The sequence below is a fragment of the Schistocerca serialis genome, chromosome 4, assembly GCF_023864345.2.
Source record: "Schistocerca serialis cubense isolate TAMUIC-IGC-003099 chromosome 4, iqSchSeri2.2, whole genome shotgun sequence".
Taxonomy (NCBI): domain Eukaryota; kingdom Metazoa; phylum Arthropoda; class Insecta; order Orthoptera; family Acrididae; genus Schistocerca; species Schistocerca serialis.
The window spans coordinates 8,729,103-9,017,460 of record NC_064641.1 but is presented as its reverse complement, the minus strand read 5'-3'; the positions used below and the strand labels follow the sequence as shown (position 1 = coordinate 9,017,460).

At 42.5% G+C, this 288,358-nt stretch overlaps 1 pseudogene; it reads right to left on the bottom strand.

Annotated features, from left to right (window-relative positions):
• Positions 1-10,099: 10,099 nt before the first annotated feature.
• LOC126476190 (5S ribosomal RNA) lies at positions 10,100-10,217 on the bottom strand (annotated as a pseudogene).
• Between the last annotated feature and the right edge of the window lie 278,141 nt (positions 10,218-288,358).

The window sequence follows — 288,358 nt, the reverse complement described above, 5'->3', positions numbered from 1 at the left end:
AGGATTAATGTAATTATACCCTCAGGTGTTACAGATTACAGCAAAGGAATGAAATGTATCACAGAAAAACTTCGTATCATTGTGCTTCAAATATCTTTAAAAATAAATGTTTTAAGTACAAAATTAATCACTCAAATGCGTGTCCTGTAGCGCTAAATGTGCGTCTTGCTGTAAGATAATTCTGTGGAAGTGTCGTACTTATCGTCCTCCGAAAGCCAAGTTCTGCAGAAGTCAATGTACTTACCTCATGATAAACAAAAGTGAAATGCTTTATGTATAGATATCTTAGTTATTACGCTTATTGCCGTGATGAAGAAAGTACTGTGCTGTAACGTATTGTTGTGCGACAGAAAAGACAATCTCATTGTTGCTGTACCACAAAAGTTACTACTAAAACATGTTTTACTTTCCAGAAGAATTCAGAAAAACTGTGCAGATATAAAACAGAAACACTGCAAAAGCAACATTGTAAATTGTCACTCATTAGTAGCGTCGTGATAAAATCGTGTAGCTGTCACATAAACTAACCACTGTGCCATCTGGTATCTCACTGAAAGTACTTTAAATCCAGAATATATTTTCAAATAAACCAAAATGTTGCATTAAAATCTCATTACCAGTACTGGTAAATGTTCTAAGTATGTAAGCCTTATAGTCGTTCCATAATCGTGCAACTAGCAAGCAAGAATGTACACACACAATAACACTGTGACGTCTGTTCACTATAACAATGCATTCGTCATTTCTGTTTAAGTAAGTTCTCTTGGTTCTTGATTGGATATTTAACTTCAAACATTGTTGTATGTTAACAGATTCTAAGTCTGACAATGCATATTAGTAATGTGAAGCGAAAAATTTTATGGCAAAGACTAAGTTAAAAAGCAGATTATCTTTCAATAAATGGTTTTACATGTGAAATGTGGTGTAAACCTTTACTCTTCCTAGTACGCAGAGTTTCAACTTCAACGCAATTGTCATGTGGTATACGTCGGATTCTGTAAGGTCCATTGTAAACTAGAAAGAATTTGTGACTCAAATGTTTCTTCTTATGTGACAATGAATGAGCTTTAATGAGAACCTTCTGACCAATATACAATTTCTTTGCATTTGCTTTACCGTGTAGTTTTCTCCTTTGGTCTGCTGCAGATTTTATATTTTTAAGAGCCAAATCAATTATGTCTTTGTGTCGAAGTTTACGTGTATTTGGGAAAGGTACAAGCTCTCTGATTCTGTTCGGTGGTTCTTCATTCTTTAGTACAAGAGTAGGTGGTAAAGCAGTGGAATCATGAGGCATTTCATTCAGCACATTTTGAAATAAGTGTAAATATCTGTCCCAATGCTGATGCTTTCTGTGACAATAAAGTCTGCAAAGCTTATTGATTTCTTTCATAATACGTTCAGACGGGTTACAATGTGGTGAGTACAATGAAATAAAAACAGGTTTGATTTTATGGTTGCGAAGCATGCGTGACCAAACAGCAGATCTGAATTGCGGTCCGTTATCTGAAATGACTTTACTAACGTGTCCAACTTCACGTAAGAAATTTTTAACAAAGGCGTTGGATACAGATCGTCCAGTGGCTTTACGTAACGGAGTGAAAGAAACAAATTTTGAAGTAAGTTCAACAGCGACTAAAACGTACGAAAATCCATTAGATGTTCTGACAAGCGGTCCCAAGAGATCAACAGCAGCAAATTCTTTTAATTTAGAAGGAATGATAGGAAACAGCGGAGCACTATGGGAGATAGTAGATGGTTTCGCCTTTTGACAAAGTTTACAAATAGACAAGACTCTTCGAATTCTCTTTTCCATATTGTTAAAATAACAAGTCGTTCGAAGAATATGATAACATTTTCGTGGGCCAAAATGTGCGTAGCTGAAATGAATGTACCAAATGAGATTATTAACAAAATCGTCTGGAATGCAAAGTACCCATAGCTTGTCATCAAAAGTGCAGCGTTTGAAGAGTATGTTGTATCTAACCAGGTAATAATGCCGAATCTGTGTGTGTGTCTTTTCATGCCATTTGCTCTTGATGTCTTTCCAAATCGGATCTTTATCTTGTTCATGAGCAATGTCCTTTAAAGATGTGGTGATGAAGTTTTCAAAGGCGACTTTCTGAATGTAAAGAATACTGAAATTTTTCTCGAGGTTGCCTTCTTTGTTACTTTTCTCAAGCCCAGCTGGTGCGCGTGACAGTGCGTCCGCAACAATGTTCTCCTTGCCGGGAATGTAGACTATTGTGAAGCGGAATTCTTGCAGAAACAATGCCCAACGTTTTAACCTGTCATGATTTAATTTTGAAGACATAAGAAATTGTAATGCACGATGATCACTGTATACTTTTACGTGCTTACCAGAAAGAAAGAAACGGAATTTGTTAAATGCCCAAACGATAGCTAAAGCTTCTAATTCAGTAATGGAATAATTTTTTTCAGATTTTGTTAGCACTCGGCTAGCAAAAGCAATGGTTTTCTGAACAGTAATGTCATTTTCTATGGCTTCTTGAAATAAATGGGCACCAAGACCGACTTTAGAAGAATCCGTGCTAAGGCAGAAATCTTGTGATAGATCTGGATGAGCTAATATTGGCGCATGAAGTAACGCTTCTTTTAAAGAATCGAATTCCAACTGTGCTTGTTCGTCCCAGTTCCAAATAGTATTTTTTCCAGTGAGAGAACAAAGTTTTGGTGTAACAAGAATTTGCATATTCAGAAAACGACGGTAAAAATTTACGAGACCTAGAAAACTGCGGACTTGTCTTTTTGTGGATGGAACTGGAATGGCTCTGATTGCTTCTAACTTTTCAGGATCCGGCTGAATGCCTTTAGAAGAAATAATATGTCCCAAAAACTTCACCTTTGTCCGACCGAATTCAGACTTTTCCAAGTTAACTGTAATTCCAGATTCTGCAAAAATACGTAACAAACTGTTCAGGATGCGATTATGTTGTTCCCATGAAGCTTCTGCTATTAGAATATCGTCCACATATAAGGTGATGTGACGTTTTAAGAACTCAGGCAATATGGAATTTAGCCCGCGAATGAATGCTGCTGAAGAAATGTTCAAACCAAAGGGAAGTTTCCGAAACTGATAACAAACGCCGAAACAAAGGAAAGCTGTGTATTTTCTACATTCTGGATGAAGTTCGATCTGATAAAAGCTGGATCTGAGATCAATGGAAGACAACACTTTTACACCATTAAAATTTTGAAGAAGTTCTTCCAACGTTTGCGGCCTGTCTGTTTCAGGAATAATGATCGTATTGATTTGTCTCGAATCTAAGACAAGCCTGATCGATCCATTTTTCTTCTCAACAACATGTAATGGATTGTTGTATGAGCTTACTGCAGGCTCAATAATGCCCTCGTCGAGCATAGATTGTATTTCTGTTCTAACACGGTCCCTATAATGTGCTGGAATTACATATGGTCTAACACAAAATTTAGTATGCTCACGAACACGAAATTGGTATTGAAATCCCTTGATTGTTCCTGTTTTATGAGTAAAAACTGTGGAATGTGCTTGTAAAATCTCAAAAAGGTCCTGCCTATCAGTGTCATTACAATTCTCAATTGTTTGAATTTTATTCTGAATTAACTTATTAGTGTCAAATGCGCCGTCGATATCATCCCTGTCAGTACTTGCAGAGTGATTGTTAGTGTCTAGTTCCGTAGAAAATTCCGAACTGTTGTCTAACAGGAGGTAAAGCCGATTAATTTCTTCGTCATGGTTTGAGAGCCAATCTTCAAATTTCAAAGCTACTGACTTACCTTCTTTTTCTAAACTTATTTCAGCATCGTGAAAGCTTAAGATTGCTTTGTATTCATTCAAAAAGTCTACTCCCAATATAATTTCCGTCGACAATAATGGAACAATAAGAAAGCTCATAGAGAAGCTGTGGCTTTGACAAAAGAATTCTAAGTTGGTTTGTTGGCGTAAATGGTTCAAATGGCTCTGAGCACTATGGGACTTAACATCTGTGGTCATCAGTCCCCTAGAACTTAGAACTACTTAAACCTAACTAACCTAAGGACATCACACACATCCATGCCCGAGGCAGGATTCGAACCTGCGACCGTAGCGGTCACGCGGTTCCAGACTGAAGCGCCTTTAACCGCACGGCCACACCGGCCGGCTTGTTGGCGTACATCTACACTTTTTCCAAAGATTGCACCTTGTAATTTAATCTTACGTAACGGAAGTGTGGGACAATCGTTCGATTTATTGCATTTGCTAAAGGCTGTTTCACTAATTACTGAAATGGGACTGCCAGAGTCAAGTACTGCCGTAAATTTTACATCATTTACTGTAATGTGAATCACAGGATATGCAATGTTGTTATGTTTTATGTCGTGTTCCTGGAGTAAGATGTCCCTAATGTCTTCCATTTTTACGTAATTACTAGCTACGGCAGCTGCGTCGTCAATTTCATAAGTATGTTTTGTGGCTGCCAGCGGTGTGAGTCATTGCCTATTGTCTCTCTGTTGGCGCGCGTCGTTATTGGGGTTTGGAGACCTAACTTCTACAAATTCACCGTGACGAGAGGGCCCTGCTCTGTTTGAATCCCGCCAGTTCTGATGCAATTCAGGTCTGTCGTTACGATCACATCGTCTGTCGTCATGTCGGTAGTTCCTGTAGTTTCTTTCTTGTCGGTTAAGTGGTGGAGAATTTCTCCCTGAATCGTAACTGCGCGCTGGACCGTTGCGTCTCAAGTTATTCTGTCTCCCGTAATAATAATTGTTTTGGTTCCCATATTGTCTGTTTCTTTGATTGTCTCTGTGATAGTCATTACCGCGGAGAGGTGATCTTTCCCTGTAATTATTACTACTCTGCCAACGGTTGTCATACGGGTGGTGTCTGTTTTGGTCACGATTTGTGTTGTGAGAATAGCCTTGTCGCGTCCAGTTATTATCGAGGAATTGTGACGGATGTGACCTGTAATTGTTGTGTTCCTGTTTCCGCATTCCGCGATTGTCAGTGTCAATTTCCAATTCTTGTAACAGTCCCTGAAAAGCTTCAATGTCGTCTTTGCAACGTCCTGCCAAAATAATGTGTCGTAAATGATCAGGCAATTTGATTAAGCAAATGCGGATAAGTTCTGAGGGGCTGTATGGGTTTGACAGGTACTGATTCTTGTGCAACATGTCTTCAAAATATTTCATAAGACTGGAAAATTCAGATTGTTCGAAACGTTTCATCATTATGATGCTTTGTTTTACTCGGTCTTGTGTGGCCTGAGACCAATATGCTGAGAGGAAGGCATGGTAAAACTCTCCTTCACTGTGGCAATCGTGAATGACCGACCGCATTCTTACAGCTGGTTCATTCTCTAAGTAGCCACACATAAATTCTAATCTGTGCTCTAATGACCAGTTGGGAGGAAAACAATGAGAGAATTGATGGAGCCATGCTTGTGGATGAATGTCGTTGCCAGAATTCTTAAATGTTTTGAATTTACGTGTAGTAATGAACAGCTTATAGTCAAAGTCATCATGTCGGCGAGTCGCATATCGGTCATTGTTACGTCGTTTCGGCGGTTCCATTTCAAAATTCGGTGCACCTTGCCAATTTCTTTCATAACTTCCGAAGTGTCCTGTGTTATTATTTTGTGGTTGTTCCGTATTTCTAAGTCCCTCTTCCCGTATTGGAGCGCGAGTGGCCTCTGAAATACGTAATTCTTGTATTACCTGAGTCAGCTGATCTTGTACTTCCCGGATTTCTCTTTGGTGTTGCGTATTAATTTGATTCTGATTTTGTTTGAATTTCCTAATTTGTTCGCACTCTTCTGTGTCATTAAAGACTACCGGTTTTGTGTCGTTCAGATTATCATCTACCTTCGTAGATAAGTTAGTGAACTGATCCGAAAGTTCGGCTACTTTCTCCGATAGTGAACACATTTCCTCAATGTGTTTTTCTGACCAAAGTTTCAGAGTATCCATTTGTGTTGAAATCGAATCTACTGTGTTCTTTAAGTTTTCCTGAGATTTTGCAAGTTGCGTAACCGAATCGGTAGATGCAACTGAGTCAAATTTAGCTTGCAAGGTCTCATGATTTTCATGAACAATAATTTGCAGTTCTTTTATGGCTGCTTCATGATTCTGTAATGCATTTTCATGACGCGAAAAAATAGGTTGGAAATGCTCACAAATTTGTGTTTTTACGTCATTACAGACTTTTTGACATTTCGATTCGATGTTATGTAACTCAGTAGTTAAATCTTCACGTGTTTGTTCAAGCGTGGTGTGAAGATTTTGTTCCATTGCGTCTAACTGTTGCTGTGTTTGTCTCTGGTGTTGTTCCATTGTGTCTAACTGTTGCTGTGTTTGTCTCTCGTGTTGTTCCATTGTGTCTAACTTTTTAAGATTTTGTTCCACTGTGTCTAACTTTTGAAGCTTTTGCTGTGTTTGTCCCATTTGTTGTATTAATTGTAATAACAATGCATTGGTGTCTGAAACATGTTCCTCAGTGCTTTTCGGCAGTGAATTTACACCGGAAACATTCACATTTTGACAAGCAGAAAATGTGTCTTGACTTATTTGAGAAAACGGTGAGGATCCAAAACCTGAATCTACAGTATTTACGAGATCGTGTCGTGTCATTTCGGCTTCCTGAGGCGAGCTATTGCCGACCGATCGATCGATAATGCTTCCCTCTTCACTAATTGTTTCACTGTCCACGCCATTGTTTGACGCCCGCTCCATTTCCCTGTGCACAGTTACCAAATTACTACTTTGAACATTAGTAAATTCATTACTCTGCGGCGCTGATAAGCTACGCTCGTCGTCACTATTATTTCTCAGTTTAGTTTGGAGCCTAGTGTTACGTTTTTCACACGCCATAATTGTTACAATATTTCACACGATAACACAGAAAAGCACAATTTGAAGTGCAAAAATAGGAGAACACATTAACATAGCACTGAAAATAATATCTAGTTAATTGCAAGCATAGCTGCGAAATACTTGGTGCAAATCTATATGCATGCCACAACTGTTTTACTGTACAACAATGAAAGGCTACAACTACAAAGGGGATTCTCTCTACAATTACGCGCTAGCAATAAACAAAAGCTACACTAAATACACAAACTACAAGAAAAAATCAGAAGATTCCAGTGAGGTATCCTAGGCTAAGGGTCGACATATGAAACGTCCCCTTTCAACAATTATACATGACTGTGCTTAAACTGACACACAATATTTTGTTAGCGCAACGCAATCTGACTTTCAAAATTCCCTACAAAAGAATGGCCCTGACTAACATTAAACTATACCTTTCACAAATCACTTACCTCACAAAAATCTTCGCTGCTCAAGCTACTGCAATACAGCGAGCGCCACTACTGCCAGCTAAATAAAAGATTCAAACTATGGAAGGCACTAACTACTGATAGGGATAGTTAGCAAATGAAAGATATTAATAGAGAACAAACAATGTATTTACCTTGATATCATCATATATAAATATAGCAGTTCATGACAAATTTCAAAACTCCGCCATCTCTCTCCCCACATCCACCACTGCTGGCGGCTCACCTCCAACTGCGCAACGCTACGCGCTGTTCACAGCCAGCTGCCTAACACTACAATGGCGAGTATTACAACAATGCAAAGCAGCCACAGACTGCACACAGCACAGCCAGTGATTTTCATATTGAGCGCTACGTAACGTTGCCAATAAGAAAACATAAACAGCCTACTTACACATGCTATACAGTAATATCAAGAATTACACTGAACAGGCTCAACCCATAGAGTGATGAAGTATTAGACACAGCACAAGCAGGGTTCAGTAAAGGTAAATCAACGATCGCCCAAATATTCACACTAAAGCAAAGATAAGAACTGGGAGCATAATCATGATACCTTTTGCCTGTTTATAAATTTCAACAATACATATGACAGTATAGTAAGAGAGGAAATGTGGAGGATAATAGCAGAGTATGGGATACCTGACAAGCTGATACTAAGTAAAATGTGTGTGATGGAATCCAAGTGTAGAGTGAAAGTACAGGGGGAGTCCTCTGAAGCATTTGAAGTAAAAACAGGAGTGAGACAGGGAGATATTACATCACCAACCCTGCTCAATTTGGCCCTTACCAACACCCTAAGGAGAGCAACATGTGAAAGTGCAAGAGTCACCATAGGAAAAAAGATAAATGTCCTGGCTTTTGCGGATGATATTGCGCTGATAAGAAAGAACATGGAAGACATGGAGAAAATGGGGACTGTGCTAATGGAAGAAGCTAAGAAAGTAGATCTAAGTATAAATAAAAGTTAAACAAAGTTCATGGTAGTAGGAAGAAGAGCTCATTTAGGACGAAACAATCTAAAAATCGGAAATCTAACAATACAGAAGACAGACACATTCACGTACCTCGGTGTCAACATCAACCAATAAAACCTTATAGAACAAGAGATAGTAACAAGTTTTCAACTGGGGTAAGATGTCTAGGAGCTATGCACAACATAATAAAATCGAAGTTACTATCTAGGCAGGCAAAAATAAGAATACATTATCATCAAGCCAGTAGTGTGTTATGCTGGTGAGACATGGATCTGACAAAGAAAACACAGAAAAAACTCATCACTTTTGAAAATGAAGTACTGAGGAAGATGTATGGACGAGTGAAAGAAAATGAACAGTGGAGAATAAGGAGAAACAGAGAACTCAGACAATTACACACTGCCTGACGTCGTAGCGAGTGTCAGAATTAAGAGACTTAAGATGGTAGGGACATGTGAAGAGGAGAGGGAAGAACACGGTAATAAAGGCTGTAATTGATGGAGAAGCTCAAAGAAAGAGACCACTGGGACGGCAGAGAATGAGATGGAAGGATAATACCATGGGAGATATGCTGATACTGGGTCTGGGAGAAGAAGACGGAGATGTCAGGAAAGTGTGGGGGACTGGACTGAGTGAGGACAAGGACCGGCTGCCGTTTGTGTGGCCAGTATGTAAAAAAAATAGTACACAGCTTGTATATCAGTGTCATTACCGACTTTATTTTATCACCATGATTGAAGACAACAAGCGCAGAAAGCATTTAAAACTAAAACACCATCTAAAATTTTTTGTCCTGTATTAAATTTATCACCGACAGACTTTCAAGACTTTGGACACTGATGTGGACGTGCATCAGGTACAGCAGCTATAAACAGCATTTCTGCCAAATTATTGTGAATCGACCATACCTACATACCTATGTGAAGTCTGTCAGAGGATATGGCACGTTAACAACGAACAATATTAGGTACATTTCAAATGTCTTTTGTGGAGTGATTCACTCTATGACGAATTGTCCATTCTGAATCTTAAAACTCCACTGAAGAGTGAAAATATCATTCTATATGTGGTTTTTGTTCTCGATTTTTTATGTTTCATTGCTGCGTATGACTGACTTCAGTGTAGCTGACATAAGTTAGAGCCGATCTTGTCTCGTATCGTTTGACTAAGGGAATTGTGAAATGTTATCGCGGTTTATATTTTCGTATCTAGACAGATTTCTGAGGCAACCACTGTAACGTCGATTTTGTTAGGGCCCTATTAATCCTTAATCATAATTGAAACACTTTTCTAAGTTGTGAAGTTGGATTAGTGACATTTCTGTTACCCAGATACTTGATATGAAGATAAATTTTTCACAGCTTCTTAAATACGCAGATTATTTCTTACAAATAGTAAAATGAGTAATATTCCGCTGTTAATCATGCTATTTCTTAAAAACTCTTATTGCCGTTCCGAAATCGAATCGGTAAGTTCATCAGGTCGTAGTTCACGCTTATAATTTTATTTTTGTGTTTGTTTCTTGTGTTCGGCACAAATGAAACGAAATTGTAAACATGAACAGTCACCGCTGTCTTATGGTGAACTATAACCAAACTAAACTGCCCCCGAACAGGCCATGAAAGACCAAAAGTACCGACCGGCTGCCGTGTCATCCTCAGACCATAGGCGTCACTGGATGCGGATATGGAGGGGCACGTGGTCAGCACACCGCTCTCCCGGCCGTATGTCAGTTTCCGAGACCGGAGCCGCTACTTCTCAATCGAGTAGCTCCTCAGTTTGCCTCACAAGGGCTGATTGCATCCCGCTTGCCAACAGCGCTCGGTAAACCCGATGGTCACCTATCCAAGTGCTAGCCCAGCCCGACAGCGCTTAACTGCGGTTATCTGACGGGAACCGGTGTTACCACAGCGGCAAGGCCGTTGGCCTTATGGTGAACTAGTTGGTCCGAATCCAGTGCCAGCTCTACAGATGATCGTAGTTCAGATTTTTCATGATTGCGTAAAGCACCGGGCTGGCTCGTTTTGAGGACACGCCGTTCCACAAAGCAAGACCTCAGTTTTTCTTGTCTGAAATATCGCGTGCTATTGGAGCTGTCGTGCAAAAGTTGAGGTCATTTATGTAGTCGTAGTGCTTCTGTCCATATTTAATACTAGTTCCATTGATGATTTATTCAGCGACTAAGACAAGAGGTACAAGTTACGCAACGATCAAAGGAGTGCAGCCTTGTCCTGGTCTCCCACGTAGCATGCGAAGTACGAACAGTCGGAGCTGTTAGTCATCTAAGCAACCAGTTAATAACCGTAGCAAAATAAACGGCGGAGTTTACGCACACGTATTGATTCGCAGGCACGTCATTTTGCACTTGCTACACACAATTTAAACAGACTGGAAGTTCTGTTGAGGACAGAAGAGGGTGGGCTTCCGCCAACGTAATCACCAATGATCAGTTTTTGCTAGAGGGGAAACACCAGTCCACCATACTGGGATCTGAAAAGCATATTCAAAAAGAACAACATGGATGCTTGCCAATTACAGGTGCTGATAGTTTCCTTTTCCCAACAAACGCTTCACCACTAGAATAAATCTGGGTTTTTCGCTGTATTTATCTTGATTCTTAGAGATGAATTAATAGACAACTGGTTTCATTAAATACGGTATACAGGAGTTGGTTTTAACTTGCGGCAACTAAATATCTCGAAAACGAGAAAAAGTTCTAGGTGAAAAGTTAATGTCACTAAAGCTGACATCGATCTACGCTCTAACTGGCCACTTTCTAAAACCCCTTCTTGTATGGGTGGCATCAGCATAGTAATTTCAAATGGGGAACCACCACTTTTTACAGATGTCTCGTTCACTGATATCAAATTTTCACCTAGAATAGTTTTTTTCGTGCGATGGGACATTCTCGACATATTTAGCTGTCTCAAATAAATAAACACCCTGTATCGGGAGTTCCAAAAACTTTCATCCGGTTTCTCGAGGTAACTTACGCATAGGACTACAAAACGTTTAGTTTCAAAGGAACTATTCGATTTTACGAGGTTACATCTTTTACATTCATGCATGCATATACACATACAACCTTGGGGTACTTTTTCCTATTATGTAAGAGCTAAAACTTTCATTTACCTTTCACGTATGTTCAATGTTTCCTCCACCTGGAACAAGTCAAACATCCAGACAATAGGCAACCTCATTCCGTATTTTTGTAAGCATGTGTGGAGTTACTGCATTCATTGCTATTGATATGTGGTTTCTCTGTTCATCCGGAGATGTCGGAAGGAGAGGCATATAGACGTCTTTCACAAACTTTGGAATAGTGTACACCTCATTCGGCTGATCCTTTGTTGACGCAGTTCATTGTTAGTAAGTGCTCCAACACGAAGGTACCAGAGAGGCGATTATATACACTACAGGAATTAATTGGTCGAGGTGTTCTTGCGATTACGGGGTGGACAGATCTCAAACATATCCAGATACATGATCCCGAAAGCACCTCTCCCGCGAAAGACAACGAACAAGAAATCTTTTCTCGGGAAACAACGCATGAAGCTCTGGAGAATATCTCTCGTGCTGAACTATGGTATGTGGTGGCTATATTCCCCACATTCTTACATTTAGGTGTTTCACTTGGCCACCTAATAGAACGTGGCCTTGTCACTGAACGCTAAACGTGAAGGGAAATTGTGATCTTTCTACTCCACAAGAATGAATTCATAAAACTCTACACGTCGTTGTTTACGGCCATCATCAAGGATGTACATACGCAGGCTTGAAGCGACGAATGAAAATGTGTACGAAGCCCGTGACTCAAGCCCGGGTTCCTGCTCACTAGGCAGATAATCTAAACATTACGCTAACGTGGCACAGTAGCTTTGCACAACTGCATGGACTTCTAGAACGCCTCCCTCCTGAATGAGGATGTGGATTGAGGAGAGAGCGTCGTAGGAGAGTCTGTGTAACTAGGCAAAGTGAATGTGGCAGGGTGGCAAGCATCTACCTCTTGATCAAGAGACCCAAGTTTCTTACCCAGACCTTGGTAAAAATTTTCATAGTTTTCAGTCTGCACACATAGACCACAGCTGTTTGAGACTTGAAAATATCTCTACAAACATATAGTTTCGTCATGAAGGAGATATAGCAGTTGCCCCCTTTATGGCTTGCAACACTAACTTCCCCGTAGAACGCGCCTGACGCACACCTGTGTAATGGCTAACATTCCCATTTTGCTGTGAATAGAGTTATGTGAACTAGGATCAAGAGTCTGTTAGCGTGCGTTCTGTCTTGAACTAGCACGGAGGAACGATCGCGGGTTTCCCTTCGTGTAAACAACAAGTATTTTCACTCAAGCGCCAAAGAATCTGGTTTAGGCATGCGTATTCAGATACAGAGATACGTAAAGAAGCAGAATACGGCGCTAGGTTCGGCAACGCCTATATAAAACAACACCTGTCTGGCGCAGTTGTTAGATCGGCTACTGCTGCTACTATGGTCAGTTACAAGATGTAAGTGACTGAACATGGTGTTACAGTCGGCGCACCAGCGATGGGCCACAGCATCGGATTTTCCCGTACGACCATTTCACTGGAATCCGGTAAGACATCAAAATTCCAACATCGCTGCGGCCGGAAAAAGATCCTGCAAGAACGGGACCAACGACGACTGAAGAGAATCGTTCAACAGAAGTGCAACGCTTCCGCAAATTGCTGCAGATATCAATGCTGTGACATCAAGAAGTGTCCGCGTGCGAACCATTCAACGAAACATCATCGATGTGGGCTTTTGGAGCGGAAGGCCCACTGGTGTACCCTTGATGACTACACGACACAAAGCTTTACGCCTCGCCTGGGCCCGTCAACACCGACATTGGACTGTTGACCACTGGAAACATGTTGCCTGGTCGGGCGAGTCTCATTTCAAATTGTTTCGAGCAGATGGACGTGCACGGCTATGTGAGAACCTCGTGAATCCATGGACCGTGCATGTCTGCAGGGGATGTTCAACATGGTGGAGGTTCTGTAATGGTGTGGGGCGTGTGCAGTTGGAGTGATATGGGATCCTGGTACGTCTGGATACGACTCCGACGGGTGACACGTACGTAAGCACCCCGTCTGATCATCTGCACCCGTTCGTTTCCATTGTGCATTCCGACGGACTTGGGCAATTCCAGCAGGACAATGCGACACCCCAGACGTCAAGAATTGCTACACAGTGGCCCCAGGAACACTCTTCTGAGTTTAAACACCCCAGACATGAACATTACAGAGCATATCTGGGATGCCTTGCGACTTACTGTTCAGAAGAGATGTCCACACCCTCGTATTCTTATGAATTTATGAATAGTGCTGCAGTATTCATGGTGTCAATTTGCTCCAGCACTACTTCAGACATTAGTCGAGCCCGCGCCATGTCTTCTTGCTGCAGTTCTTCGTGCTCCCCGGGATCGTAAACGATGTTAGGCAGGTGTACCAGTTTCTTTGACTCCTCGGTGTAGAACCTATTGGGCCCGTCGTCGAAATGTTTGAGCTGTGGGGGTGTAGAGACGTACTGTGGAGGAAAATCGTGGCACGTATTAAGAGATGATTTTCACGTGACGAAACGGAGAACGAGAACCTCTTTTATTGTTATCGACTCGTGCTGCACTGGGTAACGAACGGACGAGTGAGTCGGCTGCAGGTGACTCGCATACGAATGGACAAATTGCAGTCGCGTACAAGGTAAGCATTTAACTCTCATGCATCAGTTAAAACTGACCCCAATTTCCTGTATTCGTTGATGTGGTGGTATAATGTTGTGACATCACGTTAGCCTTTTTAAGACCCTTACGTTTGGCTGTTGGCTGGTGTAACAGACGTGGGTCAGCTATTATAGACTTCGCCGCTGCGGCGCCAAGCTCAGATGTTACGACTGCAAGTCAAGAGAGTATTGGTGCTGAGTCACATCCGTTATGGAAAGTTACTGGCCTGCACAACTGGTTGATTGCCTCTGGCTTGTACGAGGCAGTGGGGAGTGGCGTGGTAGCTGCTCCAGCAACGAACGAGTGCCATGTATCTTCTCCTGGCCCACCCTCGTAAAACGTTATTGATGGCCTCAGTGCAGACACGGACAGCCCGCAGCGCGTTGTATCGGCCGTAAGCAGCGCGAGCACTCGCTGCTCTGGCCGCAGCCCAGCCTGGCCTAGGCTAGCGCGGCCTAGAGCGGCCGCCGCCCACCGCCTAGAGCCGTTCGCCTGCCTACGCAGCCTGCCGTGTCCTGCTGCTGATATGTGGCGGCCGTAACGAGCCGGTTCACAGCTGAGCAGGTCAAACAAGGCGGCCGACGGCGGAGCTAGGCCGAGCTAGGCCGAGCTAGGCTCTCACTACTGAAACCCCTCAGCGACGGACTCGTAAGACCAAACGTGCAGTTCCAGAAATGCTCATCTGTCACTCTGCAGGAGGGTGTGCGCTCTTTCGATACTCCCCGGCAGATTAAAAGTGTTTGCCGGGTAGGAAGACGAACGGACAATCTTCTCACCGACTCAGCTACTTCTTTCATTCTTCTTTAATTTTCACCCTCGATGGACAAGCTTATATTTGTTTTAGACAGTTGATCACGAAAGTAATGGAGCATTTCCTCTCTTGGTAAAACCTCTTGAAAAGTAAAATATTCTTGGAGTTCTGGTTCGTCAAACGCAACTAAATGGGAGGCTGTTACTATAGTGGCATGTGCGTTTCGCTTCTTTGTACACTACTGGCCATTAAAATTGCTACACCACGAAGATGACGTGCTACAGACGCGAAATGTAACCGACAGGAAGAAGATGCTGTGATGTGCAAATGATTAGCTTTTCAGAGCATTCACACAAGGTTGGCGCTGGTGGCGACACCTACAACGTGCTGACATGAGGAAAGTTTCCAACCGATTTCTCATACACAAACGGCAGTTGACCGGCGTTGCCTCGTGAAACGTTGTTGTGATGCCTCGTGTAAGGAGAAATGCCTACTATCACGTTTCTGACTTTGATAAAGGTCGGATTGTAGCCTATGGCGATTGCGGTCTATCGTATCGCGACATTGCTGCTCGCGTTGGTGGAGATCCAGTGACTGTTAGCAGAATATGGAATCTGTGGGTTCAGGAGGGTAATACGGAACGCCGTGCTGGATACCAACGGCCTCGTATCACCAGCAGTCGAGATGACAGGCACCTTATCCGCATGGCTGTAACGGATCGTGCAGCCACGTCTCGATCCCTGAGTCAACAGATGGGGACGTTTGCAAGACAACAACCATCTGCACGAACAGTTCGACGACGTTTGCAGCAGCATGGACGATCAGCTCGGAGACCATGGCTGCGGTTACCCTTGACGCTGCAACACAGACAGGAGCGCCTGCGATGGTGTACTCAACGACGAACTTTGGTGCACGAATGGCAAAACGTCATGTTTTCGGATGAATCCAGCTTCATTTTACAGCATTATGATGGTCGCATCCGTGTTTGAGCGCACATTGGAAGCGTGTATTCGTCATCGCCATACTGGCGTATGACCCAGTGTGATGGTATGGGGTGCCATTGGTTACACGTCACAGTCACCTCTTGTTGGCATTGACGGCACTTTCAACAGTGGACGTTACATTTCAAATGTGTTACGACCCGTCGCTCTACCCTTCATTCGACCCATGCGAAACCCTACATTTCCGCAGGATAATGCACGACCGCATGTTGCAGGTCCTGTACGGGCCTTTCTGGATACAGAAAATGTTCGACTGCTGCCCTGGCCGGCACGCTCACCAGATCTCTTACCAACTGAAAACGTCTGGTGAATGGTGGCCGAGCAACTGGCTCGTCACAATTCGCCAGTCACTACTCTTGATGAACTGTGGTATCGTGTTGACGGTGCATGGACAGCTGTACCTGTACACGACATCCAAGCTCTGTTTGACTCAATGGCCAGGCGTATCGAGGCCGTTATTACGGCCAGAGGTGGTTGTTCTGGGTACTGATTTCTCAGGATCTATGCACCCAAATTGCGTGAAAATGTAATCACATGTTAGTTCTAGTTTAATATATTTGTCCAATGAATACCCGTTTATCATCTGCATTTCTTCTTGGTGTAGCAATTTTAATGGCCAGTGGTGTATTTGTGAAGCAACTTCAGTGTCCTATAAAATTTGCTTGTTTTTATATGTAATAATAGCTTTATATAATAATATTTACAGATTTGTTACAACATTACAGTTTATTCGTTGTTCTCTTCGTGTTAGGTGATAAATAACTTTTTTCAGAACGTATTTCGTGAGATTAAAGATTCCTGCTTACGATTTGTGGTATTTGTGGTGGATACGCGCAGCGCTGGAGTTGTACTTAGTTGGTCTGCGCACCTGGGATGTCCGATTTTTAGCATTTTTAGGGTTCATTTCGTCTTGAAACCTCATTTTCAGTGTTCACTGTGTTTTGGTTTGATCTGTTTCGCGTGTGTATCAACAGTCGCTCTGTGTGTTTCTGTCGCCTTTTGTTTCTGTTCTAGAGTCTGTATGTAGTGTAATATTCTTTTGTTCATGAGTGTGTGTCTCTGTGAATGGACTTCTTTATTTTTTTCTTTTTTAATTGGGTGGGCCGGACGTGTTTCCAAGAATACAGAAGCATCTAATGAACGATGGAGAACATAAAACATGATTCTTGCAGGTTTGCATCTTTTCCTTAAAATAAAACAAAATTACAGTGCTTCACAGAAAATAAATTTGAGATATCGTGCGAAGCATATAAAAGTGTAAGGGAAAGAATGCATAAAAATAAATGTCTACCTATCTACTTGTTTTTCTCCCCTTATATCAAGAATTGTTTTGTTCGGAACTAAGACATCTTCCCAAAATAAAGAAACTGACATAAAGTTCTTATCTAATCTTGAAGTCTTCTTCTCTAAATAAAATTAATTTTTATTCTTCACATTGGCAGGCTGTAAGAAATTATAGAGTTAATCATAATTCGTAGTATGTTGCCATATTTGTCTGCGTATTTCTTTTTCACTATTATTTTTTCACTATCCAGATTTGAGATACGCGCAGTAATCGTAGAATGTAGCTTTGTGCTTCTTTAGTATGTAACTCAGTTTATGGCTAGTAATCCATGTTACTGTGTTGCTCTTCATTCGTGGATACCTCAAGCTCACAGAATGAAGAAGATCCTTTACGCTGATGCAATTTGGAGTTGTTCGATCTATAATCGTTGTTTTGTGGAGCGCATACCTAAAGACTGCTAATGCATTGCCACATAAAGATCTATGGATGAATCTATCCACCTGACCGCATACCACATACTCCGTTAATTTCTCGTTTATTGGTATTTTGTCGTTGAGAACGAGATACCATGGCGATCTTGACTTAAGGAGACATGTTGCTGGTATGGAAGTTCCTTCTAATAATGTTCCATTTGAAATCCGATATGTCCGTTTCCTTATGTCGGTTTGTGTCATCAAAAAAATGGTTCAAATGGCTCTGATCACTATGGGACTTAACTTCTGAGGTCATCAGTCCCCTAGAACTTATAACCACTTAAACCCAACCAACCTAAGGACATCACACATATCCATGCCTGAGGCAGGATTCGAACCTGCGACCATAGCGGTCGCGCGCTTCCAGACTGTAGCGCCTAGAATCACTCGACCACTACGGTCGGCGACAACATCTCATTGTTGAGGAAGTCGGACTGAATGTTAATCATCTCCAGATTCGGTATACTCAATTTCTGGCGTGCTTCCTGATCTCTGGGTAATAATTATAGCGCCACCAGGAGCTTGTAGGGATGGAAATGAATATTCAGATACGACGTCCGTCGCAGACTGCTGGACGAGGTGCTATAACTTGCTAATGCCAACGACCTAATAGCACCCGACCTTTGCTAACGCCAACGAACTGATAGAACCTGACTTCGCTGGAAAGCACCTGTTATTGTTGCAATGTTGTCCGGAGTTGCGACTTATTCGTTCCAGATGCTGTTGCTCTGAAGTTATGAACACATCCTTGTTGTCTACGGCCTATCTCAAAAAGTTGTTGAAACAAGCACTGTCTTCGTGCGACACGATGTTCGTTTGACCAACGATTCATACTGACTGGTAATACTTTGAACCGTAACCTTCATTTTAGTTCATCTCTGTAGGCAGTGTAAAATTAATGACACGTGGTAAAAGGTAGAAAATTGTATATGAATGCCACTCAAATGCTGTCCACAGGAAAATGACTTGTTGTTCTCTATGGCAGCTGATAAAGGGTGAACCCTTCTGAAGGATGAACCCCATCTCCAGGTCTAATTTTAGGAGGTTATACAGCAATATTTCGGTATAAGGCGCACTACGTCATCGGTGACTCGTTGTAATCATGTAGCTATGATTTATTCGGTTTGCCATCCCAGTGACCTCTGTAGCTTAAGAACAAGTAAAAACGTCTGTGGTATGCAATCACCAGAACGTACAACGCAAAACGCAGAGGAATGCAACAGCCCTCACACGAATCACGGACGTTTTCATAACAGTGTATTCCATCTGCTATGACAGTATGTAGTACACTACGGATCAAATGTAGAACTATTCCCTTACAGATATTCTTCAGTGTCGACCACCTTGATCAAGGCAGACCGTACAGCGACGCAATATCGACTGTCTTTGCAGGTTAGGGAATCCCCGGGGTTTGGCGTCCGAATTCCACGGCATTCAGTGAACCCTTCCATGACGGCCATCTCTTCATTAGCAAACGTATCCACACTGCTGTGTGTCACAGTTATTACTTGACCTCAGTATCATTGCAGCTGGAAATGAGGGCGCTTCAGTCGACTTATCCAGATATTTCGCGAGGACACGCTGACACCCTTGATAGTATATGCACAACTGTCTCGAAATCATACACCGTGCGATGCGTTCTCGTTAGCCACCACTGTACTCCTTCAGTGCGACATCACCGCGTGTTTCCGATAAAGGCCACATCAGACCAAATACAATAATATCGTGATCTTTTAATAACGTACAACTAACGCTACCGGAAAAACAAACCAGAGACAGAACTAAGGAATACTGAATGCAGTTTTGAGGGCGAAGGGTCAAGTGGGCGTTACTGTCATCAACAGCAAGTACCGTGTGAGTGAGTGGAACACGTTTGCTTCCAAACAAGACACACAGCCAATGTCGCCGACCTTTATGTTGTTGTGCACACATTTTAAATGTAACACATACTTAAGTAAGGATAAAAAATCTAACGTAATGCAACGACTGTGTAACGAGCCACGGGTTCCGATTACCAAAGTACTCGGTGGACTTAGGGTTAACGCTGTGAAAAGTACTCGTTGCTGTGGCTCCAAGGTTGTGTCCTACTAGTTGAACGGCAGAGTATTCCATGTCCTGCCTAACGTATTCGCCAGCCGGTACAAACAACCTAGAGCGAAAATTGTGTAACTGGTTTACCTTATTTGCATTTGAAAGTGAAAGTCCCGATACAAAAACTATATATCTGCACTTTGAATTACGTTAATAGCGTCGTTCGTTAGCCCAGGTGTATGATCAGTGACTGGAATTAAAATACGGACCTGCTCGCATAGTTCAACTTCAAGTGCTCTAGTTTGTGAGGTAGGGACATGAACACGTTTCGCATCGGATTAAAGAGAATTTGTCTGCTACACGGACCACCCACAGTCTCGTTTTAAGCCGTTTTTTACGCAAATATAGGCCAATGCAATACTGATTCGTCTACCTACGCCTCGTAAATACGTCACGCAAACACTTATAATACAATATTAACCGAATTGCGTTTATATGATTCACATACATAGCATTCGCTTGACTAACAGATGATTGTGGCGATAATAAACGCTTCTGACCGCATACAAAAAATAAAAATAGTGTCGTATCATGAGTGAGATATTTCTCATCGTTAGCGGACGTTCCCATTGTTCGAATAAACACAGAACGGAACAAACAAGAAAGGAGCTGATTGTACTTAAACTTGTAATCACTAATGTACGAACAGGTGGCTGTTATTATTCTCCACTTTGAGATAACCACTCGACCTACTAAATCAGAAATTCAAAAAAGCAAATAGTTTGGTATTTGAAGACACTGCCCTTCAGTTTACACTTTGAATTCTCCAACTATGGCTGTTTCTGAGGTATAAATATTAACTTTGAGACACTCTCTGGAAAGAATAAGAGTCCAGTGTGTTACAGCAGTCCCATCGGTCTAGAGGCTCACTGAACTGGTTACCTTTGGAATTGGAATTCTTCTCTTTCTTTGCTGTTAGGTGATTGGGTTCTTCTAGTAGGTGACGTATGAACGTCATGGACACTTTAACTTACTCCAGACTTACCCCTGGTGCGAGCAGCAAATTGTCGCGATGTTGAATTCTTTGTAAATTCCTTCATAAAATCGTTTTTGCTTCACTCATGTACTTCATATAACCATTTACAATTAAATTTATTTCTCAGATGATGTTATAACTTCCGACATTACTTCAAGCCAATGGCCATGCCGCAGTGGTAACACCGGTTCCCGTCGTATCACCGAAGTTAAGCGCTGTGGCGCTGGGTTAGCACTTGGATGGGTGAGCATCCGGTCTGCCGAGCGCTGTTGGCAAGCGGGGTGCACTCAGCCCTTGTGAGGCAAACTGAGGAGCTACTTGACTTAGAAGTAGCGGCTCCGGTCTCCTAAACTGACATACGGCTGGGAGAGCGGTGTGCTGACCACATGACCCTCCATATCCGCATCCAATGACGTCTGTGGGTTGAGGATGACACGGCGGCCGGTCGGTACCGTTGGGCCATCCAAGACCTGTCCGGAAGTTTTTTGTTTAGATATTACTTCAAATTAGGTACATTAATGAAAACAGATAAACTTGCGAGCTCTAAACCGTGGAAGAGTGAGTAAATGTTTAGGACACCGCCTCTGAACGAAACATGTACTTCGTGACACTTGTATCATCTTCAACTGTTTAACGAATAAAGGGATAGCCTTTCTGCAAGTAGCGCATTTGGCCGTATAGAAAAGTTCACTGCATAAAAGTCTCATTGTCGTATAATAAGCAACATTTTATGACGAAGAGTTTGTATTTAAGAAGTACGATAGCTATCCGAAAATTTTGACGTTTTCAGTCACTTTGCTGGTGCCTTTCTCTGGCGGCCTGTAGATATACACTGATCAGCCAGTACATTTGACCACCAACCTACCATACATTTAAACCCGTCCAGGCGATAGCAGCGTCACCTGGTGAGAAATGACTGCTTGTCAGACACACACTCGTTGCATGCAGTTATCAGGGAGAGTTTTGTCCGTGTGTAGAACGGGCAAGGAGCGCGATCTCCTGAGTTTGACCGAGGGCAGGATGTGACACCCGGAGGCTCGGCACGAGCACTTTGGAAACGGCACGACTTGAAGGCAGTTCGAGGAGCGCTATGGTGAGTGTCTTCAACAGGTGGTGAAACCGAGGTGATACCACGTCCAGATGTGGGGTTGGGCACGCATGCACCAATGTCAACACCACGACGTCGGCACCTAAAACTGAAATGGGCCCTTGACCCTCGGCATTGGACGTTGGCGCATTGGCAGAGTACTGCATGGTCTGATGAATCCCGATACTTTCTTCACTATGCCAATGGGATGGCGTGAATCCGTCGTCTGCCAGGGGAAAGCTCCTTGACACCTCTACGTTGGGACGCAGACAATCTGGCAGCGGCTCCATTGTGCTCAGAGGAACATTCACATGATCACCTATGGGCGCAACGGAGCTCGTGCAAGGCACCACGACGGCCAAGGAGTCTCGTACACTGGTTGCAGACCACGTACACCCCTTCAAGACGACCATGTTTCCCGAAGGCAGTAGCATTTTTCAACAAGATAATGCGCCATGTCACAAGGCCAGGACTGATGGGGTTGTTCGAGTAACACAGTGGCGAATTCCCATTGATGTGCTGGGCCCCTAACCAGCCTGATCTGAACCCGATCGAACACATCTGGGATGTGATAGAACGTGGCGTCAGACACCATCGCCGCCCTCCCATGATTTTACAGGTGTCAGGCGACTTGTGTGTGCAGATGTGGTGCCATCTAACTCCAGCGACCTATTAAGGCCTCATTGCTTCCATGCCATTACGCGTCACCGCTGTTATCCATGCCATAGGTGGACGTGTCGGCTGTTAGGTAGGTGGTCGTAATGTTCCGGCTGATCACTGTACTTCCACACCGCTCATAAACCTCGCTTCACGTAACCCTTTCAAAGATTCTTATTACATCGATTTACATTTCTATACAAAACTACAATTCCATATTGCTCTGTCCGTAGAAAATGAGTTCAAACAACTTGTTAGCGAATATCAGATGGTTCAAATGGCTCTGAGCACTAAAAATCGGAGGTCATCAGCCCCCTAGACATAGAAATACGTAAACCTTACTAACCTAAGGACATCACACACGTCCATGCCCGAGGCAGGATTCGAACCTGTGACCGTAGCAGCAGCGCGGTTCCGGACTGAAGCGCCTAGAACCGCTCGGCCCCAGCGGCCGACTTGTTAGCGAAAACATTATGTAAATTGAAACATAACTGCACCAAGAATTAAATTTACATAACTTATTCTGAAATAACTCTTTCGATGTATCACGAAACTAAGTCGGAAAAAAGGAAAAATAAAGCACAGAAAAAGGAAAAAAAAAGAATCTGTATCGCCCTGTAGTGTTATCTTCACACTCTGTTTCATGCATTCCAAAAAATTTCTTCTGTGATCCTCCCACCTAGCGCATTGACCTCTTAACCCGCAGTAAATCTCATAGAGTGTTCCTCATGTGTTAATATGTTCTCCAAAGGTCTCCATTCTCTTTTATTTTCAGTACTGAAGCGAATGCAGGCTGTATGTAGTTTGGGACAGTAGAGGAAACCGACTCGAAGAAATGTTAAAACTGGAGAAAATGTGATGACCACAACGTATAATTATGTTTCTATACTAAAATGTGACTGTAATACATGAAATTCAATGGAATATAATTCATCTCGCGTACGAGGAAGAATGCTGCACGTATGTTTTCTATTAGCTTGTAGCTCCTTTTCTAGTAATCAGTGATTCGTTCAGCAAGTCTACGTCTAACAAGTTTCATCTTTTTGCATTACGAAATGGTTATAATTTTTAAGGTTTCTTTCATCTAAAATTAAAGAAAAAGGAGGGCTGCCGCCAGCATCAATGCTTGAAAGAACACCAACAATGGTTTACTTGACATAGTCCTATTTGAGGTGATACTCCGTTATCTTCCTCCGCCTTTTGAACTGACTAATCCAGTTAGCTATGGGGTAGTTCTATCTAGCAGGGTCTGTTTCAATTACTTATGTTTACTAATGTAAGAATTTTTATGGTCTATCATAGTTAGCTGTTACAGTTTTATCTGCTTCAACGTAATTTGAATACCGACTCAAATCTTATAAAACTCTTGGATTGTAAACTGCAAATTAACAGACATCATTTCTCGTAACATGGCACACCACTCACACACACCATTTTCGGAACTAAATGCCATGGGAACTATAAGATCGTTCGAAGATCGGTTCCTTTTGAAATGTGAGAATATTTGTTGCTGTCAGTCGCCATTTACTAACCTATGTTATCTTGCGCACGACGCTCTTCGGGAAACATGACGCATGTCAAGATTTTTTTATGTATTTATTACTACACACCACGTAGACATATCTGTCTGTAAGATGTTCCATCGTTCCTGTAACTTTTCTGCGACGCGTGTCTGCATTCCAATGCAGCTTGTGTCTCAGTTTTTTAAATGAAGTCACTGACATTCAAAGACAAGCACACGTGAAAATAAAGAAACAGCCGCTTTTGTTACGTAATGATGCAATGTATTCCGACTGAACAGGTTGCAAATGTCAACGAAGTACATGATTATAAATATCAGCTTTCTGCTTCGACTAATAAACGAGACTAAGCTCAGGAAGTGTCCTTCCGCAGGAAATTCTGCAGCCGATTGCGCGAAATTAAGCGACCTGCGTTTAGCTCGTAGTTCCCACACACATGTTCCTGTAAAAGTTTCGCTAGAGGGGCACTGTGAAGAAATAAAGACACAGGGAAGGATTAATGAGAAAGTTTCTCAAGTCTACACAAGTATGAAAGTTTGCATGGGACATTTCTGCAGGAAAAGTGAGAGGCTACATGTGTGAAGAGCTTCCTCCGTTTATTTTCGAGGATGAACAGACGTCTGGGAGAAATCTGTCTTCTCTCTCGGAAATTTGTTTGTCAGCTCCTTACGATGACCCTGGTCTAGGATTACATGACCAGAAACTTTGAAAACGTGATATACCTCAGAAGACGAAGGACCAGCGAAGGAACCAGTTACATAAATTTTAACCACCTGGGTGTTAATGGTATTAGAAACAATAGGTTAAAACAACAAAATAGCATAATTAAAAGTGTCCAAATGCATACACGCAGGGTAAAATTAGTAAAATGGTTTTCCATACATGTTAATAAGTTAGCTGGAAATACGAAAACTGTCATATTAAAAGACAGGATTAGGTTATCGTGGAGTCACTGCAACGATTTATTTATTTATTTATTTAGCGTATGGCTATACATGCAACATTAATACATCAAGTGTTAGACATTAAAATCTTATAACAATCATAAATATAATTTATGTTTATATTGGTCAGTTAAAAGGTTATATCGAGGTTTGAGATCCATTCTAGCGCCGATGGGGATGCCTCCAGGAAGTCGGACCAGTTCCCTGCATATGCTCGCAAGGAGCATTCACCATGGATGTGTTGGATCGTCTGTCTAGGGGCACCGCAGTCGCATTCTGGTGACATCGCTCTTCCCAATTTGTGTAGTGAATCCGCACACCGGTCATGTCCAGTACGTATTCGATTTAATGCGGACCATGTTTTCCGTGTTAGTTCCATTCCAGAGATGTTGCAGTTATAGCTCTCATACCAGGTCTGTAGTTGGTCATTTGTCTTTTGGTTCCAATCTAGTCTCCATTGTTTCATGTGGTCACAGTTCTTATTTTGAAGCTGCTCAGCTGTGCGTATGGGTGGCTTTCTTGATTTCAATCGAGTGTGTCGCAGTTGTGTGAATTCTTCTTTAATTGGTTGTTCTGGTTTTGTCTCAATCTTTCTGAATTCGTGCAGTAGGGCCGCTTTTCTACGCAGGTCCGGGGGCAGGATATTACATAGCACCGGTAACCAGTACGTGGGCGTTGATTTAACAGTCCCAGAAATCATCCTCATTGTGTTATTTAATTGCCTGTCAATAAGTTTGGTGTGACAGCTATTAATCCAGACTGGAGCGCAGTACTCAGCCACAGAGAACACTAAGGCAATAGATGAGGTGCATAATGCTTTTGCGTTAGCTCCCCAAGTAGTACCGCAAAGTTTTTGGATGATGTTATTCCGTGTTCCAATTTTTGCAGTGGTGTTCTCCAGATGTTTTCGGTAAGAAAGAGTGCGATCCAATGTTATACCTAAGTACTTTGGAAACTTATTATGTTTGAGGTTGGTGTTTCCGAGTTTTATGTTCATAATTTCATTGGCCATTTTGTTATTAAGATGGAATGTAGATACTTCAGTTTTGTTAGGGTTTGGCTTGAGTCTCCATTTCTTGAAATATTTGTATAGTATTTCAACGTCATTATTAAGGACTTCCTCTGTATTGAAGAGATACGTGTCTCTGGTAGCCAGTGCTATGTCATCCGCATAGCAAAATTTTCTTGACTTTGTGTTTGGGAGGTCTGCTATATAGAGGTTAAACAGAAGAGGGGCCAATACGGAGCCTTGCGGAAGCCCGTTGTTAATAAGTTTTGTTTTGCTTGTCTTTCCGTTTAGGGTGACCTGGAAGGTTCTGTTACTCAGCATATTATGTATTAAGGATGTTAGAATCTGGCAAGGAATCACTCTTAAGAGTTTGTAAATTATTCCATCTCTCCAAACAGTATCATATGCAGATGTTAAGTCTAGAAATACAGCACTTGTTTTCAATTTCTGTTGAAAGCCAGCCTCTATGTAGGATGTTAATGCCAGAACTTGGTCACAGCAACTACGGCCAGGTCTGAAGCCTGCCTGTTCTATAGGTCAGTTCTCCATAATAATGCCGCTAGTTCTATTATGGACAAGTCGTTCAAGAAGTTTGTATGTACAGCTAAGAAGTGCTATTGGTCTGTAGCTTAGCGGTTGGTCTGCTGGTTTCCCTGGTTTCAGCAAAGCTATTATTCTAGCCTTTTTGAATTCTCTAGGGATATGGTTTGTAGTCAAAATGTTCGAAAAGAAATTTGCCAGCCATTTGACTACGTTCTTTCCAGCGTAGGTTAGAAATTCTGGATGTATGTTCTCAAAACCTGGGGCTTTGCCCGGTTTCATATCCTTGAGCGCAGTAATGACGTCATCCTCAGTGAATGGTCTGGAAAGCTCTGATATATTTGGAGTATTCTTTTTTAGTGTTCCGAGTTCGCGCTTAATCATCCTGGTATGTGGTTTGTCTCTCGGAGCTCTTGACATTTCGACAATGTTATTTGCAATTTTCTCTGGTGTTATGGTTGGATTTTTCTGGGCTGGTCTTGTCGTATCTCCGAGTTAACGTAACAAACTCCATGGCTTCCTACTTGATTGAGTGAAATTCATTCTTTCAGTTGCTTCAGTCCATCGTTGTCTTCTTGCGGAATCTAGATTGTGGAGGAGGTCATCAGCTATTTCTTGGTCACCACTACTAGTAAAATCCTCATATAGCTGATGGCATTTTGCATCCCTTCCTGGGATGTATTCTTTTCGAAACCCCCTAGCTATATGTTTTTTAGCTGTGGTAATTATAGCTTTCCTGAAACGATCGTAGCATTTAGGTAGTGACGGTATAAACCGGATGAATTTATCAAGGTCCGCTGAATACTTCTCCCAGTCAGCTTTTTGGAAATTCCATCTAGGTCGAGGGAAGGACCGTATCAGGTGTATAGTGACACCGATGTCTAAAATAACAAGCCTATGCTGGCTGTGTGGGAAATCTGTGGCAACGCTTCTATGTACAGGCACTGGTTTTCCCTCGTTATCGGTAGTTACAAAGCAGAGGTCCGGATTGTAGTCCCTGCGCCAGGCGGCCGAGTGGAATGTGCCCCTCTCCTTGGCATCGAATATAAGATGCAGATTGTTCTCGTCGGCCCATTCCACCAGCGCTTCTCCGTGTTCATTATTTTGGGTGTATCGCCACATTTCATGATGGCTATTAAAATCACCGGCATATATCGTTGGGTGTTCATGTACGGGTAGTACAATACTTGGCCAGATTTGGTTTGGTGGTTTGTAGACATTTATAAGTCTTATGTTGTCTACTTTTATACCAACAACATGGATGTTGTTTTCTGTGCTTGTGGACACCAGGTCATGGCATATGTGGCGGTGCCATAGGCTTGATGATATGTTGCGCCTATTTGTTGGAAGCCTTGAATACGTCCTCTTCTTTGTAAGTCTTCCTGCGAGTCGGTATGTGTTTCCTGAAGGTGAGCCACATCGATGTTATTGTCCAATAGAAACTTTGAAAGATATTCAGATTTGGATCGACTAATTCCCTCAATGTTTAGCTAGCAGATCCGGACTGATGGTCCCAATCTTCTAGTCGGATGGTTCCCAAAGGAATCGTTCGTTTGATCGCTTCGTTGCATGTTTGAATTACCAGGAGATCCCAAAGGATAGTCTGGTAGCCAAGTTTGTAAACTATTTAGCAGCGATATAATCGCGTTGCCCGGGGTGCACCACGTGGAGGCTAGTCTACTACGCAACCCAGCGATTGTATACTCTTAGTGTCTGAATAACACAGGCAGGATCACTATTTTTATTTCGTTTTTTTTCGACGCAGCGTTCCCGACACTGCACGCCATTTTCACATGTGTTTACTCACTCACGTACCGCACAACAGTGGCTGCGACGAATTTTAAGGTAGCAATCATCAATCATTTATAGTCTATTTTATTTACTTCACTTGCTGGCCGATATATTTATTATATACAAAAATATAGCTAAATTTAGTTTTTGAACACCGATTTGCATCTCTGAAGGTTGCCTATTCTGGCTGAAACCTGTCATCGAAAACAGAATAAAAATGGTGACATATACTGTGTTACTCAAACAACTGTATCATACTATTCATTCACATTTTATCGTTAATCACTTCACACACCACTCACAGTATACGCAATGCATACACGGCACATACCGAGATATACCTCACTACGGCAGTTATCACACTATACTCTTGATTCAGAGTACAAATAATATTTGTCCAGACTTATGTAACTTTGGAACAAAGATGTAGTACAGTATTAAACACCGTAACAGATCATTCAAGTGAACAATGTTAATTGTGCTGAAAGTAGTTAATTAGTGATTTATTCCGTAGATCAAATTTACGATAAACACTACAGTGTGGAATGTGTCTATGGAACAAACGTAGAACACTTATATGCAGCAAGTAAAAAAAAGGCGCACAATTCTTAATGACTAATTATCTCTAATCAAAAATTCCTCTAAGGTGTAGAAGGAGCTGCTAAAGAGGAAGCTCTCTAATCTACATTTTGAAACACTTCTGATATGTCATACATTTTATTTCCAAGGGTAGATTGTCAAATAGTTAATACGTTAGAGGTAAGAAAAACAGAAATGCCAACAACTTTATAAAGTTTCGACTCCGGCTGACTATCATATTATTTTTGCACAAGTATTTGTCCTGTCGTGGTTGTCACATGTATAAGCACTTACATGAAAAATTTGGAGGTCAAAGATAACAACGTTATTAAATTTGGAATTGGATAGACCTCCATATTCTCGACATGCGTGATTGAGTACTGAAGTCATTCACTTACTGGAATTTATTAGTTGCTGCTAACGGAGGCTTACAGAACAAAACACACACTATCCACACTTTTCCTGTTAAGTTCCGACAGTAATATTTATAGGTCTACACGGCTATATGCAGACAGTACTTAGACACCGATATAGGTACCCGGAGTAACTGCACCTGGTAAACGAATTATACTTCATTGCTTATTTCTATCTGGTTACAGGTAAATACGACTTGATACTGGTAAGTTCCGATATCATTTTCTTTATCTAGTAAGGAAAGGAAGAGTGTTAAAAACTTCTATTGATTTCAATCGCAATAGAAAATATTAAAATTACAACTTTTTGATGACTGGTTTCGGTTGGCTAGCAACCATTCTCACATCTGTGAAAAACAAACACAAAACGCCCATTCATTTAATGTGAACAATTAACAATCTCTTATAAAAATAAACATTATCTTAAAAAGTATTAAAATAGAGAAATAGCAAAAACGTACCATGCTTACTAATGAGTCAATAGCTGTGTACAATGTTGGTTCCAACACAATCGTTACTAAGTGTAACACAGACCTGCAGAAATGGACGGAAAATCGTCTTCTAATTTACGTTCTCCTGTGTATTCAGAACAGTGTGACAAACGACACGAAGATATTAGGATCACAAATGATGAGACCCAAAACAGTAACAGGGAATCCCAGTGTAGTTTCAATGACTGTCTATCTGTGTATAGTTGTATAAGTATCGCCGACAGATTAGACTGCCAAAACCCATAGTACAGTACAGGAGCGTCTGACTGAGCCGACTGTTTTGCAGACATCCTTCACTGAATTTCACGGGATGTGTCACCGGAACGATGGCTTAATTATTATCGGAAAAATTTCATTACCGCTTTACCAACCTTTATTCCGCAGCCACTGTCATATCTTGCACCCGCATCCAGCGTGCACCGTAACATTGTATTATGTGACTTAATGCAGTGTAGATTAGCTTCAACAGTCCTCCCAACTTTCTCTGCTAATGCGCTAAGACGAAAGAGCAATCACGTTGATAATATCGCCTCTTAGCTAAGCAACTAGACACCAGCTGAGTGTATGTGCCATAGAGAAGCTCACCTCGACCTAGAATGTCTGTTTCTGCCGTATAACAGAGCCTCTAGCACTACACAGTATGTTATTGCGTTTGACGGTCAGATATTCATGCCGCACGTTGCTATCAACACATTTATTTGTCGAAACATCCTGAATTACATCCAAAAGTAATAGAAGAGGGAAGATATGTTATTTCTTTCTGGGTACACGCCATTTAAGCCAGTTTCACAGTTGCAGATCATAGAGAAAAAGTATCTCGACTTTATATTAGTGCTCGTCTTCATGTGCTACAAAATTACTAATAAACCCTACGAATTAGAACCAGCGTTAATCAAACTTAATGTAGACACTATCTATTACTTCTGTTAGTCAATCCCAGATGAATGAAAATACTTAACTGTTTCTGTAAACAAAGTCTCGATCAATATGTGAAATGCAGAAACGTTAATTTCTTTGAACTTGTCTGCGTTGGTACTTGGTACAATCTTAAATACGACGATACTGTGAAGTCTTGAAACAGTGAGAGAAATGAACCTGAAATTCAGCCTACTCCATCAAGTACGCTGTAGTCGTGCTTTCAGTAAGGAGAATGTTTTATTGCTACGAGAAATCACACTGATGTGGTTACAGAACAAAATCATTACGTTCATTTCAAAGATAACATTATCAACCAGTTACGTAGTGGACTCCAGCAATATGGAATATGTAACAAATGTTCCGTGTTTCAAGTGGTACATTCGTAGAGCAAACCAAGACGTAACCGCTCGTCATTCCTGTCTACGTCCGTGTTTTGAAATCATTACAGAAAATGAGACGTGCTGAGACATTAAAACTGAATGGCGGATGTGAAATCGAACGCATGTCACCAGTTTTCTTAGAGAATGTACTTTTGCCCTACGCTAACATCAAATTCAATACTATCCTCCTGGTTTCCGTTTTCCAGTATCTCTCTCTTACATTTCACACTTCAAACAAGCGTGCAATGTACCATCTAAGAGGATGGAGGTTATATATAATTGTACAGTCAAACTCCGGGGACAGTTAATCGAATTGAGATATTAGGCTTTATGTAGAGGGTAAGTCATTAGTTAATAAGTACAACAGATTTGAATAACAATGTGTTTTTGATACAAGAGAGACAGACTGACAGATAACAGGCCACGTTACTGGATAGATGTGGAAGTACTTTTGGTAGATTTTTAATTATTTTATGGGTATAAGTACATATATTGCGTTCATTGGTACCCGCGTCAGTGTTTTTTCTCTGCATCGAACAGTCTTCCCACAAACACGTAACGTAATTTACTACCTAGTGTTTTCTGCACAATCTTAACTGAACCATTAATCGTAAGTTGACTAAAACTGTCAGTATAGACTAACCATTTTGCGTCCAGGCGTCCGCACTTCAACATCTGATCTGCTGTCCAAGGGAAAACAAGAACTAATAGCTTTCTGTTGCCACATGTACATGGAGGTAATGCCGCAAGGAGTCACTTTGACACCCCCCCCCCCCCCCCCTGGAAGGTTCGAGTCCCAGCGTGAGTTAAATTAAGTTATATTGAGTAGTGTGTAAGCCCAGCAACCGATGACCTCTGCACTTTGTTCCCATTCTCCTTACCACAAATTTCCAAAGCATGAAGGTACTAACTGTTGTGTTTAGGAATCCTGCATACACAGTTCGTGAGACAATTTTTTTTTCTTTATTGTACATTCCCTTTATACAAAGGTGGGCCAGCGGCAGCTTACAGATGCCACTCTTTGGCCAACAGAAAAACACATAGTGAACATGGAGACATATAAATAAAAATACATGGATGTTACAAACAGAAGACACATACAAGAATAGTAAAGAAGGCGTTCACCGGAAGGCACTGGTTTCATAAACAAGATCAACAGTGCACACAAACGATGATAAGCAGTTTGACACACGAACTAAGGAGCGTAACGAAGATAACACTGACGCACATAAATGAAGAGAACACTGTGGCACTAAACTGGTGGCGATCTTTGGCACAGAAACACTGAACACACTTGATGAAATGGGGCAGAGGGCCTGCCACTGGGTGTGGGGGACAGGCGGGGGGAGGGGGGTAAGAAGGGGGGAAGAAGCCAGTGGAATAAAAGAAGGGAGAGGGGAAGGGAGAGGATAGGGTTAGGTGTGGAAAATAGGGGAGGGGGGGAGGAAGTGGGAAAATGGGAGAGTGGAGGAGGGGGAAGAAAAGATGGTGAGAAAGGAGAGAGAGGGAGCCCTGGAGGAAAGGGGGGAAGGGGGAGAGGAAGGGTAGGCTTAGACCTGGTAGGAGTGGTAAAGGAACGAGGACATCATCAGGGAGAGGGAGTTCGCGGAAGCCACTTTGAGCAAGGATACGGAGAGTGTGAAGATGGAGAGCAGGTGGGATGCAATGGTACAGGTGTGGCAGCGAGGTGGGGTGGGGGAGGATGGGAGAGACAAGCAGGTGGGGAGAATCAAGCTTGCGGCAGGTGTAAACGATCTGTATCCGTTCGAGGAAAAGGAGGAGGTGTGGGAAGGGAATCAAGTCGTATAGGATCTGCTTGGGGGAAGGGAGATGGATGCGATAGGCGACAAACAAACAACTCGTATTAATGAGTTTTATTACAACAAGTCAGTGCAAATACTTAACTTTGCTAGATGTGCCGCAAGCAAAGGGCGACATACGAAATAATCAGTATTGTTCAGAATAGACAAAAACATGTCTGTGCTATGTAGAGATTACGAGGCGTCAGCTAATGAAGTGACTAATGTTGAAGTCATTCTAGCAGTGGGCTGCCACCTGTCGGGCACTGTGCCTGTCTTCACCTAGTGACCGCTGCTGTCGCGTTGTCGTCCTGGAGGGAGGTCGGTCAGCGTGTCATTGGCTGACCTCTTCTCACAGGCTCCTCTTCTCTGTCATTCCCGACTGGCGTGCCGGCGCTGACTTTACGCAGTAACACTAACAACCAATAAATATACTCCTGCTAATATGTATAATTATTAGTCTGCAAATGAAGTAAATACTGTGTTCAGTACACTGTCCTCAGTGACCAATAAAAATATCTGCACTTGTAATCACCGTGAATATAAAAAGAGGAGGATGCCAAAAGCGCCCAAGTACCTCTGCTGAAAGGCAGCCTGCAGTTGGAAGTAATAAGGCAATATTTGTAGGGCCTTAAGCTGCCAATTCTCTGATTTGAGTGGAAAATATTAGTTCGCTGTAAAACTTTGCTGCGCAACATATTGTAGTTATCTGGCTAAATTTACGTTCTCCTCGGTGTTAATATACTGGTACAGTCCTTCATTTTCACCATTGATTAACCTTAATTAATCATTTCAAGAACTCATTATTGTATTCATACCTGTAAGTAGCCTCAGGTACGAGCAAATAATTGATTTTGTAAAAATACAGATAGGAATATGAGAAACTTCATGTTCTGATGACTGTTTTTTTATTAAAAAAGTTTCGTAACTTAGCGTTGACAGGAGGGCTCTGGGATAAGAAGATAGAAATCCACAGACTACCCGCCACTGTGAAATGGAAGTCAACGTGGAAGGAAGTTTCTTAACCCAGAAACGGTGATTCTGGTCCCTTTAACCCCCACAAACCAACCAACCACAAACAGTGTACAACAAATCATGTTTAAGGGAGTAAGAGTTAAACGAGCAGAAAGTTGGCGAATTACCACTCAAAGACAAACCCATCGAAATGGACAACCAAATTGATCGAAAATGATAAGAATAAGAATAAGAATAAGAATAAGAATATGTTTCACATTGTATGTTGTAATCCAGTAGTAACAGCAATAAAGTTCGCTTGAAAATGAGCGTGCCCACCGCCGTAATGTTGGTCAATATCATATTTTTGGGCTATATTTTCAGTCTCTGGTATTTTTTAAATTCATTTTGACCTCTATGTGCCAACGTAGGTAGTTCACCAGTATTCAACTCTCAACTTTCGTGAACATACCCAATATATATGTCCCACTTTTCTGTCATTTTTTCCTTCTAGCTCTGTCCAGGCACATACAATTACACACAGAAACGGCAGAACAGGAACTCACATCCATTCATAAGACAGCTCTGGAATCCCGATCTCCAGTCGACCGTGACTTTGCGAAATAAATCTTCTCTGCGTCTCAGTGGTCTGGTCATTAGCATAACTAGTTACTGTCATAGACGCTCTGGCTTCGAATCCCAATTACTCTCCCAGGAATTTTCACATGCGGGATGGTATGACATAGACTGTACTTAGCCCAGTAAATATTAATAAAAACGTGCCTTGAGGAACAATTACCATCAATAGCAAGAAATGTGCATAATTTGCTTGTGATACGTGTTCCTCAAAAAGTATTTTTACGAAACAAACGCCACAGTCGTTTGAGATATACTTAGTTTTTGACAACAAATTCAAACCCCCGTTCAGTAGTTTCAGAGATTCGCAGCTCTGGACCAAAGCTGTCTGTGACTTTCAGGCTTCAGCACCTGCAAGCTGTGCTGCCCTAAAGTTCCATTTTTAACTCTCGCCCCCGCATTTCCACAACGGATTAGTTCACACGTGCAGACGGACATACCAGTTACAAGATTCTCAAAGGGAGTTGCCTTCGCACCTTCCCGGACACTTCGTTTCAGCGAACTACCCCACAAAATGATGCTTGCCACGTGTTAAACTGTGGCTACATTGAGCACCTTTAGTGTGAGTTACAAACCTTATGGATTTGTCTTCCCACTGATGTGAGTCTGCCGGCCTCGGTGGCCGAGTGGTTCTAGGCGCTCCAGTCTGGAACCGCGCGACCGCTACGGTCGCAGGTTCGAATCCTGCCTCCGGCATGGACATGTGTGATGTCCTTAGCTAGTTAGGTTTAAGTAATTCTAAGTTCTAGGGGACCGATGACCTCTGATGTCCCATAGTGCTCACAGCCATTTGAACCATTTTGATGAGAGTCTATTTTCTATTTGCGGTATGTATCGTAGTTTTTGCGCAGTCGTCTTCTGAAGCCCTGGAGGTACTTATGAATAATCCATTCTGTATGTCCTACACCTCCCCCCAGCCCACCTCCCCCCCCACCCAAAAAAAAAGTCCCACTGGAAAACGGAACGGCAGGAAATACTCTTTTCATGTTGTTACTTCTGATTAAGGTATCAATTACAATAAATGTAAATTAATTTTTTTAAAGAAAATTTGTGGTGGAATGGTTAAGGTGAGAAGACTTGGATATTAAACACGATATATCAAAGAAATTTGTTAACATGGAGTATAGATTTAAGGGTCAGAAAATTTGTTTGGAGTGTATGCAGTGTATGGAAGCGATACATGGACGATAAACAGTTCAGACAAGAAGAGCATAGAAGCTTTTGACATATGGTACTAGAGAAGAACGCTGAAGATCAGATGAAGGGCTTATTTCAGTAGTGGTACAAGTCCATTATTGCTCATTCTGAGATACAGAGTCCTAAAGTTAAATGAGCACTGAAAAATTTGCAGTTAAGGTAGTAGAAGTACTAAAGTGTATATACTCGAGTATATATCTGCAGTTGAGATACCAGAAACACTCAAGTGTATATACTCGAGTATATAAACTTGAGTACTTCTACTATCTTAACTGCAGATTCTTCAGTGCTCATTTAACTCTAGGACTCTGTATCTCAGAATGAACAAAAATGGACTTGTACCGCTATTGAAATAATCCCTTCAGATGATACATCACGTAACTAATGAGGAAGTACTAAATAGAATTGGTAAGAAGAGAAATTTGTGGCACCACATGACTAGAGGAAGGGATCGGTTGGTAGGACACATTCTGAGACATCAAAGGATCACCAGTTTAGTAATGAAGGGAAGCATAGCGGGGGAAAATCGTAGAGGGAGACTAGTATTGGAGGGAAGCATAGGGGGTAAATACTGTAGATGGAGACCAAGAGACGAATACAGTAGGCAGGTTCAGAAGGATGTAGGTTGTGGCAGTTACTGAGAGATGAAGAGGCTTGCACAGGACAGAGCCGCATGAAACCAGTGTTTGGGCTGAAGACCACAACAACAGTGTCAAAGTGGCATTATCTACGTATCGAAGTTTGCGGATTTGTGTTCAACAGTATGTGGACTTAAGCAGTTGTTTATTCCCTCCGGATACTGCAGAAGTGGTGCTCCCAGTATCTTGTGCGCTCGAGGGCAGGGATGATCCTATCGTGCGGCAGGGTTTGTGTGTGGATTGCCGCGCGGGTAGAGAGCTCGGCGGCGGCGGCAGCGCCGGGTCCTTGGACACGCCCTCGGCCCAGTCGCCGCCTAGCCGGCCGGGTCCGGTCTCTCTAGGAATGAAAGTGCGGTGACAAAGGCCGCGTTTGCATGGGCGCTGCCGCCGCCGCTGGCGCTCTACTTGCGCGACCTCGGCCGCCTGGGCCTCGCCGCGCCGCTCACCCCGTTCACACCACACACCACACGCCACAAGCCGCGCCACACACCACGCTGCCGCAGCTACGCAGCGAATGCGGGGCCGGCAGCTGCGGGCAGCTTCCGTCAGCTGGAAGGCCCTCGCTGGAGTGCCCAGCCTGGTGGCGACTTTTTCATTTTTTTTTTCCCACTAGCTGCTTATATTTTATGACCCACCGTCTAATTTCTTATGGTGGATGTTGCCACTTAGCCGCTGTGACTGAGTCCGGGGTCCGGTGTGGCTGAAAGTGACACCACCCCGGCTCCCGTCTCCACTCGCACCGTTGCCCGTGTCCCGCCACGTGGAGGCGGCCTCTATTTGTTTACATCCATTTGATATCTTTTCTTTTTCAGCAGCATTAGAAAAACTTACAACTAATACAAAACCAAGTGAGATATTAATAAACAAAACGAAATTAAATATTTAGAAAAAAGGAAGGAAGAGAATTGAATGGAGAAGAGATAAGTATAATATTGCCCGTCACCTGGTTGTGGGCGGCGGCCCCGGTCTTGGAATGACCCTCAAGACGCTCTCCATCGCTCACCATGCCTTTAACATCTACCATCCTAAAAACTAACTTAACTAGAAGAGATTAGGGTACGTTAACGCTGGAAACTAAGACTAAGACCTCCATGTCCAGCCTGCTAAACTATTTACGATGTACAATAGAGAGGTAACTGTTTTTGTGCTTGGCTCAAAGTTGCTAGTGAAAGGATACTTGTGGTAAAAGTAATAAAGGTAATGATGCTAACGGTTTGTGTTGAGCCAACAAGGCTCCTAGTAGAGTACATCAGGCGCAAGCACCTCCCGGCACCATCACAACACGACCTGAACGGTGGTTTTCCCCGATCTACCATAGGTATCTGTCGGGTTTGGTTCAAAAGAGAGGAACAACAATTAAGATCCTTCCATTCAGGCCGTGCGCCGCCTCTTACCAGGGGGCGTAGGTCCCTTGAAGAGGTGCCTAACTTTAAGCTTCAGATCAGAAGTTATTAGTGTAGTGGAGGGTTAGGTATAGGCTGTGTAGGTTGGTTGTACAAACAGTTCACGCTGAGCCAATGAGACTTACAATGATACGTGGTGTGGCAGTTAGCACCTGCCGGCCCCGCCAGCAACACAGCCTGAGCGGTGGTTTTCCCCAATCTACCATAGGTACCCGTCGGGTTGGGCTCAAAAGAGAGGAACCACAATTAAGATCCTTCCATCCAGGCGACTGCTGGATGAGAGGGACGGGGGGGCGATGTGCAGTAGCAACAGCTTCCGTGACTGCGACGCCGTCATTCTGCTACACGTGTCTGCAGCGGGCTTTGGGACTGCTCGTAGAACATGAGCCTGATATGAACGTGTTTTGGGCGATGAGAATACGCTAAAAGTATGACAGACTCTTACCGATCTGGTACAATTACATCTTCCTGGAGAGTCTCAACATTATCTTCGATCAGGATTGAAGCTGGAGTAATGCATAAAAACTTGTGCCAACGCCAGGACTTGAAACTGAATCTCCTGCTTACTGGGTAGGTATGCTACTCACTACACCACTCTGGCACTGTGGCTGACCATACCTGTACAAAGTACTCTAGTCCAATATCCTCCCAGACACAGACTCCAATTCACATCTCGGCCAATCTCCATTTTCCCCTTCTTGAATCAATATTTTGAGATTTAAGAAGGCGAATATCAAAATGGGCTGAGATATGAACCGAAGTTTCGGTTAGGGAGGGCACAGTACTATAGCAATCTGTCCAGTTGTGTTTCCTGTATTCCAACGTGTTTTAGTGGGCGGGAGCATACCGCACTGATTTACCAGGTGTACGAGTATGAAACCGAAATTTCCCTACAGACGGTGCTAGCCGTCAGTGCAGGATCCGTGAGACCGCGTCTGCAGCGCCATTTACTTCCTATAACCGCTGACGACAAATTTCAACACACAGTAATTCAAGTTCCATACATCGGTATCTGTTTCAAACCAGTAAACATGTGGAGTTTTGTGCCTACGAACTACGATTTGCAGCCAGCATTGGTTTCCTGTGAAACGTCCCCTTAGATAAATTTATGAATGATTGTGCTGATAAGCCCCTTACGTTATTTGATTTTCAAACAGCTGAACAGAACTGAACGTACTCAGACATTTCGCTCTTTACCTATTCTGATCATCACTAAACTGACACACAATATTCTTAGCGCAACGCAATCTGACTTTCAATAATCCCTACAAAAGAATGGCCCTGACTAACAATAACCTATACCTTTCATGAATCACTTACCTCACGAAAATCTTCGTTTCTCGAACTACTGCAATACAGGGAGCGCCAATACTGCCAGCTAAATAAAAGATTCTAACTACTGAAGGCACTAACTACTGAAAGGCATAGTTAGCAAATGAAAGATTTTGATAGAGAACAAACAATATATTTACCTTAATGGTGTTCAAAAGTCATCATATATATTAATTCATGACATCCAGTCTTACAAATTTACTGTCGCTGATGGCCATCTCTCTCCCCATACCCACCACTGCTGGCGGCTCACCTCCAACTGCACAACGCTACGTTCTGTTCACACCCAACTGCCCAACACTACAATAGCAAATATTCAAACCAGCCACAGACTTCACACAGCACAACCAGTGATTTTCATATAGAGCGCTACGTGGCGTTTCCAACATAAAAACCTAAACAGCCTACTTACACCTGTTATCATTTGAAGAACTACTGCTGCATAATCGCATCGAATGCTTGTCGAAGCTTTCTGCGAACATGCTGTTGTCAACATACACTGTCTAGAGTGGTTCAAAAAATTCAAAAGTGGTGACTTTGACGTGAGAAGCGACGAGCACCGGAAACTACGGAAAACGTTCGAAGACAACGATAATTCGTGATAGTCAAACACAACAGGAACTCGCGGAACAATTGAATTTCACGCAGAAAGCCGTTTCTCTTCGGTTGAAAGCTATGATAAAGGTGCAGAAAGTTGGCAAATGGGTTCCGCACAAACTGAATCAAAGACAGCAAGCAAATCGAAAGACCACTTGTGAAATGCTGCTCGCCAGATACAAAAGAAAGTCGTTCCTCCATCGAATAGTGACAATGATGAAAAATGGATCCTAATCATCGTAAAACATGGGAGAATCTAAGCAAACCATCGACATCCACTGTAAGACCAAGTCGCTTAGGAAAGAAAACAATGCTCTGTGTTTGGTGGCATCAGAAGGGTGTCATCTGTTATGAGCTGCTAAAACCTCTTGAAACTGTTAACACTGATCGCTACCAACAGCAAATGATCTTTTTGAATCGAGGATTACGTGAAAACGACTGGAATTTGGAAAATGGCAACACAGCGTCGTATTGCTCCATGACAATGCCCCATTACACAAAGCGAAACGGGTCGGGGAAACGACGGAGGCATTCAGTTAAATACTAGGGAATGCGGCCTGTTCTCCAGACTTGGCTACGTCCGATTATCTATCTGCATCAGTGGGACCCGCTGTCGCTGAAGAACGCTTCAATTCGTACGAAAATGTACGAAAATGGCTTGCTGACTGGTTCGCTTCAAAAAATGAACTTTTTTTTCTTTTTTCTTTTTTCTTGCGTGGCGTTATAGCATGCTGGAGAGGTAGAAGAAATGTATAAACAGCAATGCAGAATATTTTGAATAAGATATTTTTCATCAGTCTCAAACAACAGACGTGTAATTATTGCAAACAAATTCCGTTTTCATATTTCTACACCTGGTAAACGGCCATCTCTTTGAAAGGGCTGAAGGTGTGGCTCATTTCCCTACACCACTGATCGGCCTAAGTTTTCTTGTTTAAGAAAATTGTGTAATACGTCTACCTAGTAAGCAGGACACACGGGTTCAGTCCCAGCTTGCGTACAAATTTTAATTCATTACTTCAGTCTCTACCTTTATCGAAGATAAAGTTGAGACTCTCTCTGCCTCCAGGTAAATGTGATTCCATCAGATCAACAGATCACCTATGCCTGAAATACAGGCAGGTTTTCCCCCATTACAAACAAGACTGGGGCGCTATTCCAACATCGGAGAGCCTCGGTAATCGATTTAATTAGGGGAAAATCATGATGGCCTGAGATGTGAATTGAAGTTTGTGTTAGGGAGAGATCTGGACTAGGGTACTCTGCGCAGGTGTCTTCACCATACTGTCAGGGTGGTGTAGTGGGTAACGTATCTGTCTAGTAAACTGGAGACCCAGATTCAAGTTCCGGCCTTGGAATAAGTTTTGATTCATTATTTCAGCCTTTATCATTATTATAGATTCACAGAACAAAATGTTAGTCCAGCCTTAAAAGAGCACCCAGGTCGATTTTAGATGGCATAGAACTGGTACCCAGACAATTATGAGATCTTTCACCGTCTTCATAAATCACGAAGTAAAGTGATGAATTTGTCCCAATTGGTCATACGGAATCAGCATCGGCATCAGATTTCCGGACTGGAGTTACCGTGTTTGTACGAGCCCATGACTGCCTCATGAATGATGTTGCCCTATTTATTGGTGTATCAACGCTGACTGTCTCCTGGGTCTATAAGAAATGCTGTATTCCTCGCAGCCATGTAAGAAGGCGTAAGAACTTTGGTCACAAAAATATCCCAACTGGCAGGGACCGGAGACAAACATTGCGCCTTGTGAATGACAGTCGGTTTTAAACACAACAGGAATTCTTGCTGTCAGCGAATACAGCTCCATCTCAATCAGTTTCCTAGTGAACATTACGAAGCGAACTGTATTCAATGGACATTTGTTGTCGGGCACCTCGAGAAGGATATTGCCCACAGTCGCTCATAAAACTGCACGACTGTAATGGCGCAAACAACAGAGAAACTGGACAGTAACTCAACGAGGTGTTTAGCAGGCAGTGTATGAAGGAGTAGTCGAGGCCAGAGGTCGTCTGGTAACGTTTTGGGAGTATTGAACCCATTCGTTCAGCTTACCGTGAACATGAGTAGGACGTTTCTTTCAACATTCTCGAAAAAGAAATGCCGCCATTTCTTCTGTATGAGAATACTGTGGACATATCCATTTTCCAATATGATAACAGCCGTATTCACAGCACTGCACGCGTAAGATCCTGGTCTGGCAGACACTCGGGCATCTGTCTCACTTGGACTACCTGGTTAAATCTCCCAATCAGCCGGCCGGAGTGGCCGAGTGGTTAAAGGCGCTACAGTCTGGAACCGCACGACCGCTACGGTCGCAGGTTCGAATCCTGCCTCGGGCATGGATGTGTGTGATGTCCTTAGGTTAGTTAGGTTTAAGTAGTTCTAAGTTCTAGGGGACTTATGACCACAGCAGTTGAGTCCCATAATGCTCAGAGCCATTTGAACCATTTTTCTCCCAATCTTAATCGCATGGAAAATGTCTAGAACTATTTGGAACAGTTAGTAAACGTAGTGGTCAACGTTTCTGGTATTTGATAGTTCTGTGGGATCTAATCACGGCCGGCCGAGGTGGCCGAGCGGTTCTAGGCGCTACAGTCTGGAACCGCTCGACCGCTACGATCACAGGTTCGAATCCTGCCTCGGGCATGGATGTGTGTGACGTCCTTACGTTAGTTAGGTTTAAGTAGTTCTAAGTTCTAGGGGACTGATGACCTCAGAAGTTAAGTCCCATAGTGCTCAGAGCCATTTTTTTTTATCTAATCACCAATTAGTGCCTTCAGCTTCCTCGAGGAACTGACACTATTATCAAGGATGTTGTCAAGGATTGAGACGGTGATGCGGGTCAATATTATTTTTTTCGTGTAATTAGATATTATCCGGGAAACGGACGGAGAGAAGGGTCCAATTTTGGGTGCAAATACAGAAAAATTTTATATACTAGTTTTTCAACGCATATTCTCAGCGGTTTAGCCTCCTCCTGGGCAGTAAGATAGAAACATACTGCTCTTGTGGCCACGTAATAAACAGTCATGTGCCACCCAATGTGTCAGCCTAGGAGAGTGTTTTATACAATATAACAAACATGTATATATTAAAAGTGCTAACTTTTTCATTTCTATTTTTTATGTTAGTTTACATCTCAAAACCTCTTTTGTTTACGTACTTAGGCCTAAAGGTCTTCAACCTATATTGTTAATTATGCGGTTATCGTCGTCATTCCTGACGCTATCGGAAAAGCAGAGTGGATCTTCATTTTGGCAGCGTCAGTGTAGCCAAACGAAAATTGCGAGGAAAATAGCAAGAAGACGTGCTGTGATGAAGATGCGCAAGGCCACTGTACTGTTAACTATTTTACTAACTGATTGCAGCGCCTCAAAAATCACTTGTTTTAGTATTGGAATACACGTACATCTACATCTACATGATTACTCTGCAATTCACATTTAAGTGCTTGGCAGAGGGTTTATCGAACCACAATCATACTGCCTCTGTACCATTCCACTCCCGAACAGCGGGCGGGAAAAACGAACACCTAAACCTTTCTGTTCGAGCTCTGATTTCTCTTATTTTATTTTGATAATCATTCCTACGTATGTGGGTTGGGCTCAACAAAATATTTTCGCATTCGGAAGAGAAAGTTGGTGACTGAAATTTCGTAAATAGATCTCGCCGCGACGAAAAACGTCTTTGCTTTAATGACTTCCATCCCAACTCGCGTATCATATCTGCCACACTCTCTCCCCTATTACGTGATAATACAAAACGAGCTGCCCTTTTTTGCACCCTTTCGATGTCCTCCGTCAATCCCACCCGCTAAGGATCCCACACCGCGCAGCAATATTCTAACAGAGGACGAACGAGTGTAGTGTAAGCTGTCTGTTTAGTGGACTTGTTGCAGCTTCTAAGTGTCCTGCCAATGAAACGCAACCTTTGGCTCGCCTTCCCCACAATATTATCTATGTGGTCTTTCCAACTGAAGTTGTTCTTAATTTTAGCACCCAGGTACTTAGTTGAATTGACAGCCTTGAGAATTGTACTATTTATCGAGCAATCGAATTCCAACGGATTTCTTTTGGAACTCATGTCGATCACCTCACACTTTTCATTATTTAGCGTCAACTGCCACCTGCCACACCATACAGCAATCTTTTCTAAATCGCTTTGCAACTGATACTGGTCTTCGGATGACCTTACTAGACGGTAAATTACAGCATCATCTGCGAACAACCTAAGAGAACTGCTCAGACTGTCACCCAGGTCATTTATATAGATCAGGAACAGCAGAGGTCACAGGACGCTTCCCTGGGGAAAACCTGATATCACTTCAGTTTTACTCGATGATTTGCCGTCTATTACTGCCAACTGCGACCTTCCTGACAGGAAATCATGAATCCAGTCGCACAACTGAGACGACACCCCATAGGCCCGCAGCTTGATCAGAAGTCGCTTGTGAGGAACGGTGTCAAAAGCTTTCCGGAGATCTAGAAATACGAAATCAAGTTGAGATCATCATTGCATCATTCTTTTTATTTAGTCCGGCCACAAATACAAAACGCTTTTACAATCATTACTGGATTTGACCATATATTTTCAGTCTTCAGAATCAATTTATTGTAGCCGTCATTTGGATTCCTAGGAAGTGTACAATTCGTCAATCGCTTTTCCCTATTGACAAAATTTCGTTTATTTCCAGAAACATGTTATACCAATTTCCGGAAAGAGACCGTCGCAACAGAACCGTAAACGCGCTAGGTGTTTGTAACGAGAGCGGATCAGTGCACATAGAAATCAGAATAAAAGAAACAAGAAGATAAGTACTACTGAGGTTTCAATCCCAGTTGATTTCCTGCATTACTCACTACAAATTGTTTTACAGGAGTGACAAAAAGAATCAAAACATCTAAGCAGCTTATACCAATACAGGGGGGCGGAGAAGTCTTCAGTCCTCTGATTGGTATGATACGGCCCGCCGCATCGTCCTGCCCTGTATAAAACTGTTCATTACAGAGTAGCAGTTACATTCAACGTCATCAATTACTTGTTTAACATACTCCAATCTGTCTTTCCGTACAGTTTTTACCCTCTACAGCTGTCACCGTCACATGGAAGTTGTTCTTTAGTGTCTTAACACATGCCCTATCATTCTGTCCCTTCATCTACAAGGGTTGCTCCGAAAGTAATGCACCGCGTTTTTTTCATTTTTTTCTTCAACAATTCTTTATTGAAAGTAACGAGAATTACACTCACGAAAGAACAGTATTTTATCTGCTCGCCCTAGTTTTCCACTTAATCTCCTTCCCGTTATATGGCCTGCCTCCAGCGCGTAACAAGGGCCTATATGCCCTGTCGCTACTTGGTGGTGGAGCCACTGCTTCACTGTGTCAATCACCTCCTCATCGTCCTCAAAATGTCTTCCACGAATTGCATCCTTTAATGGCCCAAACAAGTGGAAGTCCGGGGGGTCTAGGTCAGGTCTGTCAGGTGTGGCCGCCGCGTATGGTCTCCCCGACCACTGCAAATCGTGGAGCTCCGCCGAACCGCATTCTGATAATCTCACTCACCCTCCGTGCCCAGTGATTAACTGTAGTTCTGTCGACAGCAGATGCTCCATAGACTTTGCAAAACTGTTTGTGAAAATTTCCCAGGGTTTCTTTCTCTGTAGTGATAAATTCATTGACGGCACGTTGCTTGTAACATAAATCACCTACAGACGCCATTTTGAAACTGTCGAAAGTGACGGAAACTTGGCGAGCGCACTTAGGACACTTGACATAACACCTACACAACGTTTCACATTCGTAGCATTGTTTTCGGCTGAGAAAAAAAATGCAGTAAATTACTTTCTGGGCAACCCTCGTAGTTAGAGCTATCCACATGTTCCTTCCCTCGTCGATTCTACTGAGAATCTCATCATTTCTTAACAGTCCACCTAATTTTCAACACCCTTGTTTAGCTCCATGTTTCAAACGCCTCCATTCTCTTCTTCTCCGGGTTCCCTCACAGTCCATGTTCCACTACCGTACAAAGATGTACATAAGACGAATATTCTCGGAAATTTCTTCCTCGAATCAAGGTCATATTTCATACAATCAGATTTATTTTAGTAAGAGCTGCCTTGTTTGTCTGACCTAACTATGTCTTATATCTTGTTTGCTTCTTCCATGATGCATTTTCTTGTCTCGAAAGTAGCAGAATTCCTTCACTTCCTCTGTTATTTGGTTCCGAGATTTGATGATTAGTTTATCGCAGATATCGTTTCTCCTACTCCTCATTATTTTCGCCTGTCTTTGGTTTACACTCAATCCATTTTATGTGCTCATGAGAGTGGTCATTTCACTCAGCTGGCCCCGAAGTTCTTCATCGCTTTCTCTGTGGATTCCAATGACACAGGGGTATCTGCTAGAAAAGCTACATCATGAGACCGGGTGGTTTTTGTATGTGTGAGTTTTAGCAAAGAATCTTGGCAATCATCGTAATTTAATTGTGTCACCATGCTACTTAATTGTGTGTTTGCGAATTTATTAGCTTTCTTTTACCATCATTGCCACCGACTCCTCTCACAACGTAGGTACAATGACGTCTTCATTGTCAAATAATGGCATTTTCTATTTGAAGCTATTGATTGTTTGCAATCACTTACCTCGCTGAGCAACAACTACTAGCACAACAGTAAATCTGAGCTGTCGCTGACATACATCGGTTTGTCTGCGTAACAATCAAGAGGTCACCAGGCTCGAAATGTCAAGTTTGATGCTTTCTGCTCCCTTTTCTGAAAGAATTGCATTTCGAACGTGCGTGTTGCTCTCAGCTGCTCGGAAGCAGAGTGGGACCTGTCTCCTGGTTTACAGGTATTCTACCTTCCTTTCACTTCCTTACAACTTTCCTGTTCGCCAAGGATAACTACGTGAGACACTATCTACCGGAAAAATATGTTTTTTCGTATTTTTACGCGCGTCTAATATTTCTTGAAAGTACATGATTGCTGCTTTAACCTTTTTTCTTTATAAATTCCATATTGTTGCATGTTTTATACGAATTTGTATTGAGGACTCCAATAAAATCAACTTCTGAAAAGCAATATATTCTTTGTGCATGCAATGCGAATGATGTCAGACATAGGAGTTATAAATATAAAAAAACTGGCATATTTTGTATATTTTGACTCCATTATGTCATATGGTATCATATTCTGGGGTAACTCCACAAACAGAGAAAAAATTTTTAGAGTACAGAAGCGTATAATAAGAGTAATGAATAGTGTAAATCCAAGAACATCATGTCGAAACCTATTCAAAGGATTGGGCTTATTAACCACAGCTTCTCAGTATATTTATTCGTTAATGAAGTTTGTTGCAAATAATACATCTCTTCTTCCAACTAACTGCTTAGTACACAGTATCAGTAGTCGGAATAAGAACAATATACACAAAGATTTAAAATCACTTACTCTTGCCCAGAAAGGAGTCCAGTATTCAGCAACGCATATTTTCAATAAGTTACCAGCAACGATTAAGAGTTTACTTTCAGACAAGGCACAATTTAAACATAATTCAAAAGAATTTTTGGTGGTCAACTCCTTCTATTCCATCCATGAGTTTCTCAACAAGTGCAGTAGACCTTTTCAATGAAAATTAATTATACATTAATTTTTGACAATACTTGGTTGTAACATCCAAGTAACTACCCACTGTGCGAATGATGTATGTATGGAAAACAGATGTAAGTCTTAATTCTGTAAATAGTGGAAGTTTAATTTTAAATCTTGTTCATAATCTGACTGTTCTTATCTGAAGATCACTGAAATGAATAATTTCCTTTGATTTTTGGCAATACTTGGTTGTAATAGCCAAGAAAATGGCAAATGTCTGAATGATGGATTAAATGAAAGCAGATGTAAGTATAAAACATGTAAATATTAGAAGTTTAAATTTAATTCATGTACATAATTTTACTGTTTATTGACTGAGGATCATTAAAATTAATGAAACTCAAATTTTTCAAATTACATTTTTGTAATGTGTTTATCTGACTTGTTCCACACCCAGAAGGATTCCCTCTTTTATGGGTCTATGGAATGAATAATTAATCTAATCTAATCTAATCTAAGCTTCCATTGTGATGATTAAAGTATGTTCCTAACTTCTTTATCATATGCAACTTTTGACTACAACCTGTCCGCCTCCTCAACCCCCTTTCTGACCATCTCCTCTATCCGCCATTCTCTGTTCGTCTTCTCCTATCCCTTCTCTGTTTCCTCTCCTCCACCCTCTCTGCACATCTGCTCGTCCCCCCCCCCTCCCCCTCTGTCCATCTGCCCCTTCCCCCTCTGTACATCGCCTCTTCTCCCCTTCTCTCTCCACGTTATCACCTCCACTCCACTAGGAGGCCACCACAGTATTTATTCCAGACCGTTCTAGGAGTTTACGTAGAGCTTTCTGCAAGTGACTTTGCTGACGCACATAGATGTTAAACATATCTCACATGTATTTTTCATATTCCACGCGTACTTGTACACATATTTCACCTGCATTTCTAGCGAATTTCGCCCTGCAGTTTCATTTTCGGGCAGCTTAATGTTTATGACGTCGTATCTGCCGAACTGCGTGTCGTACGATGACAGATTTGCAGGAACATTCAGCGGCTTATTTGATCTGGGTGAGGGGAACAACGAGCGAGGTCATCAGTCCCATCGTATTAGGGAAAGATGGGGAAGGAAGCTGGCCGTGCCCTTTCAAAGGAACCGTCCTAGCATTTACCTAAAGTGATTTAGTGAAATCACGAAAAACATAAATCAGGATGACCGGATATGGGTTTGAACCGCCCTCTTTCTCAATGCTAACTACGTTTGGTTGAAATCGATCCTTTGGCTTAGTAGATATAGAACATACATACACACACATATACATACACACATACATACATACATTTTTATAATACGTATGGATGTGTTAAGAACACATGTATCCTATGACTGCCGACGTTTATTAGAGTATCATATGAAAATTTGAAGTAAATTGGTCAATAAATTTTCCAGATTTTTGGAAACAAAATTAAATAACAATTTCTCTTTATATAGTACTGTAGATTTATTTATTAGTGTTTACAATTTCGACATCTACCGTCTGGAATTTAACGTGGGTCGTATTTTCACGTAGTTGAAGAGAGTTGAATACAATTGTAACTAACATTCGGATCAAGATTTGTAATATAATTTAAACATTTTCAGTCATTGTTGTAATTAAATATAGAGGACATAGAACATGAACTGTGGACCTTACCGTCGGTGGGGTAGATTGCGCGCCTCAGCGATACAGATGGCCATACCGTAGGTGTAACCACAACGGAGGGGTATCAGATGAGAGGCAAGACAAACGTGTGTTTCCTGAAGAGGGGCAGCAGCCTTTTCAGTAGTTGCAGGGGCAACAGTCTGGATGATTGACTGATCTGGCCTTGTAACACTAACCAAAACGGCCTAGCTGTGCTGGTACTGCGAGCGGCTGAAAGCATGGGAAAACTACAGCCATAATTTTTTTTCGATGGCATGCAGCGCTTCTGTATGTTTAAACGATGATAGCATCCTCTTGGGTAGCATATTCTGGAGGTAAAATAGTCCTCCATTCGGATCTCCGGGCTGGGACTACTCGGGAGGAACGAAACTGGCAATCTTCGGATTGGAGCGTGGACTGTTAGATTTCTTAATCGGTCAGGGAGGTTGGAAAATTTAAAAAGAGAAATGGATAGTTTGAAGTTAGATATGGTTGTAATTAGTGAAGTTTGGTGGCAGGAGGAACAAGACTTTTGGTCAGGTGAATCCTAGGATACACATACAAAGTCAAATAGTAGTAATGCAGGAGTGGGTTTTATAATTAGTAATAAAATACGAATGTGGGTAAGCTACTGTGTGCAGCATAGTGAACGCATTACCGCAGTCCAGAAAAACACGAAGCCTATGTCTACCATAGTAGCACAAGTTTATATGCCAACTAGCTCCATAGACGATAAAGAGATTAAGGAAATTAAAGGAGATGAAAATGTAATTGTGGTGGGGCACTGGAATTCGATATTAGGAAAAGGAAGAGAAAAAAAAACAGTAGATGTATACGGACTGAGGAACAGAATGACAGAGGAAGCAACATCGTAGAATTCTGCACAGAGCATAATTTAATCGTCGTTGACATTTGGTTTAAGAATCGTAAAAGAACGTTTTATACGTGGAAGAGACCTGGAAGTTTTCAGATTGATTGTATAATGGTAAGGCAGAGATTCCGGAACCAGATTTTAAATTGTAAGACATTTTCTGGGGTGGATGTGGACTCTGATCACAATTTATTTGTTATGAACATAGATTAAAACTGAAGGAATTGCAAAAACGTAGGAAATTAAGGAGATGGTACCTGAATAAGTTGAAAGAACCAGAGGTTGTTGAGAAATCAGGTAATGGTTGACTAGAGCAGAGGGAAGGAATACGGTACCAGAAGAATGTGTTCCTTTAACAGATGAAATAGTGAAGGTAGCACATGATCAAATAGGTAAAAAGACAAGATCTAGTAAAAATCTTCAGATAACACAAGAGATAATTAATTTGATTAATGAAAGAGAAAACGTAAGAATGCAGCAAATGAAGTAGATGAAAGGCAATACAAACGTTTAAAAATGAGACTGGCTGGAAGTGTAAAATTTCTAAGCAAGAATGGCTAGAGGGCAAAGGTAAGGATTTAGAAGCATATTTCACAAGGGTAGAGGTTGACGAAACTTACAGGAAAATTAAACAGGCTTTTGGAGGAAAGAGAAGCAGCTGTATATCAACAGCACGGATGCAAAACAAGTCCTAAGCAAAGAAATGTAGAAGGTGGAATGTGGAAGAAGTATATAGATTGTCTACGCAAGGGAGATGAAGCCAATATTATAGAAAGGGAAGAGGACTATATGAAGATGAGATGGGAGATACCATACTATGAGAAGAATTGGATAGAGCATTGAAAGAATTAAGACGAAACAAGGCTCCGGGAGCAGACAATATCTCCTCAGAACTAGTGATAGCCTTGTGAGATCCAGCCATGACAAAAGCCTTCCACCTGGCGTGTAACATCTATGAGACAGGCTAAATACCCTCCTACTTCAAGGAGAACGTAATAATACCAATTTCAAAGAAAGTAGTTGCTGATAGGTGTGAAAATTATCGAACCATCAGTTTAATAAGTTATAGTTGCAAAATACTAACACGAAGTCTTTACAGTAGAATAGAAACCTGGAAGAAGCCGACCTCGGAGAAGAACGGTTAGGTTTTCGGAGGAATGTAGGAAGACACGAGACAACACTGACTGTACGATTTATCTTAGAAGATAAGGTTGGATAGGAAATTCTACGTTTACGACATTTGTAGACTTAAAGTTTTGACAATGCTGACTGGAATCGTGTCTTTGAAATTCTGAAGCTAGCAGGGGTAAAATAGAGTGCGCGAAAGACTATTTACAACTTGTACAGAAACCAGACGGCAGTTGAAACTTCCTAGCAGATTAAAACTGTGTGCTGGACCGAGACTCGAACTCGGGACCTTTGCCTTTCGCGGGCAAGTTCTCCACCACCTGAGCTACCCAAGCACGACCCACGGGCCGTCCTGACAGCTGCGAGGACAGGGCGCGAGTCGTGCTTGGGTAGCTCAGGTGGTGGAGAACTTGCCCGCGAAAGACAAAGGTCCCGAGTTCGAGCCTCGGTCCGGAACACAATTTTAATCTGCCAGGAAGTTTCACATCAGCGCAAACTCCGCTGCAGAGTAAAAATCTCATTCCAGACGGCAGTTGTAAGAATCTAGGGGCATGGAAGGGAAGCAGTGGTTGAGTAGTGACTGAGGCAGGATTGTAGCTTATCCCCGAAGTTATTCAATCTGTGCATTGAGCAAGCAGCAAAGGAAATCAAAGAAACATCTGGAGTAGAAATTCAAGTTCAAGGAGAAGAAATAAAAATGTTGAGGTGTGTCGATGACATTGTAACTCTGTCAAAGACAGCAAAGGACTTGGAAGAGCAGTTGAACGAAATGGTCAGTGTCTTGAAAGGAAGATATAAGGTGAACATCAACAAAAGTAGAACAAGGATAATGAAATGTAGCCGAATTAAAAGAGACGATTCTAAAGGAATTAGATTAAGAAATGAGACACTTAAAGTAGTAGGTGAATTTTGATATTTGGGCAGCAAAATAACTGATGATGGAAGAGATGGAGATGATATAAAGTATACGGTGGCAATGGCAAGAAAAGGATTTCTGAAGAAGAGAAAATTGTTAACATTAATTATACATTTCAATGTTAGGTAGCCTCTTCTGAAGGTAATTGTCTGGAGCGTAGCCACGTATGAAAGTGAAAGATGGATGCCAAACAGTTCAGACAAAAAGAGAATAGAAGCATTCGAAATGTGGTCATGCAGAAGAATGTTGAAGATTAGACGGATAGATCACGTAACGAAGGAGAAGGTACTGAATATAATTGAGGAGACAAGAAATTTGTGGCACAACTTGAGCAAAAGAAGGGATCGGTTAACAGAAGACATTCTGAGACATGAGTGGATTACCAATTAAGTATTAGAGCACAATGTTGTCGCGGTAGGGGGGAAGGGGGCGGATTGTAGAAGGAACCAAGACATGAATACAGTTAGCAGATTCAGAAGCATGTAGGTTGTAGCAGTTATTCAGAAATGAAGAGTCTCGCACAGGATAGAGTAGCATGGAGAACTGAATCAAGCCCATCTTCCGATTGAAGACAACAACAACAGAACATTTATAAACTATTAAATAGAAAGGGAAGAAACCCAAAACCCTTAATCGAAGATAAGTACATTTGTTAACCACTTCCAGTAGCATAGCAGCAGATGACTTACTGGCAGTTCCTCATCTTAACCACTAAGCCAAAAAAAAAATTCAAATACGTGTGAAATCTTATGGGACTTAACTGCTAAGGTCATCAGTCCTTAAACTTACACACTACTTAACCTAAGCTATCCTAAGGACAAACACATACACCGATGCCCGAGGGAGGACTCGAACCTCCGCCACTGGGACACGTCAGGCTTAAGGAAGATGTAAACCTTAGGAAACCTTTGTAGCAGAATCCTACATGACCTGTGCTACCATTACTTACTTCCACGTGAATGAGTCCCCGATTTTTGGAGACAGCGTACTAACTCTCTAGAGCCTCACTTCTAGGACACCCTGAGACGGGGGAGGGGGGGGGGGGGGGGCACGGGTGAGCTAGCGCTGTCGCTTGCAGTGCCAGCGGTGTCTACCAATCGGACCTAACGGCTCCGTCACACCAACAGCTCCTGCTCTTGCAAGGAGAGCCACACAAGTCGACCTGCAACATCCCACTCATTCTTCTGGTTCTACCATAGCTGCCACGTCGCTGGTCACTTGTCGACTGGTCCTGGCCGTCGTGTGAGTAGGAATTATTTCTGGCGTCTGTGAGTCCTCGGAGATATCGTTTCGCTGGAATATCGAATGAACGCGTGCAATACTGTTTGGAAGCCATAGTATATTTCGTTGTCCACAGCGGCGGTGCAGCATGCGAAAGTCTGAACTGTGTGAGGTGGAGCAGTCGTTGAGTCACTGGATGTGTACTAGGAGGAAGTACAAGTCTAATCATCCAGGTGTAGGTTTTCCTTAAGTTTCCTAAATCTATCAAGGCAGAGCTAGGATCGTTTCTTCGAAAGGGCACAGTCAACTTCTTACCGCATCGTTCAACCATCCAAGCCTGTGCTCCCGCTCCCTCTCTAACGATCTCGGCGTCGACGGGACGTTAATCTTTCATCTTACTTCCCTTTTTTAAAAGTTTTACAGTTTTCAGTCCTGTCATTCCCCTATGGTAGACGATAATATACCCATCAATGGACGTAATCCACTCTACGTAAAAATTTGTTATACGAAACAACTATCACAGATACACATTAAACCAGAAAGCCTTTCTTTGTGTTTCTAGCGCACAGTTACGGTATTGCTTTGCCCAGGCTAGTTTGTGTATCCCGTTGAGTTGGGCAAGAGCGGATGGTCGTGTGTCAGATAGTTAAGGGGCTATTGAGCATTGTATTTCCTCAAATGGTATCCAGCACAGAACTGGTGAGTGAGTCGTTACGATGTGACGTGTCTAGTTGCTGTTCAGATTCAAGTTCGCAGGTGGCTATCCCTGTCGCGCAGTTTTCTTTAACGTGCTAGGTGACTCTGGCGGCAGCAGTTTAATTCTTACTGCGGTGTCGTGAAACGACAGTTTACAGCGTGCTCCATGAAAATCTCTGTTGGCTCACGACTTCGGTGGTTTGGTGGATGATGCTTGTTGTTGATGTTGTTGTGGTCTTCAGTCCTGAGACTGGTTTGATGCAGCTCTCCATGCTACTCTATCCTGTGCAAGCTGCTTCATCTCCCAGCACTTACTGCAACCTACATCCTTCTGAATCTGCTTAGTGTATTCACCTCTTGGTCTCCCTCTACGATTTTTACCCTCCACGCTGCCCTCCAACGCTAAATTTTTGATTCCTTGATGCCTCAAAACATGTCCTACAAACCGATCCCTTCTTCTGGTCAGATTGTGCCACAAACTTCTCTTCTCCCCAATCCTATTCAATACCTCCTCATTAGTTACGTGATCTACCCACCTTATCTTCAGCATTCTTCTGTAGCACCACATTTCGAAAGCTTCTATTCTCTTCTTGTCCAAACTAGTTATCGTCCATGTTTCACTTCCATACATGGCTACACTCCATACAAATACTTTCAGAAACGACTTCCTGACACTTAAATCTATACTCGATGTTAACAGCTTCCTCTTCTTCAGAAACGATTTCCTTGCCATTGCCAGTCTACGTTTTATATCTTCTCTACTTTGACCATCATCAGTTATTTTACTCCCTAAATAGCAAAACTCCTTTACTACTTTAAGTGTCTCATTTCCTAATCCAATTCCCTCAGCATCACCAGACTTAATTCGACTACATTCCATTATCCTCGTTTTGCTTTTGTTGATGTTCATCTTATATCCTCCTTTCAAAACACTGTCCATTCCGTTCAACTGCTCTTCCAAGTCCTTTGCTGTCTCTGACAGAATTACAGTGTCATCGGCGAACCTCAAAGTTTTTACTTCTTCTCCATGAATTTTAATACCTACTCCGAATATTTCTTTTGTTTCCTTTACTGCTTGCTCAATATACAGATTGAATAACACCGGGGAGAGGCTACAACCCTGTTTCACTCCTTTACCATCCACTGCTTCCCTTTCATGCCCCTCGACTCTTATAACTGCCATCTGGTTTCTGTAAAAATTGTAAATAGCCTTTCGCTCCCTGTATTTTACCCCTGCCACCTTCAGAATTTGAAAGAGAGTATTCCAGTTAACATTGTCAAAAGCTTTCTCTAAGTCTACAAATGCTAGAAACGTAGGTTTGCCTTTTCTTAATCTTTCTTCGAAGATAAGTCGTAAGGTTAGTATTGCCTCACGTGTTCCAACATTTCTACGGAATCCAAACTGATCTTCCCTGAGGTCCGCTTCTACCAGTTTTTCCATTCGTCTGTAAAGAATTCGCGTTAGTATTTTGCAGTCGTCACTTATTAAACTGATAGTTCGGTAATTTTCGCATCTGTCATCACCTGCTTTCTTTGGGATTGGAATTATTATTTTCGTCTTGAAGTCTGAGGATATTTCGCCTGTCTCATACATCTTGCTCACCAGATGGTAGAGGTTTGTCATGACTGGCTCTCCCAAGGCCATCAGTAGTTCTAATGGAATGTTTGACTACTCCCGGGGCCTTGTTTCGACTCAGGTCTTTCAGTGCTCTGTCAAACTCTTCACGCAGTATCTTATCTCCCATTTCGTCTTCATCTACATCCTCTTCCATTTCCATAATATTGTCCTCAAATACATCGCCCTTGTATAAACCCTCTATGCTTCTGCTCCTGATAAAAAGCGGTCCAGCCATCTTGTACGCAGCTGTCTCTCTGATAGCAGGCATAAGGTCTAACGACTCACAATCACGTAGCACGATGAACTCTTCCATCTTCTGACGCCATTACCGGTTTGTTGTTGGCTTTACGTTACACGATTGTTAGTGCCCTTCCGAGAAACAAGTGAACCTGTTGAAACAAAAAAAAAATTGAAATAACAAAGTATTAACAACAAAACCAAATAGCAATGGAGGGCATTAAAAAGTAATGCGAGACACTAGTTTGTGTAGTTTACATACTTGCATGTTCCGTGGATCGTCACAACAACTCACTGTGATGTGGACGTCCTCACAAGCTTAGGCAGAGCGGTTCTAGGCGCTTCAGTCTTGAACCGCGCTGCTGCTACTGTCGCAGGTTTGAATCCTGCCTCGGGCATGGATGTGTGTGATGTCCTTAGGTTAGTTAAGGTTTAAGTTGCTCTACGTCTAGGTGACTGCTGACCTCAGATGTTAAGTCCTATAGTGATTAGAGCCATTTGAACCATTTTAATTCACTAGGTTAGAAGGCAGGATATACTTTCTCACTGAAAACATTGCTAAATGCTAGACACTTACATGACTGTTTTCCTTACATCTTAATGTACAACAAAACTGGATAACTGTTACCTAACTATGACCATACAGTCTAATTAGAAATTCATCTACGGTGTAAAATGGGCTACCAATTATTTTTAAAAAAATTTTCATCATCTGCCAATTCGAAAGAGAAGTGGTTAAATATATTTATGCAGCGTACATTGCTTGTTTCTGCACATCACTGAAATTAAATTGTGGATAGGGAAAACTATTTTTGTTCCTAATTTTATGTTTGTGAATGGTGCCATTATTTACATATTGTACCTGATTCTTCACACAATCCTTTATAAGAAAGTAAATGTGTAGTGAGAATATTGTCGGTATCCCTCACTTTTCTTAAGGGTTACCTACATGAGGTCAAAGATGGACACCGTGTATTATTCTTAGAGAATATTTCTGTGATATGCGTACTGTAATCTTACCCCCCCCCCTCCCAAAAACATCACCATAAAAATTCTTTTAGTGTCTTCATTAGTTTCAAAAACTTCGAGAACCGTAAGATACACAAAAGAAAAACTTTTTACTTTTCTTCGTTTTCTCCTCTTGTTGTTGTTGCCTCCAAGTCTTGCGTCTAGGGTGAATTCTTGAGGCTGTAATTTTTATAACGCTGCTGGTTGTTGTTGAACTGAATAACTGACGAAGGTTTACCTGTTGCTAAGAATATCTTTTTATTTTATCCCATTCTTTTACATCACATCGACTTTACAATTCCACTTCAGAACATGAATTCACGTTTTTGTTAACAATATTATAAATTCATCTACTTCCATCAGAGGCATGCTCACTAGAACTAACTCACAGAATTCCAAAGAGTTTACAAAGCAAGAGAGTTTACAAAGCAAAAGAGTTTACGGACTTTCTTGTCAAAAGAAAAATCATCACCAAGATATAACATTATTCTGCAAATGAATTCAAAAATAAATTTAATAATTCGCTTTAGATTGTGCCATTAATAATATGCATTTTAAATATGCCAGAAATTTCGTTATTTGTTCAAATGTTCAAATCGGTGTGTATTCCTAACGGACCAAACTACTGAAGTCATCGGTCCCTAAACTTACACGCTACTTAAACTACCTTAAACTAACTTATGCTAAGAACAAGACAGACACCGATGCCTGAGGGAGGACTCGAACCTCCAGCGGGAGGGGCAGTTTCGTAATTTCAAATATTTTTAAAAGAAGAGTAATTTCAACTGTACGTACAGAGTACTAAAAAATCAATTTATTTTTACATATTTCAACCCGAAACATAACACATCGTATAATCATATGAAGTTAATTCAGTCAGACAGCTGATATAATGTTCACCTATACAAGAATCGATAGTACACATGGTATCGGTTATTTCTATAAAAGAAAGGTAATGTTAGAGGAGGATGTGTCATTACAATACTTAGTGCCGTTGTGTGTAATTTCACCTCAAAATTATTCTACGTGACATCAGTGAACGGAAGTAAGCAAAATAAGCTAATTTTATAATGCTTTCGTCACCAGGATCAGTAGTTACAAGTAGACCAAATGTTGCTGACCTCAGGCGTTTGAGGAGGTCTACGGTATGTAGTTTTTAAATCAAGTTCTCATCAATATGCACATCAAGGAATTTTTAACAATGTGTTTAAACTTCTTCTTTCCCCCACTCAGCAATGTTATTACTGACGATATATCTCGCCTTTACAGAACTGCAAGAACTGTGTCTATTTCTACGTTAGGTGACAGATCATTTCCGAGAACCAATCAGCGACACTTCTGAATATTTCATTTATTACTCTTTCTGTTGTTTCTGCTCCGTGCTTTGTTTTGAAGCCTGCATCGGCAGCAATGAGCATTATTTCTGCTTCAACAGCGTACGGTGGAAACCCTTTTTAGGTACTTGGGACACAACTGGTACCAGAATTCAATGCTAGAGAACCTTCTTCTGTTTCTTGTCCCTTGTCCTGCATCAGCTCAGGGTCGGGATTGTTACTAACGGATTTAGCATAGTGTAAGCGATGGTTCAAATGGGTCAAATGGCTCTGAGCACTATGGGACTTAACATCTGAGGTCATCAGTCCCCTAGAACCTAGAACTACTTAAATCTAACTAACCTAAGGACATCACACACATCCATGCCCGAGGCAGGATTTGAACCAGCGACCGTAGCAGTCGCGCGGTTCCGGACTGAAGCGCCTAGAACTGCTCGGCCACCGCGGCCGGCTGTAAGCGATGGCCAGATGTCTTTCCTGTCGCATTACATTACACCGTACCGCCCCCCCCCCAACCCCCAACTTGATGGAGCATGTGTATTCCAGCTGTCTGTGTGTAGTGTTATTCACGTGAAAGTGAGCGAAAGTTTTATATAAGTTTGAGAATCGTATAACTGAGGCGAGATTTGGTACCCGTGTGGCATTCAACTAGTGGGATGTGGGAAACCTCCTAAAAACCACATCCAGGCTGGCCACCACACCGGCCTTGGTAACCGGGCCCCGTGCACCCCCTCCATGTCCCAGAAGCGGCATTGTAACACGCACAGGTATCCGCGCGGCCAGTTGGTTACTGGGGAATGCCGGTAGTAATGTGTCACCGTCCCCAGGAGTGCACCACGAACTATCTAACATAACCCTTTGCGTCTTATGAGTTAAATATCAAGTGAACTCCTTAATTCATTGTATCATACACAAATGCAAGGTGGCAGAGTAGGAATGGTCGTATCCATGGATATGACAAGCAAAAATGTCCAGTAAACATGTGCTCCAAAATGCGTGCCAAAAGATTTATATGTACTTGTTCAATACAATAGATGTTTTTCACGGTATCGAAGGTGAATAGGTGCTAACAGCTCTTAAGGTACGCACTTTAGGGGCAATTTTTACTTTTGGGCCCCATGTTTACTGGACATTTTTTCTTGGTTTGGTCCGTATTACCACCTCTCAGACTATGGAACGCAAAGAGCTTGCCGTGGAAGAGATTTGTTTCACGGTATCAAAGACGGAGAAATGCTTACAGCTCTAAAGGTATGCTTTTCAGAGCCCATGTTTACTAGTTTTCTTTGCTTCGAATGATCGTTCCTGATATTTCTTTGAATACTGATCGTTCCTCCTGAGACAGTCTGTAAATCTAAAAGAATGTATAAATGATTTAAAATCCTGTCAGCTACAAGGTCATAAACACAGCATGGGTCAGAGTAGTAACAAGGAAGGAAATCTGCAGTATGCTTTTAAAGGAACCATCCCAGCATTCACGTTAACAGATTACACTGGATGTACGTGTGAGGATTCGAAATCCACTCTTCCTGAATGCGAGTCAAGTGTATTACCCACTGCGCCAAGGTAATTGCTAAAAGTACCTAGAGCCTAGGATGTAACCCTCAGTTAGTTAAGGGGCTCCGGAAAGGCTTAAAATCATGAAAAGTTCAATTTTTACTTTTTTGCGTTTTCTGAATCAGCAGACTATTACCTTTTAATAGATATATAATTTATTGAATTCCGAAGACTACAACTATTTTTAAATTTTTTTTGAAATGTGTTCTACATGGGCGTGACCCACTGTCGCGCTGTTAAACTGCTGTCAAATGGTGTTATTATTAGCGTCCGTGTTCATCAGGTACATTTTAGTGATGTGAGATAAAGTATGTGTTGTGGCTAACCTGTGATGGTTCAATATATATCGCTGGTCTGATTGTCGATTGTTTCATGTTTATTTACTCTGTCGTTATCTCGAAAATATTCGTAATTAATTCTGTTTCTTGAGTCTCTGTTTTGTTGAAGTATAATAATGAGTAAAAGTAAAGTTATTAGTAATCCTCTGAAGGCTTTCAAGAAAAGGAGAAATGTTGGAAAGCCAAAGGTATGTGCTATTACTGTAAACAATAAAGACGATAACCAAGTGAATGAACCTAACCTCTCAAGTACACCTGCCCATAGCAGTCAAAGTGGGAAAGAAAATACTTCACAGAAGAAGCTTGGTTCAATGAGTGAAAACTATGAATGTTTTATGGGCGAATCGGATGTGAATGAAATATTTGATATGTCGGTTCTCAAAGGATTTTTTTCAAACTGTGTAAGATGTATTCATTGTAGTGAAGTTGGTCTGGAACTCTTCATAATAAAGCACGTGGGATTTGCTAGTGAAATACAACTGAAATGTGATAAGTGTTCATACATGACCACCTTTTGGAACAGTGTTGCAGTAACTGCAACTGAAGAAAATGGTAGCAAAATCTACGAACACAACAACGAGCGATGCTTGCTTTAGACAAGGAACGCCTTCGGGCTGCACACAGGGCTGTAAAGAGTCTCGAAATACAAGCAAGAGTAAACAGGAGGAGGAACAAGAGGAAGCTGGAGGAGGAGTTTGCAGAGGATGAAGATAATCCATCCTATGGACCTGGAATGCACTAAAAAGTTAATCCAATCTTTGTCGCTCGATTCCCAAAACTTTTATTTTCTCATACTAATTACATGTTTTCTAAGGATCTTCCAAACATATTTGTTTCAAACTTTCAGTAAATGTTACACAGTACCTTCTGCATAATTTAACACAGCCTTTTTCCAAAATGCTGTATATTTTTGAATATATAAATAAAAAATTGCAAAAAAATGTTGTGAATTTTCATTACAATTGAAAAAAAAATCATCTTTAATAACTGAACTAAAACTTTGTAAAATCCCTGTGTTAAGTTGTAGCCCATATTCCAATAAATAATCTGTAAAAGGTTCAACTTCCTACCTCAAATATTTTGTGAGGAAAGATGTAATTTATAAGCGTTATTTTAACATTGCAAGTATAGGGCGTTCCGGAGCCCCTTAAAACCTAAGACGATATAACATCTGTCTATCAAACGTAATAACTAAGACACAGTCACATGCTGATCAGTGACCGCACGAAGAAATATGGACTGATCTATCTGCCAGACACAGGTGGATACTGTGTTGTCATGAATGTTGGTTAGCTGTGACGCAACGCACATAATCGGCGTATTTAGTCAGGTTTGCAGAACCTGTCGAATATAACGTAAAGCAGTAACTGGAATCGAGGGAAGTGTGATCAGAAACGAGTTGTAACATGTTGCTTGCTACAAGTTGTTCTGAGCAACTCGTAATACACTTAACAAACACAAAAAATAGTTGCTAGTTTTTTGTAGCACTGTATTGTTAGCATAGTTTATCGTTCCACAAACGAAAGCAAAAAAATTGTCAAAATAAGAAGGTTACGTGAGTGAAGGCTCACATACTGTAATAGGAATGCATAGAACTTTTTGTCTCGTTATCGTAGATTTTGTTTTTCGTTTGACGTATTTATAAGCTGCAGCTGACTTGGTAGACTCAGGTTTCAACTTTCACAGTAATGAGTATGCATGAACTAGTTACTGCCTGGGGACCTGTCACCGATAAAGGCGGAACGACAAACTGCGCGAGTGGGTCTCACCTGTCAATGACCTTTACCGTTGTAGGCAAAAAATGCTGGCGGCGACCTTATTCAAAGGAGAAATCTTAGTTGACGTATCGGTTATTTTTTCTGACACACACACACACATACGCTTGTTTAATTTATATGACCTAGCAGCCAGGAACGACGAGTGCCAATTGCGTACGAGTTTTCTTGCGCGATTAGACGGAGCGGTGTAACGGCTTCCACACGTCTCCCTGCGGGCGGTCGAAACCTTTGCGAGAACAGGCCAGTCCACGCAGAACTGTATCGTCACAGTATTCACAGCTGTTTGCAAAAGTCGAAGCGTAAAACGACGAAGACTTCATAACTGGCACTTGCTCTGTTTACTGCGTGTAGCGGCAGTACAGCCTGTGGTGATTCAGAGCCTCGAGCATGCCTTCTGCTGCTTCACGGACTAAAGTTGCCAGCCAGGTCCGGTGCGAAATCGATTTGCATACCGGATTCCTGTTATTGGGTCTCACGCGGTCATCTCAACCGTATAGCACGGATTTCTCTAGTTTCCTCTCCCTGTACTCTTATTTCCTTGCACATTAAAGTAGCCACTTCTTACTTTGCGCACAACCTATGGCTTCAGTGTATTTTATTGGTGGTACGCAAGTAGGGTAGGCGACGGCAAAGGTGCAGCCTTACCACTTTTCTAGTTTTTCATATGGCTAAAATGGTTCTGAGCACTATGTGACTTAACATCTGAGGTCATCAGCCTTCTATACGTAGAACTACTTAAACCTAACTAACTTAAGGACATCACACACATCCAGGCCCGAGGCAGGATTCGAACCTGCGACCGTAGCAGCAGCGCGGTACCAGACTGAAGGGCCTAGAACCGCTCAGCCATAGCGGCCGGCTCTAGATTTTCCCTTTTGCTTTTGTCGCTACGTGACAATGAAAACTACACGCAGTACACTTAGGGTCATATTTTACATGATACCATAAGTTAAAGTTTCCTTGCATGACGTATTATATTCAACAAAATGATACAAATGAAGAAAACAGATCTTTCCTCTAGGCCTGGGGCAAACATTCTATTCTTATGGGGCAAGCTTCCACAAAAAAAGAAATTATTATAATTATGACAGACTAAATCCGGTCCCTGAAACTGACATACGGCCAGGAGAGTGGTGTGCTGACCGCATACACCTCCATATCTGCATGTAGTGACGCCTATGGGCTGAGGATGACACAGCAGCCTGTCGGTACCGTTGTGTCTTCGTGTCCTGTTCAGGAGGGCTTCAGTTTTAGTTTTTATGACAGACTAAAAGACAGTTACAGTATTTCTCAGGTACTGCCATTGTTAACTTGTATAACTTTTTACTATATCAAAATCATCACCATCATCATTGCCTCCATTATCGTGTGCATCAAAAAATTACACTAAGTATAAAACATTTTGAGACAAGGAGACACAGTGTATTATTATTATTATTTGATCTTCTCTTGTCATACTTAGACTCTAAAGATTTCAAGGAGATGAAAAAAAGTTCCATTCGTGCTTTTTTGAACCTCATAATCCTCCAGAGAAGTGGAACGCTCTACCTCACCACCTCCTTATCAACCTTGCCGCCAGCGTGGGATTTCGTTGTAGAGCATGCACTGCCGTCCATGGTGATCACACACCCTATTACGAACCATTCCCTGCTTGTTTCAATATCCAGGCGAGCTAAGAATCGTGGTGACTCCCGTGTAATTATTGCATTTCAATAGAAGTGTTATTTCTGTCTGTCTCCTTGCGTATTTCTTTCTGTTACCTTCTGTACTACATCATACGAGGGTTAGCCGTAAAGTAAGTTCCGATCGGTCGCGAAATGGAAATCAGAAACTTTTTATTTGCAACAGTTAGGTACACCTTCCACCTACTTCTCCATATAGTCGTCGCTCCAACTTCGAGTTTTGTCGTAGTCTTGTATCAACTTTCCAATATCCTCGTCATAGAAAGCAGCCGCCTGTGCTTTCGGCCAGTTATCTGCACTGGTCTGCAGCTCGTTGTACGTGGAAAGTTTTTGTCTTCATAGCCAGCGGTTCTTGTGAGCAGAGACGAGACTCAGGAGGGCTAATTACGGACTGTATTGTGGGTGATCAAACACTTCTCATCGGAAACGCTGCAGGAGCGTCTTCATTGCCCCTGAAGTGTGCAGCCGAGAATTGGCATGAAGAAAGAACTGCTCGACAGTTGTGTTATGTGGGCTGCATGAAACAGGCGAAATCTCTAACCAGGCCCTTATACTGGGTGGGAGACGCTGTTCCCTACGCATCTTTATGTGCTCACTGTTCACTCAAAACTGAAAAGAGCGACGTGACACGATCGACGGGCAAAGCAGAGACACTGCCCAACACATCTCGGCAAAGCTTTACCGGATTTTCCCAGTGGTTTCCATTTCGCGACCGATCGGAACTTACTTTCTGGACAAACCTCGTAGCAGTCGTTTCTCCGTATGATGAAAGTTTCATCGAGCAATGTTATTTGGCAGTGAAACATCATGCGAAAGTTATTTTGGTCTTTAAGTTTTGCACATCCACAGTGGCATGGCACCATTGTCATCCAGTCGGTCTCACAGAATTGAAATGCCAACTAACGATAACTGAAACAAGAATGACAATTAGGGACGCTCATTGTGGATGTGACAACTTTAGAAACCTACACCATTTCTTACAGAGGTGATGATGGAACCACTCTCGTTTTCAGCTGGGTAGTAACGTGATAGTAAGGAAGTCGACTGGAAAAGTTGTTAAATATGATGCTTATTTTTGGCTCATAAGACGAGAAAGGAATATAACAGAAGACAAATCGACAGCTCTGGAAGAGATACTGAACGCAACAGAGGATGAAATAAGCAAGAAGATAAAGCACAGAAGGTAACTGAAAGAAATACGCAAGGAGGCGGACAGAAATGACACTTTTATTGAAATACAATAATTACACTGAAGTCACCAACGTTCTTAGATCGCCTGGATATTGAAACAGGCAGGGCATGGTCCGTAAGTCGAGGACGATAAATCGGTTAAATTATCACATAATCTTCTCATTCTCACACCCTTGTAGAATCACTCTCACATCTGAACTTTATTGAAAACCTCATTTTGTGTCGACGAGATTACTATTCCTGTTGTATTGTTGTTTCCTTGTTTGGTATCAGTTTCTCGTTACCTTAGAGACCGCGCAACGGGAATGGATTCAAAAGCAGCAGAATGTGCTCAGTTCTCCTTAACTCAGTAGTATTACGTTGGTGCATCAGCTCGTAGCGTTTCTCTTTTGTCCGTTCGTATTTCGGTTCCTATGACTTTGTTTATCGATTGTCATGTTTGTATTTGTAGTTCACTGTTGCCATCTGAGTTTCTATATCGTCATTTTGTCATTTGGAGATACTGAGTGGAGCCATGGGTGCTAAAGAATGCGGTGCCAAGTGGAGGAATCGGAACATTTCCAACTTTTTCTTCTGTTTGAGTTCGGTAGAGGGGTAAGAGCAGCGTAGGCAGCCAGAAACCTTTACGCAGTGTATGGAGATAATGCCAGTGGACACAGCGCGGCAGAGAAATGGTTTTTTCGCTTTAATAAGGATCGTTTCGACGTTAGTGGGTCTCCACGTTCAGGGAGACCTCCGGGGCTTGATGAAGATCGCTTAAACGCTTTAATCCACACCGATCCACGTCAGTGTACTCGAGATCTGGCAAATGTGACGAACTGTGATCGTTCCAGCACCGTGCGGAGTTCGCATGCAATGAGGAAAATTAAAAATTTGGTGTGTAGGTGCCTCACTTTTCAAGCCAAAATCGCAAAAATCAGCCGGTGGCCATGTGTGCATCTCTGCTTCGCTCGTGAACGACAGCGACCACTGTATCGTCACTGGTGACGAGAAGCTGTGTCTTCATGCTAACAGAAAAGAAAGCAATGGTTGAGCCCAAACAAAGCATGAACTCCCTGTACATAGACATACGCGCGTCCACGAAAGACAAAGTAAACGCATCTGGTGTGGTGTACTACGAATTGCTTCTTCGAGGTGTAACCATGACTGCCGCCATTGATTGCCAACAGCTGAGACTACCCGAAGTGATACCACTCCACGTTAACGCCCGCCCCTATTCCGCCAGACTGACAAAAACAACGACTCTATGCGCGAGTTGGTTTGGGAAGCCGTTCCGCACCCATCTTAGTCAGCTGACCTTGCGCCCTCAGATTTTGACCTTTTCCGCTCTATGTCGAACAACTATCTCGGTACTCCCTTTCCGGATGAAAATGCACTCCGAACGTGGCTCGACGCTCTTCGCCTCCAAACGACGTAATTTCTACAGTCGAGGAATCAAAAAGTTAACTCAGCGATAGTAGACTGTTGTAAATAGTGAAGGAGAATATATTATCAATGACTAAAGTGTCTGATACGTGTCTCTGTTGCGTTTATTAAAACGCTAGAAACTTATGCACAAAACCCCAAAGTCTGGAGAACACATTTTGTTGTTGTGGCCTTCAATCCTGAGACTGCTTTCATGCAGCTCTCCATGCTACTCTCTCCCGTGCAACCTTCTTCATCTCCCAGTACTTACTGCAACATACATCCTTCTGAATCTGCTTAGTGTATTCATCTCTTGGTCTCCCTCTACGATTTTTACCCTCCACGCTCCCCTCCAATGCTAAATATGTCATCCCTTGATGCCTCAGAACATGTCGTACCAACCGGTCCCTTCTTCTTGTCAAGTCGCACCACAAACTCCTCTTCTCCACAATTCTATCCAATACCTCCTCATTAATTATGTGATCTACCCATCTAATCTTCAGCATTCGTCTGTAGCGCCACATTTCGAAAACTTCTATTCTGTTCTTGTCCAAACTATTTATCGTCCACGTTTCACTTTCATACATGACTACACTCCACACAAATACTTTCAGAAACGACTTTCTGACACTTAAATCTATACTCGATGTTAACAAATTTCTCTTCTTCAGAAACGCTTTCCTTGCCATTGCCAGTCTACATTTTACATCCCCTCTACTTCGACCATCTTCAGTTATTTTTCTCCCCAAATAGCAAAACTCCTTTACTACTTTAAGTGTCTCATTTCCTAATCTAATTCCCTCAGCATCACCCGACTTAATTCGACTACATTCCATTATCCTCGTTTTGCTTTTTTTGATGTTAATCTTATGTCCTCCTTCGAAGACACTGTCCATTCCGTCCAACTGGTCTTCCAAGTCCTTTGCTGTCTCTGACAGAATTACAATGTCATCGGCAAACCTCCAAGTTTTTATTTCTTCTTCATGGATTTTAATACCTACTCCGAATTTTGCTCTTGTTTCCTTTACTACTTGCTCAATATACAGATTGAATAACATCGGGGATAGGCTACAACCCTGTCTCACTCCCTTCCCAACCACTGCTTCCCTTTCATGTCCCTCGACTCTTATAACTGCTATATGGTTTCTGTACAAACTGTAAATAGCTTTTCGGTCCCTGTATTTTACCCTTGCCACCTTTAGAATTTGAAAGAGAGTATTCCAATCGGAGAACACATATCCCGCCTGATAGTAGAGTATGATACATTAAAAGAGTTCTAGTTGTCTGTGTACTTATGTTACTGCTTGTGTAGTGGTGATAGTAGTACATGAGCAACGTGCAGGCACTAATATTCTGTACATTATCGACATTTTCTGACATATAGAAGCAGTAATACCAAAAAAAAATCAGTTTTCTCTTACCTGTACGTTCTCCTACATTGTATGTTTATTTCCATTTATTACCCGATGATATCAAAACGGTGGTCCTAACTCCACACGTAAAAAAATAAAAGATTTTAGATCGTTGGTTCTAGGCAAGTGTACGTCTAACTCTTTTTACATCTTCTGTATTACTAGCATTATGTGGCACTCACTACAGTAACATTTTAGTGGAGACATCTCAAAACAAAAGGGTGTTCCGCGAGGCAATGAAAAGCTAACCTTGTGCACCGCACGCCGAGGCAGGTCAGCAAGTAAGGACAAACGGACATTCAAACGCTAGTAACAAGGCCGCAACCCACTGCTAGAAAATACAGTGGCCTTCACGATACGGCGTACCGGCAGAGAGGGGCTTTGCCGACACGGCGGCGACAGAAAGTCCAGCGCTCCAAAGTGCACGGAAATTTGAAACCCCTCACTAAATATCGCCGATTTCACCTTTCATGTCAAGCATCCATAGCTCAAGGAGGCCACAGCATTCTTAAAGTTCAGAGCGATTCTCAGTGTACATATTATGCAGCAAAAAAATTCGGAGGAAGATCCATCTGAGATGTCCCAAACATTGAAGGACTTGAAAACGAAAACACTTGCTTCTTATCGACTAAGGGTCTGAACTCTCGACAGCGATGGTTCCACAGCTAATTTGAATACATGCCAAATTTCATTATATATCGTCAAGGTGAAAGGTTAAGGACTACAAATGTCTTTTGCTATTCCGATAAAAAGGTAGAGTTTTAGAAAACTGTAGTATGTTTCTACGCAATATGTTATGTACAAGCAACAGGTAGTCACAAAAAGGGCACAATGAAGTGTATCTCAAACATTAACAAATTCATTCACCTTATCATGTAAACGAGTTCTCCTAAACTTGGAATTATTACAGTAAAACTGTGTGTTTGTAATAACTTCCTTACGTTTCAGCTGAAAATGAAAACGTTGTCAGTAATAAAGGATGATTCCCGCAGAAATAGAAACCAGTTGCCCTTTTTTTCCCTTGAAATGTTCACCATCCCACGTTAAAGCTTAGAAACCACTTCAGGCTCATTGTAAGACGATCTCGTGGTCCAAAGACTGTTTTATGAAACACGTGTGCATCGTCACCGAAGCCGTCGTGCTCTGAAGACAAATTAGTTTAGAATACACTGTATCTACCAAACTACACATCTCATCAATATTTTAATTACTGCCGGCCGAAGTGGCCGTGCGGTTAAAGGCGCTGCAGTCTGGAACCGCAAGACCGCTACGGTCGCAGGTTCGAATCCTGCCTCGGGCATGGATGTTTGTGATGTCCTTAGGTTAGTTAGGTTTAACTAGTTCTAAGTTCTAGGGGACTAATGACCTCAGCAGTTGAGTCCCATAGTGCTCAGAGCCATTTTTTTTAATTACTTTAGTATTGCAGAATCTAGAAGGCTATATGAAATTTTTGGAAATTTGTGGCAAGTTCCTATCGGACCAAACTGAGAAGTACATAGGTCACTAGGCTCACGCACTACTTAATCTAACTTAAACTAACTGACGCTAAGAACAACACACACACCAATGACCGACTATATGAATGTTGCGATCTCGACCGAGTATGAACTGCGATAACAATATATTTCAAGACCTAAATTCGACATTTGCTTCTGCTCTTGCCAGAATAATTCTCTGTGTCACAATGTTCAATAGCACCCAGAATGGACAAAATGAATTTCATTGTTAATATTAGTGACGTATTACGCTGGTCCCGCACTTCAAAAGTAATGTACTTTCATTTGCAGATACAGTTATATGGCAATAATGGCAATTTACATAAATGGGATTATTATGACTCTAAAACAGCAGAGAAATCGAAGATGGCCATGGCTTACCACGTGGACACCGTGGACCATATACATCAATGACTCAAAGCTTCGAACGGGAAACACCGCCTTAGTGCCAGAGTTCATAACACGTAGATGAAAAATATGTCAAGGACGTATGTAGGCCGGCCGAAGTGGCCGAACGGTTCTAGGCGCTATAGTCTGGAACTGCGCGACCGCTACGGTCTCAGGTTCGAATCCTGCCTCGGGCATGCATGTGTGTGATGTCCTTAGGTTAGTTAGGTTTAAGTAGTTCTAACTTCTAGGGGACTGATGGCGTCAGAAGTCAAGTCCCATAGTTCTCAGAGCCATTTCACGTATGTAGCTGAATCTTTTGTGTCTGCACTGACCGAAGATTAAGTTCCCGACAAAGAAAGCACAGTTAAGCGTTTAAGATTATAGTTGAAAAATTAATCCTGGGACTTAATAAGTGGGGATGTAAACAGTTACACAGCGGTGTCTGAATCGAGCTCAAGAACAAAACATACAATTGTCTCAAAAAGTTGTACGTGCCATACGAAATTTGTCATCATCAATAGAGACTCTTGTTCCATTATTCCACGGCAATATGTACAGCACCAAGCGGTGTAGAGTGGGAAATGAGTCAGTGGTGTCGACACTGCATTCAGCTCCAATCCCACGTCAGAGTACTTTCTGCTGTAGAGGTATTTGGCCATTGATTTTCTAGTTTTCTAGTGTTGTACACAGTTAATCAAGGAGCGAAGCATTCTTCAAACTTGAACCTGCAGCATGTGGACGGAAAATGTCGGTATTGTGATGCACTGCCCGAGACTGTGGAAGAGGTTATGTGGCGTTTCACTTTCCACTGAGTGCTCCTCTGGACGCGTTCCTGCAGTCGAAATACATCTCGATCTTCGGTCTGAAGGCGCCCACTGGAACACAAAGCTAACACCAAACATGTCACCAGTTTTGAAGAGGACTTCTGGGGGAGTTGTTGGGAAACCCGTTTGGTAACTGCGGGCAATTCATTCGGGTCTCAAGCTAGACTGTACCAGAACCTTCGCGCTACCCTGTATCTAAATTGACAAAGTGATAGAAAACTAGGATAGTGTAGTGCAGAGTGTCGAAGGAGGACCGTTAGCTGTCGGCTGGATAACAGAGCCTTCAGATGTTTCCACTTCAGATGTTTTACTTAAAAGGATATTGTGGTTTACACAGTCAAATGCCTTTGACAGGTCACAAAATATACCAACTGCCTGCAATTTTTTGTCTAATGAATTAAGCACATTTTCACTGTAAGTGCAGATAGAGTTCTCAATAACAGAACTCTTTAGAAATCCGAACTGTGACTTTGACAGTATGTTATTTGAGATAAGATGGTTATAATGGCGATTGTACATTACTTTTTTCAAAATTTTTGAGAATCCTGGCAAAAGTGAAATTGCATTGAAATTTGATGCTATTTCTTTATCTCTCTTCTTAAACAGTGGCTTCACTTCAGCAATTTCAACCATTCAGGAAATATTCCACTGATAAATGACTGGTTACACAGATAGCTTAATATGTTACTTAACTCAGAATCACATTCTTTAGTTAACTTTCTTAATATTTCATCATACCCACTAGATGTTCCTGATTTTAATGATTTTATGATGGATATTATTGCTGCTGGGGTAGTGAGGGTCAAATTCATATTATGGAAGTTACTTGAAATGTCTGGTCTGAAGTATTCCATAGCAGCATCAACAGAACCTGACAACTCCATCTTATCAGTAACAGCTATAAAATGTTTGTTAAAAAGTTCTGCAACACTATACACGTCTGTCACCAATGTATCATTTACTCTTAATGCTATTTGTCCCTCTTCATGTCTGGTTCTACTGGTCTCCTCCTTCACTCTATCCCATATAGTCTTTATTTTGTTATCTGATAGCACTATCTTTTCCTTGTAATATATTTGCTTTGATGTTCGTATTACAGTCTTTAATATTTTGCAGTATTTCTTGTAATGCGCTATAGTATCAACATCGGAACTGTTTCGGATTGACAGATACAGTTTTCTTTTTGTTTTACAAGATACCCCTATTCCTTGAGTAATCCATGTATATTACGGTATTGTCTGTGTGTGTGTGTGTGTGTGTGTGTGTGTGTGTGTGTGTGTGTGTGTGTGTGTGCGCATCTACGCTACTCCAGTACGGAACATATCTGCATTGCAAATAAGGTGGACACTGGAGTAAACGGGTCAGTGCAGACAGCAACGGAATGCCTGAATCCAACACTAACGGATAAATTGAAAATGAACTGCAGCTTACCTAATGGTTGAAGTACAAGTGAAAAATTCATAAACAAAATGAAATAGGAAACATTTCCTAACGTTCTGCAAAATTATATTTATTCGCTCACGAACTGTCTTTTTGCTTCTTATGCCATTTTTAGTTGTTACCTGAAGTCTTCCTGACAAGCCATTCATGACAAAATAAATATAATTTTGTAGAACATTACAAAGTTTTCTCTACCGTATTTCATATTATTTTCTTGTGGTTCCAAGCACCATGTAAAATACAGTTTATTAATAAATAAATAAAATAAATGCTTTATGACAGTGAAATGAGAATCTGGGGATTGGGTGAAAGACAATGGATTGTGAGTATCGTGAAGATGAAATCGAGAGCCCGACCATTGTATATACACTCTCTAACAAAAATAGTGAAGTACCCAAAAGACATGATCAAATGTCAGCGTAACACCACACACCTACACACAATCGGCGTATATGTTGATAGACGGCACGTCCTGAGGGCTTGTAGACCCTTGACTTTTATTCCTGTTATGACGTTTAATGAAATGAGTTGACAGTGATTGCATATTGCGTGTCTCGGCATCCAGGTGCACTGGGTCATTAGAGGTTACGCGTCTTTCCTTCTGTTGATTAAGAGTTGTCGATCTGTTGCGCTGCCGGTATGTGGGGAGACTCGGCTGCTGAGAGTGTTGTCGCAGGGCCGCTTTAATGGGAAAGAATTCTGGGAAGGCAGAAGTGGTCAGCTGTAGGCAGTATGGCAGAGAGTGTGCGGGGTCTGGAGGCTGCGACGCTTGTGTGAGGGCCAAAATGATGGCGAATCACTAAGCTGCCTGCGGTGTATCGCCGTTAACGCAGGGTAGCGCATTGTTCCCAATGGCAGCTGGAGTGCATTTTACAACTTTCAGGCCCTATCACATGGTAGACCAGCACCATCAATATTGTCCCCTGTTGGGACAGAACATTTTTTTCGGAATCTGCAACTATTTGCCGGCCAGATGGTCAAGGAGCTTCTCCAAGGAACCGTATCTGCTACCACTGTAAAACGCTGGTACTCATAGTGAAATATAGTCCCCTACTGACGGGTACCTGACAGTTTCCAACGCAGCTGGTGTATTTTTTGAGACGTTTCGGTTCCAAGTGATTATCCAGACGCACTGAAAATAAGCGCCATGATTGGAAATCAAACGGTGACATGTAAGAAGACCTACAGAGGGGATAAGTAACTTCTGGCAGGGAGCCAATCCACTGGGGGAAGGACTTATGCTCATCTCCTGCAGGGACACAGTGTGCTCATTATTGATTACAAGATTGGCCTCAATTGGCAGATTTAGTTTTTTCTAGGTGCTTCACGTGGAGTTATTTTTGGGGGAGCTCATGCGGGGACGCTGACGTTGTAGAGATCGAGCTTGTGTGGCGTGGTGTATGCATCATTGAGTTTGTACGGTAGTGGAGATCGAGGCGGAGTCTAATGTTGAAGTCTGAGAGGGGCACGCTGGCCACGGACTTACAGGTTCTCGCAGCAGTGAGCACGGGGTACAGTCACGACGGCAGCTGTCTGTGGTGTGCATATTTGCAGCACCAGCACATATGGAAGTTTCTGCGTTGCTTTGCACAGTCAGAAACGTATTCTTTTGGCTGTGTTCACTTAATTCCTGTAGCACAGCCTTACAATTTAGTGGTTCACAATCACTGTCAGATAAGGTAGAGTCAGTCAGATAGGTTTAATGTTTTTCTACAGATGGAGGCGTCGCATAGAGAATTCCAGTCCTTGGTGTCAAGGTTGTCAACCAACTACAACTATTGACTAAACTGAGATTTATGGTTTTTCTTAATATGTGTTTCTTTTCAATTGTATTGGCAACTTCTGTCACCGAATGTATCAGAATGACCAAATGTAGTGGGAAGAGGTAGAAGGCACCACATTAAGACTCTTCTGAGCTTTCCAAGTGATTTATTGTTTCCAATTACAGTGCCGTGTTCCCCTCAGTCTGCATCACCAGGTCCCGCAATGCGCAGGACACCACTTCGCTATCTGCGAAACAACTTTGCACGGAATGGCTGCCTCAGCGAACCGTGCACACACTGTGTGTCGGCCTCGTACGTCAGTGGAGTTGTAGTATCGTCAGGATGCCGGCAATCGACTCAGTGGTCTGCGTCCCTGCCGACTCACCGCCGCTCGGTGTGAGCTGCAGGTGGCCAGCTGCATGCTTCTCGCTGGCATGGCAACAAGCACCCACGATCCGGTGTCCAAATCTGCGGCCCTCGCCTCGTGATGCCTCCGGCATGTGTTGGAAGATAGGTCCCCTGCCCGCGGTAGAGAGCTGTGGAGTGTGCCGCCGCTCGCTGGCTACAGACCCCTCAGAGGGTCGAACCAGCGACCCGTCGTGGACTGGAACGCTGGCGACCCATCTGCTGCTGCGTCTAGCTGGTGGTGTGGCACGCCCCGCCATCCAGGAGAGCTGCGACACTTGAATGAATCTCGTTAGAAACCCGCACCTATTTAAATACCGCTGTGTGCCTCTGTTTTGCCGTATGCGCCACTTCGCGTCACGTACTCATAACATGCTAGGCTGGCCAGTGGTCCCCTTCTGAGTGTGATTTGCGACATGCAAAACCACTACCTACAATATTTCAGCAATTTGATGGCCCTGTAGCCTCCACTGTACTTCGCAACTGTTGGTATGCATAAGTCACTGCAATCCGGCCCGCACCTGGCTGTAGCTTGTGTTCAGAATATTGCACAAAACTAACTTTCCCTATTCTAAACGGTAGTGCCGCTACAGAATCATTATGTTGGAACATCATACTCCATGCACGATTCCACTGCAATCAATCAATTATGTCAGTGAATAACCCTTTTCTTTTCTATAGAGAAGATTCCTTGTTTATTTAATAATTATGTTTCTGTTTGTGGGATATTTCATGTTATTTGTTGTTGTACCGCAAGTTGCCAACTTAGAGTTCACAACTAGGGCCACATGGTATTAACACGCCTTCAGAAAGATCATTCCGCACAGATCTTTGTAGTGTATCTTACGGATGGTTCTGTGTTGGGGTTCATTACGGACGCATCATGTCGTGTCACTCACATCCTGTCTCCTCAGGTATCACCTCCCATGGGTCAGTATCTTGCTGCTATTTTTTAACAGCACGATGCTCGTGCGCACATGACATGTGACTCCTCGAACTGTTTGCATGATGTTGAGCTACTCCTGTGAAAAGCAAAGTTCCTAAATCTGTCCTTGACAGAACATGTAGGGAGGGGACAAACTGGAACGTCAACTCCGTTCCACGAGATGTTGACAAAGACTTTACGCCACCCTTCCCAGCCAAATCACAGGTAGAAAGTCGTGCTGATAAACTGGGTCAAACTGACAAGTTCTTTGTAATAACTGAAACAACATCACAAAAAATAATAATACAAGTGAATTTTTCCTTTGGTATACACTATTATACAACTTCCACATCGCGATACTGTGCGAGATTTGATTAACAAATTTCGAAGTACGGGTTCAGTGTTTGGAAACATGATTAAACTGATTGAATTGTGTATTCAATAACAGGGGGGACACTTTCAACATTTAATGTGAAAATTTGTAAGTAAAAATGAATATTCAATAAATTAATAAGTTGTATTTCACTGAGTTTCATTGCGGTATATTCACTGTGGCATACGGCACGCGCGGCTAACAATCATACGGCACTGCGGAGAGACTTTTTCAACACCCCGTATATGTGACTCATTTCTTACTGCCGGAAGATGGTGCAGGGACAAATTCCGTTGTTGCATATCCTTAAGATATTGTTTTCCTAAATTCGCATTTCACCTTCAGATAAACGCGGGAACTCTACAGTTGTAACATATCGGCGACCGATTTCCTGTGTGTCGGATACGAGGCGATCAATGAGCACGGTTTCACGCACACCGAGGCTATGAATTTCATTGCTCTGTTACTACACAATGGAGATCAATATTCTTTTCGCTCTCAGGTAAATTAAAACTGCCGTCAGGAAAAAAGTCAAGACAGTGATGTCCGAAAAGCGAATTGAAAACAAGTAATAGGAGAATCATTGCATTTCATGTGTAGTTTTGTAATAATTAGGTTATAATTTTATACGGAGTATCGTGTAGTTAATGCACTGGGCCTTCAAATGTGTCATGTAGCCTATCTTGTAAATACACATTAAATACTTTTTTCTGGTAGAAACGTGTGTATTTTTGATAATTCTTGTTTTCCTTTTATCCGTGCAGTCTGGGGTCCGTATGAACTCAGAAAATCGGGAGCTTGCTGGATACATACATTCATTAGCGACAGAGTATAAAATTCACAGAGAAAGTATTCGCAGGGCACAACAGAGTGCGCACAATCAAACGTAGAATGATACACTGTTCGCCACACGCATGACAGCTAGAGCTGACAGCTCACACACCTATGCGCTCCAGCCACGTTAACGTGACCGCCTGTCAGAAGCCTGAATAACCGCCTTTTGCAGCGCGGCGGGCGAACCGCAGTAAGACGTGCAGGAAGAGGTTCTGGAGAGGGATCTGGTGGTAGCTGCACTACATTTCTTGGGTTATGATCCACGGTGTGAACAGCCCCCTCGAGGTGATCCCAAAGATTCCCGACTGTGTTTACATGTGGGGAGTCTCGTAGCCATGCGAGTACAGCAAACTCATTCTGGTGCTCTTCGAACCACGCATTTACAATGCGAGCTGTGTGACACATTACATTCTCCTGCTGGTGGATGCTATCGTGTTGAAAAAAAAAATTGCACGTTGGGTAGGGGTGGACGTGCTCCTCAAGGATAACTGCATGCATGCATGTGTTATCAACTAAACATAAAAAATATGTTTAGTTGACAACACACGTACACTTGTTCATCAAACGCCGCCCACAGCATCTGAAGATGGCCCTTGAAAGACGAAACCGGTTATGATTGTATCGTAAAAAGGTGACTGTGTCAAAGAGTATTCTGTTGCAAGCGCCACCATCTGATGTGCATGACAATTGTGTGATGTCAAACAGTTATGAGTGCGAATGCAATTTGTTTTCTAATGTCATCTGCGTATTTGGTGTCATAGAACTTCACCAACGTCATACTGTGAGGCGACGGTGCCCAGCCCTAAAGGTTCTAAGGGTTTCGCATCTGAGAAAGTTGACAAACACGAAGATATTATTCATAAAAGATTCCAGAGTTTGGTGAAAGCTTCCCTGCGTCCATTCTTTAGATCAGTGAAATGCGCTCTGTTCTACAGAACACAATTTAAGGAGTTTATAATGTGGGCTTCAATTGAAACGAATCTAACATGAATGTTTGCCTTCGCGAGGAAACCTAGAAAAATCTTCTAAGCTTGTAGGTTTCAATACGTTATCTACTAATTCGACAAGATGTAGCGTGAGGTATATTTCCTCTTTAAAGCTAAGGCTTATTCATTTTATTATTTTTCGATTAGTAGCCCATACGAAGAGTACAAAACAATGTCACTATAAACAGATTAAAATCTAAACTGTGGCGTACCATCTGACGACGGCTGTGCATGTCGATTGTAACTGACTGTTACACATCTAAATAAGAGCGTGTGTAAATGCGGTAACTACTTCATAAAAGGAGTGGTGGTGTTAAGATTCCACAGAGGTATTCTTACGCTACGAGTAAGATATAACCTACATACTGCTGATTACAGTTCGAGAGATAACAAGGTGCTTTGAATACTGTGTAATTGGCGTTATACAGGCTTTGAATTGCAACATTGCGAACGAGTCTCTCTTGTGCAATGTACTAGCACTTGTCTCGCAAAGGTGCAGCCAGTATCAGGTGTTGATCAACGGATAACTAAACGCGTGGCTGTCACTCGCCAAAGGGCAGAGCTCAGGGTCTGAAGCCGTTCGGTTAAAATCTGCGGGTCATTGAAAGTGTGCAAAGTGCCTCGTGCTACTAGTGCAGTGCACGTACCGTTTAATCACTATTCTGTCCACATATGGTATAAAAATTTATGTGTGAAACATATGCAATACGTTCTGTCTAAATGAGAACAACACCAAAGCATTCCTATTAATTATATTTGTCCACTTTAGGCACAAGATAAGGCATCCAGACATAATCTACGAATGTCTTAGAAAATTCCCTTACAAAACAAACAACCGTTGCTAGGACAATGCTCTTTCATCGCGCGATTTCCATTTTGCATAATAACGTTTAACGTACGAACAAACCGTGCTTGTTAGCCTAAAACCAAACGTTCGAAGTTAGGGTTGAACTTCTAAAGAAATCTTTACCCAGAAGTTGTACGAAGACAAACTAGAAAATATATAGCCTCACGCCGGACATGTACACCTCAGTTATTTTAAAAAATGGTTCAAATGGCTCTGACCACTATGGGACTTAACTTCTGAGGTCATCAGTCCCCTAGAACTTAGAACTAATTAAACCTAACTAACCTAAGGACATCACACACATCCATGCCTGAGGCAGGATTCGAACCTGCGACCGTAGCGGTCGCGCGGTTCCAGACTGTAGCGCCTAGAACCGCTCGGCCACCCGGGCCAGCTCAATTATTTTAAAGCTGGTGTCAGACAGCGAGGAATATTGTTAAGATGATGCAAGATAGTACTGTTTATTAGAGCATAAATAAATAGCTCTCCCATTTATTATCACAGAAGGAGCGTAGAATAAACGACAGATGGCACACCTCTGTGCAATGGGTGATTGCTGCAAGTGTTATCTTCGCGAGCCAGATGGGAAACGAAAATAGAAATCTGCTGACCATATCGTAAATTTATTCCGGAAATTTTATAATTGTGCTGTTTGAGTAATAAGAAGCATTCATCAAAAATTCTGAGAAGGTCTGTGAATTCCGCCGTAGATCAAACAAATCTAAGACGTTTAAGCTGTCTTTCTTTTTACACTATTATTGCACAATTTCCATGAATACCACGCAGACAATTATTGTTGCAGTGTAAGCCGTACAAGATTATTACAAGCAATTTCTTTTTTAGCCTACATACGGTTTTACTAGAACTTACGAATTAAATAACTTTTGTTTTATCGCTCTCTGAATTTACTTGTTTCGTCTAATTATGCACAATCCCCTGTTTACTCTTTCTCCTATACATCGCTATGTATGCGACAGCATCCTTACCAATATTTTCCAAAACGCCACGCACAGAAACGGGATGTTCTGGTGCTCGTACCTCGGATTCTATTGCTGATAAAAAAGTAGCGTCAAGTGTTTTGGTTAACCCCTGGGCTAGGGACCTATTATATACCCAAAGGTAGGATGATCTTAGTGACACGATGCTACAGTACAGGCTTGAAGTATGAATATTAAACACTTTCTATTGCTTAGGCAAGTGGAGCAAATCGGTTGCTCCTTTTTGCATTTGATAAGAATTAAGGTGGCCTTGATGGGACTTATAGAGACATCATTAGTTCATGGGTGCTTCCTCGGAACCCTCCCAAAAAGGTTTTCTTATTATACTTTCCCGTCACTAGTGGACCAAAAACCAGTCGAGGATAACAAGAGGACTATGCACAGAAAATCGCCTAAATTTTCACTATATGTTCGTAAGATCCCGATCTCGAACAACCTTGAATATTTTCTTGATATCTTTCTCCCTTTTCCAGATACAGAGGTTCCATATTACACCTCTGGCGCACGTAAAATACGCACGTAAAAGTTAAATGAATTGACTGATGACAGGTATAGCCGTGTTACACCAATGATTAAATTAAAATGACGGATATAGCTGTGAATGAATGAATGAATCAATCAATCAATGATGCATCTCCGTAAATTCGCTGGTGGTTCCTTAGGAAACCCCCATAAAGCGTTTTCCACCATTTTCACCAGCGTACCAAACCTCTGTCGCGGATTCCATGAAGGCTGTGGGAAATAGATGGGTACTATTTTTATGATATATTCCTAAGTTTCCGGTTTGGAATAGCCTAGAAACTTTTCTAGGTATCTTTTCCCGTTTCCAAGATGCTAAGGTTCAAAGTTATCTTACTCGTGCACGTACATAACGTACGGAAGAAAAATTCGATGTGTAGCGAAAACTTAGTTCATAAAGTGACGTAAGAAGGAGAAATACGATGTAAAGTGATCGCCAGGAGGATTTTGGGCGCTTTACGTTACAGTAATGAAGCACATGAAAAATTTTTGTGCAGGTGAAATCCGGTATGACGTGTGAAACAAGCTGTGCATTATTTTAGTTTCACATAAGTAAACTATCAAGATTTTACTGACCCATCAAATTCTTTTCGTACCTTGGTGTGGCAGGGAAAAGAATGGAACTAGAGCAAAAATGCTCTTATTGGAGCACAAAAAAGGGAAATATGTTCCTCTTTATTAAAAGATTGAATGAAAGTTGGGGTACCAGCTGCCTCTTTCTACATTTATCAGCATCTTTTAAAATGTTCGTAAAAGTATCGGCACGCAAACATATTCGCGCTTTTTTATGCTGAGACAGAGGAAGAAAGTGGCAGTGGGTAAGAGATGGAGAATTAATAAATACTGTAAGACAGCAGACAGCGGTTGTGGTATGGAAAGAGCAAAGAAGGCAATGGAAGTGTGAGAGAAAGAGCAGGACACAGTGGCAGTGGAAAAGTGTAGACAGTGAGGGGACAGTGCTAGGAAATAAGTGAAGGAGACAGTGCCAATGGGAGAGGAATACAGAGAAGGATGAAGTGGAAGTGGATGAGAAGCAGTAATAATGAGAGACAGAGTATATGACGATGCCAACGAGGAATAGAATGATACACAGTGAGAAGAGACAGCAGCAGTGGATGGGAATGGAAGGGATAGTAGAAGTAAGAGAGAAAGAGAGAGAGACATTGACAGTGAGAGGAAACGATAGTAGTAGGACAAAGTGTGGCTGTGAGGCAGGAGAGAGCGACAGTTGAAGAACCAGAGAAACATTAACGACAATGGGTGAGGTGCGAATGAGTGAGTGAGAATGGGCAGTTGGGAGTCGGTGGGCAAGAGAGACTAACAGCGTTGTACTAGTGGGTGTGAGCGAGTTACAGTCAGGGCAGAGTATAGGAGTGAGAGGTGAGATGTATGTTAAAAAGAGCGCGAATATTTTTGCGAAAATTGTTATAGATGCTGTGGAAGCTGGCACCCAATTTCTCAGTCAGTCTTTTGATAGAGAGGAACAAATTTGCCTTTTTTGTGTACCGATAGGAGCAAGAGAGGATTACCGTATGGTGCACCGGAAAACTTCACATCTGCGTCTGCCACCCGAGAGTGAATAATGAACTCCGTGCAATTTTCTAAGTCATCTCGTACCATTGGTCGTAGACTAACAGCAACCGGGCTAGGGAATTGCCGACCCATGTGTAGACTGCCATTAACAAAAAAAGCTGCGTTTCTATTGGGTCAGTGACCAGGAAGCATGGACTGCTAAGGAACGGCGTCGAATTGTGTTCAGCTATGAACCGCTACTCTGCGCTGCCCGGTGACCATCGTGGGCGAGTATGGCGGCGACCTCTGGAGAAGAGTCGTTCTTCCAATGTTTCCAGGAGGCACAGAGGTACAAGAAGTAATCGGATGTAGCTACATGTCATGGCTGGTAGTGCCTGATGGAACTCTGGCGGTACACCGGTACATCACGAAAACCCTGCGTTCTCGTGTGTTAACTCCTAAGCGGCAGTATCGTGGTGACAGTTTCCAACAGAAACATGCTCGTGCACGCATACTACGTGTCTCTATGAAGTTCCTGCGTCGTGTTGAGCTGCTACTGTTATCAGCAAGTTCTCCAGATCTGTCCCGGATAGCCGGCCGCGGTGGCCGAGCGGTTCTAGGCGCTTCAGTCCGGAACGGCGCGACTGCTGCGGTCGCAGGTTCGAATCCTGCCTCGGGCATGGATGTGTGTGGTGTCCTTAGGTTAGTTAGGTTTAAGTAGTTCTAAGTTCTAGGGGACTGATGACCTCAGATGTTAAGTCCCATAGTGCTCAGAGCCATTTGAACCATTCGTCCCGGATAGAACGCATGTGGTCCCAGCTCGGATGTTCAACATATCCCAGTGCCAGCATCCAGGATATGAAGGACCGGTTACAACAGTTGTGCGGCAGCCTTCCTCGGGAGACGATACAAATCGAATCAGTGCATACATCCAGGGCACAGGGGGTGCAACGTCACACCGATCAGTGGCTTCATACAGCCACGTTCTTTGTAAATCTGGATCGATTTAGCAATCACTGAAAAAACTTCACATGGCCTCTCAACACGTTACGTTCTTTTCTTTTTTTCTGTCCCTTCTTTTAGTCAGGCAGTATGTATATATGTAAAGAGAGAGAGGTACTTACAATTAGCCTTTGTGACCAATAAGGGCCTCCTCATTTGCATTTGTATTTCTGTTACTTAAAATGTACTAACATATTGTAGTATTTTAATACTGTTTGTTGTCTACTATTTTGGAATCACGGTTGTCAAATAACTGAATAATATTTGCGCGATATCATCAGTTAACTTTTGCGCTAAATATCGCAGTATGCATTACCAATGTCGGGTAAAAGGGCGTATTTTCGTAAGGACGGACTCGCGACGTTTACCGTGAACTCTACACAACAGGAAAGCTCGTATTGGACAACGCCGCTTCGAAGGACAAACACGATACTGGAACATATCTGTGTCTCAAAAACTATTCACCTAAATATTATGATATACACATATTTGAAACAGTCTTTTTAAGACCATCATGTTACGCTAAAATTTAACATAGGGTTCCATTAAAAAAAACAAAGATATCTCCGTAATAAAAAAGTAGCACACACATGAAATGTGATGTATTCAAGTAGCCCCTGTCCCTGTAATTCACTGTCCAAACGGCATCTTTGTATCTGTTACGGTTGGGGAGATACGAGGGGTGTTAGGACTTAGCTGCCTCACCCTATATGTCTTTTCAGGTCGTATACAGTAATACCACGTATATGCAATTAAATGTTTTTAAATTGTCAGAAGAATCAAAAACGAAGCACGGCCAGCGTACGAAGTGGCAACTGCCAGAGAATAAGTAAGCTGTTATACTGGTCTGACAAACGCTAGAAAGTGGTTTTGTTGATAATTTCTGTGTATGTATTTGTGTTTACTACTGAGCGTATATTCATTGTGTGATAACATGCGAAGCGTTACCCGAATTTGATAATATGGTTAGACCAGTATGTAGAGAACGTAGTGACGTCGAAATGATTCATGACACCGACCAACAGGAAGGTGTTCATGAAACCGACAAAGTAACAGAAAACATGCATTTAACAGCTAAAATTCCTTCTGAGGAAACAAATAAGTACGAAGTAGACTAACCTACTGTTGCTGCCGAGAAAGAGGCAGGAGTTTGTAGCAATACTCACACTACGCTCTACAGTAATAGTGTTGGTAGTATGTCTGTGAATGGGGTGGCGGAAGCTGATCTTTCGACTCAGCCAGAATTAGAAAAAGACATAGTCTCGCTCTTATTTCAATAGTTAGAAATAAAGGAAAGAGAGCGCGCAGAAAATCAAGCTAGGCTCGAACGAGAGCGTGAAACGAAGCACGCTTTAATCGAACAAGAAGGCGAGGAGAGGCAGGCTGAGAAGCTAGAACTTATGGAAAGGGAAAGAGATAAGAAATACGAATTTATGAAAACAGAAAGGGAAAAGAGACAGGCATTAAAAGAGAAGGAATTGGTTAGGCAATTAAATGTAGCTGTAACTGCTCGAGATGCAGAAGCGACAGTGTGTGGCATCAGACGTCCGAGACAGAGCGCTATTGCTGACGCTCTAAACGGAGAGTTGGATAAGTTGCGAACTGGCGTAACATCCGTGCAGCAAAGCCGCAAGAGCTTACCACAACAGGTTGAAAAACTATGTACCGATGTAAGTAACATGCAGCTCGCACGCAGTACGCCCGAAGAACAAGTTGCGGAAGTCACTTCTACCGTGGAAGAAATATCTTCAGGTATGCAGGACACTATTGAAAAAGAAGTCAAGGAGGAAACAGGCAATGCTAATGTGAAAGTTACCTTTGATCAGGGAGAAACTTTGCAACGGTTTGCGCGAGGAGTTAGCCAACATTCGCAGTGCGTTACGATCTACTTTCCCAGCCTGGCAAACTAATCGTCAGTATCAGGCTGTAGATATATAATGATAATGATAACTATGTCGAACAAGGGAACATATCCAAGGTTGCATTGCAGTACGGAACCACTCCTTTGGCACAACCGGTTTATGAATCCACGCGTCGAAATGAGTTGATGTCACATAACAATAAGAATGTAGCTAGATCTGAAAAATGGGTGGTCATATTGACAGATCTTATTCAAGAAGACAGCCTTATAAAATACTAGTTTTCATAAAAGCTTTTAGAAGTCTACTACCTAGGACATGTACAGAATGTCAGAGGATACGGTTTGCAATATCGCGTATCACTGGAGATGCGTCATTGTGGACGCCACCCGTTGCGGAAACATGTAATACATTTACGGAATTTGAAAGAGCTCGCTTGAGACGTTTTTGGTCCCCTTGTGTACAAGAAAGTCTAAGAAAATTAGTTTACAGCCCAGGACCATACAATCTCAAGATAGGAAACGTCAACGATATTTTGAGAAACACATTAATCTTACGAGATACATGTTGATTGGGTGATTTGGGAGAGAGGACAAAACAGCGACGTCATCGGTCGCATCGGATTAGGGGAGGATGGGAAAGGAAATCAGCAGTGCCCTGTCAAAGGAACAATCCCGACATTTGCCCGAAGCGATTTACGGAAATCATAGAAAACCTGTATCAGGAACGCCGGACGCGAGATACTGGGACAAGCTTATCTTGCATGTGGATGTACTTTGAATACTTAAGGCACGTTTGTCAATAAATATTAGATAAGGATTAGCGAATGTACCAGACACAGATTTAGAAAGTTTCTTACCTGTGATAGACTCACTAGACTTAATACAGGAAGATGCTAAGAAATCGTGTGATAGCAGTGGTTCAGACCATCAAATAATAAGAATAATTGGAATTATGCAAGCCATTGAAATGATGGTAGCCCAAGAAATGGTGGTTTTAGATCACAGAATACAGGTAATCTTAGTCCGAATCATAATAATAGGCTACAGTTCGGTGGCATTCGTAGTACTTAAAATAATAATCACAACAATAATGGCAACTATCAAAACGGTAGGATCAACGGCTTTAACAGAGAAACAAGGAACAACAGTTTTAACAATAATGACCATAAAAAGCATGCAAACATCAGTTGTGGCAGAGCCCAGTACCGAGTGGATGGAATACTAGAGCACAACCAACACCACAACAAAATCCGTTGCCTCGCAGTAATTATCAGCAGCAATGGTAATCACCGCAGCAGAATGCACAACAAAGCCAAAACTCAACGCACAGCGTGCGTATTGTAGATATGACAGGCATCGAGACAAAAGAGCAACAGTAGGCGTCAAACATTAAACAGCCTCCGTTGGTCTTCGTCATACGGTCGTGGTACTAAATGAAGGCACTGGACAACACAAGATCGATGTATATTACGGTACAATGACGGGAAGGATTTGCAACAGGGCTGTCAGAAGAAACCCGTAATTGTGCTAGGGAGAAAGTCAAGGTAATACAAATCTCCATTAATAGTTCGATAAACGGTATAGGCGTCCAGATGATAATAGACCCAGGTTCTTTAAACAGGTCAACCTGGCAAAACGTTTACCTATTTTTTCAGCGCAGAATTGCATAGTGATAGGCGCAATCGGTACTAAAAAGAATCTCATTAATTACCAGGTGCATGCCGAGCTATTATTTAGAAAAGGAGCTATCAATTGCACTTTTCTGTTAGTGAATCACTTGCCGGTTCTTGTGATCCTGGGCTGGGAGTTCATACGGTAGAGGAATGTACACATAGAACTCGCACGTGGGCTTTTTCCACTGATGAACCGTGGAGAAGAAATAGTTCTGGAATTAAGAATGTAGACATCGGTGGCAAGTATTGTAATGCTGTTAAAACAAATTATGATGGAACAACGATTTTGCTCTTAGACGATGATCAATCGCAAGAAGGTCATTATAATTATATGGTTGAACAAAATAAAGAAACGAAAACTATCAATAGTCTAACACAAGAAAAGGTATCAGCATCTGATTACCTGAGTACTGCGCAGCAACAAGAATTAGCTCAGCTATTATATAAATATGCCGAAGTATTCTCAGAGAAACCTTGGTTTATCAGAGGACAAATTTATGTTATGCAAGTCTATGATTACCAGACTTACTGTTGCGCAAAATATTCATTGTCGTGGACGCAGAAGGATGCTGTCATGGGAGAGATTCGCAAAATGTTAGAATGGGGAATAATAGAGACATCATACACTACAGTATTCCAGTACGAGTAGCAGCTAAAGCGGATGGTAGCATTCGTTTGGTGATCGATGCACAAAACATTAATAAGACCATTATAATAGTCAGAACCCAACCTGAGAATACGGATGAAGAGATCCAAAAGTTTTTTCGTATACAGTATTTAAGCTCGATTGATCGGCATTATTCTTACTGGTAGATAATGTTTACTGAGCCATTATGTAAACGCACTTCGTTTAATTTCGCTGGGAGGAGTTCAAAGTCTTACCATTTGGTTTGAATGTAAGCGCCGGCGTATTCATTGCAGCGATAGACACAACGCTAGCACCAGAACTGCTAGATCGACTCACAGTATATGTAGATGATCTATCTATAGCCACAGGTACCTGGTAGTAGATTGTGGAACTAGTAGAAAAAGCTCTGAGGAAATTTACGAATCCACGATTACCTGCAAATTTAAAGAGATCTAAGTTCAGACATCAGGAGAGATAGTTCCTGGGCCATGTAATTTCTCCATATGGAATTGTACTCACACTGCGAAAGATGGAAGCAACAGAGAACTTCCCATACCCAAAACAAGAGAACAATTAAAAGCTTTCATCCAACTCACTTCCTTCATTAGGCGTTTTATGCCAGCACAGTTACTTAAACTGAATCTACTAAAGAAAATGGATCACTGGTGCTGGAATGATTCTTGTAAACAAGCGTTCTATAGGGCCAAATAAGCTCTAGTGAAATCAGATGCATTACAGCACTCTGATATGTCTAAAGATTCCTGTCTGACGACTGATGCATCAACTTTCGGACTGGTCGCGTGCTTTCCCCAGACTGTAGAAGTGTCAGGAAAAGTAGAAGTGCATATTATTGAGTTCGCAAGTAGAACATGCTGTGAAGGAGCATATACAGTCAAGGAGCTGGAAGTTTTAGCCATTGTGTGGACGTTCAAAACTTCCATTATTACGCGCGTAGCAAGCACATAGAAGTCTTTTGTGACCGCCAGAGGTTAGGCTTCTTAATGTCGTGCAATTTATTACATGCTAGACTATGGAGATGGATGACGGGTCTGCAAGAGTCCAGTTTTGAAATTCGCAATATCAGAGGGATGGATAATGTTGTCGTGGATGCATTGTATCGCCTGTCAAAAGGTCGGCCAGAATCCGCAGACACGGTCAAAAAATCGATTGAATTTAGAGTTTACGTATAAAGGATTATGTATACGGGCAATGATTTTTAAATATGTGTAAAGATACTGACAAACTGCAAGATGCTGACCCCTTGTGAAGCAATGTTAAGCAAATCATAAAGACAGATCCCACAAGTATGTTTCATTAACATTATCAGTTATATGACAAGGTAGTGCGTCATACACGGGACATAACACAAGACAAGAGGTGCATACCAGAAGATAGTCTCAAACACTTCATTTGGTATACGTACCAACAGCTCATGGGCTCATTTTCGTATCAGAAAAATGACAAATAATATAGTTACCTATTGCCACTATCCAAATTTAAAGAGGTGTGTGCAACAGATAATTAGAACGTGTAGTATTTGCCAAAAAGCTAAGCCCACCAATGTGTGTTGTCGAACTGGAAAACACCCTATCCTAAATAATAAACATCTCCACTTAACTGCTCTAGAAGTCACTGGACGCCTACCGACATGTAGAGGAGGAGTTAAGTATTTGGTTGCTTTGAGCAATCTCTTTACACCAAACACATTAAATTATAGCCCGTACATTTATAAGCAGGAAAACTGCTTCTCATCATTTGACGTCTATTGGTAAACCTGCTGCCATCGTGTCTGATAACGCTTCGTACTTCACCAGTAGGAAGCGGAAAGATTTCACACAAGTGCACGACATTAAGCATATCTTGATATCACGCTCTTCTTCGAACAGTAATCCGGTGGAAAGATCCTTCAGAGGATTTAATTATTTCATTAGAACATATGCTTCTGACAAACAGAGTAGATGGATAGAATATGTTGCTCCTTTGAAATCATCTCCAATAATTTACCCCACATTTCTAGTGCCTTTCCACCTAATAAAGTAATGCTCGAGGCAGTAGAGTCAAATGAATGGATTAACTATCTACCATGTATCGCGAGGGAGAATGTAATACAAAAAACCAAGAAAGAGCAAGCTCTTGCTAACCTGGCAGAACAAGCTTGCATTTGTAAGGTAAAGTTTGATAGAAAAGTTGATAAGGAACAACGTTACGAGACAGGCGACCTATTATTACGTAGGTCACACCCTAAGGTATGATAATTAAGGAATCAGAATGAAAAGTGGCACCTACTATACTCTGAGCCACAAAAAATAATAAATATTCCTCATGAAGAGTGTTACGTTCTGTCCAGTACGGATACCTTAAAGTTAAAGGGTTGTACCCCTCTTGCAGATTTGAAAAACTTCATAACGTAAAAATCTTATTGGAGAAACAAACATTAGGATTTAATTATTGAGTGATTTATTTTCTTGTACTTAGCAAATAAGATTTATATGTTTTATTTTGTAAATAAATTAGTTGTAAGTGTAGATGCACATTTAATGATGTGCAAGTGACACTCTGCCAGGAAATAATTTGGAGTCCATGAGACCATAAGTGAATAGTAATTTGACTGAAAAATCAGAGATCCATTACGTAATTAGACTCAAAAGCGTTTTTCTCTTTATCTAAATATTTATGAACTTATATATATAGAAGAAGGGATCGGTTGGTAGGACATGTTCTGAAGCATCAAGGGCTCACCAATTTAGTACTGGAGGGCAGCGTGGAGGGTAAAAATCGTAGAGGGAGACCAAGAGATGAATACACTAAGCAGATTCAGAAGGATGTAGGTTGCGGTAGGTACTGGGAGATGAGGAAGCTTGCACAGGATAGAGTAGCATGGAGAGCTGCATCAAACGTGTGTGTGTGTGTGTGTGTGTGTACAAATACGTTGGAAGAAAGCGCATGAGCTGTAGATATGCAGGTAGCGATTTTACTTAATTGTTTACTGGGCCGATTGTAGCTCATTTGTAACGAATAGATTCTGTTGTACTTAATTAGATCCGTGTCGTCATATTTTTGCTCACATGTTTGTTCCGTTATAGGGTAAACGCATACATATGAAACCCATTTTCTCGGATAATGGCCCACATTGATCCTTCTCAATGAATCAGAATGAATGGAAAGCAACTTAGTACAACATACTCAGCACGTATAATCTGATATGATCAAGTGATCCTAATTTCAACACAGGACGTTATACAATCATGAGACATCATTTGTTATAACGACAAAGACCATGTAAAAATGCATCAATGTTGAAAATTTAATCAGATGTATTCATAGTAAGAACACCTAGAAACATTGACAAAATTCAGATGTAAAGAACAATATTTGTGTGTAGATTTCCTAACGGAAAATACAGTAATAAAAGAGTACTTACGTAGGCTGGAACATGTAGTTGTTACGAACAGCTCGATGAATGTTTGACTACACAAAGGAAAAAGTCCTACAGTACTGTATAATATGTACATCTACATACACACTCCGCAAATCCACCTTACGGTCCATGGCAGAGGACCCAGTCTGTTCCATGTAAACAAAGCCCACACCATTATAGAGCCATCACCAGATTGCACAGTGCCTTGGTGAGAACGTCGTGGTGTCTGGCCTGCACTCGAACCCTGCCATCATCTCTTACCAACTGAAGTCAGGCTCCATTTGGGCAGCCCACGGTTTCCCAGTCGACAAGGGTTCAAAATGATAAGGTCACAAGCCCAGGATAGCCGCTGCAGTCGATGTCGTGCTCTTAGCAAAGACACTTCCCTCCGTCGTTTGCTGCCATAGTTCGTTTATACCAGGGGTCTCCAAACTACGGCCCGCGGGCCGAAACCGGCCCGCGTTAGCTGGCCGTACATCCCCGGTATCCGGTCCGCCAAATGCACTCCTGGAAATGGAAAAAAGAACACATTGACACCGGTGTGTCAGACCCACCATACTTGCTCCGGACACTGCGAGAGGGCTGTACAAGCAATGATCACACGCACGGCACAGCGGACACACCAGGAACCGCGGTGTTGGCCGTCGAATGGCGCTAGCTGCGCAGCATTTGTGCACCGCCGCCGTCAGTGACTCATCGACGAAAGAAGTAGCTTACAAAACGCTTGTTCGTCCGATTCGTGAGTATTGCTCATCAGTATGGGACCCTTACCAGGTTGGATTAATAGAAGAGATAGACATGATCCAGCGAAAAGCAGCGCGATTCGTCATGGGGACATTTAGTCAGCGCGAGAGCGTTACGGAGATGCTGAACAAGCTCCAGTGGCGGACACTTCAAGAAAGGCGTCACGCAATACGGAGAGGTTTATTATCGAAATTGCGAGAGAGCACATTCCGGGAAGAGATGGGCAACATATTACTACCGCCCACATATATCTCGCGTAATGATCACAACGAAAAGATCCGAGAAATTAGAGCAAATACGGAGACTTACAAGCAGTTGTTCTTCCCACGCACAATTCGTGAATGGAACAGGGAAGGGGGGATCAGATAGTGGTACAATAAGTACCCTCCGCCACACACCGTAAGGTGGCTCGCGGAGTATAGATGTAGATGTAGATGTAGTGTCAGCCAGTTTGCCGTGGCATACGGAGCTCCATCGCAGTCTTTAACACTGGTAGCATGCCGCGACAGCGTGGACGTGAACCGTATGTGCAGTTGACGGACTTTGAGCGAGGGCGTATAGTGGGCATGCGGGAGGCCGAGTGGACGTACCGCCGAATTGCTCAACACGTGGGGCGTGAGGTCTCCACAGTACATCGATGTTGTCGCCAGTGGTCGGCGGAAGGTGCACGTGCCCGTCGACCTGGGACCGGACCGCAGCGACGCACGGATGCGCGCCAAGACCGTAGGATCCTACGCAGTGCCGTAGGGGACCGCACCGCCACTTCCCAGCAAATTAGGGACACTGTTGCTTCTGGGGTATCGGCGAGGACCATTCGCAACCGTCTCCATGAAGCTGGGCTACGGTCCCGCACACCGTTAGGCCGTCTTCCGCTCACGCCCCAACATCGTGCAGCCCGCCTCCAGTGGTGTCGCGACAGGCGTGAATGGAGGGACGAATGGAGACGTGTCGTCTTCAGCGATGAGAGTCGCTTCTGCCTTGGTGCCAATGATGGTCATATGCGTGTTTGGCGCCGTGCAGGTGAGCGCCACAATCAGGACTGCATACGACCGAGGCACACAGGGCCAACACCCGGCATCATGGTGTGGGGAGCGATCTCCTACACTGGCCGTACACCACTGGTGATCGTCGAGGGGACACTGAATAGTGCACGGTACATCCAAACCGTCATCGAACCCATCGTTCTACCATTCCTAGACCGGCAAGGGAACTTGCTGTTCCAACAGGACAATGCACGTCCGCATGTATCCCGTGCCACCCAACGTGCACTAGTAGTGTAAGTCAACTACCCTGGCCAGCAAGATCTCCGGATCTGTCCCCCATTGAGCATGTTTGGGACTGGATGAAGCGTCGTCTCACGCGGTCTGCACGTCCAGCACGAACGCTGGTCCAACTGAGGCGCCAGGTGGAAATGGCATGGCAAGCCGTTCCACAGGACTACATCCAGCATCTCTACGATCGTCTCCATGGTAGAATAGCAGCCTGCATTGCTGCGAAAGGTGGATATACACTGTACTAGTGCCGACATTGTGCATGCTCTGTTGCCTGTGTCTATGTGCCTGTGGTTCTGTCAGTGTGATCATGTGATGTATCTGACCCCAGGAATGTGTCAATAAAGTTTCCCCTTCCTGGGACAATGAATTCACGGTGTTCTTATTTCAATTTCCAGGAGTGTATCTGAGGTGGTACGTATACTGCCAACAATCGAGTCTCGAGGCCTATCGCGACCAATACACTGCGACATTGTCGGACAAAATCACGCAACAGAACTATCGAATATATGCTCTGGCTCTGCTACTCGCTACAAGACTACGTAACTCAGTCGGCCGGGGTGGCTAAGCGGTTAAAGGCGCTACAGTCTGGAACTGCACTACCGCTACGGTCGCAGGTTCGAATCCTGCCTCGGGCATGGATGTGTGTGATGTCCTTAGCTTAGTTAGGTTTAAGTAGTTCTAAGTTCTAGGGGACTGATGACCTCAGCTGTTAAGTCCCATAGTGCTCAGAGCCATTTGAACCATTTCAACGTAACTAAACCTATTGTTGCGCCGCTTGAAATAACAATGCGTTGACATTCTCTACCTCTACGTCTTGTAGTAATAGTGTTGCTAACAATGATTTTGTGATTTCGTTAACTTTGCAGGACGCTTTCGTGAAGAATGTGCAGTGACATTCTTTTTTGTCGGTGTAATTCGCCAGAATAAAATACGCCATAATTTCGGTCACGTACGTCAAAAAAATGGTTCAAATGGCTCTGGGCACTATGGGACTTAACAGCTGTGGTCATCAGTCCCCTAGAACTTAGAACTACTTAAACCTAACTGACCTAAGGACATCACACACATCCACGCCCAAGGCAGGATTCGAACCTGCGACCGCAGCAGTCGCGCGGTTCCGGACTGTGCGCCTAGAATCAGGTACGTCCACCAATCAAAATTATGTAATTAAATAAAAATCCCACAACCTTAGATTTTTGCGATTTCCTCTTTCCTTTAGCCTTACATTACGGTGATGATGCAGTGCTAGGGTGCTTTAATCGCACTAGGTAGATCTTGGCCCTTATGACTTCGTGGAGGAGTCAATGTGGCCCGCGGACTAAAAAGTTTGGAGACCCCTGGTTTATACCATTACTTCACACATTGTTGCTCGTCTATTGTCACTGACGCCGCTAAGCCAACGCCGCTGCTCTCGGTCGTTTAAGTACAGGCCGTCGGCTACCGCTTGTCCGTGGTGAGAGGTAATGCTGGAAATGCGGTATTGTCGGCACATTCTTGACACTGTCGATCCTAGAATATTGAATTCACTACATATTTTTGAAACTGGATGTCCTATACGTTTAGTTTCAACCAGCATTCCGCTTTCAGACTTTGTTAACTAGCGTCGTGCGGCCACAAACGTGTCGAGAACGTTTTTCACATGAATCACCTGGGTAAATGACAGCTCCACCAACGCACGTGCCTTTATACCTCGTGTATGAGGTACTACCGCCATCTCTAGGCGTGCGTAGCCGCTATCCGGTAACTCTTTGACACTTCTGTGCACGTGAAGTGTAACACGAAAATAAACAGAACACTTAAGGCAGAGAAATCGCTCCTCAAAAGGTGGAGCATTGGCGAGAAAATTCCGAGCCTGTGGTTCCTTCGTTAGGAAAGGAAATAGAGAGGAATAGTTACCGGGAGAAAGTGTCGGGGAGTGGTCCACAAGCCTGCCAGAAGGGAAAGGAACATTGACTGAGACACCAGCCGACAACAAGGTGCGCGCACACTCTTTTACGTGTGTGTCTCTGTGTGTCTGTGTATGTGTGTGTGTGTGTGTGTGTGTGTGTGTGTGTGTGTGTGTGTGCCCGGAAGCCGGCACTTCCATTTCTGTGCTAACACCACTGCCCCCGTCCCTTCCCCCTGTCCCCTCCCCCATTCGACAAGGCCCAAGAAAGTCGAGTTCTCATTCCGTTACACTCTCTTCTACCTGTTGCCTGTTCGCTCATATTTGTTTACAATACTGCAATACCGGCACCTACAGTTCTTTTCCCTTGAGGCGTTTCCTGTATGCTCACTTTAACAAGTAACGAGGAAACCCTGCTTCTCATAAACCTGAAGTGAAAATTTCTTTCATCTCTCCATTGACACTGATGTTAATTTATCAATTTAGAATACAAAAGACTTCAAATTTTCACATTCCTGGCCTCAAATGTGACACATAATGCCATGTAATTCCTTGAAACACTCAGGGCGGTTTGTGGGGTAGTGTGGTTCTTTCATTCACAAAATCACATATTTTGCATCTAAATGTGCATCTACACTCACCAAGATTCCTTACGGTGAGACGTGGAAAGCACTTTCCGTACCGCTATCTGCCCGCTCCCCTTCTCTTGGAAGCACACCGCTCTTTGTTTTTGTGGTGTCACCGCCAGACACCACACTTGCTAGGTGGTAGCCTTTAAATCGGCCGCGTTCCACTAGTATACGTCGGACCCGCGTGTCACCACTATCAGTGATTGCAGACCGAGCGCCGCCACACGGCAGGTCTAGAGAGACTTCCTAGCACTCGCCCCAGTTGTACAGCCGACTTTGCTAGCGATGGTTCACTGACAAATTACGCTCTCATTTGCCGAGACGATAGTTAGCATAGCCTTCAGCTACGTCATTTGCTACGACCTAGCAAGGCGTCATTACCAGTCACTATTGATGCTGTAAAACATGTACCGTCACGAGCGATGTTCACCAATTATGGATTAAAGTTAAGTATTCCAGAAGCTACGTACTTTTTTTACTAGACTCAACTCCTTTAACTGTTCCAGACCTCACGCCAGCCTGCGTGAGCTTAAACGCGTGCCTTTCGGCTACCTCATAGTGGCTTGGCTGTCTTGCCAAGTCACAACACTTTTAACATTCGTTATTACTTGGTACTAGGGCTCCCTGCCTTACTGAGCATATATTCCATGTACAATAGTTCGACTTTAAACTATTCTTAGGGGCCGAGCTTGTAATCTGACTAACGCACAAATTCAGTTTAGCCATCGCGCAACATGGTAATGAAATTTGGTGGAAACGCAATGGACCATTTATCATTTAGCAGATCATTTATCATTTAGCTACAATATAGCAGGTCAGCAACTGGAAGCAGTTTATTCCATAAATTAACTGGGAGTAGGAATTAGGAGTGATTTAAAATGGAATGATCATAAAAAGTTGATCGTCGGTAAAGCAGATGCCAGACTGAGATTCGTTGGAAGAATCCTAAGGAAATGCAGTCCGAAAACAAAGGAAGTAGGTTACAGTACACTTGTTCGCCCACTGCTTGAATACTGCTCACCAGTGTGGGATCCGTACCAGATAGGGTTGATAGTAGAGATAGAGAAGATCCAACGGAGAGCAGCGCGCTTCGTTACAGGATCATTTAGTAATCGCGAAAGCGTTACAGAGATGATAGATGAACTCCAGTGGAAGACTTTGCAGGAGAGACGCTCAGTAGCTCGATATGGGCTTTCGTTGAAGTTTCGAGAACATACCTTCGCCGAGGAGTCAAGCAGTATATTGCTCCCTCCTACGCATATCTCGCAAAGAGACCATGAGGATAAAATCAGAGAGATTAGAGCCCACACAGAGGCATACCTACAATCTTTCTTCCTACGAACAATACGAGGCTGGAATAGAAGGGAGAACCGATAGAGGTATTCAAAGTACCCTCCGCCACACACCGCCAGGTGGCTTGCGGAGTATGGATGTGGATGTAGATGTAGATTCCGTCGTTTGACCATCGCACAGACTCCGTTATGGACGACATAATAATAATGATCCCTGATGTAGAGCAACAGTTGAAAGAGTTGAAAACAAATAAGTCGCCAGACCCTGCTGGAATCCCAGTTCAGTTTTACAAAGAATGCGCTACAGCACTGCCCTCTAACTTAGCTTGAATTTATCGCGAATCTCCCACCCAGCACAAATTCCCATGTGAATAGAAAAAGGCGCAGGTGAATCCTGTGTATAAGAAGGGTAAAAGAACGTAACCCACAAAATTACAGACCAGTATCTTCAACATCGGTTTGCAGAAGTAGCTTGGGTTGGGTTGGGTTGTTTGGGGAAAGAGACCAGACAGCGAGGTCATCGGTCTCATCTGACTAGGGAGGGACGGGGAAGGAAGTCGGCCGTGCCCTTTCAAAGAAGCCACCCCGGCATTTGCCTGGAGCGATTTTGGGGAAATCACGGAAAACCTAAATCACGATGGCCGGACGCGGGATTGAACTATCGTCCTCCCGAATGCGAGTCCAGTGTGCTGACCACTGCGCCACCTCGCTCGATTGTAGAAGTAGCCTTCAACATATTCTCAATTAGCATTTAAAAAAATTTTCTTGAGAGGGAAAAGCTCCTGCTCACAAATCGACATGGTTTTAGAAAACATCGTTCGTGCGAAACTCAGCTTACCTTTTTCTCGCATAAGATCCTGCGAATCGTAGATGAAGGACAAAAGGCAGATTCCATATTCCCAGAAATCGAGGAATACGGAATTCGCCTTTTGCCCTCCACATCCAAGAAGCATTTGACACGTTGCGACACTGCAGAGTGTTAACGAAGGTACAAGAATACGGAACACGTTCCCGGGAACGTCAGTGGCTCGAGAGCTTCTTGAGTGACAGAACTCAGTGCATTGTGTGAGACGACTGCACATCAGAGACAAGGGTGTCGTCAGGAGTGAAGTGTAACAGGACCGCTGTTGTTATCTGTATATACATATACGGTGTGGCGAACAGCGTAAGCGGCAGTCCGCATCTGTTTGCTGATGATGCTGTGGTGTATGAGAATATGTCGTCGTTGAGTGACTGTAGAAGAGACAAGATGACTTAGATAAAATTTCAAGTTGGTGTTATGAATGGCAGCTAGCTCTAAATGTAGAAAAATGAATAGGAATACATACCCATAATGTTCGAGTACACCATCAGTATTGTGCTGCTTGACACAGTCAATTCGATTAAATACCCAGTTTTAACGTTGTAAAGCAATTTGAAACGGAATGAACCTGTAAGGGTTGTAGTAGGAATGGCGAATAAACAACTTAAGTTTATTGGGAGAATTTTAGGAAAATTTCGTTCGTATGCGAAGGGGACCGTATATAGAACACCATTGTGGCCCGTTGTTGAGTTGTATTCCAGTGTCTGGGATTCACACCAGGTCTAATTAAAGGAAGACAGCGAAACAATTCAGAGGCGGGCTGCTAGATTTGTTACCGGCAGGTTCTAACAACATGTAAGCTTTACGGAGATGCTTCGGGAACTCAAATGAGATGCACTGGAAGAAAGGCGACGTGCTTTCCTTGGAACACTACTGAGAAAATTTAGAGAACTGGCAATTGGCAATTTGAGGCTGACTGCAGAACGATCCAACTGCCACCAACGTACATTTCGCGAGAGGATCGTGCAGATAAGATTAGAGAGATTATGGCTTGTGCGCAGACATCTACACAGTCGTTTTTCCCACTCTTTGTTTGGGTGTGGAACAGGAAAGGAAATGACTAGAACCATCCCACAGTGGCTTGCAGATACATGTGTAGTGTAAGTACGCTGTTTAGGTTTTCTTATTGGTAACGCCACGTGGCGCTCTGTATGAAAATCACTAATTGTGCTGTGTGCAGTCTGTGGCTAGTTTGCATTGTTGTCTGCCATTGTAGTGTTGGGCTGTTGGCTGTTAACAGCGCGTAGCGTTGCGCAGTTGGAGGTGAGCCGCCAGCAGTGGTGGATGTGGGGAGAGAAATGGTGGAATTTTGAGAGCGGATGATCTGGACGTGTGTCCATCAGAAACAGTACATTTGTAAGAATGGATGTCATGAACTGCTATATATATTATGACTTTTGAACACTATTAAGGTAAATACATTGTTTGTTCTCTATCAAAATCTTTCATTTGCTAACAATGCCTATCAGTAGTTAGCGCCTTCAGTAGTTTGAATCCTTTATTTAGCTAGCAGTATTGGCGCTCGCTGTATTGCAGTAGTCTGAGTAACGAAGATTTTTGTGAGGTAAGTGATTTGTGAAACGTATAGGTTAATTTACTCAGGGCCATTCTCTTGTAGGGATTATTGAAAGTCAGATTGCGCTGCGCAAAAAAGTATTGTGTGTCAGTTTAAGCACAGTCATGTATAATTTTTCTAAGGGGACGTTTCAGTAGATTATATATAAATAATGTATGAATGGCAAGCTACCGACGAACACAACGTACAGTACGGCCAACATGTAGCTCTTTCTTTAAAATCATTGACTATTCTTTTGCTATCATAATTTCATTGATCTAGTCCTCTAAAGCAGCAACTTCAATGGAAAATAAATGTCTTTCAAACAACAGTTGCAATGGGGGGTCGAATATTTCCTTCGGAGTATTTCCTTCCAGGAGAGTGGTTTCAAATCTGCAATGAAAAGAAACTCTTTCTGAAATATTCACGGTTATTTAGGAATAAAAACTGTGTAAAATAGATCAAAATTTAGGCCTTACAACTGTATAGAGTTCTGTGATACAAAGAAGCAGTGATAATGACTTCTACAAAATAATTCGGTCTCCTGGAAAAGAATGGAAATCATCACATGCGATTTGGAAATAGGACTGGAGTGGCGCCTGGTGATTACATTCATCAGTACATCAGGCACGCCATCTTACAAGCACTCGCGTGCAATTAGTACGACGTTGGCTTCAATTCTGTAGCTTTTAGCACTTCTGTTTTGTCTTTCGTCGATCTTAACATATATTTTGCTTTATGGCTGCTTCTTTAAGCCAGAGAATCTTTCCGATGCGACAGGTCGCGCTCTTTTGTTATGGCAGAAACATCAGTTTTTGTGGAAGATTCTTCTAAGAATAACACGGTAGAAATGCACAGTAACTTTTAACAACGCCGGCAACGGCCGCGGAAGACACGTTCTTACGTGATTACACAGATGGTTGAAGATTTAAAACTCACTGTTTTGAGATGAGGGGTGAAAGGTTGGGAATGAATATTTAAATTGGCGTAAGTAACCTACACCTCACAGCAGCAACTTAAGCTCATGGCAATTATTCAAAGTGACGACAGCAGTTGTCAATAAACGCATGGCAGCATTACCCGTTAGAAGAGCTGAGCGCTGTGTTCCCATTGCTTGCACATATGCTTTATGACGGGGCACCGCGCGGAGTGGCCGCGCGGTTTGAGGCGCCATGTCACGGATGGGGCGGCCCCTCCCACCGGAGATTCGAGTCCTGCCTAGTTAGCTTAAGTAGTGTGTAAGTCTAGAGACCGATGACCCCAGCAGTTTGGTCCCTTAGGAATTCACCCACATTTGAACATTTCATGATGGGACAGTATTTGCTGTTCCTCCGTCGCCTTCCTCAGTACATGCTACCAAGTGTTCATTTTACGGATGTAGTGACGGCTGCCTATTTAGCAACATTCGCTTGGTATTCTCTTGCACCTTTCAACCTCGTCTTCTCGAACTGTACTGTGCGAACAATTATTTTTCGACAAACTTGGCCATCTCTCTGTGGCTCTGTGACGGGTGGTAATGACACCAGTTACAGATTTTTCTGTATACTTTCGTTCACGTTCACACACACTACACGCTGCCGCATCCCATACTAAATACACTCCTGGAAATTGAAATAAGAACACCGTGAATTCATTGTCCCAGGAAGGGGAAACTTTATTGACACATTCCTGGGGTCAGATACATCACATGATCACACTGACAGAACCACAGGCACATAGACACAGGCAACAGAGCATGCACAATGTCGGCACTAGTACAGTGTATATCCACCTTTCGCAGCAATGCAGGCTGCTATTCTCCCAGGGAGACGATCGTAGAGATGCTGGATGTAGTCCTGTGGAACGGCTTGCCATGCCATTTCCACCTGGCGCCTCAGTTGGACCAGCGTTCGTGCTGGACGTGCAGACCGCGTGAGACGACGCTTCATCCAGTCCCAAACATGCTCAATGGGGGACAGATCCGGAGATCTTGCTGGCCAGGGTAGTTGACTTACACCTTCTAGAGCACGTTGGGTGGCACGGGATACATGCGGACGTGCATTGTCCTGTTGGAACAGCAAGTTCCCTTGCCGGTCTAGGAATGGTAGAACGATGGGTTCGATGACGGTTTGGATGTACCGTGCACTATTCAGTGTCCCCTCGACGATCACCAGTGGTGTACGGCCAGTGTAGGAGATCGCTCCCCACACCATGATGCCGGGTGTTGGCCCTGTGAGCCTCGGTCGTATGCAGTCCTGATTGTGGCGCTCACCTGCACGGCGCCAAACACGCATATGACCATAATTGGCACCAAGGCAGAAGCGACTCTCATCGCTGAAGACGACACGTCTCCATTCGTCCCTCCATTCACGCCTGTCGCGACACCACTGGAGGCGGGTTGCACGATGTTGGGGCGTGAGCGGAAGACGGCCTAACGGTGTGCGGGACCGTAGCCCAGCTTCATGGAGACGGTTGCGAATGATCCTCGCCGATACCCCAGGAGCAACAGTGTCCCTAATTTGCTGGGAAGTGGCGATGCGGTCCCCTACGGCACTGCGTAGGATCCTACGGTCTTGGCGTGCATCCGTGCGTCGCTGCGGTCCGGTCCCAGGTCGACGGGCACGTGCACCTTCCGCCGACCACTGGCGACAACATCGATGTACTGTGGAGACCTCACGCCCCACGTGTTGAGCAATTTGGCGGTACGTCCACCCGGCCTCCCGCATGCCCACTATACGCCCTCGCTCAAAGTCCGTCAACTGCACATACGGTTCACGTCCACGCTGTCGCGGCATGCTACCAGTGTTAAAGACTGCGATGGAGCTCCGTATGCCACGGCAACCTGGCTGACACTGACTGCGGCGGTGCACAAATACTGCGCAGCTAGCGCCATTCGACGGCCAACACCGCGGTTCCTGGTGTGTCCGCTGTGCCGTGCGTGTGATCATTGCTTGTACAGCCCTCTCGCAGTGTCCGGAGCAAGTATGGTGGGTCTGACACACCGGTGTCAATGTGTTCTTTTTTCCATTTCCAGGAGTGTACGTGTTTGTAACTTCCGACCAACGTCGAAGCAGCAAGCAGCTGCTTGTTGTGGAAAGGAGGCAGTTTGGAAGCAGCTGCCTCATACGGAGCCAAGCTCGTTCAGGAACTCGTATCACCTGATATTTTCATATCCAGCAGTGGGTCTCTTATGTCAAAAGCTTCATTTTGGGAGCGGTTATAGTCAGTGTTCATGTTAATCCAAAAGTTTTGGAACATCCTGTACACGTGAGTTTCGTAAATGACTGCAGGAAATGTTCCCTGAAAAGATAAGGAACAGAAAAAGTGATTTTAACATATGACCTGAAATGGATTCCAAGGAAGGTTCATCCTCTTCAAATGGAAGATAAAATATCTTTGATATTATAGGTTTCAGTGATTGAAATGACACACCAGCCAAGTGGAAATGTTCTGTCTCTGCTTGTGTTTCAGTTCCACACTAAAGAGAGGAGTAATGTCACCCATGATGGTGGCACACAGAGGGCCAGAATCTTGAAAAGAGGGCCAAAATTGCAAAATCTTCTCCATTATGGCCAATAATGGTTATAATGCGGCTTCAGATCCTTCTAATAACGAATTTTATTTCCAAATCCAATTTATATTCAAATACAATGTGACGAAAGGAAACTGGAAAAAATTAATAAAGTAGACAAAAAATTGTTTTCGGCGAACATTTAGAATTTTTATGGTAAACTTTATTTTAAACCTGCTACTGCTACTGTCTCTGTTACAGAAAATATATGTTAATAACAAATATTGAACGTTTCATAAGTCTTCTTTATCTTCTTCCTCTTGTGCTTCTTGATCTTGATCTTCGATTCCTTCTTCATCTTCGTCGTCACCGACATTTGCGTCCTCTTCATCATACTCAGCATCCGATTCCTCGTAATTCTCTGCAACCGGAACCAACAGCGCAGCAGCACATGATGACAAAGTTTTCACTTTCCTCAGAGATGTTTTCTTTAAATAAGAAATGTGTAATAGTAAAATATAATTTAACAAAATTACATTTGCAAAGGCAAGGCTTGTTGTTTTTGTTGTTGTTGTTGTTGTCTTCAGTCCTGAGACTGGTTTGATGCAGCTCTCCATGCTACTCTATCCTGTGCAACCTTCTTCATCTCCCAGTACTTAACTGCAACCTACATCCTTCTCAATCTGCTAGGTGTATTCATCTCTTGGTATCCCTCTACGATTTTTACCCTCCACGCTGCCCTCCAATGCTAAATTTGTGATACCATGATGCCTCAGAACATGACCTACCAACCGGTCGCTTCTTCTTGTCATGTTGTGCCACAAACTCCTCCGCTCCCCAGTTCTATTCAATACCTCCTGATAAGTTATGTGGTCTACCCATCTAATCTTCAGCATTCTTCTGTAGCACCACATTTCGAAAGCTTGTATTCTCTTCTTGTCCAAACTATTTATCGTCCACGTTTCACTTCCATACATGGCTACACTCCGTACAAATACTTTCAGAAAAGACTTCCTGACACTTAAATCTGTACTCGATGATAACAAATTTCTCTTCTTCAGAAACGTTTTCCTTGCCATTGCCAGTCTACATTTTATATCCTCTCTACTCTGACCACCATCAGTTGTTTTGCTCACCAAAAAACAAAACTCATTCACTACTTTAAGCGTCTCATTTCCTAATCTAATTCCCCCACCATCACCCGAGTTAATTCGACAACATTCCATTATCCTCGTTTTGCTTTTGTTGATGTTCATCTTATATCCTCCTTTCAAGACACTGTCCATTCCATTCAACTGCTCTTCCAAGTCCTTCGCTGTCTCTGACAGAATTACAATGTCATCGGCGAACCTCAGAGTTTTTATTTCTTCTCCTTGGATTTTAATACCTACTCTGAATTTTTCTTTTGTTTCCTTTACTGCTTGCTCAATATACAGATTGAATAACATCGGGGAGAAGCTACAATCCTATCTCACTCCCTTCCCAACCACTGCTTCCCTTTCATGCCCATCGACTCTTATAACTGCCGTTGGTTTCTGTACAAATTGTAAATAGCCTTTCGCTCTCTGTATTTTACCCCTGCCACCTTTAGAATTTGAAAGAGAGTATGCCAGTCAAACTTGTCAAAAGCTTTCTCTAAGTCTACAAATGCTAGAAACGTAGGTTTGCCTTTCCTTAATCTTTCTTCTAAGATAAGTCGTAGAGTCCGTATTTCCTCACGTGTTCCAATATTTTTACTGAATCCAAACTGATCTTCCCCGAGGTCGGCTTCGATCAGTTTTTCCATTCGTCTGTAAAGAATTCGCGTTAGTATTTTGCAGCCGTGACTTATTAAACTGATAGTTCGGTAATTTTCACATCTGTCAACACCTGCTTTTTTTGCGAGTGGAACTATTATATTCTTCTTGAAGTCAGTGGGTATTTCGCCTGTCTCATACATCTTGCTTACCAGATGATAGAGTTTTGTCAGGACTGGCTCTGCCAAGGCCGTCAGTAGTTCTAATGGAATGTTGTCCACTCCCGGGGCCTAGTTTCGACTAAGGTATTTCAGTGCTCTGTCAAAGTCTCCCCGCAGTATCGTGTTTCCCATTTCATCTTTATCTACCTCCTCTTTCATTTCCATAATATTGTCCTCAAGTGCATCGCCCTTGTATAGACCTTCTATATACTCCCTCGTCCTTTCTGCTTTCCCTTCTTTGCTTAGAACTGGGTTTCCATCTGAGCTCTTGATATTCATACAAGTGGTTGTCTTTTCTCCAAAGGTCTCTTTAATTATCCTGTAGGCAGTATCTATCTTACGCCTAGGGAGATAAGCCTCTACAGCCTTACATTTGTCATTTCGCCATCCCAGCTTAGCCATTTTGCACTTCCTGTAGATCTTATTTTTGAGACGTCTGCATTCTTTTTTTGCCTGCTTTTTTACTGCATTTTTATGTTTTCTCCTTTCGTCAATTAAATTCAATATTTCTTCTGTTACCCAAGGAATTCTACTACCCCCTTGTCTTTTTACCTACTTGATCCTCTGCTGCCTTCACTACTTCATCCCTCAGAGCTACCTATTCATCTTCTACTGTATTTCTTTCCCCCATTCGTGACAGTTGTTCCCTTATTCTTTCCCTGAAACTCTGTATAACCTCTGGTTTAGTCAGTTTATCCAGGTCCCATCTCCTTAAATTCCCACCTTTTTGCAGTTGATTCAGTTTTACTCTACAGTTCATAGCCAATAGATTGTGGTCAGAGTCCACATCTGCCTGTGGAAATGTCTTACAATTTAAAACCTGGTTTCTGAATCTCTGTGTTACCATTGTATAATCTATCTGATACCTTTTAGTATCTCCAGGTTTCTTCCGTGTATACAACCTTCTTTTATGGTTCTTGAACCAAGTGTAAGCTATGATTAAGTTATACTCTGTGCAAAATTCTACCAGGCGGCTTCCTCTTTCATTCCTTCCTCCCATTCCAAATTCACCTACTACGTTTCCTTCTCTTCCGTTTCCTACTATCGAATTCCAGTCACACATGACTATTACATTTTTGTCTCCCTTCACTACCTGAATAATTTCTTTTATCTCATCATACAGTTTATCAATTTCTTCATCATCTGCAGAGCTAGTTGGCGTATAAATTTGTACTACTGTAGTAGGCGTGGGCTTCGTATCTATCTTGGCCACAATAATGCGTTCACTATGCTGTTTGTAGTAGCTTACCCGCACTCCTATTTTTTTATTCATTATTAAACCTACTCCTGCATTACCCGTATTTGATTTTGTATTTATAACCCTGTAGTCATGTGACCAAAAGTCTTGTTCCTCCTGCCACCGAACTTCACTAATACCCACTACATCTAACTTTAACTTATCCGTTTCCCTGTTTAAATTTTCTAACCTTCCTGCCCGATTAAGGGGTCTGACATTCCACTCTCCGATCCGTAGAACGCCAGTTTTCTTTCTGCTGATAACGACGTCCTCTTGAGTAGTCCCCGCCCGGAGATCCGAATGGGGGACTATTTTACCTCCGGAATATTTTAGCCAAGAGGACGACATCATCATTTAACCATACAGTAAAGCTGCATGCCCTCGGGAAAAATTACGGCTGTAGTTTCCCCTTGCTTTCAGCCGTTCGCAGTGCCAGCACAGCAAGGCCGTTTTGGATATTGTTACAAGGCCAGATCAGTCAATCATCCAGACTGTTGCCCCTGCAACTACTGAAAAGGATGCTGCCCCTCTTCAGGAACCACATGTTTGTCTGGCCTCTCAACAGATACCCCTCCATTGTGGTTGCAGCTACGGTACGGCCATCTGTATCGCTGAGGCACGCAAGCCTCCCCACCAACGGCAAGGTCCATGGTTCGTGGGGGAAGGGGGTGGGGGTGGAGGGAAGGCTTATGGACATGAAATAACATAATTATTTTATAAAGAGTACCTTTCCGTATTTTTAATGTATTTAAAGTAAATTTCTGTATTTGTTAGTTATATTTATATTTTGTAATAGCTTATTAATCTTATAGAAATAAAAATTGCATTTTTAAATGTACAAATGTGTCGCATCCATACTTTAGCAAACTTTTAAACTTTATTTTCTGTGTAAATAACGGCATTTTGCAACTGTCACTTGAAAAAGGATTCTAGGGCGGAACTGCGGCTATTAGCTGGATTTTAAGGCTGATTCGCGAAGGTAATAGTATACACTTAAGGACAAAGTGAAAAGAAAGTCAGAAGGTTGTGGAATCTGAAAATTATCTCTTTTTTTCGGTCGCATGTTACAACTTTTTTGCTTCCATTCTGGTAAAAATTTAATTAAGAAAAATCTGTTGCTAATTAATGATTAAATAATGAAATATGTGTTCATAATTATGTACATACCTTCTGGAATATCCTCCATTTTTAAAAATATCAGTCAGATTTCACTAAACAAAAATATTTTATCTGAACGAAATTCAACCTTCGGAAAAACCAACTGACTGCTTCTAAAACCAGGTTTCGGTAGTCCTAACGTTATTCTAGCCAAACTATTTAACGAAACTTTTTACCTTCGTACTTTTTTTTATTTCTGGCCACTTCTTCCGGATTCTCACAAAAATTTGCGGCGCTCCCACACATCGGTATTAGGGAGCATCTGTTTCGCTGTTGTCGCCGCCTCACATTGTTGTGGACGTGTGTCGTGTAGTGCAGTGCTGAGCGGCGATGGCACCGTATACCTACCAGATCAGGCCGACGTGGTGTATACATACGGACAGATAGATGCCAGGCAACAGCCAGATTGTACCGGAAAAAGTATCCCCACCGACAGCAAATGTACCAGGTGTAGTTCGTGACAGTCTTTCGCCGCTTTTGATAGACAGGCTCGTTTACGCGAGTGGGTAACCGTGAAAGGCGGTTACTTTCGGTACGTACTCAGACCACGGAGGAACAGGTGTTAATAACTGTAGAGTATGATCCTGGTATCTTCACCAGGCAGGTGGCCCCTAAGCATGGGGTAGGACAGACGACCATGCGGAACGTTCTCCACAACTGCCACTATCAGAGTTATTCAAAACTCGTTTAGGCGTTGTTATCTATGTGCTTGCCTCCACGTCGAGAGTTTTGTTATTTGGTCGTTGTACAACTCACCATGGTGCTCGAATTTCTGTCAGTCATCCTACTCACAGATGAGGCTAGCTTTACGAAGGGCGGTATCATCGACCTTTAGAGCAACCATCTTTCGGCTACAGAGAATCCCCAAGGTATGATGGTAGCGAACAGTCGGCAGTGGTTTAGCCTCAATGTTTGGGCGGGATTATTGGCTACCGCCTAGTGCGGCCAATCATCTTTCAATAACGCCACGCACGAGATCTACACTTCCTTGGGTGACCGTGCGTTCCGCGCTGGAGAACACCCCTTTGATAATGCAAAGGGTGAAGTGGACACTACATCATGTTCCTCCTGTTCACCTCCACAGTTCCGCTCGTAGGCACCCTGACAACATCTACCCTGGCACGCGGATCGGTCGCGTGACCCTCGATCCTATGCAGGCAACTGAAAGAAGTGATTTATGTATGAGGAGCCTACCGCTGACGTATAGACACTGGAGCAATGCACTATTTCTGCCCGTAACGCCATTCGGTTTTCAGAACAGCGCATCTGAATGTGTTTTCAGTCGCTGCTGCGTCGAGATCGCACTTGCTTAGTTAGAGGCACGTGGCAGCCACTTCGCCGGCCGCTGTGGCCGAGCGGTTCTCGGTGCTTCAGTCCGGAACCACGCGGCTGTTACTGTCGCAGGTTCGAATCCTGCCTCGGGCATGGATGTGTCTGATGTCCTTAGGTTAGTTAGGTTTAAGTAGTTCTACGTTCTAGGGGACTGATGACCATAGATGTTAAGTCCCACAGTGCTCAGAGCCATTTGAACTATTTTTGAACAGCCACTTCGAAATACTAACCTAACGGAGGTATCAGCACAGTATGTGGTGCACGGCACTGTACTGTACAGGCACGATTGATTAATAAAATAACTTTAGCAGAGACACTATGGATTTCAGCCCATTGTCCACATGATCCTTTCTGGCGTTATCCTCTCAGGAAACGTTTCCTCCAGTTTGATCCGTTTACCGAAATCATCCTGTGTATCTTTCGGCTTCGGATCCATAAAACAGTCAAAACCATTAGCTGCGTTTTCATTTTTATCGCGGAAGTAATTTCCAGGGAGTATGCAGCTTTATAGCTTACTATTATCTAATATTCAGATTTCTGCCGTAACCCACCCGCATCTTAGACTTTTATTTCCACTCCCATCTACAGAATTCATGTTAGATTCTTGCTCTCACGATAACGCAACCAAAAAATCTGTATCATGCTCTTGCTGTCACGTGATTCTCGCTTTTCCACTTGTATGTATTACGACGTACGATGTATCGGCAAACCATTCAGATAAAAATAATTTTAAACAATTGGGGGCTGAGCGATAAACACATAAAATGACCGATCAGTAATGGCGATGAACTCTACCGCTGTTTTCGGGGACAGTTGAGGGTGCAGGGAGGTATAGCTAACTATTGACGACAAACAGCTGGGGACAGGGTCTGCCGTAAAATATCTAGGCGTGACTATTCAGAGCGACCTTAAGTGGAATGACCACATGAAATAGACAGTGTGGAAAAAAATGGTTCAAATGGCTCTGAGCACTATGGGACTTAACATCTATGGTCATCAGTCCCCTAGAACTTAGAACTACTTAAACCTAACTAACCTAAGGACAGCACACAACACCCAGTCATCACGAGGCAGAGAAAATCCCTGACCCCGCCGGGAATCGAACCCGGGAACCCGGGCGTGGGAAGCGAGAACGCTACCGCACGACCAGTGTGGAAAAAGCAGATACCAGACTCAGTTTCGTAGGAAGAAACTTAAGGTAATTTAACTCACCCACGAAAGAAACGGTTTATAAGGCGCTTGTTTGACCGATTCTTGAGTACTGTTCGTCTATCTAGGATCTCTATCAGGTAGGACTGATACTGGAGATCGACAAGATCCAACGAAGAGCGGCGCGTTTCGTCACGGGATCGTTTCGCTGGCGAGAGAGCGTTACAGAGATGCTAAACAAACTCCATTGGCACACGTTACAAGAGAGGAGTTGTGCAACACGGAGAGACTTACTATTGAAATTTTGGGACAGCACTTTTCAGGAGGAGTCAGGCAACATATTACTTCCCCCCATCCCCCCACATATATCTCGCGTACTGACCACGAGGAGAAAATTCGAGAAATTAGAGCCAGTACAGAGACGTACCGACAACCATTCTTCCCACGCACTATTCGCGAGTGGAACAGGGTTGCAGGGATCAGATAGTGCAACCGAAAGTACCCGCCGCCACACACCATTAGGTGGGTTGCGGAATAGATGTAGCTGTATAAATAGCAACGTTTGTGAGGCTATAGGCTACATCGCAATGGACACTGCTTTCCAAAACGTCAGGACGATGTCAGGACGATGTAGATAAAGTAACACAACGTATTAATAATTCGATGGAAATGAATGAAACTGAATGAAACTGGACCGGTCGGGGTGGCCGAGCCGTTCTAGGCGCTACAGTCTGGAACCGCGTGATCGCTACGGTCGCAGGTTCGAATCCTGCCACGGGCATGGATGTGTGTGATGTCCTTAGGTTAAAGTAGTTCTAAGTTCTAGGGGACTGATGACCTTAGAAGTTAAGTCCCATAGTGCTCAGAGCCATTTGAACCATTTTTTCAATGAAACTGAGGGAACATGTTGCCAGAGGTCTCCCAGACGTGCACAGAAAGTTGGACGACAGATGGCGTGATATGAGCGTGACATTCTTCTCTGCAACATGGCCCGGAGACAGCATTTGGACGGTAAGATTCATCGGAAAACTGGAAGAGGTACGAAAAGTGACGAGTGTAGCACAGGAGTTTGGTATTGCTCGCAGCACTGTTTCATGTGCACGGGAAGGATTCCGCACCACAGGTACGAAAGTCCGAAGAAGAAGAGGGGGTCAACCACATCAGCTACAGCAACATATGACCGCCACGTTGCGGACGAGGCGAGAATGGTCCACTACGCTTGTCTGTCCTCTGCTACAGTATTGCCGAGCGGTAGGGGATCCTTACCAGTTAGGATTAACGGAGACTTCGAAAAAGTTCAAAGAACAGCAACTCATCTTCTTTTATCACAAAATGAGGAGAGTGTGACGGATATGATACGTAAGTTGGGGTGAAAATATTTAAAACAAGGCAGTTTTAGCTGCGACGAGAAGTTTTCATCAGAATCTCCATCGTTCTCCTCCGAATGCGAAAATATCTTTGTAACACCCTCTTATATGGGGAGAAATAATCATCTTAATGAAACAAGGCAAATCAGACCTCGCACGGAAAGATTTAAGTGTGTGTTATCCCGCCCAGGGGTGGGAAATTGCCCCTAAAGGCGGAAGAATCAGCAATGATCAACGACATGAGGATGCAGAAGGCAATGGAAACCACTGCATTAAAGACACGTAATGTGTTTCCACAGGACATGTGGCCTGTAATTGAAGAAGTGTCATGATGATCTCTCCATTGGCAAAAGATTCCGGAATAGTCCCCCATTTGGATCTCCGGGAGGGGACAGCCAAGGGGGAGGTTACCATGAGAAAAAGATTGAATAATCAACGAAAGGATAACGTTCTACGAGTCGGGGCGTGGAATGTCAGAAGCTTGAACGTGGTAGGGAAACTAGAAAATCTGAAAAGGGAAATGCAAAGGCTCAATCTAGATATAGTAGGGGTCAGTGAAGTGAAGCGGAAGGAAAACAAGGATTTCTGGTCAGATGAGTATCGGGTAACATCAACAGCAGCAGAAAATGGTATAACAGGTGTAGGATTCGTTATGAATAGGAAGGTAGGGCAGAGGGTGTGTTACTGTGAACAGTTCAGTGACCGGGTTGTTCTAATCAGAATCGACAGCAGACCAACACCGACAACGATAGTTCGGGTATACATGCCGACGTCGCAAGCTGAAGATGAACAGATAGACAAAGTGTATGAGGATATTGAAAGGGTAATGCAGTATGTAAAGGGGGACGAAAATCTAATAGTCATGGGCGACTGGAATGCAGTTGTAGGGGAAGGAGTAGAAGAAAAGGTTACAGGAGAATATGGGCTTGGGACGAGGAATGAAAGAGGAGAAAGATTAATTGAGTTCTGTAACAAGTTTCAGCTAGTAATAGCGAATACCCTGTTCAAGAATCACAAGAGGAGGAGGTATACTTGGAAAAGGCCGGGAGATACGGGACGATTTCAATTACATTACATCATGGTCAAACAGAGATTCCGAAATCAAATACTGGACTGCAAGGCGTGCCCAGGAGCAGATATAGACTCTGATCACAATATAGTAGTGATGAAGAGTAGGCTGAAGTTCAAGACATTAGTCAGGAAGAATCAATTCCCAAAGAAGTGGGATACGGAAGTACTAAGGAATGACGAGATACGTTTGAAGTTCTCGAACGCTATAGATACAACAATAAGGAATAGCGCAGTAGGCAGTACAGATGAAGAGGAATGGACATCTCTAAAAAGGGGCATCATAGAAGTTGGGAAGGAAAACATAGGTACAAAGAAGGTAGCTGCGAAGAAACCTTGGGTAACAGAAGAAATAATTCAGTTGATTGATGAAAGGAGGAAGTACAAACATGTTCCGGGAAAATCAGGAATACAGAAGTACAAGTCGCTGAGGAATGAAATAAATAGGAAGTGCAGGGAAGCTAAGACGAAATGGCTGCAGGAAAAATGTGAAGACATCGAAAAAGATATGATTGTCGGAAGGACAGACTCAGCATACAGGAAAGTCAAAACAACCTTCAGCGACATTAAAAGCAACGGTGGTAACATTAAGAGTGCAAAGGAGAGAGCAGATAGGTGGAAAGAATACATTGAAAGCATCTATGAGGGTGAAGATTTGTCTGATGTGATAGAAGAAGAAACAGGAGACGATTTAGAAGAGATAGGGGACCCAGTATTAGAATCGGAATTTAAAAGAGCTTTGGAGGACTCACTGTCAAATGAGGCAGAAGGGATACATAACATTCCTTCAGAATTTCTAAAATCATTGGGGGAAGTGGCAACAAAACGACTATTCACTTTGGCGACATACCATCTGACTTTCGGAAAAGCATCATCCACACAATTCCGAAGACGGCAAGAGCTGACAAGTGGTAGAATTATCGCACAATCAGCTTAACAGCTCATGCATCGAAGCTGCTTACAATAATAATATACAGAAGAATGGAAAAGAAAATTGAGAATGCGCTAGGTGACGAGCAGTTTGGCTTTAGGAAAAGTAAAGGGACGAGAGAGGCAATTCTGATGTTACGGCTAATAATGGAAGCAAGGCTAAAGAAAAATCAAGACACTTTCATAGGATTTGTCGACCTGGAAAAAGCGTTCGACAATATAAAATGGTGCAAGCTGTTCGAGATTCTGAAAAAAGTAGGGGTAAGCTATAGGGAGAAACGGGTCGTATACAATATGTACAACAACCAAGAGGGAATAATAAGAGTGGACGATCAAGAACGAAGTGCTCGTATTAAGAAGGGTGTGAGATAAGGCTGTAGCCTTTCGCCCCTACTCTTCAATCTCTACATCGAGGAAGCAATGAAGGAAATAAAAGAAAGTTTCAGGAGTGGAATTAAAATACAAGGTGAAAGGATATCAATGATACGATTCGCTGATGACATTGCTATCATGAGTGAAAGTGAAGAAGAATTAAATGATCTGCTGAATGGAATGAACAGTCTAATGAGTACACAGTATGGTTTGAGAGTAAATCGGAGAAAGACGAAGGTAATGAGAAGTAGTAGAAATGAGAACAGCGAGAAACTTAACATCAGGATTGATGGTCACGAAGTCAATGAAGTTAAGGAATTATGCTACCTAGACAATAAAATAACCAATGACGGACGGAGCAAGGAGGACATCAAAAGCAGACTCGCTATGGCAAAAAAGGCATTTCTGACCAAGGGAAGTCTACTAATATCAAATACCGGCCTTAATTTGAGGAAGAAATTTCTGAGGATGTACGTCTGGAGTACAGCATTGTATGGTAGTGAAACATGGACTGTGGGAAAACCGGAAGAGAAGAGAATCGAAGCATTTGAGATGTGGTGCTATAGACGAATGTTGAAAATTAGGTGGACTGATAAGGTAAGGAATGAGGAGGTTCTACGCAGAATCGGAGAGGAAAGGAATATATGGAAAACACTGATAAGGAGAAAGGACAGGATGATAGGACATCTGCTAAGACATGAGGGAATGACTTCCATGGTACTAGAGGGAGCTGTAGAGGGCAAAAACTGTAGAGGAAGACAGAGATGGGAATACGTCAAGCAAATAATGGAGGACGTAGGTTGCAAGTGCTACTCTGAGATGAAGAGGTTAGCACAGGAAAGGAATTCGTGGCGGGCCGCATCAAACCAGTCAGTAGACTGATGACCAAAAGAAAAGAAAAAAAAATCCCGCCCACTGCCCGAGAGTGGAACGGTGGAGAAACAGAGTGAAAGTGGTTCGATGAACCCTCTGCCAGGCGCTTAAGTGTGAATTGCAGAGTCCTCATCTACACGTAGATGCAAGCCAAACAGCAGATGCAGCTGCAGCCGAATTTAACAGTACTCAAGGCACACAATCGCTCACTCCATAGTGTCACGGCGATTTCGCGGGGTGGTCTCTTTGCCCGTAGACCAGTAAGTTGCGATCCTTTGACGTCCAAACGTCGGCGGTAGCGTTTGCGAATGTTCCAGGAGCACAGGTACTTGACCAGCGAGGACTGGCGTCATGGTCTCTTCTCGGATGAGAACAGATTCAGAGTTGTGATTCTGGACATACTGTAATATGGAGGCGGAATGTTTCATGGACGTATTGATCTGTAAATATTTGAACATGATACACCCACCAGTCAGTTTTATTGTGACACCTTTCTTCTTCATCACTTACGCCTTTTGAGGGGTGTATTCGGCCCCAGCTTCATTCTTATGGATGACAATGCATCGAACACTGCAGGTGGAGGAACTCTTGTAACGAGAGGATATTCGGCGGATGGAGTGGGCTGTCTGGGCTGTCCGTCCCCTAGACTTAAATCCCATCGGGCTCGTGTGAGATGCTTCGGCAGATGTACTGCACCTCGTCCACTTGGATCCTCGAACGTCCAGCAGTTGTCAGCCTCGCTGGTAGAGGAGAGGAATACCGTACCACTTTGTGGCCAAGTATGGGAAGACGTTGCAAGCCATTTATTGCCGCCCGTTGTGGCCATGCTCTGGTAAGAACCAACTATTGCTTTACACTACTGGCCATTAAAATTGCTACACCAAGAAGAAATGCAGATGATAAACGGGTATACACTGGACAAATATATTATACTAGAACTGACATGTAATTACATCTTCACGCAATTTGGGTGCATAGATCCTGAGAAATCAGTATCCAGAACAATCACCTCTGGCCGTACTAACGGCCTTGATACGCGTGGGCATTGATTAAAACTGAGCTTGGATGGCGTGTACAGGTACAGTTACCCGTGCAGCTACAACACGATACCACAGTTCATCAAGAGTAGTGACTGGCGTATTGTGACGAGCCAGTTGCTCGGACGCCATTGACCAGACGTTTACAATTGGTGAGAGATCTGGAGAATGTGCTGGCCAGGCCAGCAGTCTATCATTTTCTGTATCCAGAAAGGCCCGTACAGGACCTGCAACATGCGGCCAAGAGGTGACCGAGACGTGTAACCTATGGCACCCCATACCATCACGCCGAGTGAAACGCCAGTATGGCGATGACGAGTACACGCTTCAATGTGCGTTCACCGCGATATCGCCAAACACGGCTGCGACCATCATGATGCTGTAAACAGAACCTGGATTCATCCGAAAAAATGACGTTTTGCCATTCGTGCACCCAGGTTCGTCGTTGAGTACACCATCGCAGGCGTTCCCGTCTGTGACGCAGCGTCAAGGGTAACCGCAGCCACGGTCTCCGAGCTGATAGCCCATGCTGTTGCAAACGTCGTCGAACTGTTCGTGCAGATGGTTGTTGTCTTGCAAACGTCCCCATCTGTTGACTCAGGGATCGAGACGTGGCTGCACGATCCGTTACAGCCGTGCGGGTAAGATGCCTGTCATCTCCACTGCTAGTGATATGAGGCCGTTGGGTTCCAGCGGGGCGTTGCGTATTACCCTCCTGAACCCACAGATTCCATATTCTGCTAACACTAATTGGATCTTGACCGACGCGAGCAGCAATGTCGCGATGCGATAAACCGCAATCGCGATAGGCTACAATCCGATATTTATCAAACTCGGAAACGTGATGGTACGCTTCTCTCCTCCTTACACGAGGCATCACAACAACGTTTCCCCAGGCAACGCCGGTTAACTGCTGTTTGTGTATGAGAAATCGGTTCAAAGCTTTCCTCATGTCAGCACCGGCGCCAACCTTGTGTGAATGATCTGAGAAGCTAATCATTTGCATATCACGGCATCTTCTTCCTGTCGGTTAAATTTCGCGTCTGTAGCACGTCATCTTCGTGGTGTAGCAATTTTAATGACCAGTAGTGTGTATAGTGTGCAGGGGGCCACCATAAATCGCGATGACTTAGTTATAAACTATGAGTAAAAGTGTCGTTTCTGTTCGACTCATTGCGTATTCCTTCCAATTACCTTTTGTACTACACTAAACTCTCGCTAATACGGCCCTCAGTAGTCCGGCCTCTCAGTAATCCGGCACACTTCCAGCTTCTGGTCGTTCAACCTGAAATGACGCTTACAATAATAAAATTTCGTCTGCACAAATGTTGTTAGTTAATTACAATGTTCAACATTCCTGTATACTTTGTAATCGTGGCTTTCCTTACGGATCATTACCGTCGCTTCTAAAGCGAAACACGTTATGGTAGACCTCAAGCAGAAACTCGAAATTAGATATAAACTGAACTGATGATCTTCGCAGCCGCGCGGGATTAGCCGAGCGGTCTTGTGCGCTGCAGTCATGGACTATGCGGCTGGTTCCGGCGGAGGTTCGAGTCCTCTATCGGGCATAGGTGTGTGTGTTTATCCTTAGAATAATTTAGGTTAAGTAGTGTGTAAGCTTAGGGACTGATGACCACAGCAGTTAAGTCCCATAAGATTCCACAGACATTAGAACATTTTTGATCTTCGCAGAAAACCATTGTTTTTGGCAACAGTTCTGAACGAGCAGCTATTTATGACCAAACTTCAGCAGAGAAGAGGTAATCATAAGCTCACGGGAAAGTTACGATGAAACTGACGAAGAAGAGGACATAGGAGGAGATTACATGAGGAAATCTGGAACTACTGGTGGCGAAGCTGGAGACGTCTTCCTGGAGTACATTATGCAACGATCAGGAACATGGCAGAACCTGTGAAATGCTTGTAAAGCCGTTGTGCGATAAAAGCATACTACCGTCACATATCAACATGGTGACAATCATCATAGTGAATGTCGAGTGATACTAATGAGCATGTACACACTCAGGGACTAAATTTCCTGTAAAAATGAATGTATCTTTTGATTTGCTGAAGTACAATAGCTATGTGTTTATACGAAATTTTAGGTACTCTCAACAATCCGGCACTTCCGCTTATCCGGCACCCATATGTGCGAGGAATGGCCGCTTTAGCAAGAGTCTAGTGTATACTGTAACAGATATTTATATGTGAGGTTCAAGTTTCGTTGAGCTATGTTACTTCACAGTGACACATCACACGAAAGTCGCTTCCGTCCCTAAGTTTTAGACACCAGTGTGTATTCAGTCTATGGAAACAGACTGGAGTGACGGCTCTCATTTATCGGTGACAGATGTTGTGGGTAGTCGATGCCCCACTCTGTGCTGGTCTGTCTTACCTCTACAGCGAACTGGAGCAGCGACCAGCCAAGGCAGTAGCAGTGGCTGGCCTTCCTTGCGAGGGCGGCGCGTCCAGCATCAGGCACTCGCCTGAGCAGCCACCTGGCGGGGGTGTCTGTTCTCGGAACAGGTGCATCTCCAGTGGTCTATTGCTGGCCCTGTTCCAGCACGCGTCCGCAGCTGACTCGCACGAGCGTACTCAGGCGTAGCGCCGCATACCGATCCTGCCTTGGAGGCGGTTAAGTGGGAGATGTGTCTCAGAGCTGGATGGTGACAGATGGTGACGCCAGACTGGACGCTGCTTACTTGGCAGGTGAGGTAATCACTGCGCTATGCGGGACACAATGCTACCGCAGCTGCACGAACTATCTCACAAGGGGAGGCCGCCAATTGTGAAATTCAGATTCGATTCATACTGCGCATAATAAAAGCTCATAGCCTGAGGTGTAATGTGGCAAAGCATCAAGATGCACTTCTCAGCCGTTGTCGAGAAAATCGACAGTTAAAAGAAACCGTTGCGGTGAAATACTCTCTACTATTAATAATTTTCTGCAGCGTCGTGGCGCAGCGGTAAGCGCTCGGGTTCGTAATCCGAAGATCGAATCTCGCGCCATGCTACTTTTTTTTATTATTTGTTTTTTTGTAATTCAAATATATATATATATATAATGTGGTGTCACCGCCAGACACCACACTTGCTAGGTGGTAGCCTTTAAATCGGCCGCGGTCCGTTAGTATACGTCGGACCCGCGTGTCGCCACTTTCAGTGATTGCAGGCCGAGCGCCTCCACACGGCAGGTCTAGAGAGACTTCCTAGCACTCGCCCCAGTTGTACAGCCGACTTTGCTAGCGATGGTTCACTGACAAATTACGCTCTCATTTGCCGAGACGATAGTTAGCATAGCCTTCAGCTACGTCATTTGCTACGACCTAGCAAGGCGCCATTATCATTTGCTATTAATTGTGTGATGCATGTTCCGTCAGACCGATGTTCACCAATTATGGATTAGAGTTAAGTATTCCAGAAGCTACGTACTTATTTTACTAGTCTCAACTCCTTTAACCGTTCCAGACCTCACGCCAGCCTGCGTGAATTGAAACGCGTACCTTTCGGTCTCCTCTCATTGTGGGTTGGCGCTCTGGCCAAACCACAACACACACACACACACACACACACACACACACACTATATATATATATATAATTCCCGGCAATCAGTTGCAACAATTATGCATAAAATAAGTTGTTGAAAGTCGTTTGTCGTGGAAAAATAAAACTTGAAATATAACACAATATCGCAGATAGTATTCAAGTGGATACAATTTATTGAAAAGTTCGGTATACACTCGCACATAATTAACAATTAGTGACCAGAAGTAGCTGGAGTATCGCGCGAACCAGAGTGATAGTTATCATAGAAACATGGAAAGCAGAAAACAGCACGGCATCGAGCACATCTGATAAACGATGCGTTTTTACAAGAACAAATGTTTTTTAAATTATCTGTTGGGAAACACACCTGATTGACATTCTTAAAAAATTGTTCTATCGTTCGTCAGGTTTGATGCATACAACACGTATCGTATCATATCGGCAAAAATCGGAGAAGACAATTGGTGGTGGACGATGGATTGGAGATATATATATATATATATATATGTGTGTGTGTGTGTGTGTGTGTGTGTGTACATTTGAATTACAAAAAACAAAGCAAAAGAAAGTTGCATGGCGCAGATTCGATCCGGTGACCTTCGGATTACGAACCCGAGCGCTTACCGCTGCGCCACGACGCTGCAGAAAATTATTAATCGTAGAGAGTATTTCACCGCAACGGTTTCCTTTAACTGTCGATTTTCTCGACAACGGCTGAGAAGTGCATCTTGGTGCTTTGCCACATTACACCTCTGGCCATGAGCTTTTATTATGCACAGTACGAATCGAATCTGAATTTCACAACTGGCGGCCTCCCCTTGTCAGTAGGCCTCACGGCCGATTCAAACTCCCATCGAGCGTCAGAGACACTGTGCATTCAAATAACTGATATGCCTAGTGGGCACTGTATCCACGTTCTCCAGTGCGAATGCACAAATACATCCAGCCTCCTGAGGGAGTCTCTAAGTAGCGCTCGATGGCAGTAGGGATCGGCCTTGAGGCTTAGCGAGAGAGTCCGTGCAGTTGTATCAATACTGTGTTCTGGATGGCGCAGGGGTTACCGCACCTTCCTAGTAAGCAGGAAATCCGGGGTTCGAATCCCGATGCGGTACACAATTTCGCTCGTCGCCGCTGACTCCGCTTAATGTCCCGCTGCAGTTGATAACAGTGATCCCCCTTCAATTTAAATGTAGATTATTATTGTGATTGTTACGTAATTTTATGTATGTGTCTTTCCTTGTAAGTTTCAAGAGAGGATCTTAAGGCGCTAATCTGGTAAAGCTAAATGAACTATAAATGATGAGACAAGTAATCTTCGCCTCGCTTGCTTTCGGAAGCACAGTTTCTCCCGCCGTCTGTCCGAAGAGCAGCGGTAGGAGTGAGTGAGTCTTCCTGGGAGCAACTCACGCCGCAGAGAGTTTCGTGAAAGACTTTGTTTGGGAGAAACCTTGCTCTTCACTCTGTACAGTTACTAGGTACTTATACCGCAGCTAAGCGATAACAAAGTACGTATTTTGATCCAACAGTGCTACATTTGCAACCACAATGGGAGCAAAGTCTATTTCCGCATTCCAGTTTTAAAATCCCTTTGCCAACATCATATTCAATTTTTCCTTCGTGTCTCATTATCTCTATGTAACATTGCTGATGTTAGTCTTTCCCATTCTTCTGCACTATTGTTTTCAGTTTCAATCAATTTCAGTTCTTGTGTGAGTCTTACTTGATATAAATGCCTTATCAGTTCTTCCTGTAGAACATAAACTTTGAATTTCAGATTTTTCGCTTTCTTTGTTTTTTTGTATTTGTTTGTTTCCACCATCTTCCACGTCTTTTTATCTCTGAAAGTGATTAGAGCCAATGTCCTTAATAACAACAAAAGTTTTAATAAATAGTAAAAACATCTCACTAAAATTTAAGAAATTAAGTTGCATAGGGCCTATAAACCAACAGAATTTCTCTAGCTAGCACCGATCCACAATTACTCTACCTTTAATAGGAAAATCTATATTCAGAATGACAGTTGAGCAATGGGCAGTAACTTAACTATGTGGCCTGCCCACATCTATATTAATGACCTAGAAAACAGAATTTTTGAAGCAAACCTAACGCTAAAGGACAAAATTGTTTATCATAAACTTTATACTGAGGTCATCTTGTTACTTTGAGGAACAAAGGAAAGAAAGAAATATTGAGTTTAATGTCCCACCGACATCGAGGTCATGAGAGATGGAGCAGAAGATTCGATTGTGGAGAATGAATTCAGCCATGCCTTTTCAAAGGAATCATCCCGGAATTTGCCTGTACTGATTTAGGGAAATCACAGAAAACATAAATCTGGATGGCCGGATGCTGGTTTGAACCGTCGTCCCCCCGAATACGAGTCCAGTGTGCGCCACATCCCTCTGTTTAATTTTTTACGATTGTACAACCACTGAACGAGAGATTAAGTGAAAAACATAACAGTATACATCCCAAAACACATTTTACAGTTGAATAACAAACACCATGAAGGAATTAATTTACTATCCTCAAATAATACATGACAAACAACAAACATAAACTTCAAATTTAGTTTCAATACAAAGGAATGTCATTTGAATCCTAGCGTTAGATACTCAGTAAGCAACCTGTTATTTTTGTAATGATCAGTGTAATATACATGTAATATACATGTTGGTGTGTGTGTGTGCTTCCTACTTGTCATTCAAGATTAGTTATAACTTTCAAAAATTTGGTGTGTTGTACATTGAAAATTTTGGTTCAACACAAAAATTTCGAACATTAGCTTCAGTCACTCTCTTTGGTTTGTTTGCATTCTGTGAAGCACGTGGGAACTGTGAAGTGTTGCACAGCGCTCGTAACTGGCCGTTCAGCGCCCGTAAATCGTGCTCGCGAGTGGCATAGTTTGTGTCACAGTGCGTAATTATCATAACTGGAAAACGTAAATTACGATTTATAAAGCGATTTGTGCGCTGAGATTAACCTCAAGGATTCAAATAAATATAACAACATTACATCTCCATTATGACGTAAATAATTCCAGAAACTTCGCTACTCAGTGATTAGGTGTGCTTTTTTTTTACCTTGCAATAGGCACCCGTCGAACCCGCAACACTACAAACAAACATTACAGGCAGTGTGCACCATCTGAAATTCTCAGGACCGTTCAAAGAATAACTTGAAGAAGAATGGAGAAAGGAAATTGAGGACCTGTTAGATAACAGTAAGTGTCGCTTTCGAAACATTGATAACGGTACCAACATAAAAAAAATCGACGAACATCCATAGGATTTCTCTACCTAGAAAATCGTTGGACAATGCAAAGTGACGCAAAATGTGCGAAATCCTGAGGAAAATAAGACTAAGCTATCGGGGAAATCCCGATAATGTGCAATATGTGCAAGAAATAAAAATGAACAATTAGAATGGAACAACAAGAACGAAGTGCTGCGATTAAAAAGGGTGTAAGACAGAGATGTAGTTTTTCGCCCCTACTGTTCAGTCTATACATCGATAACGAGCAAGGAAAATAATAGAAAAGTTCGAGAGTGGGATTAGAATCCAGTGAGGAATGATATCAATGATAACATTTGCTGATGACATTGCTGTCTTCCGTGAAAATGAGGAATTACAAGATATGTCGAATGGGATCAAAAATGTAATAAGTACAGAATATGGACTGAGTGTAAGTCGAAGAAAGAGGAAATAAATGAGGAACACCAAAAATAAATATTGGCGACCTCAAAGTAGACAAAGCTAAGAAATTTTGCTGCCTTAGAAGAGAAAAAAATTACGGACAAAACAAAGGCGACATTAAAAGCAGAGTAGAACGGATAAAAGGTCATACCGGGCCAAGAGAACTCTTGTAGTACCAAACATCAGTCTAAATCTGAAGAAGAAATTTCTGAGAATACACATTTGAAGCGCAACTTTCCACAGTAGTCAATCATGGATTGCGGGAAAACTAGAAATAAAGAGAATCGAAGAGTCTGAGATGTGGTGCTGTAGAAGGATGTCGAAAATTAGGTGAACTGATGAGATAAGGAATGAGGTAGTACCGTAGAATCGGCGAAGAGAGGAACATGCGTAAAACAATGACAAGAAGAAGGGACAGGATCAGAGGACATGTGTTAAGACGTCAGGGTATAACTTCCATCACGCCTGGATCTAGGTTGCTGTTGGCGGCGGCAGGGGTGGGGGCTAACCAGGGTATTTGCCACGGGCGGCAATTTCAGGGGGCGCCAAATTTATATTCTAGAAGGAAAAAACCTTGTTTCACAAAGCTCCTAGCATCCGGTGCACGTTGGTATATCGATTATTTATGTGATTTTGAAACGCATTCCTGTTGGTTTTTCAACATTTTTAACACATTCTAAGTTCATTTCTGAACGAATCGTAATTTTATTCTTGAATGCATGCACAGTGTATGCGATGTCTCTGCCAGGGAAGCCCCATCGCATCTAAACATAAACTTTCCCGCAGACAAAAGGATACGGGGCTATTCAAGCTTGGCCGAATGAACCTGAACGGGTGACGCAATCGCTGTTTGTTTGTGTGGTTGACTAAGTGTGCGAATGATCAGCGGTGTTATATTTATGAGTGAAATCCGTAGATTCGGACTACTAGAGTGGAAATAAACGACTAACAGGTAAGAAAGTTTAAATACTAATCTTGTTAGTGGAGCTAAGACAATGAAATGTTGACAGAAAGTTTTTGCCAGTTCGCTACAGTATTAAGAGCCATTTGTACCGCCCTCGGTTAGCAACTGCTGAAATTTTCGAATTAGAGTGGAAAACGCGCTATACGAACACGTAATAACGCCTAACCAGAGAACTAGCGCGGGATAACTAAACTTGTGATTCTGGCAGGAAATAGGGTAGTTACTTAAAGATAAGTTTTGACAATGGCAGAAATAGTTACAGAACTAGTGATGACAAGATTGTTTGTTAGAATGAGGAAGGAGATGAAATGGGGCCATCACACAAATTAAATGGAAGAATGTGACGGCTGGCCGTTGAATCCTGCATCGGGCATGGATGTGTGTGATGTCCTTAGGTTAGTTAGGTTTAAGTAGTTCTAAGTTCTAGGGGACTGATGACCACAGAAGTTAAGTCCCATAGTGCTCAGAGCCATTTTTTTTTTTTTTTGAAGAATGTGACAATTTCAAATTTATCTAAAAATTTTGTACTCTAGATTTTGGTTGGTTGGTTTGTGAGACTGAAGGGACCAGGCTGAGATGGTCATCGGTCCCTACTACATTTTGATCTCATGCTTGAGAAACTGCAACGTATGAATGAAATGTGAAACTCTTTCCTAACATAAAGCGTTTAGTTTGTCGTAGGTCTAATAGACTTTTGATATTGGTACTTCGTGAATTATATTCTGTCGTGTTATTTATGTAAATGCGGTAGATAAAAATGACAATTTGTGCCGAAACAGTTTCGCTTATTTGGCATGTGTTACAATTGCTACAGCATTAGTAGGCCTATTTCGTTTATCTAACAGACAGTAACAAAATAGGAGCAATCAAATCGAGAAACCACACCAGTCTTGGGTACTATTCGTATTAACAGCTTTTTCAGTATTAGAGACCTTTTTAATTTTCATATAGCAAAACGTTTGACGAACTTTGATGAGGTAATCGATTCTTTCGCAGAAAGGAAAGCACGCCGTCTAAAGCTGTATCAAGACTAGAGAGAAAAAAAATACTGGGACCTAAGGACTAAAGAAATGTGTACTGTCTTTTGTCTTTCCTAGTTTTATGTTTCCTATACGTCATGTCACACAAAACAGAAAGTTATTAGCTAATAGGTATTAAGGGTGCAAATTTTCTATAGATCTTCTTGTTCTCGCAGATACAAATAATCCCACCGAGGATCAATTGTGAGTTTGTCATATAGGCCGATTAGGAGCAGGAGAGGCACCATACGACATTTTAATTTCGACTGTCCTGAGTATAGATTTGATGGCTTCCATTACAAAGTATACACGTTGGTAATTCACAGAGCGAAATACAGTGACGGACGATAGAAGAAAACTTTGTGGCGCGACTGCTACGGTCGCAGGTTCGAATCCTGCCTCGGCCATGGATGTGTGTGATGTCCTTAGGTCAGTTAGGTTCAAGTAGTTCTAAGTTCTAGGGGACTGATGACCTCATGTGTTAAGTCCCATAGTGCTCAGAGCCATTTGAACCATTTTTGAATACTTTTTGAAGAGGCGTGGCACTGCACTTTGGCAGACCAAGTAAGATATGTTACATTACCTCGAACATATATGTTTTGTACATCAAACTCTCCAGAAAGATGTGCGTTACAAAATGAACAAAGGTTTGAAAAGTTTATTTTTAAAAAAATTTTATGTGCTGTATCAAACGCTCGAAGGCGTAGGGCCGTCACTATCAAGTTTTTGCCCCGGTTCGGAAATATTGTAGACACAAGGCTGACTTCCATGGTACTAGAGGGAGCTGTAGAGGGTATAAACTGTGGCGGAAGACAGATATTGGAATACATCCAGCAAATAATTGAGGACGTAGGGTGCAAGTGCTACTCTGTGATGATGAAGTTGTCACAAGAGAGAAATAAGGAGCGGGCCACATCGAACCACTCGGAAGACTAACACCTTTTTTTTCTTTTTCACCTTTAATCCCTTCTAGCAAGGGGCCCACTGTATTCAAGATTCGTCGAATTTAAGTTGCAATGATTTCTAAGAACGTTTAAAATTTTTTTTTTTCTCGTTCAGCTACAGGCAAAGCGTGATACACTTACAAACATCAACATAAAAATTTAAATTAACATTAACAATGATTTACAATAAAATTTTCAGGGTTTCCAGCCACAAAAGTGCTTGGTCACTTATCACATGTATGTCCATCAGATTTCCTCCCTTAAGTCCGTGTACGTCGCACTCAACTATATGCTGCATGGTTTGACTCTCTCCGCACTCACAATTGGGGTCCTGGGAGAAACCCCACTTTTTCAACAAATATCCGCACCGACCAACACCTGTCCGCAGACGATTTAGAGTTACCCACACTCTACGTTGGAGTTGGAAGCCTGGAACTCGTTGAGATGGGTCCTCAATAAGGAAACTGTTATTCACTTTGCTTTCCTGCCATTGCTGTTTCCACAGGTTATCGATATCAATCTGTTGTTTGAGTTCTTTCCAGAAGGGATTTCTTGACATCAATCTGTCAGGGGGAGGAGGTAGGTCCCTGAACTTTTCTTTGTACCTCTGGATTGCTCTTTCACGTCTAATCGAGGGTGGTTCGATATTGGCAAGGACGGGCAGCCAAGGTTTCGGGGTGGGTCTTACTGTTCCTGTTATGAGCCTCATTGTCTCGTTAAGTTGCACATCAATATATCTGACATGCCTACTGCGGGCCCAGACGGGTGCGCAATATTCCGCTACACTATACAGAAGTGCCAGTGCTGATGTGCGTAGAGTTTCAGTGGAACATCCCCAGGTTGTTCCTGCCAGTTTCATTATGATGTTGTTTCTTGTTTTCATTTTTTGGGCGACTTCGTACAGGTGGCTCTTATATGTGAGAGTGCGATCTAGCTTAACACCCAGATATTTTGGCGTTTTTCAACAATTTACCTTTTATTTGCACTTTTAGCTCACGATTTGCATCTTTGTTACACAAGTGCATTATTGATGCCACGGATTTAGTCGGATTTACTTTGAGGTGCCAGTTGTCATAATATTGTTGTAGTCGTTCCAGATCCCTGTTTAAAATTTCTTCCAGTTCTTCGAAAGTGTTGGCGTGAGCCGCGATAGCGATGTCATCTGCGTACATAAAAGAACGAGATTCCAGGTTTGGGATGTCCGCTATGTATAAATTGAAAAGGCATGGAGCCAGCACAGACCCTTGGGGGAGACCATTTTGTAGTGTCCTGTAGCTGCTTGTTTTCCCATTCAGAGATACCTTGAATCTCCTGTTTATCAGCATATTTCTGACTAGATCTATGATCTTCTTGCATTTCACGACTTTTGACAGTTTATACAGTATCCCTTTTGTCCATACGGTGTCGTATGCTGAGGTGACATCTAATAATACCATGCCCGTTTTCTTTTTGTTTTGGTAACCTCTTTCAATGAAAGTGGTTAGGGCGAGAACTCGGTCGCAACAATCTCTTCCTTTTCGAAAACCGCCTTGCTCTGGGGGAAGAGCAGCTTCTATTTTACTTTCTATTCTGCCTAGGATGACTCGTTCAAACAGCTTGTAAGTGGTGCACAATAAAGATATCGGTCTATAATCTTTAGCATTCTCTCCTGTTTTCCCTGGTTTCTGGATGGCTATGACTTGTGCGTTTTTCCATTGCTTTGGTAACCGGCTGGTATCTATGATATTAGAGAAAAGAGAAGACATCCATGCTCTTCCCTTTGGCCCGAGGTTCTTCAAGAATTCTGGAAGAAGGCCGTCACAGCCAGCTGCTTTACCAGGTGACATTTTCTTTAGTGCTATATTTATCTCTTCTTGTGTTACCCAGTTCGCTAAACCTGCTTCCTCCTCGCTTGCATCTAGCTCTTCGTTCATCAGTTGGTGCAGTTCTTTTTTCTTCGAGGCGGAGGCATGGATTCTGGATGTTTGTAGTATAGAAGAGCATATCTTGTTAGGGGTCATTTTATTATTGATGTTCCGTCCCTTGAATTGTGCTCCGCCAAGTTTCCTCAGTAGACTCCAGCTCTTCTGTGAGGAGTGCGTAAAGTCCATTTGTTCCATCCGCTTTTGCCATCTCTGTTTGCGTTCCTCGTCCATAGCTCTTATGAGCTGTTCTCCTAGTTCTGGATTCTCTGTTTTGTTATATTCATCGAGTAGTTGTTCGCACTCTTTTGTCCAGCATGGGATGTATTCTTTCCGCGCTCCTCTTGGTATTGAGTTATGTACCGCTTTGATAATTAACTTCGTAAATCTGTCGTAATTTTCTGGAATTGGGGGAATTCTGTTTACATTATTTTCAATGGTATCTTTAAACTTAACCCAGTTAGCCTTCCTGAGGTTCCAGCGGGCTATAGGGGGGCTCTTTATTACTGGTATTTGGATCCCAAGGTCTATAATAACTGGTCTGTGTTGGCTCCGAGGAATACGGCTCAGTACAGTTCTCTTGGACGGAAGTGCTATTCCAGTTTCTCCAGATGAGACAAAACAAAGATCGGGCGTTGATGTTGTGCCCCACGCTCCTGAACAGAAGGTGGGGGTATCTTTTGCATCGTATATTAATGTATAATTATTTATATCTGCCCAGTCTGCCAGCATGAGTCCTTCTTTGTCGCAAGACTGATAGCCCCATCTGGGGTGGTGGGAGTTAAAATCGCCAATTATGACTGCAGGGTGTTGTGGGTTAGGTAAAACAGGTTGTTCCCATTTTTCTGAAGGTGGCTTGTACACGTTATACACAGTCATATCGTTTAGTTTGATTCCCACGGCAAATTCGTCGTGCATAGTTTCCTCAATATTATCAACCAGTTCTTTCTTGATCAGTGTTGCAATACCGTGTTTATTATGGGCTTTATAGCCCACAATTTCATAGCCTGGTATTAGAAGTCTCGAGATATTTTCTTCTGATAGATGTGTTTCCTGCAAGGTCAGCACATCAATTTTTTCTTCTGTTAGTAGCTTTGTGAGGATGTCTCCTTTTGTCCTCGTGTATCCTTCTATGTTAACTTGGCATATACGTATTCGTCCACGCACTTGGATCCGGGGGGGAAACTGAGGCATTTGTCTCGCTCTCTTGTGTAACTTCGCCTGTGAGGGCCGGGAGGTATTACTACGTCCGGCCGCCGTTTGGTGGTGACATTTGCTTCTCGTGTCGCAGCTCGTTCTGAGCACTTCGATTTTCTTCTCGCAATGCGATCGTTGTGCGGCACGATACTGGGGGGGGTAGGCCACGTCGAGGCTGTCACCATCTAAATATCTTCTATATCTTCTATAGATGATAACTTCTGAATGTGTACAGAAAATGCGACGACCTAATGGAACAGAAGAAAATGAAAATACAGGTACCAGATTTCACGCAACCAATATTTACACAGATATCGGAAGTACATAAAACTACTTCATTCTTAAAATGATGGCATTATAAATATTTCATGGTCCTGCTTCGTGTAAAGGAAGCATTTGACTCACCAAATGCGTAAGAAGTTTCACTAGTCAACCGAACTAAACGGGGTCGGGGTTCCGGAAGCTCAGTACTTGTCCTCCAGATTCGTCTATCTGTCACTCGGTGAATGTTGTCGAGTGGCACAGACACATGTACACTTGCTTGTGGTGTCCATGAAGGACCAGCAAGTCTCCCATGCAGCTGCTTGTTCCGACATTCGCACGTAACAGGATATTCCGGCCACACGCGGTTCCGAAAGTCGTTCCCATCAACGAAAAACTTGATCTGATTTGATTTATTTATTTACGTAGAGATTATCTCATAATGATAGCAGTACTGTATTATTAATTTAGTTTCCTGTCACAGTTGCGTATAATCCTTATTGAGGACTAGTTTCGAACGTATGGGTTCACCTTCAAACGACTGCCTACATCCAAAGGTGCAATATTAATAAAAACACGAAGTACAAAATGTTACAATACTACAATATATTAACAGTTTCCGAGCATGCCCCATGCAGAAATCACAGTAGTGTAATACATCATTTACGATATACTTTCATCTCTAATATTGGCCGTAACATAATTCCAGAGGAACGTTTCAAAGACTTGTTCATACACCAGGTCAACATAAGAAATGTGGTTAGGAGAACGTGACAAGCGCTCTCAGCTGCTTTCTATGCGTCCATGTACACTGTCGTCATACCTCAGTACCGGTAAGTCTCCGCATACCGCAAACAGTACCTCATAATTTCATATTTACGTTTCCAAATAAACCTTATAAAACACTAAAATCACCGAACTATCAGTTTAATAAGCCACAGCTGCAAAATACTAACACGAATTCTTTACAGACGAATGGAGCAACTGGTAGCAGCTGACCTCGGGAAAGATCAATCTGGATTCCGTAGAAATATTGGAACACGTGACGCAATGCTGACCCTACAATTTACCTTTGAAGAAAGATTAAGGAAAGTCAAAGCTACGTTTCTAGCATTTGTAGACTTAGAGGAAGCTTTTTACAGTGTTCACTTTCAAATTCTAAAGGTGGCAGGGGTAAAATACAGGGAGCAAAAAGCTATTTACAATTTGTACAGAAACCAGATGGCAGCTATGAGAGTCGAGGGACATGAAAGGCAAGCAGTGGTTGCGAAGGGAGTGAGACAGGGTTGTAGCCTCTCCCCGATGTTATTCAATCTGTGCATTGAGCAAGCAGTAAAGGAAACAAAAGAAAAATCCGGAGTGGGCATTAAAATCCAGGGAGAAGAAATAAAAATTTTGAGGTTCACCGATGACATTGTAATTCTGTCAGAGACAGCAAACGACCTGGAAGAGCAGCTGAGCGGAATGGACAGTGTCTTGAGAGGAGGATATAAGATGAACATTAACAAAAGCAAAACGAGGTTAATGGAATGTAGTCGGATGATGCTGAAGGAATTAAGATTGGGAAATGAGACACTTAAGGTAGTGAAGGAGTTTTGGTATTTGGGCAGCAAAATAACTGATGGTGGTGGAAGTATAGAGGATACAAAATGTAGACTGGCGATGGTAAGGAAAGCGTTTCTGAAAAAGAGAATTTTAGTAACATCGAGTAGAGATTTTAGTGTCAGTAAGTCTCTTCTGAAAGTATTTGTATGGAGTGTAGCCATGAATGGAAGTGAAACATGGACAATAAATAGTTTAGACAAGAAGAGAATAGAAGCTTTCGAAATGTGATACTACAGAATAATGCTGAAGATTAGATGGGTAGATCACATAACTAATGAGGAGGTATTCAACAGAATTGGGGAGAAGAGGTGTTTGTGGCACAACTTGACTAGAAGAAGGGATCGGTTGGTAGGACATGTTCTGAGGCATCAAGGGACCACCAATTTAGTATTGAAGGGCAGCATGGAGGGTAAAAATCGTAGAGGGAGACCAAGAGATGAATACACTAAGCAGATTCAGAAGGCTTTAGGTTGCAGTAGGTACTGGGAGATGAAGAAACTTGCACAGTATAGGGTAGCATGGAGAGCTGCATCAAACCAGTCTCAGGACTGAAGACCACAACAACAATAACAACAAAACAATTTTACAAATTTTGCTTTCAAAACTGTTCCAATTTTCATCAAATGGGGCTCTGACATTACATCTTTAAATAGAAATTAAAAAATAAGATGACATCCGTACCGCCACATTGTGCAGTGAGGTGGCACGCCAATACCGCGCGGGACCTCCTTCTTACCGGCCTAGTTCAGGAACTCGATGAAGCATGGACTCCACAAGTCTTTTGAAGTCCCATGGAGAAACATTAAGCCACGTGCCTCAATACCTGTCCATAACTGCGATAGTGTTGCCGAAGCAGGATTTTGTGCACTAACTAACCTCTGGATTATGTCCCATAAATGTCTGATGAGATTCGTGGCGGGCGGTCTGGGTGGCCAAACCATTTTCTCGAATTGTCCAAAATGTTCTTGAAGCCGATCGAGGTCAACTGTGGCTCGGTGACATGGCGCAAGGTCATCCACAAACCCAGTATTTTCCATAACTGATTTAGGAAAACCACGAAACATGAAATCAGGATGACGGCAGAGCAAATTCCATCCTCCCAAATATGAGATTAGTATCTTAATAACTGCGCTGCATCATTTAGCTGAGCCTTGCGGTACAATGCTCTTTAATTCACACTCACTTTGGACCATGTAACGTTAAACCTTGGTTTGCACAGCACCCTCCGGCGACTCCGAGAGTGCGAGCATGCTGCTATGTCTCTTGCACTCCCTCCAGCCTGTTCGGAAAACTGACTCCAGGCCTGTAAACATGTTGCTGTGACCCACGTCCTCTGCTCAGTTGACCTGAAAAACTGAATCAGTATCTCAACATAATGAGCGAGATGCGGGGCTTCGGACAGTGACAAGACATTACTGTCATGCTTTACAGATATTGGTACTTGATTTTACTGTAAAAGCAGTACAATGTGACCTTGTACTGTAATGTGACAGGGAGCTGTTATCATTAACCACTACTCTGACTTTTTTCAGTAATCTTCAACTGTGTAGTATGCATTACTTATGAAGGTTGGTTTAGCTATCTTTTTAAACAGAAGTATATCAGTTATCAGTTTTATCTACTTGGCAAATTTCTATACAATTTTATTCCCTTATAAAAATAATAAAAAAATGCCGTGTGGCTAGGGCCTCCCGTCGGGTAGACCGTTCGCCTGGTGCAAGTCTTTCGATTTGACGCCATTTCGGTGCGTTGCGCGTCGATGGGGATGAAATGATGATGATTGGGACAACACAACACCCAGTCCCTGAGCGGAGAAGACCTCCGGCCCAGCCGGGAATCGAACCCGGGCCCGTACGATTGACATTCTGTCGCGCTGACCACTCAGCTACCGGGGGCGCACAGAAAAATAATGTTTTGGCATTATTGTTTGTTTCTTCTTGGTAAATGTAAGTGCAAACTACCTCTTCTTCCATTATTATGTACAGAACTGCTAGTGAAGTAGGTTTTCCCTGATTTGCACAGCGGACTACCAGATGTACTCATTTAATACTGTAAGGCTAACCAGTCTTTTTAAATACACTGAAGCGACAAAAAAATTGGTATAGGCATGTGTATTCAAATACAGAGATATGTAAACAGGCACAATACGGCGCTGCGGTCGGCAGCGTCTATACAAAACAACAAGTGTCCGGCGCAGTTGTTAGATCGGTTACTGCTGCTACAGTGGTAGGTTATCGAGATTTAAGAGAGTTTGAACGTGGTGTTATAGTTGGAGCACGAACGAAGGGACACTGCATCTGCGGGGTAACGATGAAGTGGGCATTTTCCCGTCGACAGTTTCGCGAGTGTACCGTGAATATCAGTAATCCGGTAAAACATCAAATCTCCGGCATTACTGCGCCAGGAAAAACATCCTGCAAGAACTCAACCAAAGACGAATGAAGAGTATCTTTTAACGTCACAGAATGGCAACCCTTCCCCAAATTGCTGCAGATTTCAGTGCTGGGCCATCAAGAAGTGTCAGCGTGCGAACCATTCAACGAAACATCATCGATATGGGCCTTTGGAGCGGAAGGCCTACTCGTGTACTCTTTGATGGCCGCAGGACACAAAACTTTACACCTCGCGTGGGCCCGTCAACAGCGACGGCGGACTGTTGATGACTGGAAACGTGTAGTCTGATCGGGCGAGTCTCGTTTCAAATTGTATCGAGCGGGTGGACGTCTACGTGTGCGGAGACAACCTCACGAATACATGGACACTGCATGTCAGCAGGACGGCTGTTCAAGCTGGTGGAGGCTCTGTAATGGTGTGGGGCGTCAGCAGTTGGAGTGATTTGGGGCCCTAATACGTCTAGATACGACTCTAACTAGTGACACGTGTCCAAGGAATAGAAAAGCAACTGGAATCACTCAACAGAGGAAAGTCCACTGGACCTGACGGGATACCAATTCGATTCTACACAGAGTACGCGAAAGAACTGTCCCCCCTTCTAACAGCCGTGTACCGCAAGTCTCTAGAGGAACGAAAGGTTCCAGATGATTGGAAAAGAGCACAGGTAGTCCCAGTCTTCAAGAAGGGTCGTCGAGCAGATGCGCAAAACTATAGACCTATATCTCTGACGTCGATCTGTTGTAGAATTTTAGAACATGTTTTTTGCTCGAGTATCATGTCGTTTTTGGAAACCCAGAATGTACTATGTAGGAATCAACATGGATTCCGGAAACAGCGATAGTGTGAGACCCAACTCGCTTTATTTGTCCATGAGACCCAGAAAATATTAGATACAGGCTCCCAGGTAGATGCTATTTTTCTTGACTTCCGGAAGGCGTTCGATACAGTTCCGCACTGTCGCCTGATAAACAAAGTAAGAGCCTACGGAATATCAGACCAGCTGTGTGGCTGGATTGAAGAGTTTTTAGCAAACAGAACACAGCATGTTGTTATCAATGGAGAGACGTCTACAGACGTTAAAGTAACCTCTGGAGTGCCACAGGGGAGTGTTATGGGACCATTGCTTTTCACACTATTTATAAATGACCTAGTAGATAGTGTCGGAAGTCCCATGCGGCTTTTCGCGGATGATGCTGTAGTATACAGAGAAGTTGCAGCATTAGAAAATTGTAGCGAAATGCAGGAAGCTCTGCAGCGTATAGGCACTTGGTGCAGGGAGTAGGAACTGACCCTTAACATAGACAAATGTAATGTATTGCGAATACATAGAAAGAAGGATCCTTTATTGTATGTTTATATGATAGCGGAACAAACACTGGTAGCAGTTACTTCTGTAAAATATCTGGGAGTATGCGTGCGGGACGATTTGAAGTGGAATGATCATATAAAATTAATTGTTGGTAAGGCGGGCGCCAGGTTGAGATTCATTGGGAGAGTTCTTAGAAAATGTAGTCCATCAGCAAAGGAGGTGGCTTACAAAACACTCGTTCGACCTATACTTGAGTATTGCTCATCAGTGTGGGATCCGTACCAGATCGGGTTGACGGAGGAGATAGAGAAGATCCAAAGAAGAGCTGCGCGTTTCGTCACAGGGTTATTTGGTAACCGTGATAGCGTTACGGAGATGTTTAACAAACTCAAGTGGCAGACTCTGCAAGAGAGGCGCTCTGCATCGCGGTGTAGCTTGCTCGCCAGGGTTCGAGAGAGTGCGTTTCTGGATGAGGTATCGAATATATTGCTTCCCCCTACTTATACCTCCCGAGGAGATCACGAATGTAAAATTAGAGAGATTAGAGCGCGCACGGAGGCTTTCAGACAGTCGTTCTTCCCGCGAACCATACGCGACTGGAACAGGAAAGGGAGGTAATGACAGTGGCACGTAAAGTGCCCTCCGCCACACACCGTTGGGTGGCTTGCGGAGTATAAACGTAGATTTAGATGTAGATGTAAGCATCATGTCTGATCACCTGCCTACATTCATGTCCATTGCGCATTCCGACGGACTTGCGACGCCCCACACGTCCAGAATTGCTACAGAGTGGCTCGAGGAACACTCGTCTGACTTTAAACACTTCCGCTGGCCACCAAACTCCGCAGGCATGAACATTACGGAGCATATCTGGAATGCCCTGCAATGTGCTGTTCAGAAGAGATCTCCACCCCTCGTACTCTTACGGATTTATGGACAGCCCAGCTGGATTAATGATGTTAATTCCATGCAGCACTAATTCAGGTATTAGTTGAACCATGCCAGGTCGTGTTACGACACTTCTGCGTGCTCATGAGGGGCCTACACGATATTAGGCAGGTGTAGCAGTTTCTTTCGCTTTTCAGTGTAATTCTTTATAATGAGCCCTGCGACAACTTCTACTTATTGTCCTTATGTACCATATCTGCAATTTAAAAACTGTGTCTGTGTTTTGTGGCGTCGATCCTCACAAGAGAATCCAGTGCCTAAGAACAGAGTGTGCGTAGCTGTTACAGGCATTGGCTGTTACAGTCTGATGATGTAATCCTGAGAGTATAAGATACTAATGCCTTTTTTTTGTCAGTATCTTTGACTGTTGATTCCATGTCAGCATCTCGTGGTCTTTTGGTTTCCTTTGCTGACTCTCGATCACGGGGCCTTGGGTTCGATTACAGGTCGTGTCAGGAATTTTCTTCGTTCATCAGTGTGTCCGTGTGAGAGTGTTGTTCTCGTCATCACATCATTATCGACACGGAAATAGCCGAATTGGCGTCGCATTAAAAGTGTTGTACTAGGTCGCCGAATCACTCCAAAATGGGTCTCCCAGCCAAAGATGCCATACGGTCATTTCATTTTCTGTTGAGTCCATATTAACTGACGATCAAATTCATCCAACTCCGACGTTTATAATCGCATAAGCCGATAGTGGAGCAAAAAAAGTGGAAGAGGAATATGGAAACAATGGCAACAGCAACTTCCTTGACTTGAAAATCAGTAAGGAAAACAACAGACACATCTTCCAAGTCCACAGAAAAACAATAACACAAGACATCTCCTTGCGTAAATCATCTTAACACTTACAAACAGTCCGCAGCTCGTGGTCGTGCGGTAGCGTTCTCGCTTCCCGCGCCCGGGTTCCCGGGATCGATTCCCGGCGGGGTCAGGGATTTTCTCTGCCTCGTGACGACTGGGTGCTGTGTGACGTCCTTAGGTTAGTTACGTTTAAGTAGTTCTAAGTTCTAGGGGACCGATGACCATAGATGTTAAGTCCCATAGTGCTCAGAGCCATTTGAACCATTTTTGAACCTACAAACAAGCTGCATACAGAGCATTAGTTAACACAGCCAGTATTACTGTACTGAATAAATATGCGAAACACGATCGACTCAGCACAATAAAACAAATAACTGCAGCAGGTGGTTATGATGATACACTTATTGGCAATATCATACAAAAAAGAAAAAAAAAAGTAATAAACCAACTGATACACAGAAAACTGAGAAGAAACCCGCTTACATATTATTCACAAGCGAACGCTCCTAGAAAATAGTAACCATATTCAGATCTCAGATCACTCACATCCCATTGGAAACATATAACGAACTGCAACACACAATGAGAGAAAGCTTAAGCACACAGACACACATAGACACAAAATCAAGCATTCACAAAATAGTATGTAGTATATTCAAAGCTTTCTATCCAGACCAAACTTGGAGAACCATCCAAAATAATTTAACGGACACATAAAAGCTTACCATGCATACAGTTATGATCAATAAATCAGCAATAGCCGCCCATGTTGACGACACTGCCCTCCCATTCCAGGACATCGCGAATTACTTTCATATACCACATAAAATGGACATAGAACACCAAAAGGATGTTTACGATGAACTAGAAACTTTTATTCATGACGCACTACACGTTAAGAGCTTCCTACGTGATAAGGTAGAAAGTAATTATGTAAATTTCTTGAAACATTACTCCAGTGTCAAATGCTTCTTTTATTAATATAAAGAGGCTTAGCTAAATATTGAACAACCAAAAAATACTAATCACACTACAAAGTGTGTGCCATAACATGAGTATGATGACTTAAGAGACTGTATTTAAATTGTTTCTACTATCTTGGCAACTGAAATGAATTAGTCTTGACGGTTAAGAATATTTAGAATGTAAACAAGTGAATGTGAAAGTGTTAAGTGATGGCGTCGTGTTTATAGACATCTACATCTACATGGATACTCTGCAAATCACATTTAAGTGCCTGGCCAAGGATTCAGTGTTCCGTATGCCAGAAAAATACACATTCAGCAAAAATGTAAGTAAAACCGTCAATGAGACGATTTAAGCATACAACTCACTTAAGGTATACAATGAAATAAATTAATTTTTCTGTACCAGGAAAACTGTACGCTCTTCGGTGCGGCCTTGATTGCGATATATCGTTGCCAGCAGTGTTTCACTAAGGGCGGCGCCACCTCCCTGTTTTGGAAGGCAGAAACCATGCTGGGCGGCGCATGCACTGTGTACTGAACGGTGGCCTATATAGGACGTCGATTGCAACCTGGCGTCAGTTCTCAGCGGGACTCATCAGCAGAAGCAGCATTTTCCTGAAGATGGCGACCAGTTGGATCGCCGAAGTATCGAGTCAAGTTGACTTTAGGATCCGGCAGCAAACCCGAAGAGACTTTCATGACTTATTACGCCGGGAAAGCGTACGTAATCACAGTATTGCTAGTGTCGTGTTGCAGTTGCTGATATTCTTTGCTGACGTCGCCTTCGATGTAGATACGCCACTGCTCCCTTCACCCACCTTGAACTACTGCACACACACTTTGCTCCACGTGTTCGTCAGCGCGCAGCTTTCGCCCAAACGGTCGCGTGGCGAATGCCGTCTCAGGCGCGCGGACCCGTTTCCTCAGCCGCGTCCGTCCCGGCTGCCGACCATTCTTCGCTAATGGAGCATCACGCTCTGGAGGCCCGGTTAGCCGCTCAGCCAAGTCGAAAACGCAGCCGCCAGCTTTCGCTCCGCGGTACGTCTTTCCAGGCATGGCGCAAAATTCCACTCGGCGGCGCAGCTCGCTGGAGTGTCTTTCGCAGCTGTCAAACTCGCTCCATGAACAAAAAGGGGCTTTCTCCATAGCAAAAGTGCGGCTTTCTGCATACGCAAGGAGACGCTTTCTCCATAGACCGAGCGGCGTCCACTAGCCACCGCCTGGTACCTCCTAGCCTTACGTTTCTCCGGTTAATAACACTGCTGAAAAGTTTTCACGAGAAACCAGTCGGGCTCGTACTGCTCGTCCAATCTGAGCGTCGTCTTCTTCCTCCTTTTGCTTTTGTTGCAATTTCCTCATTCTGGAGGCACACGCGTAATGAAGTTACGTAGGGCATCACCGGATCCAAGGCAAACAAACAGCTTTTAACAAGAGTTATATGGGAAGATTGGAAACAAAAACTTAAAACGACAATATTATTCGCATCAGGGTACACCCTTTGGCAAAAGCAAGAAAAGAAGATTCTACAGGTTGTTTCCAAAAGATTTACCCGATTACACAAGATTATATCTGCTACATCTGAATACGCAACATAATATCAACTACATGAAACAACCATCTCTTTTTAAACGTATACATACAGAGTGGTCCATTGATCGTGACAGTGTCAAATATCTCACGAGATAAGCGTCAAATGAAAAAACAACAGAAAACGAAACATGTCTAGAATGAAGGGGCAAACCAGATGGCGCTATGGTTCGCCCGCTAGATGGCGCTGCCATAGATCAAACGGATATCAATTGCGTTTATTAAAATAGGAACCCCCGTTTTTATTACATATTCGTGTAGTACGTAAAGAAATATGAATGTTTCAGTTGGACCACTTTTTCGCTTTGTGGTAGATGGCGCTGTAATAGTCACAAACATGTATTTGTTGCGGTCTTCAGTCCTGAGACTGGTTTGATGCAGCTCTCCATGCTACTCTATCCTGTGCAAGCTTCTTCATCTACCAGTACCTACTGCAACCTAAATCCTTCTGAATCTGTTTAGTGTATTCATCTCTTGGTCTCCCTCTACGATTTTTACCCTCCACGCTGCCCTCCAGTACAAAATTGGTGATCCCTTGATGTCCTACCAACCGATCCCTTCTTCTAGTCAAGTTGTGCCACAAACTCCTCTTCTCCCCAATTATATTCAATACCTCCTCATTAATTATGTGATCTACCCACCTAATCTTCAGCATTCTTCTGTAGCACCACATTTCGAAAGCATCTATTCTCTTCTTGTCTAAACTATTTATCGTCCATGTTTCACTTCCATACATGGCTACACTCCATACAAATACTTTCAGAAACGAATTTCTGACACTAAAATCAATACTCGATGTTAACAAATTTATCTTCTTCAGAAATGCTTTCCTTGCCACTGACAGTCTACATTTTATATCCTCTCTACTTCAACCATCATCAGTTATTTTGCTCCCCAAATAGCAAAACTCATCTACTGCTTTAAGTGTCTAATTTCCTAATCCAATTCCCTCACCATCACCGGACTTAATTCGACTACATTCCATTATCATCGGTATGCTTTTGTTGATGTTCATCTTATACCCTACTTTCAAGACACTGTCCATTCCGTTCAACTGCTCTTCCAAGTCCTTTGCTGTCTCTGACAGAATTACGATGCCATCGGCGAACCGCAAAGTTTTTATTTCTTCTCCATGGATTTTAATACCTACTCCGAACTCTTCTTTTGTTTCCTTTACTGCTTCCTCAATATACAGATTGAATAGCATCGGGGAGAGGCTACAACCCTGTCTCACTCCCTTCCCAACCACTGCTTCCCTTTCATGCCCCTCGACCCTTATAACTCCCATCTTGTCTCTGTACAAATTGTAAATAGCCTTTCGCTCCCTGTATTTTACCCCTGCCACCTCCAGAATTTAAAAGAGAGTATTCCAGTCAACATTGTCAAAGACTTTCTCTAAGTTTACAAATGCTAGAAACGTAGGTTTGCCTTTCCTTAATCTTTCTTCTAAGATAAGTCGTAGGGTCAGTATTGCCTCACGTGTTCCAACATTTCTAAGGAATCCAAACTGATCTTCCCCGAGGTCCGCTTCTACCAGTTTTTCCATTCGTCTGTAAAGAATTCGCGTTAGTATTTTGCAGCTGTGACTTATTAAACTGATAGTTCGGTATTTTTCACATCTGTCAACACCTGCTTTCTTTGGGATTGGAATTATTATATTCTTTTTGAAGTCTGACGAATTACGCCTGTCTCATACATCTTGCTCACCAGATGGTAGAGTTTTGTTAGGACTGGCTCTCCCAAGGCTGTCAGTAGTTGTAATGGAATGTTGCATACTCCCGGGGCCTTGTTTCGACTTAGGTCTTTCAGTGCACTGTCAAACTCTTTACGCAGTATCATATCTCCCATTTCATCTTCATCTACATCCTCTTCCATATCCATAATATTGTCCTCAAGAACATCGCCCCTGTATAGACCCTCTGTATACTCCTTCCACCTTTCTGCTTCCCTTCTTTGCTTAGAGCTGTGTTTCCATCCGACACCCTGAGCCAATCTTCCAAATGTCACAAACATATGGCTCATAATTTTAGACGAACAGTTGGTAACAGGTAGGTTTTTTTTTAAATTAAAATACTGAACGTAGGTACGTTTGAACGTTTTATTTCGGTTGTTCCAACGTGATACATGTACCTTTGTGTACTTATGATTTCTGAGAACGCATGCTGTTACAGCGTGATTACCTGTAAATATCACATTAATGCAATAAATGCTTAGAATGACGTCCGTCAACCTCAATGCATTTCGCAGTACGTGTAACGACATTACTCTCAACAGCGAGTAGTTCGCCTTCCGTAATGCTCACACATGCATTGACAATGCGGTCACGCGTGTTGTCAGGCGTTGTCGGTGGATCATGATAGCAAATATCCGTCAACTTTCCCACGGAAAGAAATATGGGGACGTCAGATCCGGTGAACGTGCGGGCCACGGTAAGGTGCTTCGACTATTCCACCTGTCATGAAATATGCTATTCAATCCCGCTTCGACCGCACGAGAGCTATGTGCCGGACATCCATCATGTTGGAAGTACATCGCCATTCTGTCATGCAGTGAAACATCTTGTAGTAAAATCGGTAGAACATTAAGTAGGAAATCAGCATACATTACTCCATTTAGATTGCCATCGATAAAATGGGGGCCAATTATCCTTCCTCCCATAATGCCGCAACATACATTAAGCCGCCAAGGTCGCTGATGTCCCACTTGTCGTAGCCATCGTGGATTTCCCATTGCCCAATAGTGCTTATTATGTCGGTTTACGTTACCACTGTTGGTGAATGACGCTTGGTCGCTAAATAGAACGAGTGCAAAAAATCCGTCATCGTCCCGTAATTTCTCTTGTGCCCAGTGGCAGAAATGTACACGACGTTCAGAGTCGTCGCCATGCAATTCCTGGTGCATAGAAATATGGTACGGGTGCAATCGGTGTTGATGTAGCATTCTCAACACCGACGTTTTTGAGATTCCCGATACTCGCGTAATTTGTCTGCTACTGATTTGCGGAATAGCCGCGACAGCAGCTAAAACACCTACTTGGGCATCATCATTTGTTGCAGGTCGTGGTTGACGTTTCACATGTGGCTGAACACTTCCAGTTTCCTTAAATAACGTAACTATCCGGCGAAAGGTCCGGACACTTGGATGATGTCGTCCAGGATACCGATCAGCATACATAGCATACTCCCGTTGGGCATTTTGATCACAATAGCCGCACATCAACACGATATCGACCTTTTCCGCAATTGGTAAACGGTCGATTTTAACATGGGTAATGTATCACGAAGTAAATACCGTCTGCACTGGCGGAATGTCACGTGATACCACGTACTTATACGTTTGTTACTATTAGATCTGTCACAAAGCGAAAAAAGTGGTCCAACTAATACATTCATATTTCTTTACGTACTACACGAATATGTAGTAAAAAATGTGGGTTCCTATTTTAAAAAAAGGCAGTTTATATCCATTTGACCTATGGCAGCGCCATCTAGCGGGCCAACCGTAGCGCCATATGGTTTCCCCCTTTCAAGCTAGACGAGTTTCGTTCTTTGAGTTTTTTCGTTTGATGCTTATTTCGTGAGATATTTGGCCTGGTCACTGTCAATGGATCACCCTGTATATTTTACATGTATGCATATACAGCTTTCGAGTATTTTTTACGTTTAGGATCAATCTTTTTATTTATCTTTCCCAAATGTTCAGTGTATCCTACACCTGACGCACGACACACGATGGTCAAAGTGGTCCCATTCGTTCCCGAGCATGACTCGAGTTATTGCTTTCAATCCTGCAACCGTGTTATTTATTTATTTATTTATTGTTCCGTGGGACCAAATTAAGGAGAAGTCTCCATGGTCATGGAACGAGTCAATACATGAAATTATAAAACGATATTAGAAACAGATAAAATGAAATATAAAAAAACATATTCAGGTGACAAGTCGTAAGTTTAAATGAAGAAAATCAACAATGTAGCACTGGAATTTGCTTAATTTTTTAGCTCTTCTAGGAGCTCCTCGACAGAATAGAATGAGTGAGCCATGAGGAAACTCTTCAGTTTAGACTTAAAAGAGTTTGGGCTACTGGTAAGATTTTTAAGTTCTTGTGGTAGCTTATTGAAAATGGATGCAGCAGAATACTGCACCCCTTTCTGCACAAGAGTCAAGGAAGTGCATTCTACATGCAGATTTGATTTCTGCCTAGTATTAACTGAGTGAAAGCTGCTAACTCTTGGGAATAGGCTAATATTGCTAACAACAAACGACATTAAAGAAAATATATACTGTGAGGGCAATGTCAGAATTCCCAGATTTTTGAATAGGGGTCGACAAGACGTTCTCGAACTTACACCACATATAGCTCGAACAGCCCGTTTTTGAGCCAAAAATACCCTTTTTTAATCAGAAGAATTACCCCAAAAAATAATACCATACGACATAAGCGTATGAAAATATGCGAAGTAGACTACATTTCGTGTTGAAGTGTCACTTATTTCAGATACTGTTCTAATGGTAAATAAAGCAGCATTTAGTTTCTGAACAAGATCCTGGACATGGGCTTTCCACAACAGCTTACTATCTATCCGAACGCCTAGGAACTTGAACTGTTCCGTCTCGCTTATAATATGCCTATTCTGTCTGATCAAAATATCGGTTCTTGTTGAATTGTGAGTTAGAAACTGTAAAAACTGAGTCTTACTGTGATTTAGCATCAAATTATTTTCCACAAGCCTGGAACTTATTTCATGAACTACATTGTTTGTTACTGTTTCAATATTACACACAAGATCCTTCACTATCAGACTGGTGACACCTTCAAACAGAAATATTTTTGAATCACCTGTAATACTAGAAGGCATATCATTTATATAAATAAGAAACAGCCGTGGCTCCAGCACCGACCCTTGGGGAACGCCCCACTTAACAGTGCCCCATTGGGACTTAACACCACTACCACTCTCAGTACTGCGGAGAATTACCCTCTGCTTTCTGTTCTCTACTTCGACCATCATCAGTTATTTTACTCCCTAAATAGCAAAACTCCTTTACTACTTTAAGTGTCTCATTTCCTAATCTAATCCCCTCAGCATCACCCGATTTAATTTGACTACATCCCATTATCCTCGTTTTGCTTTTGTTGATGTTCATCTTATATCCTCCATTCAAGGCACTGTCCATTCCGTTCAACTGCTCTCCCAAGTCCTTTGCTGTCTCTGACAGAATTACAATGTCATCCGCGAACCTCAAAGTTTTTATTTCTTCTCCATGGATTTTTATACCTACTCCGAAATTTTCTTTTGTTTCCTTTACTGCTTGCTCAATATACAGATTGAATAACATCTGGGAGAGGCTACAACCCTGTCTCACTCCTTTCCCAACCACTGCTTCCCTTTCATGCCCCTCGACTCTTATAACTGCCATCTGGTTTCTGTACAAATTGTAAATAGCCTTTCGCTCCCTGTATTTTACCCCTGCCACCTTTAGAATGTGAAAGAGAGTATTCCAGTCAACATTGTCAAAGGCTTTCTCTAAGTCTACAAATGCTAGAAACGTAGGTTTGCCTTTTCTTAATCTTTCTTCTAAGATAAGTCGTAAGGTTAGTATTGCCTCACGTGTTCCAACATTTCTACGGAATCCAAACTGATCTTCCCCGAGGTCCGCTTCTACCAGTTTTTCCAATGCTGTCAGTAGTTCTAATGAAAAGTCTACTCTCAGGGCCTTGTTTCGACTCAGATCTTTCAGTGCTCTGTCATATCTCCCATTTCATCTTCATCTACATCCTCTTCCATTTCCACAATATTGTTCTCAAGTACATCGCCCTTGTATAGACCCTCTATACATTTAAGGACATGGGACCTGGATAAAATGAAAGAATCAGAGGTTGTACAGAGTTTCAGGGAGAGCATAAGGGAACAAGTGACAGGAATGGGGGAAAGAAATACAGTAGAAGAAGAATGGGTAGCCTTGAGGGATGAAGTAGTGAAGGCAGCAGAGGATCAAGTAGGTAAAAAGACAAGGGCTAGTAGAAATCCTTGGGTAACAGAAGAAATATTGAATTTAATTGATGAAATGAGAAAATATAAAAATGCAGTAAATGAAGCAGCTATATACTCCTTCCACCTTTCTGCTTTCCCTTCTTTGCTTAGAACTGGGTTTCCATCTGAGCTCTTGATATTCACAGAAGTGGTTGTCTTTTCTCCAAAGGTCTCTTTAATTTTCCTGTAGGCAGTATCTATCTTACCCCTAGTGAGATAAGCCTCTTTATCCTTACATTTGTCCTCTAGCCATCCCTGCTTAGCCATTTTGCACCTCTTGTCGATCTCATTTTTGAGACATTTGTATTCCTTTTTGCCTGCTTCATTTACTGCATTCTGTATTTTCTCCTTTCATCAATTAAATTCAGTATCTCTGCTGTTACCCTAGGATTTCTACTAGCCCTCGTCTTTTTACCTACTTGATCCTCTGCTGCCTTCACTATTTCATCCCTCAATGCTACCCATTCTTCGTCTACTGTATTTCTTTCCCCCATTCCTGTCACTTGTTCCCTTATGCTCTCCCTGAAACTCTGTACAACCTCTAGTTCTTTCGGTTTATCCAGGTCCCATCTCCTTAAATTCCCACCTTGTTATATGCCTGGTAACAACACTAATCTCGAACGACACTAACGCACTGTGGTGGCAGTTCTACGAGTCGCAGAATGTTCTCTGATCAGTTAGATACCTGCCGATGGTGTGTACGTGCACAAAGCTACATTGGCGTTGGATCATGGATCATGTCTTCTGGACGTTTCCCTTTTCTCGACAGGAAGGTGTATATACCATCTTATAAAGCATCTATAGTACAGTCTACGTCCAAACCAGTGCCTTAGATTCAAAACATCAACTTCGTTGCCTCCTGGAGTTCGGGCGTTTGCTAATGGAACACGTTTAACTCGTGACGTCATACTGCTCAGGGTCTGCCCTCTGGCACTCGCTGTGCTGTCTTCATCAGAAGGACGCTTCCGCTGGAGTGGCTCCTCGAGACCGGGTGGGAGGTCGCTTGAAGAGGTGGTGGGTGGGGAGGGGAGGGGAGGGGAGTCCCCGGAGGCCATCAGCCGGCCAGCCGGCCGCGGCGCTCCCACGGCTCGTTACGTAAGGCGAGGCGAGGCGAGCCTCTCCGTGGACTCCCCTGGCCTTGACCTAGCATCAGGCCAGAGCCGGCCGCGTGGCCGCCCCATCCCGCCGCTTCATTCATTCAGCCCGGACCGCGGCAGCGGGCATCCCAATTTGAGATCGGTTCACACTTGACGGCACGGAATGCATTTACCACGGCGCATTCGATCGGGACGTCAACGGGACGAAAGGGGACGTCAGCATCAAGCGGTCGTGACGGCGTAGAGAAGCTTTATGGAGAGGGAGAGAGGTGGTGACATCTGCTGACGTGTGTAATTGGCTAAAAGTGTCCAGTCACCGGTTAGCGGACATTAGCATGAGATGTGTCCACCCTTCGCCTTAATGACGGCTTGAACACTTCCAACGAGGTGTCTGAATGTCTGTGGATAATACAGCCCAACGCTGCATGATGCTTCGCAACAACCTGCGTTCTGTTATGTACACTAGAATAACTGGCACCCTACTGCTCAATGCTGAATACCAAGGAAGATAGCCGTTGAAGGAAGAAAAAAATTGTCTACATCAAGGGAGTGCATTTCACTGGAGCTCTTCAACATTTACACAGATGATCAGCCAAGACCTACACCTGGCAATATTTTCAATATTGGCAGACGACCTTGTTTTGACATTACAGGTAAATGATTTTGAAGAGGCAGAACAGGTGCCGAAAGGGTTCTAGAAAGTTTTCTGATTACTATAATGCCGCGCGGGATTAGCCGAGCGGTCTGAGGTGCTGCAGTCATGGATTGTGCGGCTGGCTCCGGCGGAGGTTCGAGTCCTCCCTCGGGCATGGGTGTGTGTGTTCGTCCTTAGGATAATTTAGGTTAAGTAGTGTGTACGCTTATGGACTGATGACCTTAGCAGTTAGGTCCCATAAGATTTAACACACATTTGAACCTTTTTTTTATTAATATTATAACAGCCAACCGAACCCAAACCCTCATTAAACTTAACAACAACCACCTGATATCAGGCCCACACTAAACTCCGGACTGCGCTTCCCGCCTACGAAACAGACCTGCAGTAAGGAATTTGAAAAAAAAAATTGGGGAGGCATTGAGTCGGAGCATTGTTTTACATCCAAATACGTTGGAGATGTCTTATACATAGAATCTGACGTAAAATGACGGTATGGAGAGCAGTCATATGATGCATACAATTTTTATTTAACTGGCCTGATCGGAACAGCCAACTTCAGAATCTACGAGTACAATACAAGTAAAGAAACATTACTATCTATCTCAATAAAAGCTTAACATCAAAGAACAGAAAATATAATTTAATACGATACTGCTTTTATTCTGGTGCAGTACACTAGTCATAACCATTTAAAATAATGTGATTCGGAACTGCCACAAATCCTTCAACAGTATATATAGGGTGGACTCAATAAAATTGACGAACTGCAGGTACTGTTTCATGGCTGGAAATGGAGGAAAAAAGATCCTATGAACATGTGGCTCGAAAAGCATCGTCGCCCCGGTAGGTGTTGACAGATGTGAAAATTACCGAACCATTAGTTTAATACGCCACGGCTGCAAAATGCTAACACGAATTCTTTACAGACGAATGGAAAAACTGGTAGAAGCAGACCTCGGCGAAGATCAGTTTGGATTCCGTAGAAATGTTGCAACACGTGAGGCAATACTGACCCTACGACTTATCTTAGAAGATAGAATAAGAAAAGGCAAACCTACGTTCCTAGCATTTGTAGACTTAGAGAAAGCTTTTGACAATGTTGACTGGAATACTCTCTTTCAAATTCTGAAGGTGGCCGGGGTAAAATACAGGGAGCGAAAAGCTATTTACAAATTATACAGAAACTAGATGGCAGTTATAAGAGTCGAGGGGCATGAGAGGGAAGCAGTGGATGGGAAGGGAGTGAGACAGGGTTGTAGCCTATCCCCGATGTTATTCAATCTGTATATTGAGCAAGCAGTAAAGGAAACAAAAGAAAAATTCGGAGTAGGTATTAGAACCCATGGAGAAGAAATAAAAGCTTTGAGGTTCACCAATGACACTGTAATTCTGTCAAAGAATCAACGGACCTGGAAGAGCAGCTGAACGGAATGGACAGTTCTTGAAAGAAGGATATAAGATGAACATCAACAGAAGCAAAACGAGGATAATGGAATGTAGTCGACTGAAATGACGCGGGAATTAGATTAGGAAATGAGACACTTAAAGCAGTAAATGAGGTTTGCTATTTGGGGAGGAAAATAACTGATGATGGTCGAAGTAGACAGGATATAAAATGTAGACTGGCAATGGCAAGAAAAGCGTTTCTGAAGAAGAGAAATTTGTTAACATTCAGTATAGATTTAAGTGTCAGGAAGTTGTTTCTGAAATTATTTGTTTGGAGTGTAGCCATGTATCGAAATGAAATGTGGTCGATAAATAGTTCGGACTAGAAGAGAATAGAAGCTTTAGAAATGTTGTGCTACAGAAGAATGCTTAAGATTAGATGGGTAGATCACATAACTAACGAGGAGGTATTGAATAGAATTGGGGAGAAGAGGAGTTTGTGGTACAACTTGACCAGAAGAAGAGATCGGTTGGTAGGACATGTTCTGAGGTATCAAGGGATCACCAATTTAGTATTGGAGGGCAGCGTGGAGGGTAAAAATCGTAGAGGGAGACCAAGAGATGAATACACTAAGCAGATTCAGGAGGATGTAGGTTGCAGTAGGTACTAGGAGAAGAAGCTTGCACAGGATAGAGTAGCGTGGAGAGCTGCATCAAACCAATCTCAGGACTAAAGACCACAACAACAACAATATGCATATGATGGTTTTACTATAGAGAATAGAATATTCTCTATATATACTATGTAGTTTTTAATATATAATAAACATTAGTTCATTTGACATTTTTGCATTATAATATCCCACTACCTTGTGTATTGCATATTTCTTTATGCCACTATATTTTGATGTTGTGTATGCCTTTCTGCACTTGAAAATATTCTTGTCTATGGATTTGTCCCTACCATATTTTTCTGTTATGCTATGCTATATGATCATACCTTGACGTATGTTACAAAACAAAACAATTTTTTTTTTGATTTGTTATTTTTGACCGTATCACTAGAAATACGTTTCTCCTTAATGTTTATATAATATAAATTGTAGATATTAATCACTTTCAGAAAGAAATACCCTGTAAAAGAAATAAATTAACGCAGTGTTTACTGTAAATTGATGTGGATATTTTATCAACAGAACGAAAGAGAGAAAATGCAACACTTTTCCATGAAAAGTAATTGGACAGGAATTAACAACCATTAATAAGAATATACTATACACACTGTATGATAGCAGTCTTGACTAATTATTTTTCTTTCAGAGTATGAGGCGATTATGGCAGACTATCAAGTAAAACTATACATGTTAATTTTAGTGATGAGATATTTAGACGTAAGAAACTCTATAACATATGAAATGATGATGAGAATGAATTAATATAAAAGAGAATAATGATAGTAATAATGTTATAATAAGAAAATGATACTGGAGAAGTCATGCCTTGAGCTGAAACAAACAAATGATGATACTGAATACTAAAGTCTTAATTTTTTTCATATGATGATAATGATGAAGTTTTCCTTTTAGTTATGAGATGCTATGTATTTGTGGAAATATTTGTTGTAGTTCGTTTTTACAGTATGTCATATATTGCATAGTATAATGACTGAATGTTTTTGGAAGAGACAGCCAGAATACATTCATATTATGTAAATAAGTTATACAGAACTGCAACCAGTCACTTTTTTGAATAATTATGTCTTATTCCATGAACCGGTTTTCGATCCTTTTCAGGTTCATTTTCAGATGGTTTCAGGAAGTTACATCATTACTGGTAGTAGCATAATGCTCGGTGCTGGCTCTGTAATGGATAAGCATAACTTTCATATAAACACAATTTTTTTCATTACCTGTTAATTCAGAGTTTATTACTTTTCAGCATAGTATGCATACATTTCTTCTTTCAGCTTAATAATCCACTTTCTATTTTTTCCAGGAATAACATTTCATGTCATCAGAATCATTTTTGAAATATTTTTTGTTATATGCTATAAACACTTAATTATTAAACCTGCCCCACTACTTGTATTTTACCTACTTCTTTCTATCATTCATGAATGTAATAACATATATTTAATTATCTGATAACCTTGCTGCAGCTGACTCACGTCGAAAGCAAATTACATTAATCATTTTATTTGCAGCAATAAATCAAAATGAGATATTCTTATGTGCCAGCAATTAACCATGAATCCCAAAGCAATGCACTGGTAGTCCATAAAACAAAAATATATGTACTATATATTCAAAAATTCCGTTCTTGTCTTATGTGTAGATTCCATTACCTGTATGTATCATTAAGCTTGGCACCTTGATCACTAGATTAAATGTCACTTATGTCACTTGCCCAATATTATATGTACTTACTAACAGCTAAATGCTATATGTAATAACACCCTATTTCTGAATAAGGATTTGTATGTCATCTGTATCACTTAATGAAATATTGACAGGTCACTGAGTGCCAACCCTTCTTCAGCTAAGAATGTAAAATTACCAGTAATGATCTCCATTAATGATGTAGTAACTCCTATTTCTGAATAATGATTTGTATATCATCTGTATCTCTTAATGAAATACTGACAGACCACTGAGTGCCAACACTTCTTCAGCTAAGAATGTAAAATTAACAGTAATGATCCCCATTAATGGTGTAATAACTCCTATTTCTAAATAATGATTTGTATATCATCTGTATCACTTAATGAAATACTGACACACCACTGAGTGCCAACACGTCTCCAGCTAAGAATGTAAGATTGCTAATGATAATTTATATGTTACATTTATTTAATGCCTAATTATGACACATCAAGTATATACCTATGTAAAACGCCAATGAGACGCTCACGTGAGTTTAATTTACATATACTTTGTAACTTTGGATTGATGTCAATAATGTAATTTTTTACAAGATGTTATAAGACTAAATGTATCCTTCAACCTATGACCCAATTATCACCAGTTAATGAGACATTCCTATATCCTGCCCATCCTCATGGTCGTGGACCACACTATTTGGTTTTTGCAGTAATTCTGCGTTGAAGTAAGATTATGGATTCTACAAGAATGTGGTGTTGACATATCAAGTTGTCCACCACCCTGACCAATGGAGATGTTATTGAGGACCTACTGTTTGGTGTAACTAATGTACTACCACAAGGACAAGATACAATATTAATACTACATTTCAGTGTCTTGGCTACACTGATAAATGCTTGGGGGAAGAGAACTTCAGATGGTCACACTTGGTGTTGTGCTTCTGTGAAAAAATGTGGACTTTTCAGTGCAGCTATGTGGAACCCACTGTGATACAACCATGATGCTATCCTTTCCATTACTTACCTTCTTCTTATAAAGATGCTAAAGACTAATACAGTGCATGTGCACTTTATCTCATTCTTAATATTCATAACTATCTTTGTAGGTTTCGTACTTACATAATTTGTCAATGATTTCATTTATACTCAGTATTGCGTAAAACATATGTATAGTAATTACGAGAACTCATTTTGTAGGTTTAGTAAACTAAATATGTCATATCTATTTGCAATAGGAAAATTTGTTGCTCGTGGCAAGTCTAATTGACTCACCATCGCCGCCAAATTTTTACTCCCCAGTGGAGGGCTATGTAAGGGGTTCATTATGTAAGAAGTTTACTGTTCACTACCCTACTGGAGCAAATGTAATTTCGATGTATTGCTCACGCGCTGCCTGCGGTATAAAACATCTCTGCTGCAATAGAATCACAGGTCAGAGCAGTGTCGGCAGCAGCAACAATCGCTCGCTCCTACAGAGCATTCGCTGTAGTTCGTTGTTATGAAGCAGTTGCAATAGCTCGCGGTTACGGAGAAATCATAGTAGCTCACCGCTACAGTACAGTTGCTAGCCATGTAAGAGCAACAGCAGTCGCCGCTGGTGCACGGCAGTTCATTGCCATGTAGTGTAAGGTAAACTGTATTATTTTTCATCGCCCTGCCCGTACTTGTATTTGTTGTCTGAGATGTTAATATGAATTTGTTTCAATCTTTTTGTGATTTGTCAGCACTAGTTAAGTCAGACTTGTAATGTTGAATTTTTTATGTAATGGTTTGCAGAAATGTTTTCAATAATAAGGTTTTTCAGAATATAGTTTTTTATCATTTACTTGAATTTAAATATCTGACAAATTTTTCCAGATCATAGTAGTGTGTTGTTGAATAATCAGAGGACCAGCTATGCAGCTGTGTCAACAAGCAAAGTCAGATTTTTCTAATAATTCAAATCTCAGACAAATGTTGTTCAGTAGTAGTAGATAGGCCAGCATTTCACTAAGCTGTGCCATTTAGGAGCAGATATATAGAGAGCGTTATCCGGCGACACCATTACGAGGTAAGAATTTTTCAGTTCATTGAGGTTGATTTCACAGGGCCATGGCGTAGCGCTGCTTACGTCCAAAATTTATCAGTTTCAATTCTCAGTCAATTTTGTACAACATCATACAGCATTTCAAAGCCTTTTTGGCTGTCTGTGTGAGTATGGGTTCTTTCGGACAGATGACCGTGCAGTGGGGCGGGGGGCGGGGGGGGGGGGGGGGGGGGGGACGGCGGACTGTGCGTACACTAGACACTAGATCTGGAGGACCGAGTTCTACGGGACGTTGAGACGAACCCAAGTACAAGCCCCAGGTGAGTGGCCCGCCAACATGGCGTGAGCCAAAGTAGGATTACGTGTATCCTGCATGACAACCGCTACTATCTCCATCGGCAGCAATGGCATGGAGGCCACTTTCAAAATCTGCTGTGACGTGCAACTCTGTACTGCGTTCCAGGACGATTTGTTGTCGTTGCAAGCACACGGTCCATTTCTGGACACATGTTCATAGGACCACTTTCCTCCATTTCTAGTCAGGAATCCGTCCATGGTGTCTGTTTTATTAATGTTCACCATATCAGGAAGTCGTTTCTGAAGGTATTTGTATGGAGTGTAGCCATGTATGGAAATGAAACATGGACGGTAAATAGCTTAGACAAGAAGAGATCAGAAGCTTTCGAAATGTGGTGCTACAGAAGAATGCTGAAGATTAGAAGGGCAGATCACATAACTAAAGAGGAGGTAATGAATAGAATTGGGGAGAAGAGGAGTTTGTGGCACAACTTGACAAGAAGAAGGGAGCGGTTGGTAGGACATGTTCTGAGACATCAAGGGATCACAAATTTAGCACTGGAGGGCAGCGTAGAGGGTAAAAATCGTAGAGGGGGACCAAGAGATGAATACACTAAGCAGATTCAGAAAGATGTAGGTTGCAGTAAGTACTGGGAGATGAACAAGCTTGCACAGAATAGAGTAGCATGGAGAGCTGCATCAAACCAGTCTCAGGACTGAAGACCACAACTGTATATATATATATATATATATATATATATATATATATATATATATATATATATATATATATATACCAACTCCTGTTAACAAAATACACTGCATAGCAGGCATTGAGTCAAAGAAGGACTTACGTTGAAGTCTAAGAAGAGGTTCTTACAGTGCACATCTGTACTAAAAACATAAGCCAAGGAATCCAGAGAAAAGTCATTTGCAACCAGGGCCAAAGCCAGCAGAATTCTTACCAGCTGGGCGCAGCTTGGATTGGGCTGCAATGAGATCACTGATCGGCGATGAAAAATCTAAAGAGAACGTAATGACATAGGAATATTACAGGGGTCAGCTCTGTATGACTGTACAGAAGTATTGAGAGTGAAACTGTTGTGTCACTGTTTATGTTGCCCTAATTCTTGCAACGAGGAGGAGTTTTTCAAGAAAATGCTGTAGCATTGCTCGATCCCGGGAAGAGACTGTTTACATGTGCGTACACGTATAAATTAGTTCTAGTTCCTTATCTGAAATTATAAATTTATACAATATTATATGTGTTCTTCTGACTAGAGTAAATAATAAATAAGCCCATACTCCGTCAAGAGGTGAAACGAGAGAAGGTAGTGACGTTGGACGCTGGGATCTACAGTGAAGCTGATGTTCCAACTCATCTCAAAGGTAGTCCATTGTATTCACGTTGGGACTCCGAGCACGCCAGTCCACTTCAGAGTGGTACCAGCCGCTAGCTTACACTTGCCTTATATGACGTGGAAACCGTGGAGCAGACTGAGAACTTGGGTTCACTATGCAAGTGTGGCGGTACGCCACATAACATGAAAAATAATATTGAACAATTTCGCAAATTTAAGAAAACTTACGTCGTAACGAAATAAATATTATCGCAGAAAAATCGAAAATACAATGTAATCAATTAATATGATCTGTGATTGTTATTGTAATCTCAGTTCCTTTTGATAAAGGATCGGATAGATTTCCTTTTTGTTTCTTCGTAGTGTAAGAAGCCATTTTGTAACGAGGCAGAAAAACGTGTAAATGTAACGAGGCAGGAAAACGTGTAAGTTTCATGTAATATTTAGACTAAATATTACTTAACAGTGTCGCTAATGTGTTACTGCAACAACTCCTATATTCATGAAGTGATATATATTAACTATTTATGCAAATTTTATAGGGGAACACTGGCGCAGAGGTCAACGCCATCGTTCTAAATGATAACGGCCTAGAGTCGTAATAAATACCTTGCTAATTTTGAGAAATAATTAAAAATAAATGTAAATGTAGGAGATTTCTCTTGATTAGTGGTTCTGTCCGCCCCATTAGCTGAGTGGTTACCGGGGGTTCGATTTCCGGCTGGGGTGAGAGATTTTGTCCCCCCAGGGACTGGGTGCTGTGTTGTCCTCATCATAATTTCACCCCCACTGTCGGCGCGGAAGTCGCCTAATGTGGCGTCGCACTCAGTAAGACAGTTGCACTTTGCGGCCGAACTTCCCGTCTGGGAACTCCTGGCCACTGACCCCATACGATCATTACCATTTCTATTAGTGGTTCTTCTTTTGAAACAGTAATAGTAGTAAGCTTTTCTAATATTGAACCAATCATTTAACGTGATTTCAGTACAACGAAGTGCCACCATCAGTACTGCAAGTATCTCCTCAACAATGACTTTCCACAAAAGTACGAAACACAATTAACAATAGCAAACTGCAACTGCATAATCCAAAATAATTTGGATGGAAGTGGTGTCTTTTACTATAAAAGCAGCGTGTCGGGCAAAGTAACTGCGAGAAGTACCATAGCACAGCCAATGACGTAAATAATTTTCAGTTGTGAAGCAGGCAGAATAATAGTAGCTCCAACTTTATATAACAAACAAATACCAACAATACACATACGTAAAAAGAACCCCCACCCTAGGTCAACCTCAGGAAATGGTGCCGCAGAAGTGATGATGCAACCTGAGAGTGTGGTGACCCACAGGACCAACTACATGTGCTAGTGTGCAGGAACGTGCTGGGTACACACACTACCAGTGATCTTTTGCTGCAGCTAACAGAACAGCAGTCAGCACGAATACTCTCTACAGAGTATCAAGAGAATTATTTCCCTGATAGCTTGTTCGTTTTCTATCTTCCTGTCTCTAATTTACAAATTCTTTTAGTACATATTAATGCCTGTATTTTTATTGTTATTACTTTTGTGTGATATTTTATTCAGTTTCCTCCATAACTGCTTCTTTGCAGAATATATTATTAATCTCCTATCTATGCTATTAATGCTCTACAAGTATTGTAATAATTTCATGTCTCGGGCACGTAAAATAAATAAATTGTCCATCAACCATTGCTCACACGTGCTGCCTTATGACACGGTCCATTGTCGTGCAGTCATCTTCTCCGAACTGTTCCTGTACTGTACTCGGTACACCTTGCCGTAAAATGTATTCATATCCTTCCGTATTTAGCACTTCTTTGTGCGCAGTAGGGTGACCGCATCCTAACCATACCATATCACCACCTCCTTCGAAATTCACTGTTGCTGCTACAGACGATGCCAGGTTACGTTCCCATGGAATTCGCCAAACGCAAACCCAAACAGGATGCAGCGCGAGTCATCGCTCCTAATACCTCGTATTCAGTCATCTGCTGTCTAATGGCTTCCCTCTTTATACCAACTCAAGTGTCGCTTGTCACTGACTATAGAAATGTGTGGCTTACGACCACTGTACCATATTCCTCTTTTTCTCTTTTTTTTAAATTTCTTACGCACAGTTATTGTGGCTCCTGGACGGCTGGTGGCACTTCGATTCCTTCAGCTGATTTCATGCGATTTTCTACGAGTTTCCTGCACCATGATCGTCGGTCCCTGTACGTCAGTACACGAGGTCTCGGTTTAACTGTGATTCTTCCTTCGCGTTTCCACCTCACACTCACATTATAATCAGTCGACATGGGTAGCTTTACAAGGTTTCAAATGTGCCTGATGCGTCTGGTTCTCAGGTTACATCCAATGACTAGTCTACCCTCGAATTACTGAGCTCTTCTGACGGACGCAGTCTGCCCTTGCTGTCTCTCCACTGACAACACAGAACTCCACGCCTCTTTTTATAAAGATAGATAGTGTCTTGAAAGGAGGATATAAGATGAACATCAACAAAAGCAAAACGAAGATAATGGAATGTAGTCGAATTAAGTCGGGTGATGCTGAGGGAATTAGATTAGAAAATGAGACACTTAAAGTAGTAAAGAAGTTTTGCTATTTGGGGAACAAAATACCTGATGATGGTCGAAGTAGAGAGGATATAAAATGTAGACTGGCAATGGCAAGGAAAGCGTTTCTGAAGAAGAGAAATTTGTTAACATCGAATATAGATTTAAGTGTCAGGAAGTCATTTCTGAAACTATTTGTATGGAGTGTAGCCATGTATGGAAGTGATACATGGATGATAAATAGTTTGGACAAGAAGAGAATAGAAGCTTTCGAAATGTGGTGCTACAGAAGAATGCTGAAGATTAGATGGGTTGATCACATAACTAATGAGGAGGTACTGAATAGAATTAGGGAGAAGAGAAGTTTGTGGACAACTTGACTAGAAGAAGGGATCGGTTGGTAGTTCTGAGGCATCAAGGGATCACCAATTTAGTATTGGAGGACAGCGTGGAGAGTAAAAATCGTAGAGGGAGACCAAGAGACGAATACACTAAGCAGATTCAAAAGGATGTAGGTTGCAGTAGGTACTGGGAGATGAAGAAGCTTGCACAGGATGGAGTAGCATGGAGAACTGCATCAAACCAGTCTCAGGACTGAAGACCACAACAACATCTTCCTGTAGTGACAACATGACAAAACGCCACCGTGGTTCAATAGCCGTGTTACAAAACTACTACGTAAACAAATAGAGCTTCTTCACAAATTCGACAGACGACGAAACCTAGCTGACGAACAACAGCTGAAAGAAGCGAAAATGATCGTAATGAGAGCAATGAGAGAAGCGTTCAGTGACTCTGAAAGTAAACTTTTGTCATCCAATCTGAGTAAAGGCGCTAAGAGGTTCTGGTCTCCTATAAAATCAGTGAGCGGTTACAAACCCTCTACTCATGCACTCAGTAATGATTCCATCACCGAAACAGAGAGAAGGCCGAAATACTGAATACGGTACTGGAAATAGTTTCACTGTGGAAGATCGTAACACAGTCCCTCGTTTCAGTCATAGTACGAACACTGAAATGGCAGATACTGAGATGACCAAATGTGGAATAAAAAAGCAATTACAATAGCCTAGTAGTGGAAAGTCGTCAGCATCGGATCATGTTGTTTTTGTTGTGGTCTTCAGTCCTGAGACTGGTTTGATGCAGCTCTCCATGCTGCTCTATCCTGTGCAAGCTTCTTCATCTCCCAGTACCTACTACAACCTACATCCTTCTGAATCTGCTTAGTGTATTCATCTCTTGGTCTCCCTCTACGATTTTTACCCTCCACGCTGCCCTCCAATACTAAATTGGTGATCCCTTGTGCCTCAGAACATGTCCTACCAACCGATCCCTTCTCTGGTCAAGTTGTGCCACAAACTTCTCTTCTCCCCAATCCTATTCAATACTTCCTCATTAGTTATGTGATCTACCCATCTAATCTTCAGCATTCTTCTGTAGCACCACATTTCGAAAGCTTCTATTCTCTTCTTGTCCAAACTATTTATCGTCCATGTTTCACTTCCATACATGGCTACACTCCATACAAATACTTTCAGAAATGTCTTCCTGACACTTAAATCAATACTGGATGTTAACAAATTTCTCTTCTTCAGAAACGCTTTCCTTGCCATTGCCAGTCTACATTTTATAACCTCTCTACTTCGACCATCTTCAGTTATTTTGCTCCCCAAATAGCAAAACTCCTTTACTACTTTAAGTGCCTCATTTCCTAATCTAATTCCCTCAGCATCACCCGACTTAATTAGACTACATTCCATTATCCTTGTTTTGCTTTTGTTGATGTTCATCTTATATCCTCCTTTCAAGACACTGTCCATTCCATTCAACTGCTCTTCCAAGTCCATTGCTGTCTCTGACAGAATTACAATGTCATCGGCGAACCTCAAAGTTTTTATTTCTTCTCCATGAATTTTAATACCTACTCCGAATTTTTCTTTTGTTTCCTTCACTGCTTGCTCAATATACAGATTGAACAACATCGGGGAGAGGCTACAATCCTGTCTCACTCCCTTCCCAACAACTGCTGCCCCTTTCATGTCCCTCGAATCTTATAACTGCCATCTCCTTTCTGTACAAATTGTAAATAGCCTTTCGCTCCCTGTATTTTACCCCTGCCACCTTTAGAATTTGAAAGAGAGTATTCCAGTCAACATTGTCAAAAGCTTTCTCTAAGTCTACAAATGCTAGAAACGTAGGTTTGTCTTTCCTTAATCTTTCTTCTAAGATAAGTGGTGGGGTCAGTATTGCCTCACGTGTTCCAACATTTCTACGGAATCCAAACTGATCTTCCCCAAGGTCGGCTTCTACCAGTTTCTTCATTCGTCTCTAAAGAATTCGCGTTAGTATTTTGCAGCTGTGACTTATTAAACTGATAGTTCGGTAATTTTCACATCTGTCAACACCTTCTTTCTTTGGGATTGGAATTATTATATCCTTCTTGAAGTCTGAGGGTATTTCGCCTGTCTCATATATTATGCTCACCAGATGGTAGAGTTTTGACAGGACTGGTTCTCCCAATGCTGTCAGTAGTTCTAATGAAATGTTGTCTACTCTCAGGGCCTTGTTTCGACTCAGGTCTTTCAGTGCTCTGTCAAACTCTTCACGCAGTATCATATCTCCCATTTCATCTTCATCTACATCCTCTTCCATTTCCATAATATTGTCCTCAAGTACATCGCCCTTGTATAGACCCTCTATATACTCCTTCCACCTTTCTGCTTTCCCTTCTTTGCTTAGAACTGGGTTTCCATCTGAGCTCTTGATATTCATACAAGTCGTTCTCTTATCTCCAAAGGTCTCTTTAATTTTCCTGTAGGCGGTACCTATCTTACCCCTAGTGAGACACGCCTCTACATCCTTACATTTGTCCTCTAGCCATCCCTGCTTAACCATTTTGCACTTCCTGTCGATCTCATTTTTGAGACGTTTGTATTCCTTTTTGCCTGTTTCACTTACTGCATTTTTATATTTTCTCCTTTCATCAATTAAATTGAATATTTCTTCTGTTACCCAAGGATTTCTACTAGCCCTCGTCTTTTTACCTACTTGATCCTCTGCTGCCTTCACTACTTCATCCCTCAAAACTACCCATTCTTCTTCTACTGTATTTATTTCCCCCATTCCTGTCAATTGCTCCCTTATGCTCTCCCTGAATCTCTGTACAACCTCTGGTTCTTTTAGTTTATCCGGGTCCCATCTCGTTAAATTCCCACCTTTTTGCAGTTTCTTCAGTTTTAATCTACAGGTCATAACCAATAGATTGTGGTCAGAGTCCACATCTGCCCCTGGAAATGTCTTACAATTTAAAACCTGGTTCCTAAATCTCTGTCTTACCATTATATAATCTATCTGATACCATCAGATCATATACCTACAATATTCTACAAAGTTTAAGGCAAAGAACTTGCTCCTCTTCTAACAGCAGTTTATGGTAGATCGCCGCAAATATCGAGCAACTGGAAAAAAACGCAAGTTATTCCTGTTTTCAAGAAGAGTTGTAGAACAGCTGCACATAATTATCTATCTCCTTGGTGTCAGACTGTTCTAGAATTATTGAACATGTTTTATGCTCAAAAATTATGACGTTTTTCGATAAATAATATTTCGTCTACAAAAATCTTGGATTCACAAACAAGTATCTTACTAAAGTCAGCTTGCTCTGTACCTCCATGAGATCCACTACGCTGTGGACAACGGCACTCAGGATGATGCGGTCTTCCTTGACTTCAGGAAGGCAGTTGACACACTCCCGCACTGCCGTTTAGTGAAAAAAAAAAATACCATCTTCTCTGTACCTAGTATCGGACCAGATTTGCGTCTGGATTCAATACTTCCTTGCAGATAGATCTCTTCGCTCTTAACGGAACAAGGGTGATGTAATTTGCGGAGTACCCCAAGCAAGTGTGACAGGACCGTTGCTGTATATAGCGTATATAAATGGTCTAGTAGTAAGCATCGGCAGCTCTTTAACACTATTCGCAGACGATGCTGTTGTCTGTAAGATGCAGCAAGGCAGTATCGATATGCAATACGACCTGCAGAGTATTGATAAATGGTACAGGCTCTCGAAGTTGGCCCTGAACATGAGTAGATGTAACATATTGCGCATATGTAGGAATAAAAATCCACTACAGCGTAACTACACTATTAATGACAAATTGTTGGAAGCAGTATCTATCCTAAAAAATCCAGGAGTAACTATCCACAGATATCTTAAAGTGGAATGAGTATTGTTCATCAAAATGGAACCTTTACCAGGTAGGACTGATGGAAGAAATAGAGAATATCCAAAGAAAAGCGGCGCGTTTCGTCACGGGATAGTTTAGTCTACGCGAGAGCGTTACAGAGATGCACAACAAACTCCAGTGCCAGATTTTATAAGTGAGGAGGTATCGAGCAACACAGGAAGGTTTGCTATTGAAATTTCGAGAGAGCTCTTTCCGGCAGGAGTCGTACAACATTCTGCTTCCTCCCACATACATCTCGCAAAGTGATCTCGACGACAAAATTCGAGAATTAGAGCTAATACAGAGACCATTCGCGATTCGAATATTGTAGGGAGGATTAGTTAGTGACATCAGTCTCCGCCAAATGGTGTTAGGCGCCTTGCGAAGTCTAATGCAGGCGTCGATAGATGTAGATCTAGTGGTCCGTTCTTCATTACGTGGGACTGCACACGTAGTTTTGTTAACATTGTATGATCACATAAATACGACACAACCCTTCTGACATTGACTTCCGTGTTTCCAATACAGTGGCTCTGAGCAGTACGGGACTTAACATCTGAGGTCATCAGTCCCCTAGAACTTATAACTACTTAAACCTAACTAACCTAAGGACAGCACACACATCCATGCCCGAGGCAGGATTCGAACCTGCGACCGTAGCGGTCCCGCGGTTCCAGACTGTAGCGCCTAGAACCGCTCGGCCACACAGTCGAAAATTCGTATTTCGAGTGTTGAAACCATCACGTCACATTTATCTACCGTAAATTGAGGCTCTATATCAAATAAAGACTGTAACACATTTCATGGAGGAGTTACTCATGTAGCAAATTCCAAAACTGTGTCATGTATTACCAAAGGAAGCTGTTACGCACATAAAAATTCAGTCAAACGGCTGTTTTGGACACTACTGAGTATTCAACAGATGAGAGAAGACAAATGGGCATGTCTGACATATAAACTTTAATCCAACCACATCAACTGAATTAATACTACTAAAATACAAATCAAAATATTAAATTCTCCGTAATTTCGGAAATATTACAGAGATACAAAATCTAAGACCAGCTAGAGAATCAGAATAGAAATTCCTTTTAGGTGAGACATTTTACAAATCAATTCTTAGTCGCTTTAAATTTTGTAAAAATTTCTTGTTTTTTATTTTCCTAAGATGACAGACAGGTCTGCGAAAATAGTGGACTCAAGTGCGGGTGCTAGCACATTAATGTACGAATACATTCACACAATTTTAATGCGCAACAGGAAAACTGCTTTATTTCTGCTATAAATTAGAGTAGTCCCAGTCTTCACGCAGCATAATTCCAATATCAAATACACGCTCATACTTCGTCTTATCATCTCATATTCCTTAAATTGTTTGGGAGGAGGATGTGTTGAAACAGTTTTTAGATAGGTGGCAAGCGTCACCTCAGAGTGAACTGATGCTGTGATAGATTCCGTACATCTGCAATACTTTTAATTTCATCCAAATATAGGTTGGCAACAGTGTATGATCATGTCAGATGTCAGTTGTTATTGAGAGCGTTTTTAGTCAGTTCTTTACGAATAGTTGTGAAATGAAGATGTGTTCCGATTTATCAATATTTGCATGACACACAGTTACAGGAACCTGAAAGCACAAGTGGAATTTGGGACCAGAAACCTGGAATCGACTGAAGCTGATAAAAGTTCATCACTTGACATTGATGAAATTCACACCACCATTTGGCAATGACTGCTTCTTCTGTTCCTTGCCGTTGAGGTGCGAGTTTATATTCTTAAACTGTCATGTGTCGTTGTTTATTTATGTCAATAAAATTAGAAACGCAATCGAAATGTTAATGCGACTCAGAGCCCTTCATTTGTATTAAACTCGTGGAACCATTTATCACCGCTTCGCCATTTGCGCCAGCTTGCATCACTACAGCCTCTTAAGCCTAAAAATTGGCACACATGCTTGGAATGACATGACGTTTCATTAGAACTAAAAAAAAAAAAAGTTCACAAAATGTCCGACAGATGGCGCTGGACAGCAAAACGTCAGTGACTGTGCATGACAACCGTGTATAAAAGGAGCTGTAATGATAGAATCATATGCGCCAGCTGTCGCAGCATGTTGACGTTACCTGAAAAGGCGCTTTTAGTGAAGCTGTATTATCATAATGGGGAATGTGCTAGTTCAGCGTTACTATCCTATCGCCATAGGAAGGGGATTCGAACGGGTAAAGGTCCGTTGACAAATGTAGCTGTGGCGAGAATGATTTCGAAGTTCGAAGCCACGGGTTGTTTAGACGATAGACCCTGTAGTGGCCGACCGAGCACAAGGCGTAATGCTGCTGACACAGTTCAGGAAGAAATGGAGACTGTAGCGGGCTCGTCTAAGCACGGGGAAGTCAGCGCTCGTGCAGTCGCACGTCGCACCGGTATTCCATACACTACCGTTTGGTTGGCACTGAGGCGTACCCTCCGATGCTACCCGTACAAAATCCATCGGCATCATGAACTGTTACCTGGCGATTTAGTGAAGCGGAGGGCATTTGCGGCGTGGGCCTTTCAAAAGATGGCGGAAGATGACGATTGGTTGAGTAACGTGTTGTGGACCGAAGAATCTCATTTCACGCTCCGAGGGTCTGTCAACGCCCACAACTGCTGAAGTTGCGCTACCGAAAATCCTAGGAATGTCGTGGAAACTCCATTGCACGACGAGAAAGTAACGGTATGGGTTGGATTTATCACATCTACCGTTATCGGGCCTTTTTTCTTCGAGGAAATGCGTGATTCTGGTTTTGTAACTGCTACCGTGACGGGTGAGAGGTATGCCGATATGTTACAGCATTGCATCATCCCCAGCCTGGCTGATAAACACCTGCTGGAACGTACGATGTTTATGTAGGATGGCGCTCCACCCCATATTGCTAGACGCGTGAAAGATCTCTTGCGCGCGTCGTTTGGTGATGATCGTGTGCTCAGCCGCCACTTTCGTCATGCTTGGCCTCCCAGGTCCCCAGAGCTCAGTCCGTGCGATTATTGGCTTTGGGGTTACCTGAAGTCGCAAGTGTATCGTGGTCGACGGACATCTATAGGGATGCTGAAAGACAACATCCGACGCCAATGCCTCACCATAACTCCGGACATGCTTTACAGTGCTGTTCACAACATTATTCCTCGACTACAGCTATTGTTGAGAAATGATGGTGGACATATTGAACATTTCCTGTAAAGAACATCATCTTTGCTTTGTCTTACTTTGTTATGCTAATTACTGCTATTCTGATCAGATGAAGCGCCATCTGTCGGACATTTTTTGAACTTTTGTATTTTTTTGGTTCTAATAAAACCCCATGTCATTCCAAGCATGTGTGTCAATTTGTACCTCTCTATCTACATTATTCCGTGATTTATTCAGTTTTCAGATTTATACTTACTTTTTGATCACCTGGTAGATGTAAATCATAACTTATGTTTGGAGCAGGCAGCCAGTGGACTATAGAGCAGAGGATCGTGAAGGTGTTAACTGTTCACTGAGAAAAGCTTCTCGGTCCGGTACCAGACGATGGCAGAGGCTTCGGTAAAAATGAAACGGACCCGATCGCTAACGACAGCGGAATGAAACAGCCAGTCTAGCAGGAGTCTATACAGTCAAGAAACGAGAGCAGACGTAACATGCCGAGTAGCATATCACAGGAAAATTAATAAGTAACTGAGTTTAAATGACTTGCAATTGTTTATACAGGGTATTAATAAAAATTATTATATATATGCATAGGAGGTAGCTTTGGCCAAAACTAGAAAAAAAGTTCCTTTAATGACACGTCCGGAAACCAGTACATATAGAGGTATATGGGCGAACCTGGCCTCTCAATCCCATCTGTCTGTTACTTAGAAGTAGACACTATAGACAGTGCTGCTTGTGTTTATCAGGCAACTCAACACATCCTTCAACCCTTCTTCGCAGTGAAACATGCACTCATTCAAATACACTTTGCTTCATTCGGACTGCCTCATATGCAGTAGGCGCACGCTTCTGTAATGTCTGCACGTGGTCGATGTGTTGCGAACACACGAATGTTTTTAAATGTCTCCGTATCCCACAGATTCAGGTCCGATGAACGGGCAGATCGTGTTACGGGACCCCTCGACCAGTCCACCACCCATGAGACGTTGCGCTGAGGTAGTGTCACGCGATCGGTAGAAAATGGTGTGGTGCCCCGTAGGGCTTAAAATCGAATCTTTGTCTTCCTGCGAGAGTAATGTTCTCCAATGGGTCTAGTAATCAATCGTGCCGAAAGCGGTGAGACAGAACAGCTGTTACTTCGGTTGGTAAAGAATATGATGCTGTGAGCCTGTCATCAAGAATTCCTGCCGATACACTAATAGCGAAACGATCCTGATTCGTCACTCCCATGACTGTTGGAGTATTTACATCTGCTCACGAGCACGTGTTGTAGTAATTTGCTGTGCCATCTCTTGTGACGGCGTAAACCACGCAATATTACACATTATTCGTCACACGTGAAACAGTCCATGGCTCAATAGGTATTGTTGTCAGGAAATACCGGGTGATCAAAAAGACAGTATAAATTTGAAAACTGAATAAATCACGGAATAATGCAGATAGAGAGGTACAAATTGACACACATGCTTGGAACGATATGGAATTTGAAAACTGAATAAATCACGGAATAATGCAGATAGAGAGGTACAAATTGACACACATGCTTGGAACGATATGGGGTTTTATTAGAACAAAAAAAAACAAAAGTTCAAAAAATGTCCGACAGATGGCGCTTCATCTGATCAGAATAGCAATAATTAGCATAACAAAGTAAGACAAAGCAAAGGTCTTTACAGGAAATGCTCAATATGCCCACCATCATTCCTCAACAGTAGCTGTAGTCGAGGAATAATGTTGTGAACAGCACTGTAAAGCATGTCCGGAGTTATGGTGAGGTTTTGGCGTCGGATGTTGTCTTTCAGCATCCCTAGAGAGGTCGGTCGATCACGATACACTTGCGACTTCAGGTAACCCCAACATTGTCATGCGCAGTCACTGACGCTTTGCTGTTCAGCGCCATCTGTCGGACATTTTGTGAACTTTGCTTTTTTGGTTCTAATAAAACCCCATGTCATTCCAAGCATGTGTGTTAATTTTTAGCTCTCTATCTACATTATTCCGTGGTTTATTAAGTTTTCAAATTTATACTGACTTTTTGATCACCCGGTATAATTCCAGGTACTTGCTTTCTGGTTATCTCCTGTATGTATAAGAGACATTTTTGTTAAAACAGGCTGAATATTCAATGAAGACATTCTTTCCATACGGACGAAGAGATTGTCGGACTTTATGCGAGGATTTGTATTCATCCCGAGACGGCAGGAGTCTCGCAACTGTGGATTCTCCACATTTATAGAAAACCGCTCAACAACACTGAACGGCTTCGATTTTATCCGAGACAATAGACAACATTATCTCAGAAATAAATTAAAGATAGTCGCAATCTCCGAGTTCCAAACGAAATTGTAGTGAGGATTCCATTGGTTGTAAGGCAAATGCAGGAAGTGGTGTTCGCCTGGTAATTTGTTCCCAGTCAGGGACCCCCCTTCCCCATCAGCAGATCGCTTGGTAATTGACTTTACGGTGGACAGGTTAGTACAAAAAATAAATAAAGAGAGAAAGAGAAACAGCCGTTGAGATAACGAACAGGGCTTGCACAGCACTGACAAGAACAGACAAAATTAGCATACTGCTCGCACCTTTTGGTACATTATCAGAAGTACATAATAACGAGACATTCTTTCGTTATAATATTACGAATGAGAGGTCCTGGATGTGTGCATGCGGCAAACACGATAACACTGAAGCTTTGTTTGATCTGCGGTTTCTCATTCGTGGGAAGTGAAGATATTTTACGGACGAGTTGTCGTAAAAGAATGTCACATACTTTTTGTCAACAACTGTCATATCGGCTCTGCCAAACGTGCTAGCCATCGAAAGACTTGGTAACTGTTGTTTTCGAAGCAACGGCGTGACAAGACGTCGGCAAAAACAATACAGAAAACCATCGGAAAAATATAGTGCTGGTGCTCAAGCTTTTTGAAGTTACTTGAAAAAAAAAGATGTATCTATGCGCTGTTTCTTAGGATATTTCCCACTAGGCGAACAAATGAATCAGAATATACAAAGTTCATAGGTATTTATACTGATAAGAACCTGAAATCGATGTCTCACCTTATAGATCTAAAAAATAACCTACGAATATTACATTTCATAGATCTCCTCAAAAGCCTATATCTACAATTTTTGTATTAAGGTAATAATCGGTCTTTAGAGACGAAAATATGAAAGATAAGGCTTTTTTCCAATTTTACGATTCACTAATGTCTTATGGTATATTATTCTATGGCAAATCCCTTACTTGGAAGAAAGTATTCATTCTACAGAAGTGTATAATAGAGATAGTATAGTCTATGTTAGAACGGATCTTTAGGCAGCCGATCATACTTACAACAGCCTTAGTGTATATTTTACTCCTTAGCGTAGCTTGTTGTAAACAACCAAACACAGTTTGAAAGGAGAAATGACATTCATAAATATCATGTTAGACTGGGTTTGATTTATCCTAGAGATCAATCGTCTCCTAGGGGGATACAGCAAGGAGTGAGATATTCAGTCATAAAAAATCTGCGCCCTTTCACCCGATGTATGAAAAAGGTAATAGGTAACGAAACAAATTTCAAACTGTGAAGTCCAACTCTGACATAAAGCAAGGCTATGGCGTCAGGAAAGAAACAGTCCTTGCTTTCCATCAATCCTACTTGCATTTTTAATTCTTAATTAACTTGACCCGCCAACCGACCTCGTACGATGAAAAATATCGTATCCGGTTTGAGAACATTGCGTATAATGTACAAGCATCTCTATTGTTATCGTTGCGTTTACGTGATCTTTAGTGCGTGTCGGACCAGTAAAAACATAAAACATATGCTGGTATTTTAAGCATTTGAAACGACTATATTCTCTGTTTTCTCACGTGCATTGAAATGCTAGGCCACGTACTACACAGTGTTGCAATAAAATAGTGTCTTCGACTTCCCGTAGAAAAGTCCTTGCACACGGTCTCAGTTTGAATTAGTGGTTATTGTTATCATTTACCTTGTATATTAATGTGATGACTATAGTTGCTGCCATATCAGAATAAGAATGTTCTGACTTCAAGAAAAACATTCGAAAATGTCTTTGAGAGAATTTAAGAAGATAAAAGAAAATTTGGTAAGGAAGTAACTGAAGCTTAAAACAGAATGGTGAAAATGAAGAAAGAATGTAAATTGGGCACCACAGTTACCAACGGCAGAGATGCGCTGTACCACATTCTTTCTATGTCTGTAGAGATCAATAACGTAAATGTTTCCTTTCATTGTGGCTTCTTTGGCTATTTGTTTTATAGTTTTTGTATTATTCTGTGCACTATGAAAGCTGTTTATTGCTTATGTCATTATCTCGAATATTGGCACTTGAGCATATCTCAATTACTAACTCTTCCTCTTTTTAAGTCTGACTTTTGTCGTGTTCTATTTCATCGCCTTGTATTACTGTAATGCCTCTTACACGTTATAAGCCTATTACAGATTTTACCGATTGTATCTCCCCTTTATTTTACGCTGTTCAATTAATCATTGTGTAAGACTACAGTAGTGACATCTGGTGAACTTACAACAGAAACATCTCGTGGCTACTGTACGGCTGTTTGTTTTGAACAGTAATCCTACTGCCAACATGACTCGTGCATATGCTGTCATTTATATACATTTGACGATGCTGGTGCTGATTTTGCGTTTAGCATTTGACGACGCCATTATGGCTGCAGTACATTATAACATTGTTTTCATAAAATGTACAAATGCATATGTATGTAGTAGTACTTTTCATTATGGCCTACTTATTGCTTTAAGCTGTAGACAATCTGCTAAGAGTATTTATGTTTCCCATATTTTCCTGCACATTTGAGATGGTCATTATATACCGAAAGAGGGTAATCTGTTGACAAAAAAATTTTATGACAATAAACGTAAAGTAAAGGAAATTTAAACTTCAGAAATGTCTGGCTTATCAGGAACTGTTCGACTATTGTACACCATTATTTTTAACTCCCTACACACAGCCATTGTGCTAGCTGAACTTTTGGTACCATTTTGGGACTCACAAGACATTCTTTCCGCTGATTTCATTTGACTTTTTACAATCACACTCCACAATGTTCAATTGTGTCTTTCGTCTGCACATTTAGTCTGCCTGTGTTTGGCTTAGCTCTGGTTTTCATTCCAGTGTCCACTCCATAATGACACCACCAATAATGGTGTTGGGCCACTCTACTGATGGGCCATTTTGCTGTTATTGCTTTCTACTAACAACAGCGGCGCGGGGTAGCCGCGCGGTCTTGGGCGCATTGTCACGGTCCGCGCGGCTCCCGCCGTCGGAGGTTTGAGTCCTCCCTCGGCCATGGGTGTGTGTGTTGTCCTTAGACTAAGTTAAAAAATGGCTCTGAGCACTATGGGACTCAACATCTTAGGTCATAAGTCCCCTAGAACTTAGAACTACTTAAACCTAACTAACCTAAGGACATCACACACATCCATGCCCGAGGCAGGATTCGAACCTGCGACCGTAGCAGTCCCGCGGTTCCGGACTGCAGCGCCAGAGCCGCGAGACCACCGCGGCCGGCTTAGACTAAGTTAGTTTAAGTTAGATTAAATAGTACGTAAGCTTAGGGACCGATGACGTCAGCAGTTTGGTCCGATAAGACCTTAAAACAAATTTCCAATTTCCAACTCCCCGACTCCTCTTATACCGCCTCTCGTGACATCCATCGATCTGTTCTGCATTACATAAAGGCGCCTGGATATTTTACGCGAATAGTGTGTGCAGAAGTTCAAAAAAATCTAAATGAAAACGCAATGAAAACAGGTACCGAAGTTAATGAATAAAAGACATAACACATGATCATACAAAACGAAAACATGACTACAACGCTATTGGTTTCACACAGAAAACTATAGTTTCAAAAAATGACTATCCTTCAAACTCCTGACCAGGAAAACAAACTGAAATTCTACACCTCTCCACATAATTATCAAGCCAGTACTGCTGTACGGACCGGAAGCATGGCGTATCACCAAAAGAGAACAGCTCCAACTCTCAGTCTTCGAAAAAAGAGTGCATCTTTCAACTAACATCTGGCCAAGCAACACACAGATGGGTTTAGAGACCTAATGCAGAACAAATTACCCTGGTCGACTAACCCTCGGTAGCAAATATCGCCAAAACCAGGTGTTTGCAATGGCCAAGCCATTGATGGCTGAAGACCCCCTTAAACGACTAAGAAGCAGATAGCAAGATGAAGACTACCTCAGACTGCACGGTGCTGGGTATCAATCAAGGGAAGGAAGCACCGGAAGGCGGGGAGAACCTGAGGCAGACAGAGAGAGCGGTGCGTAATCGTCACGTGATAGAGAAGCCAACGGAGAGGGTGAGTGCGCGAGTGACTGAGTGGTACAGAAAAATATTTACGGCTACTTAAAGCGGACGAGTACCATCCATTAAAAAAAATTTCTACAGTGAATCCACCGCGTAATCAGCTGCCTCGCATTTACAGAGTGTCCGCCTCTGTAGCTGAGTGCTCAGTGAGGCTGAACGCAACGCGGGAGACGTGGGTTCGCTTCCCGGTACTGAGAGGGGTTTTTGTTTTGGTGGGACGACTGGACGCCTGGCTGCACTCAGCCTCGTGAAGACAACAGAGGAGCTTCCCGGCCGATTGTTTGTCGTTCCAAGGTCAAGAAACCCGACAACGACCCTGGGATCGGTGTGTTTTCCGTATGCCCCTTCATACTACATCCTATAGTGCCATTGGCAGAGGATGACACTGTGGTCCGTCAGGCCCGTATGGGGCCACAACGGGGAACTTTTAATTTATTAATTGAGAATCTCTTCCGCAGTAAATACACACATCAAAAAAAAAAGTTTTTTATCACATCGGTCCCGAGAATTCCGGAATCAGTATAGAAAAATGGAATAGAGATCAGCATAAACATCATTCCCGCCCTTTCTATTGCTCACGAAAACCACACATTGCATGTTGTACCACCAAACAGCGAGACCTTCACAGGTGGTGCTCCAGACTGTTGTACACACCGGTACCCCTAATACACAGTAGCACGTCCTCTTGGATTGGTGCAGGCCTGTGTTCGTCGTGCCATACTATCCACAATTTCATGAAGGCACTGTTGATCCAGATCGTCCCGTTCCTCCACGGCGATTAGGCGTAGATTCCTCAGACTGGTTGGTAGGTCACGTGGTCCATAAATAACCCTTTTCAGTCTACCCCAGGCACGTTCGATAGGGTTCATATCTGGAGAACATATTGGCCACTCTAGTCGAGGGACGTCGTTTTCCTGAAGGAAGTCATTCACAAGATGTGCACGATGGGGGCGCGAATTGTCGTCCATAAAGATCTCGCCAAAATGCTGCCTATATGGTTGCACTATCGGTGGGAGGATGGCATTCACGTACCGAACAGCCGTTACGGCGTCTTCCATGACCACCAGCGGCGTACGTCGGCCCTACATAATGCCACCCCAAAACAGCAGGGAAACTCCACCTTGCTGCACTCGCTGGACAGTGTGTGTAAGGCGTTCAGCCTGACCGGGTTGCCTCCAAACACGTCTCCAACGATTGTCTGGTTGAAGGCACATGAGACACTCTTTGGTGAAAAAGAGAACGTGATGTCAATCCTGAGCTGTCCATTCTGCATGTTGTTGTGCCCATCTGTATCGCACTGCTTGGTGTCGTGGTTGCAAAGATGTACCTCGGCATTGGCGTCGGGAGTGACGCCTGTTGCGCACAGTTTGGGTCGTAACACGACGTCCTGTCGGTGAGTGAAAAGCATTATTTAACGTGGTGGCGTTGCTGTCAGGGTTCCTACGAGCCACAATCCGTAGGTAACGTTCATCCACTGCAGTTGTAGCCCTTGGGCTGACTAAGCGAGGCAAGTCATCGACAGTTCCTCTCTCTCTCTCTGTATCTCCTCCATGTCCGAACAACATCGCTTCGGTTCACTCCGAGACGCACGGACACTTCTTTTGTTTAGAGACCTTCCTGGCACAAAGTAACAATGCGGACGCTATTCAACCGCGGTATTGACCGTCTAGGCATCTACATCTACATCTACAAAGATACTCTGCAAATCACATTCAAGTGCCTGGCAGAGGTTTCATCGAACCACCTTCACAATTCTCTATTATGCAAACCTCGTATAAAGCGCGGGAAGAACGAGCACCTATATCTTTCCGTACGAGCTCTGATTTCCCTTATTTTATCTTGCTGATCGTTCCTCCCTATGTAGGTCGGTGTCAACCAAATGTTTTCGCATTCGGAGGAGACAGTTGGTGATTAGAATTTCGTGAGAAGATTCCGTCGCAACGAAAAACGCCTTTCTTTGAACGATTTCCAGCCCAAATCCTGCATCATTTCTCTGACACTCTCTCCCATATTTCGCGATAATACAAAACGTGCTGCCTTTCTTTGAACTTTTTCGATGTACTCCGTCAGTCCTATCTGGTAAGGATCCCACATCGCACAACAGTATTCTAAAAGTGGACAGACAAGCGTAGTGTAGGTAGTGTTCTTAGTAGGTCTGTTACATTTTCTAAGTGTCCTGCCAATAACAGGCAGTCTTGGTTTAGCTTTCCCCACAAAATTCTCTATGTGTTCCTTCCAATTTAAGTTGTTCGTAATTGTAATACGTAGGTATTTGTTGAATTTACGGCTTTTAGATTAGACTGGTTTATCGTGTAACGGAAGTTTAACGAGTTCCTTTCAGTACTCATGTGGATGACCTCACACTTTTCGTTATTCAGGGTCAACTGCCACTTTTCGCACCATTCAGATATTTTTTCTAAATCATTTTGCAGTTTGTTTTGATCTTATGATTACTTTATTAGTCGATAAACGACAGCGTCATCAGCAAACAACCTAAGACTGCTGCTCAGATTGTCTACCAAATCGCTTATATAGATAAGGAACAGCAAAGGACCTGTAACGCTACCTTGGGGAACGCCACAAATCACTTCTGTTTTACTCGACGACCTTCCGTCAATTACTACGAACTGTGACCTCTCTGACAGGAAATCACAAATCCGATCACATAACTGAGACGATATTCCACGAGCACGCAATTTCACTACGAGCCGCTTGTATGGTACAGTGTCAAAAGCCTTCCGGAAATCCAGAAATACGGAATCGATCTGAAATCCCTTGTCAATAGCACTCAGCACTTCACGTGAGTACAGAGCTAGTTGTGTTTCACAGGAACGATGTTTTCTAAACCCATGTCGGCAGTTTTCTTCTAGGTAATTCATAATGTTCGAACACAATATATCTTCTAAAATCCAGCTACATATCGACGTTAACGATATGGGCCTGTAATTTAGTGGATTACTCCTACTACCTTTCTTGAATATTGGTGTGACTTGTGCAACTTTCTAGTCTTTGGGTACGGATCTTTCGTCGAGCGAACGGTTGTATATGATTGTTAAGTATGGAGCTAATACATCAGCATACTACGAAAGGAACCTAATTGGTATACAATCTGGACCAGAAGACTTGCTTTTATTGAGTGATTTATGTTACTTCACTACTCCGAGAATATCTACTTCTTCGTTACTCACGTTGGCAGCTGTTCTTGATTCGAATTCTGGAATATTTACTTCGTCTTACTTTCTTTTATGAAGGCATTTCGGAAGACTGTGTTTGGTAACTCGGCTTTGGCAGCACTGTCTTCGATAGTATCTCCATTGCTATCGCGCAGAGAAGGCATTGATTGTTTCTTGCCGCTAACATACTTCACATACGACCAGATTCTCTTTGGATTTTCTGCCAGGTTTCGAGACAACGTTTCGTTGTGGAAACTGTTATAAGCATCTCGCATTAAAGTCTGCGCTAAATTTTGAGCTACTGTAAAAGATCGCCAATCCTGGGGATTTTGCGTCTGTTTAAATTTGGCATATTTGTTTCGTTGTTTCTGCAATAGTATTCTAAACCGTTTTGTGTACCAAGGAAGATCAACTCCGTAGTTTGTTAAGTTATCTATAATATAAAAATGAATCGCAAAATGTGTTGGTAAGCGCATAACTCAACAACGCCTCGACCAATTTGGCCAAATCTTTTTTTAAAATGTTCGTTGAAGTTCAAGGATGGTTTTTACGGCGAGAAAAATTAGAATTATTGCTGGAAAAACCCTAAAAATAGCCCTTTTCTTTTTCCTATACAAATGATTTGTAACTAAAACGTAGTCAATTTGAGCTTTATTGCTATGGTATAAAGTTCATATTAAAATGAATCGCAAAATGTGTTGGTAAGCGCATAACTCAACAACGCCTCGACCAATTTGGCCAAATCTTTTTTTAAAATGTTCGTTGAAGTTCAAGGATGGTTTTTACGGCGAGAAAAATTAGAATTATTGCTGGAAAAACCCTAAAAATAGCCCTTTTCTTTTTCCTATACCAATTTTTTGTTATTAAAACGTAGTCAATTTGAGCTTTATTGCTATGGTATAAAGTTCATATTAAATTACAAGCACTCACTGTTGTCTAAGCAATGTAGGTGTGTTCCTAACGTCAAAGATCATATCTATCAAAACAATGTGCGTGTGTGCGTTGGAGCACAGAATACATAGTTGGAGAAGTTTAATGTCGCGTTCCGAAACTCGCGTTTCTTTTGTATTAGTTTCGGCACGCGAAATAAAAGGCATCAGTTTCCACGTCATTACATCAGTCAAACAAAAATCGCGTTACAATTCGTACGGCTTAAAAGGATTTGACTTCAAGTCATATAAAATTTAAAAAAAAAAAAGTTGTCTGTGACCTAATCTACTGAGTTTGCTTTTGTCAGCTGATACACGAAACAAATTCGTGTTTTGTGCAGAGTGTTTACTTAGTTAGTGTTTGTTTAGTTCGTGATTAGTGAAAAACTAATTTATATTTGATATGCCTCCTATAAGACGAAGCAATTTAGGTAGAAGAACCAGAAATGCTACAAACCAAGCTAATTACCGATCTAATCGTACGGCACAAGAACCTGACGACGGAAATGAACGTGAAAGAATTCGGATATCACAAACGCGTGAAGCGCGAGCGCGACATTCAACTAATAATCGCGCAAGTTTGAATCGAGCTGCTTTCAGTTACGATGTGTCAATTGACTACAGTAACTACCAATGTGTTGTTATTGGTTCTATGAACTCGGTTTGCTCACACTGTAAGGCATTAAAATACAAAAACGAAGCCAATGGATTGTGTTGCGCAAATGGTAAAGTGAAATTGATACCATTGGACCCACCACCAGAACCATTGTACTCATTGGTTTCAGGAATAGGAACAGATTCTATACACTTTTTGACACATATCCAACAATATAACAATTGCTTTCAAATGACTTCATTTGGGGCAACAAATGTAGTTCGGGAAAATTTTATGCCAACTTTCAAGGTATGTATTATAGCAGTTACTAATAATTATTTTAGCGAACAAAATTTTCTGTCACAAAAGTTAAGATGTGTCACTAATCTTCAATTTCTTAATCACTTATATATCACTTAGTCATCATATTATATGGTGATTCAGTTTCAGTGACAATTTTATTATATTTTATATTTGATAGATATTAGTTCAAACTAAATATATACTTTTTAAGATCAAATATTATTTAAGTTTGATCACTGACAATCCATTAATTTATACCACACCATAATATTTTATTTCATTTACAGATACAAGGGCAAATATATCACAGAGCAGGTTCACTGTTACCAGTGTCAGATAGCGACAACAAATTCCTGCAAATTTATTTTATGGGCAATTCACCACAAGAAATTGATCTGCGTTGTGCACATAACAATTTAGTAAAGAGGTCTATTGTAGAAAAATTACAAACTTTATTTCATCAACACAATCAATTGATTATATTGTTTAAAACTGCCCTGGATCTGATGCCATCCGATAATCACAAAATTGTAATCAGAGCTGATAAAACACCTGCAGGTCAACATACAAGACGTTTTAATGCACCAACTATTGATGAAGTTGCTATCGTTGTAGTTGGAGAAAACTTGGAATCCCGTGATATTGTTTTACATCATCGGAATGATCAATTACAACGTATAAAGGAAACACACCGCTCATATGATGCACTGCAATATCCCATTATATTTTGGCAAGGTGAAGATGGCTACGATTTCTCAATAAAAATGATAAATCCCATTACAGGTAACTAAAATATTAATTTAGCTATGGCGATAATATCTCAGTCATTATATTATGTATTTTAATTTTATATTTGAATGTTATTAAAAGAAAATCTATTTACAGGTTCTGAAACCAACAAAAAAGTCAGTTCAATGAACTATTATTCATACCGCCTAATGATTCGGGAAAATGAAGAAAATCACATATTGAAATGTCTGCGATTATATCACAAATATGTTGTTGACATGTATGTAAAAATTGAAACGGAGAGATTAACATTCATCAGGTTGAATCAAACCAAACTCCGATCTGAAGAGTATATTCACCTTCGAGATGCGATTAATACTGATGGAAATGCACAGAATGTCGGTCGGATGACTATTCTTCCAGCAACATACATCGGAAGCCCTCGGCATATGCACGAATATGCTCAAGATGCCATGTCGTATGTTCGTCATTATGGTACAGCAGATTTGTTCATCACATTTACATGCAATCCGCAATGGATAGAAATCAAGCAGGAGTTATTCCCTGGGCAATCACCCATTGATCATCATGATATTACAGCCAGAGTCTTTAGACAAAAGTTGAAATCTTTAATGGATTTCATCGTAAAACATAATGTGTTTGGTGAGACACGCTGCTGGATGTATTCTGTGGAGTGGCAGAAACGAGGATTGCCACATGCACACATTTTGATTTGGTTGGTTGAAAAGATAAGGCCAAATGAAGTTGATGCAGTGATATCAGCTGAAATCCCTAATGTACAAGTAGATCCTGGATTGCATGAGGTAGTTATCAAAAACATGATACATGGTCCCTGTGGAACTCTTAATCAAAATTCACCGTGTATGATGGATGGTAAATGTTCAAAACGATATCCACGGACATTAATATCGGAAACAATTACTGGTAATGACGGTTATCCATTGTATCGTCGCAGATCGACAGCAGACAATGGAAAATCAACAATTGTCAAATTAAATCAACAAGATATTGAAATAGATAATCGTTGGATTGTTCCATATTCACCCATTTTATCAAAGACATTCAAAGCACACATCAACGTTGAATCTTGCCATTCAGTGAAATCTATTAAATACATTTGCAAATATGTAACCAAAGGGAGTGATATGGCTGTGATTGGAATTGGTGCAGAGAATTCCAATGATGAAGTTACCCAATACCAAATGGGCCGCTATGTCAGTAGTAATGAAGCAGTTTGGCGAATATTTTCTTTTCCTATTCATGAGAGACACCCTTCTGTTGTTCACTTAGCTGTGCATTTAGAAAATGGACAAAGAGTGTATTTTACAGCACAGAACGCAGTACAAAGAGCTGCTCAGCCACCATCTACTACATTAACCAGTTTTTTTGAGACATGCCAAAACGATCATTTCGCACAAACATTGCTATATTCTGAAATGCCAAAATATTATACCTGGAATCAATCCTCAAGGAGATTTATACGACGGAAACAAGGAAAACCAGTTCCAGGATATACAGATGTATATTCCACCGATGCGATTGGCCGGATTTATTCAGTACATCCAAGCAATGATGAATGTTTTTATTTATGACTGCTATTAGTCAATGTACGTGGCCCAACATCATTCCAACAGTTACGAACTGTTCATGGTGAATTGTGTGGATCCTACAGAGAAGCCTGTCAACGTTTGCAATTGCTTGAAAATGACACTCATTGGGAGCAAACTCTCAATGATGCTGTAATATCATCACACGCTCATCAAATACGAACATTGTTTTCTATAATCATATCTACATGCTTCCCATCAAACCCAATTGATTTGTGGATCAAGTACAAAGATTATATGTGTGATGATATTTTGTATCAAATACGGAATAGAATGGGAAATCCAAATATACAAATCAGTGAAGAAATTTACAATGAAGCATTGATTTCAATTGAGGACATGTGCTTGATAATGTCAAACAAACTATTAATTCAATTAGGCCTGACCGCGCCCAATCGTCCAATGCATGACGCTTTTAACCAAGAGTTGCATCGAGAAAAACTGTATGATCTCAACGCTTTGAAAGAATTAATTCAAACAAATCTTCCACTGTTAACTGAACAACAGAAGTATGTATTTGAAACTCTTATGAAAGTAACAAATGATGAAACTGGAGGGATTTACTTCTTAGATGCACCTGGTGGTACAGGAAAAACTTTTTTGATTTCATTAATATTAGCAACAATTCGCTCACAAAATAAAATTGCACTTGCACTCGCTTCATCGGGAATCGCAGCAACTTTGCTTGAAGGTGGTCGAACAGCCCATTCAGCACTAAAATTGCCATTAAATATGCAAAGCAATGAAACTCCAACCTGCAACGTTTCGAAGAACTCTGCAATGGCAAAGGTTTTGCAGCAATGTAAATTGATTGTTTGGGATGAATGCACGATGGCAAATAAAAAATCTTTGGAGGCTTTAGACAGAACCTTAAAAGATCTACGGAGCAATAATAACCGATTTGGTGGTGCAATGATTTTATTAGCAGGAGATCTTCGTCAAACATTGCCAGTGATTCCACGATCAACGCCAGCTGATGAACTCAATGCATGTCTAAAGTCCTCCAATTTGTGGAAACATGTCAAAGTACTTCATTTAAGCAAGAATATGCGTGTCGAGTTGCGAAATGACCAATCTGGAAACATATTCTCTAAACAACTCATTGACATTGGTAATGGCAAATTTCCTATAGACATGTTGACTGGCTGCATTAACTTTCCTCAAAGTTTTTGTCAGTTAACTCGATCAAAAGATGAACTTATTCAGAAGGTGTTTCCAGATGTTTCTCAAAATTACAGAAACCATGATTGGTTGAGCGAACGAGCTATACTGGCTGCAAAAAACATAGATGTAAATGAATTAAATTTCAAAATTCAAGAACAAATTACAGGCGAATTGAGGATATATAAATCAGTTGATTCGGCTACTAATCAAGATGATGTAGTCAACTATCCACCGGAATTTTTAAACTCGCTGGATTTGCCAGGATTGCCACCTCACAATCTTCAATTAAAGGTTGGATCGGTGGTTATAATGTTGCGAAATATCAACCAACCGCGTCTTTGCAACGGTACACGGTTAGCGATAAAAAAATTACTAAACAATGTGATAGAAGCAACTATACTCAAAGGAAAGTATAAAGGAGAAGATGTTCTCATACCGCGCATCCCAATGATTCCGACTGATGTGCCATTTGAGTTTAAACGACTACAGTTTCCAGTGCGGCTTGCTTTTGCTATGACTATAAACAAGTCCCAGGGGCAATCATTAAGTGTTTGTGGTATTAATCTAGAAAACCCATGTTTCTCACATGGTCAATTGTATGTTGCCTGTTCCCGTGTTGGAAAACCATCAGATTTGTTTATCTATGCGCCAGGTAATCAAACAAAAAACATCGTATACCACAAAGCACTACAATGATAATAATAATAATTATGATTCACATGATTAACAATAAAGCGATTACTTACTTTTAAATCCTTATATATGTTTTATTTAATTATTTTTTATTCACAACGCCCTATCACCAGGGTGACGGTTCTGTTCAGGAGAATTTTTTTAAATACGTAGGCAAAAAAACTGCCATATTACAAATCTTTTTGACAGGACGAAGTCTGTCGGGTCAGCTAGTTTGGTATAAATCTCTCAATTGCTGCCGATACTGTTTCTTTGAATTCATGCCCCATCTGGTCTATACTTCTATTATTAATTTGGAATGAGTGGAGATTGTCTCTCAGGTAGGCGTCAAGGTAATTTTTCTCTGCTTCTTTGAATAGGTATATTTTTCGCTTATTTTTCGGGGATTACAATATTCAATCTCGCTACGACAACCCTGTGTTCACTAATCCGTTAATTGGTTTTGATGCTCGTTATTAACTTACGATTATTTGTTGGTAAGAGGTAAAGTGTGTTTTCACAACCGTTTACTGTTCGCGTGGGCTGATGGACTAACTGCTCGAAATAATTTTCATAGAATGCGCTTAGCGCAATTTCGGATAACATTTTATGTGTACCTCCGGAATTAAACATCTATTTCCGCCAACATATCGAGTGTAAATTAAAGTCACCACCAACTATTAATGTATGAGTCGGGTATGTGTTTGAAATCAAACTCAAGTTTCTTTTTTGTTTTTTTGTTTTTTTGTTTTTTTAACCTTTCAGCAAGTGTATCATCTGCATGGTTGAACTACAGACAGCCCAAGCCGTGTACCTCCTTCCAGGTGGAATGACTGGAACTGAGCCGGCCGGAATGGCCGAGCGGTTAAAGGCGCTACAGTCTGGAACCGCACGACCGCTACGGTCGCAGGTTCGAATCCTGCCTCGGGCATGGATGTGTGTGATGTCCTTAGGTTAGTTAGGTTTAAGTAGTTCTAGGGGACTTATGACCACAGCAGTTGAGTCCCATAGTGCTCAGAGCCATTTGAACCATTTTGAACTGGAACTGATCGGTTGTCGGACCCCCTCCGTCTAATAGGCGCGGCTCATGCGTGATTGTCTACATCTTTGGACGGGTTTACTGACACATCTGAACAGTCAATGGGACTGTGTCTGTGATACAATATGCACAGTATTCAGGAGTTCTGAGAATTTGGGGATGGCAAACTTTTTTTGATGTGTGTAGTTTGCGAATGACTGGAAAACAAGTCTCTGCCATTGGGATCCAGCACGGCGTTCCGTATTACCCTCTTGAACCCACCGATTGTATATTCTGCTAACAGTCATTGGATCTCGACCAACGCAATGTCGTGATACATAAACCACAATCGCGATAGGCTACAGTCCGATCTTTATCAAAGTCGGAAACGTGATGGTACGCATTTCTCCGCCTTACACGAGGCATCACAACAACGTTTCACCAGGCAACGCCGGTCAACTGCTGTTTGTGCATGATAAATCGGTTTGAAACTTTCCTCATGTGAGCACGTTGTAGGTGTCGCCACCGGCGCCAACCTTGTGTCAATGCTCTGGAAAGGTAATCATTTGCATATCACAGCATCTTCTTCCTGTCGGTTAAATTTCGTGTCTGCAGCACGTCATCTTCGTGGTGCAGCAATTTTTATGGCCAGTAGTGTGTATGAGAATCCCCTCCCTTTATCTAGCGTAGGGGTTGTGAGAATAGAATAGGACAAGATAGGGCACGTTCAGAGTAATGCAGGAGGTCAATTCTCCATTGTTCAGTACCGAAATGGAATACGAAACAAAATCAGTAATATTTATATGTAGCGAGTATATGTCCAGTTGTGAATGTAGATGTAGATGAAATGCGTGGGAAAGTGTAGCAGCGCTTTTTAAAGAGCTGACGATGATGAGAATGATACACACCTGCTGTAAGATTCGCTTAGTCAGTTTACAGTTCGCGGATTGAGATACAAATGTATACATCGTCAGCAGCTATACGCCAATCCCCAAAGTGGCAGGTAGGGACAAAAACTCCGTGAAATGTAAAAGGACACAGAACTTGCACAAACGCTTAATTAACTTAACTGCTTCACTCGCGTCTGGGCCCGGGCAGTGAATTAAATATTCCCAGGAAGGCGCCGCTAAGTGGGTATTAGCGGGAAAATAAGCCGTCCGCTTTCCCGCGGCCGACAAGCGGCAAGTGGCGGTTTCCGCCGCGTCGGCTCGTTAGCTGCTTGGCCATCGCATTGCTCGGCCCGCGCTCTGAGCCGTCCTCAATTAGCGGTCGCTGCGCGTCCACATTATGCCTCCGATGGCGCCTAATTCACTGAGGAATTTCGCCAGGACGGCTTTCTGCGGACGCGACTTTCACCCAAACGGGACGCGTGTTGCTGCGGGCGCCTCGCTGCGACCGCACCACGGCACACTTGTAATTGGACCGCGGGCTCAGCTTCGCACGAGGCAATGGCACGCAAGACCACCTTACGATACAGCACCTTCCCACACACCTGTGAAGCACTCCTGCTGCTGCTGCTGCTGCCGTGTGTGGGGAAACACTCGTGCCCTCTCTCTCTCTCTCTCTCTCTCTCTCTCTCTCTCTCTCTCTCACTCCGTATGCCCCCACAGAGGACTCAAAGAGTAAGAGCAGTTTGCTGGGTGGGATACATTGTCCAACAACAGTGATCAAGTAAAAAACAGAATATCAATCAATTTCAATACGGTTATTAGTAGAACTGAACAGTTCTTGCTGGCAAGTGATGAACCGACGCCTCCATAACCGAGGCTGCTGTAGCTCTCTTATTGTAGGAGCAGTGATGCAATTATTTTACTGTACCACTGATGAATTGGCTGTTTACACTGTACTCTGACGTGACAAAAATCATGGGACAACGATATGCACATATACAGGGGGTGGTGGTATCGCTTACACGAGGTACAAACGAGCTGTATATTGGCGGTGCTGTCATTTGTACTGAGGTGATCATGTGGAAAGGTTTCAGAAAAGTTCAACGAAGGGCAGCTTGTTTTGGGTTAAGGGAGATAGTGTCACAGACATGATACGTGAATTGGAGTGGCGATCATTAAAACAAAGGTGTTTTTCGTTGCGAAGGGATCTTCTTATGAAATTTCAACCACTAGTTTTCTCATCCGATTGCGAAAACATTCTGCTGTCACCCACCTACATAGGGAGAAATGATCAACACGATAAAATAAGAGAAATCAGGGCTCGCACCGAAAAATTTAAGTGCTCGTTTTTCCCGCTCGCCGTTCGACAGGGGAACGGTAGAGGGACAGCTTCAAGGTGGTTCATTGAACCCTGTGTCAGGAACTATACTGTAAATAGCACAGTAATCACGAAGAAGAAGAAGAAGAAGGAGACGAGGTACTGGCTGAATTAAAGCTGTGAGAACGGGGCCTGAGTCGTGCTTGGGTAGCTCAGATGGTAGAGCACTTGCCCGCGAAAGGCAAAGGTCCCGAGTTCAAGTCTCGATCCGGCACACAGTTTAAATCTGCCAGGAAGTTTAAAGAAGAAGAAGATTTTGGCTACACCACAGGAATTAACAGACTCTGAACGCGGAATGGTAGTTGGAGATAGACACATGGGACATTCAGTTTCGGAAATTGTTAGGGAATTCGATATCCCGAGATCGACAGTCTCAAGACTGTGGCGAGGATAACGGATTTCTGGCATTACCTCTCACTACGGGCAACGCAGTGACCGACGGCATTGATTTAGTGATCAAGAGCAACGGCGGTCACTTAGAGTTGACAGTGTCAACAGACAAACAACACTGCGCCAAATATCCGTAGGTACCCTACCGGCCATTAAAATTGCTACACCACGAATATAACGTGCTACAGACGCGAAGTTTAACCGACAGGAAGAAGATGCTGTGATATGCAAATGATTAGCTTTTCAGAGCATTCACACAAGGCTGGCGCCGGTGGCGACACCTACAACGTGATGACATGACGAACGTTTCCGACCGATTTCTCATACACAAACAACAGTTGACCGGCGTTGCCTGGTGAAACGTTGTTGTGATGCCTCGTTTAAGGAGCAGAAATGCGTACCATCACGTTTCTGACTTTGATAAAGGGCGGATTGTAGCCTATCGCGATTGCGGTTTATTGTATCGCGACATTGCTGTTCGCGTTGGTCGAGATCCAATGACTGTCAGCAGAATATGCAATCGGTGGGTTTAGGAGGGTATTGCGGAACGCCGTGCTGCATCCCAACGGCCTCGTATCACTGGCAGTCGAGATGACAGGCATCTTATCCGCATGGCTGTAACGGATCGTGCAGCCACGTCTCGATCCCTGAGTCAACAGATGGGGACGATTGCAAGACAACAAACAGCTGCACGAACAGTTCGACGAAGTTTGCAGCAGCATGGACCTTCAGCTCGGAGACCACGGCTGCGGTTACGCTTGACGCTGCATCATAGACAGGAGCGTCTGCGATGGTGTACTCAACGACGAACCTGGGTGCGCGAATGGCAAAATGCCATTACTTTTTGATGAATCCAGGGGTTCTGATTACAGCATCATGATGGTCGCATCGGTGTTTGGCGACATCGCGGTGAACGCACATTGGAAGCGTGTATTCGTCATCGCCATACTGGCGTATCACTCAGCGTGATGGTATGGGGTGCCACTGGTTACACGTCTCGGTCACCTCTTGTTCGCATTGGCAGCACTTTGAACAGTGGACGTTACATTTCAGATGTGTTACGGCCCGTGGCTCTACCCTTCGTTCGATCCCTGCGAAACCCTACATTTCAGCAGGATAATGCACGACCGCATGTTGCAGGTCCTGTACGGGCCTTTCTGGATACAGAAAATGTTCGACTGCTGCCCTGGCCAGCACATTCTCCAGATGTCTCACCAACTGAAAACGTCTGGTCAATGGTGGCCGAGCAACTGGCTCGTCACAATACGCCAATCACTACTCTTGATCAACTGTGGTATCGTGTTGAAGCTGCATGGGTAGCTGTACCTGTACAGGCCGTCGAAGCTTTGTTTGATTCAATGCCCAGGCGTATCAAGGCCGTTATTACGGCCAGAGGTGCTTGTTCCTGGTACATGTCTCAGGATCTATGCACCCAAATTGCGGGAAAATGTTGTCACATGTCAGTTCCAGTATAATATATTTGTCCAGTGAATACCCTTTTTATCATCTGCATTTCTTCTTGGTGAAGCAATTTTAATGGCCAGTAGTGTATGAACGTAGGACGTACGACGAATGTAGCCGTTAGTACAGCGTGGCGAAGTTTGGCTTCAACGGGCTATGGTAGCAGACGACCGACGCGAGTGACTTAGCTAACAGCGCGGCATCGCCTACGGCGCCTCTCCTCGGCTTGTGACCACATCAGTTGCACCCTAGACGACTGGAGAACTGTGACCTGGTCAGATGAATCCCGATTTCAGTTGGTAAGAGCTGATGTTGGGGTTCGACTGAGGCGCAGACCGCACGAAGCCGTGAACCCAAATTGTTAACAAGCCACTGTGCGAGCTGGTGATGGCTCCATAATGGTGTGGACGGTGTTTACCTGCAATGAACCAATAACTGACTGGAAATGGTTATGTTCGACTACTGGGAGACCATTTGCAGCCATTCATGGGCTTCCCGAACAACGATGGAATTTTTATGGAAGACAATGCACTCTCCTGTCACCGGGCCACAATTGTTGGCGACTCGTCTCAAGAACATTCTGGACAATCGAGCGAATAAACTGGTCACCGAGAGCGCCCGACATAAATCCCATCGAATATTTATTGGATACAATCGAGAGGTCAGCTCGCGCATTAAATCTTGCACCGGTAACACTTCCGCAATTTTGTCCGGCTATAGAGGCAGCATTGCTTGGTATTTCTTCAGGGGGCTTCCAACGGCTTGTTGAGGCGGTATTATGGACCAAAAGAAGAAGAAAAAAAAACTGGTACACACGGGCTCCTAAATGCATAGCTTAAGACCTATAAGCACTTGTTCAACACTTCTCCTCTACTGCAGCCTCTTTGATTTCCATATTTTCAGAGCTGGTACTATACAACGAAATAAAAAAATCACAGTAAATATGGGCTTTACAATGCATATCTTAAGAACTGCAAGCCCTAACATCTTAGCTACTGTGAAAACGTTTCTTCCACTGAGCTAGTGACCATACATAGCTCTTATGGTAGATACGCATTTTAGTGTCTATGTTTACCAGACATTTCTTTCTTGTTTTGGTGCGCACTACCACCTCTGAAAGTTGCTGCTCTACAGTCATAGCAACAACACTACAGGTATAATGGTTCAAATGGCTCTGAGCACTATGGGACTTAACATCTGTGGTCATCAGTCCCCTAGAACTTAGAACTACTTAAACCTAAGTAACCTAAGTACATCACACACATCCATGCCCGAGGCAGGATTCGAACCTGCGGCCGTAGCAGTCGCTCGGTTCCGTACTGAGCTCCTAGAACCGCTAGACCACCGCGGCCGGCACTACAGGTATATGTATTGCACTGACAGAGTTATGAGAACGAGTTTTCCTTATAACTTGCTACTCTGTCGTTTCTGGACCAGGGTCCATTACGTCAGACTGATAGATTTACCTTTCTTCATCATCCCAGAAAATTTTTGACATCATCATGGAATCATGCTGTATACTGAAAAAAATAGTTCAATGACGTAAAGTACGAAAATTAAGAAGTGTTACGTGTAGTTTTAGAATAGTTCGCTGAGATGTGTTTCCGTAACAGTGTTGGATATTTTTGAAAACCGGAGTGAGCTGTTATTGAATGTGAATGAAAGCTAGTCCAGTTGACTACAATTACTCCCATTTCTCATTAAAATGGAAAATATTACATTTCATGTTTTAGTGTTAGTGTACAGATTACAGATCCAGTGAATTCAGCGCAGTGCAATAAGTATTATTGTTGGTTGCCTATGTGACGTTCGCAATCAGCAAATAAGTTACAACGACTAAGGACAGATTTAATCAAAAGTTTAACCTTTCTCGCCCTACTCCATTTCAAAGTTGACGGACCTACAAGGTGTTAAATATTTAAAGAAGTGGGACATCTACACCCACATCTACATCTACGTGGATAATCTGCAAATCACATTTAAGTGACTGGCAGTGGGTTCATCGGACCACCTTCACAATTCTGTATTATTCCAATCTCGTATAGCGGGCGGAAAGAAAGGACACCTATATCTTTCCGTACGAGCACTGATTTCCCTTATTTTATCGTGGTGATCGTTTCTCCCTACGTAGGTCGGTGTCAACAAAATATTTTCGCGTTCTGAGGAGAAAGCTGGTGATTGGAATTTCGTGAGAAGATTGCGTCGCAAGGAAAAACGTCTTTCTTTCATTGACATCCAGCTCAAATCATGTATCATTTCAGTGACACTCTCTACCATATTTCGTGATAATACAAAACGAGATGCCCTTCTTTGATCTTTTTCGATGTACTCCGTCACTCCTATATGGTAAGTGGTAGTCCTATCTGGTAAGTGATGCGAAACAGTATACGGTAAAATAAAAGTTCAAATACATTCAATGATCGTAACAGCATCATCTGCGCTACGTGTAAAATAACACTACAGGAAGCGGCTGACTCGCAGGTATCCGCTTAGAATCCTGGCGGGAAAGAGTACAGAAGGAACTTTCATCACCAGCTGTCAGGGGAAGGGTAAATGGTGACGTCAAGTTCCTTACTGTCACACTTTGCGTCGATGTCTCGGACAAAATTTCAAACAACTCTGCATTTTCTCGTGAAGTGAGCGCATTAAACACTAAGATCGGTCCGTCGGACGTGAGCGGATTAGCAGCAATGGGATAAGAGTTAACAAAGAATGCTCCAGAACGACACGTTCTGCAGATGACATTGCTTTATTGGTCGGAAATGAAGGCGAGTTACAGGAGGTAATTCACCAATGAATCAAACGGAAAAATGTGAGATGAAAACGAAGATAAGTGAAACAAAAATCATGAAGTGTACAACAGATGGAAAACACAACACAGTCGCATATCTTTGAGGACGAAAAGCTAGCACAGGTGACCATCCTCGGGTATTTCCAAATTTGTACCACAGCGGATGGTTCAAACAATGGATGTTAAAGCTATAATAGCCGAGGTAATGTAGTCAGTTATCTAGAAATAAAACCACTAACGTCAAAACTTGCCACCTTGACTACCAGAAAACCATACTTAAAGAGAAAATGATAGTATGAGCGCCGGCCGGTGTGGCCGTGCGGTTCTAGGCGCTTCAGTCTGGAACCGCGTGACTGTTACGGTCGCAGGTTCGAATCCTGCCTCGGGCATGGATGTGTCTGATGTCCTTAGGTTAGTTATGTTTAAGTAGTTCTAAGTTCTAGGAGACTGATGACAACAGATATAACAGATATTAAGTTTTTTTTTTTTTTTTTTTTTTTTGCTAGTATGAGACGAAAATTTGGACGCTGTAGAAAGCAGGAAAGAAAAGACTGCAAGCTGATGTGATGTGGAGTTGGAGGAGAATGTTTTAGATACCGTGGAGTGACTGACTCTCAAACGAGGAACTTCTGAAAAGAACAGTAATGAGAAGGATCTCACTCAAATCACTCCCTGTTAGAAGGTTCAAATGGTTCAAATGGCTCTGAGCACTATGGGACTTAACTTCTGAGGTCGTCAGTCCCCTAAGAACTACTTAAACCTAACTAACCTAAGGACACCACACACATCCATGCCCGAAGCAGGATTCGAACCTGCGACCTTAGCGGTCGCGCGGTTCCAGACCGTAGTGCCTAGAGCCGCTCAGCCACCCCGGCCGGCCTGCTAGAAGGAACCATGTAGTTAGCCACCTACTGTGCTATTCAACCCAGTTCACTGCTCTGATCCAAGGAATGATGGAGGGAAGACCGCAGTTCATGGTTGAAATTTAGACGGACATAATACACCTGACCATTGAGAAAGTAGAATCAAGAAAGTAGAATCACGAAGGGAGGAAGTACGAGCGATTAGGCTGCGTAGAAAAAGAAGGTTAATTGCTGGGACTGTATTTCTGTAAGATCCGTAGTCCAGCCTCTCTTTCATGACTATCAACAAGAAACTAACAGCACACTTGGTCACCACAGTCACTTCCTCTAAACGTAGTTAAGACAAAAAACGCTTCGCAAACGAAATGAACTAGGTGGAGCCGAACAAACTGAACGTTTCCCTTAAGGGAAATCTCATCCAACAATAGCATGCGAATGTATATTTGCTTACTTTGTAAGTAGGCTGTTTATGTTTTCTTATTGGCAACGTTACGTAGCGCTCAATATGAAAATCACTGGCTGTGCTGTGTGCAGTCTGTGGCTGCTTTGCATTGTTGTAATACTCGCCATTGTAGTGTTAGGCAGCTGGTTGTGAACAGCGCGTAGCGTTGCGCAGTTGGAGGTGAGCCGCCAGCAGTGGTGGATGTGGGGAGAGAGATGGCGGAGTTTTGTAATTTGTCATGAACTGCTATGTATATTATGACTATTAAGGTAAATACATTGTTTGTTCTCTATTAATATCTTTCATTTGCTAACTATCCCTATCAGTAGTTAGTGCCTTCCGTAGTTTGAATCTTTTATTTAGCTGACAGTAGTGGTGCTCGCTGTACTGCAGTAGTTCGAGTAATGAAAGTTTATCATGAGGTAAGTAGATTGGCTTCTGCAGAACTTAGCTTTCGGAGGACGATAATTACGACACTTCCACAGAATTATCTTACAGCAGGACGCACATTTAGAGCTACAGGACATGCATTTGAGTGATTAATTTTGTACTTAAATCATTTATTTTTAAAGATATTTGAAGGACAATGATACAAAGGTTTTCCGTAATACATTTCATTCCATTGTTGTAATCTGTAACACCTGAGGGTATAATTACATTAATCCTCAGGGGGTACATGCCTACTTTGTGTACCATGTGTTTGGCAAGCACAAGGAGCCCTAGCTAATATGGTATTTGCTTATACAACTTTACACATCGGTACCATATTTCTCTAACACAGAATTACACAGCTATCTGATCATTTAACTGAGAGATAAACATTTTTTTTTTACTACATCAGTGACAGATGTTTACGTAATTACACAGTTGGGTAACTTCACACTTACGAAATTGTATTTTGTCTGTACTTTGAGAAATGCTCATATTTTTCGGAACCATTGTGATACTACGAGAGCTTTGAATGATGTATTTTGTACCTTTGTAATTTTATTTTCATGTTGTAAATTTATAATTGTATAGACACCAGTTCTTCAAATTAAGTTACATTTCACTGCACACGTTTCTGTTGGTCATAGTATATGGAGAATATGTGAGAAGTAGGGACTGATAGTGTTTGCACGTGTGTTAATGATTCAGCAAGGGACTGGATAACAGCATTGCTGGTTCTAAGGACAATTCCAAAAACTTTGTGAGTGCACAAGTGGTGGTTTATGGACTTGCTACATTATCCGCAAGACTATTAAGGTAAATACATTGTTTGTTCTCTATTAATATCTTTCATTTGCTAACTATCCCTATCAGTAGTTAGTGCCTTCCGTAGTTTGAATCTTTTATTTAGCTGGCAGTAGTGGCGCTCGCTGTACTGCAGTAGTTCGAGTAATGAAGGTTTTTGTGAGGTAAGTGATTTCTGAAAGGTATAGGTTAATGTTAGTCAGGGCCATTCTTTTGTAGGGATTATTGAAAGTCAGATTGCGTTGCGCTAAAAAATATTGTATGTCAGTTTAAGGACAGTCTTGTATAACTGTTCAAAAAGGGGACGTTTCAACTTCAATGAAATCATTTTTTTTTCCACTTCAGTTTCGAGGCTACTGCTTGTTCCGTCTTCATAGCATTTCCTTCCATCTCCCCCTCGTAAAGCTATTCTTTTTCGGGTTCAGAGAAAACAGCTGCCTTTGCTGCTCTAGTGTCCCTCACCCCCACGATATGATAAGCCTTTCTACGTCTGAATTCTGGCATCCCCATCTTGATTGAAATTGCTTCTCATTCCTGTATTGTATTTTCATTCCTAAAACTGCCTTCCGCGCACCGTTTAACTCTCTTCAGGAATGTCATTTTTCAGCAATGACCTCTAGTCATTTCGTAACATCAGTACACCAGTGTAGGCACTGGCATGGTGCTGTAACATTTAAGTCCTTGTCTTTTGTCTTGTTGTTCTCTTTAAACAGTTGTAAATGTATTTACACATATTGCCTCGAAATTTTCTCAGTTTCTCTGCCTTTAATATTACAAGTTTCGCACCGCAAATAATGAATGGGAGGGATTTGTTCTACACTTTTGTTTTCAACGACTGTTTTGGATCTTGTCAGCACTTTTCCTTATTATACCAGTAGCTTCGTGTTCGATGTACTCAGTATCTTCAAAACAAAACGAAGAATAAAGCCTAACACTGTAGGAAATACAAAATCGTTTAAAGTAGTTTCACCGCTTCTCAGAGACCACTCGATCGCTTGGTTTGCGAAAACCAGTCTCCACATCCAATGGACCGCAAATATGAATGACAGAGCGCAGCTAATGTTGAAACATGCCCTTAGAAAAATTTATAAATGACAGTGCTGGAAAACCTCTACGTTATTTGATTTTCAAACAGCTGAGCAAAACTGAACGTACTCATACATTTCTCTCTTTACTTATTCTGATCAACACTAAACTGACACCCAATATTTTCAGCGCAACGCAATCTGACTTTCAATGACCCCTACAAAAGAATAGCCCTGACTAACAATAACCTATACCTTTCATGAATCACTTACAAAAATCTTCGTTACTCAAACTAGTGCAATACAGCGAGCGCCAATACTACCAGCTAAATAAAAGATTCTAACTACTGAAGGCACTAACTACCGATAGGCATATAGTTAGCAAATGAAATATTTTGATGGAGAATGTTCAAAAGTCATCATATATGGTATCCAGTATTACAAATTTACTCTTATATATATATATTACAAATTTACTCTTTCTGATGGACACACGTCCAGATCGTCCGCTCTCAAAATTCTGCAATCTCTCACCCCACATCCACCACTGCTGGCGGCTCACCTCCAACTGCGCAACGCTACGCGCTGTTCACATCCAGCTGCCCAACACTACAATGGCGAGTATTCCAACAATGCCAACCAGCCACAGACTGCACACAGCACAGTCAGCGATTTTCATACAGAGAGCTACGTGGCGTTACCAACATAAAAACCTAAACAGCCTACTTACAATGTGTGAAAAACCACCAAAGCGTGGTATACCAAGTTCTTAATACAGTAAACGTTTCAAAACCGGGAAAAGTAGATGGTTACTCCACATCTGTGAAACGTCTAAGCAGGCTGAAACGCCGCGACCATCATTCCACATCTTTGCTAAACACAAAATATACTACAAAGAAATTGGAGCCTAAAGAAGAACCGCACCGATGTATATTTGTAGTCTACGGTTACAATCTATGTCATATCGATGACAATGCTGATTTTCTTGGGAACTTTTTATTTTCATGCATGTCCAGTTTTCACTTTTCAAAACAGTAAAGAAAAGTATTTTTCAGCTTGGCCAAAACAGCAGTAAACTGTAAGTGAACCCGTTTCAGATGTGAAATTATTGTGTAGGTCATTGGAAGTTAGTGTCATCAGCCTACTGTTCTTTGTTGAAAAACCCATTAATGGTGCTGTGTATGTCGACGTGTTGATACAATATGTGGATCGCTAAACAGAGGATATCCAACTCAACATACTCATTCAGAAGAATCGTGTTGACAGCCAGTGGAAAAGAAGTTTTTATGAATGACATATTCCGATCCGATGGACCCAGCGGCGACCTTCGTCAGAAAATACCATTCTGATTTTTTCTCTCGTCTTTGCCTGAGATATTGTATGAACGCGACTAAAGTAAATGAAATCCCTGCGTTGATGGCATGCATGAGATATCGAATTTGCGTGTTGAGCAGGGACATATTGGAGAATAGGTAGCAAGAAACTGAATACAGCCTCTACATAGCCTCTAGCAACGTTTTATTTTTATTTATTTATTTGCTTTCTTTGAAGTAATTCTACGAAATGCGAGAAGTCTCAAGGGAGCGTCCTGTATGTGTTTCATCCGTGATGGAACCACTGCTGTCTCCATTAAGACTTATGACAACCAGTAGTTTTGAGGTGTTGAGGAAGGACAAATTGAAAATCTCATCGAAGGACAGTGCAGAGCGTCTTATATTCATACCAGTATAACATGAAAGCTACACGTACTTTCAGTTTAGTCATTCGAGATTCCGTATCTCAATCGAGCTCCATAATAACATTTGTAGAAGCAGACTGAATGGAAAATGCACTTATCTACGATAACGTTCTCTTCGAAGAAATATTCACGAACAGCTATTCAAACCTTAAACAGATGCCAGATCAGATCTAACTGTATAAAAAAAAGTTATGGACTGTATCCAACGTAAACTGGAATAAGTTTTGACAACAAGGTTAATTAGTAACCAGTGTGCTCAATCACCCCACACAAATTTCTGTAAGGTTAGTGGGAATGATTTTCAGAGTATAGATTCAAATTCTTACGTTTACACGCAAATATAGATTTTCAGGCACTTCCTTTTCTTCAATTTTCCTATTCTCTCTCTTACGAAGCCACAAAAGTTACCGTTATCTGAAATACCTTTCAAGCAACCTGTAACGACGGCTACATCTTTGACTTACACTGCCCGTTTCTGCATTGTCATCGCCACTCAAACAGGTGGTCAGAGAACTATGTCAGTGGGTTCGTCTGCCACGTGTTGCTTCTGCTCACTAATGGAAGTGACCGTGCAACAGCAGTCTGCTTTTAGTGACGGTACACGAAACATGTCTTTATTCGACTGAGTTCTCTTTCTTGAGATGGTATGACTTGGGAAAACTTACTCTTGCATACTGCCATTTACTTCAGGGAAACGTTATCGAGGGAAAACTTCGTAATTTTTATGTTACAGAATGAATGTTGAACAGCGATACATTTGAGCATCTCCGTGTATTTATACACCCGGTTCCTGACATTTCATTCCTCCCAGTCATTTCTAGTATCTCATCATTTCGTATTTCATTCATGCAAGGAAGATATATACTATGGTATCGTCAACACAACACAATAACTGTTTTCTGCGTAGTAGCTCTAATTGTTTTCTAGTAGTTCAGGTCTTTGCTGTGAGAAAAAATCCTGCAGTCCAGTGGTTTATAGGATGACATGACAATACACTCAGGAGAATTTAAATGAAACTGAATCCGGCCGCAGTAGGCTACGTATTTACATTATTTGCAAAGTTTTGAAGAACTGCTGGTATCAAAATATGATGATTTTATTTCTGAGGTGGCACAGAGCCACATGTCATCATACTCATAGACGAGGAAAATACGAATATTCGAACTGTAGTTTCTATTTGTGGCGATATCTCAAATTAATATCCAAGCAATAAATGGCTTTCACCAACAACTTTCCACAATGGAGATAACCCCTGGAGCACAGAGGGATAGTCTACGAGTTACTTTGATTCACACTTAATTTACACACACGAAAATTGTAGAAGGAAATAACTAACACGGATGTCAGTATGCTTCCAGAATGAATTAATTTTCTCCTGTAAAAGAATTGTACCTTCTCTCAGAAGTAAAGAGCGACTGGATTGGCCCAGATTGGGCCCTAAAGGGAAAGGCTCGAGATCGCTCTGCCCTCTATGCAGCTGGTTTTGTGTCACTGACCTGTCACGTCATCCAATCGACGCGAACTATAACATGAGAACGCACTCACTTACGGAGACTAAAGCAAAAAATCTGCGTGCAGTAGGTAATAAATGCATTTGTCATGAAGAAGTCAAATTTTTCAAACCTCAGAGAGCTTTCTACTGGAACGTAGTCTAAGTAACTGTACTATTGTTTAAATTTTATAATCGTAGTGCCTTATTACGTTAGCAAGTGATCATTATACCTTGTTTGTAGTGAAACGAAGTTCAAAACAGAGAACTGGCTAGCTCGAGGAAACAAAAATGTAATGTAATTCTGATGATGAGCTGTAATCCTTCGAATAGCATCGTGGGAGTAAATAAAAAGTGACTGTCGCAGATAATTGTTTTTCTGTATCTTTTACTGTCACTGGCGATTCCGTCCTATTTATCTCGGACACTATACTGAGAGGTTTCTCCAGGCGGTATGTAGTAAATGTACTACTGAGGGTGTGGAAAAAGTGCAGGGGCGAGTCTGTGCCAGATACCAAGGTACGTTAATATCCGCGGAAACATTCAAATAAATTTGTAGGAGGGACACGTAAGTGACCCATACAACTGAGGTCTGTCCTGGCGACGTGTTTGGGTGGCCCTAAGTGTTAAGGCTGTCACTCACAATAGGCAGGAGACAAAATAGAGCGAATCTCAGCCAGACACAAAGTTTCAGGTACCGCAGAATCCGAGTTTGTGGATTGATTTCATTGTCTCTATGAACATTTTAAATTCTTTTCTTTTCCATGCTCGACCATATAATCCTCGACTAAACGTTTTTTACTCCTATGTTGTTAAAATTTGTCTCATTAGACACGTAACTTTCTGTTAGATTTTGTTTTGTTTTTCTTCAAATTCCTCTTTCACACATGAAAGCTAGTGCACTTCTACCTCTTCACCTGTTCTCCACAAGACGCGTTATGGTGTATGGTGGAGGGTACTATACGTATCACTGTCGCTTTATCTTTGCTGTTCCAGTCGTGAGTACTGGGCGGGGAAAGCGATTGTTGGTAAGCCTCATATGTACTGGAATATTTCCAGTTTTACCTCCGTGGTCTTCGTGCGAGGTAAACGTGGGGGAAGCAATGTATCATCGGTTGACTCGCATTGCGGAACGTCCATCTTCTAGCGGCTCCCAAAGGAGTTCAATGAGAATCTCCGCAGCCGCTACTTCTCAGTCAAGTAGCTCCCCAGTTTGGCTCTCAAGCTCTGACTGCACCCCACATGCCAACAGCGTTCGGCAGACCGGACAGTCACCCGTGCAAGTGCTAGCCCAGCCCGACAATGCTTAACATCGGTGATCTGCCGGGAACCGCTGTTACCACTGCGGTAAGGCCGTTGACCATTTATACACTAACTGATCAAAATTATCCAAACAGTTCTACAGAACGCGGAATTAACCACCAGCTGTCACGAGAGAACGACCTGCCAATATACAGGGTGTTTATAAATGAATATCGGGGTTTTAACGCTATATAATATTTATTATATTAAACTTAAAGCTATAAATGATATGTCAAATGTAAGAGTAACTCAAACAGTTTTACCAAGAACCTTATAAATGTTCAATGTGAGCACCATTTGTCACACGGCACACATCAAGTCTGGACAGGCCGCAAGGGGCCCAATGACAGGGTTTGCGTTATATGGCCTCCACGTTCACCCGACCTAACGCCATGCGATTTTTTCCCTTTAGTTCTTCATCAAGGATCGTGTGTACGTGCCTCCGCTACCAGCAGACCTCCCTGAATTAAGAAACCGGATTGAAGCAGCTGTTGCTACAATCACTGAAGACACACTTATCAACGTTTGGGAGGAACTCGGCTATAGACTGTGCCGTGTGACAAATGGTGCTCACCTTGAACATTTATAAGGTTCTTGGTAAAACTGTTTGAGTTGCTCTTTCATGTGACATATCATTTATAACTGTACGTTTAATATAATAAATATTTTAAAGCGTTAAAACACCGATATTTATTTATAAATACCCTGTATAAGGGTCCGGGCAGTGTGGTGTTGTCATTGGGGACGCGGTAACAGTGGACAACTTTGTCAGTGAATTCGAAAGCAGACTAGTCATTGGATGTTACCTGAGCAAGAAATCCTTCAGGGACATTTCGGCACCTCTGCAGCTGATCAGGGGAACGCGTTGGCGATGTGACTGTGATGTGGAACGCGATGTAAGAAGGACAGCTATACAATGACCAGGCAGAATTCAATGCTCGACGGGATATTGCGGAGGGTGGTTGTATACAGTCACATGAAATCAGCGGAAAAAAATAACTCGTCAGTTCCAGGGGGGTACCACCACTCTAATTACCACAATCACTGTACGCGAAGAATTAAAAAGAGTGGTAAATGGTTGAGAGTTTCTAGCAAATCGAACGTTTCTGTAGTTAATGCTAAGCGACGCTGGAGTTGGTTTCCAAGGGCGACGCTGCTGGACAGTGGGTGACTGGAAACGGATGATTTGGAGTGATGGATCACGCTACACCTCTGGAAGTCCAATGGAAGGGTTATAGTTTGGCGAATGTCTGGAGAACGTGAACTGCCACCATGTTTAGTTGGAACAGTGGAATATTCAGGATGTGGTGTTAGGGTGTGGGGGTGTTTTAGTGGTTATGATGAGGTCCCGCATTGATCTTAAGGGGGTAAGGACGTGAAACGGGCCGACTTGGAGCAGGAGAGGCACCACAGGACATTTTAATTTGCACTGTCTACACTTTTACAAATAAATTCATAAAACTTTGTCAGCATGACCAGGAAGGATTCAGGATTCACACTCACAGCAGTGGAAGTTCAAAAACACGAAAAAACAATATTTTTAAATGTGAAATTTCATGATTTTTTTTCACTTACTGTATTTTTTGCTATCGGTACACTTTTCTTCATAAGTAAGAGAGATTCTTCGATGAATTTTGCACAGCTTACAGGTGTATGAAACTCTAGAATTTATTTAATCTATGGAAAAATGAATGGCCGGCCGGAGTGGCCGTGCGGTTCTAGGCGCTACAGTCTGGAGCCGAGCGACCGCTACGGTCGCAGTTTCGAATCCTGCCTCGGGCATGGATGTGCGTGATGTCCTTAGGTTAGTTACGTTTAAGTAGTTCTAAGTCCTAGGGGACTGATGACCTCAGCAGTTAAGTCCCATAGTGCTCAGAGCCATTTTTTTAAAAAATGAATGGGCTGTTACGTTTTAAATTTCGTGTTTAGAGAAAACTCGAATTTTATAGTTAATTATCTCAATTTTTACCACAGTTTTTAACAGATTTCGGAAATTCTAGACTTTCACACACCTGTAGGTATGGTTTGTATGCTGTGCAAAATTCATCGAAGAATCTCTCTTATTTATGAAGAAAAGCGTACCGATAGCAACAAGTACAGCCAACAGTAAGTGAAAAAAAATCATGAAATTTCACATTTAAAAAAATTTGTTTTTTCGTTTTTTTGAACTTCCTCTGCTATGACTGTGAATCCTGAATCCTTCCTGGTCATGCTAACAAAGTTTTATGAATTTATTTGTAAAAGTATAGACAGTGTAAATTAAAATGTCCTGTGGTGCCTCTCCTGCTCCAAGTCGGCCCGTTTCAAGTCCTTACCCCCTTAAGAAAACACTAAATGCAGAAGGATATGAACACATTTTGTAGATTTGTTTGTTGTGAATAGAATAGTTCGTAGACGATGGCTTTTTGTATCAGCATGAGAATGTGTCCTGTCATAAAGCAGCATCTGTGAGACAATGCTTTGTGGATACTAACGTTATATGGCCGGGCTGGCCTGCCCAGATTTGAGGCAGTTGAAACGTATTCTTCACTCCAGGGCCCACAGTCCAATGTCGCTGCCACCTCTGGTTTGGACTCTTGGGAAAGAATGGGCAGCCGTATCTATAGCGAATACCCTGTTCAAGAATCACAAGAGGAGGAGGTATACTTGGAAAAGGCCGGGAGATACGGGAAGATTTCAATTAGATTACATCAAGGTCAGACAGAGATTCCGAAATCAGATACTGGATTGTAAGGCGTACCCAGGAGCAGATATAGACTCAGATCACAATATAGTAGTGATGAAGAGTAGGCTGAAGTTCAAGACATTAGTCAGGAAGAATCAATACGCAAAGAAGTGGGATACGGAAGTACTAAGGAATGACGAGATACGTTTGAAGTTCTCGAACGCTATAGATACAGCAATAAGGAATAGCGCAGTAGGCAGTACAGTTGAAGAGGAATGGACATCTCTAAAAAAGGCCATCACAGAAGTTGGGAAGGAAAACTTAGGTGCAAAGAAGGTAGCTGCGAAGAAACCATGGGTAACAGAAGAAATACATCAGTTGATTGATGAAAGGAGGAAGTACAAACATGTTCCGGGAAAATCAGGAATACAGAAATACAAGTCGCTGAGGAATGAAATAAATAGGAAGTGCAGGGAAGCTAAGACGAAATGGCTGAAGGAAAAATGTGAAGACATCGAAAAAGATATGATTGTCGGAAGGACAGACTCAGCATACAGGAAAGTCTAAACAACCTTTGGTGACATTAGAAGCAACGGTGGTAACATTAAGAGTGCAACGGGAATTCCACTGTTAAATGCAGAGGAGAGAGCAGATAGGTGGAAAGAATACATTGAAAGCCTCTATGAGGGTGAAGATTTGTCTGATGTGATAGAAGACGGAACAGGAGTCGATTTAGAAGAGATAGGGGATCCAGTATTAGAATCGGAATTTAAAAGAGCTTTGGAGGACTTACGGTCAAATAAGGCAGAAGGGATAGATAACATTCCATCAGAATTTCTAAAATCATTGGGGGAAGTGGCAACAAAACGACTATTCACGTTGGTGTGTAGAATATATGAGTCTGACGACATACCATCTGACTTTCGGAAAAGCATCATCCACACAATTCCGAAGACGGCAAGAGCTGACAAGTGCGAGAATTATCGCACAATCAGATTAACAGCTCATGCATCGAAGCTGCTTACAATAATAATATACAGAAGAATGGAAAAGAAAATTGAGAATGCGCTAGGTGACGATCAGTTTGGCTTTAGGAAAAGTAAAGGGACGAGAGAGGCAATTCTGACGTTACGGATAATAATGGAAGCAAGGCTAAAGAAAAATCAAGACACTTTCATAGGATTTGTCGACCTGGAAAAAGCGTTCGACACTATAAAATGGTGCAAGCTGTTCGAGATTCTGAAAAAAGTAGGGGTAAGCTATAGGGAGAGACGGGTCATATACAATATGTACAACAACCAAGAGGGAATAATAAGAGTGGACGATCAAGAACGATGCGCTCGTATTAAGAAGGGTGTAAGACAAGGCTGTAGCCTTTCACCACTACTCTTCAATCTGTACATCGAGGAAGCAATGATGGAAATAAAAGAAAGGTTCAGGAGTGGAATTAAAATACAAGATGAAAGGATATCAATGATACGATTCGCTGATGACATTGCTATGCTGAGTGAAAGTGAAGAAGAATTAAATGGTCTGCTGAACGGAATGAACAGTCTAATGAGTACAGAGTATGGTTTGAGAGTAAATCGGAGAAAGACGAAGGTAATGAGAAGTAGTAGAAATGAGAACAGCGAGAAACTTAACATCAGGATTGATGGTCACGAAGTCAATGAAGTTAAGGAATTCTGCTACCTAGGCAGTAAAATAACCAATGACGGACGGAGCAAGGAGGACATCAAAAGCAGACTCGCTATGGCAAAAAAGGCATTTCTGGTCAAGAGAAGTCTACTAATATGAAAAACTGGCCTTAATTTGAGGAAGAAATTTCTGAGGATGTACGTCTGGAGTACAGCATTGTATGGTAGTGAAACATGGACTGTGGGAAAACCGGAACAGAAGAGAATCGAAGCATTTGAGATGTGGTGCTATAGACGAATGTTGAAAATTAGGTGGACTGATAAGGTAAGGAATGAGGAGGTTGTACGCAGAATCGGAGAGGAAAGTAATATGTGGAAAACACTGATAAGGAGAAGGGACAGGATGATAGGACATCTGCTAAGACATGAGGGAGTGACTTCCATGGTACTAGACGGAGCTGTAGAGGGCAAAAACTGTAGAGGAAGACAGAGATTGGAATACATCAAGCAAATAATAGAGGACGTAGGTTGCAAGTGCTACTCTGAGATGAAGAGGTTAGCACAGGAAAGGAATTCGTGGCGGGCCGCATCAAACCAGTCAGTAGACTGATGACCAAAAAAAAAAAATCTATACAGACAATGAGAGACATCACTGAAAGTGTCTCCAGCAGAGTTCAAGTCGCCATACAGACGAGGTATGGACACATCCCACGTAAACGTGAGCTTACAGACGTCTTCTGGTCTTCTGGTTGGACAGCGTGTATGTTATGGACAGTAACGGTCCTGTAACACTTCTTTGGCGTACGCCCGACATTATTTGTATATTGAAAGTTTCTCTCCGTTAAAACTTGCATGCCGTATTCCAGTTGCCAGGATCTCTTCTACATAATCGCAAAGCTGGTCCGCAATTTCGTAAGCTCGTATTTCGATTGTCAGACAGCAGTATGGAACTGTTTCTAATGCCTTCAGAAACTCAAGTGACATGGCATCAACGTCGATATCAATACCTCTGTCTCGTGAACGAAAAGAACGATGTGGATTTGTCGACTTGTCCGAAGAATCGATGTTGTTGCAATTTTATACAACTGAGAGACGGTAGCAATATTGGACCATAATTAAGTGCATGCGTTAGGGGTCCCTTCCCTTCCGGAAAATTAGAATGGTCTGTCGGTTTTGTCAATCACTGGGTGAGATTCTTTCTTTCAGTGAGCTTCGGCACATTGGTGCTGGAAGAGGAGCAAGTTCCTTCGTATACTCTATGCAGAATCATGTAGTCGTCCCACCACGTCAATTCGCCTTTCATCTGCTCAGCGATTTTAGTTTTTTTCCTACCCCGCAGTCATTTATCTCAGTACCTGTCATTTTGGCGTTCGTGAGACGATTGAAAGAAGGAACCGCTATATATCTTCCTCAATGAGGGAATGTTTGGAAAAGAAATTTCTGTTATATAAAATGCATGTCTGACCATCAGATACTTCTATTTTAAACCAAAATATCGACCGGTTTCAGTGATGGGCCATCTTCACGGGTAAGGATTAAAATGGTTTAAGCCAGAACATCAAGCCCACATTTGTCATTACTTAAATAATGGCCGGCCGCTGTGGCCGAGCAGTTCTAGGCGCTTCAGTCCGGAACCGCACTTCTGCTATGGTCACAGGTTCGAATCCTGCCTCGGGCATGGATGCATGTGACGTCCTTAGGTTAGTTAGGTTTAAGTAGTTTCTAAGTCTAGGGGACTGATGACCTCAGAAGTTTAGTCCCATAGTGCTTAGAGCCATTTGAACTTAAATGTGTAGAGCATGTCATGAATATCAATATACGACGCAGGACGTTTAGAAGCAAACATACTAATACCAACTGTACACAGAGCCAATTTCTATTGCCTATTATAACGCACCAGTGTGTTCGTAATGTCAGCGATCGGCTCAGTTTGAGTTTATAGCAGGACTTGTATCTCTGACGCAGAGATAAATTTCGTTTGTCTGATGTTTTGAAAACAAACGAGACACGGTAGGTCTCCTTGTTACGTTTTGTTTCCAGGCTGCCATGACGAAAGAGTTTCTTATTGTATTGTATGTTATTTGGTTACAAATAATAGTATTGCTTGAACTATCTATGTTTTTATTTATGGGTGAAGTAATTAATGCTCTTTACTAACAATGCATAAGGCGTGTATTTATGCTTCAACCATCTAAACACGTTGGAAGCGATTGGTTTGGTGACGGGTCGATCGCGCACCGTCAGCACGCTATCGAATGCACACTCACCTCCTCAAAAGTCGAACCTGCACTCTCAATTTCTTTTTCGAACTCCGATTACTACTGCTGTTGCAGTACAAATCATTTATTGCATTAAATTTCATATTATCGCAGTCTGGTGTCACAAGCTTCTCCTCTCTCCCAGGACGATGATTTCTGTGCCAGGTAATAGGGTTTTCTTCTACAGTAGGAAGTTTTAATTTCATTCCACCTGAAAAATTCTGCTTATCTACATCATTAATGCGTTCCAGCCGTCACCAGTGTGACGTGCCCCACCTCCCATTTCATTTTGTTCATTCATTCTTTAATTTATGGGATATATTACACTACTTACGTCATTTCACTGCCTAACTATTCATCTAACTATTATCTTGTGTACCGTACTGAGCGACACGAGATTGCAGACTTCTGGTTTTCCCGCAACGGGGATTTCGGGAAACATTTGGAGCGGTGGCGCTAAGTGTCGCTCGCATTGCGTCGCCGGGGCACGGACCCCGACGGCGTTACGTTACGTTACGCCGCCGCACTTCCCACCATTGTGTCAACACCGTTCACTTCCCGAGCGAGTTACACCACTTGCTCGTTGCGTTGTGCCGTATTGTGGCTGCCTGGGAACGAGCGACTGTTGCACGAATCCTGTTCAGAGCCCGCCACCACGTCTTGCTACGAAGCAGGCAAAGTAGTTTCCGGGTAAATGGTTCTAGAACATTCAGTAATGGTAATGTAGTACGTCTTGAACCCAACAGTAAAGAGAATTACAAAACCTTCGTTCGATTCCAGAAAACTATTTCTAGCGGGTGATTCGAAAAGAAAGAACGGATTTCAATTGTTTATTACAGACAAACTACACTGGTCGCCAAAATAAAAGCAACGAACAGAATTTTTCTGAGTTGCGTTTATTTTGCCACAAGACACTACGGACAGCTGATAGTAAAGTAGAAACAATGTAATCAATACAGAACGCAAACAACTGCAACTTGCATAACGGTAGACGGAAATGTTCTTCGTTTTATCTAACTTCATGGATTTGGGCACACTTTCCGACAACTAATTAATGTGCTCAGTGTGGGTTGTGACCAACTCTGACAGCAATACAGGCCTGACAACGCAGGAGCATGCTCTGGATGATGTCATCAGTCTCGTACTGAGGCAATAGCGCCCTTTCTTCCTGCAGAGCTGCTCGCAAGTCTTGGAGAGTGGTTGGTGGATTCTGACGTGATGCAATCCGTCTCTACATCTACATCTACATATATACTCCGCAATCCACCATACGGTGCGTGGGGGTGGGTACCTCGTACCGCAACTAACATCTTCTCTCCTTGTTCCACTCCCAAACAGAACGAGGGAAAAATGACTGCCTATATGCCTATGTACGAGCCCTAATCTATCTTATCTTATCTTTGTGGTCTTTCCGCGAAATATAAGTTGTCGGCAGTAAAATTGTACTACAGTCAGCCTCAAATGCTGGTTCTCTAAATGTCCTCAGTAGCGATTCACGAAAAGAACGCCTCCTTTCCTCTAGAGACTCCCACCCGAGTTCCTGAAGCATTTCCGTAACACTTGCGTGATGATCAAACCTGCCAGTAACAAATTTAGCAGCCCGCCTCTGAATTGCTTCTATGTCCTCCCTCAATCCGACCTGACAGGGATCCCAAACGCTCGAGCAGTACTCAAGAATAGGTCGTATTAGTTTTTTATAAGCGGTCTCCTTTACAGATGAACCACATCTTCCCAAAATTCTACCAATGAACCGAAGACGACTATCCGCCTTCCCCACAACTGCCATTACATGCTTGTCCCACTTCAAATCGCTCTGCAATGTTACGCCCAAATATTTAATCGACGTGACTGTGTCAAGCGCTACACTACTAATGGAGTATTCCTTAGTGCATGCCAGACGTGCTCCATCAGATTCAAATAGGGAGAGCGAGCAGGCCACGTCGTGCGTGCAGCATCTTCCCTTTCAAGAAAACATCAAACACCCGTGCTCTATGAGGTCGAGCATTATCATCGATCAATACGAAGTCTGGGCCCACAGCACATCGCGACATGGCTTAGCCACAGCCTCGGGGATGTTTCCAGAATGAGATTTTCACTCTGCAGCGGAGTGTGCGCTGAGAGCTTTTGCAAAGTTTGGAAAGTAGGAGACGTGGTACTGGCAGAAGTAAAGCTGTGAGGACGGGGCGTGAGTCGTGCTTGGGTAGCTCAGTTGGTGCCGGCGCGGTAACTCCGCGTGTTCGGTCAGAGAGTTAGCTGCCCTCTGTAATAAAGAAACTGAGTTAATGGATCAACGACAGTCTGAAACGGGTGTCTTGCGACGTCCACCACGAGCAGATACAACGAACGAAAAAACGAACAAAATGAGATTAAAAAAAAGTTATTAGAGCACTTGCCCGCGAAAGGCAAAGGTCCCGAGTTCGAGTCTCGGTCCGGCACACAGTTTTAATATGCCAGGAAGTTTCATATCAGCGCACACTCGGCTGCAGAGTGAAAATCTCATTCTGGAAACATCAGTTGACAGTTTGTGTGATAGTATCGTCAATCAGAAGCAGGACGTGGAAATAGAGGTTTGTTGCTTTTAATTTTGGACACCAGTGTATAAAAGGTAGCAACACACTGCGCATGTGACTGGCCAGAGGAAGGTTCAACATTTAGACACACCTACGCTGCTGTTTGGTCGTAGCAATATGGTGACTACACCACAAGAGAAATCATTTTACGAAGACAATCCGTAATTCAAGTGCAACGGGCATTGCACCGTCGATTCAACAAGAAGCCGCCTCCGCAAAAGCAGATTTGTGATTGGTATACAAAATTCTTGGAATCTGGTTTCATACGCAAAGGGAAGAGCAATGGTCGGCCACGCACCTCTGATGAAAATGTTGAGCGTATCCGAGACGTGTTCACACGGAGCCCTCGGAAGTCCACAAGACGGACAGGCCAGGAAATTCGACTTCTCCAGACAACGGTGTAGCGCGTTCTGAAAAGACGTTTTCACATGAAGCCTTACAAGTTGCAGTTACTGCAGCAATTACGTCCCAGTGACTCCTACTGAGGGTGCGAATTCTGTATTTCATTTCTCCAGCGTACGGCATAGGACACTTTCCCCGAAATGCTCATCTTTTCTGACGAATCGACGTTTCAGCTATCGGGTAAAGCAAACCGTCAAAATCTAAGAATTCCCGGGTCGCAAAATCCTGGCGTCGTCGTCGATCATGAAAGAGACTCTCCTAAAATGAGTGTGTATTATGCCGTTTCCGTTCACAAAGTTTATCGACCTATCTTTTTTGCGGAGGAAACTGTGACAGGAATGTCATACTTGGACATGATAGAAAATAGGTTGTTTCCTCAACCCAATCTTCGATGGTTCCAATTATTTCATTTTTAAGCATGACGACGCCCCATCTCACTTTGATCTCGAGGTGCGGCGTTATCTTAACAAGACTATCCCACAACGTGGATTGGAAGAGGTGGACAACAAGGTCTTATTCATTGCTTTTGCCTCCCACGTGGCTATTCCTTCTGGGAGGGTTACGCAACACACAGAGTCTTTGCCCCATCTATGGCAGCTACTTTTCAAAGCTGAGAAATCGAACTGTAGAAGCTGTTAATTCAATAAGCGGGGATCTGTTGATTCGTGTCTGGTACCGTTCCGATGTTTTGTGAGCAACACATGGTGCTCATGTTGAGTGTATAATATAGTGTCTGCGCGAACATGAAACTTTGCACCTTCCTCTATCCAGTGTCATGCGCAATGTGTTTATATCTTTCATAGTTTGTCTGTAACAAACAACTGAAATCTGTAGTTTCTTTTTTAATTACCCTGTATACACACTATGTGATCAAAAGTATCCTGACACCTGGTTGAAAATGACTTACAAGTTCGTGGCGCCCTCCATCGGTAATGCTGGAATTCACTATGGTGTTGTCCCAACCTTACCCTTGATGACAGCTTCCACTCTCGCAGGCATACGTACAATCAGGCGCTGGAAGGTTTCTTGGGGAATGTCAGCCCATTCTTCACGGAGTGCTGCACTGAGGAGAGGTATCGATGTCGGTCAGTGAGGCCTGGCATGAAGTCGGCGTTCCAAAAAAACCCAAAGGTGTTCTATAGGATTCAGGTCAAGACTCTCTGCAGGCCAGTACATTACAGGGATGTTATTGTCGTGTAACCACTACGCCACAGGCCGTGCATTATGAACAGGTGGGCGACCGCGTTGAAAGATGCAATCGCCATCCCCTAATTGCTCTTCCACCGTGCGAAGCAAGAAGGTGCTTAAAACATCAATGTAGGCCTGTGCTGTGATAGTGCCACGCAAAACAACAACGGGTGCAGGCCTCCTCCATGAAAAACACGATCATACCGTAACACCACCGCCTCGTTATTTTACTGTTGGCACTGCACACGCTGGCAGATGACGTTCACCGGCCATTCGCCATACCTACACCCTGCCATCGGATCGCCACACTGTGTACCGTGATTCGTCACTCCACATAACGTTTTTGCACTGTTCAATCGTCCAATGTTTACGCTCCTTACACCAAGCGAGGCATCGTTTGACATTTACCGGCGTAATATGTGGCTCCACCATGAAATCCAAGTTTTCTCACCTCCCCCCTAACTGTCATATTACTTGCAACATCAGTTTGAGTAAACAGGTCCTGATGGAATTCGGAATTCCTGTGGGAAGGTCTAGATAGATGTGTGCCTATTACACATTACGACCCTCTTCAACTGTCGGTGGTCTCTGTCAGTCAACAGACGAGGTCGGCCTGTACGCTTTTGTGCTGCACTTGTCCCTTCACATTTCCACTTCACTATCACATCGGAAACAGAGGACCTGAAGATGTTTAGAAGTGTGGAAACGTCACGTACAGACGTATGACACAAGTGACACCCAATCACATGAACACGTTCGAAGTCGGTGAGTACCGCGGAGCGCTCCATTCTGCTCTCTCAAGATGTCTAATGACTACTGAGGTCGCCGATATGGAGTACCTGGCAATAGGTGACAGCACAATGCACTTAATATAAAGAACGTATGTTTTGGGGGTGTCCGAATACTTTTGATCACATTGTTTAAATAGAGACAGAAGCGCAGATTGAATTTTAAGTTAACGCACAGAAGTACTGCGTTTCCATGTAGACAAGAAATATAGATTTTACATTCACGTGCGTTTTATTATTACAATTAGGTTCAAAATTTTCCATTTACCTTTCACGAACGTTCAATATGCCCTCCACCGGACTCACGACACACAGCCGAACTTTTTCGAACATTTATGGTTGTTGCCATCCTTCCAGAGATGTTGGAAGGTAAGGGATGTAGACAGAGTATTTCACGAACACCCTCCACCTGCCCCACAATGAAAAACATATACAACGGGATCAGATTCCCTTGGGGGCCAGTGCTGTAATGCGAGACCTATGCGCCTCTTTGTTTAGAAATCTTCTTAGATGCAATTACCCGTTTAGTACTACTCCGTCCTACTGAAAACGGAAGTGTTCAGCATGTTCTCGTAACTGGGTAAATCACATGACCTGGCATCTAAGCTCCCTTGCTTAAGCCTCTTGATTCTCTATTCCTTTAGCTGCTTTTCCACTCCTATAGAGGGTGTGGCTTGTTTCCCCGTATGTATGTACCGTCACTGCCATAGCTTCAAATCCAATGGACCCAGTGTACAGCCATACGTTTCTTGTGCCTGTGTATGAAGTTTTCATTAGGTAGCAATTTACGGATAGGTTTCTCAAACTTCTTCTTGAAATTATAAGCTGAGCTCTTGAAATTCATCTTAGATCAAGCTCCACAACCACCAGCTCACGTATGTTTTACCCCTCCAACCCAACAACATTCCTTAATGAAGCAAATGTATTTTTGTTGCACAGACAGAACTTGCTACGATCCAAGCCTGATAGCTTAGCTACTCCCAAACCGAGCGCATACGCTCCTTTACTGTCAAAGCTTTGATATGCAGTATACCGACACGTGGAACCCAAATATATCTTGTGTTTTTCTGTTCATATTCCAAAGTACTTACGATGTCCCGCGTTACTTATTTCATCACCCTATAGTACTACTTTTTAATCACGCACAACATCTGGGTGGCATATATTTTTTCCTGTGAACGCTGTAATTAGAATCTAACGTACACAAAAACATCGACTCGACGAATTATAAATACCAATGTATTTTATGATTGAGACGAGCCTGAAAAGTTGTATATATTTTACTGTATTTTGTTTACTCAAACTGATGTTTTATGTTCATTTCTCTTTTCCGTTCTTACTTACCTTTTTTCTGTCTGAACTTGATAGAAGCAACATGTAAGTGCAGTGTAGTGTCTCCTTACGAATTAAAAATTTAAATTTTAAGTAGCCAGCTGTGTTTCATTTGGTAGTATCAGATGAAAGACCTCTTCTCAATAACGTTTTGGGTTATATGTACTGTCTGTATTTTTCATAAGCTGTCACCAAAAGGGTTGGAGCCGGATTGTTCACTGACAATCGATTCGAGCTTCATTTTTGCTCTTTCGTTAATTATTCTCGTAATATAGAAAAAATCTATCTTCTTCAGTATCGAATACCGCTTCTAGTAATTCCCACATTTTCTCAGACTACGATTTTTAGTCGGACTTTGACGGTCAAAAGTCACTGAACAATGATGGCAGACAATCAAAACGTGTGGGAGCTGAGACACAATTATTTTTTAGTTTTGCGATAAATGTGATTAATACCTCTTACTCTTTTCAGATCACCAATAATCGCCTATGGAGGATATTAATGTTTCTCGTAAGGTCAATACGTAATCCCATCGCTGATGAAATGTGCCTTTTTGATGTGATAAAATACGCATGCGAAGTTTTTGAATTATTCCCATTTTTCAGTGTCCCTTTAAGGAAGGTTCTCTATCGATAGGACACATTTCAAACTTCATTCACACTATTATGGGATACAAATTTTCTAATGACAATTAATTCGTCCACGGCCAATGAATGTGAGATTTCAATGTACACAGGAATTTTTCGAGTATCTACTACGTAAAACTCTAACGAAGATTCGAGATTCTAATAATTCGAGTAACATTTTGAATGCTGGTGTACAATACACAATCGAACTTGTAATGGTCGCCTAGTCGTAGATATTGCTAATTGCTATAATCGCACTGTTTCACTCCCATTTACGGAGTTTGTTAGCACTTGATGTTAGGTTGGTGCCATTAAAATGCATTGTGGTAGTCGCTGCTGCTTGCTGGATCGCTGCTGTGTCTCGATGCTGATGCTGGCTCTAAATCTGGTTGTCTAGGGTTAGAAACATGAGGTCCCGTGTTTTTTATGTGCTTTTGATGATAAAGAACGAGCGAAACCAACAAATATGTAAACTTCAAATATTTATTACTCTGCTGGCCATCTTAATTCCACTGTCCACCAAAGACCATGACACAACACAAAGTAGTACTTCCTTTACATGTTCTTTGCATTGTTTATCCACCTCAAACAATAACATACAAACACACTTTACAAAAGAGACATTCCGACTGTGCCCCCAACCCTTCTTGCTGCTTGTATTTATAATCTTTTCAAAGAACTACTAAAAAGAGATATAGTTTATAAGTCACATGTACATCTGTTATCATAATTTGTGCAGAAAAGTTATTAATTTGCAGCAAGTGACATAATTTAACATGTTATTAAAATAAGAGACAGATTTGTTGACTTGACAGAATAAATCTTTGTTACAAAAAGGCCGTTTTTTAGAAGTTTGTCAATTGACTTCTTTAATTTGCATAAATAAGTAAACAACATGAATTATTAAGAATTACATTGGTTTTCGTCTAAAATAGGAGTGATTACTTGAATACTGAGTGGAAACGGTCCTAGTGAACAAATATGTTTCACTGGGTGATTTTTATTTAAGGAGATCCAAAATACCTAAGTTGGCCGCTATTTTTCGTACTTCATATTAATTATTTAAGATGAACTTAGTGTTTTTACATGATGACATTTGCTGTATCAGTGATCAAGTGATATTAACTTTTGTGTGGGTCAGTTATTCAGTATAATTTAATGGGTTGACTGTTTATGGAGACATGTTTTGCAATCATTGTTAACATACACAATAACTTTTCTATAATCATAAATACTCGTTAAACTGGTTGAATTTGGAGGGTATCGCATACTTCGGTAAAGTAAAGCCTTTAATATGTTCCGTTACAAACTAAACATATTTACTCAAATGTACTACGTGCAGCTGTGAAACAACAGATAAAAAGTATTTTATCAAACATATTTTCACTAATGAATCCTCAGCTGTGTGAACAACAGGTAAGATAAAAGTAATTACGTTCGCTTGTAGCGCAAGGAAATGTCCAGAATTTCAACAGCGAGATGTTCACGAATTTATCATGAATGTCCACTGAACATAAACATTCCCACATGTTAGAAAATTGCGTGGGAATCATCTTCCAACAATGTGACCGACGCCACCGCAGCAGCCTCAATCTCTGTGTTAATTGTAGTTTACATTCGTAATAAGATTCTGGTTAAAAAAATGGTTCAAATGGCTCTGAGCACTATGAGACTTAATTGCTGAGGTCATCAGTCCCCTAGAACTTAAAACTACTTAAACCTAACTAACCTAAGGACATCACACACATCCATGCCCGAGGCAGGATTCGAACCTGCGACCGTAGCGGTCACGCGGTTCTACACTGTAGCGCCTAGAACCGCTCGGCCACTCCGGCCGGCATTCTGGTAAAGCAGCAGGAAATAATATAATACAAAATAAAATAAAGTAAACTCCATGAAGACTTCGCGTAACCTGTTACAGTGGCGAAGAGAAAATATAATAATAACAGCTTGTAAGAGGCCGTAGATAGGTAACATATCAAGTGGGATTTCAGGTAACCACTTGTAGTTGAGCACTTGTCTCCATGTGACACAAAGCACAAACTTTCCAATCTGCGATTATGGATGGGCAATCATTATGTTGCTTTCTGACATTTGTTGCTATGGATTTCTCAAGGATGGGACTCGAATGCGAGAAATTGCGGTGTACTGGATCCTAAGTATGGTCTCAACAACTTACTGAATGTTCCTCGTATGGTAGAAAACGTGCAGGACCAACATACATTCGTGATCAATCAACATAAGTTTAAGACTTTTTCTGCGGATGGTGTTACCATCTTCTACACACTCTTTCCAGATTTCAGAGAGTAGCTTAGTCTGTAGCTATGGTTCCATTTTACATTTCCTTCAGTTGTATTCTTTGTTCTTTCAGCCAGTGCTAATTCTACACCATTGGCCACTCGAAAGAAATAGTTTCAAAACATGTAGCTTTGCCTCAAGTCGTCTATAGACTTCAGCAGAATTCTGCCTTCTAAAAGGTTCCGCTTAAGTACTGGACATGAAAGGAAAACGTACTCGAGTTACCGATGGGCCGCCACGGAAAGCTCGTAAAGGCGCGAGTACACGGGAATGCGGTGCCATTATGGGCGCGTTTGGTGGCAGAATAGTGGCCGGTGAGAGTCGAGAAACGCAAAGAATCTCATTTCACCGCACGGAAAGCGCGAATAGCCACAGTGGCACTGCCAAGGTCAACAGACACAGCAGGGTCGGTCGTGCCAATCCCCAGACGGACTGCTGCCACAGCTGGAACAGCAAGTCGCTTCCGTTTCAAGACCAGAGAAACTAGTCATCCATTCCACGTACGGGGCATCTGTTCCTGACTGAAAGGAGCCGATCGAGTGTGAATTTAGTGATTGTTGTCTAGGACGTGTTACGTTCCTCTAGCCCTCCTTTGTTTCTATTCAACGACATGTGTACTCAAGAGTAGTTGAATTGGAGACACTTGCTTGATAAGGTTTACTTCATCCTTTGGCTCTGATGATATCAACAGCATTAACTCCAACAGTCACAGAGAGCTTTTTTTTTTGGGGGGGGGGGGGAGAGGGGGAGACCTCAGGTGTTCTCTGGATGGTTGAGGACAAGTTGCCGCTACGTCTGTTTTCCTAAAGGGTTTGCCTCATCTTTCATTGCCTCGTCACAGACTGTAGCATGAAGTGAAGCTTCTGATGTGATCGCTGGTGTCAAAGACTCAGTCAGGCATGTATCTTTGACGGAAGGTCTTTGGTTAGTGCAAAATACTGACATGAATTATTTACGGAATAATGGAAAAAAATTATAGTAGCCGCCCCCAGTGAAGATCGATATGGGTTTCGAAGAAACATAGTGACACGCGAGGCAATGATGAACGTATGACTCACTTTGGGAAGTAAGTTAAGGTAAGGCAAGAAAATGTTTGTAGAATATGTAGATACAGAGAAAGCTTTTGATAATGTTAACTCAACTGTTGTTGTTGTTGAAGTGTATTCATCTCTTGGTCCCCCTCTATGATTTTTAGCCTCCGCTCTGCACTCCAATACTTAATTGGTGATCCTTTGATGCCTCAGAACATGTCCCACCAACCATTTCCTTCTTTGGTCAAGTTCTGCCACAAATTCCTCTTCTCCCCAATTCTATTCAGTACCTCTTCATTAGTTACGTGATGTACCCATCTAATCTTCAGTGTTCTTCTGTAGCACCACATTTCGAAAGATTCTATTCTCTCCTTGTCCAAACTGTTTATCGCCCACGTTTCACTTCCGTACATGGCTACAAGGGTGGCTTCTACCAGTTTTTCCATTCGTACGTAAAGAATCCGTGTTATTATTTTGCAGCCGTTACTTATGAAGCTGACAGTTTGGTAATTTTCACACCTGTAAACACTTGCTTTCGTTGGGATTTGAATTACTATACTTGAAGTCTGAGGGTATTTCGCCTGTCTCACACATCTTCCTGAACAGATGGTAGAGTTTTGTCAGGACTGGCTCTCCCAAGGCTGTCAGTAGCTCTAATGGAATGTTGTCTACTCCCGGGGCTTTGTTTCAACTTTCGTCTTTCAGTGCTCTGTCAAACTCTTCACGCAGCATCATACCTCCCATTTCATCTTCACTTACGTCCTCCCCATTTCAATAATGTTGCCCACAAGTACATCGCCCTTGTATAGACCCTCTATATACTCCTTCCACCTTTCTGCTTTCCCTTATTTGCGTAGAACTGGCCCGCTCCCGGGTTCCCGGGTTCGATTCCCGGCGGGGACAGGGATTTTCTCTGCCTCGTGATGACTGGGTGTTGTGTGATGTCCTTAGGTTAGTTAGGTTTAAGTAGTTCTAAGCTCTAGGGGACTGATGACCATAGATGTTAAGTCCCATAGTGCTCAGAGCCATTTGAACCATTTGAACTTAGAACTGGCTTTCCAACTGAGCTCTTGACATTCATACAAGTGGTTTTGTCTCCAAAGGTCACTTTAATTTTCTTGTAGGCAGTAGCTATCTTTTCCCTAGTGATATATGCCTCTACATCTTTACATTTGTCCTCTAGCCATCCTTGCTTACCCCTTTTGCGATTCCTATCGATCTCATTTTTCAGACGTTTGTATTCCTTTTTGCCTACTTTAAAATGTTCAGATGTGTCTGAAATCTTATGGGACGTAACTGCTAAGGTCATCAGTCCCTAAGCTTACACACTACTTAACCTAAATTATCCTAAGGACAAACACACACACCCATGCCAGAGGGAGGACTCGAACCTCCGCCAGGACCAGCCGCACACTCCATGACTGCAGCGCCTGAGACCGCTCGGCTAATCCCGCGCGGCTGCCTGCTTTATTTACTCCTATTTTATATTTTCTCCTTTCATCAATTAAATTCACTTCCGTTAATCAAACATTTCTACTAGCCCTTGTCTATTTACCTACTTGATCCTCTGCCTTTCCGATTTCATGTCTCAAAGCTACCCATTCTTCTTCTACTGTAATTCTTTCCCCTATTCCTCTCATTCTACTGTATTTCTTTCCCCTGTTCCTGTCAATTGTTCCCTAATTTTCTCGCTGAAACGCTCTACCACACATGGTTCTTTCAGTTTATCCAGGTCCCATCGCATTAAATTCACACCTTTTTGCAGTTTCTTCAGTTTTAATCTACAGTTCATAACCAATAGATCGTGGTCAGAATCCACATCTGTCCCTCGAAATGTCTTACAGTTTAAAACCTGGTTCCTGTATCTCTGTCTTACCATTATATAATTCAACTGAAACCTTCCAGTGTCTCCAGGCCACTTCCACATATACAACCTTCTTTCATGATTCTTAAACTAAGTGTTAGTTATGATTAAGTTATGGTCTGTGCAAAATTCTACCAGGCAACTTCATCTTTTATTCCTAGCCCCCATTCCATATTCACCTACTACGTTTCCTTTTCTCCCTTTTCCTACTATCGAATTCCAGTCCCCCATGACAATTATATTTTCGTCTCCTTTCACTATCTGAATAATTTCTTTTATTTCATCATACATTTCTTCAATCTCTTCGTCATTTGCGCAGCTAGCTGGCATATAAACTTGTACTACTGTGGTAGGTGCGGGCTTCGTGTCTACTTTAGCTACAATGATGCGTTCACTATGCTGTTCATAATAGCTGACCAGCGCTCCTATTTCCTTATTCATTATTAAACCTACTCCTGCATTACACCTATTTGATTTTGTATTAATAACCCTCTATTCACCTGACCAGAGGTCTTGTTCCTCCTGCCATTTAACTTCATTAATTCCCACTATGTCTAGCTTTAACCTATCCATTTACCTTTTTAAATTTTCTAACCTTCCAGATTAAGGGATCTGACATGCCACGCTCCCATCCGCATTACGCCAGTTTTCTTTCTCCTGATAACGACGTCCTCTTGAGTAGTCCCCACCCGGAGATCCGAAGGGGGGACTATTTTACCTCCGGAATATTTTACACAAGAAGACGCCATCATCATTTAACGATACAGTGAAGCTGCATTCCCTCGTGAAAAATTACGGCTGTAGCTTCCCCTTGCTTTCAGCCGTTGGCAGTACTAGCACAGTAAGGTCGTTTTAGTTAGTGTTGCAAGGCCAGATCAGTCAATCAAACAGACTGTTGCTCCTGCAACTACTGAAAAGGCTGCTGCCCCTCTTCAGGAACCACACGTTTGTCTGGCTTCTCAACAGATACCCCTCTGTTGTGGTTGCACTACAACTCGCCTACAATATCTGAAATCATGAGCGACAAAGGGAAAAGTGTGAGGACTGGAAGGCTACTCGCAGAAACAAGGATGTAGTTGAAAGAGTCGAAGGAGATGAAAAGCAATCAGTAGATGAAAAGACAGTGACACCTTTCCACCGTTTATTCGACCTGTGCTTTGAAGAGATAGTAAACTAAGCCAAAGAGAAATTTATAAACATAATGAAGGGAGAGGGAGAGGAAATAAAATCTTTGCGCTTTACTGATGGCATCGTAAATCTTTCACAGATATAAAAAGGCTTTGAAGAACAGTTGAATAGAATGAACAGAAAAGACTGAAAAGAGGATACATGATGAACATAAAAAACAATAGAGTCTAAATAAATTAGGTGATGCCAGATTAAGAAATTAGAAACAGTAGATAAATTGTCTATTTGGAAATCAAAATAACTAATAATAGTAATTTAGGGAAGATGTAAAATGCAGACACGCATGAGCAATAAAAGTATTTCTGAAAATGAGGCATTTAATAACGTCGAACGTAAATTTAGATGATAGAAACTACACTCCTGGAAATGGAAAAAAGAACACGTTGACACCGGTGTGTCAGACCCACCATACTTGCTCCGGACACTGCGGGAGGGCTGTACAAGCAATGATCACACGAACGGCACAGCGGACACACCAGGAACCGCGGTGTTGGCCGTCGAATGGCGCTAGCTGCGCAGCATTTGAGCACCGCCGCCGTCAGTGTCAGCCAGTTTGCCGTAGCATACGGAGCTCCATCGCAGTCTTTAACACTGGTAGCATGCCGCGACAACGTGGACGTGAACCGTATGTGCAGTTGACGGACTTTGAGCGAGGGCGTATAGTGGGCATGCGGGAGGCCGGGTGGACGTACCGCCGAATTGCTCAACACGTGGGGCGTGAGGTCTCCACAGTACATCGATGTTGTCGCCAGTGGTCGGCGGAAGGTGCACGTCCCCGTCGACCTGGGACCAGACCGCAGCGACGCACGGATGCACGCCAAGACCGTAGGATCCTACGCAGTGCCGTAGGGGACCGCACCGCCACTTCCCAGCAAATTAGGGACACTGTTGCTCCTGGGGTATCGGCGAGGACCATTCGCAACCGTCTCCATGAAGCTGGGCTACGGTCCCGCACACCGTTAGGCCGTCTTCCGCTCACGCCCCAACATCGTGCAGCCCGCCTCCAGTGGTGTCGCGACAGGCGTGAATGGAGGGACGAATGGAGACGTATCGTCTTCAGCGATGAGAGTCGCTTCTGCCTTGGTGCCAATGATGGTCGTATGCGTGTTTGGCGCCGTGCAGGTGAGCGCCACAATCAGGACTGCATACGACCGAGGCACACAGGGCCAACACCCGGCATCATGGTGTGGGGAGCGATCTCCTACACTGGCCGTACACCACTGGTGATCGTCGAGGGGACACTGAATAGTGCACGGTACATCCAAACCGTCATCGAACCCATCGTTCTACCATTCCTAGACCGGCAAGGGAACTTGCTGTTCCAACAGGACAATGCACGTCCGCATGTATCCCGTGCCACCCAACGTGCTCTAGAAGGTGTAAGTCAACTACCCTGGCCAGCAAGATCTCCGGATCTGTCCCCCATTGAGCATGTTTGGGACTGGATGAAGCGTCGTCTCACGCGGTCTGCACGTCCAGCACGAACGCTGATCCAACTGAGGCGCCAGGTGGAAATGGCATGGCAAGTCGTTCCACAGGACTACATCCAGCATCTCTACGATCGTCTCCATGGGAGAATAGCAGCCTGCATTGCTGCGAAAGGTGGATATACACTGTACTAGTGCCGACATTGTGCATGCTCTGTTGCCTGTGTCTATGTGCCTGTGGTTCTGTCAGTGTGATCATGTGATGTATCTGACCCCAGGAATGTGTCAATAAAGTTTCCCCTTCCTGGGACAATGAATTCACGGTGTTCTTATTTCAATTTCCAGGAGCGTATTTTCTGAAGGTATTTGTGTGGGGTGTAGCCTGCTGTAGAAGTGAAACAAAGGCGATAACCATTTACAATAATACCAGATGTTTTTGAAATGTGGTGCTACAGAAGAGGAGGAAGAAGAAGATTAAAATGGAAAGATCGAATAACTAATAACGGAGTACTGAATCGCATTCGAGAAGTAGTCACTTCGTGACACAATCTAACTAAAAGAAAGAATCTGTTGGTTGGGCGGAAACTAAGGCTCAAAGGAATCATTAATTTGGAAGTGAAGTGAATTTATGGAGGGGGATGCGGAACGGTTCATGTTGATGCAGGCAGCAACTGTTAGCCAGGCATGAAGAGGCTGGCTTAGAATAGACTAACGTGGAGAGCTGTATCAAACCAGTTTCGGCTTCAAGGCCACAACAACCACAACTTCAGTCTTGGTCATCTTTACTTTTCCACTGACACGTCTCTCCATTATTGATTTTATGCGTAAGCCACCCTTCACTCCTACTCTTTAAGGGCAATGGCATTCGTCAGTTTATCAGCCCATTGAAGTTCGGGATGCGCCTCTTACACCACTTCTCAAAAGAATTCAGTCTTTTTCCTTCCTCAGGCAGCAGTTAGCAACTGTCGCAGCGGTACAACGCCACACTCCAAAAATATGCCAGAAACTTTTTCCTGACTTTCAGGCTGCTACTACTTCCTTCTTTTTACTGCAGGAACCTGTTGCATGGACGGTTTTGATTCTTAGCTGTCTTACTTCCTAGATGACTAAATGAGTTCGTCGCATACATGTATTCGGGCTTTAGGTTGTCCTCCTTTCTCAGAAACCATCGCGTTTGTTTTGGACTGGTTTATTTTAATGTCACTTTCGTTTCCAATACCTTTATCCAGTTTGGTTAACATGGCTTCAGAGTCTTCAAAAAAGAAAAGTTATAACGGGCTTTGGAGTCATCGACCGGCCGCCGTGTCGTCCTCAGACCCTAGGCGTCATCGGATGCGGATATGGAGTAGCATGTGGTCAGCACGCTGAACTCCCAGCCGATGTCAGTTTCCCCGACTGTTACCGTTACTTCTCAGTCAAGTAAGTAGCTCCTCAATTGGCCTTACAATGGCTGAGTCTATCCTGCTTGCCAACAGCATTTGGCAGACCCGGGGATGGTGACTGATGACCTATAACTTCACGATAACCTCCTCAATAACATCTTGGTGGACGTTTGGAATGCGACGCAGCAACTGATCTGCTTGGCACGGATTCTACAAGTGCTTGGCAGATTCTCCGTGATATGTGATACCAGGTGTCTACGTACCGGACACGAAAGTACCGTAAATTACACGACGGTGGTTTCTGGGCGCAGTGCTAGTGGCTGATAGCGTCCCACAAATGTTCCATGAAGTTCAGATCAGGTGAACCGGCGGCCAAGACGTTGACATGACTTCACTGTCATCCTTCTCAAACCACTGTAGCACGAATCTGGTCGTGTGATAAGCGCCGTTCTCGTGCTGGAAGATGCCATTGCCATCATAGAAGACTTAATGCGTGAAGAGATGCAGAAGGTGCTCAATAAAATTCACATATTCCACATCTGTCATGGCTCCTTCATTTACCACTGTTACGTCCAAGAATGACACAATAAAAATATCACAGTCGTACGGTTTATTGACACAAGATTGATACGAAATCATTTTGTTACGTAGCGTCAAGTTGTAGATGAACAGTATGGAAATTATACAAATTGATGGTGGCTATACCAGTGTCGAAGTAGTGCAAGTGGAATGCAAAATTCCGGCGGAAATTACAAGTCCGTTTACATAATGAGCCTACTGAACGTTGAAGTGCAAGTTTCAGTGTAGCATTCGGATTCTAAGTGAAGAGCACAGCCAAATCAACATCGAACAGCAGGTCCACTGGAGCGTAGCACTCCGTAGTTGTGCAGTAGGACATGGCACGATTAGAACTGGCTTGTGGACGTCAGCAGCGGCGTTAAATAAGGCTCCATGGTTAATGGCGCTGGGGTCGCTGTATATTCTGGGCGGTCAATCGCTGAGTGTTATGGGTGGCCAATCGCTGTGGTTTGAAGCTCTCACGCGCGAAGGCGGCCTGCGATGCTTGCAGAGGCCCGCGTTTCTCGGCCGCGCGTAAATAGCGCGCCTCTGCTCGCTGCGGAGTTTTTATAGTGGTGGATGCCACACGCCTTCCTCCTTCGGGAAGCGGAGAATCATCTGCTGCGAATGAACGCCACATCCATGGAGTCGTCCTCCGAGTGCCGATGGTCGTTGGTGCCTGGGGACACAGGAGCATACAGACGATAACGCCCTGGCGGAGGTAGTGTGGTGAGGACCTCGACAGCGGAGCCGGTGGAGCAGGAGCAGCCAGCGACATGTCTTCATCCGGAATTACTTGTCCTTGGTGATTGGGTGACATCTCGTAGTCCGGGAAGGGCAACCTCTGGGGCTGGGCGATGTCTGGGGTAAGTCGCTCTTATTGGAGGGGGGGGGGGGGGGGTTGGTCTGCTGGTTGTGGGCAAAAGGCACGTACCAGTCTGGTGTTACACTGGCTGGGTGGCGTAGGGTAGGATGGAAACTAGGAGACTGGTAATGGTGATGTGGAGAGGGGGACGGAAGAAACTGTTGGGGAACTACTCCGAGACGAAGTTGATTGGCATGTCACAGAACCTCCCGGTCCGGAAGCTGCACCCAAGACCTTCCTGCCCCGGTGTGGGGCTATTGTTCCTGGAACACAGGCTGGCTGCCGGCCAAACCCTTTCGCCCACACCCAAGTCCCAGGACGGAACCTGGAAGCAGGTAGTGGTGGTGTTGGCCGTGGCGTTTGGCAAGAGCAGGCTCAACAGGGTCAAGGGCCGCCATCCGTGGAGAAGTTCCACTGGACTTTTGTCTTCGATGCGTGTGGACCTGTTGCTGCTCAATAAAAGAAAACGTTAGTGGTGCATCGGTGGAGTGATACTGGAGATACTTCTTGATCTGAGTTTTGAATATGCTGACCATCCTCTAGCCTAGGTTATGGATGGAAGGGGACGTTGGAATGCGGGGAATGACATACTGAGCACAGGAAACACGAAAATTTTCGCTTCAGTTACGAGCGCTTCCGGCAGACCTTCAACTGCAGCAATTTTTTCTAAGACTGTGACGCTGTTGGTGATTGACGTGGCATTGCATCAGACAATGTACGGAAATCTGGAGTAAGCGTCAACCACTATCAAGAACATAGCCTTCAATACTGGCCCGGCAGAATAAATGTGTACCCGGTTGAGCACGTGGTGGCCAAGAAGCAAATGAATGTCGTGAAACTGCCTGGTCGCTTTAGATCGACTAAACAAAGACTGTTTTTTTTTGCCTTTTTTCCCAAATTTTATTATAGTTACTGCACAACCTACGCTTCGTGTTATAAGCCCATTTTGAAATACATTACTGATCAGTGATGTATTTGAAAGTACTTACATTAATGATTAGTAATGTATTTGAATGTTCTTACTGATCAGTAATTTACTTGAAGATAGGATTATAAACTGAAACCTAGGTTGTCGAATAACCGTAAGAAAATTTGTGAAACAAGGCAAGAAACAGTGTTTGTCTGCTTAATCTACAATGTTTTGCCAAGCACCCACAGTTGATTCAATCCAAAAAATAGGTATTTATCATATAACTCTAGAAAACGCAATTTCCATAGAAAAGGCAAAATTTAAAAGAAAAAATGCAACACTAAAACATATCAAAAATCGCTTCAATACTTCGTTGAGATTATGTAAAACGTGCTTCCTTTATTCATTAACAACTTTCGCACTTATCAATAATAACAAGAAACTCTTACCTTTGATCATGATAAAGAACGTTCTACGGAGTACAAGAAAACAACAATAAGTGTATAGATCTTTCGTGTTTGTACGTGTAAACTATACCTGCATCAGAAATAATTGCTTTGGTTACATAAAAGCGCAGAAGTTACGTGGTCAACAAATTTTTATTACTTATGAAATGGCCGGCCGGAGGGGCTACAGTAGGGAACCGAGCGATCGCTACGGTCGCAGGTTCGAATCCTGTCCCGGGCATGGATGTGTGTGATGTCCTTAGGTTAGTTAGGTTTAATTAGTTCTAAGTTCTAGGCGACTGATGACCTCAGAAGTTAAGTCGCAGTGCTCAGAACCATTTTGAACTTATGAAATGCAACTTAAATCAGTAAGGATATAAAATACACAATGGGCCAACGGTGAACGACGTACGGTTCTAATTATGTGCAAAACAAACAAACAGAAAAAAATGAGAAGTTGTCAGCTCCCAGTTTCTCTCTCACACATTCATTCATTTTTCTTTCCCCTACCAGTGCTACCCATACGACCGGTAATCCTACCATTTACTACGTCATTTATGTAGTTTACCAACATTAGTGAACCTTAGTTTTGGTAGAGCACAGCTTCAATCGACAGTGAGTATCGACACTGAATGGGGAAAGTTTATTTCCAAATAAGGCGCACAGCGCATGCCGTTGACGTTTTCACTGTTGTGCACATGATTTTAGTGAATCGGGGATACAAAGATAAGTGGTCAAAAGAAATCTAAAGAATTCACAAAAAGATACAACACTAAGACCATTAAAATAAAAGCCGTAACTGTACCAGTAAAGCACAGAGGTGTCAAATACATTAGTGTATACCCACTGCTCTCAGATGTGTTTATGTGGCCAACCGGCTCCGTACTCAGGTAATTACAGAATATCATAAATGTTTCTTTACTTTACGTCTATGTTCGCAAATTTTTTGATCAGACTTCCAGTTTCGGTCTACAATGACCATCTTCAGATCTGTTTTCATGAGACCGATCTGAAGATGGTCATTGTAGACCGAAACCGGTAGTCCGATCACAAAAAAATTGTGAGCATAAACGTAAAGTAAAGGAAATTTATTCTATGCTCGGGTCACTATTTTATTCGCGACTGTGTCGCAGCTTGTGAATAAAGAATATCACTTACTCTGTAACGAGCCACTTGAGACTACGGATCTCTTATACCAAAATTATCAGAAAATATTACTGAACTGACACTAAAATTTGATCGATGGAATTCCGCTTCATTCCGTATAAAGTACATATTAAGCAATGTAATTCAGATTTTTAATATAATCTATTGACCTACTAATACTGAAATTTATTAAGAGATAAGTACAAAATTTTGCATATTCATAGGAATAATGAAACTCTTTAATATTCGAATTCATTGCGTGATTTGTAGACCGCTACTAATAAAATTTCAGCTTCTTTTATTGAATTCAGTGCCCTAAAAGTCAATAAATTGTAGATTAAATACAAACTAATTAATCGAAATCTGTGAAATTTAGTGCTCTTCTCGTTTACAATATTCTCTATCGAATTATATGGAGTATTATTCTCAAGAGTGTCAACTATGCAAACAGCACTGAACGTACGCCATTGAGCGCTGACCGGCTACAGCATGCGGCGCAGCGATCACCTCAGAGGAGCGTGGAGAAACTGCACTTGCTTCCCCTCATTTGTTTTCCTTTTTTTCTCGTTTCTGAGGCCATTCGTAATGTGGGATTTTCGATAAAGAGACCATGGACTAGTGCAGCAGAGCGGAAGAGTTTTGATTAAATGTTATGTGACATTCTCTTATTCAGATCCGAAACACTGGTGATCAGATGGTAAAACTGTGCGACACGCCACAGGAATAGCTGGACAGCACGTGGCCAGTCGCCTGTGTCACGTGTGACAGCACCAGTTGGCTGACTGTGCCGACAGGTTCGGATTTCTAGTGGGCAGCTGGATCTAGCCTCCAGATCAGGGTGAGTAAGATGTATCCGTGCCAAGTTCGCTAAGTATGAATGACGCTTTTTGCAGCTCCAACGGCGGAACCTCTCCCTTCATTCAGGACACTTGAGGAACTGCGTGCGTCACTCCACGCATTGACGAGACGTGCGTTCGCTGCCAGTTGCTGGTTTCATGCCCGTCTCCAGTTCCTCGCAATGATTGGGGATTTCCTGCGAAGTCTATCTACGGGTGGTTAAGAGCAGAGAACCTGTAATTGACATCAAGATCTTAATCCTCAGGTTCGGGTCAAAAAATATTATATGTGCAGGTTTCAGAAAATATCGTTCTTGTGACACACAACTAGCTCTTTATAGTCATGAAGTAATAAGTGCTATCGACAGAGGATGTCAAATTGATTCCATATTTTTAGATTTCCAGAAGGCTTTCGACACCGTTCCTCACAAGCGTCTTCTAACCAAACTGCGTGCCTACGGAGTATCGCCTCAGTTGTGCGACTGGATTCGTGATTTCCTGTCAGAGAGGTCATAGTTCGTAGTAATAGACGGAAAGTCATCGAGTAAAACAGAAGTAATATCCGGCATTCCCCAAGGAAGTGATATAGGCCTTCTATTGTTCCTGATCTATATTAACGACATAGGAGACAATCTGAATAGCCGTCTTAGATTGTTTTGTAGATGATGCTGTCATTTACCGTCTTGTGAAGTCATCAGATGATCAAAACGACTTGCAAAATGATTTAGATAAGATATCTGTATGGTGCGAAAAGTGGCAATTGACCCTGAATAAGGAAAAGTGTGAAGTTATTCACATGAGTACTAAAATAAATCGGCTAAATTTCGATTACCGGATAAGTCACACAAATCTGAAGGCTGTAAATTCAACTAAATACTTAGGCATTACAATTAAAAATAACCTAAATTGGAACGATCACATAGATAATCTTGTGGGTAGAGCAAACCAAAGACTGCGATTCATTGGCAGAACACTTAGAAGGTGCAACAGGCCTACTAAAGAGACTGCTTACACCACGCTTGTCCGCCCTATTCTGGAGTACTGCTGTGCGGTGTGGGATCCGCATCAGGGGGGACTGACGAATGACATCGAAAAAATACAAAGAAGGGCAGCTCGTTTCGTATTATCGCGAAGTAGGGGAAACAGTGCTACATACATGATACGTGAATTGGAGTGGCAATCATTAAAACAAAGGCGTTTTTCGTTGTGGCGGGATCTTCTCATGAAATTTCAATCACCAGTTTTCTATTCCGATTGCGAAAACATTCTCTTGGCACCCACCTACATAGGGAGAAATGATCATCACGATAAAATAAGATAAATCAGGGCTCGCATAGAAAAATTTATGTGCTTGTTTTTCCCGCGTGCCGTTCGAGAGTGGAAAGGTAGACAGACAGCTTGAAGGTGGTTCATTGAACCCTCTGCCAGGCACTTTATTGTGAATAGCAGAGTGTTCACGTAGATGTAGATATAGATGTGGCAGTACTGTTGTTTTTAAAGACGTGGCAGTAATTGTAACTAGCATAACAGCAGGTAAATGAGTTTGTGGATTATCGATAAAAGATCGTCGCTTAACTACAACAAAGGGCACAACATGAGTTTCTGCACGAAGCAATACAAAAGCGACATCTCAGTATTATAGGATGGTAAATCTTCGCATTCGAAGATCTTAAACTATTAGGTCTGAAGATGGAATTAAACCTTTCTTGGCAATATAGCAGAAAATGAAAGTTGCTAATTCACCATGTAAGACTAATATCGATATTGCCTATAATTATAATAGGCTAACTTCTTTCTCTTTTTACTTAATGTGACTTCTGTATAACCATTTTATTCATTATTTATTTTATTCATTATTTATTATCTTTTACGTAATTGTGATTAATCTATAGATGTAATTTCAAAAGCAGTATACTGTAAAAGAATGAAAATGTTAAAACCTTTATTGTAATACTGGTTCCTGCGTAGGTAAAGTAGGTTTGTAAACATGTAAAACTTGGAGGGAAGGCCCTCCGCAACGAAACTGGCTAGGCGGGGATAGAAAAGGTGCATCTGGCGGTGGAACTGCAAGGCTCCTTCATGGAAAGAGCCAGTCGGTGGCCAACAAGCAAAGCGCTCGCCTCCTGTGAACTGAACGAGGCAAGAAGAACTGGAAGATTGTTTAATACCGCCTCCGATTTGGACGTGATTTCGCTTATTATTCGTGGCATACTTTGGCTGGCTCTGTACTACGAAGATCCGGGGCTGCAAAGAGAATTTTCAGAACTAGTTACACAGCAAGAGCGATGGACACTTTGTCCCCTTTTTCTTAAATAGCATAGGAGACCGACAATGTCATCACCTTCGTCTCACATTACCATTTTACTACTGCATAATTGAATGGAGCTGTTATGCGGTTTCTTTTTCACTAATAAGTTTGTGTTCTGTGAACTTTGTATGGAGGACCCGTATTTCATCTTTAGTCGTTTACCGAGATAGAGTCCTATCCCATGCGCTACGATATTTCCGAGTATTCTATTTATTGAGGTGAAAAGTTATTTCAGTCAATTCAATATTGCAGCCCAGTCAGCAATCGTGATAATCTAATATATAATAAACTATCAGCCTCGACTGCGGTAATGAAACCAACCAACCTTTACCTAGGTTTCAGCCCAAATAATTGAGCCTTGTTCAGAAGAGCATTGTCTAGAAAGAGAGCATTGTCTAGAAATAAAACTAAAACAGCCTGAATAGGCGTAGTGACATTTTTTTGGTACATAAGTACTAAGTCAACACCAAGACTTGACTTAAGCTCTGGCGTGCGCCTGTCTCCATGGACGCCGTGCGGTGGGTCTCGGGAGCTCACGTGAAACTCAGCCTGTTTCAGTTTTCGTTCGACGTGTTATTCACAAATAAAGAAATGACTGACATGAGATTACTGTGCGGAGAAAGTCACCAAAATGCCGTTCGTGCGGCGCAGGTTTATGCCCAGCAGCACCCCAGCAGACGTCATCCGACCCGCCCTACCTACATGAATACTGCCTAAGGCTGCGTTCACACTGCCGGCCAGGCCGAGCCGAGCCTCGCCGGGCCGCCGCCCGCTTCGGTATCAAACACATGGTTTTGAATTGCGGTGTTCACACTGGCGGCCGGGCCGCGCCGACACGGCGTGATCCTCCCGGAGCTGAGCCGGCGACATCCCGAGTGTTTAATACTGCCGGCGCGAGCCTGTGGAGCAGCACTGCAGCTTCTGCAGTACACGCATCACACGTCTCCCTTCTGCCTTCATCACAAGTGTGACTGCACACGTCTTTTATTTTAAGATGTTACCTCACATTTCACAATCAGTGAGGGAGAATCACGTTTATTATAATGATACATGCGAAATTACTTTTATTTCATTTATTTAATCTACCGTATTTACAAGCATTTACAACAATAGCTTGCCAGCGATCGAGGCATTGCCGCCACTGAATAGTTCGCATTTACTTGTAAACGGAGACAGATATGAGTGTCACTGAGGGACGGAAATGTGTCCCTACCAGATGATAATGCATTGTAAAGTCATGCTGCGGCAGTTCCTTATCAGTGGAAATAGAACCACTGAGTCAAAGGGCTTTATCTCAAAACTCTTCGCCTATCAATCTGTCTATCTTACAAGGTAATGAAAAGAATTCTGTGAGGTCATCAGTGGCTCCACATGATGAACCATCACCACTGCCAAGCGCTGCATCATGAAGAAAAAAGAAGAAAAAAGTTACAAAATTCTGAAGGAGTATTTCTACGATTCTTCGTTGAAGGCACAGCAAGACATTACCCAAAATGACGAAGCTAATTACTTCCTAATGATTCTCAGAAGTCCCATAAACTCTCTTCCCCTCAGAGGTAAGGGTAAGCCTTTGTGAAATTTAAAATACAAAAGCATTACTACAATTAACTGGAGTAGTGAATGCTGTACAAAGTTCTACTGCGAGCCAAAAAGTGTGTACTAACGAATCTTACCTTATCGTTATACACAATTTTTCTTCTGCTGTTATACTTCTGCGAAAATTTGTGTTCTGTTTAGAAATTTTGTCTCCAATGTTCTGCAGCACATACTGAAATGTATTATGATTCCTTCTGTAATTTGAATAAAATTTTTTAAGGATAGTTTTTAAGTTCTTCATATAAAGAAAAAAACTCTCCTAAATGTCTGTCGCTATTCATGGGATGAATCCATAACCTCCTATTTCTTCTGTACTTCAAAACTCGACGAGTTACTGCAGAGTCGAAACAATACCAATAAAAGAGTGAAGACATTGTTCTATACGACAGCACAGACCAGCTAAAGGCGAGCAACTGTTGACTGCAGCTGCGTTTTCTACTGACTTGCTTGTCAGCTGTCGAAGGGTGGAAATCTTTTTAAATTTACTTATTTGGCCTCCCGCCAGCCATTTAGCCAAAGAGTGGGGATTACCTTGACAGTGCAGCGCAGCCCGCCAAGGAAGAAAAAAAAACAATGAAGAACAATGAAACGCACATCTGTGCCGATCTACAGTAGTTTCATTAACTCTCCATTATTTTTTCTGTCAAAGTAGACAACGAGACTACAGAATTGCGCTTCAGTTATCTTTTAGTTCGAAATACGAAATGTACATCATACTAATTGTAGGATGTTGATGACAAATAATTGTTTGCCTTTTGTGATGCAACGTGTGGCCAATTATAAAAGCATAGCAGATGATTGTCCAGTAGCCGAGGGAAAAATTCTTATACATTTGGACTTATCTAGACAATGAGACCATTAAAATAATACGAGGGACCGACACCAGGTCTGCGCTGATCACTAGTAATTAGTTTTTTTCTATCCTGCATTATAAGACTACACTAAACCAAGCTGTAACCGCGCGAAGTCCGTGGCTTGCGTATGCGGCACTGACGCCACTGAATAGCTCGCATTACTCGAGACCAGAGACAGATATCAGTATCATTATCATTTCAAAACTTTTTGGTACTTTTAGCTACATTTCATTCCCAACAATGTATGGTCTAAAACTGATCTAACAGTAAGCTACCCGCTACATAACTTTTTCAGTACAAGATTTGTAAATCAAGTGCACAACGTTGACAAACAGCATCATTTCACAATGACTGTTAAGAAATATGGAAAGATAAATGATTCAATACGAAGCTAAGATGTTACACTAGCACGTGTACAAAAATCAGATTATTTAGCCGCATACTTTCTTCAAAATCGGTTGGGAAGCGTTACGAAACTAAGAAATCACGCGAAACGAAAAGTAGACTTTTTCTTTTTTCACGACGTAAGTAACGCTTTTAAGGAAAAAATGAGTTCATAAAACGATGTGGCGCAGTCTTATATACCGCTAAGAATTTTTAAAACATGAAAATCGGAGAAGTGGATTTTCCCCCATTTCGCCGTCCCGGCTCGGCGCGGCGCGCAGTGTGAATGCACCACACGTCGGCCAGAGCTGGTGGCTAGGCACCAGCCGAGACAGCACGCGTCAGCCCGGCCCGGCCCGGCCGGCAGTGTGAACGCAGCCTTAGAAGTCGACAGGACGGTTCCCTCCACGAATGCGGATCCGGAGCAGAGGCGTAAGACATGAAGCAGCAGAGGCAGCTGTTCTACCGGCCGCTGCAATAAACCCTCATGCAGGTATTCGTGAAGTGGGCAGACGGGAATGCTTGGAACAAGCGTGATGCGTATTCTGGACAAGGGTAGGTACCATCCATGGCACCACAGTACTACAAGTTTATATGCGTAGTGTACTGTTTACCAATGAGGCCACGTTTACGAACCATGGGAACGTCAACTTGCAAAAAAGCCGCACTGGTTACCAGAAAACCCACACTGGATTCGCCAAGTTGAGTGGAGTGTCAGTGCATGGTGTGGTACTGTAGCACACCACACCATGGGCCCTATTTCATTGGTGGCACTCATAATGGGCGACAGTACGAGCGGTTCCTGAAGTACACCTGACCCGGACTGATGGAAAACCTACACCTCAAGTAATGTGGTAATTGATGTACAACTGCGTACAAATAGCATGTATCCCTCTGTGCGACTCTTTGACAGCCATTAATTTTATTTACTCTGGTCGGTTGTTATCGCTGTTTCGTTACCGTTATGCCCACTCTAGTGCTGTCGAAAACTTCACAAAGCACATACGAGTAAACCATGTCCTTATTTTTATTGTGGGTGACATGACATCCTCATGTCTCCCAGGCCACGTACTAACAGCATACATAGCAATATGTAAGTATAGCGTTTGTCGCTTCGTAACACGTCAATCACATCGCGATAACGGGCAACTTGCGGGTCACGCTTGCATCTCTGGAAGTGCTATAGCGGCGCGCTCCGTTTATTCTAAGCTACAACTTCGCGTTCCAATTTTCGTTATGTAAGTGACGTATTGTGATGCAACCAATGCCATTACTAATGGATTTCTCATGTTATTGCCTGCAGTGAAATAATATGGGGTGCCCATAAAAGAGAGAGAGAGAGAGAGAGAGAGAGAAAGAGAGAGAGAGAGAGAGGTGGGGGAGGGGGCGGGGAGAGAAAACATAAGTTTCTCTTGTAACCAATATTTGCACAGTGTTTAGAATATCTCATAGTATTTACTTTCGTCATTCCCTGTCGTACTATCATGCCAATGAAAGTGGTTTGTCAACATCTGTTGCGGTTGCAGAGATGTTAGCGGTGAGAAGTTTGGGCGGGACACCCTGTATAGTTAATTGTGTCTCTCATATGTAGTTGTGATTAAAGTGTTCGGTCTTGATCTGAGTCTATTGATAGATTACTTTCTGGGTCCCTGTGCCATTATTTGAGTCAGATTTAAATTTCATGTGAAAATAACAGTAATCAAGAAGTACAACTCTTATTCTGATAGCTTGTGTGCATTGTATAGTAAGCAAATACAACTATTCAAATTATACTAGATTCAGGTATCACTTGTCCCCTCTGAGCTAAATAGTATGAGGAAGTGACTCCTTGAGAATACAAGTATTAACCAGTGAAGAAGATACAATTACTTGTCAACTATTTCAGTGGCAGTAATTTTCAATAACAAAAGTAGCAGAAGAACGGCCTGTCCAAGTTAGTAGCGCCCCACCGTCAGTAACTGTTTACCTATATTGACCACTAGCTTCCTACTGTAACGTACAAATAGCAAGAGTTATTGAGAGCTAGCTCTTGCGTAAACGTGTAACACTCTCATGTCTAGTCCTCGTCAAACCACTCGTACATTGCAAACTGCGCTAGTCCGTTGTCTCATCAGCAACACAGAATTTCCGTATCATGTAAAGTCAGTCTCAATATTTTAAACATAGCTGCACAACAGCAATGGTTCCACGTAATAAAATTATAAACAGCCGACCAGTTGCAATGGATAAAGAATTCTTTACCTAGGTTTCAACAAATTTAAATTTGTCTTCTTCAGAAGGTGGCCTAAGGACATTGAACATCATAGCTTACATTAGAAAGGTATGAAACTTAAGTCAAGAATAGATTTTAACACAAATTAGAGAGCTCTTGCATTACAAAAATATGAGAACGACGACTGGTACTTACAATTTTACATTAGTATGGACTGATGTATCATCGCCGTTTTTACAAATGTCGGCATAGATCCATTTGTCAAATTAAAATATAGCCCTAGAAATAGGGTTTGTCATGAAAATATAAATTAGTACATGGATGTTGCAGAGCTCACAACCGAATGAGTGTAATCGGCCTGCGTAGTTACTCTGCGGCCAGGGCAGGTGGCGCTCATGGCGCGAACCATGTGCCAATTGGCGTACAAAAGCAACGTGTAAATTATCAGTATTAATAGCGTCCTTAGATAAAGTAACAATAAAAAGAAGGAGAGCGTTTAACACTCCCGTTATAACAGTATGATAGCATTGGTACAATTAATGTAGTTATACATCAAAAAGGCAGGTGGCGCTTACGCCGAGAGAGTTACGCACAGTGGCATATACAGCCAGAATATAAAAAATTACATTTCTCCACAACACCAACTCCCGTATCTTTTATCCCACGGCTGGCGTCCCCCAGGGTTCTGTCCTCTCCCCTCTCCTTTATCTCTTGTATACAGCTGATATGCCCAAGCCACCCCCACCAGTCCACCTTCTCCAATATGCTGATGACACCGCCTTCCTGGCTCTCTACCCTACCCTTCAACGGTCTCAACGTACCCTCCAAACCCACCTTAACCAGTTCACCACTTGGTGTAACCAGTGGCTCCTCCGTCTCAACCCCTCCAAAACCCAGGCAATCATCATAGGCCGCACCACTCGCTCCTTTCGCCTCCACGATTTCTACCTCACCCTTTATGGTCGTCCTATCCAACTCACCCCCACCCTGAAATACCTTGGCCTCACCCTTGACCGACACCTCACCTGGACCCCTCATCTCCTGACCATCCAGCAGAAAGCCCATTCCCGCCTCCACCTGCTGAAACTCCTGCCCGGCCGGACCTGGGGATTGCATCCTTCTACCATCCTCCACACCTACAAATCCCTCATCCGTCCTATCCTCTGTTATGCCAGTGTCGCCTGGATCTCCGCCCCCACCCGCTTTTACAAGGCTCTCCAAATCCTTGAACGCCATGCGCTCCGCCTTGCCTTCCGTATCCGCCTTCCTTCCCCCACACGGCTCCTGTATGAACTGATCCCCTTCCCCCACCTCCTCTTGTTCCTCCAACATCTCCGCATCCTTTACATTGTTCGCAGGGTTGATCCCCCCCACCCTCTGGTTTCCTCCTTCCTCTCCACCCCCCGCCCGTTGCCGCGCCTCTATCGCTGTATCCCTCCCTCTCTTCATCTCCACACCCTCCATCTCCTTCATCAGGGCAATTTCCAACGCCTCCCCCTCCCGGATGACGAACTTCGCCGTGACATATACCCTTCCTTCCAACTATAACCCGGCCTTGTTTCTCCCCCCCCCCCTCCCCAGGGCCCCCTTCTCCTCTTTCCTCCTCCTCCCAGAGCGGATTTTCCTCCATCCCCCCCTCCCCTGAGACCCTGCACGCCATCCTTGCCTCGCTCCATCCCACATCCCTCCCTACCTGACCCTCTTCCGCGCGCCCCCCTTTCCCCTCCCCCATCTCTTCCCCTCCCTCCCTTCTTCAGGTCTCCCTCATCTCCTTGAACCTGGCAGATCCTCTGTATTGATCGTCATCAGTGTGCCACGTCAGTGTTGTGTTTAGTGCTGTTTCTCGTGTGTGTCAAGAGGTGTGATTTTAATTGTGTACTGCCTTGAGGTTCGCCGTCAGTGTTACGTTGTGTGCTATGCCATCCGTCAACACCTTTATGCTGCAGTCATACTGTGCCTTGTGTTCTTTTAATCGTCGCAGTGTGTGGCTTTTTGTGTGTGCTACTTTTAAACAGTTTTTTTTTTTATCTCCGTTTTACAGTCACCCCGTTTTTTTTTTTTTGTGTATTGCCTTCCATGATGTTCCCCCTTTTTGCTATCTATGTTCGCCTTCTTCTCTCCTTTGCTTTTTTCCAATGTCCTCTATTGTTTTGTTCTATGTCTTTCGGCTGAAGAGCAGCGCATATGCTGCTGCCAGCCCGCCCCGTTGGGGAATTGAAATACAATAAAGGGAAAAAAAAAAAAAAAAAAGAAAATTACATTACTATATTAGTGAAGCCCACACACAGTATATATGTCAGACTTTAAAATTGACAATAATGGCTCTTAAGACAGAATTACGAACGTTGGTCCACAATCCAGTTAATACACATTCGCAGGGAACCAACGTTTTAGAGCCAGACAAAATCACATAAGGGCCGATGTAGTGGCAGCCATACATCGTGAGAAAACCACATTACATAAAGGGTAGTGAGCTTAAAGCATTGAAAGTGCATCATAGCTTCCTGAGAAAATAGACCACTGAGGTTACCAGCATTAATGTTATACCGTAAACAGTACAGGTTTAAAGCCTTCGAAAAATTGTCTACGAGCAAGGTTCAACTGGTCGTTCAGTATATTACCGTCTTTGAGCTCTAGATGTTTAAAAATTTGTAACTCTTCCCACAGATCTAGTCTACGCCCTTTGACTTGTCTGTGTAGGATAACCGTGTCTTCTAACTGTTTAGGCGTATGGCCGGCTATCAAGAGGTGTTCAGCAAAAGTAGAGCTGTGTATATTCGCTCCTTTTTTACCTAATAGGTGTTCTTTATATCTTGTTTTCACAGCTCTGCCTGTTTGACCAATATAATATGAAGGGCAGTTATTACAGGTTAGTTTGTAAACACCTGAATTGGAAAACCAATCGCTGGCAATCTCTACTGAATGTACAAGATTTCTTTTTAAACTGTTATCTGTAGAGAAGGAGACGTAACAGTTATATTTTCTCTTTAGAAGACGTTTAATCCTATACGATATATTACCCAAGAAAGGAATGGAAATGAATTTATTCGCTTCTTTGCTATCAGTGGGAAGGTTGTTGCTCAAAGTCGAACAGTCCTTTCCGCTTGAAGGAAGCGTATATTCTGCAAATTATGTCTCTCGCTTGCTTATGCAGAATTTATCACTAACCACCACCGTCAGCAATGACAGCTCGCAACATATGGAATAAAAATTCACTAAACAACTCGCTACGATCACGTTTAACGCTCGTGATAGGTGCGGCATTCAGAGCAGAGTGCTCAGAACCGTACTTAACCGTCATTGGCTGTCGGAGAATGCGTGACGTAGGTACGCAGAACAAGCCTGAACTCGACCGCCGTCGTTCGTGACTCCAACTACAGAAGAATCTTCGTTCTACTTTCGTTTGTTCTGCTACTGCTTGCCTTCAATAGAAATCCTTAGAGAAACAAGAACACTCCGACACCTTTCCATTACGCACGATCACGGTCAAATAAGTATTCATTCGCAGGGGTAAAATTATTGATGTATTGTTAATTTAATAGTAGCCGTTAGTGCCGTAACTATATTAATAACGCACTGATGAGTAAAACTTACGGACGAACGTAACTTTCACGTGATGTGTCACTGACAAATAGCATAGCTTAATGGAACGTGGAGCACACACACAGCGCGGTATCTTCGACAATCGACGACAGCAGACATGCTGTATGTTGAAGCAGTGTCACCGCCACAGGACAAGACGAACGAGTTCTGTCGGAGTCCAGTTCGAGTCTACGAGGGTATCAACAGTTTGGTCACGAGTACAGACAAGCGACGCAGCCCCACATCAGCCTACAGAGGACAAAGCCAGCATGCGTCGTCGTTCAGCCGAGCTTCGTACCTGTTTACACGGACAGCGTATTGAGTGCCTCCAACGCACACTTATTTGTCACGACAGCAGTAAACACTTTGTGTTCCTTAACTGCAGACTTGTGCTGTATGCACCTCAGCTGCTGGCTTGTGTATTTGAAACTCCATTAATTCCACGCTTGCTCTCGCGAGAAGCAAAATCTAACTATATGGTTTTTGTATTAGTAAAGTGTTTTGTTCATCAACAGGTCACTTCTTAACACCGTTATCGATATTATCTAAACTTATATAACTTCTTTCTCTGCTTCTACTTAGTGTGACATACGACTAACCATTCTCTTTGATGTAACATCTATGTAAATATTTCGTTCATTATTTATGTTGCTGTAATTAATCTATGCATGTAAATTTAAGAGTAATGTTCTGTAAAAGTATTGAAATGTTAAAACTATACTCTTAGTACCGCTTCATGCAACGGGAGAGTAGGAGTACACTGACCTAAAACTGCCTTGGCGGAGAAATAGGAAAGGTGCATGTGGCGGTCGAACTGCAAGGAACCTTTGTGGCACACGCGTCTGTGCCAGACAGTAAGAGTCGGTGGCTCGCAGGCAAAGTGTTCGCATCTTGTGTGCTGAACAAGGCAAGAAGGGCCACTGATTAGCCTCGTACCACGAAAATCCGGCGCTAAGAAGAGAATGTTCATGTCAAAACCCATGGGTATTTTTCGCCGCCTTTTGAGTAGTCACCAACTTTGCATCAAATGATAAGTACAATACTGTATAACTGCATACACCACATATTTCGTTTCTTATGTAAATAATAATGTCATTTTGTTTAAACTTGCAGTTGTTGTCGAGGACGAGATGGCCGGTGTGGCCGAGCGGTTCTAGGCGCTTCAGTCTGGAACCGCGCTGCTGCTACAGTCGCAGGTTAGAATCCTGCCTCGGGCATGGATGTGTGTGATGTCCTTAGGTTAGTTAGGTTTAAGTAGTTCTAAGTTCTAGGGGACTCATGAACTCAGATGTTAAGTCCCATAGTGCTCAGAGCCATGTGAACCATTTGAACTTCATTACACAGCCCACTGTTACTGACAAGGGAACCTCCCCATCGCACCCCCCTCAGATTTAGTTATAAGGTGGCACAGTGGATAGGCCTTGAAAAACTGAACACAGATCAATTGAGAAAACAGGAAGAAGTTGTGTGGAACTATGAAAAAATAAGCAAAATATACAAACTGAGTAGTCCATGCGTAGGATAAGCAACTTCAAGGTTGATGTAAGCTCAGCTCCCGTGGTTAGCGTGAGTAGCTGCGGAGCGAAAGGTCCTTGGTTCAAGTCTTCTCTCGAGTGAAAAGTTTAATATTTTATTTTCGCAAAGTTATGATCTGTCCGTTCGTTCATTGACGTCTCTGTTCACTGTAATAAGTTTAGTGTCTGCGTTTTGCGACCGCACCGCAAAACCGTGCGATTAGTAGACGAAAGGACGTCTCTCCAATGGGAACCGAAAACGTTTCATCGCAAGGTCATAGATCAACCAATTCCTCCACAGGAAAACACGTCTGATATATTCTATACGACACTGATGACGGCATGTGCGTCACATGGGAGGAATATGTTGTCGACCCACCTAACTTGTACACTTGGCGAATGGGTGAAAAGATTCTTCTACCTTGCCCGATTTAGGTTTTCTTCTGGATGTGATAATCACTCCCAAAAAAGTGATGAAAACATAAGAGTTTGTCACATAAACTGCAACAAATGAATGCAACAGTTTCACAGTCGCGCAGTTTTCCCTGTGCTCTGTCAAAACATGTTTTTAACATTTTCAAATTTTTACGTTTAGGTGTAGCGTTCCCACTCTATGGCGCAGTTACCTCGAATCTGACGGACGGACGGACAGATAATAATTGTCTGAAAATAAAACATTAAAATTTTCACTCGAGGGAAGACTTGAACCAAGGACTTCTCATTGCGCAGCTGTTCACGCTAACCACGGGACCACGGCGCTCCTGGGCTCAAACTATCCTCGATGTTGCCTATGTTGCGCATGGACTACCCAGTTTGTGTATTTTGCTTATTTTGTTCATAGTTCCACACAACTTCTTCCTGTTTTCTCGCTTGATCTGTGTTCAGTTTTTCAAGGCCTATCCACTGTGCCACCTTATAACTAAATCTGAGGGGGGTGCGATGGGGAGGTTCCCTTGTGAGTGGCTTGTCAAACTAAACTTAAGTTCGAATTAAAGTTCTCGCGACGACGTCCTCGTGTAAAACGTTCTCAGTGTTCTTATGCGGGTCGTACTGTAATACTCGTAAACGCTCGAGCTTCTGGGGATTGCGTCTAAACTCTTAGCTCGCAGCAACTGAATGTCGTAATTTCTGTTGTGATTGTCTTATGTGTCAAATAATCGGTCTGTGATTAGTGTACCTGCGCCATCCTAAGGAACATTATGCTGCCGGTGATCATCTTTTTGCGATTGTGCAGTAGACAACTCAGCACATTCATGTGTACAGCGTCAATGTAAAGAGCTCGCTTTGGTGCCTCACTGTATTCAAGGTGCCTATTAAACTTAAATGTTGTACATCCTGCTCACTACAACCTCTATGAAGGCAGAGCCCTTGTAGTTTATTCATGCCACAATACGTCTGTTTCGTCAAACACACATTAGGTTGGTGCATAAGTTCGTAGCGTTTTTCCTTAAGTTTAATGAACACCTCAGATACAGATATAATAGACTTTAGTTATCAGTAATATATTCTCCTTCACTATTTACAACAGTATGCCAACACTGGGGTAACTTTCCGATTCCAATGTGAAAAAAATTTGGTTTTTTGATGAAGATGTTCGGAGCACGTTTTCATCCGGAAAGGAAGTTCCTTGAAGTTTGCTCGATACAAAACGAAAAGGTGAAAATCTGAGAGCGCAAGATCAGGTGAATGAGGTGGGCGCGGAATGACTTCCCAACCCAACTCCTGTACAGTGTTTTTCGTCAGTCTAGCAGAACACGGGCGGGCGTTGACGTGGAGTAGCGTCCCTTCACTCAGTCTTCCAGGTCTTTGTTCTTGGACTGCGACGTCAAGGCGTCTCAGTTGTTGATAAAAAATGTAATCAGTGATGGTTACACTTCAGGAAAGCAATTCGTAGCACGCCACACCGTCGCTGTTACACCAGATGCATATCTTTTGTGGATACAGGTAGGTCTTTGTACGGTGAGTTGCAGCTTTTTGTTACGCTACCATAAAGACACCACTTCTCACAATCAGTAACGACGCAGGATCGAAATGGTCGGTGTTGTTCACGAGCCAATTGATGACGAGCAAGCAGGGCTTCACTTACGGCCACCCGCAGATTTTTGTGATTTTGGCTTAGAGCGTGCGGTACCCGTACACCCTATTTTTGATCCTTCCCCATTCTATGCAAATGTCGCACTATGATGGAATGAACACAGTTCATCATCACATTTACCAGTTCTCGAGTACTCTGACCTGGTTCATTGTGGATTAATGCGTTTAAACGACCTTCATGAAAGACCGAAGATCTTCCTGAACATGGAGGGTCACTAATGTGCCCATTTTATTGATGTGCTCTGTCCAATGATATTATTCACACAAACGGCGCAAAAACAGAAGAAAATGCCCGGAATATTCTGGTTTCCATTTTCTAGTGTCAACAGCTCCACTCACTGTCTCCAAATGGCTAAACTATATAATACGTTAACTCAAAAAGTAACAATGACCTACAAATAAAAAAATTAAACTCAATAAATAAAGCCACAGCAGGCGGGATATCAGCAAGAAAAACAAAAAGTCTACGAACTTATGCACCAACCTAACAATTTGATACTTTATATGTGAAACCCTGTAGAATAAACGATGAATTTTTTTATAAAATGCATTTTAACCATCGGCTATTTATTTGTTCCGTTAGTCATCTACGGTTTAGATTATTAACCATCATCCAGGATGTCTACCAACATCGACATTAAAAAATTATGAAAGTACAATGCATACAAAATTGGGTGTAAAATTCCATTTGTATACATATAGGGTGCAACAGATTAGTTAAAAGCGTCCCATAGTTCTTTGAAGCTGAACAATATCGAAATTATCCAGTGATATTGTACAAGCACGTGTCATAATTTTTCTTAGAATACTGACAATAATGTCTCATGTCAAACACACAGACATACATAGGAAAAACAAGACGAACAATTACTGGAAGAGTCCCTCTCCAGTCAAGTTACATCAAAGATAGTACATTTGAACTGCATAGGTAACATAACAACATGCTTTTGTATCAGTGGTTAAGTGAAGGAACGGAACACCTTTACCAACATCTTCGACAGAACGTAAACAAAAACAGAGAATCATTAATACAGAAAGTTAAAGTGAAAACAGCCGCAAGATAAAAGTGGACCCACGTGTCAGTGAAACCAGATATGTTTACAACAACAAATGTGGACACTTGGTTCTGGGTGCAAAACATATTACGTAATAAAATCAGTAATGTTAATCTGAAGTGCAACATCGAATTTCCAGTGGTATTTCTCTTGCAGCAACACTCATTATGCAATAATACATGTCAGGCAGGGTATAAATTCAGAAACATCTACTCTCTTTCTTTCCACTAAATGTAATTTTTCAAAAGTATCTAACGTACTATATTAAAAGAAATAGTTGTGTACAGTTGTGAATATCGTTCCAAGATGATCAGTTATATAGTTCCACGTAATGTAATAACAAACATCAATATGTAAGTACCTAGTGACAAGCTAAAACCACCTATACCTCATATTCTAAGGGCTCTCCTTTAAAAGTTAGAAGGCAATCATCCGATAAGTCAGATAATAACGTAGAGATTATCCAATGTAAAACAAATGACAAATAGTTCTTAGGAGGCTAGTAATCCATACACAATTATTTCTTGTATATGGATCATTTTTTGTTTTAGTTCAATAACCTTTCCTCCTCCTTCGCCAACGTTCCGCTCAAATTTGACGTCATTCTGATCAGCGGTTCCCTCTCTGTCTCTCTCTCTCTTTTATTTTTTACAGCGTTTCGAAACTGGGACTTCAATATTGGAAACTCAGGTGTCTAAGTATAGCAACATCTTGGTGAAAGTCGTCAGTTAACTAAAAAACCGTCTTTTGAATAAAACAAGAGTCCTGGGATAGCGATACGGACATATACAGAGGGCGGTAGTATTTTACACATAAGGTACACCATAGACCCAAGGTGTCAACAAGCACTGTGCCTGCTGTTGGTGGCTGCATAATGGTGTGCGCTGTGTTTACACGGACTGGGTCCTCTGTTCCAACTGGACCGATCGATAGCTGTAAATGGTCATGTTCAGCCACCTGGAGACCATGCACTTCATGTTTCCTGAGACGACGATGGAATTTTCATGGATGAAATGCGCCTTGTCACCGGATCACAGCTGTTCACGACTGGTTTGAAGAACATTCTGGACAATTCGATCGAATGTTATGGCCACCCAGATCACCCGATTATGAATCTTATCGGACATTTATGGGACATAATGGAGAGGTCAGCTCGTGCACAACTGGCAACATTTTCGCAATTACGGACGGCTGTGGATGCAGCGTCGCTCAGTATTTCTGCAGGGGGCTTCAAAAGACTTGGCGAGTCCAGTTGGTGCACTGTGCCGAGCAAGAGGAGGTCCAGCACGACACTGGGAGGTGTCCCATGACTTTGATCACCTCAGTGTATATCGAGGTATTTCGACCTGTACGTCGACTGCGATTCTTCAGTTACATGATGATGCTTTTCAAAGTAAGTGTCGAAAAGTAGGTTAGGCAGTGGTGCCGTATCAGGATTTGCGGGATTAGTTCGTGAAAGCTGCGCTCCACAAAACCTCTTGTGTCAGTGGTAATGTGACGTGCTTCTGAGTTCCAGTAACTGTTGAAGATAATTTCTGAAAGAGAAACCAAATGCGAAAGTCTTAATCAAGCGAAGAAACCTGCTACAAAGTATGAGCAAAAAGATGGCTGTAGGAAGAGACAGGTAATTTCAAGCAGTTTTATGTTGTTGCCAAAATTGTCTTTTATGTTACATCAGGACCAGCTATCATTAAGCGAAAATTATGTTTATCTCGAATTAGTCCATTAGGTACATTTACATCTGCATCTACATGGATACTCTGCAAATCACATCTAAGTGCCTGGCAGAGGGTTCATCGAACCACCTTCACAATTCTCTATTATTCCAATCTCGTATAGCTCGCGGAAAGAATGAACACCTATATCTTTCCATTCGAGCTCTGATTTCCCTTATTTCATCGTGATGATCGTTCCTCCCTATGTAGGCCGGTGTCAACAAAATATTTTTGCATTCGGATGAGAAAGTTGGTGATTGCAATTTCGTGAGAAAATTCCGTCGCAACTAAAACGCGTTTCTTTAATGATTTCCATCCCAAATCCTGTATCATTTCTGTGACACTCTCTACCATATTTCGCGATAATACAAAACGTGCTGCCTTTCTTTGAACTTTTTCAGTGTACGCCATCAGTCCTATCTGGTAAGGATCCCACACCGCGCAGCAGTATTCTAAAAGAGGACAGACAAGCGTAGTGTAGGCAGTCTCCTTAGAAGGTCTGTTACATTTTCTAAGCGTCCTGCCAATAATACACAGTCTTTCGTTAGCCTTCCCCACAACATATTCTGTATGTTCCTTCCCATTTAAGTTGTTCGTAATTGTAATACGTAGGTATTTTGTTGAATTTACGGCTTCTAGATTACACTGATTTGTTGTACAACCCAAGTTTAACGAGTCCCTTTTAGCACTCATGTGGATGACCTCACACGTTTCGTTATTAAGGGTCAACTGTCACTTTTCGCACCATTCAGATATTTTTTTCTAAATCGTTTTGCAGTTTGTTTTGATCTCCTTATGACTTTATTTTTCGGTAAACGACACCGTCATCTGCAAACAACCGAAGACAGCTGCTCATATTGCCACCCAAATCTTTTTTATAGATAAGGAACAGCAAAGGGCCTATAACACTACCTTGGCGAACGCCTGAAATCACTTATGTTTTACTGGATGACTTTCCGTCAATTACTACGAACTGTTACACCTCAGACAGAAAATCACAAATCCAGTCACATAACTGAGACGATATTCCATAATCACGCAATTTCACTACTAGCCGCTTGTGTGGTACAGTGTCAAAAGCCTTCCGGAGATCCAGAAATACGTAATCGATCTGAAATCTCTTGTCAATAGCACTCAACACTTCATGTGAATAAAGAGCTAGTTGTGTTTCACAGCAACGATGTTTTCTAAACCCATGTTGACTGCATGTCAATAGACAGTTTTCTTCTAGGTAATTCATAATGTTCTACACAATATATGTTCTAAAATCCTGCTACTTATAGACGATAACGATATGGGCCTGTAATTTTGTGGATTACTCATACCACCTTTCTTGAATATTGGTGTGACCTGTGCAACTTTCCAGCCTTTGGGTACGGATCTTTCGTCGAGCGCGCGGTTGTATATGATTGTTAAGTATGGAGCTAATGCATCAGCATACTCCGAAAGGAACCTAATTCGTATACAGTCTGGACCAGAAGACTTGCTTTTATTAAGTGATTTAAGTTGCTTCACTATTACGAGGACATTCACTTCTACGATAATCATGTTGGCAGCTCTTCTTGATTCGAATTCTGAAATATTTACTTCGGTCTTCTTTTGTGAAGGCACTTCGGAGGTACAGTTCAAGTACTTCAATTGATGTTTCATTTACACAAAGAGGAGAATATTCAATAGAAATACGTTACATGCTAGCAATGGTATAAGTCATATGTCTCCATTTGGCAACTAATGGCAGTTGTACGAAGGTCAGAACCTGGTCTAACACCATATTAATCTCGTTGCTTCATGTGTTTCCGGTATTTTAATGCGCATTAGTAACATCTATGGTCTGCTATGGGGGCAAACAGGTGAGAACGTCTCTCAGAACCGGTGGCTCCTGATGCTCCTTTTAACAACACACATCTGCGTCATGCCACTTGAAACACGTAAGTTGTGATTCCGGTCCAGAAGCAAGAGCGTGTGCAACGGCGCCGATGCGGTCTGAAGGCGAACTGATGGAAACTTGTTCCCGTGTCAACGGCACATAATCTCCCCGACAAGTCCAAGTCAAGGGCTTAAGGACAGATCGTACTGCAACTGCAATCTCTAACAGCGGCCTCAGTAGCCCGTGCTAATCTCTGTTGCCATATTTCGACTACGTTTCACTTTGGAAGGGAGCGGCAATAGGTTGCTTGATAGCCCCGAGAACTGTTGGACAGAACGAAGTCGAGTTTCACCGCCCGAGGACTGTAAGAGGAAACGAGCAAAGGAGAAACTGATTGGAGTTCCATTTGCGACTTTCATCACGTGAACAAGTATTCATAATTGAAAATGGTCTGACGGTCGGCAGCAAATAGCTCCGTCTGTAACACTGCTGTCTTTGTCCCACCCCAACAAGAGCAACACAGCCGGTGAATTCTCGGTACGTTTGATTAATACGGTACGTTATAACACCTACACCTTTGCAAGATTACCTTGTTTTTACAAGAATTTAGTCGATTTGAAAATGTAGTTTTTGCGACAACATGCTTCCCGGAGTTCTTGCTGCGTCAGATTTAAGTTCACTCTTGACCTTTCGACCACTTCCTCAGCCATCACCCCCAAGAGATTTCAGTAGCCATCGAGAGCACATATTTACGTAGAATATTTTGCAGAACTGCTAGCTCAAGCCAGCAACTTTTTCCACAACAAATATTTAACACAATAAATGATAAGTAAACGAGACATATTTATGTTATCAATTCATACTACTTCTTAAATGTAGAAATAAATTATACAGATGAATGAAAAAATGAGTTCTGCAGAGTTTTGCCTATACTCTTAAGAAAACTGACAATCACTTTATACTGGCTATTGTCTTTGGAGACCAAAAGAGAAGACGCTGATTTAGGGAGAAGGTAATCCATACTCATCAAAGTCATTAGAAATTTCGGTTGTTCATTGTCAAATTTGGACACAAAACCAAGATGTGGTTTACATCGGCTTCTCACTCAAAATCACACTTACAAGCAGAGGAATCGTAAACGTTAGTTCTATACGGTTGTACAGGTAACAAGATATGGTTCAAGCGGAGTCTAATGTGTGGTGGAAATCGTAAATAGGTCCAAATGCGCCCTCGTTAACAACGGTTCAAATAGTTCAAATGGCTCAAATGACCAAAGACCACTATGGGACTTAACTTCTGAGGTCATTAGTCCCCTAGAACATAGAACTACTTAAGCCTAACTAGCCTAAGGACATCATACACATCCATGCCCGAGGCAGTATTCGAACTTGCGGCCGTAGCGGTCGCGTGGTTCCAGACTGTAGCGCCTAGAACCGCTCGGCCACCCCGGCCGTCGTTAACAACGGTCTTGTAGAAATTATAATCTAATAATATCCACCTTTTGTTTGCTGAGACCGTCCCACACCTGCTGAATTACTGTTTTCCGAGGATCTTGACTTCACGTAGGTGGTCTACATACGGTAATTTCAGAACAGTTCCCGTAGCAGCAGCTTGCTTCGCTAAGACGACAACTTTCTCATTACAGAGAATGCCGGCGTGTACCCGCACCCAGGGCAGAATGACTGTCTGCCCTCTCTGTTTACAGCGAATATATTCCAGTTCCAATCCAAAATACAACGGTTGATTGTTTTATTCCATCTTCGGTGATGAACACTCTTAAGAACGCTATTGGAGTCGGACACGTCCAATATCTTTAAGAACGAAGTTGAAGATACGAACTTAATTGCCACAGTCTCTGCCGTGAATAATGAATCATTTTTAGGCATTTTTGTAAGCTTTACTCATTTGGATCTGAGGGCAACGACGAGCACATTCGGTATACTCTTCTTGTGAAATTTTCGATCCACAGCTGTATACACAGACAAAACGAGGCCACTGAGCTTCAGCGGCACAATTACATCTGCAATTTACGTTAACTCTAAGCGAGCTTGTCATATTACACACATCAAAAAAAGTTTTGCATCATCTCGGTTCCGAGAGTTCCGCAACCGATACAGAAAGTTGGAATAGAGATCAACATAAACATCATTGCCGCCCTCTTTATTGCTCATGGAAACCACACATAGCATGTTGTACCACCGTAAAGCGAGACCCTCAGAGGTGATCGTCCAAATTGCTGTACACACCGGTACCTCTAATACCCAGTAGCACGTCCTCTTGTATTGATGCATGCCTGTATTCGTCGTGGCATACTATCTACAAGTTCATCAAGGCACTGTAGCTCCAGAATCTCCCACTCCTCAAAGGCGCTTCGGAATAAATCCCTGAGAGTGGTTGGTGGGTACGTCATCCATAAACAACCATTTTTAATCTATCCTAGGCATGTAAGATAGGGTTCATTCCTGGAGAACATGCTGGGCACTCTATTCGAGCGATGTCGTTATCCTGAAGGAAGTCATTCACAAGTAGTGCACGATGGAGGAGCGAATTGCTGTCCGTGAAGGCGAGTGCCTCGCCAATTTGCTGCCGATATGGTTGCACTATCGGTCGGAGGATGGCATTCACGTGTCACAGAGTCATTACGGCCCCTTCCATGACCACCAGCGGCGTACATCAACCCCACATAATGCCACCCCAAAACAGCAAGGAACCTCCACCTTGCTGCACTCGCTGGACAGTGTCTCTAAGGCGTTCAGCCTGACCGGGTTGCCTCCAAACACGTCTCCGACGATTGTCTGGTTGAAGGCATATGCGACACTCATCGGTGATGAGAACGTGATGCCAGTCCTGAGGGGTCCATTCGGCATGTTGTTGGCCCATCTGTACCGCGCTGCACGGTGTCATGGTTGCAAAGATCGACCTCGCCATGGACGTCGGGAGTGAAATTGCGCACCGTGCAGCCTATTGCGCAGTTTGAGTGGTAACACGACGTCCTGTGGCTCCACTAAAAGCACTATTCAACATGGTGGCGTAGCTGTCAGTATTGCTCCGAGCCCTAATCCGTAGGTATCGGTCATCCACTGCAGTAGTAGCCCTTGGGAAGCCTGAGCGATGCATGTCATCGACAGTTTCTGTCTCTCTGTATCTCCTCCATGTCCGAACAACATCACTTTGGTTCACTCCGATACGCCTGGATACTTCCCTTGTTGAGAGCCCTTCCTGGCACAAAGTAACAATGCGAATGCGATCGAGCCGCTGTACTGACCGTCTAGGCATGGTTGAACTACAGACAACACGAGCCGTGTACCTCCTTCCTGGTGGAATGACTGGAACTGATCGGCTGTCGCACCCCCTCCGTCTAATAGGCGCTGCTCATGCATCGTTGTTTACTTCTTTGGGCGGGTTTAGTGACATCTCTGAACAGTCAAAGGGACTGTGTGTGTAACACAATATCCACAGTCAATGTTTATCCTCAGGAATTCTGGGAATTGGGGTGATGCAAAACTTTTTTTGATGTGTGTTTCATAATAGACTGGACTCTGGCAGCTTAATGTGTTAAGATGATATTCAAATAAAGGCAAATGTGAAGAACATCGCACAGAATGTATGACAGGATACCAAGAGCCAAAATTCATGCAGACAGCTAGAATTTTAGTTTTCCTGTTGTAGGCAGTCCTTAATAGATAAATGCAGTCTCTACTCTTATAGACAGGGCTTTTTATGGAGGCTATTGTTTGACTGCAAAATTTATTTGACAGCATTTTATGCATAATGCCCAAGGGCATCTCTCCTGCCTCCACCAAAAGAGCATCTGCAGGCGTCGAACGCATGGCTCCGAGGTAGGTACGAATGGCTCTCAACTGAAGAGGATCCAATTTATAGAGGTAAATCTTAGGCACATTGTGATACAGCATGCAGCCACAGTCCAGCCTTGTCCGAATAATCCCTCGCTATTTTGTGGTTATACACGGGTCAGGGAGCGAATTACGTTTCATCCTTCCTCGCCTTTATTAATAATAGCTTGTATTTGAGGCGCACAGTTGAGCCGAAAGTCAAATATTATTCCAAGAAACTGCGTGTGAGGTTTTACGTACCGCATGTGGTGTGATCAACAATACGAGCAGTGTTCGATTTGTGGAGCAGCGACTAATTCCGTTTCAGCCTGAAGCTACGAGTTTGCAGTTGAATAAACACGAACATCGACTGCATATTGTAAAATTTTTGTCGAAAGAGTGATTATTCTCTCTAAATCATAAGTATACAGAGTAATCAAGAAGGGAGTTCTGTGATTGAAGAACATTGATAGCGATACTGATTTCAGTAGATGGTGGATAACGTAGCTGATTTCTCTGCTGCCTTTCAGCATCAAGCACCTCTAACTGTATACCCACTGTCTCGATTAAAGGTGTTGTTACACTTCTGATTTCAGTAGTTTCTTTGCTGACGGAACCCCAGTAAGAATGCGCATGGTGTGATATTCCCATTTCATCAAACATATTCTTACGTTTCTCCGTGAGGCTGCGTTCGGTTGCAGCAGATTTGTCCAAATGGCTATATTAAATGTGTCGTCGGTCTTTCCTGCGAAATTTCTGATATCCAGAATGAGATTTTCATTCTGCAGCGGAGTGTGCGCTGGCATTAAACTTCCTGGCAGATTAAAACTGTGTGCCGGACCGAGACTCGAACTCGGGACCTTTACAGAAGCTCTCCTGCGAACCTTGCAGAAGGTAGGAGACGAGGTACTGGCAGAAGTAAAGCTGTGAGGACGGGGCGTGAGTCGTGCTTGGGTAGCTCAGACGGTAGAGCACTTACCCGCGAAAGGCAAAGGTCCCGAGTTCGAGTCTCGGTCCGGCACACAGTTTTAATCTGCCAGGAAGTTTCATTCTGATATCGTGCATGGGGGCTTAATTATATAAAATGCAAATAATTTTTAAATTTTAGTCGCTGTATGTCCGATTACGAGGTCTCGTAAACGGTTGGCCTTGACTAGTTTTAGTACGCAATCTGACTGCATAGAATAACAACAAAAAATGAAAGAAAATTTCCGTTAACACAATTACTTAATTAGGTCCCCAGCAACTATAAAAGTACGAAACCAAAGCACAAGTGTAACTGTTCTGTGTGTGGGAGTGTGATTCAACGTACACATCTGGCACGGTTCTTCTTCAACAAGACAAGAAATTTGAAATGCCATTTATACTGAAGTAATAAAAAAAATAGAAATACTATAATTGCGCAAGAAAACCAGAATTACACTCTAATACAAGAACACAAGCCAGATGCTTTGTTGACTGAACCTGTAATGACGCATTATTTAAGACATTGAAATAATGAAAAATAAAAAGGGAATTTTTTTTACCTTCATATATATTGACGAAAAGCACTCTGATCATTACAATATCTCCATTCGAACAACATCTGCTGTCTAGCCCATCAAACAACTGCATAAAACATGGAACAAGCACTCCCTACTACAACATCTCAACACCGACTCACTACTACTACATCTCGATAAGCACTCTCCACCACGACTTCCCGACAAGAACTCTCCACTAGCACATCTCAACAAGCACTGACTACTACGAGTTCTCGACAAGCACTTCCAGTGGAGGCGGCTGAATAATACTCTTTGGCGCAATTTCTGGCGCTGTGGCTCAGTGTAGCCACCTTTCAATCGTTCGTCTTGACAGACAAATGTAACTGATACCTTTTCACGACGTATTTTAGAAATAATTTCAGAAACACCGAGATCATGCCTTCGTCATCGCTTGCCTAGTAAGGAATTTATTCTGGAAATAAACCATTGGCAATCAGAAACTTTTATCCGCAGTGCCACATGTTCACGATCCTATTTCAGTAAAATATACTGAAAACTTTCCGTAGAGCTTCCGAAGCTAGCTAAACTGAAGCAGCAAAAGCGGGTCGTGATTATCTTGCTCGATAAGTCAGTCACCAACAGCGGTACCCGGAAACTCAAAGATCCTGGGTTCAATCCTGGTCCGACACACAGTTTTAATATATTAGAACGCGCCACTGAAATTCATTCGTACAAGTATGGCGAGCGTGACTGCAGTACGGAAAGGTACTTCCGACCGGAAATTCGCGACCGACCATACCTAAAGTCAGCTTATTAACGGCACTTTCGTTCTCAGGAACAAGCCATCAGAGATCTTTTGATCAGCCCAGAGATACTCAACCAGAGATTGCCGCACCTCGCATCGAGACGCTGCAACGGTGACCACACAACTGCTAGTGTGTGTGTGCGTGTGTGTGAGTGTGTGTGTGTGTGTTTGTGTGTGTGTGTGCGTCGACAGAGGGTGACGTAAACTTTAGTAGGTGGCGATAGTTAACGCAAAAAATCTGAGGAAGAATGCCTAAAATATGATCTGACAGATTTTCTCGGGGCAACTGATTAATGATGTGCTTTACGATGTGAGTCCGCAGTTACTGATTCCATTTTATGCAACAATACTTTGACGACCGACCTAGGCTTCTGCATCAGACGCTCCCAGCCGTGTTGTCATCAGTATTCGGTTTCTGATTTGAAATCAGTGTGGTTGGGGACTGCCGCAGAGAGACAGCATACACCAAACCAGTCTCCTGACTGAATAAAACAACAACAAAAACCAATAATCTACATCTGCGAGGGCTATTCGAAAAGTAAAGTACGATTGGTCGCAAAATGAAAACCACTGTGAAAATAAAAAATGTTTTATTAAATGAAACAACACGTTTACTGTTACCAGTCACTGTGAAAGTCGCGAGCTCTATCTTCTTATCTCGTGTTTTCTACTGAAAATCTCGTGCTTGAACTCTCATTAACTTTGCTATTACAGAGATCGCCGAAACTTTATTTTTTTTAATTGGTCCTGTGCGCAACAAATAACTTACTTGGTCTTTCTGCTTCCACTGCTTGATTTGCTGCATTCCATTATTTAACAAAAACGTAAAAAGAACCTATTACTCATGCTGAGTGCAATGCATGTTGTGTATGGCGGCTCCTGCTGTTGCTGCGGCTGCTTACTACAACTACATGTAATTCAAGAGAAAGGGTTTGGTCAAATATAAACTCGATAAATGATAACCCAAAAAAGTAATTCCTGTTCTCAAAAACTATATTCTGAAAGCGATTCTTTCTCATTCAATTAAAAAAACGCTAGAAACTCTTTGAACAATCGCTTTGTATGTAAATCTGCCTGCAGTGGCATTAAAGCAATATTACAAATTAATCAAACTCTTGAGACAGACTGAAATACTTCTCAGTTAAACACATAGTGAAACAATTCCCTGACAATTACAAAAGAAATCAATGACAAAAATCAATACTTAATCTATTCGCCTAACAATGGCTTCCCTTAAGAATTCAACTTCTATCGTTATCAAAATTACCGTCTGCTGCTACGCACACACACAAACCCTTTTCTTTAAATCAATAAGCGCGCTGCAAATTATAAAAAATATCAACTAAATACCAAATCCTATGTCGCTGCTGGCGGACACGGCAGTACGGCAGCTCGGCGACGACCCCTCGGCCAACACACGTGCGCACCACAGCAGGCGGGCAGGCGGGCTCCTACACTGGCCTCCAAACTGCCACTAGTTAATCCGTGCGCTGCGAAGCGCGACAACAATATCTTAGATTCCAGAGCTTGTGTATGCGCGCTGTAGGCAACCTTCAAATCCTAAGAGAATATTGCCAACTCTCAACTGTTTATTTATCTCCACAACGCGTTTCAAAGGTTTAAAGCTCCATCATCAGATAGATTTACATTTGTCAATATGACATTTGTGTGTGTGTTGGGCTGGCCGGAGTGACAGTACGGTTCTAGGCACTACAGTCTGGAACCGAGCGACTGCTACGGTCGCAGGTTCGAATCCTGCCTCGGGAATGGATGTGTGTGATGTCCTTAGGTTAGTTAGGTTTAATTAGTTCTAAGTTCTAGGCGGCTGATGACCTCAGAAGTTAAGTCGCATAGTGCTCAGAGCCATTTTAACCATTTTGTGTGTGTGTGTGTGTGTGTTGTGTTACAATTTTTTGGAGGAACTTGTGGCACTTTTTTCAGTGGTAACTGATTCCTTTCACAGTCGTAACACATCACATATATACTGTCATATCGTAACACAACACACACACACACAAATGTCATATTAACAAATGTAAATCCACCTGATGATGGAGGTTTAAACCTTTGAAACGCGTCATGGAGATAAACAAACAGTAACTGGTAACAGTATTGTTTCATTTAATGTCAATAACAGTCATGATAAAGCCTAACCTAAAATGTTCACATTTGAAAATGTTTTATTTGCAGCAGTTAGCTACAGCTTCCAGCTACTTCTCTACATAGTCACCACCCCATCAGGGATATCTGTCGTAGCATTGTACCAACTTTCCAATACCCTCATAATAGAAGGCAGCCGCCTGTGCTTTACGCTGATCTGCAGTTGTGCGAAAATGTTGTTTTCATATACAGCTGTTCATGTGAGCAGAGATGAAACTCACAGGGCTATATGATGGGGTGATGAAACACTTGGCATCGAAAATGCTGCAGGGGCGTCCTTTATTGCCCCTGCAGTGTGCAGCGGAGAATTGTTAAGGAGAAGGAAATGCCCGACAGTTACGTTGTGTGGGCAGCATGAAATCAGGCGAAGTCTCCCACAGTCAGTCGTACTCAGCAGGAGACACTGTTTTCTTGGCATATTTACGCGCTCACGGGGAGCACAGAATTGAAAAGAGCGACATGGCGTGGTCTACAGGCATACTAGAGATACTGTCCAACACATCTATGCAAAGCTTCATTGGATTTTCCCAGTGGTTTCCACTCTGCGACAGTTCGGACTTTGTTTTCAGAATAGTCCACGTAGAATTAAAACAAATTAAAGCTGATGATTTTTGCGCAGACTCACGTAACTTTTAATATAAGACAGTTTCCAGTGCATTTACACTGATGGCCATTAAAATTGCTACACCACGAAGATGACGTGCTACAGACGCGAAATTTAACCGACAGGAAGAAGATGCTGTGATATGCAAATGATTAGCTTTTCAGAGCATTCACACAAGGTTGGCGCCGGTGGCGACACCTACAACATCAGGTGAGTTTCCAACCGATTTCTCATACTCAAACAGCAGTTGACCGCCGTTGCCTGATGAAACGTTGTTGTGATGCCTCGTGTAAAGAGGAGAAATGCGTACCATCACATTTCCGACTTGAATAAAGATCGGATTGTAGCCAATCGCCATTGCGGTTTATCGTATCGCGACATTGCTGCTCGCGTTGATCGAGATCCAATGACTGTTAGCAGAATATAGAATCGGTGGGTTCAGGAGGGTGATACGGAACGCCGTGCTGGATCCCAACGGCCTCGTATCACTAACAGTCGAAATGACAGGCATCTTATCCGCATGGCTGTAACGGATCGTGCAGCCACGTCTAGATCCCTGTGTCAACAGATGGGGACGTTTCCAAGGCAACAACCATCTGCACGAAAAGTTCGACCACGTTTGCAGCAGCACGGGCTATCAGCTAGGAGACCATGGCTGCGGTTACCCTTGACACTGCATCACAGACAGGAGCGCCTGCGATGGTGTACTCGACGACGAACCTGGGTGCACGAATGGCAAAACGTCATTTTTTCGGATGAATCGATGTTCTGTTTACAGCATCACGATGGTCGTATCCGTGTTTGGCGATATCGCGGTGAACGCACATTGGAAGCGTGCATTCGTCATCGCTAAACTGGCGTATCACCCGGCGTGATGGTATGGTGTGTCATTGCTTACACGTTTCGGTCACCTCTCTTTTTCGCATTGACGGCACTTTGAACAGTGGACGTTACATTTCAGATGTGTTACGATCCGTGGCTTTACCCTTCATTCGATCCCTGCGAAACCCTATATTTCAGCAGGATAATGCACGACCGCATGTTGCAGGTCCTGTGCCGGCCTTTCTGGATACAGAAAATGTTCGACTGCTGCCCTGTCCAGCACATTCTCCAGATCTCTCGCCAACTGAAAACGTGTGGTCAATGGTGGCCGAGCAACTGGCTCGTCACAATTTGCCAATCACTACTCTTTATTGGACTGTGGTATCGTGTTGAAGCTGCATGGGCAGCAGTACATGTACACGCCATCCAAGTTCTGTTTGACTCAATGCCCAGGCGCATCAAGGCCGTTATTACGGCCAGAGGTGGTTGTTCTGGGTACTGATTTCTCAGGGTCTATGCACCCAAATCGCGTGAAAATGTAATCACATGTCAGTTCTAGTTTAATATATTTGTACAACGAGTAGCCGTTTATCATCTGTATTTCTTCTTGGTGTAGCAATTTTAATGGCCAGTAGTGCATGTGGAAACTGATATGAGCAACAACACGAGGATGACAAGAAGTAGGAGCGCACGCCACTCACAGATGGGTGTTAGCTAATCTGATGAAAAAAAGCTTTTCAAACGGTTTTCTCTGCGTGAGAGTAAGTATAGAGGTATCATAAAACAGACTGAAAAAACATCGGGAAAAGTACCACTACAACCGTATCATGAGAGTCGTGAGAGTGTCTTCATTCTATGACTTTTTTCGGCGGCACATTACCGCCATCCTCAGGCTCCACCGCTGCCAAAACAGTATTTGACGGTGTCGGGAATAGAATCCGGATGAAAGCTAGTGCACGTGTGCTAGTAAAAATGATCCCACAGTAAATGCTTCGAGGAAATCAAATACTCTTTTGGCGGTGGTGAGGCCTGAGGATGGCGGTAATGTGCCGCCAAAACTAGACGCGTGATAGATTAAATACATTCTCAAGACACAGGTGTGGTGCTACGTTTTCTTATATATACCATCAGCTGAAGTCCCTGATCCACGCAATAAGACAGACATCTATAAAAAGACCGAAAAAGGCATCCTTTAAGAAATTTTTAAATCCTGTGGACCCATATACAAAAAATTGAAAAAGATCATTCTTACAGAAAAAAAGGAAAAATATTTGCGAAATTACCTTCTAATTGTTGTTTTGGACCAGTTTCCTCTTCAATTACGCCTCCACACTTTCCTTGTCAGTCGCTTTTCTGCCGCGTTGCACCGCGAAAGCGACTTGGGCGTACCACAGTGGTGAGCACATTTTGTACCTGCCGTGTAGGCATCGATGTGGATTATAAAGCGCACTAACGTAGTCCACATCAACTTGCAGCACAGCTACTCCGATTCTGATCCACAGAAGGGTTTCCAGTCTCGCCAGAGACGTTGCTCGTGTCGAGACCAATCTGTTAATTTGTTTGCGGTGTTAAACGCAGTATGATGTCACACGCTAGGGAGGGGCACTACAGCCGGATTCTACAGCCGAAATCTGACTGACTAAAGCGTCTAGAAGGACCATCGAAACTCTGCCGTACTTCATTGACACCGCGGAGTAAAAAAAAAAAAAAAAAAAGCTGTCACTGTTTGTGAGCAGCCCGAATCCAATTGGTGAAGAAAGAAGTACTTTCCAACCAATAAAAACGGCATAATTTTCCTCTCCATTCACTTTCCTTTTTAGTGCCGAACGCGCTCCTGGAGCAAAAGCATCGGGTAGAAATTTCCGTCCGCAAGAAACGTGAAAGTCGCAGAGCTGCTCCATCCAGCATCAGCTTCCGTTTCCGAGGTAGAATATCAGAATCGGAGTCAATCCACGCACCAGTGGACAACTTCAAGCGCATACCACTGAGCGGAAGAACATCCGCCGCTGTAGAACTCGGCAGAGAAAACGACAGCCGTGCCGCCGATATTGGCGACAGGTGAGACATTACGGCAGGTCCCTCTAAGGGCATTTCGCCGCCACTTCGCACTCAAAGTGCCACAGCAATTGCTCAGAGTGCGCTTAGAGGTCGAGTCACGTTTCATCGCACCGCAAAGCGTGACAAATACGGCACCAGTGAATCGCTGGAGTCACACCGAGCGGTACTTTGAAGTCGCCTCCTATTCCTCTAAAGCCGCTCAGATTTACGACGGCCGCTTCAGCTCAGGGGAAAATCTTCAGAGCATTCTCACCACAATAACATTCGCGATATTATCATGTAATGATGATGCCGCAGTGTAATATTGCCTGCCAAGTGCTAAGGAGAAATAGATGTTGTACTGAATGTTTTATTAACCAAGGTACTTACAAGATACGTACTGCAGCTCCGAAACCTATAACCGAATAAAGATAATTTAAAATACTGTTATGTGTCTGTTCTATCACCTACCAAAATCATTTATCTGTATAAATCTGCACTTGTGTACAGCCTAAAGACCACAGAAGTACAGTTCGCAGAGGAAAAGAAATTTCAATCACCAGTCTTCTCCTCCGATTGCGAAAACATTCTGTTGGCACTCACCTACATAGGGAAAAATGATCATCACGATAAAATAAGAGAAATCAGGGCTTGCACAGAAAAATTTAAGTGCTCGTTTTTCCCGCGAGCCGTTCGAGAGTGGAACGGTAGAGAGACAGCTTGAAGGTGGTTCCTTGAACCCTCTGCCAGGCACTTTATTGTGAATAGCAGAGTAATCACGTAGATGCAGATGTGTAACAGATAATTACGACCGGGCGATTCACAAGAGACGTGAGTGAGATTTTACTGTGGCTAAAATATTTAAACATGTGCAGCACTTTCTCGACATAACAGTTGCTATGAAATAGGCTAAATAAACCCGGACTTCAATCAAGAATGTAATAACTGAAATTCCAAAGAAAACCGGTGTTGACAGTTGCGAATATTATCGAGCCATCAGTACAATTACTCATGGCTGCAAGATGCTAACACGAATAATCTGAAGACGAATAAAAAAACTAATAGAAACCGACCTCGGAGAAGACAGGTTGGGTTCCGCAGAAATGTAGGAATCCGCGTAGCAATAAGGACTCTAAGACGTATCTTAAGAAGATAGCCTATGTATATAGCATATGTTTGTAGCATTTGTAGACTAAGAGAGAGCTCTTAACAAAGTTGACTGTAATATATTGTTTGAAATTCTGAAGGAAGAAGGAAAAAAACAGGCATCTAAAGGTTATATACGGCTTGTAAGAATACCACACTGCAGCTATAAGAGTCCAACTACATAAAAAAGCAAGCAGTGCCTGAGAAGTGAGTGAGACAGTGTTTTAGCACATCCCCAAAGTTATTTAATCTGATTGAGCTTTCAGTAAATGAAACCAAAGAAAAATTTAAAGAATGAATTAAAGTTCAGGAAGAACAAATAGGATTAGAGGTTTTCCAATGACATTCTGTCAGAGAGGGCAAAGAATTAGGAAGAGCCGTTGAATCCAGGCTACAACATGAGCACCAACAAAAGTAAAACAAGGGTAATGGCATGTAGTAGACTTAAATCAGGTGATACTGAGGGAATTAGGCTATAAGACGTCACACTAAAAGTAGTAGGTGATTTTTTTCTGTTTGGGCAGCGAGTAACTGATAATGGCCTACGTAGACATTACACTGCGTGTAGCAATGAAAGCATTTCGGAAAACACGAACTTGTTAATATGTAACATAATTTGAACTGTCAGGAAGTCGTTTCTGAAGGTATTTGTTTGGAGAGTAGCCCTGAAGGAAGTGAAAAAGCGGACAATAAGCAGTTCAGACAAGAAGAGAGTAGGAGCTGTTGTGTTGCGGTGCTGCAGAAGAAATCTGGAGATTAGATTAGTAGATGGCGAAATTAGTGGGGCGGTACTGATACAAACTGGGAGAAAAGTCTCGGACCGGCACACAGTTTTAATCTGCCAAGAAGTTTCATATCAGCGCACACTCCGCTGCATATTGAAAATCTCATTCTGGAAACTTTCCCCAGGCTGTGGCTAAGCCATGTCTCCGCAATATCCTTTCTTTCAGGAGTGCTAGTTCTGCAACTTTCGCAGGAGAGCTTCTGTAAAGTTTGGAATGTAGGAGACGAGATACTGGCAGAAGTAAAGCTGTGAGGACGGGGCGTGAGTCGTGCTTCGGTAGTTGGTAGAGTACTTGTCCGCGAAAGGCAAAGGTTCCGAGTTCGAGTCTCGGCAAAGCGATGTTGTTCGGACATGGAGGAAATACAGAGATACAGGAACTGTCCATGACATGCCTCGCTCAGGCCGCCGAAGGGCTACTACTGCATTGACCAATTACCTACCTTGCATGTACCGTGCATCTATCGCCCAGCACAAAGTCCCAAGAGACCGGAGAAAAGCTCAGGTGAATCCTGTGTATAACAACGGTAAGAGAACAGACCAGCAACATTACAGACCACTAGCTCCGTTTCCGTTTGCTGCAGATTCCTTGAAAATATTTTCAGTTCGAATGTAGTAAACTTTCTTGAGACAAAAGATTATGCCTACGAATCAGCATGGTTTCAGAAAGCATCGCTCGTGTTAAACTCAGTTTGCCCTTTTCTCATATGATACACTAGGGTTGAAGGGCAACAGAGGGATTCCATATTTCTAGATTTGCGGAAAGCATTTGACTCGGTGACCAATTGCAGGCTGCTATCGACGCTACGAGCAGAGGGAATAAGTGCAGAGATATGTGAGTGGCTCGAAGACTTCTTAAGTAATAGAAGCGAGTGTGTTGTCGTGGACGTCGAGTGTTCTTCAGAGACGAGGACATCGTCAGGAGTGCTCCAGGCAAATGTGATAGGACCGCTGTAGTTCTCTGTACACATAAATGATTTGCTGGACAGGGTGGACAGCAATCTGCTGCTGTTTGCTGATGACGCCGTGGTGTGCGGTAAGGTGTCGAAGTTGAATGACTGTAGGAAGATACAAGGCGACTGAGACAAAATTTCCAGTTGGTGTGATGAATGGAAGGTTGCCCTAAATCTGGAGAAATGTAAATTAATGCGGATGAGTAGGAAGAACAAACCTGTAATGTTCGGCTACAGTATTACCAGTGTCCTGCTTGACACAGTGAAGTAGTTTAAATATGTGGGAGTAACGTTGCAAAGTGATATGAGATGGAACGAATATGTCAGAACGGTGGTAGGAAAGGCGAATGGTCGACTTTGGTTTATTGAGAGAATTTTAAGGAAGAGTGGTTTAGCTCTAAAGGAGACCGTATATAGGACGTGGTTCGACCTATTCTTGAGCACTGTTCGAGTGTTTGGGATCCGTACTAAGTCAAGCTGAGAGAGGACATCGAAGCAGTTGAGAGGCGGGCTGGTTGTTACCAGTTGGTTCGGACAACACGTAAGTGTTGCGGAGGTACTTAGGGAACTCAAAGTCCTGCAGGGAAGGCGGCGTTCTTTTCGAGAAACACTATTGAGAAAATTTAGAGAACCGTCATCTGAAGCTGACTGCCGAACGGTTCTACCGCCGCCAACATGCATTGTGCGTAAGGACCACGAAGATAAAATACGAGAAATTAGGGCTCATACGGTGGCATTTGTCAGTGGAACAGGAAAGGAAATGACAAGTAGTGGTACAGGGTACCCTCTGCCACGCACCGTACGGTGGCTTGTGGAGTATCTGTGTAGATGTAGAAGTAGATGTATGTAGATGTAGATGTATGTAGATGTAGGAGACGCAATATGTACGTGTCAGACCTGTGTCGCATTCGGGAGGACGACGGTTCAATCCCGCGTCCGGCCATCCTGATTTAGGTTTCCCGTGATTTCCCTAAATCGCTCCAGGCAAATGCCGGGATGGTTCCTTTCAAAGGCCGACTTCGTTTGTTAACTGAGAGACCGCCGACAGTTGAAGAGGATCGTGATGTGTAACAGGCAGACATCTATTCGGACCATCACACAGGAATTCCAAACAGCATCAGGATCCACTGCAAGTACTATGACAGTTAGGAGGGAGGTCAGAAAACTTGGATTTCATGGTGGAGCGGCTGCTCGTAAGCCACATATCACGCTTGGTGTAAGGAGCGTAAACAACGGACGATTGAACTGTGGGAAAACGTTGTTTGGAGTGACGAGTCACGGTACACATTGTGGAGATCCGATGGCAGGGTGTGGGTTTGGCGAATGCCCGGTGAATGTCATCTGCCAGCGTGTGTAGTGCCAACAGTAAATTTCGGAAGCAGTGGTGTGATGGTGTCGTTGTGTTTTTCATGGAGGAGGCTTGCACCCCTTGATGTTTTGTGTTGCACTATCACAGCACAGGTCTACATTGATGATTTCAGCAGCTTCTCGCTTCCCACTGTTGAAGAGCAATTGGGGGATGGCAATTGCATCTTTCAACACGATCGAGCACCTGTTCATAATGCACGTCCAATGGCGGAGTGGTTACACGACAATAACATCCCTGTAATGGACTGACCTGCTCAGAATCCTGACCTGAACCCTACAGAGCACCTTTCGGATGTTTCGGAAACCAACTTCGTCACAGGCCTCACCGACCGACATCGATACCTATCCTCAGTGCAGCACTCCGTGAAGAATGGGCTGCCATTCCCCAAGAAACTTCCAGCACCTCATTGAACGTATGCCTGCGACAGTGGAAGCTATCATCAAGGCTGAAGGTGGGCCAACACCATACTGAGTTCCAGCATTACCGATGGAGGTTGCCAGGGACTTGTAAGTCATTTTCAGCCAGGGGTCCGTACTCTTTTGATCACATAGTGTACTTGTGAACACCTTTACCAATATATCAAGTGTAATCGAATGCAGCTAATCAATTACCATTGTCTTCAGTTCATCTATTGCCTTTGGGTTATTCCGATAAACAAATGTTTGAGACACACCCCAGAGGAAGAATTCGGTGGAGACAGATCCGATGAGCGCCGAGGCAAAGATCTTTCGTAATTACTCTGCCTCCCAAGATTTCATCCAAAAGTGGTAGAGACTTGTACGCCGTATGAGTTATAATGTTGTCTTGCTGCAAAAATAAATCATTGATTTCATTTCCATTCAGCAGGGCAATAAATGAACAAATTATCTGTGAGTAGTGGACATCGGAAGTGACGGTGGTATCGGAAAAGATAGGCCCTATAATTCGTTCTCGCACTCCGATTTTCTTTCCATGCGATGGCGTCTCTCTTAACGCTCGAGGATTTTATGATGACCAAATTCTTGAATTTTGAGAAACCAAGCCACATCACTGTAAAGGGATCGATCTAAAACACCAACTCCATGTAGGTTAAGAAATGCTGACACTATTCACAATACGTTATTAATCTCTAATGATCAACCACTCGCTCACAGAAAGATCCGTACCTAAAGACTGGAAAATTGCTCACTTCACACCAATACCCAAAAAGGGAAGTAGGAGTAATCCGCTGAATTACAGGCCTATATCACTAACGTCGATTTGCAGTAGGGTTTTGGCACATATACTGTATTCGAACGTTATGAAGTACCTCGAAGAAAACGATTTATTGACACATAGCACGGATTACAGAAAATATCGATCTTGTGAAACACAACTATCTCTTTATACTCATGAAGTAATGAGTGCTATCGACAGGGGATGTCAAATTGATTCCATATTTTTAGATTTCCAGAAGGCTTTCGACACCGTTTCTCACTAGCGTCTTCTAACCAAAATGCGTGCTTACGGAGTATCGCCTCAGTTGTGCGACTAGATTCGTGATTTCCTGTCAGAAAGGTCACAGTTCGTGTAATAGACGGAAAATCATCGAATAAAACAGAAGTAATATCCGGCATTCCCTAAGGAAGTGTTATAGGCCCTGTGTTGTTCCTGACCTATATTAACGACATAGGAGACAATCTGAGTAGCCGTCGTAGATTGTTTGCAGATGATGCTGTCATTTACCGTCTTGTAAAGTCATCAGATGATCAGAACGACTTGCAAAATGATTTAGATAACATATCTGTACGGTGCGAAAAGTGGCAATTGACGCTGAATAAAGAAAAGTGTGAAGTTATTAACATGAGTACTAAAAGATATCAGCTAAATTTCGATTACGCGATAAGTAACACAAATCTGAAGGCTGTAAATTCAACTAAATACTTAGGCATTACAATTACTAATAACCTAAATCAAAACGATCACATAGATAATATTGTGGGTAGAGCAAACCAAAGACTGCCATTCATTGGCAGAACACTTTGAAGGTGCAACAGGCCTACTAAAGAGACTGCTTACACCACGCTCGTCCGCCCTATTCTGGAGTATTGCTGTGCGGTGTGGGATCCGCATAAGGTAGGACTGACGGATGACATCGAAAAAGTACAAAGAAGGGCAGCTCGTTTAGTATTATCGCGAAATAGGAGAGATAGTGTTACAGACATGATACGTCAATTGAAGTGGCAATCATTAAAAGAAAGGCGTTTTTCGTTACGACGGGATCTTCTCATGAAATTTCAATCACCAGTTTTCTCCATCGATTGCGGAAACATTCTGTTGGCACCCACCTACATAGCGAGAAATGATCATCACCACAAAATAAGAGAAATCAGGGCTCATTTTTCTCGCGTGCCGTTCGAGAGTGGAACGGTAGAGAGACAGCTTGAAGGTGGTTCATTGAACCCTCTGCCAGGCACTTTATTGTGAATAGCAGAGTAATCACGTAGATGTACATGTAGGTACAATGCTATTGCTGCACAGCAGAGATGTACGAAAGATTTTAGACTCTTGCGATAGTCTGCTCACTGATTTTGTTGGACGCAGTAACATGACGTCAGAAATGTCGTCAGGCCTCCGTTGTGTTAAAATTTTGGGCCCACGAGTGGTGGTGCATCACGAACTAAACCTGGAATTTCCGAATTAAATCACGTATGGTGTTACGACGTGGACAGCTCGATGCAGGAAAATGCAATCTAAATTGCCGCCACACATTTTCCGCGAGGTTTCGACCTGCACGGAAAACCTTTTCCACTGAAAACACCCCCTCTGCAACAGTAAGCGTTATCACTACACTCAGCTTCCACAAGAACTAGGCACAGCTAACACAGCCAACAGCTGCAAAGCACACGCAATACTGCCAGCGCCTACCCAGCAGTGGGGCTACACGGAACACGTGCAGGCGGGGCCCGAACGTGCTGCCATCCTTAAGCGGCCCGCAAGGCGAGACACGCGGAACTCGGAACTGCCGAGACACTTTGCACTCGCACTGTGCGTAGTATGTGCGATGAAAGTCAGCCAGCATGCTGGCGACACGAAGGCAGTTGAACACGGCTGCAAAGAAAGTGGGAGCGTGTAACCTCCCTCTTACTCATCGGCCTATACTGCTTGCGATATAAAATATGACCGTGGATCGCATGTATGCCTAATGGATGTTTTCTAATTGGATAAGGCTATCTTTCCCGAAGAAGTGATACCGATAAGTAAGAGGAAAGTGTACAACCGACCCTTCTGTTGGAAATTCATCTAAAAATAAAAAGTAATTAAACCCAACAATTCAGCCAGAGACAGCAAAGGACTAGGAAGAGCAGTTGAACGGAATGGACAGTGTCTTGAAAGGAGGATATAAGATGAACAACAACAAAAGCAAAACGAGGATAATGGAATGTAGTCGAATTAAGTCGGGTGATGCTGAGGGAATTAGATTAGGAAATGAGACACTTAAAGTAGTAAAGGAGTTTTGCTATTTGGGGAGCAAAATAACTGATAATGGTCCAAGTAGAGAGGGAATAAAATGTAGACTGGCAATGGGAAGGAAAGCGTTTCTGAAGAAGAGAAATTTGTTAGCATCGAGCATAGATTTAAGTGTCAGCAACTCGTTTCTGAAAGTATTTGTATGGAGTGTAGCCATCTATGGAACCGAAACATGGACGATAAATAGTTTGGACAAGAAGAGAATAGAAGCTTTCGAAATGTGGTCCTACGGAAGAATGCTGAAGATTAGAAGGGTACATCACATATCTAATGAGGAAGTAGTAAACAGAATTAGGGAGAAGAGGAGTTTGTGGCACAACCTGACAAGAAGAAGGAACCGGTTGGTAGGGTATGTTCTGAGGCATCAAGGGATCAAAAATTTAGTATTGGAGGGCAGGGTGGAGGGTAAAAATCGCAGAGGGAGACCAAGAGATGAATACACTAAGCAGATTGAGAAGGATGTAGGTTGCAGTAAGTACTGGGAGATGAAGGAGCTTGCACAGGATAAGTAGCATGGAGAGGTGCATCAAACCAGTCTCAGAACTGAAGACCACAACAACAACAAACCCAACAGCGCTATAATTTGGAAAATGAAAGTTATTTTGTGCATTCACTCACGAACAACACTGGACAGAAAAGGGGTACCATTGATCATGAATCGAAGAGCTACACTAATGAACGAGAAGGAAATAATTAACAGTCGCCAGCCCACAAGTGTAATTTACATCCAAAACTCTGTACAAGATGATGGGAAAGAAAAACATGTATTATTAAACACTGACGTGGCAACTGAAGGTTGTCACGTTTTTTGACACTAATTTTAAGTGAGTATGTAATGATAATCAAATGGCTCTGAGCACTATGGGACTTAACTTCTAAGGTCATCATTGCCATAGAACCACTTAAACCTAACTAACATAAGGACATCACACACATCCATGCCCGAGGCAGGATTGGAACGTACGATCGTAGCGGTCCCTCGGTTCCAGACTGTAGCGCCTAGAACCACTCGGCTGTAGTGATAAGGAAAACTGAGCAGTCACTCTCACGTTACGTTTGGCACTAAATTTTTAAAAGGGCAATCGAGTAATGATTTGAAAATATGTGATCAAACTCTATGTTAGTATTGAACTTCGTTACGTGAACAATGACATTCAGTGACCTCAACATAACACCATCAAAGAAATTTAGAAAAAAAGCAAGCAAATTTTTACTTTGCCGTTACTAATTTTGCAAATTGGATTTCATATTATTGTCTGAACAGCTGAGCCTTTTTTACTGACTTGAACAGAATTAAATACTAGAATACGTACCAAACTAAACAGCCATGTGCTCCAAACTATATGTAAAATAAATAAAACTTCCGCACTCTTAATTTGTGCATTTCTTTAGATTTGGATTTTTTCCAGTGATTGTACTGAAGCCGCTGTTGTACAACAGTTAACTGAAAGTAGACTGAGGCTAAAATTCTTAAAAGAGAATTTATTCATTAATAAACTGGCTGTAACTATTCAATTTGTCTCTTATTGACACTCAATTAGCATATAAGGAAAAAAAGGAACAAGGATCCTGCTTGGTGACAATGTCTGGGGGCAATGAGGACACAATCGCCCTGAGTTAACTGATTATTATTTAAATAAATCTTATCAATCAAATGACATTCAGTTGTGCTGCTGGGTTAGCCGTTAATACTTTCTACCAATGAACAGTCTTACTTCAGTGCTGTTCATACGACGAAACTCGGAACTTACGACGAAACTGTGTTGCTGGAACTGCTGCTGTTGTTGAAGACGGTAGCATATTGTGGAGCCACAGCTAATTATAGGAACGGGCAATCGCAATTAATGCAGCCTCTTCCGCCCGTCCACTGTCCGTACTCCTGCTACTAGTTATCTGGCCGGCGTGCGTACATGATGGCACCGAAAATGGTTCTCTCTACTGCGAGAGCGTTAACACCACACTTCCGCACACTACAAGCGCTGAAACCCGTCTCCCGCACTCTCCACGCGCTCTGAGCAACAACCCCCCACCCAAAGATTTTACAACGCTAAAGCACTGTTATTATCGTTGCTAGTCGATGCAAATAACAATTTCTTTGGCTTTTTCCATAGAGTAAATATCTCTGGAGTGAGCATTCACATGCGCAGTACAGATTTTGTGTTGTCAACATACATTGCCGGCCTGGTCACGAGTTCTCGGGACATCGTGTGTTTGTCCGTATAGCGCCCTGTATATGTAGAATGTCACTACATCCCTAGCACAGACGGATTCTTTTCGAATGTGTCGTGGATTATTTATATATGTTGCGCAGACATTTTAGCAGTATCCATTTGATACCGGGAATAAACCAGCTACGTAACTTTTAAGGGCAATTGATATTACATCCTGCTTCTTTGCGATGGGTGTCACAGTTCTGATGCACTCGATTTTTGGTAGTTTTCGGTAAGATACGGCACTTTATAGTATTACAGAGCCTGACGTACATTTTTGCAACGATAGTCTTGGAAAACGACTTGACAGTACGCTAGTACTTTTGGAAGTGTCCGAAAAACACCGAATTTGCCAAACATTAGCGATTATATCCCTGCTAATTCCTCCTTGTTACTGCTATTTCTGCGTATTTATTTTCTCGTTTTTGCGACCTAAAGCACAATTTTTCTTCCTGGTGACAATTTTAAGTATTTATTTAACGCATTTTACGTACTTGCTCCCAGTTTATTAAATAAATAGTAGACTGCGTGATCTACACTCCTGGAAATGGAAAAAAGAACACATTGACACCGGTGTGTCAGACCCACCATACTTGCTCCGGACACTGCGAGAGGGCTGTACAAGCAATGATCACACGCACGGCACAGCGGACACACCACGAACCGCGGTGTTGGCCGTCGAATGGCGCTAGCTGCGCAGCATTTGTGCACCGCCGCCGTCAGTGTCAGCCAGTTTGCCGTGGCATGCGGAGCTCCATCGCAGTCTTTAACACTGGTAGCATGCCGCGACAGCGTGGACGTGAACCGTATGTGCAGTTGACGGACTTTGAGCGAGGGCGTATAGTGGGCATGCGGGAGGCCGGGTGGACGTACCGCCGAATCGCTCAACACGTGGGGCGTGAGGTCTCCACAGTACATCGATATTGTCGCCAGTGGTCGGCGGAAGGTGCACGTGCCCGTCGACCTGGGACCGGACCGCAGCGACGCACGGATGCACGCCAAGACCGTAGGATCCTACGCAGTGCCGTAGGGGACCGCACCGCCACTTCCCAGCAAATTAGGGACACTGTTGCTCCTGGGGTATCGGCGAGGACCATTCGCAACCGTCTCCATGAAGCTGGGCTACGGTCCCGCACACCGTTAGGCCGTCTTCCGCTCACGCCCCAACATCGTGCAGCCCGCCTCCAGTGGTGTCGCGACAGGCGTGAATGGAGAGACGAATGGAGACGTGTCGTCTTCAGCGATGAGAGTCGCTTCTGCCTTGGTGCCAATGATGGTCGTATGCGTGTTTGGCGCCGTGCAGGTGAGCGCCACAATCAGGACTGCATACGACCGAGGCACACAGGGCCAACACCCGGCATCATGGTGTGGGGAGCGATCTCCTACACTGGCCGTACACCACTGGTGATCGTCGAGGGGACACTGAATAGTGCACGGTACATCGAAACCGTCATCGAACCCATCGTTCTACCATTCCTAGACCGGCAAGGGAACTTGCTGTTCCAACAGGACAATGCACGTCCGCATGTATCCCGTGCCACCCAACGTGCTCTAGAAGGTGTAAGTCAACTACCCTGGCCAGCAAGTTCTCCGGATCTGTCCCCCATTGAGCATGTTTGGGACTGGATGAAGCGTCGTCTCACGCGGTCTGCACGTCCAGCACGAACGCTGGTCCAACTGAGGCGCCAGGTGGAAATGGCATGGCAAGCCGTTCCACAGGACTACATCCAGCATCTCTACGATCGTCTCCATGGGAGAATAGCAGCCTGCATTGCTGCGAAAGGTGGATATACACTGTACTAGTGCCGACATTGTGCATGCTCTGTTGCCTGTGTCTATGTGCCTGTGGTTCTGTCAGTGTGATCATGTGATGTATCTGACCCCAGGAATGTGTCAATAAAGTTTCCCCTTCCTGGGACAATGAATTCACGGTGTTCTTATTTCAATTTCCAGGAGTGTATACACACAATCGACAAGTCACTGATAAATGCAAGGAGGATAGTATTTGCTGAAACAACTAACCACTCCCTTTACTGTTCCACTAGCAAATTTACGAGAGGAAGCGATTGTTTGTAAGCTTTTGTACGAGCCGTAATATCTATTATATAGGCATAAAATCGTAGAAAAATAGGTCTACAGAATCAAGCCTTAATTATAATGCGTCTCGAAATTTTTAAACATATACAGTGTCTCTTAATAATATGATAACTATAATTAGAGCCACATGGTATGTACCCATGAAAAATTACTATCCGTCCTTTGACATATTTTTCTTTGCATCCGTAGCAACAGCAGTAATTCACCATCGCTATTACACTATCAACAAACGGTGAAACACAACAAAAACTCTTGATATTATAAACTTCAAACGCTGCAGAAAGCACACACGCACAGCGAAGTCCCGAAAACACGTGACAATCCTGGTTTAATGTTGACAACATGCGCAGAACGCAATGCTCACTCAGAGATATTAACTCTATGGCTTTTTCGCAGAGCTTATAAGTTTCACAGTAAAACACAGATAAATACAATGAAACGCCAACAGACTTCTACCTAAATGTACACATACAGTGAAGCAATGTCCTTACTTATTAAAAGAAAGCATTTAAATTACAAACATCCTTACGTATAACCTATAGTAAAGTCTGCAACAGCTGAAGCACAAATATGCATTAAAATTTACTGAAGCATATAAAATGATTAACAAAAAGCATTTACACAGGCAATAAACCATGGACTCTGTGTTAAGCAAACATATTGTAAGAGGTCCGAGCAGATGTAATTTCGATGTATTGCTCATCCGCTGCCTGCGATATGCAAGGTATAAGAGAATCTCTGACCAGAGAGCAGTGTTGACTGCAGTAGGAACTGTGTAGCTGTAGCAGTAAGTTGTTGCTAGTCTGCAGTCTGCTCTGGTCTGGTCTGGTGTATCGTGTTGGCTGGGCCGGTCGCGGTGCAGCGATGTCGGAGTCTGAGTATTAATGTATAAGGTAAAAAAGCAGCCTCGCGCATATGTAGTAATGTTATCTCAAGTGCCATGTAAATGTTTTAAAACTCTCGTAATAATAATCTTCCTCATAAAAAGTAACTTTTAACAACCAATCATTTCAATTTAAAGAATTTACTAATTTCTCCCATCCATGATCATCCCGATTATTGCAATAGAAAAATCAGTTGCTTCCTTTCATAAATGATAAATCTATCGGCCAGCATTGCACAGAGCTGTGCCGGAAAAATTTATTGTAAGAGCAGATATATGACTACTTCTCAGAGATCCACAAAGAAATACGATCCTGGCCGGTTGTCGCCAAGTGTAACCTCCCCGTAAAATTCATTTACATTTAATCTCCCCACAAAATTCTTTCTCATTTGCAACCTCCACACAAAATTCTTTTCACATTAACCTCCACACAAAATTCTTTCTGATTTAATCTAAGCTCAAAATTCATTCACATTTAGCGTAACCTCAAAACAGAAAAATTCCTAAACCTGTCAACAGTAAAAATTATAATTATGTCGTTCACATTCAGTGTAACGTCCCAATAAAAAAGTAAATTCAGTAACCTGGTAACAATACAATGTAACTAACCTCTCAATTAAATTGTCGCTCAGTTATGACTTTTCAATAATTCACAGTGAATTTAACCTGGTAAATTTTGGACGACAGCAGTGCTGCGTCATGGCCCTGAAAGATCATTCTGAATAAAAAAAGGATAAATTCTTACCTCAATGAAGTCGCCGGATATATCTGCTCTTACAATAAATTTTTCCGGCACAGCTCTGTGCAATGCTGGCCGACCTATCTGTCATTTATGAAAGGAAGCAACTGATTTTTCTATTGCAATAATCGGGATGATCATGGATGGGAGAAATTAGTAAATTCTTTAAACTGAAATGAATGCTTGTTAAAAGTTACTTTTTATGAGGAAGATTATTATTACGAGAGTTTTAAAACATTTACATGGGAGTTCACATAACATTACTAGATATGCGCGAGGCTGCTTTTTACCTTATACAATAATACTCAGGCTCCAGCATCGCTGCACCGCGACCGGGCCAGCCAACACGATACACCATACCAGACCAGAGCAGACTCCAGACTAGCAACAACTTACTGCTACAGCTACACAGTTCCTACTGCAGTCAACACTGCTCTCTGGTCAGAGACCTTGCATATCGCAGGCAGCGCATGAGCAATACGTCGAAATTACATCTGCTCGGACCTCTTACAATATATATACAAAATAACATCACTACTATGTAAAGAGAGCTAACCAAACCAAGATAAACTGTTCAGATTTTGTTATCAGTTTATGGTGGCGCCATGGGACACTGGAACAGCGACGGTACGTTGAACTGCTTCGTATCCTGGAGACGAGGCTGGCCGTTAGACGCGCGTTAGCAGGAAACACAAAAATACGTGAACCGCACTCCGGCTTCCATAGCAGACAGTGGTCGCCGCCGACCCGAAGGTGTGCGAGGTGCCCCAGAGTGAGTTCTCAAGTTGAATTGGTGTGGCGAACCGTGCCTGTAGCACGTTTGGATTCAAAGTGAAACGTTATGTGTGGGAGCTAATAAACGTTGCTAGGCGTTTTAACAACTGAGCGTGAGACAGTTACACATCATAAATAAGTAGTAGCTCGTGGCTATACCAAGAAGACATTGATGGAAGGAAAATACAAATCTGTGTTAGATAAACGCCGTTAGTACATACTGGATAGAAACGATTAAATAAAATGATTCTCAAATGTTCGTTGGCTGCTACTCATGGCACATATCGCGTATTGATTCTGTAGCAACGGTATTTTGTAACTCTCGATCTCAACTGTTTTACGTTTGTTTTAACAAATCCATTTTACTTTTGCTGTTCGAGCTTTGTACCTGCGTTTTTAACATACTTGCATTACATATTTATTTTTTGCCAATTCTTTGACGTTGTCTTGCCTATGATTCCTGCCTGTTTCAGTTCTGAAGATGACAGTATGAACTGCTGAAACCAGTAAAGTGAACCTAATGAGCGTTTTCTTGAGTGGCTAGCAACTGGCTTCTTACCTTTCTTGACTTTACCATGTGTTTGACGTACAAAACTGGATTTATCCCTTTTGATAGTCAGGCGTGGTCCAAGAGCACCTTGAAGAAGAGTATATCTGCCCTCACGATCCCACGCAGTCAAACATCGGGCCACTGCCACATCCTAATGCCCCACCAATCTGGATACTGCGCGATTCCACCAGTCAGTCAAATGGAGACCGACAATGACGCTCCTTTACAATTCCGTCTGTTGCTGATAACACTGTCTCACACGACTACGTAGCATCTCTGTGTCCCTCACAGAGATCGCTGAACATATTACGCTGTTCATACTCCGTGCCCATCACGCCTGATGACAACAACAAACATGAACAACCTGACGACACTCTCGCTACGGTTCTACCTATCAGACGGAACTGGAACTCTATAATCATTTACATACCCGCCTATTGTCTGTATGTGCACGAAATTACAGAGACATGCGTCCATGTCTTTTGTGCACTTCAGTTTTTTTTTTTTTTTTTTTTTTTTTTTTTTTTTTGTTTGTCAGGTAGTTAATGAAGTATAATGGCGCAAAAAGGAAAAGTAAAATCCTTATTTATTTATTTCATTCACCAGTACGATCAAGACAAAGAATATTGTCTTCATTGCTGTTTACCGAATTATGATACATTCACATTCATAAACAAACATTTATTTCTACAGGGTCGTTCAATTTATCTTTCTGTGCCTTCTACTTCTTTTGTATTTTCTACATAGGGACACACGTACAAGGTTTTACAGGTACTGTTAATGTCGAATTAGAGAATAATGAACAAGTAAATGTTACTTTCTCACCAACAATCAGTTTGTGCAGTTGATGGATATGCAAAAAGCAACCAAAAACTTTAAGTACTTCAATCAATATTTGCTGAACATGTGACACATCCCGTCTCCATCAACTGTGACGTGTGTTTAGAGCATCTACATCTACGCCTACTTGGATACTCTGCAATTACATTTAGGTGCCTGGAAGAGGTATCATCGGACCACCTTCACAATTCACTATTATTCCAGTCTCGTATAGTCCGCGGAAAGAACAAACACCTATATCTTTCCGTACGAGCTCTGATTTCCGTTATTTTATCGTGGTGATCGTTTGTTCCTGTATAGGTCGGCACCAAAAAAATATTTTTGCTTTCGAAGGAGAAAGTTGGTGTTTGGAGCTTTGTGAGAAAATTCCTCCGCAACGGAAAACACCTTCTTCTTAATGACATCCATCCCAAATCCTGCATCATTTCAGTCGCACTCTCTCACCTATTTCGCTATAACACAAAACGTGCTACCCTTCTTTGAACTTTTTCGATGTACTCCGTCAATCGTAACTGGTAAGGATCCCACACCGCGCAGCAGTATTCTAAAAGAGGACGGACAAGCGTAGTGTAGGCAGTCTCCTTAGTAGATCTGCTATGTTTTCTAAATGTCCTGCCAATAAAACGCAGTCTTTGGTTAGGTTTCCCCACAACATTTTCTATGTGTTCCTTCCAATTTAAATTGTTCGTAACTGTAATTCCTAGGTATTTAGTTGAATTTACGGCTTTTACATTAGACTGATTTGTCGTGTAACCGAAGTTTAACAGATTCTTTTTAGCACTCATGTCTATGACGTCACAATTTTAGTTATTTAGGGTCAACTGCCAATTCTCGCACCATACAGATGTCTTTTTCAAATTGTGAAATTTGTTTTGATCTTATGATGACTTTACTAGTCGATAAACGACAGCGTCATCTACATACAACCAAAGACTGCTGCTTAGATTGTCTCCCAATCACTTATATGGATAAGGAACAGCAACCTGAGACGATATTCAGTAAGCACGCAATTTCAGTACGAGCCGCTTGTGTGGTACAGTGTCAAAAGCCTTCCGGAAATCCAGAAATACGGAATCGATCTGAAATCCCTTGTCAATAGCACTCAACACTTTATGCGATTAGAGATCTACTTGTGTTTCACAAGAACGGCTGTTTCTAAATCCGTGTTGACTATGTGTCAATAGACCGTTTTCTTCGAGGTAATTCATAATGTTCGAACACAATATATGTTCCAGAATCCTGCTGCATATCGACGTTAACGATATGAGCCTGTAATTTAATGGATTACTCCTACTGCCTTTCTCGAATATTGGTGTGACCTGTGCAACTTCCCAGTCTTTGAGTACAGATCTTTCGTGATGCGAACGGTTGTATATGATTGTTAATTATGCTCAAAAAGGAACCTACTTGGAATACAGTCTGGACCAGAAGACTTGCTTTTATTAAGTGATTTAAGTTGCTTCACTGCTCCCAGGATATCTACTTCTAAGTTACTCATGTTGCTAGCTGTTCTTGATTCGAATTCTGGCATATTTACGTAGCCTTCTTTTGTGAAGGAATTTCGGAATGCTGTGTTTAATGGCTCTGCTTTGGCAGCACTGTCTTCGATAGTATCTCCATTGCTATCGTGCAGTGAAGGTACTGATTGTGTCTTGCTGCTAGCATACTTCACATACGACCAAAATCTCTTTCGATTTTCTGCCAGGCTTCGAGACAAAGTTTCTTTGTGGAAACTATTATAAGCATCTCGCATTAAAGTCCGCGCTGAATTTAGAGCGTCTGTAAAAGATCGTCAATCTTGGAGATTTTGCGTCTGTTTAAATTTGGCATGTTTTTTCGTTGTTTCTGCAGCAGTGTTCTGACCCGACTTGTGTGCCAAGAAGGATCAGCTCCGTCGTGTGTTAATTTATTTGGTATAAATCTCTCAATTGCTGCCGATACTATTTCTGTGAATTCAAGCCACATCTTGTATACACTTACATTGCTAATTTGGAAGGAATGGCTATTGTCTCTCAGGTAGGTGTCAAGTGATATTTTATCTGCTTTTCTGAATAGGTTTATTTTTCGTTTATTTTTGTAGCATTCTGGGTTACAGTATTCAGTCTCGCTGCGACAACCCTGTGTTCGCACTAATCGCTGTATCGGTTTTTGTGCTCGTCATTAACGCAGGATTACTTGATGCTAAGGGGTCGAGTGTATCCTCACAACTGCTTACTATTAGAGTGGTCTCATCAATTAACGGCTCGAAATAATTTTCAGAGAACGCGTTTAGCACAATTTCGGATGAAGTTCAATGCGTACCTCCGAAATTAAACATGTATTTTCGCCAACATATCGAGAGCAAATGAAAGTCACCACCAACTATAATCGTATGAGTCGGGTACGAGTCTGAAATCAAACTCAAGTTTTCTTTGAACCTTTCAGCAATTGTATCATCCAAATTGGGAGGTCGGTAAAAGGATCCGATTAATATTTTATTCTGGTTGCCAACAATGACCTCTGCCCATACTAACTCACAGGAACTATCAACTTCAATTTCGCAACAAGATAAAACTACTTCTAACAGCAACAAACACGCCACCACCAACCGTGTTCAGTCTATCCTTTCGGAACACCGTTAGATTCTTCGCAAAAATTTCGGCTGAGCTTACCTCCGGCATTAACCAGCTTTCAGTGCCTAAAATGATTTGGGCATCTGTGCCTTCTATTAGCACTTGGAGCTCTGGTACTTTCCCACCACAGCTACGAGAATTTACATCTGTTATACCGATGGTTCTTGTATCTACCTGTATCTTCCTGTATTTATGTTCTTCCTGGTTTAATACAAGAAAACATCTCATTTTGTCCGCTTTTATTAGGTTGCTAATACAGAATTAGACAATTAGTACCCCATTTGAAGAGTTCGTGGAGCAATTCTTGATGAGTAGAACTTTTTAATAATTTTTCTCTCGCTGTTGGGTGATACACACCCCGGTTAATATGCATATGGAATACTGGTTCAGGCTGATATTCTGTTTGAGTATAAATTCGAGTAGAAAATTCCTTGTCTCGTTCCCAGGATGCAGTAACGCTAGATCCAGAAACAATGGGGTTCTGGAGTGCACTGAAAATGCAGCGACATTCACTGGTATCCGGAATTGTTTAAGCAGCTGGCTGCATTCCTTGCCGTTCCTCTACGAGTTTTTTACTCAGAACAGGCCGTTACTGATCCGAGCGGCGTTCCCTTCTCTCTCACAACATGTCCAGTCATGGCTGGAGAAAGGGTGCTGGAAAAATTTAGAGGAAGCGCTAGCTTACAATGGTCGGCTAGATTTTCAACAAGTTTCTGCTGGAAAGCCTGGAAGACAGAGAAAGATATTACATGACACACCAGAACAGCACTACGTTCTGTGGAGACCATTTGAAAGGAGTTACACACAGTGCGCGAAGTAAGTAGCGAGACAACTAGCACTAGATGGAAAGTAAGAACTTTATTTCAGTTTCTCAGTTACACGGATTCAAAGTAATCCCCTTGCACTTCCAGACGTTTACATCGATGATGCAAATTGTTAAAAGAATGTTGTAAGTCCTGATTGTTTACCTCCTCCAGTATGTTGCCAACAGCACGTTGCACCTCCCCATTGTCACTCCAGAGTGTCCGCCCCTAGCTGAGTGGTCAGCGCGACAGAATGTCAATCCTGAGGGCCCGGGTTCGATTGCCGGCTGGGTCGGAGATTTTCAGGGACTGGCTTTTGTGCTGCCCTAATAATCATCATTTCCTCCCCACCGAGGCGCAAGTTGCCGAAGTGGCGCCAAATAGAAAGACTTGCACCCGGCGGACGGTCTACCCGACGGGAGGCCCCAGTCACACGACATTTACATTTTTACTTCAGAGTTCTCGTTTTAAATCACCTATAAATTCCAGAAATAGAAAATAGTCTGCAGGTGCCAAATCAGGCGAATAGGGTGGGTGTTCGAGCATGCAGCTCCGTCTCGATGCTGAAAGCTGTTTCGCGAGTTGTGCGCAGTGAGTCGGTGCATTGTAATGCAGAAGAGCAAAACTCTTGATTTGTAACAGATGCGTCCGGAGCAAACAGACGTTGCGTGAGTCCTGAGTAGTACTGTCCTGTCACTGTTGTACCCTCAGGAAGAATTTCACGATGGATCGATGGACCACTCAAGAAGCATCGACAAAAAAAAATCTACGTTTCGAAATGAAACTATATGGTTCCAAGGACCTTTTCAAGTCTCAAACATCTGTGATGTATATATGCGGAGGGCAGCGACGAATGAAACTTTGTATCAGAGCCGGGATTCGAACACGGGTCTCCGGCTCACTAGGCACATGGGCTGATTACTACGCTACCCCTGGACATCTGCGGGGACTAACCTACCACGCGTACCTCCTCAATCAAAATTCCCATTCACACCTCAGCCCATTCGGTGTTCCCCCTAAACTAGAACAGCATCGCAGAGGCCCTCCAGCTGTAATGGAATACCACCTCAGCGTCAGACGAAATGGGGGATCCTGCCTGAAACTCAGACATAAGTGCTTTAGCCAATCGACGTCGAGGTGCTGTTCCAATACAGCTGGAGAGCCTCTGTAGTACTGTTCGAAAGTAGCGGAAATAGCAAGTGGGCTCTACAAATTTTGATTCTGGAGGAGGGCGTGCTAGGGTAGTTCGTACAGTTTTGCACAGGCGCTGTACCAGGATCGCATACTCGTTGACACATCTACCAAGTGCGTGAGACCCGTGTGCGAATCCCGGCCTTGATACACATTTTCACTGGTCGTATAAGTCTCTAAATGTACAGATTAGATTAGTTTAGATTAGAATTTGTTCCATAGATCATGAATATGACACTTCGTAATGATGTGGAACGTGTCAGTTTTATTACATTAGACAAAATATTACATGACACAAATATTTTTTTTTGTGGGGGTTGGGAAATTACCCACTTACTATAACCAAAAATTCATCAAATGAGAAGAAGGAGTTGCCATTAAGAAATCCTTTTAATTTCCTTTTAAATGCTGTATGGCTAACTGTCAGACTTTTGAAGCTATTAGGTAAGTGACCAAAGACTTTTGTGGCAGCATAATTTACCCCCTTCTGAGCCAAAGTTAGATTTAACCTTGAGTAGTGAAGATCATCCTTTCTCCTAGTGTTGTAGCCATGTACACTGCTATTACTTTTGAATTCGTTCGGATTGTTAATAACAAATTTCATAAGTGAATATATATATTGTGAGGCTACATTGAAGATCTCTAGCTCTTTAAATAAGTGTCTGCAGGATGATCTTGGATGAGCTCCAGCAATTATTCTGATTACTCGCTTTTGTGCAATGAACACTCTTTTACTCAACGTTACCCCAGAATATGATGCCATACGAAAGCAGAGAATGAAAATAGGCGTGGTGAGCTAATTTACTCAGATGTATATCTCCAAAATTTGCAATGACCCTAATAGCATAAGTAGCTGAACTCAAACGTTTCAGCAGATCCTCAGTGTGTTTTTTCCAGTTCAACCCCTCATCAATGCATACACCTAGAAATTTTGAATATTCTACCTTAGCTACCGATTTTTGATCTAAGTCTATATTTATTAATGGTGTCATTCCATTTACTGTGTGGAACTGTATACACTGTGTTTTGTCAAAGTTTAATGAGAGCCCATTTGCAGAGAACCACTTAATGATTTTCTGAAAAACATCGTTTACAATTTCACCTGTTAATTCTAGTCTGTCGGGTGTGATAGCTATACTTGTATCATCGGAAAAAAGTACCAGCTTTGCATGTTCGTGAATATAGAATGGCAAGTCATTAATATATATTAAGAACAGCACAGGACCCAAGACTGAACCTTGCGGCACCCCATTCTTGATTGTTCCCTAGTTTGAGAAATCACCAGTTCTTTGCATATTATGTGAACTGCTTACTTCAACTTTCTGCACTCTTCCAGTTAGGTATGATTTAAACCATTTGAGCGCTGTCCCATTCATACCACATCGATCACCATTGTCTTTATGCGTGATTTTTCTACCTGAGCTTCTTCTGCCAAGGTGAAGGTGTTCCATACCTTTCCATACTCTGGCGTTTTGTCTCTAGTTTATGAAATGTATTCGCAGTTGCGAAAATGGACAGCCATCGGCTGTATAATGAAATGAAATCAAAATTTGTGCCCGACCGGTACGCGAACTCGGACTTCAAGCTTATCGCCAGAGATCGCCGTACCATTTGGCTATCCGAGCACGACTCACAGCGAAGCACAAATTTCCATATGTCAACAACCACGCCTCTACAACCTGCGCTCGTACATCCATTACTATATCCCCGTACAGGGTAGATACTTTACTGGAAAGTCGCTTAACCGGTGTCGGCCATTTACAGCTCGTTTCAACGGATTAAGTTCCTCGTCAACTGAGGCGACTAAACGGGAGCAGCATGGAAATCGATGCACTACTCTCTGCCCTTCTGTCAGTGAATAAGGCGCAGACCGTCAAAAATCTTTCTCTTGTGCATATCTCTCTATAAAACGAGCCGGGCTCTTTTACTAATGACGTCAAGTTTCACTGCAAGCGCTTTGGTAGTAATTCGCCCATCACTGACAACATTTTCCTTGCCTGTTTCCACGTTTTCATCGCCCATAGCAGATACAGAATGTCCGACGGTTGGTTCATCTTCTAAGGATTCTCTTCCATTCTTAAATGCTGAAAACCAGCTAACTTACCAGCAGCGTCCTCTATATGCAGATGCTCCTGTAGAGAGCAGCTTAGTAACGATGTTACTGGTTTCCATGGACCTTGCCGTTGGTGGGGAGGCTTGCGTGCCTCAGCGATACACTATGGCCGCACCGTAGGTGCAACCACAACGGAGGGGTATCTGTTGAGAGGCCAGACAAACGTGTGGTTCCTGAAGAGGGGCAGCAGCCTTTTCAGTAGTTGCAGGGGCAACAGTCTGGATGATTGACTGGTCTGGCCTTGTAACACTACCAAAACGGCCTTGCTGTGCTGATGCTGCGAACGGCTGAAAGCAAGGGGAAACTACAGCCGTAATTTTTCCCGAGGGCATGCAGCTTTACTGTATGGTTAACTGATGATGACGTCCTCTTGAGTAAAATATTCCGGAGATAAAATACTCCCCCATTCGGATCTCCGGAAGGGGACTACTCAAGAGGACGTTGTTATCAGGAGAGAGAAAACTGGCGTTCTACGGATCGGAGCGTGGAATGTCGGATCCCTTAACCGAGCACGTAGGTTAGAAAATTTAAAGAGGGAAATGGATAGGTTAAAGTTAGATATAGTAGGAATTAGTGAAGTTCGGTGGCAGGAGGAACAAGTCTTTTCGTCAGGTGAATGCAGGGTTATAAATACAAAATCAAATAGGGGTAATGCACGAGTAGGTTCAATAATGAATAAAAAATAGGAGAACGGGTAAGCTACTGCAAACAGCATAGCGAACGCATTATTGGGGCCAAGATAGACACGAAGCCCACGCATACTACAGTAGTACAAGTTTATATGCCAAGCAGCTCTGCAGATGACGAAGAAATTGATGAAATGTATGATGAGATAAAAGAAATTATTCGGGTAGTGAAGGGAGACGAAAATTTAATTGCCATGGGTGAATGGAATTCGGTAGTAGGAAAAGGGAGAGAAGGAAACGTAGTAGGTGAATATGGATTGGGGCTAAGAAATGAAAGAGGAAGCCGCCTGATAGACTTTTGCACAGAGCACAACTTAATCATAGCTAACACTTGGTTCAAGAATCATAAAAGAAGGCTGTATACATGGAAGAAGCCTGGAGATACTGACAGGTTTCAGATAGATTATATAACGGTAAGACAGAGATTTAGGAACCAGGTTTTAAATTGTAAGAGATTTCCAGGGGTAGATGTGGACTCTGACCACAATGTATTGGTTATGAACTGTAGATTAAAACTGAAGAAACTGCAAAAACGTAGCCGGCCGAAGTGGCCGTGCGGTTAAAGGCGCTGCAGTCTGGAACCGCAAGACCGCTACGGTCGCAGGTTCGAATCCTGCCTCGGGCATGGATGTTTGTGATGTCCTTAGGTTAGTTAGGTTTAACTAGTTCTAAGTTCTAGGGGACTAATGACCTCAGCAGTTGAGTCCCATAGTGCTCAGAGCCATTTGAACCATTTTTTTGCAAAAACGTGGGAATTTAAGGAGATGGGACCTGGATAAACTGAAAGAACCAGAGGTTGTACAGAGTTTCAGGGAGAGCATAAGGGAACAATTGAAAAGAATGGGGGAAAGAAATACAGTAGAAGAAGAATGGGTAGCTTTGAGGGATGAAGTAGTTAAGGCAGCAGAGGATCTAGCAGGTAAAAAGACGAGGGCTAGTAGAAACCCTTGGGTAACAGAAGAAATATTGAATTTAATTGATGAAAGGAGAAAATATAAAAATGCAGTAAATGAAGAAGGCTAAAAGGAATACAAACGTCTCAAAAATAAGATCGACAGGAAGTGCAAAATGGCTAAGCAGGGATGGCTAGAGCACAAATGTAAGGATTTAGAGGCTTATCTCAGTAGGGGTAAGATAGATACTGCCTACAGGAAAATTAAAGAGACCTTTGGACAAAAAAGAACCACTTGCAGATAGAAACCCAGTTCTAAGCAAAGTTCGGAAAGCAGAAAGGTGGAAGGAGTATATAGAGGGTCTATACAAGGGCAGTGCACTTGAGGACAATATTATGGAAGTGGAAGAGGATGTAGATGAAGATGAAATGGGAGATATGATACTGCGTGAAGAGTTTGACAGAGCAATGAAAGACCTGAGTCGAAACAAGGCCCCGGGAGTAGACAACATTCCATTAAAACTACTGGCGGTCTTGGGAGAGCCAGTCCTGACAAAACTCTACCATCTGGTGAGCAAGACGTTGAGACAGGCGAAATACCCTCAGACTTCAAGAAGAATATAATAAATCCAACCCCAAAGAAAGCAGGTACTGACAGATGTGAAGATTACCGAACTATCAGTTTAATAAGTCACAGTTGCAAAACACTAACGTGAATTCTTTACAGACGAATGGAAAAACTGGTAGAAACCGACCGCGGGGAAGATCAGTTTGGATTCCGCAGAAATATTGGAACACATGAGGCAATACTGACCCTACGACTTATCTTAGAAGCTAGATAAAGGAGAGGCTAACCTACGTTTCTAGCTTTTGTAGACTTAGAGAAAGCTTTTGACAATGTTGACTGGAATACTCTCTTTCGAATTCTGAAGGTGGCAGGGGTAAAATACAGGGAGCGAAAGGCTATTTACAATTTGTACAGAAACCTGATGGCAGCTATAAGAGTCGAGGGACATGAAAGGGCAGCAGTGGTTGGGAAGGGAGTGAGACAGGGTTGTAGCCTATCCCCAATGTTATTCAATCTGTATATTGAGCAAGCAGTGAAGGAAACAAAAGAAAAGTTCGGAGTACGTATTAAAATCCATGCAGAAGAAATAAAAACTTTGAGGTTTGCCGATGATATTGTAAATCTGACAGAGACAGCAAAGGACTTGCAAGATCAGTTGAACGGAATGGACAGTGCCTTGCAAGGAGGGTATAAGATGAACATCAACAAAAGCAAAACGAGGATATTGGAATGTAGCCGAATTAAGTCGGGTGATGCTGAGGGAATTAGATTAGGAAATGAGACACTTAAAGTAGCAAAGGAGTTTTGCTAATTGGGGAGCAAAATAACTGATGATGGTCGAAGTAGAGAGGATATAAAATGTAGACTGGCAATGGCAAGGAAATTTGTTAACATCGAGTATAAATTTAAGTGTCAGGAAGTCGTTTCTGAAAGTATTTGTATGGAGTGTAGCCATGTATGGAAGTGAAACATGGACGATAACTATTTTGGACAAGAAGAGAATAGAAGCTTTCGAAATTTGGTGCTACAGAAGAATGCTGAGGATTAGATGGGTAGATCATATAACTAATGAGGTGGTGTTGAATAGGATTGGGGGAAGAGAAGTTTGTGGCACAACTTGACTAGATGAAGGGATCGGTTGGTAGGACATGTTCTGAGGCATCAAGGGATCATCAATTTAGTATTGGAGGACAGCGTGGAGGGTAAAAATCGTAGAGGGAGACCAAGAGGTGAATACACTAAACAGATTCAGAAGGATGTAGGTTGCAGTAAGTACTGGGAGATGACGATGCTTGCACAGGATAGAGTATCATGGAGTGCTGCATCAAACCAATCTCAGGACTGAAGACCACCACAACAACAACAACAACAACAACAACAACTGGTTTCTTACTTTATGTTGATTTTAGTTGTAATATGCTACATTTCACGGTGTAAATTTAAAATAAGCAACATAAGTTCATATTATAAATAGACACCATAAGGAAGCTGGCAACAACATAATTTTGTAGGCGCATTAAACATCGTGCTATGTAATAATTGACGCCTTATAGATACGTACTGTCGCATAGCGGGCAGTGTAAGTCACTAGCTTTTTACTGTATACTAATTTTTGTTGTGATGGTTTGCATCGCAAATAGAAAAGTGATTAATCTTAAAGCCAATATTATAAACAGACAGCATTTCCAAGTTAGTAACTAAAGTTTTTCATCATTTACTTAATAAGCATTCATTGCATGGATTAGGAATGACATGTGGAGCCGATTGGGGGGGGGGGGGGGGGTGAGGGGGGAGCGGAGCTTCCGCTATTTAAACACATCACAGGTTGCTTTTCCAGCAGTTGACGTCACATGGAGGCTTCTGCAGTTCCTGCTCGGTGGACCCGCCTCAAAATATCCACTTTGGCTATAATTTCGTTTTATTTTTATTGCACTTTTTATATTTTATCTCTATGTCCCTCCAAATTTATACCACTCTGCATATCAGACTACGGCGCTAGGATCGTCGTCCTTTGGACTGACACCGGTCGCCAATAAACGTGATTTGTGCGATATAGACCTTCTCCAAGTAAAAAACTTTCACTATCGAACAAATTAGTGAACTCAGAAAAAAACTAGGTACAGTACAGGAGAGCCTAGAAAATGTCTGTTATATTCGAGTTCATTATTGTTGTGGCCTTCAGTCGGAAGATGATTTTATGCAGTTCATTGCGCTACTATATCCTGTCCAAGCCTCTTCATCTCCGAATAACTACTACAATTTAGATCCTTTGGAAGGGTTTTATTTTATACAGAAAATTGTAACCTTGGTAACACTTTGGATGTCACGCGGAAAAGTAAAGCTTCAATAACATCTGAGTTCAGCCGGCAATATCTCTGCCAAAGATTTTCCGCTGAGAGAGACTGTTAGGAGAACCTTTGCTTGTGAGTGGAGTGCAATTTTGGAGAGAGAGAGAGAGAGAGAGAGAGAGAGAGAGACAGAGACGCCGTGCTGTGTACCGGCAATAATTTTCTTATATTATTTTTCATTTATTTATCCAGAAGACCTCAAAAGATACTCTAATAGTGCATTTGCGGAGACGTCCAATCGTAGTAATTAATTCGGTCACGGATTTAAATTTGGAGATTTTTATGATAACGTAACAATGTGAGATTTACTGATTTTTCTTCCTAGATGGATAGCATACGCGTTTTTAAGAAAGTAAATACAATTTGTTCAGTTTTTTCCACTGTAAATGTAAAGCGAATTTTTAGCATTTCAAGTGTTAAAATATTTTGTCTTAGTGATGTAAAATTTTATTAATACAGTTACTTTATTGTTTTCCTATCAATCAGCATTCTCCTCTTTATTACAAGTTTCAGATATATAATTTTACTTTCCCATTTTATCAGTAACAGAATTTTAATTGAATGATCATTGATATAACGATATTTATTAGCACAGAAGTTTTGTGGATGTCGCTGTAGTTTAAAGAACGCTTTCCACATCGCGTTGATGATCGTTTGAATCTTTATTTTTTAACTAGCATAGCAGCAGCAGTCGCAGTAGCTTCGAGATAATACCAGTACAGCATTTATTCAATGCGCAAACAGGTAGATCATTTATAATTTACGTGTGATACAATTAATATTTCAACAGTGACACACTTTTCAGACGGGCCATTTTGGTAGTTATTTATATTTCATATTTTTCTCGCAGTCAGATTACGTGTTTTATTTCCAACTGGACGGTTTTAGCCACTTTCACCTTCTGTATTTGCTTGCTGTATTCATATGTTGGTCACCGTCTACAGTTTTTACCGCCACATTTCCCTCCAGTACTAAACTGGTGATCCCTTGATATCTCAGACTGTGTCGTATTAACCGATTCCTTCTTTTAGTCAAGTTACATGATCTGCCCTTCTAATCTTCAACATTCTTCTGTATTAACACATTGCAAAAGCTTCTATCCTCTTCTTGACTCAATCGTTTATCGTTCACATCTCACTTCCAGGCTACACTCACTACAAGACTACACTCCCGACAAATACCTTCAGAAAAGTGTCAACTAATTTCTCAGAAACGCTTTTAATACCATTGTCAGTCTACATTTTATATCCTCTCTACTTCGGTCATCATACGGTACTTTACTGACAAAGTAGCAAATATCATTTATTACTTTCAGTGCTTTGTTTTGTAATGTAATTCCTTCAGTATGTCTGGGCTGAATTCCACTTCATTCCATTACCCTTGGTTTGCTTTTGTTGATGGTCATCCTTTGAAGACAGTGTCCGTTCCGTTCAACTGCTCTTCCAGGTCCTTTGCTGTCCCGGACAGAATTCTAACGTCTTCGCTAAACCTCAACGTTTTTACTTCTTCTCCCTGAACTTTAATTCCTTCATCAAATATTTCTTCAGTTTCCCTTATTTCTTGCTCAATGTACAGATTGAATAACATCGGGGATAGGCAGCAACCCTGTCTTACTCCCTTCACAATCACTGCTTCACCTTCAGGCGCCTCGACTCTTATAACTTCCGACTGGTTTTTGTACAAGTTATATATAATCTTTCACACCCTGTGTTTAGCCCAGATACCTTCAGAATGTCAAAGTGTGTTTTCCAGTCAACATTCTCAAGAGCTTTCTCCAAATCTGCCTTTTCTTAACCAATTTTCTAACAAGAAGAGTGCAAGGTCGCAAGTTCAGTCAGCACTAAGGCTCATTAGGAAGTGTTGTATTAACAATTACGACAGGAAAAATATTTGCTGCTAACGGCTCACCATGTGCATCAAGAGGGCAACGGAAAATAAGTGTCAGGGAGGTGTAGAGATCGACCTTCTACGGGATATTTGTATTACACTTCACAAATGGGACATAATCGAAATTCAAGAACTGTTCAAGATAAGCCATTAGCTTGCACCACGAACATCGAATGAAAAACGGCGCGCCACGGTGATCACAAAGGTTCGCACCATCGAGGTCAAAGGCGAACTGGTGCAGGACGTTCAGCTGCGTATACATTTTTAAAGAATGCACATAGAATCATATTGGTGTAACGGGGTGATCAGAACTTTTGGAATATGATGGCATGTAACCGAAAACGAAAACATCTGTCGTGTAGCTAATGGTGAAACTGGCTACCCTTTAAGTCCTGATAGCAGGTAGTGCGATAATGTGTTTTATAGGCACGGAAAAAAAATACAGAGGCTGAATTTGTCTAATGGTTCCAGGTATTGTGAACTCCATTGTCACACATTTTTGAAGAGGGATAATTTGTTCTAAAGGTGTATGGTTTATATACTCAGACCATGAATCTAGCAGAGGAAATTTATTTTCACCAGCTATTGGCCAAAAGGAGTGCTAATACCATGGCTGTAACTCTCTTAAGCCCATTTCTCCGACTCTTGAATGTTGTGACATAAATATTCCCAACTGCCCTTGCAAGATTACGCACACGAGAAAGACTCGTAGCGGGCAGAGCACCTCCAACTTCTTACAGCAGCCGGCCGGTGTGGCCGAGCGGTTCTAGACGCTTTAGTCCGGAACAGCGCTGCTGCTACGGTCGCAGGTAAGAACCCTGTCTCGGGCATAGATGTGTATGACGTCCTTAGGTTAGATAGATATAAGTAGTTCTAAGTCCAGGGGACTGATGACCTCTGATGTTAAGTCCCATAGTGCTCAGAGCCATTTGAACTTCTTAGAGCACAATAAATAACTTCCCAGCCAATTTACCATCTAGATTGGCGGTCATCATAATTGTATACGAATGCGTTAAGGCATTGATGTAGTTGATTTCGATACAACTCTCTTTGTACACCTAATTTTCAGGGTTCCTTTCATATAAGTTTTCTCTTGAAATCCCGATTGGTCGGAGTTGAAAATAAATTCCTTGATGAACGATGGCGTAAGTCTGTTTATCTCACCTGCAAATTCCATGGTTTACTGTACTTCGTCAAACTGAAGTTTTGTTTGAAATATCGTTATCTTACGTCTTTCAATTCTCTAACACTGTTTGAAGTTATGCAACCACGCACTGCTTCCCTTGAAATCACTGTGACCTACTTCGCGCCTAATTTGATGTTCATAACGCAGTGGGTCACTATCATGAACATCCCGTAAATTGTATCGAGCATCCTTGAAACGCGCAAACGCTAGTTTTTTTAACAAGTGTGCCTTGTCCTCCCTTTAATATCCGTAGCTTTCTTTATGCACTGCACACTCATATTGCTGCGAACATATTCGAAATCTGTTCATAATTGTGATTTTACTATGCTGCTCTCTTCCTCGTACATAATTATGTTTAGTACCCGGTCACTGGACAACGATGTCCTTTACTACCTTTCACTGGAGACGGGATTTGTGGCTCCATGTCCGGTAAGGACGATGAACTACGTGTCTCTACACCTGTTTCAATATTACCTTCACTTGTTAGGCACGTACATTTTCCGCACAGTCGAGCGTATCCGACATCACACAGTCCACTGACTCAACTTGCAGAAACGCTAATATTTTATCTGTTACCTTTCTCACTACGTGAAATTCCATGGGTTCCTTTGTGACGAAATGTCAACTTCGCCAACTGTTGTTGTACATATAATGCAATGTTTGCTTCGTTTACCGTTCCCATTGCTCTGTTTTGTATCAACACCACTAGCACTGTAGCACTGTTGTGAGTTACTCGGCAACTAAGCAGGTCAGCTATGCTCCGTAACCTCATGTTGTGCTCACCATTGGAACCTCCAATCCAACCCCCTGCTGCCATTAGCAGCCAATATTGAGCTTGCAAGCTAGACAATAAGTGAGGCACAGAAAACCATCAGCATCAATGCCTTTCTGCCACCTCGCACTCAAGGGGTTAATTGTATGATAAGTGATACAGTCAATATTGCTGCACGAGTTCCTACATCCAAACTGATCTTCCCTGAGGCTTCTACCACCTTCTTCATTCTCCTATAGATAACTTGCGTTAGTATTTTGCAACCTTGACTTATTAAATTGATATTTCGGTAATATCCACACTGTGAGAACCTGCTGCTATTGAAATTGTAATTATTACATTCATTTTGAGATCTGGGCGTATTTCGCCTGTCTCATACATCTTGAAAGCCATCTTTGTTCGATATGTCGTACATACACTATGAGATCAAAAGTATCTGGACACCTGTCTGAAAATGAATTACAAGTTCGTAGCGCCCTCCATCGGTAATAGTGGAATTCAGAATGGTGTTGGAGAACGGATAGCCTTGATGACAGCTTCCACTGTCTTAGGCGTACGTTCAATAAGGTGCTGGAAGGTTTCTTGCGGATTGGCAGCCCATTCTTTACGGAGTGCTGCACTGAGGAGAGGTGTCGATGTCGGTCGGAGAGGCCTCGCACGAAGGCGGCGTTCCAAAACATCCCAAAGGTGTTCTATAGGATTCAGGTCAGGACTCTGTGCAGGCCAGTCCATTACAGGGATGTTATTGTCGTGTAAGCATTCCGCCACAGGGCGTGCATTATGAACAGGTGCTCGAACGTGTTGAAAGATCCAATCGCCATCCCCGAAATGCTCTCCAGCAGTGGGAGGCAAGAAGGTGCTTAAAACATCAATGTAGGCCTGTGCTGTGATAGTGCCGCTCAAAACGACAAGTGGTGCAAGCCCCCGCCGTGAAAAGCACGACCACACCATAACACCACCGCCTCCGAATTTTACTGTTGGCACTACACACGCCGGCAGATGACGTTCACCGGGCATTCGCCATACCCACACCCTGCCATCGGATCGCCACATTGTGTACCGTGATTCGTCACTCCACACAACGTTTTTCCACTGTTCAGTCGTCCCATGTTTACTGTCCTTACACCAAGCAAGGCGTCTTTTGGCATTTACCAGCTTGTTGTGTGGCTTATGAGCAGCCACTCGACCATGAAATCCAAGTTTTCTCACCTCCCCCCTAATTTTCATAGTACTTGCAGTAGATCCTGATGCAGTTTGGAATTCCTGTGTGATGGTCTGGATAGACGTCTGCCTATTACACATTACGATCCTCTTCAACTGTCGGTGGTTTCTGTCAGTCAACAGACGAGGTCGGCCTGTACGCTTTTGTGCTGTACGTGTCCCTTTACGTTTCCACTTCACTATCACATCGGAAACATTGGACCAAGAGATGCTAGGAGTGTGGAAATCTCGCGTACAGACGTATGACCGAAGCGAAACCCAATCACCTGACCACGTTCGAAGTCCCCGAGTTCCGCTGAGCGCCCCATTCTGCTCTCTCAAGATGTCTGATGACTATTGAGGTTGCTGATATCCACTACCTGGCAGTAGATGGCAACACAGTGCACTTAATATGAAAAACGTAAGTTTTTGGGGGTGTCCGTATACTTTTGAGCACATAGTGTACGTGTAAAGTAAGAGCAATAAATTGTATATGTGAAACGGTTGTGCGAAGTCATAAAAAGAAGCGGCTACCTTGTCCGGGGTCATTCGTTTGCCAGAGATGAAGCAGTAAGGACCTATGTATGAGCGGTTATTAGGTCGCAGTGACAGAAATTTTAAGGTACGTGTCGTGGACTTGTGATACTCGCAAGTTTCGGCGTCGAATACTTAGGAAATCTACGGTCACGTAACCGTAAGGTCGTAGGAATATTTTGGCGAGTTAGCGAGAGTACGGACTTAGAATTATTCACAAGAAATGAAAAGGACTGAACTCTGAAGCTTCTTCGCGACTCGGTGAGGATTTTAGGCTCGTGGCGTTTACTGGTTGCCCAGTGTGGGACTCTAAATTTGATCACAGGCGACTGTATTTAGAACAATGTTCAGCAGTTTGTCGAAACTACTCAATAGTTAACGTGTTATACTATTCATCTCCTGCAGTTTAAAAGTTATAGTGTGCGACGTTGCCTGCAAGACATTCCGCTGAGTGGTAGCTTCTACAACCAACATTCCACGCAAGCAAACCAATTGTCACTGTACATGATGTTGTTCGCACCTTAGGTAACTGGATTATGTGTGGCACTTGTTAGAAGAAGGATAGCTAGATAATCTCGTAGAGTCGAACCACATACGCCTGATTTCAGGCTCAGTAGCTGACGCCCTACAAATAATAACCTGTTTTTTGTGATAACAGTCTAGGCATTGGCTGGAATTGCGAATAAATGAAACAAACCGAAATATTGTTTTAAAAAATGCAAATGAATAATTAATAAATTGGATTACATTCTAACGTATATACCTGATACAGATGGGACCTGATAATGATGTTCAGTAACGTTTATATAGGACAGTAGATGACAAATAAACGGGAAGTTGGCCTATGATAACTAATTATAACACAAACAGAAAGATAATCTTATCAAATGCAATAAAGCTGCGTAGCGAGAGGTGCAAAGATGGTAGCAGAATAGACAAGCTAAATAGTTATCTTAGGTGCACGAAAAACTAAGTCCATTTCGTGATCACAATACACAAAATATTTGCCATCTTAGAAGAGATCAAAGCTCAGCATGACGATTTACAAATTAACACATGCGAGGTAATGGGTATAAACTCATACTTCGTCTATTCTCAAATCCGTAATGCTAGCAGAAAAGTTACAGTTCTGAACTGGAACACATTCAGACCTTATGACAGTTACAGCCCTTTCAGAAGTTAAAATATTGTAGTGCCTATTAACCATCCAGATTCTATCACCCACACGATCGCATAGCCGGCCTTGCCGCAGACAGGACTGCCTTCCATCACACTTCGCTAATCTCTCTCTTGATTGCACCACTCAGACAGTATTAGTCTTTACTTTTCCTCATCAGTGTTCCTCCACTGTCTAACTCTCACTGGCTGAAGGCTATCTCCACCAAAAATACATTAGTGTTATCTTCTACAGACATGATTTTGACTCAACATGACTACGCCCTGCACTAAAGTAATACATTATAACAATATTCAAATAAGGAAATGTTATAAATATTTTGTCACACTCAGGCAATTTACAATAAACATAAATAAACGCTTCTTCATAAACAAAGTATCTACCGTTTTTGGGCAAGTGCACTCAAATTAAATAACAACAAAATGTTTTTTAAACTATTATTAATGTATGCTTAATATAAGCGTCTTTGGGCAATATTTTCAATAATAGTGTCATGTAAGACATGTGACTGACCACCCTTAAATTACCATGGTTTTTAATATCCATTGTAATCAATATTTAAATAAAGTTATTGGCAAAATAGTAATATATTCCTAAAAAACACACATAAGTATCAAATGGATGAGGTATTCATGCTACATCAGTTTCTGTGTTATTGTGGAGGATACAATGTTCTGACAAACATTTACATAATGAAAGAGATATGAAACGAATGAATCAATAACCAGAACAGTTACAGATGTGTAGCTTTCTATGTTGGTAGCTATAGTGCAATGCTATCATCTGAGACGTCGTTTGTTGAAATTGCATGAAGTGTTTAAAGATATTAATTCTGAGGTTAATTGTGAAAATATTTAGTCACTGTAAAATCTCAACTTCTGCAGATTTTAAGGTATTGAAAATATTATTGTTTTATTGGATGCGCCTCATTTTTCTAAGACTAACAAGTGATTGTAAGATTGAGTTTACGAGCTTGTCGACCTCGTGATGAACAATGGGCTTCATGAACGTCAGCGACATAATCTCAGCACATTACCAACGTGAGGTACCGTAATGGCCACAGAATGACTAAACAACATGCTGTTAATCAATAGAACGGATCACAGATGTTATGAAAGCACAGACGTTGATGCCTGTGTTGAAAGCCCATCGATTACATTGTCAGCTTGCTGCATCGGTCGCTACCTGTGTGGCATGCCAAACCAGAAACTAGCAGTTAAACACAAATACCTCATATTTTCTGTTATTTTTGTTCCCGCCTTGCCACAATTGCGCCCCACTAATGCTGCAAATAGTGTATTCCGTCGATAGTTTTGCTTTAAAACAGTAAATAATATATGTATCAACTTTGGCTGAGTATCTTCGTTCGTTACTAATTTATGCTTCCATACTCTTTTTTTCCCATTCCCGTTACTTAGAGGGCTAAGAGTGTCAGCCACAGCGTATCAGTCTTTCAGACATTGAGTCATTGAGTTTAGTTACTGCGTTATGCTTCACACATCTCCCCGTCCTACCGCCAACACAGCCACAATGACATAAATATCAGCAGATCTGCCATCCATCATCCCAGTGGCCTAGAAACTTGTGTATGTGACACTAATATTGCTCGATTTATGTTTTTGTAACACATCACCTCTTGCACAACCTGTCGCCAACCTTAAGAGCAACTGATTGTGTGCGATTTTCGTTTGTTTTCTCCATTGTAAATAATTCACCTTTACCATACTGGGACAAAGATGAATGAGCGCAGTGCACGAGTAGTGAATGAGATCCTTGATTCTGTGTTTATATACATTAGTGGTTCGCTTGCTCACCTGTCAATTGTGTAGCACTGGTGCCTTCTTAATTGAGACGTAATAGCGAGCAGTTGAGTCTGCAGAGAAAGAGAGAACTTGTAAATATGGGAGAAATTATCTGATATACTTTATTATGGAGATGAAAACTTGTTTGCTTAAATATGTTATGATTCCATGGATGGAGAAGATTTTTGCAGGAATATTCCACGCTAAACATTCATGTGCCAGAATGAAATATTTGTTTGTCAGAACTATTAACTTAGATAACTAATAATATTTATGATCTGTGTTAATTTGATCTCTTTGTTTCCACTGTGTTGTGAATAGCACAGTAAGTTTATATGACTGTAATTTTTTTTTTAGTAATTCGCGAATTTTGTAATTGTTAGAGTCTTCTTATGTTATACTGTCTTCTCTGACAATGATGAGAGTTTAATTTTTCAAGAAACAGTTTCTTTAAGGAAAAACCATCTTCCATCATTCTTAGTAAAGTTTTGAATATTTTATCGTGCATGCATTGTACGTTACACTACACGAAGCCACAGATTGTTTCTGGCAAGTAGAAAATAAATTTTGTGGTGAGTAGATTTATTTTCATTACGAGGTGCATTCAAGTTCTAAGGCCTCTGATTTTTTTTCTCCGGACTGGAAAGAGATAGAAACATGCGCACTGTTTTAAAATGAGGCTGCGTTCATTGTCAATACGTCCCAGACATGGCAGCACCGTACAGCAGATGGAATTTTACCGCCAGCGGCGACAATGAGAACTGTTTTAAATATTTAAAATGCCGAAGTTTTCCTTACTTGAACAGCGTGCAATCATTCGTTTTCTGAATTTGCGTGGTGTGAAACCAATTGAAATTCATCGACAGTTGAAGGAGACATGTGGTGATGGAGTTATGGATGTGTCGAAAGTGCGTTCGTGGGTGCGACAGTTTACTGAAGGCAGAACATCGTGTGACAACAAACCGAAACAACCTCGGGGTCGCACAAGCCGGTCTGACGACATGATCGAGAAAGTGGAGGGAATTGTTTTGGGGGATCGCCGAATGACTGTTGAACAGATCGTCTCCAGAGTTGGCATTTCTGTGCGTTCTGTGCACACAATCCTGCATGACGACCTGAAAATGCGAAAAGTGTCATCCAGGTGGGTGCCACGAATGCTGTCGGACGACCACACGGCTGCCCGTGTGGCATGTTGCCGAGCA